The 272,408-nt window shown below is 40.7% G+C and overlaps 2 protein-coding genes and 2 long non-coding RNA genes across 14 annotated transcripts; 2 read left to right on the top strand and 2 right to left on the bottom strand.

The window, feature by feature from the left end:
• Positions 1-50,820: 50,820 nt before the first annotated feature.
• Positions 50,821-167,588, top strand: WNK2 (WNK lysine deficient protein kinase 2). Of its 9 annotated transcripts, none has more exons than XM_087743513.1 (29): positions 50,821-51,128; positions 51,444-52,244; positions 90,262-90,434; positions 91,412-91,632; positions 95,321-95,478; positions 105,303-105,391; positions 106,260-106,479; positions 109,258-109,546; positions 112,780-112,976; positions 115,693-115,845; positions 119,360-119,548; positions 120,589-121,128; positions 123,679-123,993; positions 126,771-126,820; positions 130,011-130,176; positions 130,257-130,373; positions 130,537-130,704; positions 130,938-130,983; positions 131,771-131,887; positions 132,363-133,450; positions 134,859-134,931; positions 136,513-136,568; positions 136,646-137,331; positions 138,596-138,810; positions 140,848-141,063; positions 142,005-142,103; positions 147,384-147,428; positions 148,985-149,238; positions 166,383-167,588. In XM_087743513.1, exons 2-29 carry the CDS (start codon positions 51,471-51,473, stop codon positions 166,488-166,490), a joined length of 6,822 nt encoding a protein of 2,273 aa, XP_087599639.1. In that variant the 5' UTR covers positions 50,821-51,128; positions 51,444-51,470; the 3' UTR covers positions 166,491-167,588. The 9 variants fall into 9 exon arrangements, with proteins under 9 accessions (XP_087599639.1, XP_087599634.1, XP_087599635.1 ...); XM_087743508.1 differs by lacking the exon at positions 166,383-167,588 and adding an exon at positions 157,677-159,816 and having other exon boundaries at positions 123,682-123,993; XM_087743509.1 differs by lacking the exon at positions 166,383-167,588 and adding an exon at positions 157,677-159,816 and having other exon boundaries at positions 134,859-134,910.
• A 26,348-nt stretch (positions 167,589-193,936) lies between these two features.
• Positions 193,937-204,699, bottom strand: LOC148050202 (uncharacterized). The gene is made up of 4 exons (XR_015701189.1): positions 204,631-204,699; positions 201,105-201,205; positions 195,536-195,659; positions 193,937-194,367 (listed from the first exon to the last, which is right to left on the bottom strand). It is a non-coding gene; the product is annotated as an uncharacterized LOC148050202 (long non-coding RNA).
• Positions 204,700-206,807: 2,108 nt separating this feature from the next.
• On the bottom strand, positions 206,808-210,524 carry LOC148050201 (uncharacterized). The gene is made up of 3 exons (XR_015701188.1): positions 210,385-210,524; positions 209,129-209,322; positions 206,808-208,085 (listed from the first exon to the last, which is right to left on the bottom strand). It is a non-coding gene; the product is annotated as an uncharacterized LOC148050201 (long non-coding RNA).
• Positions 209,792-265,551, top strand: FAM120A (family with sequence similarity 120 member A). 3 transcript variants are annotated; one of them, XM_009475852.2, is made up of 18 exons: positions 209,794-210,859; positions 216,646-216,892; positions 221,854-221,936; positions 230,657-230,785; positions 231,256-231,352; positions 232,458-232,558; positions 232,842-233,125; positions 234,535-234,622; positions 237,904-238,128; positions 240,796-240,970; positions 247,585-247,834; positions 249,175-249,289; positions 253,189-253,398; positions 254,078-254,261; positions 255,234-255,371; positions 256,865-257,006; positions 260,782-260,878; positions 263,645-265,551. In XM_009475852.2, the coding sequence occupies exons 1-18, from the start codon at positions 209,813-209,815 to the stop codon at positions 263,954-263,956; spliced, it is 3,924 nt and encodes a 1,307-aa protein (XP_009474127.2). In that variant the 5' UTR covers positions 209,794-209,812; the 3' UTR covers positions 263,957-265,551. The 3 variants fall into 3 exon arrangements, with proteins under 3 accessions (XP_087599040.1, XP_087599039.1, XP_009474127.2); XM_087742914.1 differs by lacking the exon at positions 260,782-260,878 and having other exon boundaries at positions 209,792-210,859; positions 263,645-263,827; XM_087742913.1 differs by lacking the exon at positions 255,234-255,371 and having other exon boundaries at positions 209,793-210,859.
• Positions 265,552-272,408: the final 6,857 nt, after the last annotated feature.

Below are 272,408 nucleotides of genomic sequence, written 5' to 3'. Positions count from 1 at the left end.
AAGCCCCCTTTAAGTATTGAAAGGCCGCAATAAGGTCTCCCTGCAGCCTTCTCTTCTCCAGGCTGAACAACTCCACCTCTCTCAGCCTTTCCTCAAAAGAGAGGTGTTCCAGCCCTCTGATCATTTTTGTGGCCCTCCTCTGGACCTGCTCCAACAGGTCCATGTCCTTCCTGTGCTGAGGACCCCAGAGCTGGATGCAGTCCTCCAGGTGGGGTCTCACCAGAGCAGAGTAGAGGGGCAGAATCACCTCCCTCGACCTGCTGGCCACACTTCTTTTGATGCAGCCCAGGATACAGTTGGCTTTCTGGGCTGCAAGAGGACATTGCCGGCTCATGTCCACCTTTTCTTCTATCAATACCCCCAAGTCCTTCTCCACAGGGCTGCTCTCAATCCCTTCATTCCCCAGCCTGTATTGATACTGGGGGTTGTCCCAACCCAGGCGCAGGACCTTGCACTTGGCCTTATTGAACCTCATGAGGTTTACACGGGCCCACCTCTCCAGCTTGTCCAGGTCCCTCTGGATGGCATCCCGTCCCTCAGGCGTGTCAACTGCACCACTCAGCTTGGTGTCATCTGCAAACTTGCTGAGGGTGCACTCGATCCCACTGTCTATGTCACTGATGAAGATATTAAACAGCATTGGCCCCAGTACGGTCCCCTGAGGGACACTACTTGTCACTGGTCTCCATCTGGACATTGAGCCATTGACTACTACCCTCTGGATACGACCACCCAGCCAATTAGCTATCCACCAAACAGTCCGCCTGTCAAATCCATATCCTTCCAATTTAGAGAGAAGGATATTGTGGGGGATCATGTCAAAGGCCTTACAGAAGTCCAGATAGATGACATCTGTAGCTCTTCCCTCATCCACTGATGCAGTTACTCTATCATAGAAGGCCACTAGATTGGTCAGGCAGAACTTGCCCTTGGTGAAGCCATGCTGGCTGTCTCGAATCACCTCCCTGTGCCTTAGCATAGCTTCTAGGAGGATCTGTTCCATTATCTTCCTAGGCGCAGAGGTGAGGCTGACAGGTCAGCAGTTCCCAGGGTCCTCCTTTTTACCCTTTTTAAAAATGGCTGCAACGTTTTCCTTTTTCCAGTCCCCAGGGACTTTACCTGACTGCCATGACTTTTTGAATATCATGGAGAGTGGCTTGGCAACTACATCAGCCAATTCCCTCAGGACTCTGCGATGCATCTCATCGAGACCCATAGACTTATGTACATTCAGGTTCTTCAGGTGGTCGCGAACCTGATCTTCTCTCACAGCGGGAGGACGTCTGCCCCCCTGATTCCTATCAAATGGCCCATTGACTTGGGAGGTGTGAGGAGAGAAGTTGCCAGTGACAACTGAGGCAAAAAAGTTGTTGAGTACCTCAGCCTTCTCCTCATCTGTTGTTACCAGCTTGCCGCTTCTGCTCATCAGAGGGGGTACACTTTCCTTAACCTTCCTTTTCTGGTTGATGTACCTGTAGAAGCCCTTCTTATTATTCTTTGCATCCCTCACCAGGTTCAGCTCCAGCCAAGCCTTGGCCTTCCTGATCCCATCCTTACACAACCAGGCAGTGTCCCTGTACTCTTCCCAAGATACCAGTCCCTTCTTCCACTGTCTGTGCAATCTCTTCTTGGCCTTTAGTTTGACCAACAGGTCATGGCTCAGCCATGCCCGCCTCTTCCCTTCTTTTCCTGATTTCTTGTACCTGGGTGTCGTGGTTTCAGCTGGGATAGAGTTAGTTTTCTTCTTAGTAGCTGGTAGAGTGCTGTGTTTTGGATTTAGGATGAGAATAATGTTGATAACGCACTGATGTTTTGGTTCTTGCTGAGCAGAGTTTACACTAGTCAAGGACTTTTCAGCTTCTTGTGCTCTGCCAGGTGCATAAGAAGCTGGGAGGGAGCATAGCTAGGACAGCTGACCCGGACCGGCCAAAGGGCTATTCCATACCATATGACGTCATGCTCAGTATGTAAGCTGGGGGAAGAAGAAGGAAGGGGGGCACATTGGGCATGATGACATTCGTCTTCCCAAGTAACCGTTACGCGTGATGGAGCCCTGCTTTCCTGGGGATGGCTGAACACCTGCCTGCTGATGGGAAATAGTGAATGAATTCCTTGCTTTGCTTGCACGCGTGGCTTTTGATTGCACGCGCGGCTTTTGATTTACCCATTAAACTGTCTTTATCTCAACCCATGAGTTTTCTTACTTTTACTCTTCCGATTCTCTCCCCCATCCCACCGGGGGGGAGTGAACGAGCGGCTGTGTGGTGCTTAGTTGCTGGCTGAGGTTAAACCACGACACTGGGGATCGAGAGCTCTTGCGCTTTATGGAAAGCGTCCTTGAAGATCTGCCAGCTCTGTTCTGCTCCCTTGTCCCTGAGGGCCATTTCCCAGGGGGTCCTGTTGATTAACTCCTTGAAGAGCTGGAAGTTTGCTTTCCTAAAATTCAGGGTCCTGACTATACTCTTCACCTGACCCTTATCTCTCCGGACTCTGAACTCTACCTGTGCGTGACTGCGTCAGTGGTTGTAGGTTTTCAGTTTCATTATTCTATTTTTTTTTTCTCCCTAGAATTATTTTCCCACCTGTACCGTGGTAAAGGGTGCACATAAAAAGAATTAACGTACAGGTTTGATGGTGGTGGAACATCAGAGGAACATTCATATGCACAGAAACAACACAACTGGCAACAAGAGCAGTAAAGTAAGCCTAAAGTATGAAACAGAGTGAAATAATTTAAATTAGATTTTAAAATGTTATTGTTACAAGCAAACCTTCTGCTACTTAAATTTAACAGTGTTCAGAGTAAAAAATATATAAAAAAAAGATGTGCCTTATATGACCACATGTAGTCTCTTCTAAGGCTAGCAATGAACTGCTCATCTGCACTGAAAATGTTCTTGAGTGGTTGTTCAGCGAACCTGCTCCTGTTTTTGATGTCCAAACATGTATTCCTCAGGTTAACTCCTTCAAAATCTTCAATGCTAGGAATTGCTTTTCTCACTCTCTAAACAGAATTATAGGATATTCTATTTACAGAATGTAAACAAATTTATAGAATATAATTAAACATACAGAATGTAAATATAAATAAATACAAATTGATTAAAAAAAATATATAAAGGCCTTTTGCTAGACCTTGCTATCCTGGTTTTGTCTGGGATAGAGTTAATTTTCTTCCTAGTAGCTGGTGTAGTGCTGTGGTTTGAATTCAGGATGAGAATAATGTTGATGATAACACACTGATGTTTTAGTTGTTGCTAAGTAGTGCTTACACTAAGTCAAGGACTTTTCAGCTTCTCATGCTCTGCCCATGCCAAGAAGCTGGGAGGGGGCACAGCCAGGACAACTGACCCAGACTGGCCAAAGGGCTGTTCCATACCATATGATATCATGCTCAGTATATCAACTGGGGGGACTTGGCCAGGGGGGCAGCAATCACTGCTTGGGGGTGGGCTGGGCATCAGTCGTTGCGTGGTGAGCAATTGCATTGTGCATCACTTGTCTTGTATATTCTTTTGTCATTACTATTATTATTATTATTATCATCATTATCATCATAATCTCTTCCTCTGCTGTCCTATTAAACTGTCTTTATCTCAACCCACGTGTTTTACTTTTTTTTTTTCTGATTCTCTCCCCCATCCCACCAGGTGAACGAGTGGCTCTGTGGTGCTTAGTTGCCAACTGGGGTTAAACCACAACACTTGCGTAAAGAGAAACGGTGTAGAAGCATTACTACCAATTCCTTTATCACCAAGATAGGATTTTGACATAAGCAGCTCCTGTGGAGGGAAGCACCAGTTGTATTGCTTAGTGCAATAAACACAAAGCTGTTGGACCTACAATCACGAACAGGTTGCATGAGGCCATTACTGAAAGGAGGTCTAGACATTTGGCTGTCCTCACTTTATAGCCGTTGTGCTTGGGAATTAGCCGTTAGTCTGAATCTCACAGACACGCACCAAAACCATGCCCTCTCTGCAGGGAGGGATCTGCAGTTCACTTCAGCAGGTCCTCCAGCTGGACTCGTCAGAAGGTTACATATGAGGTCTCGGATTGCAGTGTACCCTACAAAGTGGGTCTGCCCAAAAATGCAGGCTCAGGCCTGTGACTCTGTGACTGCTGAGTCCTTTGGATGTTCTCCAGTGGGCTTTGATGGAAATTCATATTCACCTCGCCATTAAACTGCACTGACTTCTCGTAGCTGACTTTTGTTTTTGACTTCACAGTGATTTTTTGCTAAAGCAGACTTAATTGCTGACTGAAGCAATTTTTAGAGTCCACACAAAAACATGGACAACCAGATGTGGCTAAGCACAAATTAAGCAGATGTTAGGCTTCCATTTTTAACGCTAAAGATCACTGAAGATTACATTTCACTGTGCTCAGGAGTGTGTTGAATTGATCATTAACTTTCGTCTTGTAAAAACCCCTTCGCACAGTATACACTCGCAAGTTACTCTCTTCACAAACTGCACAGCAAACATTTATTTAATTAGACTTTATAGGAAATCCTCATCTATCTTGATTCCTAGTGGTCTTCTCTGCCTCTCTTTAGTACAGTGGGCTAGAAAACACTTATTTAGAGAGAGAAATAAAGTTTTGTTATTATAGAAAATGGAAGAAACAATGTATTATGAGAGCAAAGATATATTTGTATCTTTTGTTCTTACGCTGAGGAGAGTATACAGTAAAAGGAAAAGAATGGACGTAAGCTGAAAAAAATGTTTGTTGCACTATTTTGAAGCAGTGCTATGCTGAACCCTCACCTGCGATGTTTCCAGTGGATGGGAATATCATAGTAATTGCTCAGGTGGTCTTATGGCTTGCTAGGGTGGGCACAATTATTTTGTCAAAGAGTAAGCACAATGAGGTGACACTGGGGCACTTTGAAGCAAAGCTGTAAACCACACTATGTTGTCAGTTCTTAACAAGTCCAAGGCTTCAAAAAGCACAATGCTTTCCTTAGTTTTTGGGTTTGTAGTAGCTGAACTTCAGTAATGCACTCAACTAGGCTAGCCTTTATCAGACACATTACCAGTTAATTTAACAGTCATTAAATATGCTTGGACTGTAATTGCCACAGTGTTTGGACCCCAAGAAAAGCTCGTCAGAATCCTCTCTGGCTGCAAGTGTCTCATGACATTTTCAGAGATATGTTTTTAATATTTTTATATTTTTATATTTTTATATTTTTATATTTTTAATTGGCCCTTTTTCATCTTGCAAATGCGTTTTGATAAACTTGTTTGGCAGTTGTAAAGATTTGATTCACTCTAGTGAAAGTATTCTGCCCTTAATCCTAAAAATTAGAGAAGATCTGCTCTCTGTAGGTGACACTTAGGAGTGATAGTGTTGAGTTATTCCTTCTCTATGCTAACTCACATTTGTACTGCACAGTCCCATGCCAAAGAGATCTGTGAGAACAGGACCTGTTGTTAATCTTACGGGAAATGGGTGTAATTTCAGTGGAACTGAGAAACAGCTTAGTCTGAGCTTGTGAAATGGCTTGTGAGCCAGTATTTGCATATGGTCTGAAACAGTCAATTCTCTGTTGCATCTTTATATTGTTGAGCTTGTCAGCCCAGTATCAATTTTTTAACAACAATTTTTCCTGTTTTCCAGCCTTTGAGTTAGTTCTGCTGGGTGAATCTGAAAAAAAAAAACCAATATATATTTTGCCGCTCATGAAAAGGACCGTGTGCTCCTATAGAAAAATAGTTGCAGACTCAAGCTGGTGGTAAGAGAGGTGATAGACTGGTGATGTGATCTGTCTGTAGCCATGTCATGATGCAACAAGATAATACTGTGTGGTAGGTCATTCTTGTTTGTGTGTGAATTTGAGCACCGTCATTATAAAATGAGAACTCTGCAAGTGTTATCACATGAGTCTGAGTCAGGATTTTTGGCAAGTGTTATGCAGAGCAGATATTGGAGGGTGCAGGGGTCCTTGGGACCACTGTCAGAACAGCCATAGGAACCTGGATGGAAATATTCACGATAAAAAAGACCCATTGCACTGCATCTTTGCATCTTAGCCATGAAATGAATTTGCAGTCTGTATTAGCCATTAATTGTTATTAACTGTTTTGGTTTTTTTTTCTCAAAATCACTGTAGTGACTATGTGACAGGCACAGAATGACCCTACAACAGTAATGAAACATAACTAGAAAGGACAACGTTATGCATTTTCACTAAAATTTCAAGAGGTTTTTTTGTTTGGTTTGGTTTTGGGGAGGGATTTTCTGTTGGTTTTTGCTTTGTGTGTTAGGTTTTTTTTGTGTGTGTTTTTTTTTAATCTAGGGATTCATTTTCTCTGAGTGAATACTATTTATGTGGCCAAAGAGACAATCTAAGAAGCCCAAAATAAAAAGTACATGGTAGTACCTGGCATTTGTGGTCACTATAAAAACAAGTCATTATGCAAACTGGTACTTCCTAACTAGAGCACAAGTTTAAGTAAACAAAATGGCATTTGGTATAATCTCTCTGTGGGAAAAACAGATCAGTCATTAAAAAATATAGAACGAGGGATGGATCTGAGGAGGAGGGTACTGGTGATGAAGAAATGAGACTGGTTGAGCTATTTAACATGGTCATAGAGGTTGCAATTCCAAAACTGGTACTTTGTACAGTTACAACAGCATCACCTTTTATAATCTCCTCCTACCTCCCTTGGCACATCCTACTTTTTTTTTTTCTGGCATCTAGGTTTATTACATACATGAAATTTTAGTTCCTTGCCCTGGCAGCTATTCTCAACAACAAAAAAAAAAACCAAACCAACCCCCAAAACCCTTTCTATCTACTGTTAAGATATGTGTAACTTGATTGTTTATTTATTTTGGAAGACGTGAATGTGTGTCATATCATTGAAACTACTTGGAGTGAAAGCACATTATTTTGTGCTGTTTCTTCTTTTTTTTTGGTTTCCTGTTAGTCCTTCAAGCCTTGCATTATACCCTGAAAAAATCATGGCGTTTTAGAAATAATTTTAAAGTTAAATACTTAGTCTAAGCACTTCTTGCCCCAAATGCCTGACAGATGTAATGAAAACAACATTTAAAAAAATAGCTAGCTGCTAGTATCTGATATCTTCTTAGTTCATGACTCCTGATAGGTGTGAACTCTAGGAAAGAAACTGACTTTTTGCTTTATATTTTCACATGAATTATGCATTAAGTCATTTTCTTGTGGTGTCCTGTCATAATTACCTGCCTGATGCTTGCTCTTTGTGTTTATGTGAACTGCTTGGGAGTTGGGAGAAGACAGACAAAAAGGAGTTTCCATTATGCTCTTTGTGAATGACAGGACAGGATGCAGTAGAGATAGATTCTCTACCTAAAGGCAAGAGACCTGCCCCACTTTCACTTTTCAAACAAAAATTGTGTGGGTAAAAAAGTCAAAGCATTAATTTGCAGAAAAAGAAAAGGAGATTTGAAGGGCCTGACAAACATCTAGTCTAGCACCAGAACTGCAAAATTCCCTGCATCTTCCATTCATCTCTCTAAAAATCAGTCTTTGCTTCATGTGCTAGTTCTGAGCAAGGCAACCTGTTTAAAATAACTTCATAATGTGTATTAAAATAGTGCTTTTTTCTATTATGAATGGTGCCGGTGTGGAATTACTTCTCTGCAGCTGGACATATCCAGTGATGTAACTGACACTGCAAGCTAATCAACTGTAGTTTGTTTTGTGTCCAGGGGTCATGATACATAATTTAGATCTGACCTGTTGCATACCCTGGCTCTTTAGTAGATCTATATTTAAATGCCACTATGAATTCCATAAAGCCATGGGGTATTTTGCAATATTTATGTTACAAAATTACTGACTTCCCACAAACTGCAACTCAGTCTGGGGTAATATAGGGCTGGTAAGGCTGGAAGGTCTGGTGTGATCATAGCTATCAAGCATGTACAGGCTGCAAGAAAGTTTATACTGACTACCTGGACAAGGCTATGCATTGGAGAGAAAGAGGAAGAAACAGACTTAAAACTGTTTTGCATTATGGCTACAGCCATCTCTCATACTAGAGATGGAGAACCATCCAGAAAGATGAAGGATTTGGTTGGGCACACTTACTGAAAGATATTTAGGTAAGCTGAAGCTTGTCAAAGTAAGTTTTGATTTGAGAATTAGTTGTAGCAGTACATTTACTATGGCCATACAATCACAGGAGCAGGCCATTAGAATATTTTTAGGGGCTGTAACAAGTGTCTGGGGAAGAGGGGTTTACATTTGTGGGTGTGTAATATTGGCATGACAGAACAGCTTTCTGTATTGTAGGCAGATAACTAATTATCTTCTACTTCAGAAACCATTTTGTGATTGATTACCATTGCATAACACAGGGGTAAGGAGGTTTATTGAATCCACTACATAATAGCCTACTTGCATTGCAAGTGGCTGGAATTGCTCCAGAGTAGCTTAAATTGTAGGTCTGCCTGACAGGCCCCAGGAATCAAGATACATGGATGGTTATTACAATATAAAAGTTTTGAAATTGACCTGAATATTTTGATTTACTATGAGCTTTCATGAAAAGCCAATGATCAAGACAAGTGATGGTGCCCTTCACTTCTAGTCAGTAGCTTCTGGAAAGACTCTTTGCCTATTCACACAGAACTGGTTGTGGGCTTAATGCATGAAGCACATCATACATAGGGAAATCTCTGGCCTCTGTTATTCAGAAGATCAGATTCAGTAATCACAATTGTCCATGTTGGATTTAAAATCTGTGAAACTAGTGATTAAGAACATTCTTTTGCTTAAGATGTGCTGGCTTCCTTGGCACACACATACTCGAAACAGAGTTTTTGAGAAAGAAAAGGTTTCAAGCAGCATTGGACTCATGCCAGAAGGAAATGAGTAAGCTCCTACCTAGAAATATGCAGAAACATCTACGCAAATGGTTTAGCATTAAAATAGACATTTCTGGAGTTTGTGAAAATGATCTGACCCAGGATATACAATTTAAGAATACTCTTTTGGATTCATTTTTGATGCATTTAGAAGTGTAAGGCAGTTAATTTTCTCAGTAAAGAGCAAGTACTACCCGTTACATAAATTAATTCCATGCTGTAGTGCTTACTTCCCTGGGCTTGCTGTCCTTCATGCACTAACACATTTCTCTACAGTGCATTGTATTCACAGTACACATCAAATTAGCTGTACACTCAAATAAACCTCTTAACTGCTCTATTCTGCATTGTGCAAGCAGATGTTCACATAGAATAACGTGCTTTGTACTGTTTATTTAAGCAGCTGGTGTGACTGTTATACAGATGTTAGGTAGACTGTGCCTGACAGGATGGTTTTAGGGAGAAGAGGGCCCTGGTGGCCTTGGCCTCCTGTGGGAGGGAGGTGGCTGGGGTGCTGCACTGCACTGACGAGGCATCCAGAATTGGCTGTGTCTCATCTGAATATGGAGTCCAAAGCAACAGCACAGCCACACATCATCTGGAAACCAAAGAAATCTGCAGAGGGTTGACGTCGCATGTCAGCATGCTGTCTAATTACAAACTATGTGTACATAGATAACTGTGCGGTCCCCTAGCCTGGCCCATGGAGTAAAAAACTGTGCTTTATAAAAATTATTGGCATTCCTCCCTGGAGAGTCTGTTGATCCTTTTTGGTTTTTTAGATGACAGCCAGCCAGGTTGTCAGGTGGTTCTGCTGTTGTTTAATTCTGGAGTACACTTCCTGAGGAGACCTGGCACTGTTGGCTTAAGCTTTCTATTAACTCCTCCCTGTAAAGACTGCTTCCCTGTGTGCTTACATTGCTGCATCTGCCTTTGCTGTAAGGGGACAGTACTCTTCACGAAGTGTTACCACACAACGCTATCTGAGAAAGTAGTTTCAGACTTGTATTTAAAATAGGAAATGAATGTCAAGAGTATGGATAGAAGAGACTCAATAGGAGGAAATAAAGCTCCTATTTTTATCTTCAGTCTTAGGCACTTCATAACTTTTACATTTTCAGGCTGAAATAGCTTAGCTTAGTCTATTTCTATACATTAATTTCTCCTTTTAAAAGTCCCAGTAAAATCACTGCACCTTTTCTTAACCACAGCATATATGTGTGTGTGTGTATTTACACACTTCTACAATTAGAGAACACATGATTTTTATGCAAAAGTTGTTGTGAAAAGTTGTATAGCTGAAATGAGATGGGATATAAAGTTGCAAGTTAGACATTTTGAGGCTGGTCTAAAAGTTCTGATGAGCTTGAACATTGTCTTTATTAAAACTGTTTGTGAAATGTACTGTGATGTGCATTAATGATTTATCTTAGCTGGTTAATTACCTAGCTAAGAAAAGCACATGTTTGCATGCATCTGAAGCTGCGTAACTTAGCTGCGTGCTGCAAAGTATGCAAATAACATACTGGTTTAAGAGGTGGTGCTGTGCTTTTAGAGGGTATTGTCACAAATCGTGGTTTAGGATTCTGCCAGGTATACAGGTAATTGACTTTAGAGGTGCTGAATCTATGTCTAGGTAATGAATGTGTGATCAGGAATCAGTTGCATCTAAATTTCCAAACCGTGTTGTCATTGTTTTATTCTAGCTAACAGAATCTTCTTATTATCAATAAATTCTTTTTATAGATTTTATTACATAAAATAGATGGAGAATGATTTAAAAACCTCTGTGTGCAAACTCTGGGAATAATGTTTATTTTTGAAAGGTTAATTTTAACTTTTTTTCATCAAATGTATACTCAGTGATAGGTCAGAGATGACACATTATCAGTAATACATTTCAGAACAATGAGTTTAAAGAAAAAGCAAGCCTAATGTATTTTCCAGATGTTGTCAGCAGACGTGCCACAGTGCTCTAGAAGAGAGAGTGGCAGGAGGTTACCTGTAAATATGAGTAAAGAATGCATCTGTTTAAAATGCCAGGTCTTTGTACAGGTGTGAATCTGAATTGTATGTCTTTCCATAGCTTGTCAACAATGGGGTAAACAAGAGAAGAATCAGGCCCTATAGCTACTATTGGCAAAGTGTGATTCAATGAGAGGAATCATCCAGTTAACTGAAAAGGCCTCTGTAAATGGAATTAATCCAAAATGTAATTCATGGAACAATACGGGCTATTGAAATGTAGGGGTTTTTTTTTAAAAAAAAAAAGAAAGGAAAAAAAAGAGCTGTTCAAAGGGTTCTTTTGTATCACAGACTCATGCTTTTAGGAGTAGTTCCCAGCTCACAAGATGTACAGGGAGAGGAGAGAGAAAGGAAGGAGAAAAGAAAATTTCCCCACAAGGTAGAGCACCAGCTCCACAGCTGCTGTAGCAGTGGTGAGACTCCCGAGGTTGTGAAGCACCTACCCTGCAAGAGGTAGGGGGAGGGCCAGAGGAATGAAACGAAGACTAGAAAAGTAGACTCCATTGCCAAGGTCCAGCCTATCCCCATTTGTTAGGTATTTTATTAATTTTACTGTCTTTAAAAAAAAAAGTGATCCTTGCTAGATATCACAGTCTTACAGCAGTCGGTTTAAGTTTTTAGAGCTTTTGTGTTGTAACAGGATTGTGAGTGTGTGCAAGGCTTCACAGGCTGTAGGGCCTGAACCTGTTTTGTTTTGTTTGGATTCTCCCAAGACTGAGTTCAAGTTCCAGTGTGTGCAGTGGGATAAGTTTATGTGCATTACATGTGCACTTAAATACTGAAAAAGAAGCTTATTAGTGTGACTAATGTATGCGACAAGAGAGACCATGTGTCTCGAGTGGGCAAATAGTGAGGCTGTTTTCATTGCCAAGTAAGACCCAATTGCAGGGGGGCTGGACTAGATGACCTTTAAAGGTCCCTTCCAGCCCAAAGCATTCTATGATTCTAAGAGTGCCTAGTTAAAGTTATGTTTTCCAGAATTTCTGTAAGTTGTATGTTCCTAGATTCTTAGGATTACTCAGGTTGAAAGTGACATCAGGAGGCCAGCTAGTCTAATCTCTTGCTCAAAGTAGGATCAGCTGTGAGGTCAGATCAGGTGATTTCGGCCTTTACCCTAGCCTGGTTTTGAAAACCTCCAAAGTTGAAGAGTCTCTTGGCAACCTGTTCCATTGTTTGTCCTCATAATGAAAAAGTTTTTTCTAGTGTCTAGTCTGAGTCTTTCTTGTTTCAGCTAACATCTGTTATCTTTGATCCTCCTATGAGGCACCACTGTGAAGAACCTGGCTCTGCCACCTTGGTGAGCTCTTTGTAGGTATTGGGAGGCTGCTACAAGGTCCTCTCAAATCTTCATGTTGAACAAGCCCAATTCCCTCGGCCTCTCCCTCACAAGACAAGTGCTCCAGTCCCTTGACAATCTTGGTGGCACTGTGCTGAACTCGCTCTAGGTTATTGATGTATGGTTTGTATTGGGAGCCCAAATCTGGATGCAGTTTTCTACAGGTGGTCTCATGAGTGCCGAGAGGTACAGGGGGATAATCACTTCCCACAATCTACTGGCTATGCTGCTGTTAACACAGCCCAGGATGTTGCTGGCCGCCTTTGCTGCCAGAGCACGCTGCTGGCTCATGCTCATCAGCCTTGAAGTGTTTTTTTGGTAGTTTCTTTGTCACTATAATGTTCCAATACATAAATTTATAAATATCAATTTACATCCATTTCATGTCTTTTTGCCAGTTTCATAGGCAGAAGCTTTTTGGAAAGCCAGGACTTTGACAGTGTAATTTTTTGTTTATTTGTTTTGTTTGAGGAAACCACATGAAACCTTTAGGTCTGGATCATTTAAAATGATACCTGCACAATTTGATTGCTGTTCATTACTGAGACATGGTTTAAAGTAGCAAAAGGAAATTCCACCTCAAATGTGTATTTCAAGGCCAGAAGTCACTATCCTGATGATTTTGCTTGAATTTCACTCAGGACCACTTATAGTTTGCCCAGTAGCTTGGTTGAACCAGAGCATATATTTTAGAAAGACAGTTAGTTTTGTTTAAGTCCTCAGCATTGCTTTTAAAGCTGACATTGAAGGTATTCAACAGCTTTGGGATGTGGTAAACAATCAGCCTATGGACTAGACTGGACTGAAACCATTAAATATGATACATAAGGATTTTTTTTAATCGACTTAGACCTGAAAGTGCTGAGTGCCTTCAGCAGAACTTGTAGACACTTTCATTCCACCTGTGGTCTTCAGTCACTCATTCCCCTCTGCAGTTACGCTGAGTGATATTGGCTGTCTGTAGAAACACCGATTTATGTTGGTGTTTTAATGGCAGACTATCAGAAATAAATTGCAAATGTTTTTTTCTTTTGGTTCCTATCTTCAAGAATGCATATACATGTAAGCGATTTTTTCTTTAGAGACCTGTTGCCTAAAGAAAGCAGCGCCATCTGGCTTTTTCTTTCTTTTATCAACTGAATATTTGATGTGGTATATAAGAAAAATTTCCAATATAGCCAGCTTACTAGCACTATGTTGCCGTGTTTTCACTTCATTAGGTCTTTATGCTCGCAATTATTTCCCGTTATCAGCTTTTCTTCTTTTATTTGCTGAGTGACTTTTGTATTCTTATTAAATCATCTGAATAATCTTCTCTGACTTAGAATATAATAATCAGGGAATTAAACCATAAGTCATTAATAGGTCAGAAAATAAAGAAAAAAGCTATCAAGAATATCATAATGTCAGTTACATAGCCCAGAGATATAAAAACATCTTTGTGTTTACAGGGTATTTGTTGTAATTCATTTGTATCTGCTTTTGTTGTAAGCTTTGTGAGGAGCTTACATGGAATGTGATTTTAGGGTAACTGCCCCATTAAGATGCATATTTTACTTTTTAAACTTTGCTGTGTCAGTTTCTGCCATCTGCTGAACTGCGCTGCAAACATCTCTGTTTAATGCTCACATTACTCATATGAAAAAGTTGAGCGTCAGTCCAGTGTTACAAACTGAAATACTGAAGTATGGAGAAAATTAACGAGAACCGATAAATAATGCTTTAAATGGGGCTTAGGTAGATTGCGTTTAGATCTAAAAGTGTGTATTTTAAAACCCCTGTCTAGTTGGAGATTAAAATTGATAGCTGTGCTTCTACCTAAAGTCAAGAACTGCTTGCATTGAGCATCTTAATGTTGAAGCTGGACTGAAATCTAAAGGCTGGTAAATTCATCTCCCTGAGGGCTCTGAGGATGTATCTCTGTTCCCCATCTACCCCAGAGCATGTGCAGTTTGTATTGACAAGACTGGGATCCCTCTAGAGCACACGGGTAAGATGCTACTTCACTTTAAAACGTGGTCCTTAGAGGAGGCAAGTTGGTAGTTCTAGATAAAAATTTGGAGTTATGCCCAGAATTGGAAGGTCCAAGGTCTCATCCCAGCATGGAGCTGCTCAGTGCGTGCTTTGGCCAGCATAGGGAAAGTCAATCTAAAATCACATTTTCCCTGATACAGCGAATTTTTCCAGGAGTGGTGGCACAACTTCAGCATGAGAGGTGCTGAGTGCCCCAACTAGCATAGTGTGAAAGCCATTGCTACAGTCTTTGGGGCACAGGTTTGAATCTCTCTTATTGGGAAAGGAATTGAACATAGAGAAGTACTCTAACAACTACACTGCTACAGTTTAAAAGGGAAACACCTCTGCTTCTTTATTTTAGAATAAAGAATTTCACCCACCTCTGTGGGGGGAAAAAGGTCATTCTGGTGTCTAGGCTATGGATCTTAAATGAAATTGAGTGACTTCTTACACTGTCTGAGGACAGAAGGAGGAAAAGTTGTTAGTTCAAACCATTTGCAAGCCAGGCATACTAATGAAAGTGGGCTCCAAAAGGAAATCTAGCATGCTGGCTACTTTGGATCCCGTTTTGATAGACCAGCTAGGTACCAAACACAGAATCCCCAGATTTCCTTTGGGATCAGATGCTTCAGGATGAAGTATTGCAGAATGTAAGTTCTGTACTGGATCTGGTTCCTAAGGGACTTTCAAGTGACTAAACACAGGCTACATTCGTGCCTGGAGCAGAATCCAGGTGTCCTCATCTGCAAGCCTGTGCTCTTATTCACTGTCAGCCTCCACATTTCCAGGGAAGGCAGTTTTTAAGGCATAGATGCAAGCAGAATTTAATCTTTTGGGCTAGAACTGTCTCTGTTGTAGGACTACATGTGAATCACTTCTGCAGTGCAGCTGGTTGCCAGGAGGTCTAACTGTGAAGCCCTAAATCTACCAGTCAGTGTGATGGATTGTAAAAGGGTTACAACAAAAGAGGAAGTCATTAGTACCTTCTGAGGATTTCCTTCTTGAGCATCACCATAATTTTTCTGACTTCCTAAGTAGGCAGAAGGAGTGAGATATGAATTTATCTTTCTCTCTGGCATTGCTTTTCTGCAGGATTGATATACAAACAAGAGGTAATCAATGCCTGAGAGACAGGAAATGTTCTAATGCTGGGGGCAAGGCAACTGTGTTTTGGATATTGCTGCATGCTGCATTTCTAGGGACTTGGTTTTTATTTCAGAAGAGAAACTCTAAAGGCAGTGTGTAAGAATAATGGATGCTTATACCAACACACTGGACAATCTCAGAACCTTTATAAAGGCATTGCTACTAGAGACTCAAAGTACAGAACAGGAATTTTGAAATGGTTAAAAAAGAAAAGTTTGACCAAGTAGGAGTTTCTGGATGAAGACAGAAATAACCACCTTCACATTTTTAGGAAAAGAAAACAGAGTCTCAGCCTAGCTTAGAAATGCTGCATTTTTTTCATATCTGTGGCCTATAAAGATGAATCAGGAGGATAAGAAGGAAATCTGTAGCTGGACTCCTTAGTCTGGCTGCACCATGCACTAGTCACCATGTTCTAAAGCCCTAGTTTATAGTATGGTGCAAATACTTAAATTATTGTCAGCAATTGTGGTTAATCACTTTCTTGGTAAGTAACATTGCGAATTTGCTCAACAAACGCTTCTGCAACGGTGCTGGCTATATGGAAAGTGAAACATTATTTATTACTCTGAATGTATACCTTCTTAAACAACTGCTGTGAGGATAAATACTGATTAACTTAATTGCTGCTGGTCTGTCACTTGCTTACCTAAAAATGTGTTACTCTAAAACGTAGCCAACCTAGCATGAGGATGAAAAGCAAGTGCTTAAAACTGGTGCTGTTTTCCAAACCAATTGACTGGAAATATTGTATGAAAACTAAGGATTCAAATTTACCCCCATTTGAGGGATGCCGATTTCTGATTATATGTATGTTCCAAATAATTCTTGCCTTAATGCATAAAAAAGACCAGAATTCAAACTCCTGAAAGCTTCAGCTTTGAGACCTTAGTGTTAGATCCATTTGGAGTATCAAAGCCCACATGATTCAGACACCAAGATAGACTTTAACATCCTGGTTCAAAAAAGCACTAAACTTTTAAGTGTTCTTAACTGTTTTTCAGACTAAACATATTCAAGTACTTTTTTTTTTTTTTGGTGGAGGCTTAAAAGTGGCTATATAACAGGATAAAATATAAGAGGTATGTGTGTGAGCTAGCATGTGAAGAGATCCATCTTGTTCTGTTCTTTTAGAACAACAGGGTCATTAGGAAACTAAATGAGATATTTATGTCTATTTTCACTGAGAATGGTGGGACCAATGTGCTCTCAAAGTGGCTTTCCAGGAATTGAACAGTCTTTGGTAACCTTAGGGCAAAGTCTGAAGATGAGTTCACAATTTCAATCCTTCAAACACTCACAACACCCTGCCGCCAGATGGTATTTATCCACATCATAAAGAAAACAATGCAAAATAGAGATTGCCACTATTATATGTGATGAATTATTGGAAACCAGCTTCTAGGATTTTATTATTGTTATTGAAACAGCTCCATTTTATTAAAGGAAATTTAGTTCAGTAAGTATGCACAAAGCTTCTCTGTCAGTTTATCTGACTATCTACTCCACAATATATTTTCTTCTTTTTTTTTTTTTTTTTTTTTTTTAATATATATAAATCTGACATAAGCAGAAAGGAAAGGGCATCTTTGGTCAGTGGTCTGAGTAAGTTTGTCCTGATGCTGTTCAGGATACAAAATACATGCTTATATTACCATGTTGTAGTAATGATCCCAATAAATTACTCACTTTGCTTTTAAGTGGTGTACCTCACTGTAGACAGTATTACTGTCCATTGAAGAAATTCATTGAAAGTACAATTAAGGACAGTTGTTACACAAGACTTGAAAAAAATATAGTCCCATAGAGCCCAAACGGCACAACTTAACCAAGGGCATATTGCAATTCCTTAACCTGTTTTGATTCTTTGAAAGGATTTGAAAATGGCTGATGTGTTTAATTTACATTTTTCACAATGCTTTTAACAAAGATATCTCTTAAATCTCTCAAGTAATTGGAGGAAGGAGCCAAATTGCGTTGTGAATTAAACACTGGTTAAGTAGCTGGAAACAAAGAAAGTAATGAAACTGTTTCTGTAAGTAATATTGAATCAGTGCTGAGGTCTAGGATATTTGCAGTTTTGGGAAGGGTGTGGGGGAGGCTGCTGCCGCTCTGCCAGGAGACCATTTCCCGCATCCCTCGGCCTGGGAGCCGCTGCTGGCGCAGAGCAGAGGCAGCAGCCACAGCCCTCCTGCTTTGAGACATGGGAGGAGCGGTGCGGCAGAGTGTATAACGCTTTCCCTCCTACAGGACCTTTCGTGCCATCACTTCAGATGGGCTGTGGATAACAAGGACAATAACCTGCTTGTATGCAGAGGCCATCAGATACCTTGATATTACTGCCCCTGCAGAAAAATCTGGATCTGCACTGAAACAAGAAAGCTATTCTCAGTGTTTCCAGTATAAGTTAGAAGCCAGAAATCAAGAGTATGGTGAAACTTGCCTTCAGAAATTACTCAAAGGATACAAAAGGCTTCTTAATAAAGGTAAATCAGGTCTGTAGACAGTACGTTTAAGCATAGTTTGGGTTAACCTCTCAAAGTATGATTCTAGCATACAACTGCAGGCTTTTGGACAGGTTTTCCCATTACGCAGCTGTAGAGCGAGCAATTGAATTCAAAAAAGGAGAGTAAGATTTAAAAAAAGTATTCCTTCTCTCCATCTATCTGTTCAGGTTTAGAGATACAGCTTTCTTTGCTTTAGAAGCTTAAGGGTATCTAGAGCCATTTGCTTCAAACACAATTCAGTATAAATTTGCTGTGAAAAGCAGCTATGCGTTACTGGAAAGACCAACAGCCAGACTAAGGAAAAGGTTTTGAGTAAGTAAGTGCAGACATATTTAACTTTGATAGCACTGTTTCTCACTTTGCTATTATTTCATGGTGCCAGTGATTTAAGAAGCAAGAAGGCATATGACTGTGTATTATACCACTAATATATATACTGAGACATACCAAAGAGAGAGACATAAACAGTCTCCCCCACTCAATATTTATATCCTAGCTAGGTAGTACTGTAATACAGAAAACAGCTGTGTATTCTGACTGCTGGACAATATTCCTGGATCTGCTAATGCAATCCCACTGAAGCGGAGCAATCATTCTGATGCATCTTTAAAGAGACTTTTGATTTTTAAAGTGAAATAACTCATGGGGAAGGAGCTGCTACCAACATGATTTCCAAGTAGTAGATGTATGGGTGAGCATCTTGCTTATATTGCCTATGTACTGTGCATCTTTTATGATATGAAAGAGAACATGTATTTTCATGAGCTGATCCAAATCTTGCTGAAGTTGAAGGAAATCCTGCAGTGAGCTTTGGCTGAGTGCATTGAGCATTAACCAAGACTGCAGTACAAGATATAAAATGAAAAAGCTTCTTTTAAATAAATAAAAAAAAGACATGTTACCTGCTGTGTAGTTTGCGTGTTTTATCTCCTTTGCCTTACCCTCTAATTGCCTTGCCTACTTTAGCTTTTCTAGGTCTCACTGTTTTAGTTTATATAGAGTCTATAGCTGCGGGTTTTTCTTCTTAGCTGGTAGCCCTTTGTAGAAATAAAATAAACTAGCAGAAGGGAGAACCAGGCTGCTTCCAGAATAAAAATATACCGCCTGTATCAAACATCCCATCTACCTTCACAGCCTGATTGGAAAAAAACATATTTAAAGTCTGTATTGCTGTGGGTTTTTGTTTTGTTGGGTTTTGGTTTGGTGGTTTTTTTAAGTGATGGTACTTCGGTAGAGTATCTGTCTGGTTTTCTCCATCTCTGTCCTTGCCACTCACTATTTTGCCTGCTCCATCTTCCTGTGATGTCTTCTTTGTCCCCAGTGTTTTAACTGCTCTTTAATCCTCTGGAGCATATTCAGCAGTTTCTCTATGTGTGCAGAGTGAACAATTCCTTTTTGTAAGCTCTGTGCGAATGTTTCTGTCACCACTCTGAGCACAGGTGCTAGCTCTACCATGGAGGGCAGAATTCTTTATTCCTTACAGAGTACTTGCTGGTTTAAGATTAGGGAGCTGTAGGTTAAAATGAAAGTAGCAAATCTATGCTTGCATGGTATGTGGTGACAGCACTGCAGCCCTGCATGAAAGCATGGTTATGTTTGGCTCATCTGCATTGCACAGTAATGATTTTATAACTTTGTGGCAAGCAGCACAACCTTTTTCATAGCATCATCAGCGATGACTTTTTTTGTATCACCAGTCCTGTGGAAAAAGACTCATTGTATTGAACCAGGGTATAAAGATGCTTACTGTGGGAAGAGCTCAAATGCTGCAGCCAGTATGTGTATCATATTCTCTCTGCAGTTTGTAATATATGCTAATTTTAATATTCAAATGAAAAATAGAAGTGCATAGGCACAACCTGAAGCAATATTATAGCTCTCTGCGATCTTCCCTATTTATTTATGTATAGGCTGAAATAGAAATGCACAATGGAAGGCACGTATACTGTGGGTGGTGGGTGATAAATGAATGCTCCCATCTTTGGTTCTGAAACAATGATTGTAGTCTAGGGTGTGATCTGTATGGAGATGGTTATATCCTCCTACTTGGGTAGTCACCAGAATGCATTATAAGGTGATAATGGCCAATTCTGTTAACTCCGCTTTTTGTCTAACAGAATGTGGTTAGGATGGTTCATGGAGATAGTGCTTCGGTATGGAAATGTGCAGTCCTAAGTGTCCTCCTAAAGGTGACATGGGCAACTCAGGAAGGGGTGGTGTCTGTGTAGAGTGTAAATGCAGTTAAGTGATCACCTACAGGGACAAATGCCTTACTGTGTGCTCTCATCTGCCAGTTCTTTCCTTCCCCTTTGACGGGGGAAACTCCACAGGTTCCAACCCCAGCTGCACAGGTGACAGCTGGTTCCAGCGGTGGGTCTTTTTCTGCTGAGACATAGGCTGGAAGAGTAAAGATCTCCTCCTTGCAAAGCTTTTCAAAACCTCACCACTGAAGGACAAGGTCTGAGGCAACTAGTCAAGGGCTTTCTCTGTTCAGACTGGAGCTGTAGGAAGTGTTAATGCAAGTGCACAGTGGGTTGCTGGGAGCCCTACCCATGGTGGAATTCCCATGGTGGGAATGACCACCATCTTCCTCAGGAATTCTAATCCATCATATAAAAATGAAAGGCCTTTGATTCAGACAAAGGTTAGGTGTGTTACTCATCATTCTAGACCTGGGATTTGAATTAAGCTTGGCAAAAAACCTAATGCTCATGTGAGCACTTTTCAGCTCTGGGTGAGTGCAAGCTAGGTCCAGGGAACAACACCCTACAAGTCCTTGGAAGAGATGATGAAATATCTCTTGGGGCAGACTCAGGTTGTCAATTAAAATTTAATGATAGCCTTTGGCAACATGAGAGCAAAGGCTGGGTCTAAAGCCTTTGTTCAGTCCTAGAAATAAATTAAAGCTGTTATGTGCATTGGTCATCATTTAAAAGACAGCTTTTGCCAGTAAAAACAATCACATCCTGTATTAGACTCTGGAATCACGAGTACAACTGTACAATGACAGAAAATTAAAAATTGGCTTCTACTGCAAGTTTAATATGGTAAATATGTATAGTGACTGAATAAACACAAGCAAGATGGTTGAACATAATTGGAAGTAGCTGATTACTTGCCTGTAATGGTTATTGTTCTGCACAGGGGGTGGTGATGCTGGTGAGGTGAGAGCGCCAGCGCAGGGTTCTTTCAGGATCTCAGTAAGAAAGGCCGGACAACAAATGACTTAATATCTACTTTAATAAGATGGAATAATAAGAGGAGCATAGATAGCAAGTAAATCTTAGGTCCCTTTAGATGCTGAGTACCCCGCATTCATGCAGGATCGCACGGAGCCTGGATTGATTTTCTGCTGGTGCATTGCACAGGGCAGAGCAGATGCTGTCCGTGGAGAGACGCCCTCCCTTTCAGTCATTCAAGCTAACATGTAATTTCCCTACAAGAAAAAAAATGTATTCCTAAAGTATGTTCTCATGAGAATGTCTTGCTGGACTTTCAGATAAAGGCAAGGCCAAGCAGGTGGCACAATCCTGGTACTAAGTGGGAGCTGCCCATAGACTCCTCTCTTACAGCGAGCTGCATGAGTTTATCCTGCAGCCACAGGATTTGTGCAGCATGACACAAGCCTGGGAGCTACACTGGGTATGCAGCACTACACAGGCTTGCGCCTGCTGGGGTTAAGCTGTCCTGTGGATCGTCATCTCCTAAACATACAAGGGTCTCGGTCAGGATCAACGTTCCACCCCTTGATCCACATACAACTTACCTTTCCCAAAGATATTATAAGTTACAGATGACATTAATAAAATATGGGATTCTCAAGCCTGGATTATGAGGTCCAACAGAGCAGACATGGCCTGCTTAGGATTGTGGACTCCTCGAGTACCACGTCCTCTGCAAGGCTCCCAATACAGGCACAGTATTACACCCCAGGCTAAGGCTACATCTTACCACCCTTTAACATCAGCTGCACAGAGCTCCATAGCCTACCCATCTTACCCATCATTTCAGGCAGAACAAGTGTGGAGAAAACCTGAAATAGGATTGCTTTCCCCCCCTCCAAAAAAAAAAACAAACAGCAGAAGATGTAAAGAGATGTGTCTTGGTAATGAGTGCCACTCCTGAGAGAATCCAGCACCAGAAGGCTTGTTGCTAGGCAAAAGCACAAAGGAGTGTGTAATAATGCTCCAAAGAGGAGTCTGTAGATTTGATTTTAAGAAAGCAGCTGAATTTCAGTAGAGACATTTACATATTTAGTTTGTAGAGCTGGTGTTTGATATTAATTTTAAAAGAAGTCTATAATTTGCCTTGCTGACTATTGTGTTTTAACTGTGGCACTATTCTAATGCCTCCCATTAAATTTTTTTCCCACTGCAATTAACTTATGTAAAATCAGGTTTCCAGTTTTTTTCAAATTTTATGAAGAAATACGATTGAATATGATTACTGTGCCATGGCTTTTCACAGTGTGTTTATTCATTGTCTTACACAGTTAAACATGTGTTATTAAAATGCAATAACAGTAACACCATAGAGTTGCGGTTACATTATGAAAACATTATCTTCATGGAATAATGGTACTTCAGGGACACAGTAAAGTACAGGTTTTCACAAAAGCATTTTGAGGCTATTTTACCAGCATGATCATGTCTTTCTAGGCATGTCATAAGACTTCTGCAATGCTTTTAAAGTGAACGCATAATAATAATTAAAAATCTTGAAAAGTAGCTCTTGCTTATACTTTAGTGACTTAATTTAAGCAATTTGGCTAACTTTTTTGGAGTTGTTAATAGCTGGAAGATTTTAACTGTTGAGAGAGTTAATCAGTACACATATCTATGTATGCACCCTGTATTTACATGCATATACAGACAACATCTGTATGTGGCTGCTCATGTAAATCCAACTGGAATACAGACCTGTTAAGTGATTGGCTAGCAACAGATTTTTTTTGTTTCACTTTTCTCAGTGAAAGAGAGACATGGTAAAATCTTAAAGCTGGCCTTACCGGTTGGCCTTGCTGGAGCTAGAATTTCAAACCAGGGATTTTAACCCTCAGGCCAAGGGAAATATAAAAAAAATCCAAACATTTGAAGTTTAAATATGAGAACATTTTTAAAGATTTTGAGGGTTTTGTGTGTGAGTGTGTGTGTGTGTTCCAACTCCATCCTAGTACAACAGGGTAGCAAAAAGAGGATACAAAATTTGTTCTCCACTTTATAGGAGATCTGAAATGTAGATGACATGCAGGCACATGCTGAATGTTCTACAGACACCAAGCAGTGGCTTATTTCCTTGATAATGGCTGGTTCCTTACTTGCTGTAGATATCTCTAGGCAATTCTATAAAGATGGCTTCAGCATTTATATTGCTTATGATGTCTCAGCCAGTTCTGTCATGCAGCTAAGGAGGGAATAGATTATTCTGCAACAAAATGAAATTATTTGGATTAATGTTAATATCATTGCTTATTTATAAAAAAGTAGTCATCTGTGTCTGTGTAGAACTAGCTCGAAACTGATCTCAGCTGCTACGTGAAACAGGGCCACAGGGAAGCTTATGACAAAAGGACTTATGAGTGAGTCTATGCCTTGCAAGCAGTTTTCGCCTGGGGACCGGGTATGTTGGGGTTGCTGCTTCTTTTTTCTGCTTTTTACAAACCTTTCTTGAGGATGATTAAAGACTTGATTAGTATCTCAGGCTGTGGTAGGGGGGAGGCTCTTTCCGCAACTCTCCCTCTGCCACCAACTCCCCTCCACATCCATTTCCTTCATCCACCAGGTTATCCTTAGGGATGGGTAAAGTAGCCAGGCTGCCCCTTAAAGGGAATGTTGTGCCTCTTTGCAATAAGGTACCTTGGGTAACTGCCTTCACTTACAGCTAAGGCTGCTCCTGTGTGTGTGTATTTATATGCAAATGCACATATGGGGTCTCTTATCTTTAGCATATTTATACAAGTGTTGTCCACAGCTGTTTAACTTGAATAAAGTTTTTTTGTGTCTCTTTACTCTTTTGTATGCTGCCTAAGTTCTGAACTACTGAACTGCTGAAAGAAACATTTGATGTTTGATGGAGTTATATTTATGTGATGTGTTTGCTTGGCATCTTCGTATTTCTGCTGATAAACGAGCTTGCCAGTATATAAGTAGCAATCTGCTACATTAAGCAGCTCTAACTCATGAAAGATGATGCTAAGAAGTGTAGTTGTTTTATGTTGCTATGTGACTGGCTTCTGAGGTGGAGTTTCAAACAATTATTCTATTCAAATAGACAAAAGCAGGATGGAAAATTTTCTTATGTAGTCTTGGACTCTTAAAGGTATGGTAAAAAATATTGGCATTAACAAAAGAAGGAACAACTTAAGGTCTTTATGGGTGGAAAGGCAGGAAACAATTTACCATCTCCTAATGAAATAACTGTTCTAAAAGTGAAGCACTTATTTATTCTACAACTCTTTTAGAAAAGCCATTGCAAGGATACAGCCTAGCGTCTCTGAAAGATTGTGGAAATTGTGTGTGGGGATCCCTGACTGCTGGAGAAATGCAAATGTTGTACATATCCTCAAAAAGGGCAAGAAGGACAATCCAGGGAACTACAGCATCGCTTCTGCCTAGAAAAATCCCAGGGCAAGTCTTCTTGGAAGCCATTTCTGGGCATGTGAAGAAGGTGATTTGGAATGCCTGTTTACCAAGGGTAATTGGTGCTTGACCAACTTGCTCACCTTCTGTGATGAAACGACTAGATCTGTGGATGACTGGAGAGCAAGAGGTGTTGTCTATCTTGACTTTAGCCAGGCTTTTCACACAGCCTCTCACAGCATCCTTGTAACCAAGTCAAGACTTTAAGAGTTATGGTCTGGATGTCTAGTTATGATCTAGTAACAGCCTAGACTAATAGGTAAGTGAAAGACTGACTGGACTGTTTGGCTCAAAGAACAGTTCATGGTCAACCTGGAGACAGGTTACAAGTGGAGTTCCTTAGAGATTTGTGCTGGCACCTGTCCAGTTTAGTGTATCTATCAATGGCCTGGAGGAGGAGGTGGTATGCACCTTCATCTAGTTTGCAGATGACACCAAACTAGGCAGTGCAGTTGATGTGCTTAAGGGCAGGGCCACCTTCAGAGGGACGTACGCAAGCCAGAAGAAAGGGCCAGCAGGAACTTCAAGAATCCAGCAAGGTCAAATACGATGTATTTGCCTCTGGGATGGACTAACCCTCTATACCAGTGCAGGCTGAGGACTGACTGGCTGGGTAGCAACCTGCTGAAAAAGAATTGGGTGTTCTCACAAACAGTAGGTTTAAAATGAGTCAGCATTACAGTGTGGTACCTATGAAGACAGGCAATGTGCTGGCCTCTATCAACCAGGCCATAGTCAATGGATCAAGGGAAGTGATTTTTTTTTTCTCTTTAGTTTGTACCCGTTAGACCACATATGGAATTTTGCATGCAGTTTTGGGCATCTCAGGTGTTGATACACTTGAATGAGTTTACTGGAGGGCCCCTAACATGATCGAGGAGCTGTAGCACATGAACTATGAAGGGAGGCTGAGGGAACTGGACTTGTTCGGCCTGGAGGAGAGAAGGGAGCATAACAGAAGTCTTTCCTATGAGGTGGTTACCAGCAACAACTTCCCTTAGGGGCATGATGAGAAAATGAGAGGCCACGGTCATAAATGGAAGGTTCCAATTGCATGTAAGGAAAACACTGGAATAAGGACCCAGTGGGGTTGTACAATCTCTGTCCTTGGAGATGTCTGGGTAATGCCCAGAGCAATCTCATTTGAACTCAGTGTTGACTTTGCTTTGAGCAGGAGGTTGGACTAGAGACCTCCTAATGTGCCTTTCAGCCCATGGGAGTCTCTGGTTCTAAAGTAACGCAGCAGGGTCTCTGCTGGAGAAGATTCTTGGAGTTCCACTACAGCCCACGAAACTACAGGGTGTTATGTGACTTCCCCTTCTGTTCCTGCAATATGGAATTAGAGAATTGTCCTAATTTGGTATTATAGGATTACAGCATCCCTTTTCTGTGTCTGGGAAGGTATGTGATACCCATGAAAGAGTAAATTTGCAGCATAGCTCATAGGAAAAAGATATAATCCCAAGAAACTTCTCTGGTATGATGCAGCCTCACTGCACGGCTTGTAGGATAACTTCCAGGCCATGATGTAAGTTTACAACAGATTGCATCAGACAGCATTACATACCAAAATAACCCCCAGCAGAAACCATCAGCCGAGATGCAAGCAATCTGGCAGCAATTGAGTTGACATGAAGTGAATGTGTGGGGTAGGCCAACCTTGAAGGCTGGAATAATACACAGAATATAATATGTGTTCATCTCTTCTGCAATTTGTAAGGAAAAGGAGAGAAGAAATTGTGGCCAAAGCTTCCAGAGCAGCAAGAGCAAATGAGGAAAGACCAGTTTCTGCCATCCAACACAGTGTTAGTGGTATTGCCTTCTAGGGAACCAACCCTGCATAAGACTGGAATGCACTGGATGCATGTAAACAGCCTGAAGCTTTAACCACTTTGCAACATGCAGTATCCAAAGTCACTGCTGCACCAGGTAGATTTAAGGCAGACTGCCTTACTTTTTGTGATGAGCAGTGTCTTTCACAAGAACAAGTTCATGCTCCTTGTCATGTGATGTGTTTTTAGGCTTGTACTGTTTTCTTTTGCCTCTGGGTTTATGAGCTATGGTGCAGTAACATGCTACACAAGACAGGAGTGCAGCATCAGGGTTTCAGGCGATAGCTGGGAGGGCATAGATCAGTTGTGCAGAAGTGTTGGTACAGGCAGAGTTTTCAGACATCTGTTTACTTTAGCCACAATGCTTGTGACCTTGACTTCCACCTTTCCAACACATAATGACATTTTTTGTTCTTCTTTCCCATTATTAGGAGCTGGGCAAAAAAAATCTAAACCATGCTGCTGTTGTATATTTGTACTATCGCTTGCATGTCTGAAACAATACTATTCCTTGTAATCTTTGCAATACATAACTGGTATATCAGGCTAAAACCACTTCTATAGTTGAACATACGAAGTGCTATGACATACTGAGCTTATAATGATCTTATATAGGTGCAGACACGCGTACTGTGGTTAAAAATGGCCTTTTCAAATCTGCTTTTATTGCAAGTACCTCTGCTGACTGCTAAGATTAACAACACACCCAACATTGCTGGGATACGAGGCTGTTCACAGGCGGCCCAGCATGATGGATTTCATGCACCACTTGAATATAAGCCATGTGTCCAACATTCATCTTTCTCACCATCCTTTGGGTTCACAGGTATGTTCTGTCGGAAGTCTGTATGCTCTGCAGCTGTAGCAGCAGGTTTGCAGCTGGAGTGAGTCGGCACACTCTGCTACTTAAGAATGTGGTCTTTTATTTGTATTTCAGGGTTTAGGAATCAGAGGTATTCGAGGAGACCAGCCCTGAAGTGTTTGGGGTTCTTTTTTTAATTATTATTATTATCAGCTGAAAAGCTGAACATATATGTTTAAAGCATTTTTTTAGTCTTCTCCAGTGACTCACACTTTCAGTGAAACATGGTCTGTAATTATGTTCTCCATTGGTTTTTAAGTGTCTAAGCATTCCTATTACATTTGTCTAATGCTTGTACTGTTTCTTCCGCCTCTTTTTAATTTTTATTTTAAGCCTGTGACTAAGGGAAACAATTTAAAAACCCATTACAGTGTTGTCCTTGATGATATGTTCATCAGAGAACAGCTCATAATGCTCTCCTAGGACTGAAATTATTGGGTATCTTCAAAGCTCAGCTGACAGAAACTAACCAAGCGGGGGAATTAGCCTGATCTATGAGATAGAAGAAATTCCTTTCTGTGTTTGCCAAAACATAATAGAAAGGACCATTGTTGGTGTGAGGGAAGCATCCTCCACTAAAGCCCTGGCCATTGGTCTGCATTGCGAAACATGGATTATCCACCACTGGAGGTCTTTTAAGAACAGGCTGGAACAACAAGTAACTTGGCAGGAGTATTATATGCTTTGACAAGCCTGCCTCAGAGCATCGGGTTGGACTAGATGACCTCTCTTAAAGTGCTTTTTTATCCCTGCTACTCCAATATAGTTGTCTTTTTTCCTTGCTTGACAGGCAATACAAATGTAAATGCCTGTGTGTAGCTAAGCAACGTCTCCAACTAGATCTAAAGTTTTGCCCCCAAAAGTCACTTTTTCCATTTTTGTCTCTGAGAAAATACAGAACTGGACACTCAGACTCCAGGGGAAAGCTGCAGAACCGACGAGGAGCGTGCATCTCCTATAGGAATATGGAGGGGAAAAGAGCATGTGCTGTTGTCATGCAACCATGCTCTTAAGGCCCCCAAACCCCTGTTTCAAAGCTTAGGCTTGGAGATTAGTTGAACAGGTCAGTCAAGAGGCCTTAGTGTGCAGAATAGACAAAGAGAAGACAAAGGTATCTAGCTAGGTTCCAAGTGGATGTTCCAAAATCTATTTAAATTTCTTTTGATCTGCCATTTAAAAACTTTGAAAGAGTTGATCCAGGTCAGGAAAATTAATCTGAATTCAGACTTCTAGGAAAACCTGGTGCAATTCTTCAAATCTGTCACATGTCAAAATCTTGAGTTTTCACTAAAGATGGAATGTATTTGGCTTTAAAAAAGTTGAGGAGAAACTTGCATTAAAATTTGCTCTAATTCAGTTTAAGGCCTTTTGGATTCTTAAAATTACATATCCAGCTAAAGTTAGATGGGGCCTTATAAGCTATATGTGCTTATATTACCATGTATGTAACATCTGAAGTGGTTGATGTGCTGTTACCGCAGTGGCTTGTTTAAATAAATTCTGACTGACTTGAATGAATCCTATTAAGTTATGATGCATCAGGATTTCTGATGCAAAAACTTTTTTTTCCCCTTTTCATTTTTGCCCTGTTAATTACAGCCCAAACAAGCATAACTATTATCTAGAGCAAAATTAGGCATTGCCGGGTTCATGGTGCAATAACTTAGAGACAGTTAATATAGCTTTTTATCTGTTTCTTCTTATCTCATAGTGCAAATGCTCGCTCTGTAAGACACCTGAGGAGGACAGCCAGAACAGAGGGTCCCCTGCTGCTCTGCCCAGTTGAATGAGGTGTCTCCAAGCAGACTGATCGGATCCAGTCCTTGGTTGGACAGGGTGGGAATATTCCAAAATCACTGCTCTCTTCTTCCCTTCTGAGGCAATTTAACCCCCAAAAGGCTTTCTCTTAAGCAATTTTCAGTTAGTAATATACAATAGGGGTTTTATCCAAAAGTGATTACATACTTTGATTATTTGAATCATTTGGAGTACTCTAGAAATGTCACAGCATTCAGTGAAAACTAATGACAGCTCTTCGTATCCTTAATGGGGTATCCCATTGTTGTTAAAAATGTATTCAGTGTAAAATAATGTAATGAAAATAGGTAGAAACTCTCTCTCTCTCTCAATCTAGTCTAAATGTAACAAAAAAAAATTTCCTTGCTTAGTTTTTAATCAAGACAGCTTTGCTCTACTATCTTGTGCACAGTAATAGTCATCTTTTAATAATAAAGAAGAGCATATCCTTAAAATTAAATTTATCAGCAGTTAACTGGTTAGTGCCATAACTCTTGGCTTGATATTATTAGTTATGATGGTGACAAAAGACATCTTTCAGTTTTCAGCCCAAGAGTAACAGAACTGGGCAGTCACTGTCATTAAACTTTTATTTTTTACGTTTGTATTTGGATATTCTTTTTCTAACATGTTTCTTAATAAGGTTTTTCAGGTCTATCTCAGATTCTGTATAGGTAGTGCAGGTCCCAGAAAAGGCAATGGACCAGATTAACCACTGATGCCATTTCACACATACAGCAACCTCATCTAACTTGCACATATGTTACTCAGTTATTTTAAAACTTGCATTCAGAAAATATTGAGGGGAATATGCAGGTAGAGGAAGCACAGCTAACAGCAATTTCCTCAAACAAGACTTGCCTTGCAGCTCAGCTGTGACATATGATAGGGATTGTTCTCTGATAATCTGATCCATTAACTCTTACCATTGGGTTGCCATATGCAAGGAAGGAAGAATCTCTTTTTTATTGCAGAAAGAAGGTATGAAGAAAGTTAATATGAGTTATGAATAGAGCTGCACACCGATATAAGCCATAATGAAAATATACAACAAACTGGAGAACTGCTGAAAGCAGAAGGGTGTTGAAAGTGGTGCACTATGTACTTTATTTATGTTATTGGCATCATAAAGTGTTTTTGGATGGTGTGAATCCTTATCCAACTCTAGCAGAAAAGAACAGCTCTCTGCAGTCGCTCTCAAACTGCCTCTCTCTCTTTGGTAAGGTATGTCCTTTCTGACAGCAGAAATAATGCCCCAGTAAAAAGCTTGGCCAAAGGTTTTATTCCTCCACATGACTCTTCCCCTGCTGGTTTTCCTTATTTTTCTATATCTGAATCTGTTCTTTCCTGCTGTTGTGTTCATTAACTTCACCTCCAGAACGAGCAGCTGGAATCTGCCCACAGTTCCCTATAAAATGACAATACTTGGCAGCAAGATTGCAAGACCCTGCTGCATCTTCCTGGTTCATGGTAATTTTCCATGATAGTTAGGAACGGCCAACCAGCTAGTGATCTAGGGTCGGTGCATGCTTTAAACAGGCCAATTCCTGTGCACTGGTGTAGTAAGCCTAAATCAGTGAAGCGTATACCCATTGCATGAGTGACAGAAATCTGTGTAACATTTCCTCTCTGTTGTTTTGTGGTAAGAAACTTTGCAAATTATTTCACAAGTGCACAGATATGACAGTGTTTGTTATCATGCTCGTTTTTATTATAGCCGTTAAGGTCTTGGGTGTCTCGAAATATATGTGCTTTAGCAAGGAAAATGCCTCTGCTATTCTGCTGAAAACTTGCTCTGTGCAATATGTTTCCACCAGAGAAGATGCTTGAACCACTCAAGTGGAAAATGTAAAGAAAAAAACCTCTAACAAAATGAGAAGTCACCTTTGCAGAGTTTCAGCTGGTAGCCAGATGGTAACACCTGGGCAGAAGGGAATCCTGAGTCTGGCAGGGAGGGTTTGTCCCAGGGCAAGGGTAAGGTGATGTCTGCCTGTCTGCCGCCTGAGAGAGCAGTCCATGCTGCTACCCTGTGGAGTAGCCCGGTCTGTGTGATACGTGGAGGGATGATGTCTCTTGCACCAGGTTTACTCACGAGCGTCATTTTTGTTGGGGAATTCTTTACAAACCTGGGCGCAGAAGGTTCTGCAACCAGAAGCCTGTTTCTATATGTTGCTTTGCCAAATGGCTGCATTATGCAGGAATTGGTCAATCCCTGCATCTAAAACCAACTATGTATTTTAAAGTCACAGTAATTAACTAAGCTAGGGGAGATGATCTGCTAAACTTTTCTCATAGCTAACATCTGAAATGTGTGTGATAAGACTTCCAGAGTCCAGTGTGTTACTTCCAATTAAAGATGTGTCTACTTCCAATTACTTATTCCAGTAAGTCCATGCTTTTTAGATTTCTCAATTAACTTTCATCACAGCACTCCATTGGCTTTTGGGGGTTATATTACATCTACTATAGATTAATTTTAGGCTGCTGTATTTGGTCTAACCAATTTTTGTAATGAAACTGCAACCTCATTTATTTTTATTTATGTTGTAATTAATGACAGCTACATATTAGATACGTGGAAAAACACTGATCAAATGCCTAGGGTGATAATTTGGGCGGATAAGTTTGGTCTCCCCAAAACAAACTGCCTGCACAATCTGGAGCATGTCCTTGACATTTCAGTAGTTTAAGGAAGGCGACCCATGTGATTATTGTTAACTATTTCTGCTTCCATTAGGGGGGGTCAAAACCAGATAGAACAAGGAACTTCCAGAAAGAATGGGAAGAAATGAATTAATTTATTGAACTTCAGAGTATATCTTTGGTCTTTTCTGTAGGAAAGTTTAGCTGTTAATTTCTTCAGATCAATTCACCTACCTCCAGCTGTCTTAAAATGCCTTCAGAAGAATGGGAATATTCATTCTAGCAACAATAGTACACTCCAAAACCATAAAATCTTTTAAGACTGGCTACTAATTATCCTCATCTGTGGAACAGAAGAAATTATAGAAGCCGTTAAAGCAAAGAGGACAAGGAAATAAATGTGAATGTCTCATATCTTACAGTTTTCAAGAAACTTAGTTTAAAAGATAAAACCTAAAGATTTCAGATAAACCTAACCAACCTAGCCACAGTGTAGATAATTCAGAGTTGATAAAAACAAGCCACAATGGAAAAGAAACTTGAAGCACCTATAAACCTTGCCAGGATGAAATTAAAGGAAGCTGATAAGAATGTGGCAGTAGCTGTCTCATAAAATGTGAGAAGATGGATAATGATCTAGATAAATACTACTGCAAATGTAATCACGTGATATTTGAAATCCACATCACAGCCGCACCTGAAGCACAACATTCGATTCTGTTTGCAAAAGGATTTTCGAAATAAAAGCTACTGAGAAAAGTAGGTAAGAGATAAGCCAGACAAATTGTAGGCAGGGAGAATATGGGTAAGAGGGGATGTAATGGATGTGCTTAGAGAACCGAAGAGAAATCTTGCACTTCCATGTGCTTTTATTGCAAGAGCAAGCATTTTAAATCAAAAAGCATAAATTCTGATGTATCAAAAAGGCAATACACAGTTTCAATGAGGAGCCACTTGTCTTGAGACGCTGCCTAGTTTTTGGACAAATGTATTGAGCACTAGAAAAGAGGTAAAAAAACCCCACCTCTAAAAATTGTTTCAGCTGGCGTAAATGATTGTCATCCTCAGAAATCTATTTCTTAAATCTAGAGCAGGCCCCGGGGAACTGCAAATATATGAAAGGTTTTCTAGGCACCATATGGTGGTTATGAAAGAATCTAACACAGGCCTATTTATGAGTCAGAAGAATGGAAAAGAGGAGGTCTAAATCTTGGAAAGCAGCATGTTCATGATTATGAAACCGAATGTGGTAGACAGGCTCAAGCCCTCTACACTCTAGCAACACTCGCTCTGTATCTATTTATAAGTCATTTTGCTAGAGGGGCATTAATCAAGTGAGAAAATACTCTTCTGCTCCAGCTTGGGAGTGAAGAAACTGTTATGACAAAAGAAAAGCAAATAGAGCTATTTTAAGTGCTTGCAAAAAGGCATTAAATACAGCCATATACTTGCAAAAGATTGTTGCCTTTGCTGCTGTCCTCTGCTGTGAGAGTGGCGGCTGTAGCCTCTCTCTGAGCAGGTAGCTTTGTGAAGCTTGCGTCCTATTGTTCTTTGATAAAACAAAGGCTGAGATTGCACAACTACCTACAAAAATGCTGACAAAGCATTTCAGAGGATGTTGATAAAAGCAGTCTGAGTGCCTTTAGGACATCTGTGTTGCGCTAGAGGATTACTGTCTCTGTGATCTCCTCCTATCCCGTGTTAGAGAGACACTATGTTATTGTTTTGCTGGTACTGGCACTGTCCTTCTCCACAGCATTCCCAGTACCTCAGTTCCCTGTTGCTGCTCTTCCAGCCCTGGGAGTCCCCACAGTTGAATGTTACCATGTTTGGGAAAGATGTGTTTTATGTGCTGTAACTATCCATATCCCTCTTAGCAGGACAGAACCTGCTGGGGCTTTTGTTTTACAATAACAATAAAAGTGCTGCAAAGCATCAGTTGTTTTCTCGTGACATTCCTCCAGTAAGCTCATACCGCTACCCAGTTTGGCAAAACCCAGCTCCTCTGGGTGTTCCTTGTAGGAAAGAAAACTTTCAGGGATACTTCCAGGCTGGCTTTGCTTCCTTTTTACCAGTATCAGGTTTCAAAGAGGACACCAGGAAGAGGGGTCTTTCTGTAAGGCCATGTACAGCAGTGTTCCTCCCCAGGCTGAGTGTGATGAGCAGAATAACTCAGCAAGCTCAGCCCAGCTGAGCTCAGCTCAGCCCGTTTGTTTCAGGCTACTGATACCTATGGGAGAGTGCTGAGGGGAGGAAGGAAGAATACTCAGTCCTTTTCACTGTCTTCTAGCAAAAAAAGGTACATTGGGCACATAGGGAAAACTCATTTTCTTGCTGTGATACAGTCCTTGATGTTGTCTGCTTCATTAATTCCTTTACATCCTTGGTATAAACAATCTTAAGGACAACCAGATATATTTAAATAGGTCATGCTGGAAACTGACCTTTTATTTTTCCAATGTTTCTACTATTTAGTAATTAAACCAAGTGGATATGTACCCAATAGCAGAATTTGGCACTGAATAGTTAATCCCATTGTAAAAACTGTGAAATCGGCAGGTAGAGCTGACTTCAAACATCAGGGTTTCAGCACAGAGGATAAAGGTATATTTTTGCTCCCCTGTGGTTCAGATCAGGGATGTCCAATCTACTGAACACAGATACAGTTTCAATTACTTATTGAAGTTGGACTCTATTGGTAAAACTAGAATAGCATTTCAGAAAATATAAATGCTTAAAAAAAAGAGCTTGAAGAACTCCATGCTGAGGTATTATTTTACTGCCTTATATAGAGCAATTCTGCCTCACAAAATGAAATAGCGAAAGATCCAACTGTAACTGGATATTACGCAAAAGGGAGGAATGATGATTTTGCTTCAAAATAAAAAAAAAACACAACTGTTTTTCATTTAGCTTTTTAGCAAATATTTTCTGAAAACCTCTGAAAAAAACTTTTAAAATTCATCTATACAACAGAAAATTTGTACAAAATATTTTACTCTTCAAGTTTGTTCAAACTTGTAATGAAATGCAATAAAGAATGCTCTGTGCCCTGTTGTCAAAAGCTGTCAAAAATTAATTATAATGCTTCTATGATGCATGACCTGAAAGCCCCATGTTTTAACTACTTTTACAGCTTATAAGAAGATCTTTGGGTTTTTTGCACTATACCCTTGTTTACAGCAGTATTTAAAAAACAATGATAATATTAAATAACACTATTTGAAAATGAAGACGATCCTTTATAAAGTGCAATTAAGTTACTGAAAAACCATTCACAAATAGGAATAGCAGAAGCATTAGTTATTCTGCTTACTATAAATGTCAAGCTATAAAGCCTCCTAAAGCACCTGTTAAAGAAAGAATGGAAGGCCAGACGAAAACTAGGCATCCTCATTCAAATCCACATTTGTTTCCCACAATTTTTTCCACCATTCAGCAAGACGCCAGGCTTTAACTTGTATCTCCTTTAGAAATTAGTGCTTTTGCCAGTTTAGGCTGTATATTCTAAATATCACTAAATGTTGTGAACTGGCTTAACTGGTTGGCCAAGAAGTGACTTCCCCAGTAGGAAAGAGTAGGATCAGCTTGGTGGAAGCTAGACTTCGGTGACTCTGTGCCTGGGCAAAGTGCTGAGCCACCTTCAGCTCCCAGTCTGTCACAGGACAGCACATTCATCCCCTAGAAATTATCACCCTGTTTACAATTTATTACATATCAATGTAATGAAAATTGTAGATTAACCTTTTCAGTATGCACTGAAATACACCAGCCTCTCATTAATTAATTTCCACAATTTCCTGAACCTTGAAAACCTGCTGTTCGGGCATTTAATTGTGAGAGATACACACTACTTGTTTCCCCTGTCTAATTCAAATTTCCCTGTCTAATACAAATATGCTTTTCCCAGTTAAAAAGATGATTTTCAGGTGATGTCCATTGTTATAGCTGAGGACTGTGCTTATGGTGCATTGTGAGTGGGTACTGTCCAAAAACATATCCCTTCCTCACTTTGGTCTCCAGTAGCAACACAGATTTCTCCCTATCTATGGTGTTCTGACAGAAGCCCTGAAAGGTTATATATAGTTTTTAGACAAAAATCCGAAGAGTAAAAGAGTTTTTATAGTTATGGAAATAGCACAGATTTTGAAGCCTTTGAAGACGTGGAATCCTTTTCAGGAGTGTAATGAAAGAAATTGTGGAGTTCGTCTTAAATGCCTAAAGCCATTCTGGTGTTCAGGGACAGAAAATACTATGCACATCATTTGAAATAACCAATGACTCAGCAGCTTGGTTTGCCTCTCCCAGGATGATGGGCTCACAAGCCATTGATCTACCATCCAATATGCAATTATATGTCTCCCTCTTCCACTCTTTCCCTGGGGTTGCAGTCATGATTAGTATGCATTGATTCTATATCAATGTGGAGAGGTGTGCTTTTTCATACTTGAGGGGGATGCACATGATTTACTGAGTTTCGCAGAGCTTGGATGTTAGCCTTTAAAGGAAAGTATGTTTCACAGGCAATGGATGTGGAGGGTCAAAGTGAACAACTGAGGCTTTTCTTAATTCTACTTGATTCTCAAATAATGGAATGTCATTAAGACCTCCAGTGAAAGGATGATAATGCTCACAGAATTTAGCTGACATCTGGAAAAGAAATCAGGGTGTTGGAAAAACCCTGTCTTTTAAACTGTTCTAATTTCCAAATTCACTGTTATTTGAATTAAACATTCTGTGCTAGTTTTTCACGTTGATATTATCTTGGAGTTGGGAGGCTATTATTGGAATTCCACTCTCTAATACAGCCATTCAATTATTTTGGTGTTGTGTGCTACTTATGACCTTTTTAATATTCTGTGATTTGACTGACTGCCTATTCTTATTCTTTTTGCTATTTACAGTTTTACAGCCCCATGGGGAAGGAATAACCGCACTGACTATTAATGAAAATGTAGACTGCTGAAATGAGCAAAATGGTTTCTCAAACTGCTGCAGCGCAGTATATTCATGAAGCTTAGGAGTAACAGCAGCCTTGTCACAATGGTAGTCCTCAGCTCTATTCCCACTGAAGTTTCTGAGTGTTTTGCCATTGCATCATTAATTTGCAGAAAGCAGAAACAGCACTGAAGAGCTGTTCCAACAAAATTTCTAACAATATAATGTAAAATTGTAAAGAAAATGAGAAATTATGAATACAGGTGTTACTGGGTTTTTGCTCCTCAAGTTCATCACAGGTTTTTTTTAGAGCAACACAGAGTACAAATAATAAGAAATGAAGTCTTAAGATGTGAACCTAAGAAAGAACAAGAATCTCTGAAAAAAAAAAAAACAAACAGGATCAGGAAGTTAAGATTAAGTTTATGTGCCTGGTCAGCGAAATTGAGATCAGAAAGATACACTTGGACTTTCAATGCAATTCTTTTCTTATGTGAGAGCAGTATCAAATAGGAACGAAAACTGGCAGAGACCTTTTGGTCTCTCTCGCCCTCAGTGCCTGGCCCATGATAGCATGAAGACGACTCTAAGCATCTAGAGCTGAAGCAGCCCAGAGGCTGCTGAGGATGGTTCCTGCCCTTGGGGAAAAATGGTCTGCCCTGAACAGTTACAAGGACTCTGTGCTTGCAAAGTGCCAGGAGACACCTCACTCTGCTCCTGGGGTCTGGCTTGGGGAGCTAGGAGCTCTGTCCTGTTTTGAATAGTTGATTTTAGAAGAACCAAATGTTAGCAGAATTTTGAAGGTACGTTATTGGTAGTGTTGTGTACCCAGCTGAAATCCAGGTGATGGTTTTAAAGCAGAGAATTAATAGTATGTATGATAAGAAGCAATTATGAATTTCTGAAGTTAAAGTTTATGAAGGAATTCCTTTACACCTGTCTGAATTAAATAGTGCAGATAATTGCACACTTGAAGCAGAAAAGGAATATAAGTTTAGAGTATAATAGGATCCAATTTTTTTCTAGCTGCTGCATTACAGTGGCTTTGACAAGATGCGCGGGGCAGCACTCCTGGGCTGGGGGGCTATTTTTCATTTGCTTGTTTTGCATGTGGCACAGGATAGAAGCTTTAACACTCGTAGTTAACTTTTGAAGTCAATGTGCAAAGTAACCAAATAGTGGAGAAAATGTGTGCTTCAACTGAAGGGAGAGAATTACTTTGTACCATGAGCTACCTGCACCACATTTAGCCTCTGATTTTCCTATACGTGTGCTTGCATACTGTACTTTGTCAGGTATACGTTGGGCTAGAAAGTTAGTTTTGCTCAATTGCACGCTTTGTATCGTGGTAAAGATAGTGTGGTAGCCCACAGGAGAAACCGTGTAAAATCACAGGTTGGGATTAAAAGTATGGTCTCCCAATGCTTAATTCTTTTGATGTGTTCTCTGTCATGAAGCAAATTACCCAAATTACAAATTGGGTGTGACACAGCACGAAGATGAAAGAGGAGAGGCACATGCTTTTGATTGACTTTGTAATATTGTACATAAAGATATGGGAAGTAGTGCCGAAAGAGGTTCTCTAAATTTGTACTGAGAAATTTGTAATCAGAAATAGCATGGTTTATATCCTTCTGTATTTCTAATCGTATTGTTGTCTGATCTAATCTAAAGCCTGAAGGCTTCTTGCTGAGTGAAAATTGCATGTGGAAATAGAATCTAGATAAGATGCCTGACATCTTAATATCAAAACATTTGAGTCCAGGATGAACATGGCAAGTTTTTCTTTTAGAAAAAGAAAGACTTTTCCTTCTGTGGGATTCTGTGAACAACATGATTCAAAATGTCCCAAATCATTGGACTGCAGAAAGTCCAACAGAATCAGTTAGGTTTCAATAACATGGCCATGTCAAGGTGTAACTAACTGTGACGAATTCAGTATCTCACCAATATATGGCCATTTCTTACTATCTTCATCTCACAAATGAGAAGCATAAAATACCTGCAAACACTATTCTCCAACAGCATTTTTGCATTTGCCTGGAGTTTATGGAGACAGTTGGCAATAATTGGTTCCAGCCATTTCTGCCACATCTCTTGGCTTTCTGGAAAAGCTGCTTAAAATCTGCACCAAACTGAAAATGCATTGTTGCAGAGATTTTTAATTTAGAAATAATGTCTTTTAGATTTGCTTTACCCAAATTATTTAACATCACATCTCAGAGTATTCCAAACAACAAGAAAACTCATTGAGACCCCTTAATTGCACAGCCAAAGTGGAACCCTAATGCAGCACATTGCCCAGGCAAAATGTTTAGACTACATACCTCTCTGATTAGTCTTTAGTTTCAAGGCAAAAAGAAATGCATTTAGTAGCATTTGTTTTGGGGTTGTCTTTGAGGATTGCTGGAAAGAGAAGAGTGATGACAGGTAGGTGAAACGTATAACCGATAAGTGAAAGATAGCAGTGCATAAGCCTGGTTAGGGCCAAGCTACTCTATGAGGAAAGGCAGATATCTATAAATAAAGTGCATAAGATGTAGAAGCTGATAAGGATAGAGGATAGTGTGAAAAGTGTGCTCTGTAAGCCAAACGAAAACATATGGCTTAAGCTTTCATTTTGTGTACTGCAATTATCACTGTAAAAGTTATCTGAATGTTTTCTTCCCATAGCAAGAACCAAAATTATCCCTTTTATCCCAGAATTAACAGAACAAAAAAAAAATACAGAATCTCCAGGAGTCCTTTTGCAGCTCAGTCCCCTGGGAGAGAAAGGGAGAGGGTGAGACACCCCTGACATTCAGCAGAGGAATCCCAGTTATGCCTGCTCTTTGCCAAGTCCAAATCTGTCTCTTGTGAGAATGTTGCTGGATTGGTAACGTTCAGCATCAAGGAATTTGCGTTGAGAGAGCCACTGGCTCCCAAATGGTGGTGGCTGTGGGCTGATTTCAGGGGGCAAAGGGAAATGCACAGCCTTTCTCTCCTCCACTAGCCTCCAATGCACCAGGAGGACCCTTTCTCTAAAGTTATTTGTGCTTCACATTTGTCCTAATCAAAGAAAAAGAACCTGTATCTTTATTAGCCAGTGGAAGAAATCCCCTTTCTCACATAGGTGCATGAATTCTCCAAACAGTTGGAGGGGGTTCATGTATCTTCTCACTGTTTGTGTGTTGGAATTTTTCTAAGCAATTTTGACTCCTCCACAATGAGATACCATAATACATGAATGAGGATGATTGCAGTGATTGCTAATGAAAACAGGTTAATGTACAGAGTATATTCCATCTGGTTTATAGCTCGTATAACATTGGGACCACTTGTTAATAGACAAACCCAAAGAAGGTTTCCTACCTGTCCTAAGGCAACTCCAAAGCTTTGCATTCTCTGCAGCACCTAACAGACTCCAGAGCAAACATGGCTGGCATGGTTAACATTAGGCACCTTCATTTAATGGGATGGGCTACTGCAGTTCTTCTGTTGAAATGAAGAAATTGGGAGGTATTCTGTGACATTATAGATTAATTTCTCAACGCAAGAAGTAACTGAGTAAATTGAGAGCAATGTTCTTTAAAGCATCTATAACTCAGCCTTGTGGCCTTCTGATGAGGGATATATTAAAGCAAATACTGTATTACAAAAACACTGACAGCATACCATCTCAGCTGCTTTTGCGTAACTTTGTGTTTTCACTTCACTAGTATGTTTTTTACAGTAAATAAGTGAGAAAGGGATCCTAAAACAGCTCAGATATTACTCTTGTATGCTGCTCTGCAAAGTGTTTGCTAGCAGTCTGCCTCCTGGTTTAGCCTTGTAGTGAGAGGTTTCTCATAGCTGTTAAATGGGATTAAACCCAAGCACAGAGCAAATTGCACAATATTCTGACATTTCTTTCCATGTAAGCAACTGCTGGAAAAAGACTGGCTTGGCAAGGAGCTGTCCCAAATCCCACTGCCCTCCTATTCCTCTGAGACCATGCAAGTGCTCAGAGTGCTTAGAGCAAGCTACTTTCCCTTTGGGATCTGGATTATTTGGCCTTGCACATTGTACAGTTCTTAATGCCCCACATCCTCAAGTGTTCCTGGGAGCCATGGAAGCCAGTAAAGACCGGATTTCCATTTTAAGTGCCAGATGTCCACCCTCCAGTTGCTGAGGACCAGCCACATCTAGATGTGGGTGAGGCACAGTCCCCTCTTTCTCAGGCCATGTAATCTCTCCATTCGATCCCTAAACATCTCTTTCTGCTGGCATCCCCTGGTCACAGCGGAGGATCAGTACATGCTGCTTTTCTTTCTAGTGCTTTTTCAGGTTGCCAGGGAGACAGTTGTATGTCTGCATTTTACAACCCAGGCGTTTGGGCCTGATTCCTCCAAGAAATAGTCAGGGGTGGGATTTTTTTCCTCTCAACCTTAACTAATTCTCCAGAATCACATCTCCCTGCCTGTGTTTCTCTCAGCATTTTGAAAGCCCTGCTCATGGCAGGGGAATGGCCTGGGATGAAGAGTGTGGTGGCCCAGACAGGGGCTGCTCCTGGGAAGGGGAAGAACCGTTTGTCATGGACCTGTGTTTCTGCACCCATGCATCGAAAGATTTTCCTCAAGACTCAGTGACCTGGCACAACCCTTTCAATCATGCTTCCCTTTCGAAGGAGCTACAGGATAATGTGTGAAGACATGGTGTCACACAACAACACAAGATGGTGTTACATACATTTGCTCTGCCATAGGGTGGATAAAGAGTGAAAAACAGATGTGTAGCTGATATCTTTTTCCTTTTTGGCTCATCCTTGGCCACGACCAATTTCTCTGTCTTTTCACAGTCACAAGGAAATTGCGTCCTAGGACATTCTTTTTGTCCCATCTTCCTTTCCTTTCCTTTCCTTTCCTGCATCCCCAAGCATATTAAAAATCTGGTCTGATAAGGCTTTTTCTGTGTTTTTTTCTCTCTGTGCAGGATGTAGCTCCTGTTGTGGAAGGTGCTCTTGCTGGCCATAAACAACACTGGAGAACATGGTGCTGCAGGCGGGTGAGTGACAGTGCTGGTCCGGGAGCATTCTTAAGCTGTCCGCAGCTTTACAAATACAGATAAAATAGCTCCCTAGTTTGGAGAGTGTACAGTCTAAGTAACATGAGATCCAGAAATATTCAGAAGACTGATATTCAGTGAGAAAAAAGGAGACGCTTCCACAGAACGATGGAGAAATGCAGAAAATACACATTACTAGACAAGGGTGGGTAGATATTTTCATGTGTAAGACCAAAGTGGGAGACGGTGAGAAGGTGAACCTAGGAAAAGACGACTACTGTTCTGTGATACTATGGGTTGTGAAGGCAAGGATGACAAGAGAGCATAGTGACTTGTTCAGACAGAGGGATAGATACGATACTGAAAGCATCACCGTTTTTGGAATACCTTCTAGGCTAAGAACACATGTTGCTAGGAAACTTTTATATTAAAAGGTATTAATCTTTAAACCTTGGGAACATAGTAATAGCTTTTCCTCTGTGCTAGGGAAGTTCTTTTAATGTCAGTCCTGACATTACCTAGCGAAGTAATATGCGAGAGGGAGAAAAATACCTTAAATTGTCTTGGGCAAAGATTAAAATCTAACATTATTTTTAGATAGCTTACAGGGTTTAACTGAGCTTTAGTCATTCTGGTCTGACTAATAAGAGACTGATAAACAAAGATGACCGTGTTTTGTTTGATAAGATGTTACATGGAATAAGAATTGAAATATGTCTGGAAAAAGGTTTAGTTAGTCCAACCCAGAAGATAGCTTTGGCTTATGGCAAGATTCAACAGACTGCCATGTGGAGAGGAGGACAGCTAATCAAATTCCTTTGGGTTATCACATTCTCATCCACAGGCTTTCTGGCTTTCAGTTTTTTCATTTTATACAAGTCCTGTATACAAGTCTTGATAGCTCCTATAAAGTCCCTTAAAAATCCCCAAGCAGCAAATCTCTTGAGGCCGGTTTCTAATATTTTTGCTGATGTTAAAGACCTGCTTCCTGAGCAGAGAAATCTTTAGAAAAGAGTAGAGCTATTTATGGGATTCTCTGCTCAAATGAGACATCCAAATCTGGTTCTAGTAGTTCCTAACCCTAATACTTTAAGATGGTACTACCTATTTTTCTCATGTGCTTTACCCTACATTTTGTTTGCTCTTTTTTCTTTGTTTCCCCTCTGTTTTTCCTTCCTTCCCTCCCTAGCTTGAGAGTAGCTACCATCCTAACACTGCCTGAGTGATGTGATTATAACCCAGCATCCTGAGATGCCTGATGGTTGCAGTGGCAACTTCAGCACCTCCCTCTTACTGCTGCCACGCTCTCCATCACACCAATTCAACCACCTGGGGAGCTGCATGGTAAAACAAAGTTATTGCTTTTATTCCTCTAGTGTGCTCTCTCCCTCTAAGCCCTGGGCACACTGAAGGTCTATCTGACTTGTTCGCCATGCTAAATTCAGCATTTAAAATATGTTATATAACATGTAATTGTCCCCTTAAAAAAAAAAGGAAAAAAAAAAAGCACTACTGATGAGTAGTTTTAACAGACTTTTATTATTAATATCACTATGTGACATGTCACAGGGTATTGGGAGCTTTCCCATATTATGTTCAGCCTCAATCTCTTCACATGTGGCAATGAGAACAGAGAGATCTCCCTTTCTATCTGGCACCTCCAGAACACAGGAAATTCTGTTCTGGGGGAGCACCGCAATTCTGAACAATTCACTGAGAGGGGAAAACACCGTGTTAGGATTGATATTAAATATGTTGTTAAATGAACCTAAAAGTAACATCCTTGGAGTTCTGTGCAATGAAGGTTTGTTGTTTTTTTTTTCTGGGGGAAGGTGATAGCCTTTATCACATCAGCTGATACAGCTGGAAAAAGCAAACAACCTTTTGGACTCAACCTAATTATACCTTAAGTCCTGCCTAGTAAAACCAGAGTGGAAAAGGCAATCTGAACCTGTGGGATGCAAAAGTGCCTGCATACTTAATTATGGCAGGCTAAAGGGAGATCGCAATCGCCTTTGAAACGATTCCAACGCACAGATGTTATGGTAACACCTTCTCTCTTATGCCACTTGGTGGAGCTTAGTGATTTTGGCTATCACATACATTTTTTTGCAAACTTACTGTCTGATTACACAATCAGTTTTCAGTGTATCTTGGAAACAGACCAAATCCCTACTAAGGAAGTAAAACCAGAAGTGTACCATAAGTGCTAACAAACAAGATGCCGATTCCTAGCTGCTAATGAATTTGGTAATCATCCCTTCTCCTCTTGAAAGCAATAAAATACATGATGTTTTAATTTTTTAAAAGAAAAAGTTAAAATATGGGCTTAGGATCTTGGTATTTATGATATACAAGATGAGAGATGGGTAGAATTATGCCATGTTTAGTTTATTTTTCAGATTTAAAATAATGTTTCAAATTTTAAATTTTATCTTCCCTTGCAGAATTTTGGGAATATGTACATGTATCTGGGTGAAAGACCTCACATTTGTTTGAATGTGTGCTTTTCCTCAACAAGCATGCGAACAGTGAGCAGATATTGACAGTTAAATAGGGGAACAATTATATCACACACTGGTCCTGCCCTCATTTAAATCAATAGCTAGTCAGGTTAATAAAACCAGAATTGGGACTTTGGCTAATTATGTGCTCAGCCAAAACACTTGTGCTCAGAGCCTATCTGGAAATTCAGGATATTACACCAGTTTGACTCTGTTATTGTCTAAACTATCGGTTGTTAAATATAAATGAGTTGCTCTACAAATCTTACTGAGTCCTAATTTTGGATGTTTACCTAATACTTTCTTTATTCTAAATTATCAAATAAATAATATTGTCAGATGAATGCTATCTGGTGTTTTGGGGATACTGAATTTTGACATCTGAATCTGAACTTCAGACCTTGGAGTTTGGTACTCAAAGTGAGACCAGTTGCTTTTATTTTTGTAGGTATATTGTAACTAACAGGTCGTGATGATTCTTCCTAAATCCTTTCTAATGCAGGATGACTACTCTCTAAGCAGAGTCATGAGAAATAAAGGTTTCATACGCAGTCTCTTTACTGTTGTCAGGGAAGAGAAGGAAAAAGAACAGAGGACTCAGCCTTGAAATCTGTTGTCTGCAGTCTTAGGTGTCTTCCTGCGTAGGTGGATTAGGAGAGTCAATAATTTTTCTCGCTTCCTCTTAGGAACTGGAAGCAGTAACTGTGCAGCTTCTTTTCACTGTGGTATAGCCCAAATTCTTTTTTGTTGTGTTCGACTGAGAGATGAGAAAGAAATTTTTGACATAGCAACATACCATACATATTTATCAAATACTGAAAACTGGTAGTATATCAATGTTCTTCTGGTGTGGCATTTTACAAGGGATGAGGGTAAGAGCAAAATTCTGCTAGGAGCTAAAAGCTCCTAAAAGCAATCCCAAGATGTCTGTAACTCTCTAACACACAGGTACCAGTGGCTAGTGTTCAGCATCTGTCCAGCAGTACTTATTACAAGAAAAAAAGCAGTGCAAGTAATTTAACCCAGAAGGATGATGATGCTTAAATTGACTTTTCCAGATGTTTACAGGGTAGCTAGCAGAGAAAAAAGCAAGATTATACCAAGCAACTACATATGACTGCATGTGACGACACTCACAGTGCACATGGCTACCTCTCTTGTACAGTCCACACTCTTTGTCCATGCGTTGTTTCCATTGATGAACCTCTCTTATCCAGATTGTATTGCATATTTTCTAATGATCCTCTAACATTCCAGCAGACCAGTCAGGACTGAAAGGCCAGACATCATGTACCTCAGTCTCCTTGAGAATGTGGAAAGCTCCTTGTCCTTCTTGTGACTCCTTAAACGGGCTTGGAGCTTTGTGTGTTTGTGTGGTGACACCTCTCAGGAAGTCAATGGGGTATGCTACTTACTTAAAAGTACTTAAAAATGAAGTGCTAATATGCTAAATAGGGGACTTCTCATGAAGAGGGTGGAGGATGAAGGCTATTTGGAGCATAGGTGTTGACTCTTTAGGTGTTTTGTTTCCATCTGTCTGTGACACAGTCTCTATATTACTTACTTATGTGGTTTATCTTTGAGTATATTGTTTTTAGTTCAAGTTAATGCTATAGTAGATGTACTTTTGACTTTTGACTGTTGATCATAGTGGTGTGTTCAGAGCCACTGGAACCAGTCAGATGAATGGACGCGTTCCTCATACCACAGTGCTGGTTCTTGCTCTTGTTTGTAAAATGAACATAGTCACTTGAATGCTCACTGCATGAAGGGAGGTTTTTGCGCTAAGGTTATATGCTCTCATCGCTTCTTCAATTCATAAGAAAAAAACAGCATCAAAGAGCTAAGTACAACAAGCAGCATTACACAGAGACAAGATCAGCAGATGTTCTTATTAAACTTAGAAGAACTTATGCCTCATCTTTTATGTTAGGAGGAATAATGGCATTGTCATTATGTCTTAAATCTGACTATTTTGCAACACAATGTGTTAGGTGGGCTCTTTGATGAAATACAACTTCATGCTAAAAAAAAAGTAAAGGCTATTCACTTGCTCAACATAAACATTAACATTTTGTAAAGTCCTAACTGTGCTATGAAGTGCCACATTTGACTCATTGATTTGGTCTATTTTGCTCTGTTCCTTATTTGCTCTAATCCTTACTTTCCTCTATCCATCTATTTTATTTTCATTATAAAGGCACTGAAGGGATCGTAGCAGAAAATGGCATGAGAAGAGGGAGAGAGATTTTAAAAAATACCAGTGTGCTGTTTGAACACTTAAAATCCTCGTGACCACGGAGAAGCATTGGGAAATTAATTGCATAGTTCATTTGAGTTTGTTGCAGGCTCAAAGCCATAATTTCCTGGCAAATAAAAGCAGATAAATAATTAAATACAAACTTTTGATTTACACAGCAACTCTAAAACAACTATTAATCATTGGTCAGATCTGGGGCGGGAAATGTGACAGCCTGCCTGTCTAAAAACTAAACCTCACCTTCATGAATTGGCATGGAGAGATGATGCTCTATGTAACTCATATAGAAATGCAAAATAACTGTGCGCTGTCACTTTGCTGACTCAGCTGCCCTTCAGGGAGGCCAAAACAGAGCTCCCTGGCGCAGAGCTGTTTCTTGGGCAGAGGCGCAGGGAACACACCTCAATAAATCCATAAAGCAATGAAGAAACTGTCCATTAACTTCTCTGCAGCACCATTAAGTTTGTTTATTTTGAGGAACCTGAGAGGTGATGTTATGGCATATTGTGATGGGCTGCATAAGCTACTACTAAAATCTGTAGGAATAAAAACCACTGAACATTTTTTGAGTTTAAGGTTGTCATGCATGTTAGAACGACATATTGTACCAGTGTCATACTTGAGGGCAAACAAAGATAAATGGAGTTTATCCTCTCCTGCGGTGGGTGATGCACATCTTCCCCACTGCTTGCTGCCTGGCTTGCTGTACCTGCTAGGTGAGTTTGCCAACAGCATCCGTCATTTTGACATACAAAGAGTCTGTTTTAAGCATTTGTGATAGGTTTGTATTAACTCGATGACTTGAACTATTGTATCTGTAAATAAATAGTTAGAACAGAATACAGATGACCTAATTGAGAATATATTGTGAAACTGGGTTTTTAAATTATTATTATTGTTCTTTTAAAGAAAACACAATTTTTACATAACACTGCATTGGGGCCAGTAGCACATGGGCAGTGGTAAGAGCACACCCCCAGTGCAACTGAAAGTAGCTCTCAATAGGTATTTGACCTGTTTTTAATCAAGTTATAAATTATATAAAAAACAAGTTAATAGAAAACTGGAGGCCAACATAAATGTTTCCACAGTCCCCTGCAAACATTTATTTTAAACAAATAAAAAATTTATCAGTATCTGAGAACCTGAAAGTCAAGCTGTTAACACGGAGGACTGGACTTAACTTCCTCACTCAAAACTAACAAATACAGAAAGAAAATAATGGCTGTTACTAGGAGAAAATGGTTATTTTCCCCCCTCCCTTTTAAAAATAACACTAGCTATTAACTTGGACAAGCTGTCCTGCTCTGTGTTAGTTAGTGGCTGACTGTTCCTGACATCAGTCAGCAGAGCGGTGAGGGGAGTCACAGACAGAATGGTGTTAATCTGCTTGTCAAGTGGAAATATCCATCTGGGCTCCGGGGGCGATGTGTGGCTCATTCAGCTTCTTGCATGGAGAGAGAATTTCATCCACGGGGATGAGCAGTTTGGCTTTTATACATACAAAGAACAGTTCTCCAAGACAAAGACTTGACTAAGGTCTCTATATCTGAGGTATCACCTTCACTACCTTTTTGATGAAACGTGCTATAATTTACAATGCCACTTGCACACCAGTGTGCTCTCGGTGGTGAATCTACTTCACGCTTGTTCTGGTGATGCTCTAACAATCCGGAAAACTGTAACCGTTTATCTTTTTCTATGCCTTTTTGGTAATAAAGCATACCCTTTTCTATCTGTCTGTCTGTCTACTGGCTCACACAGAGCTGATATCAGGACAGCAGAAGAATCAATAACGTGTTTCTGTTCTGGGTAAATTGAGGCAGTTAGAAGAAACTCAATAAAATAACTTATGGAAACGTAACTCATGGGACTCTGTTCACATCAGCTGAGGAGTCTTTGGCTAGATGGCAGAAATGAAGAGTGTGTCAGTCTTTACCTTTAGGTTTCCTTAAAGTCCACCCTGTGTAGTTGTCAAGCTCTCCTTGCCAAGCAGGGGTGCGCACTGGAATGGCAGGCAGGCTGTCGGACTGCTCAGACAGAGAGCATTAGAGAACTGAGCGCTGAATGTCTCTCCAGCTGCCGTGTCCATTGTGGTTACTGACACCTGGGAAGGCCTGGACAGGCAGCTCCTGAAGGCTAAGGAATGATTCTCTATCTGCTAGGGAGCATCATTCTGCTGGGAAGGGCCATCGTTAGCTGCCGTAAAGCACTGGATCAGACGATGCACCCGTTCCAGAGCTGCTTATGCTCTAACACGTCACTCTGTATGTGTAATACAGCCAGAGTGCTGTGCTGGTCCCTGATCCTCTTGATGCTGCACATGGCCAAGTGTTGCCAGACTGCTGTCCAAGGGTACGCACTTGAGGATGTTGAGCAAATGTATAGCAGCATGGAAAATGTCAAACAGTAGGAGTGTGAAGCAGCTTTTTCTTTCTGTTTAAGTACTATTAAAAATCATCCACGTAAACAGATTCAGAGCACTTGATAGTGGATCATGATTAAGTTTGTGACGTGCAAATTATGTTAACTTTTCAGTAGCCAAATGGACAGGGGAAGAGCACTAGGCACCATCTCGACATAGGACAGCACAACAAACACCAGAGGAAACTCAGCCGTGAGAAAGCTATTGTGAGGACAGGTCTCGCTTCGCTTGCCCAGCACTGAGGACTGGTGAGGAGTCGCTGGTGCAGCTCAGCAGTGTCCGTGTGTCCTCCTGCGTCTGGTTTGTGATGCTGTCCTTCCCTGTGAATGTGTAGATACTTGCCTTCCTCCAAGAAGGCCTGGCAGTGAAAGGCAATGGGGGAACAAGTGTCCTTTTTTTCCTCATATTTTTCTTGATTGTGGATTTCGGGTATTTGGTTGGCTCTAGAATATTCCCCATTTTCTTCTGTCCGCCTGCTGAGTGAAATGTTGCCTGCTACTTTTAGTCATCTCATGAGCCTGAATCTTGTCCTTTTTTCTACATGGTGGTGGGAACTTCTCTAGCTGTGAAGAGAGTTCTAGGTCAAGTTTATGTAATAACTAGAAGAAGGTGTCAGAGCTCTTAACCTTCCCTGCTTTTCTTTTGGTAACTTCATACTGCTTTCTGTTTATTAAACCTCTGTCTGTGGAGTAAGAAGAGCCCAGCATACAGAACTAATGGTAGGTAATTCTGTATTTCTATACATCATGCAAACCTGTGTTTTATGTCACAATTGCAAGTCCTAGAAATATCATATATATTTGAACACTTTGAAAAACAAACCACTGAAAGATTGAATGTATCCGTAATGTTGAATTATTAGTCATCAACCATGTTTTTTAAAATTAAAACACCAGAGATTCTATTTAAAATAGCCACCTGTTTTCTTGTTTTAAAAGTTTTTTTTAATCATCCTTAACTAAAAATGAATTAATTACAAGAAAAACTAATTATGGTTGCCTGGCAGTCAACTTCCTTTCCTTCAGAAATCTTGGGGAGTAATTACGTGGTAAACCTTCTCATATTTTTTGTTTAGGTAGTTAAATTTTAATTACTAAAACATATGGCATGTTTGTATGAACCTAATACTTAAAAAGCAAGCTTGACAGTAGTGGAGACCAGAGTGCTTTCATGAATTTACAGAGCAGAACATCACAGCTGTTGATGGGTGCAGTCCTCAGCAAAGCAAGCGTCCCGTGTCTCCAACCTAACCTAAGGGGAAGCACAACTTGGTCTTCAGATTGAAGTTTCCCTCAGCCTAGCCTAACGCCAAGTGTCAGTCATAATGAACCATGAGGTCAATATTCATAGAATGATTCACAAACTGCTAGGAATGAAGAGAAAAACCCCCAAACAAAGAAACACCCAGATACAAGTGGCAGACAGTGTGTTCAAACCCACAGCGCTGAAATGCGGGGTGCTGTATTGTGTTATCAAACGCTATGCATGAGTTATTCCCGATTAACGTCTTACGTTTGAAGGATTCTGAAAGATGACGAAAAGGAAGAATACTTGATTTCTTCTAAGTAACCTTCCTTTTAACGACACCCAGGAATAACCGGCTGCTTGGCGCAGCCACCTCCCTGCCGGACGCGAATCGGGAGAGCAGAGGGAGCCGCGGGCCCTGGCCGGGACCCGCACCCCGCGCCCCTCGGCCCCTCGGGACGGTGCTCCGGAGCCCCTCCCGCCGCTCCCGGCCCCCGCCCGCGCCGCGGGGCCAGGCGGCGGCGGGGCCCGGGGTCCCTCCCATTGTCTCCGGCGACGGCGGGGCGGGGCGGGCCGGGCCGGGCCGGGGGGGGGGGGGCCGCCCTCCGCCGCCTCATTGGCGGCCGCCGAGCGCCGGTGCCTTAAATGGGGCGCTCGCCGGGCAGCGCTTCTCATTGACAAAAGCGCCGCGGCGCCGGGGCGGGGGTGGAGGAGCGGGGCCGGGGCGGGCGGGGGGTGGTGGTGGTGGTGGTGGCGGCGGCGGCGGCGGCGGCCATCGCCCATGGGGCCACGGCGGAGGCTGCCGCAGGGCTGGCCGCGGGCAGGGGCGCACCGCGCGCCCTGAGCCGCCGGGAGCGGAGCTGGGAGGCCGGCACTGCGGGCAGGGGCGTGCTGCAGCGCGCAGGGGCGGGCAGCGGAGCTCTGCTGCCGGCAGCCGGCTCCCTCGGCACCTTCTCCGCGGCGCGCACACCCAGACAGGCGCACGCACGGCGGTACCCGCCCCTTCTCCCCGCCGCCCTTCTCATCCCCGTCCATGGCGCTGAGGACGGCAGCCCCCCGCTCCGCACGTAAGTAAGCGGCTCCGCCGCGCCTTTGTGCGCGGCCCTGCCCGCCCCCGCTGCAGGTGAGGCGGCCGAGCCCGGGGCTGCCCGGGCGGGGTGGGAGGGGAGCGGGCAGGGCGGCCGCGGTGGCTGCGGCTCGGCGCGGGGAACCCGGCTCGCCGCAGCCCTCCCGCTTTGAAGCCCCGATGTGGCTCTGCCCGGGGTCGCGCCGCGCTGGGGCGGGCCCCGGGGCTGGGGGGAGCGGTGTCCGGCGGCTGGGGCTGAGCCCGAGCCGCGGCCGCCGGTGCGTCAGGGCGCTGCGCTCTGCCTTGCCCCTCGCAGGTGGCGGTGGGGCGGCTCGGCGCGGGCATGGACCACGGTGACTTCCCCAGCCTGGGGGCGGCGGCGGCAGGCGCTGAAACCTCAGACCTAATGGAAACTGGGGGCGATGCCAGATCGGCACCTCGGCGGGGAGGCAGAGGAGGAGGAGGCGGCGGCCGTGGCCGGTTTCCAGTGACTGCCGAGCCCAGCGCTCCCCCGGCTGCGGAGACGAGCATGAATATTGATGGACCCGCCGGTGGCCGGAGGAGCGGGGCGGCCGCGGATGCTGCTGCAATGCCGGGAGCCCCGGCCCCGCCGCTCCGCGCCCCCTGCTCCAGGGATGCCAAAATGGTCCATCAGCGGTTCCTGCGGAGGAGCGTGGTGGACTCGGACCAGGAGGAACCTGCTTTCGATCTTCCCGAGTCAGAGCATCAGAGGAAAATTATCCTGCTCCCTAAAACCAGGAGGATAATTGCAGAGAGGGCAAAGGCAGGACACGGGGCTGTGGAGAAGGTGTGCCTGGAGGCTGAGCCTGCTGGGGGGCTGAAGGCAGCGCCAGCCCCTGGCAGTGCCGCGGGGGCTGAAGAGCAGAAGGAGGCTGGCAAAGATGTGGAGAGGAAAGAGGCATTGGATGCTTCCAAAGATCAGAGCAAGGCTAAGAAAGAGGAGCCTGAGGAGGAGGCCGATATGAAAGCGGTTGCCACCTCGCTGGATGGCAGGTTCCTAAAGTTTGATATTGAACTGGGGAGGGGATCCTTCAAAACGGTCTATAAGGGTCTGGACACAGAGACGTGGGTGGAAGTTGCGTGGTGTGAACTTCAGGTAAGCCGAGCTGATCCTCCTGTGTTTTTTTTCTGCTTTGTAAGCCTAGGAGCTAAGGGCAACATGCCGGTGTCATCTACAGCTCAGCTTTGAGCAGCCTTTGTAGTCACCATTGCTTAGTATCCAGTGTCTAACTATAGCGCAATATTCTCATTGGCTCTGAATATACCACCTTATGTACACTCCTCCCAGGCTTAACCCTCTCAGCCCTGGGGTCTGACTACTGACACTAACGATGGTAACATAGGACCTGTCACATTGCATAAAAGAGTCACGAGTCGCTCTCTCCAAATGCGCAAAGCATGCCGAAAAGAGCTAAACGGAGTTTCTTTCTCCCCCGCCCTGCCCCCAGCTGCTTCAGAAAGCAGCAGCTCAATTTAGCAGGAGCAGAGCAGCAGGTCTCTATTAAAAAGACGCTGAACATAAATGAGTTGGAGAGCATTTGCAGGAGTGAACTTTCCTTTTTCTACAAATATAACTGCATTATGCTTTCATAAAGATGGAAGATCTGCTGCTCCCTTCCTTGCCCTTTCCCCTGCTCTGCAATTGTGACTGTTGCCAGCTGCTTGTGAACCAAACATCTGAAAGCACCTGAGTACTTGCCTTTTTCTTAGGCATTGTGATCTAGTGCTTCAGTTAAGTCAAAGGACCTGTCTATCCAAACACCTTTTCAAAGGAAGATTTTTAAATAAAAGATCTGATTTGGGTTCTAGATCTCTAGAGTGAAATCATCCAGTAGTATCTAAAGAGAGTGAAGGTTTAGATACTGTCTTTTGCTGGTTTGGGACATAGCTGTTACCCTTTTCTTAGTGATTTTTATATTCTCACTTACGTAAAAATGACAGTAGTCCATGCTTAATTTTTTCTTTGTGAAGCTTTTAGTCTCTGCTACTTGCTTCATTTCTGTTAGCCTCCACTTGAATGAGACCTATCTAAAAGAAAAAAAGCTGAGATAGTATTTTTTTTTTTCCCTTGAGCTATTACTTAGTCTGAGTTACTTTGCCGTTCTGGTGGGAACTAGAAAATGTAACAGTTATAATTTGGGGTCCTTAAACTGCCACTGGTTGACTGAGCTTTATGGCCTGTGAGAGTATTTGAGAATAGCACGTAACTAATGTGATGTAATAAGCCTGAGCTCTTGATTGTTTGTTTATTTTTTAATGTTGGCCCAATCTGTTTGTAAATCATTTCTGGCTTCCTGGGATAGGTGGGGATCGATGTACAGCCACATCTTTATTCCCTAATGATTTCATTACAGAATATAATCATAATTCACTGCAGCACTACTTCCTTAATAACAAGTATGGGGAGCACTTCTCAGTCTTCATTATCATGTGGTCCCATGGCTTTTGTTAGACAGAAATGCAAAATATAGAGCCACAGCAGTTGGGCAAGTGAAGCCCTCCTGAGCGGAAGACCCAAAGGGCTGGTGGTGAGGGGTTTAACCCCTCTTTGCCCCCAGCCTGGAGGGAGTCCTGTAGGGGTCCTAGGGAAAGGGGGAGAGGCTGGGGGATTGCAAAGGGGATTTACAGGGGAACTGAGTGAGGCTGGTGCTGCTGGGAGGAGAGCCTTGCCAGGCAGGCCTGGTCTTTGGCTTGAAGCTGAATCCTGAGCGTGTAAGGCTTTTACTTTGGTAGCCTGAAATTTATTTAGGATGATAATTGGGATGCTGTTGGAGGGAAGGTTTGTCTGTAGGAAGCTGTTGGTCTGACCAGTGCAGGCCAGCTCTGTCACTGCAGAGTGATTGCACAGATCAGGAATTCATCTTGTTGCCAGATTTTTTACTATGTTCTAGCAAGGGAACTGAAATAAATGTATTTTCAACATACTTTCTGTAACAGAATAGCTTTAGCTACGGAAGACTGCCAAATGTATTGGAGAACACAGTGTATTGAAATTCCAGTGTTTGGGTCATTTACACTTAAAGAGACTGGGAAGGGAAAATTGCAGTATGAAGCTTACCTGGTGACTGGTTTTCTTATTCCTAGTTATGTTTATTCAGGAATTCTTGAACTGACTGCATGTGAAGAGGTCATCTGTAATAATTCCCACTAGTTTCCATTATATCTGCTTCAGCTTAAATCAGATCTCAGTACTAGATATTTTCAATTTAATACAGAATTTGTTTTAGGCCTCTAACTGTAGAAAGCAAGCTCTTTTTATTATTCCACTGCTTTAGAGAAATCCATAGAAGTAGGTGAGGGCTGCTGATGCTCCTTAAACATTGCTCTCTGCCCTGCAGATTGGAGGTGATGCCAGAGGCCAGATAATGTGAGATGGTATGTGAATTTTGAAAGCCAGTATTTAGTCTGGATTGAGAAAGTCAAAGTCAATGACGAAAGTCTTCAATCACTGTGGGATTAAAGCCTGTCCTTCTAGGATGAGTTTGCATGAAGGAAGCAATCAGGACAAGGTGTGAATAGCTGTGTGTTGTCTTGGGCTTTTTGACTTGTAGAGTGCTCTCTTAATTCAGCTGGGGGGTTTTATTGGGAAAACCTTAAGAGGGTGCTGTCAAGTAATCACTTTATTCACGGCATTTTGGAAAATTTTTATGTAAGCTGTGCCAGTTAGATATGCCCCCGTTTGTCTCTTTCTCTGTGGAAGTTTTAAGTTCAGATATACATAGAAGACTGAGTAGAAGCCATCATCACCAATCTGTTGAAGACAAAATGCAGTCTCACACCATCAAAACCTATCTCGGAGCCTTTTTGTGGAAAAATTGCAACAAATTGTACTTTGTCTTTCTCCTGGAGATGCACTTGTGGTTGTTACTTTTAGAGCTGGAGAGTTAAAAACTAGCAGTGTTGAGGTTCCATGCAGGCATTAATCCTCTGTCTTTGCTCAGCATTTTTTTCAGCCCACTTGTACTGTTGCCTGTGTGTCTGTCTCTTTTTTGTCTGTCTGTACAAAGACCTTGCGAGCCATTCTTGTTCAGTGGTTTTATTTCATTGAAAATATGGCTTTAGGGTTCAGAACCGAAATCATGGCTTGGATTAGGGTAGGATCCAAATGCTAACCAAACTAGATCTGGGGTTTAGACCTGTCTGAAGATGTGAAAGCTGTAGTCAAATTCTAGCTAGAAAATAAGTTTATTGTTCCTTCCTGAAACTGAAGTATTGGAGCAGGATTAGTGTCCCCTTGCAGTTTGGGAGGGTTTGCATTCTAGGGTTTTCAACAGCTATAATTAATTTTAATTGGTGGCATACAATTGCTGTGTGGTGAGGGTTCAGCATAACAGTATTTCAGTGTTGCACTCCTAAGTAAAATGTTAGATCATGAATAAGGAATACAGGCTTTTGCCAATCTACTGCTGGCAAGCCAAATACTCTTTAGTTAGATGAATGGTTTCAAAATTCCCATCCTGTTTCCCTTTGGGAACATGCAGGGGAACAGCAGAAGAGTCAAACCTGGTACTATCTCAAATGCGAAGGCCTCATTGTACTTCATGGTTCTTGCTTGGACTGTGAATACTGAGCTTCTGTTTGATTGTATTTAATTTTGGTTTTCTTTGAAAATGTGGAAAGGATGAACTGTCTCATCCTGCTGTTGCTGTACCTGTGGTAGGGAGGTGAGGAATGCCTGTTGGTGAACACCGCAGGGAAGTCAGGCTTTTTCCACTGGTTGCCTGAGACTTGTTCTCCATTCTGCATACCAGTACTTAGATGGATGCTGGTTTCTTCAGGACACTTGGCCTCCAGGTGCCCCATGTGAGAATGTGTGGGAGTCCTTGATGCTCCTTGGGACAGAGGTCAGTTCAGGTATTGGATGTTAGAGGTATTTGGGGAGCTATGTAAGAGTGAAGGATGGGCAGAGGTTAATTCTCCTTTGCTGCCCATATAGCTGAAATTAGAAATCAAGGGTATTAGAATAGCTCTGATGGCATTTTCCAAATGACCACCAAACCAAGGGGTCTGTAACAGTAAAACAACCATAAATAGACATGTTGCTCTCAGGTGGCAATTTCTTGCCCCCTGCACCTTTTCTGCCAAGCTTCTGGTAGTATAGTTCTGTAGGGAGAAAACCACTTATGTTGTAAAAATAACTAAGTTACTTCATAGTTTTACAGCACTCCTTCCTTTTTATGTCATTGCCAGTCTTTTCAAACTGCCTGAACCAAAGAAAAAAACGTGAAAGTACATTGTATGTCTTAAGTCACTCAGAATTCAGGAGTTTCAAGTTTTTGGAGGGCACAGATCTTAACTGAAAATTAAGTTCTAAATGTGGATGCGTTTCTGAACATTTCTTTCATTTGATTCATATGCCGTATTAATACGGGAACAGATAATGTATTTTCTTGATCTCAGTTTTTATTCCTTAAATGAGAAGATCATCCAGATTGGCTGATAGCTGGCTGATTTTAATATGGCATGAATATTCCAGAAGTACAAGATGAGATTAGACTTTGTTTTAATGCAAGGTGAATAAAAGGTCATTTAAAATTATTAATGCAAGACCTATGTGAACTTCCTAATTTTTGTTTCTAAGGCTGATAATCTTTCCTTGAAGCGAAATTTCTAGTTTGAGTGGAGAAAGGGAGGAAAAGCATGCAGTTTATTCCTAAGTGTGTTACTTTATGTATGAGAGAAGGCTATGATGCCTATGTAACTATTTTTTTAAATTTTTAAGTGGTGTTTTCTGTCTTATGTCCACTTAGAAGATCTGTGATTGTTGTTTAAAGCAATACCAAAGGTCCATGACTCAGATGTTTTTGCATAAGCAGATATGTTTGCATGGTTAAAAGTGGGAGCCTGTAGAGTGGACAATGTTAAAGCATGTTCACTTTGCTCTAGCTGGCGAGTCACTTCTGGCAAAAATAAATTATGTGGAGTTAAATTATGTGGAAGGAGGAGGATGTCCTATGCACCTGTATCAAGAATCCAGGGGATTTCTTTCTCAAAAAGGCTACATCTTCAGGATTTTCACGGGTGTGGTAGTTTGGCTTTTGTAGTGTCCTTGTTGGCTGACAGCATTCATCTGATGTTGAAGTAGTAGTTGGTTACTATCCATGCTGTTCATTTATTTATTTATTATTATAAACTTTGTAGTGTAAATGAACAGAATGATTTAGAAAATCTGTTTGGGAGAAGAAAGGAGGGAGACTGCCTGAAAACTTGAATCTGATATTGCTGTGTGCTCATATTAAATTAACTCTGAGACTAATTTTGTCTGTTTTGAGTTAATTCTTGAGGTAGTGACTTCTGTTTAAATTTAAACAATTGGTTTAGTTCTGGCTTTACAGTGTTGATGTGAAAACACATGCCTATATCACTGGTGTTTGTTAGTATAGCTGTTGCTGTGACATGGAGAAGCAGGATAGGGATATGGTAGTAAACTATTAATAGACTGCTTCTCAAATTCACTAAATGAAATAGAGCTGGGTCAGACTTCATATTCTGCCTTTGAATTGAGTAAGACTGCTTTCTTTTTTACATTTTGCCTAAGGGTTGGTTGTATGCTCTTTTAATCCTGGTTAAACTCTTCAGGAAGAGGAAATGACTTAAAATAAAACCAGAACTTGGTGTAAAGGATATTTCTGGTCCCTTTGGTCATCTCTTGTCCACAGCTGACAGGGAAAAAAGCTGATGTTGCAAGCTGTCATCTTTAGTAATGTTTGCACTTGAGATGCAGTCTGACTTGTGTCTATAACATGCTTACGTTTATGGTCTGATTGCTGCCTTGTTTTGTGATTAGGGTGTAAAAGAGGTCTGAAGAAAGCTCACTGGCACTGGTAATGTGCTAAAAGAAGGATGGCAATAGCAATTCAGCTGTTGGTTACTGGACTTATCTGGATTTTTGCATGATCTGAGAGATTGGAGATGCTGCAGAGGTTGGGAAGAATGACTCTTGGGTGGGTAGATGGAGGGTAGAGGCCATACTGTAAGGATCAGGTATGAAGGGATTGTTGAGGAGGGTGGTAGTAATAAATCTCCCATGCTTCAGGAGCCCAGCTGGAGTGGTAGGCTTGGGTTTGAGTGCTGAGAAGAGCTCGCTACAACTGTCTGACCGGGGAAGTTTGGTTTTTAGGCTTGCCATGACATAGCTGTTGATTGTCAGCAGAATACTTACCTGCATGCTCAGTAGATTCTGTGGTAGGTCTGAGTGGCCAGAAAACAAATATAAGGTAAGTGCTGATGCATGATACCCGGACAGCCTGTAGGCATAAGAGAAGGGCAGCCAAAGGCATGTCATGTGAGATATATGACACTCAGCACTCCTGTTGGAAGAGACATCTTCATTGCTCTGAAATAGGAGGGGTTTATGCAAATAATCTTTGGAGAATATCTGAAATGGTCATGCAGAAGCAGAACTGGTTTTCTTCTTGGTTAAGTTTGTACATGTGAAATTGAAGTTACATCTTGAAATGCATTATATCCCTGAAGTCATATTGGCCTATTAAAAAACATGGATGGTCTCCCAGTGTTGATTTTGGTGTACCTTGGCAAGGAAGGGGGGAGTTGTTTGGTTTTTTTTCCATGGAATTGAGAAGTCAGCTAGAAACAACCTTAATCTAGTATCTTGCAATTCCTACGTAGCTCCGAAATGGAGGAACCAACTCGCTACTTTCCTACTGCCCTTCTGCCTGCTCTGAGATGAGAAACCTGCCTTTCTACCAGGAATGAGTTTTACAATTACGTTCTCTGCAACATCTCAACAATGAATGGCTGCAGCCTCTTCTGTGGTAGCATCTGGACTAGTTGTTAAAACTGGAAGATGATAGATACTTTCAAATCTCTGCTGTATATGATGTGATGATTTTTCTTTATATTTTTAGAGAGGAGTCTTAGCTCCTCTTTGCCTCCATTTCACTTCTAAGGAGCAATTAAGAAAAAGGCTTTGATCGGTTGGTGAAAGTGTGAGATTTGTAAAAAGCAAGGTGTACACCCTCATTCTCCATACTTCTCTCTTCTTCCCAAAGAGTACTTGTAGATCTTTCTAAATCCAGTTTCAACATAAACCACAAAATAGAGCCTGTTTTATGTATTAGATTGGTCCTTTGCTCTGGAATGGACTAATCTTCAAACCATAAGCAGCTTCCCATATCCCTGAATAAAATCTCACTGTCCTCCGAAGAAATCAAGTCCATACCTCCTTTTGGCATGATGTTTATCCAAAGCAGCTTGCTTGTTGGGAGTTTTGTCCATTACAAATTAGCTTGGGTGCTGCATAGCTTCTGAGCTGTTCTGATTTTCTCCTTGCAGATGATCATTCCTATGTAAAAGAGGGTCACAAGTCCTGTGTCTCCTGTGATCACCTGTGATGTGGACACAGGGTGTCACTGAACACCTCTAAGCCTTAGGAAGCATCTTAGTTGCCAGCCAGTCATCTGTAGGGATTGACTGAGATCTAAATCAGCTGGCAATAAATGTGTACCAAAAACTTTCTAGAGTGACTGTTCTGTTTTAGTAGTGACTTGGCTTATTCCAAATATGTGCAGTTAAATGGTGTGTGGTGATATCCCTTCTACTCAATCCCTGAAAGAAACAATAAGTAAACTCATATAATTGTACTCATCTTGAATTTTGTTTTTGGAAGATGCTTCATTTCAGGCTTGAATGGTTTTACATACCTGGGTTTTCAGTTCACCATCATTCCACCAATCCTTTTTTAAAAAAAAGTTATTACGCCTACTAAACATGCCATAGTCTAACTCTCTTGTGGCTACAGTGTTATTCCAAATAAACAAATTTCTGGAGCTGATGGGATTTCTTTACTCCTTCTCCAGAATCTTCCATATGAATTAAAATGCATGCACGCATATCAGGTATCAGTGTACACAATCAGATTTTAAGTGATTTACTGAAAAATAATTTTTCTGTATTGTGTTAATACAACATAATGGCTGTATAATATGGTGGTTAAATATGCAGTGGGAGTAATGGGTAAAATGAAATGCCATATTATGGGAATATACATGTTGCTTAAACTATCAAGGAAGGAGTAACTTAAGACCTAATACCATCTGTTCTTCAGTTGTTTGCTACAGAGGGATACAAAACACTTACTCATGAACTCTGAGGAAAACAGACAGGAGAATGCAGGCTCAAATAACATTTGTGGGGTTTTTTCTTACTTGGCTATCTTTTGTGAATTCAATGTGATCTTCATTCCTGACTTCTTAAAGGAAAATTAAACACGCCTTAAGTAGTATTTGATCCTATTATGAATCTCTGCAGCACTTTTACCAAAGTTAATTTGAATTTTAATGTAATTTTTGGCTAGGTGAGTAAACTTAAAACTGCTTTGATTCCTAGTTTTTTCTAAGAAAATGAAAACCTGAAAGCTTTCATTCATTTCAGAGAATTTGAATGTAAATCTGTATGGATGATGGCTGATGTTTTTTGTTTCCAGGTATGTTTATACTTTTGGGGAACTATCTCACCATTAACTATTTAGCAGAGTGTGGGCCTTAATAAACTGTAGTTCTGTACGGAGCACAACAATGTTGTGTTCCGTGTATTCCTGTATTAGCAGGGCTTGTCCAAATGCCATTGTCAGTGTTTCAAGTGCTTAAAACTGTCTAAAACCCAGTAAGACTGAACAGATGGAGGAAGGTTTTTTCTTTAGCTAAATAACAAAATTGTTTATATTCTATAAAATTTTATTTTTATAATTTTCTTTTTATTAAAAAGAACAAATTACAATTGGTAACTTCACATATGGAGAACTGAGTATTTTACAAAAGCAGTACAACACAGGCATTGACATTGTCTGCTCCTGAAATGGATGTTCCTTTCTCTTGCTGGCGTGTGCTTCAAGGATTAAAATTATGGTGTTTATTCCAGATTTTTGTACAATAAGCAGCTTTTTAACGTTGCTTTTCCTGATGCTGTCTGATTTTTTTCAGTTAGAGCAACATTTTCGGTGACCCATTGTACTTGCTGGAGCTAATACAGCTGTAGTGGTTGACTGAGCAGAATCAATTTTGTCTATTAAAATAAAACAGTGTAGAAGGGGGGAAACACAAAATTTCCAGCGGATGTATCTCATTGCTGCAGGCCTGTGCAGCGCTCTGCTGAAACATCTGATAAAATTTAAATCTTGTAAAACTGATTCCAAATAGGTTTGTTTTGTTCTAGGCTTTACTGATTAATTAAGGAAAATTGCCATGGTTATGTTCATTTGAACTTGTTTTGTTTCTCTTTCATATCAGTGTTTGTTTTGAAGACTGTTGCAGATAAAGCAAGTGTTGCACTAATAAAATGGACTTGCTTTTCTCTCAATTACTATAAGACTTATATTGCCTTCGGTTACTAATGGAGGATGAGAATATCTTGTCCTTTGGCAAACAGTGCAATCATGACTAACATGGGTGGCTTTGCATGTACTTAATGTTGTTTGTGCATATATAAATTAATAGTAGAAGTAGCGAAAATACACAACCACTTGTATTAGGGTAAAATGAATTGGTAAGAATGACCTAGAATGGTTGCTTATAGCCCATCTGTGATCCTGGCTCTTCAGGTTAGTTCTCCCTTGCATGGTGTTTTTTGCACGTGCTTCTGGGGATGTAGCATCAGTCCCTGCTGCCCTCCAGGCTTCTAATTTTATTTTTGCCCAAGTTGTAATAACTTGTGTAACATCTTTTGTTGACATTAATAAATTTAAAGTCATTGTGGTAGTTCAGCCTAACCAAAGCCTGTGAGCTCCAGGAATTTCCGGCACAGGCAGATGGGGGGGGGGGGGGAGAACATAATGTGATATTTGGGAATTATTTGTATTGTAAGGGCCTTGTTAATTTGAAGCTCTTGTAGCACTGTTCTGGGAAACGTGATTTTTCTGTAACTTCCCTCTAAAAAAAGTGACAGGAAAGCTTTTGCTGATAATCTGCTGGTCCTCAGATGCGCAGCAGGCTGTTGAACTGGACTAAAGTTATCTGAAGCAAGTTTGAGCTATAAATCCTTCTAGCCTGCCAAGAGCTTCTGAGCCCTATTGGTGTCAAGTAGCAGTGATCACTTAGTCTTTAAATAGAAAACTCACTTTGGAGTCTTCATTTCAGACCTTAAGGTCTGTCTGCTTAAACTGGTTTCAGACCTGCATCAGGCAGCAGGTGGTGAACTCTGACATCTGGGGCCAGTTCCTATCAAGATGGAAAGTGCAACCTGTAACCTGTTAGGCCTGCTACCAGCAGTGTGGGTAGTGAGCTGTGTTAGCTTGGAGCAAGGACCCAAATGAGCAGCCTGCTAATGGGGAAGGCTCCATCCAACAGCTGGTTGCTCTGTCTTCAGACACATGAACTGCCAGGGAGGGAGGCAAGACCTGTAGCTAAACACTCTGCTGGACCGGTGTTCTATCCAGCAGGCTCCAATGGTTCCTCTTGGGATTCATGTCTTATCTGAGAATAGAAGAATCTCCTGTCTTGGAGGCATGAAGTCGCAGGAGGTGTGCTCCTTGCCCTTCCCTTAGCTGCAAGTGTTGTAGTTTGGAGGCTTTGGTAGGGGCTCCAATGGCTGCTGCAGGTGGGGATGAGAATTTGGAATGAATCTTCCCTCTTCATTAAGTCCTTTGGTATTGCTGTCATGGGGAGGGAGATAGGCAATACCCCTTTTAGGTGTCATGTAAGAGGAAAGTAGGTGCTGTCAACCAGTTCTTTCACAGTGTGGTAGGTGTGCTCCACAAAGGTCTCTTGGCTTCAACTACTTGAGGAATGGATGAACAGTTCATGTCTAGGTCCCAGCTGTGTTTATGTACAAGGAGGGCACTGACCTAAGTTAACACTGAGACCATATGGGCTGTATGCAAGAGACCTCAGCTTCTGCAGGCACCTCATCTTAAGAAAAGGCATGGTGCCTTCAGTGCACTGGCAGCTGGAGGACTGGGTGTCAGAGCTGCGAGTGCTTTCAGCAGAGTGCATTTGGACCCAGGTCAATTTTATGCATTATATTTTTTTTTATAGTCTCATGTTAAATTAAGCCAACTGGATAGATTGCCATGTGATACAAGGTACTCCTACAAAGGCACCCTGCAGTTTCCTCTAGGCTATAGACAACTCTCTGCATCCTTGTATGTGGAAGATGATTAAGCCTTCTTTTCAAAGTACAGAGGGAAGAAACTTGTAGCAAATATCTGTGGTTGGGAGAGGGAAATGAAGTGAAACCTCTTTTTAACTCTCTGGAATAAATGATAGATATTTTGAGATTTTTTTTTTGTGGCTTGACTACTTGAATTCCTGTTCCCTCTCCAGTCTCCCATTCCCCCACCCCACTCAAGCATTCTGCCAAAGCCTGTATCCCTACCACAAAATACACTATATCAATACCTGAGCTGCTAATGTGGAAGGCTGCTTGTATGAGAGGAGAAAAGCAGCTGTGTTCACTGCTTCCAGAGATAATTCTGACATACCATACCATGAGAAATAGTTAACACCTACAATGTGTGTGATCTGAATCTGTTTACTTAGATGAAGCCAGCATTATAAGTTTTTAACTACTGAAGCTACAAAACTATTAGAAACAACAATTTTTCCTCTAAGTAACATCAAAGCATGAAATACAAAACTTCATTTATTAAAGCACATGTATACTTTTTTTTAGAGTTCTCTCAGGTGGTTTGAGGGAGGAGGAGAACAGGCTAGGGCTCACTCACATGTGGGCTTCAAAGAAAACTTTTCCTCTAAATCACTTAAGTTTGGGCTGCAAACTCTCGTGTGTGAAATGAGACACTTGAGATGATGGAGTCGCTGTATTCAAAAAGCAACTCTTGCAAATAAATGGAACTGTGGATGTTTATTGATTTTTTGCCACACTAATATCTATCCATACTTTTCTTCCTTTTTTTTTTGTGATGTTGCTGAACAGCAACTCAATTTATAACAACTGTTGCTGGGGGATGCGGTCTGTGTTGGAGGGGGTGTGACTGATGATGATCCGGCTTTGTTACAGATTCAGGAAGGATTGCACAGGGTGGTTCATCAACCTGTTCCTGTGTCACTTTCTGTATTTTTAGGGAGGCTTTATTAAAAGTGGATGCTGCTTCATAAAAACTTTCCAGTATGCTTTTAAAGAAGTTTACTGTTTTCATTCTCATTCCTCCTCTTCCCTGTCCTGTACCACCACCCCAAAAGTCATAAGGACAGGGTCCTGCTCTTTAACACCTTCTGCACTGCCACAGGGTGTATATAAATACACTTGTTCTTTTTTCATGTCCCTTTCTTTTCTTTAGAGGGTCATCTTCACAATCCTATGAAATTATCTTCTTTGATTAATCTCGTAAGATACTGTTTCACCTACCCGTCTTCCAGTTGTGCAAGGTGTTTTCTTGGGCAGCTTCTTTGTGCAGCAATGAGACTGTCAGTCAGTGACAGCTGTGGTAGCTTCTGGTCTTTTTGAAAATCCTTATGAATCTGAGATGAATTTGCAGAGAAATAAAGGAAGATGAGGGAGCATCGACTGACATGAGATGAAAAGGCATTTTATAACCTCTTGTGCAATAATCGGTGGTTTCTGATTCTTAGCAATGACTGATACTTGTAGTCTTTCTGACTGCCTTGTTGATGCTTAGCTACCCTAATTCTGATGTTGCAATTAATGATTTAACAGTACATGTGCTGTAAATGCATTTTTAAAAAAAAAAAAAGCTTTGATAACATTTATATATTGTGTATTTTATGCATGCTTTATCTGTGATCCTCATTGCATTACCTCTTATTTTTAGAGCTGAAATTGTAATTTATGAATTCTATTAGAGAAAGGAAAAAAGCCATTAAAATGTTTCCACTAAGCTAATTTTTGTGTGCAGAAAGAGAGAACTCTATAATTTCTTATGAACTGTGACCTTTGTACCTTAAAAGATATATAGCGTATATTTCAAAATGGATTTCTGTCAGCAGGGTAACTAATGAAATAATTTTGTAGTTGGAGTCGTCGGTACCTAATAAGATGTGAACTCCCCGTGAAGCTGCTTCTCACAGTTTGGTTATTTCTGAATGTGCTTTTCTGGATTTTACAGCTACTAGGGTCATGCTTTTTCTGTGATTTTTCCTTCAGTGGGAGCAACTACAGAATTTCTCTTTCCCTTTTATATCAATTTTACTGAAAATTGAAAGTTGCTTTGTTTCTGTGAGTTGCTACCCTGATTTACTCACTAGATGTATTGTGGACAACAGGGGTGATGTACGCACACAGCATCAGTGCAGTCTTATTTCCTGAAGAAACAAAGGCTGAAAAACCACCTTTGAATTTTTTTTTTTTGACAGCCACTGGAAATAACTAGAAGGGATGAGTTTTCTTAGTCTTATCTTGCTCTTCATAAGTTTATTAAGTCTGTGAAAGATGCCAAACTCCCAGTAATTGGGGACAAGTGCTGTTACGAGAGCTGCAGCTGGTGCTGACGGCATGTGTCCTGCAAAGATACTACTCTGCTCCTCCAGAGGGGTCCCATGGAGATGGAGGGCGGTAGCCGGACTGGGGTGTTGGGGAAGCACCGGGTCCTGCTGGGTCCCGCTGCTGCCGGAGCCATGCTCTAGAGGGGCAGCACTCTTCTGTGTCCCACCGACAGCCTGGCAAAACAGCGCACTGCATTATTCATAGTGCTACAAAGAACATATTTGTATAATAATGGATGAGTGACTATGCAATCTATATGGAGGATGCAGTGGAGTGCTTCAAGCCTGTTTAAAGTAATTTCCCAGGCTGGATGAATTAAGTAAAAACCACTCCTTGTTTATCATTGTTGCATCAATTCTGAACAACGTGTATTCAGTTTTTCCATCAACTTAGTACAGTTTTGCATGTATTTTTCTCAGAGGATACATATTTAAGGGTCAGAATGAACTGTAATCTGTGACAAAGCAGAGTGTTTAATTGCGTGAATGGAAAAATGGAAGGACTGGTTTAACTAGATGATCTTAAACATGCAGAAATGTTAGTTACTCTTAGAGGTCTAAGACAGATGAAACAGGTCATGAAAGCCTGTTCACCTGTTTTAATGAACTCAGTTTAAAAAAAAAAAAAAAGCTGCATACTATTTCTAAAGTGCTCGTGTACCCAAGTTTTAAAATCCCTGAGCCAGTGTTTATGCATTTGTTTCAATAAGCATTATATTCAGACTGTGTTTTAAGCATGCTATATATTTTGAAATGTCATAACATTCCCAGAGCAGCAGCTTTTATTCTTAGGTCTGCCCAAAATTACCATGCAAATTTACCTGGTTTTAAAATAATTCCTTGCACTGATAGTGGTGTGATGATAGTAGGTCTTGAGAGTGTTATTTCTCTTGCAAGATTGAAGTGAACAAACAATTTTTTTTTTTAATTGAAGAGAGATAATGAAAGCAACTATATAGCTATATACAGCAGCAGCAGCAGTATGTAAGCCTGTACCGGAGCTGTAATCTCAACAAAGGAAAACACAATGCAACATCAGCATATTTGTAAATATATAGATTTTTACAACATAGCTAGAGAGCCAATGTTTCAGTGGATTGTATTCTCCTGAGCCCTGGATGTGGAGGTGAAAATACATGCTCAAATACTTCCCTTGCTTTTCAGAGAAAAATACAGTAATTCTACCTTTCTTTAAGAAGCCATTTTAAGGAACATTATACCTGCTATCTGGGTTCATTTTGTAGTGTTAAGCCTTGTTAAATACCCGACGTGATATATCTGGTATCAATACTGCAAGTGGAGCGGGGAATTCATTAAGTAATGGCTGTGTTTTGATTTGATTTGATTTAGATTACTTTGCTCTCACCTGCTGAGTTGCTGTTTACTTTCATATTCATGGCAAGTGTTTACTGTTTGTTTGATTGGTCTTTGCTTATTGCATATCCATAAGATGGATGTGAGAGTTACTTTAAAAGAAACATGCAAATGTGCAATAGTAATCATAATAAGGATAAAATGTTTGTACAGCTGAGATAAATACAAGAATCTAAAATTGTCGATGTCCTCCTAAATTTAGCAACTATTAAATAAGACCATCACAATGAATATTATTCTTTGTTAAAAGACCCTTTTAAGTATGTGGGGTTTTATAATTAATTGCAGTATGTGGCACTCCTAATTGTAGTGGTGCAGAATATGTAATGTACTTCTGGTAGGCAAAGCATGCCTGAATGATTTAAAAAAAAAAAAACCAAAACACTTCAGTTTGTGAATTCTCAGGTGCTTTTTTTAAGCAGTACCTGGAGTGGTTTAGGTGGATTGTGAACTTGTTAGGTAGAATTCTACCTAAGGCTTGCTTTTACAACTATTTTAACTGTTTCTTTACGCTGCAACTGATACATCAACTTTCCCTTAAATACTGTGTATAAGATGGTGCTGATCTTGTGCTATGATCCTCTAAGATGCTAGAAAGCTGAGAAATCTGATCTTTAAAATGAAATTGCAGCTCCAAGGAAGGCTGTGCTAAACCTTTTGTTTCATTGCAGTCAATAAATTGTTCCTAGAATATCTAATTTTGAAAATTTCTGAAAACAAAGCTTTAAAATATTTTAAGTAAATCACTTTGTGACTCATAGAAAGTTTTTCTTCGATCTTAAAAATGTTCTGGTGTTTTTGTATGGAATGATAATCCATATCTAGATTTTGATGGTTTATTATTATTACTTTTATTTATGATATTCAAACCATTGAGTTCTTTGGAAATTGCCTGAATCTGCTGGCAAGACTAATCCAGCCTCCTCCTGCAAGAAGTCCTTTGCTGAATACTTTTGAGTACCCTTTTCTGAGATATCAAGAGTTTAACTACAGCTACTTGGAACCTCTTAGAGCTCCAACTTGTACATTTTTAGTCTTGTAAACTAAAAATACATCTTTTAGAAAAAGAATGATATTTGCAGTAAATCAAATTATTAGCACTCTTGAAACAAATACATAAAATGAGTGGTCTTTGAAAACTTTCTCATCTAGAGCTTGATAAAAACCAAGCTTTTGTCAGAATAAAAGGCTCAGCATAGTGTGCTGATAGTAATTAATTCCCAGGGAGGCTGCCCACCGCTCTATTTCTTTGCACCGTGGCAGAGAAATGCCGCAGATTATTTCTATAATCAGGTTAATTGAAAGAGCGGAAAGGGGTAAGGAGAAATGTTCTGGATTTAATGTCGTAGTTGGGGGAAAGAGTGAGAAGGGCTGATCTGGCATGTGCTGCGACGTGCTGCTTTCCCAAGTAGGGAATGGGTGTTGTGTCTCAGTAGCTGGCAGCCTGTAACGTGTGCTGGGAGCTAGCTCCTGAAATGCTTTTTAATAATGTGCATTTTACAGGTGTATTATTAGAGTGGGAATTAATGGGTTTTTCCCATGGAAATGTCTTGGGTGTGATGAGAAAAATTTCTTTAGCCAGCTTTGTCTCAGTTTTCAGGGAGAAGACTCCCGGACTTTTTCACTTAAATTTCTCCAGCTCTAGAAAAGGCTATGTGAATTTAAACACAATTAAGAAACTACCCTAGGGTTCATTGTGGGTTTTTTTGTTTTGTTTTTGTTTTTGTTTTTAAAGTTCAATAGGTAAGGGCTTTTTATTTCCTGCACCTGTATTTCCTGATTCCTTTCAGAAGCTGCAGATTATGGCTGGTCTTTTCCCATGGCAGCCTCCTTAGTTGAAACTTGGAAATATTAAATCCTATTAAAGGCTGAGCTGTGAGGTTTTTAGAAAAGTTTGGTTGTGTGTGTTTAATAAGTTGCAAAATCTTATCTCTATGTGAAACATCTTAATACTGTGGCGTGTGGACTTAGTGTTTGTTTCTTTTTGTCTGCTTACGGTCCTACCTGCTGGTGCCGAAAGCTGGCCCAGCAGCAGTGGCCGTGCCAGGAGCGTGCCCGTGCAGCTGGGCTCTGGGCTGGAGGAGGGCTTCAGGTCTGTCACAGCAGGACCAAGGGCTCCCCTTGGTCATCTGTCGAGTGGAAATCTGGGAGGTTTGTGAATTGAATTTGTAGGCCAAGCCTCTGACATATTTATTTCCTATCCTATTTTTGTCTCTTACATTTGAAACCATTTTTATTCAGGGTAATGTTCTGGAGAACCTAATGTAGTTAATAGGCTTAAAAAAAAAACCCCAACAAACCCAAAACAACAAAACAGAAAAAAACCCAACCAAACAAAAAACCATCAACTGAAACCAAAACACCCTATTGGGAATGAAAGGTCATCACAGAGCTTTTAATTTTAAGTCCAGCCAAACACATGTGGTATTTAATCCATCTTTCCTTGGAACAGCAGCCAACATATAAAAGCTGTAATAAGAAAATTATTAGTTATATCCTCTTCTCAGTCTAACTGAACGTCCTCTAAACTAGTATGTACAGGCCTGTGGTGGCTTTCTTTAAATGTGGCTTTTTTTTTTTTCTTTAGGTTTCTAGTAAATAATGAGAGGCTGTCCTGGCTTACCCAGAATAATTAGCTGGGCTTCATCAATTTATTTCCAGCTAGTTATTCTTCCAGATGAGTGTCTCTGTTATAAAGGTATCCCAATTTAACTAATGTCACAAATATTTACATTTTGTGACCTGAATTCTGAAAAGACCTATTCCTATAACTGCTTCTAAGTCCTATTTCAAGCTAGTTAAGCTCTGTTGTATTATTTAAATTAAGAGATGTTTTTTTGTTCTGGATTTAAGTGCACACCTCTCTCTGTTTTTTTGTTTGTTTTTTTTAAGAGATCACATGTATTCTCTGCATCTGTTTTTCACATCTTTTTTAGGTTGAAATGTTCCTAAATGTCTTTCTCAAGAGCCTGCAAATTTAATTGGGTGAGGAAATCCTTTCCTCACTTTTCATAATAATTTAAATAAATTATTATGTCTCAAATCAAACTTTTATTATAAAGAAAGCAAGGCACATAATAATACCTGGCTGTGCTGTATAATACTCTACATTTAACAAAAAAATCTATATAAAGTTAAAAATATGAAAAAAAAATAAAGTAGATTCTTCTATGATAAAAGAACACTGTTTCTCAGTTGTTGCAGATGAAGAGAGATCGACTTCAGAGGAATTTATTCAGGTATCTTTTTTTATCATCGGAAATGGAGCTTTGACGGCAGAGGCTGAGAATTTGGCTCCCCAAATGGCCTCTGTACCTCCTCCGTTTCTGCAAAGCGTGCAGGCCAGGTTGGTCAGGGAGCGTGCTGTTGTCTCCATTGGACGAACCTCTGTCTGTACGGCAGTGAGCCCTGGGAGAGGGAGTCTGACAAAGCATGGAGCAGTGCAAGAAAGCAAGAATTAGTTGGGTTACCAGCTGTGAAATCTGCTGGTTTAGCAACGCCTGTGTAGGTATTTCAGGGATGGGAAACAAGCTGTGACAGGATCAGCAGGTGGTGGTTGGAGCCACTGGGCTGGGTTCTTGGTTGTTGTTGGTGGCCATGAGGCTCCTTGTAGCCCTGCGGGCACTGCTCTCCTTTGGTGTTCTGCTGGCACAGGTAAATAGGGGAATAATTTGAGCTGTTTGGAAACAGGGCTCTAACAGAGCCTCTGTGAAAATACAGCTTAAGGTTAGACTGCTGTTAGGACTTCTTCTTCCCCCACCATGGGTTGTTTCTGCAGAGGCTTTTTCTCTTGGCGAGCAGTCTTTGAAAGCACGGTTGCGTGTGGTATTAAGGCAAGACGATGATTCAGGAGAGTGAGTTCCTAATGTTCCTTCTTCTCAAAATTGCTGTGAACGTAGATGGGAAAATGTGGTTAAAGCTGATATTGGAGAGATTTGTCCACGTGCAGAGGCACAGTTACATAACGTGGATGTAAAGGACAGCAAGTACTGTTGTCTGCTAGTGAATTGTAGGACAGCTAAAATGTGACCGGGTAGGAAAGGCAGGCTCAACATTTAACACCAAGACACAAAGCAAGGGGAATGTGATTATTCCAGACTTTGTTTGTTTGATCCCCAAATGTTTGCATAATAGTCACTACTCTTAAGGCACAGCAGAGGGAAAATGCAATTCAGGAAAGAGTTAATTACAATCTTAAGATGAGTGAGCCGTTCAAGTGGCACTGCCTCTGTCTGCGTCAGGCACACCAAGGGCTTTCTGCCCTGCTGGTTTGCCTATGGTTATCATTATGGGCTATACAGTAGCCTTGAACCTGATACACACCCAGCTGGTGTCAGGTTGAATTTGGCCACTGTTGGAAATCACATTGCACTGATCTGGTTTTTGGTTTTGTTTTTTTCCTGGGAGTTAAGGAGGGAATCATGTAATGTCAGTGCAGCAGAAACTTGAGAAGGCACTCCGAGTGTTTTCCAAGGGAAGATAAACTGTATGAATGGACACTTGCAAGAGAGGTGACTTAAGAGACTCAGCAGGACATGGAAGGAGGAGAGAAACAAGGGGCTGGGATAAATGGGGACGGGTGGTTGTAGAAAGGGAGAGGAGCCCAGGGGCTGGGAACTGTGGGCAACATGCAGTCAGAGCAGGGGATGCCTTCCTAGCCCCTCGCTCCTGGGATTGTCTGAATCTCCATCCTTGCTCCTTCACCTGAGCTGAAGCTGGCTTGATTCTTTAATGTGAGCTGGGGCTTGGAGGATTTCTTCCCTCTGGGTAACGTTTTGCCCAAATTACTCTTTCTCCTTGCCTGTGCGTTACAATTGCAGGGAATCATGCAAAAGCTCTGAGCTCTCTGCCTTTCTGCTGTGACACAGGATCTGTGCTGCTCTTCAGCTGGTTTTCTGAGCAGCACCTTTTCTGTCTGACTCATCACCTGCCTTGCCATGGTGGGAAATGAAAGCACGCAGTCACGTACAAAGCAGCGGTGCTGGGGGGAAGGTGCAAAGGAGTGAGCTTCCCCAGGTGGTAATAGGTTGTGAACACATTCGCTGGGAAAGGAGGGTGCCCTGATAAGAATGAGCCACACAACCCCCTCTGAGGTGTTGGTTTAGGAGGGCATCTAATTGGGATGTATGAGCCTCTTCAAACCTTTCTGAAAAGCTGTTTCTGTTTAAAGATTACTATCCCAAGTACTGCAGTGCCTGTAGGCTTTTCTGGATTTTTCCTCTTGTCCCATGGTTCTAAGGCAGAGTGAGTGAACCAAGATACCCGAAGGGTTTTCCAGAAAATGGATTAGAGCAGTATTGTGTTCCAGATCCCACAGGATCCCACACTAAATCAACAGCTCAAAGTTTGAACAGTCATTAAGCTCAACTGGCTGCTGACCATTGAAATGCTATCTGTTTTTCAGATTTAACATATAATTAAGAATCTATGAAACACCTACTGAGTCTCTGTGCTTCCCAAAAGTGGGGGTATGTATCAGCAGGGGGTTGTGAACCATGAACTCTGCTTTCAGCTGATGTTCCCCAATCTTAATATATAAAATGTTGGACAATTCCCTTGGATAACCAACAGCATGCTATCCAGTGTGAACCACTTCATGCATCTCACTTCAAGAAAGATGTGGACTAGTCAGTCAGAATCCAACACGTGGTTACAAGAGCAAGTAGAGATCTAGAGTACATGGCTGGTAGTCAGAGATGGTTTGTCCAGTCTGGGGAGGAGGTGACTGAGATAAAAATATTGAAGATAAAGATATTTGAAGAATAGTATCTGGAAAAAAACCCCAAAGCCTACTTAAAGGAGGAGAATAAATGATTCTTCATGCCCACTATGTAAAGGCAAATAATTAATGGGCTTAAATGGAAACTAGGGAGATGTAGGTTGGACAAAAGGGAGAACTTTCCCGCTAAGAGCTGTTAAGTATTGATGAATATTTCCTTAGGGAGGCTCGCTGGAGCTGGTGTACAGGTCTGTCAGGCATAATTTAGAAATCATTGCTCCTGTCTTGGAGCAAGGGAGTATTGTGATAGTGATATTTCCAAGTGACTTCCAGACCTGCTGCAATTCTCTTGTTCTACGGTATGGCATTGGTCACATATTCAGGGTTACAAGGTTTTATTTTTATTGATTTGGTGAGTTCTGCGAGCACTGTTATTTCAATCAGCACATGGTTTATATAAGTTTGGTTTAGTTTGGTAAGGAGCCAACCTAAACTGAACAGTCATAAGTCATCTTTAAATTGAGCTGTTGGCAAATTGTATTTACATTTATTTCATTGAGAGTGTGTTAAACTGGTTTCATATGGTGCAAGGGTTATGGTGCAATTTCAAATAATACCCCAGCCAACAAAAATTGTCCCCATTTCGCATACAGAGGAACTGGGCACCTAAGAGAAGCAATGACTTGTCTGGGTGCAGAGTCTACCCTTACAGTTGTGGTCACTATCTTCAAGAAGGAAGAACATGTCATGTAGGGCCACCAGAGTGACTAAGTGAATGGGGAACCTTGCTTATAAAGTAAGGCTAGACTTTAGCTAGGTTAGCCTGGCAAATAGGAGGAATAAGGTTTTAGCACAACTTTGCTTTAGGAATGGCATGACAAGAATTCCAGTTGTTTTAAGATGAAGGTTGCTGAATTCATGAACAAGATAATCTGGCATGTCTTGCAGTTGACCTCAGAAGTTCTTATGTAGGGGGCTTCCAGAAGAAGAAACTCTTTCTGCTAAAAGCTTGAGCTACTGCTTGTCTTTTTTTTTTCCAAAAGTCAGGAGCCTTATTGTCAAAATTTTCAGGTTTCATCTAACACCTGCAATGTACTAGTGCAGAGTGGAAACTTCAGAGAGAGGAACGTTAAAAAAACCCAACACTTTAATTTGGAAATCTCTTTTTTTAAGTGCTCATATTCCTTCTGAATTGCTACTTGGGTTTTGTTGGTGTTTGGTTTTTTTTTTTTTTTAAAGGTCTGTTGTATCCTGAAGTTGGGTGAGGTTTGCAACTTCATGAATCACTGGGTTTTGAACGTACCTGTAAAAATAAAGTTTTGTGTTTTCCAGATAGTGCTTCCTATTTTAAAAAAAAAAAAAAAAAAAGAAAGAAAGGCTCTCATTCTGTTCATGAGCCATGATGTCTCTCAGGTTATGCATTTACACTTCTGTTTATAAATTTGATTTTTGTTGGAGTTATTGGCAATGGCTGGAGGCTGAGTCAGAAAATTAATGCAAGTGTCTGATGCCAGTGGAGCCTTGAACTTGAGAGCATACATAAATTGATGTAACCTGATGATTGCTTATTCAGCACAGAACACAAACTTCTTTTCAGCAAAATGCTGTTCTGTCCGACTTTCTCAGCATGCAGAGATGATCACAGTGCTTCAACAGCTGAGACACTGTAGTGTCAGAGCAGAGGAGCCAGCAAGGGGAGCAGGCAGCATCGTTGCATGGCCCTGGCTCTTTGTGTCTTGGCATTCCTCTGGGGCTTACCTTCCAGCCCAAAGTGATAAGGTCATATGTGAACCAGTTTTGTCATCCTTACTTTACCGAGCTTCATTTTTATGGCTGTGGAAGTGGTGGTCGTGTTTCCTGTAGATGTTGACGTTTCCTGCTGTCTTTCTGATTTTGTATTAAATAGCCTAATTGTGTCAATTCTTCTTCTTTTTTTTTTTTTTTTTTTTTTTTTTTATGACAGAGTTGGAAAAATGTTTTCAGTCAGTTTTTCTACTACTTAATTTGAAAGGGTAACTGCACATCATACAGCAAGCCTGCAGAATGAAGGAGCCTTTTCTTGATACTTTCTAGAAATGCTGCATCTGTGAGCATTTGACAAGGTTGCTGTTTGTAAGGACACGATCTTCCTGAGGATGGTGTATCACGTGTTTTGCTAGATTCTGCTCAACATAATCTGAAAATTTAGAGCTGGTGTCTATACCATCAGAACATACATGATGGGTTTTGGTCGTAGCAGAGGAAAAACGCAATGCTTCAATCTCAAAACCAATGAAGCATTAATGTGTAATTTTTGGCTGACGCTAAAACACTGAGGTTAATGCATATGGTTTTCCACAAAGCCTCATCTCTTGGGAGTAGGTCTCCTGTTACTGGCTGGGCACATATTTAGTGAAGCAACCAAGTAAATAGACTAGAAGAAATAATTGGTTATTAACTTAAGGTTAGTTAAGAGAGACAATAGTAATAACAAAAGAGAAACTAATCTGATTTGTTATAGCGGTAAATCAGCTCTAAATTGGTTACTGTAGTATCTTTATGTTGAAGTATTTTTTTGTGAAATAATAACACTTTGTTGGAAAGATTGTTGCTGGTTCTACTAGGCATTATTTTAACACGCAGTATTGTTTCTGTAAGGACACAAAATGAATGTGTGTTTTCTGTTCTCCCTTCCTGTCTTTCTGTCAAAGGTATATGATTGCTTTTCTTCTAAAGCCTTGATGTAGTGCAAGAATTGAATGGAAATGGTGTTCCTGTTGTGGCAAAGGTTTATTTTGTGACCCATCTCATCAATCACACCTGCTTTCCTACTAAATGTTTCCTATGGCAAGAACATCTGTTTAGGACAATACCACTGATCCCTATGGGATGATTTTCCATATGCTCCTGTTTCAGGATAAAATTAAGCCAATGGACCTTGACAGTGTTTTCTTAACCAAAAATGAGTCCTTGGGCTTCTGTTAGCAGAACATGAACAGTATTATTTGATAACGGCATGAATCACTTCCACTAGTGCTCTTCTGGAGAGTAATGCAGCATCTATGTGACTCGAACTGTTCTTTCGCACACGAAGGCAGATGGTGTTAAACAAGTCAGAGAAGCATCATATGTCCAATCTGGTGCTGCCTGGCATGCTAACAAGATAACAATTCATAGAATTGAGAGCTTGGAGGTATGGTCACTACCAGAAGGAAGAAGATAGAGCTCCTGTACGCTTTCCTGCACGATGAGTAGAGCCGCCCAGGTTTCCTTGGGTATCTCCCCTTTCCGAGTCTATAAATTTTTGTCTAGAAAATGGAGGGCTCAACTGCACAATGTCCAGGGATCTGAGGCAAGTGGCCAGTCTGTGTTCAGATTAACTCTTCAAGTGGGTGTGTGTTGGGCTGTACATGCACAACAAATCCAATGTGTTCTGGCAACCAGGCTTGCAGGGTGGGCTCTGGCCGGTTGCACTGCATGTATGTGGATAGTCTTGTATGGAGATCTTGCAGAAAAGGACAGCACAAATGAGTTCAGACTGGCTGTGATTTTTCCCTGCATCTGTCTCATCCTGCAGAATTGTGACCTGGCAAAATTAGCATCTGTAAAACAGTTTGTGGTCCTGGTGTGGCTGAGAAATGAACGCTAATGCACTGCACGGTATTTATAATAAAGTTTTCATTTGGAAACTAGTATGAAGGCTCAGAAATCTCTTGCAGCTTTCATCAGTGAAGCCCATTGACAGAGAGCTGTGTGCACACACTAGGATAAACAGCTGCCAAGTTGCACAGTGATTTTTTTTTTTCATGTGTTTTCTGAACTTTTTTTAGCTCTCACCCTAGCATACACATCAGCGTGAGCTGAAAATAAAAGTGCAAACTGCTGGTTCTGACTTCAGTTACATGGACTGAAGCTGTGGTGTGTGCTTTGAACTTGTGTACAGTCAATTGCAAATGACTACATGGCCTTGGATTTTCATGTGCCGATGAGTTCTAAGACAGCCCTGCCCTCTTATGTAAGCTTTTAAGGTATGTTCATGCCTTATTTGTGCTATTTATCACGGTATCTTACCTGAATTTACTATGCAATTATACAAAAAAACTTATGTTGGGAGGGTTTGGGAGGAATTGGACAAGTTACTGGGCAAGAAATGATGACAAGACATTTCTGATCAGTCTGCTGATGAGTTGAATTAGACTCATATGCTGAAATTCATTCATCCCCTCTGTCTGCCGTATCTTGCATTAATCCAGGTTTTGCTGAAATCTGTATAGAAAATGTGTAAAGAAATAAACTATAAAAGAATTAATTCAAACATAAAACAGGGTTTTTAATACTTCATGTAAAGGGATGAAAATATTAAAATTGAGACCCATAAATGCACTTGCAGAGACTCTGAAATGTCGTCTTAGTGCTGTTTCACAGAGGAGAGACTGTATCCCTTCAGAAATTCTGAGCAAAAGCATTTTATGCAAAACACATACCACTTTCTTCGACTTCCCCAGGAAGCTTTTAAAATTATCCTTGATGACAATTTGCCATCCTCAGGCTAAGCCTCATTTTATTGTATCTGTAACCGTTCATGACCTGCTCTTCTACGTGACCATGGTAGGTCCATGGTCTGAAACAACGAGGTGTGATGCTGTGTTAATGGAGGGTGAGGCTGCCTGGTGCCAGCCAGATTAAGGCTGAGCGGTGGGGAAAGGCAAAGCTGAGTGAGTGTTATAGAAGTGGTGCTATATAGAAACAATGATTTTATTGAGAAAGAGGTAAGTAGAATCATTTGAGGGTAGCTGTTTTGCTTTTTAATTTCAATAATGGTCTTGCATGTTTTCCTGCACAGATATACCCTACAACATTTCTTTGTCCCAGGGTAGGGCAATTACTAGTAATGTCCTGTGATACGTGGTTAAATACTGCTTTTTTTTTTTTTTTTCAGTCTACTCTGCAGACACCTGTGCTTTCATTTTCCCCACTGAGTACCATTTTCCCCACGACTGAACAACAACTTGTTGACCGATGAAGCCCTTCTGTGTACTCACCTGTCACTTATCCTGGGGACTGTGGGAAACACAGTTCCAGGATTTAAATTCTTTACAGTGAGCGTCCATTACTGCTGGTGAATAAAAAATGTCTTACTCAAATTGCTGGTTCTCCTTCACTAGATGTCCCTGCTTATTGCAGGGGGGTTGGACTATATGACCTTTAAGGGTCCCTTCCAACCCAAACCATTCTATGATTCTGTTCTTGAAATCTTCCGTAAAATTATATATAGTGGTTTGTTCTCATAGTGTTTCTGATTAATATTTCTTTCCGTAGAATCTCTGAATGTCTGATGCTGTTTGTTAGGTACAGTATATGGAACATTCCTTGCATCACATTATAAAATTCATACTTCTGTAGGCTAGAGATTTTGACTTATTAAACAGCTGTGATCAAGGGGTCTGAACACATTGACTTTTAAGAAATGTGTCTATGCCCACCAGCTGTGAATCTGCCAATGCAAGATATGGTTTTTGTTTAGGTTGGGTTTTTTTTTGCTTATCCAATTTTCAAACTCTTGTCATGATGGGCTGCAGGAACTCCTATCAGTAAACATCACTCACATTTATTTAGATTTGGTGCTGCTGACTTCATGTCCTGTCTAGCCAAGATTTGAACTACCTTGTTTGCATTTGATAGCTAGCATTAGAATTAGTATTCTGGGACCTTAGCCAAGGGCATACAGCTTAGAACTATGACTGTAACATAACTATGCCACAGACTTCAAGTCAGAAAGTACCACTGTGATCATCTAATCGAATCCCCAATGTATCTTCATTTGTAAGAGTTTCTTGGATGAACCTCTGATAATCCCTTACCCTCTCTCAGACAAACGGCTCAGACTGAACTCCTTAGTCACGGCGAGTATGGCCCATCCTTAAAACTGGATCCATGCTAAGGGGCCTGTTGAAAAGTGTGCTCTGCACCGGGAGCTGCTTTTTGCAGCAGAATACAGCAAACTCTTCTTGCTTCACACTCCCGCTCCAGCCTCGCGTTACGGCTGGAGTAATGTGCTTGGCTGCACTGGCCTCCCGAGGTCTCGTTTAGGATCACTGCTTAGCAAGGCTGGCTCTCCAGCCCCTGCACCGGCTGATCTGTCTCTGGTCCGAGTTACACAACCTCCTGTCAGCCAAGCGTTGTTAGACTGCTTGCAGCCAGCTTACACAAGCATCTCAGTCTCTGTTTGTGACCTGTCATCTTTATGCTTCAACACTCTCCTAATTCTTTTCAAAGTGTAAAATTTGTTAGTAACGGTGGGCTTTTTTCACAGTTTTTATCACTGTTAGGACAAAACCTAAGCCCTGCAGAACCTCTTGAAAATCAAGGACATGTATTTTTATACGTGTAACTTACATTTTGTGATGGATTGCTTACCCAATTTTTAATCAATTTATGTAAATGGGTATTTTCTGTTTCATTCTTGCTCTTCCTTAATGTGACGCAAATGCATTGCAGAAATCGGAGTTTATTATGTCAATGCTATTATCTTTATCAACCCAAACATATAATCTCATTGGAAAGCGGCCAAGATCTGTTTCTCATAAACCCATGTTGATGTTACCCTTTCATGCTTTGCTGTTCAAGGGATGGGAAGTTAGATTTTTAGCTGTTAGTATGTTTTAGCTGACAAGCTAGTGTTATTCTTTTGGGCAGGGCTATAGAATGTCAAGCTTTGCAGGAGGGAAAAGAAAGAAAAAGAAAAAAGAAATATTTTGTTACAAGCGTGATGCTTTCAGCTTAATTCTTAACTGTTATGGGAGACTTCGATTAATATATACTGGCCAGCAGTGCAGTATTTGCCTTTGAGTGTTTTCTAACAGGTTGTCAAGTGGTGTTAGGAATGCAGGAAAAGCGACAGCTCTCTTCAGCATTTAAAAAGGTTCCCAAGTAATACATTTCCAAATTCCAGATAAATTACTATGTAAGTGTTCAGGAGCTGGGATACCCAAATCTGCAAAGTGAAAGGTCCCTGTCCCTACTTTCCAAGAGTTTTTCAAGTACACTACAGGGAATGCTTGTTTCTGGTCTCTTGAGTTGTTACAGCAGAAAAGATGGCCTATTGGCTTTTTCCTTTGTATTTGCACTGTATCCTTCCCACATATCTTTTATTTTGAATCTTATTTCCAGCAGCAGCAAGCAGTTGGTCCTTTCTCGTGTGCTGCATGCTGTGGAGCAGGGCTGGAACAAGAGCAGAGTGTTCCTGGGGCAGCTCCAAGGCCTCTGAGACTCTTGACTTTCCGGGTGCAGGAGTTTAAGTTGGATATTTGCAATAATATGGCCCTCTGCGAGGATTTTTTTTCAAAACTGAAAGAGCAAGTCATGTTAAAGGACTATTTTTCTGTGTTCTCTTCCAATGAACTCCCCCAAAATGTCTGTAGCAAAAACCAGAAGGAAGTTCTGGTTATGGTGCTGCTTATCCATAGATCTCCAGGGTGTACCAAGGAACTCCTTATGATTTTTTTGTGTCCTAGAGATGCAAAATGTGGGCACAGAAGAATTAAACGACTAGATGTAGGTGGCTCAGCAGGCCGCAATGTGAGGGAAGAACTGAAAAAGCTTCTCTTCAGGATCCATGGAGCCACTATTGGAGTTTAAATTAAGGTCTGTGCAAAGACCCATCACGTTTCTGTTGTCTAGCTGTTTTATATTCCTTTCCCTCAATGTAATTAAGTTCAGCATGTATGTACATAGACACACATGCACTTTTTCAGTCTTACTTGTTTTGTGAAAACAAAGATGTGAAAAGTTATGAGATGCTGAACTTATGTTGAAGGCTGTGTGGGCAAGTTTTCCTTGCTCACCTGGCTTGTGCACCAAGACAGCTCTTCTCTGGGAAGAAAATATGTTCAGCTAAATAAAGGCTGCAGTCACTGGAGTGATAAAGAAGACAGAAGGTGCAAGTTGTTCTCCCACACGAAGAGCTCTGGGCAGCTGCTTTCAGCCCTGGCCAGCGAGACTGAGGGGACCTCCTGATGTTCTCGGTGCTCTCCTGGGCTCAGCTCTGCTTTGCTGACGTGTTTTAAGGTCTTCAAGTATTATGCTGCATTGGATGGACAGGAACAAGTGAGAAATGCCTTTTAACTCTGCTTTTATGTGGCACGAGGTGGTTTTTGTGAGAAGAGTGATCGAATTAAAGGTGTATTCATTGCTGTGTAAGAACCATGATATGAAGAACTCTGAAAATCTCTTTCTAACAGCCTGCTAGAGGCAGGGCTGTTAAATGGTTGTTAGTCTCGCTGTCTGGTTTGGTGGGGAGTCTTGGGGTGTTTTGGGGTTTGGGTTTTTTTGGGGGTTTTTTGGTGTTTTTTTTTGTTTTGTTTTGTTTTTTGTTGGGTTTTTTTTGGTGTTTTTTTACTAATTTGAAAATTTCTGAGGTAGCTTCCTAAAATAAATGTACTTAGTTTGTAATTAGAGACTAAGTCTGAAAGCCTGTTCAGTGGGTATCTTCTAGGATTGGTAAGGCTGCCTAGGTTGACTAGCGAATCCAACACAGTTCAAGGGCTTAATTTTGGAAGCAGAAAATATATGTTCTGACTTGAATGATCTCCATTACAATCGTGATAATATATTTCCTGTTACTGCATTTCTGATTAAATAAAAGTTCCAAAGGGAATGGTTTGTTTTAAGTGACTTTTCTAAATTAGCATATTTTGCAAATGATAAAAACTAATACAAAGTGAAAACATTTAAAAATTATTATATAAATGTCATGTGTTCTTCCATTTGTAAGGTGTCAGCAGATAGAAATTAATCTGGTTTAGCTAGTGCTCAGCTTTGCTACTGCTGCAAAGAAAATTTTAATAATTTACAAAGTATTTTACTGAAATTGTAAAGCCATGCAAACATTTCTATTGGGTCTTAGCAGATTTACCATTTTGACAGATTTTACCATCCAAACCACCTATGATGCTGGAAGGTACATGTTATGCAGCTGCACTCAGGTTACAGTGAAACTGTGTCATTATTTCTGAATGTTTGTGACTGTAACTGAGCATCCTATTCTCTACTTAGGGTTACTGGTGGATTATAATTAATTCACTGTTAAGACTGTTTGACTTTAAGTGTGTTTTACGAACTGAGATACAGAATGGCTAGGTTATAGCAGGATGCGAAATGGTAGCGATAATGGGATGAAAATGAAATTTGCCTGTTAGAAAGGCAGGATTGAATGCTATGTGAGACACACTCAGATTAAATTTGCCAGGGCAAAGGTAAATAAAACTTGGCTTGTTCTGCTAGTTCTTCGTGCTGGGTTAATTTTGGCTGGCAAAGCTTATTGGCCAAATGAACATTAGCTTCTACGTGCTGAACAGTAACATGGTGTAAATAGGAACGTTTTCAGTTCATCTTGGAATGCTGAGAAAGGGGGTAGTGCTCCTCCAGCTGGGTCTCCCCGGCGGGTGAGGAATGGCACCCCCTCTTTTTTAGGAAAGACAAGACTTCTACTTAGCAAGCACACAGCAAAGAGAAACTGAAGGGGATTTCATACCCGTAAAATAAGTTAATTTGAAAATTGCCTTACAGTAAGGAGAGAAGCTGAAAGAAGAAAAAAATTGGATGGCTTCTCTCTGCATGCAAGCACCCTGCCACTGTACTGGTCCAGAGACAGGTTTTATCTGTTGTGTTATACTGGGAAACGGCAGCCCTCTGAGGGCAGCAGCATCTCCTCTCTTCCCTCCATACATTTTCAGCTCTCTGAAGATGGTTTTTAGGCAGCAGCACTGAAATGTCTCTTTCCACTCCTGCTGTGGCCCAGGCCAGAAGGACTGAGTCTCCAAGGGATGGTTGGAGCCACCTCTTCCTCTGTCTGGCTGTGTAGCGTAGATGAGTCCAGCACCCAAACAAGGATAATTCATAACCACAGCAATTAAAATTGCAAGGGCATCAACCATTGTACTTGGAGGTATTTGCATCTTCTTTCTGAGTCTTCCAGCCTGCAATTTGTGCTCTTCCAAACCTCTTAGAAATGAAGACAGAACTAGGAGCCTGCTGTGGGTGGGACACGGGACCAGGATCACGGGTACATTGGCATTTGGCTTCGTTGTTTGAGATTATATGTCTCATAGTGTTAGACATTTTACATGCACAAATACTGTGTTTAAGGATGACATGAAGTAGGTGAAGCTAAATGCTTTTAAAAAACAGCACAAACCATTGCATAAACTTTAATGAACGCTAGGTTCAGAAGTGAATTCCAGAAAATGCCAAAATACCAAATTCTCATGATGTGTCTAAAATGGGTTTTTTGGTGGTTGGTTGGTTGGTTTGTTTTCTTTCTGTGTGAGCAGGGGTGATCTGGTGTCACGCGGTTTGTCCAGCTTTTTTCACACATCGATTTCATGGTTTCCTTTGGAAAAGTCACTTTGTGAGGCAAGCTTGAACTGTTTCTGGTATTTCATCTAAAATTACAAGCTTATGTGGAACCTGTGAAGCACTGGTAATTAAGAGAGTTAATGGGGTGCTACCTGCAATTAATTCAATTGCTTGTGACAAGAACTTTTTTGTTTAACCATAAGTTATCGTAGCGCAGTTGTGTTGGGGGGTGTTAATCTGTAAAACATGGTCTCTGCTCATGGTGTTGGGTTTCTTAGGTGTTTTCATGGCTCTTGCATTGGGATTTGTGATTTGAGATATGGATTCCCCTTCCTCCTGCACCTTGCAGGGCAAGATCTTTAAGTTCTGATGTTCAGTAGAAGGCATGAATCTCATCGTTCCTCTGCCATAAGATTTTGACATGTCCCTTAAGCAATTTAAAAGGTAGCAAGCTGTACTTGCGTCCAGCAAAAAAGCAAGCTCAGCCTTTTCTCCAGTGCCAGATTTAGCCATAAAGATCTGAATTCAGCTTCTAATTTTCTGTAGATTTCTAGCAATGACTCAGGCAAATAAGTAAATCTCTTTCAGCCTGTTCTGTAGCTCCTGTTCACTGAATTGTGAGCATCCTTGGGGGCAAGGGCTGCTTTTTATGCATTTGGAAGATGAGTTACCACTGGGAAACCTCACTGTGCTTCACTAATACAGCTAACAAATAACAGGCTGTAACTTCACCGAGGGTGACTTAGTGAAGAAGAATGTTGGCTGAATGCTGATATGTAATGAAGTTGTAAATTTTTTTTCCTGATTTGCAAGTTGTCTAATGGCATCTGCTGTTTATTCACAGAAAGGGGATTTTCTCTTTTAGGATCGCTTTAAATGATATGTGCTTATAATTGAATATACAGGGTGTGGGAATAAAAGGTCCTGAATGCTATAAAAATTTATAGCATAGAAATAATAATAATAATAATAATAATAATAATAATAATAATGGCACAGAGCTGGTACATGAGAGCAGCTACTTCAGTAATATCTCGAGCTCTTCACAGTCCCAACTGCTGCGTGTCTGAGCCTGCTTTTACTCCCAGTTATGTCTTTGCGAGAAATCCTAGATTCTTCTGATAGTGCATTAGACAAGTCTTAATGTGAAATGCAAAAGGTGATTGCACTAAATGAGTAAAGTTTTAATTTTAAATATAAAAATTGGGTTTTTTCTTCTAAAATCTATGTTTGCAAAATTGTGATGTTTCCCTGAGGAGGTGGTACTGACAATACAGAATTCAATGAATTAATAGTCATATGCAGGTACCAGCTAAGATGTCCTAACTTCACTGTCAGAGCAAAGCAAGTTCTTGGCTTACACTGCAGGATGTCTGGGAAGGCTGCTGTCTATTCCCACCAAGCTGGCTATGTCATTATCGAAGTTGTGACTGTAGGGCAGACCAGAACTGCACTTCTGTTCATAAATCCACAATAAACCAATAGACAGCTACATAGGAGAAAGCTGTCAATGAATCCCACTGCTGATTTCATATCTCAAGGTGATCTCTGGTTAGAAGCGTAGTTGCGGTACATGAGCAAACGTACAGCTTTGGCATGCATATGTGAAAATGTAATGATATGAACAGACGTTCATTCTGCGGATTTCAGCTCCTGTGTCAGAAATGCCTCTTCAGTTTCTTTTTCTTCATCACCAATATGGGTAAGAGATGTTATAGCTTCTGCATGACAGAAGTGAGCCCTTGCCTCATTTGCTGACCTACTGCTTCTACTTGCTTTACCAGAGAGACCTTAATCTGTTCCAAAATGAGGACTTTGTCCTGTTAGGCAAAATTAAGTAACCATCAGTAAATACAGCTATGTGAGTTTAAGCATTAAAAAAAAAAAAAATCAACCAATATTTATAGGCTAGCTGGACACAGAAGTAGAAGTCCTTAGGCCAAGGAGTCTAGGTAAGATATCCAAGCTGTGTGCCAGGGAAGGAGACATGCTCGTACAAATGTGTGGGCAAGAGAGGACAGGGCTTTCAGATGTCCTTAGCAAGGCTGTAACACACCAAAGAGACAGCTTGAACCTGTCGGGGCTGGGGAGGGATCTCTCAAAATAGTGAAGGGTCCTTTCAGATCAGAGCAAGATGGGAGAATTTTGTCTGTCTGTCTGAAACCAGAAGTACTTGTGGCCTGGGCTTGCTCACTAGCAAGTGCGAATTTATTCTTGAGTCATTGCCACTTATAAAGTGTTTAAAGTAGTTTAATTTTTTTAACATTACTGAAAAGTCAAGACTTTAAAAGGAGGAACTTAAAGAAACACAGTGAAACTGCAAAGCAGCACAGCTTTCTAGTTTGGTAACAGCTGTGCTTCAAACCCTGCTCTTACATGGTTAGAGGCATTGCTATGTAAAAAATAATTTTTTGTGTAGTCTTATTTTTATTTCTTTCATGTGATCCCCGTTCCTCATGGGTTGAGGGTGTAGTTTATTCCCAAATCTGTTAGCCCCTCACAAGTAAGTAGGCAAGAAACTTGACCTCAGTTGTTAATCTTTCTTCAAAATCTTCTAAAGACTCAGGTGAAAGCCAGTCTTCTGCTTGTATAACTTTCAAAGTCTTAGTCAGAGCCCATATGTTACAACCTGGAGGAAATGATGCTTGGGGATGACTAACAGAACATGTTCCTGCTGTTAATTTCTGTGTCATTCCAGAAATTTAATTTGTAAGCTTTCCCTTTCATTTTGTTAACACATTTACTTACTAATTCCAGTCTTTGCTGTTGTTCCCCACTAAGGAACTTAATGAAGGGATAAATTTTATATTAACAAAGAGAGCTATTTGTTTGCCCTGCCTGCAATGAGTAGGGAGAAGCAGAGAGCTTATGTGTGTTAGATTAGCAGAAATATACAGATAGGAAATTCACTTTAATGTAGCTTCCTGCTGCAAATGTTTTACTCTAGTCTCTGAATGGGTGTGTAATTTACCACGAGCGAGGCTATAAAGTACTACTTGGGAATTCTTTCTTTCTTCCAAAAAGAAGCGAATAGCTTTCAGTGGTTTGATGCTTAAAGCTGACCATGCAGTTATAATCTGATTTGCAACAGGAACACGAGGAAAATTACTGAAGAAAAGGTAGCTTTATAACCTCTTCTTACCACTTGTTTAATATCTGTCTGTTAGACTCCCCTTCATAGTGAAGGATACATTGTATAACCCCAACCCAATTAATGCGTATTTATCGATGTGAAAGGTGAAATCATGGAGCCATAAACCAGCCAGGCTGTACGTGTGACTGGACGGAGTCTGTGTGACTGGTGATGCTGTGCCCGAGATGCACCGTGAATGCTCGCTGTTGTGGTTTATTCTGCAGAAGCACTCTGGAAGCACTTAACCGGAGGAGTGCAGAGTAACTGTAATAATGAAATGTCAAATTCTCAACACAGGGTTAAGGCAGCTGACCACAGATCAGTGTGGCTGCGCTGGGGAATGCCTTTTTAAACCAGTCTGCTTTGTAGGTTCCGTGGCAGTGGATGCAATCTCCGATCTGCTTTTGTGTTTTGTATGACTTAGTGCTTTCGTTGTTGGTAGGCATGATTCTAGCTATGGCATTGCAGTAAAAAACAGGCAATTGATGAGTTTGTGTTGTGTATGTATATGCAAAGCTGATACATCTAAAGCTCTGAGGGTGAGAAGGCTCGCTGTTACTGTGTCCGCTCCCTCCGGTGCCCCGATTCCAGCTGTGCCGCAGACAAAGTCTGTACTGAAGCCTTTTAAGCTGACTATTCTTCACAGTTTATTAAGATTGAGAAGCAAGTTAAATTTACAGATTCTTTCTTAGCAGTAACGCAAACTGAGCAACTGTCTCACTTCTTGCTTGGTTCTGTTTTACTTCAGTTTGTCTGGAAAAGTTGAACCAGCTCAGTGCGATTGTTGTGGACTTTTGAAGGTTGAAGTTTATTTTAGAAGCCTTGGTGCTAAATAGTAGGCTTGAGAAGCTTTCAGTTATTTGAAATGGAATTACAATGTCGCCTCCTGAGCCAAGACTTTTTGTCCCAGCAATGAGGGAAAGAGCCAAGAAGTGTGAATGCCTTAAAAGGAGAAGGAAGCATGTAGATATCTGCAAACTAATATTGGTATCTCCTGGATCACACTGGGAAGAACGTTTTCCAAGTGTCAAGTCTCGTGTCTTGAGCAAGTTCAGAATAGCAGTAATGCCATAAATGCAGCAGAGCAGACTTGTTTGTCAATGAGCTTGGTTGTCAGCTCAGCGTGATGCCACTGTTGCACTCATGAAGCTATGGAGGAGCAGGCTGTTGCGTGTAACTGCATCCCTGAGCCTCCTTGTTCAGCCGTATGATGTTGTAAACATCTGCTGCTGCAGATAGCATGAAGGTTGATGACTTCTTGGGTCAATCTGGAAACTCACTTCGTTCCTCCATGTTCTGATAAATTTGTGTTATGCAAAGTGATGCCTTAAATGCAGTTAAGTGAATTAGCTTTCTTTGGCATGACCTTTCCAAAGAATCCTGTTCCCCATCTTAAAATTTGATGTCCTAAGGTTGTTTCAGGCTTACACCCTTACTGTCAGCATAAGGACATTTTGCCTTGTGTGAATTATATGATGGGGAATAAGTGTCTGTGACCCCAGTGAAGGTTTTTTGGATTTGGATTAAACCCCAGGTGAGTCACGCAGTTCAGCAGGTATTTTTGCTGCTTCAGAGTAGAAAACAGGTCAACTGTTAAGCCCTTTCAGAAACAGCTTATGCTTTGGCTAACGACTCGTGTGTCAGGTTCAGCCTGGAGGAATTTAGAAAAGGTTGTTTGAGCCCTTACAGCGCTGGGGACCCCTCCCATGGCGGGAAACGCGGCACGTGAGGGCGTTTGCTCTCCCCAAAGCCCTGCCTGTACGTCTTCCCTGCCTTCACCACTCCTCTCCAGTGTTCATGCTGGACCCAGGCTTTCTCTTGAGAAAGATGCTCAGCTATCATTCTAATGAAAAAAAATCCAGATTCTTTCTATTGTAGTTATAGAAAAAACACATATTTGTCTTCCAGAATCACTTTGTTGCAGTTGCCCAGCTTGCCCTCTTAGTTCTTCTTCTTCAGACAGCACCCCAAGTGATCTGGTGCTCATAATATGTAGAATATACAGAATATGATTGTCTGCAATGTCAAAGGATATTTTTAAAAGTTACCCTTAAAGTAGCAGTGGAAAATTTCTCACAGTACTCAGAAATCTGAAATGAGAGTCGGGGGTACGGTATTACTTTTTTTTTAATTAGAAGGTTTTTAAAAAACTGCTGGATCTGTGGCACTGCCTTTTCCTTTCTGTGCTAGCCCACACTCTGCTCTTCCTGTCTCATACAAGGACTTGCTCGTTTTCCTCCTTAATAGCAGTGTGTCTGATTTATTCTACAGGGTTTAAATTAAGAGGAAACTCAGCAGCAGGGGAAGAAGTGATGGATTTGAAAGCAATTCTCGGGCTCTTCTGTCCTGGCTCATTAGACAGCCTGCTTGCTTTTTTTTTTTTATTTATTTAAAAAAAAAAAACTTAGAAAAAACCGCAGTTGCTACAGAACAGCAGAAATACTGCCTTGCTCTTGGCTGTTGGCGTTCAGCATGCTGGTGCCCGCCTGTCTCCAGCAGTGCCACTGGGCACAGGGTGCTCCTGGCTGCCCCTGGGGATCCAGGCATCGGTCCCCACTGGGCACCCCTCTGTGCAAGTCTGGATGGCTGCTGTTGCTCGAAGCAACATTAGCTCTGATGCTGCTCTGTAAAACGTAAAGAAAACTGGGAACCTCCTCGGCAGCCACAGTGTAAAATGGAAATGCTCCCCCAGTGCATGCAGACCACTGTGGAAATAGGTTTTCTGTCTTCCAAGAAGAGCCAAAGCATCATTGTTTCAACCCAGGTTTTGCTCTTGTGAAGTCTCTGTGTAAAGCTGACTTTTTGGTAGCCACGGAAATTCTCATTCCCCTATTGAGTTCTTTGCGATCGCAGATGAGGACAGGCTATCAAACCGGCAGTGGCGTGATCCCTCTGCATCTTGGTTACAAATCAGCTGGGTGCCAATTTAATTCACTACATATATGCTTTTATAAACATGCGTAAGTGAACCCAAAAAAGAAAAATGTCCAAGGTTAAAATATGAACGAATTAATCTTAGTGATTTGTGAGCCTTTGCTTCTGTAAGTAAGAACAGTTACACAGTTGTGCCTTTTAAAGAACAAAAAAGCTTCATTTCTAGGACAGCGGAGGGAAGTGCTCCCAGCCCGACTGACCATCCAGGGGAGACAAATCAGACAGTGATGGTGTGGTCTTCGGTGAAACTCCCATTTTGCTCTTTTATATCATCTAAAGAGGCTAAAGCCTGTATCTGAGCTGCTTGTTGTAGGCGTCCCCATGCTGCTGATGAGGTCCAGGCAGCCCCATAGGCTTCTGCTGAGCTGTGCGGAGGAGGAGACGGGCTCTGTGTGCTCCTTGCAGGTCACTTCACAGCCTGGAGTTTATGGTAAATGCGCCTAAATTTCTGTAGGAAAAACAGAGTAGTGGAACATGACATTCCTCACATTTCTAATCTAAAAGAATAAGTGTTTCTGTGTAGCCAACATGCAGCCTACAGAAAAGGCTGAAGGGGAGCTTTAAATCCTTCCTTTGTCAACTTTAAAGAAAAGTCTGTAAAATTCGGCAGAACAGCAAATACAAAAATCTATGTGTTTGTTTTTTTGGAGAGGGGCATTGTTTTAATTTGTCCCTGGAGAAATGAGATGGGCTGTACAGCCCAGTGTGGTTACTGGGGGACCTCACCTGCTGCTCACCGCCATAACTTCACAGGAGCAGTCACGGAAGGTGCTGAGCAGTCACAGCTGTAAAAGACAACAGCAGCTTATCTGTGAGGATGTTCATACCTGGAAATGAAATCCTGCGTGTGTTAATCTCTCAGATAACGAGCCTCACAAAACCAAAACAAGAAGTAAATAGCTGTGTGTTGATCCATCAAACCATGGGTGTGTTTATGTTGCCTGAAATATTAATGCTGTCATGTAGCGTAGTATAGCACAGACATCTCTTTGTTCAGAGGTGAGTCTTTGTCTTCTTGACACTGGATTTAAGGCAGATGCGCTAGTTCAGACACAGTGCTCATCTCTTACATAAAAGATTTTATAATTGCTCTTGATACAAGCATAAAACAAATGTAAAATTATGAATACCTTAGCAATGCAGTGCCTTTATTTTACTTTTTGTCCGTTCACTACTAATAATGTCTGATTTTGGATTATAGGACAGAAAACTCACAAAAGTAGAGAGGCAGAGATTTAAAGAGGAAGCAGAAATGTTGAAAGGTCTACAGCATCCAAACATTGTGAGATTTTATGACTTCTGGGAATCCTGTGTAAAAGGCAAAAGATGCATCGTGCTGGTTACGGAATTGATGACCTCTGGAACACTGAAGACGTAAGTACTGCGTTCCTGGTGAGGAGGCTAAGAATAGCGATGGAAATTTTTAGAAGAATCCTACTTTCATATTCTGAAAAAAAGCACCTCCAGATAAAAAAAAAAAATGGAGCTGTTCTCTGGTGTCTGTCATTTGTCCCTGCGTTTGAACTGCATTGATTTGACATGAAGAATTTTGGCCTCCACCTCTCTTTCCCTACTTTCACTGTTTCAGTTATGCAACTAGAAGCTTTTCTCTGGTGTGTTTCATCTTCTGCCCATGACGTTTTAATTTGTCAGGGTGTGTTTTTGTGATTGCTTTTGTGCTTGTATTTGCATGTTTTGTTAGAAAATTCAGATAGAATAGCACTTGAATGGTAGAATCTCTTTTTGAAGCAGAAGGTGCTCTAGGTTATCTACTAAACAATATTAATTAATAGCCTTTGGTACCGACAGTCTTGTTAAGGTTGGTATAAAACAGTTGGCATGAATTCTGGAACAGATTTTCAGCCCCAATGGGAGCAGTACTCATCACTGCATATATCCAGTATGCTACTCTGCCAGTGCATCAGCAGGTTTTACATTTTTCCAAAATGTACCCTGCCAATCAGTAGTTTAGGTAAATGGAAAAAATGCAGGTGCATGGTACAGAGGTCAAAGTCTTGTAGTTAAAATTAAACTTCAGTATTCTTCTGATTTGAATATATGAAACACATTCTAAAGCTGTTCTCTGCGTGAACTGCTGTACTATTAGACTTGCAAATATTTGGTTGTATTTGCAGCAAAAATGCTTATTATCTTCCTCCCTAAAAATGAATGCTCTAATTCCTCCTTTGAAAAGATCTATTCCTTTCAATTTTGTGATATTTCTGAGCTGCTATTACAGCATCTAATAAGGGGCTTTTATCCAGAATGGAGTTTCAGCTGTTAAAGCCCCTAGAATCTCTAATAACACTTCATTTTCTTTATACCCACTTCTGTGTATGTTTGTGCTCTAGGTATCTGAAGAGATTTAAAGTGATGAAGCCAAAAGTCCTGCGTAGCTGGTGCCGGCAAATCCTGAAGGGCCTTCTTTTCTTGCACACAAGAACTCCACCAATAATTCACAGAGACTTAAAATGTGACAATATTTTTATTACTGGACCAACTGGATCTGTGAAAATAGGAGACTTGGGTCTGGCAACCCTCAAGAGAGCTTCATTTGCCAAAAGTGTAATAGGTAATCCTTCTGTTCTGCTAGGCTTCCTTCTGTTGGTATGGTGGCTGTCTTTTTAGTATCTTTCTTTCACATTTTGCATTAGTGGTTTTTTTTCACTTGTAGGTTGGTAGTAGAGATTAAAGTGGTTTTGTGACTGTTCCCTTTATACCACTATAAAAATCTCAATCAGTAGGAAATGGTATCATGACTTCCTCTTCTCCTTCCTTCTGTATCACAATGGTAAACCACTTCTTCTGTTTGTTTTTTAATTGAAATACTGGTATCCACAAATCCTTCTCCTGTCTCCTTCAAAAGGAGCAGCAAGGGTTCTCAGCAGCTTGTGTGCATCCTCCTGAGAACAGGCTCAGTGCCTGCTGAGGTGGGAGAAGAAAAGAGAGAGGAGAAGGAAGAGAAAGGATGCCATGCTTTCTCCCTAACAAAAAAAGCTGCAAAAGCTTGGGAAGGCCTCTGGGAAGTCTTCTGCTTCCAGTCATGCTGGGATAGGGATGGTTACTTTTGCTGAAGGGAGAGGTAGTAGTGCTCTACAGAGCCAGGCTTCTCTCCTTTGCAGAGAAGTTGTAGGGGAGCTGATCTGGCTGGAACACCTTATCCCCATTTACTGGGGCATCAGCAAAACAGGCTGCTTCTGCAGGCAACTGCAGAGCTCGTCCCTGCCTCGATGCCATCCTGGCAGAGTTCTGCTGAAACAACATCTGCAATTTATTAAAAATCAGTAGGTACGAAATTAGAAGAAATTTTCACTAGGATATGCAATAGCTGATGCCCTTAGTTGGTGCTCTTGTGAGGAGTGTTAGAACTTGGGTTTGCTTGAACTGGGAGGACGTTCTTTGAATGACTGTCGAAGGACATAGTTTCCTTGCAAAAGTTAAATTTAATGTTTTCTGTGTAAATGTAATGTTTTCCAGAGTTCTCAGACATTTTGTGTTTTTTACCCAAGCTTCTGTAGCAAATCTCCCTTGTTGAGATCTGTAGGTGATGGTTCTAGGAAGCTGCAAGTTCCTGAGGAATGATGCTGAAAGTGGGGCAAGTTATCATGCATGTAGCTGTATTTCAGCTTACAATATAAATGGAAATGAGTTTCTAGGTAATTAGAGTTAGCAAACTGATAGTGACAACCACTGTTCCCTTAATATATATGAAAATAGCATCCTATCTTTCAAGCAGTAGTTGCTTAAATAATTATTTTAGCATCTGAAATTTTCAGAGATTATAATTCTTTACAATTATTTGTACAAAAGTATCGACTTTAATGCTTAGGGAGCCCAGTATCATTGAAGTAAAAATGATAGAAATTTTGGATTTGTGCTTGGTTACTGCGGGTCTGCTTAACCTTGTTGATTTTAGTGAAATCATGTTGGTTTATATCTGTTAAGTTTCTCTAGTTTTTAACTTCTAATAATTGGTGGGGTTTTTTTTGACGGTCAGTCAAATTCACATAATTTTTTTGCAGTATAACAATTGGCCACGGGACATAATGGAATAATATCAGTAATACCAATACAAGTTTTTGTAAAATCAGTTGTTACCACAGCACTGTCAAAGCACGCTCATGTCTAAAAGAAATTCAATACTGAAAAGGGTTGCAGGTTGCTGGCAAGGTGTCTGCATTCATTTTGGCAATATAACCAAGCTTATCTTTTTCATGAGTAGTGCTGCTCCAAGGAAAGAATTAGGAGGGCTTGGAAACACTGGTGAGATGAGTAATTCTGCCCCCTCCATAGATGTAGTAGCTTTAAAGGAATATTAGTAGCTGCAATTCTACATCAGTCTGAACAGAATGAAGTCAGCATGGCTGAGGTCCAATTGTTCCCTTGCTGTGTTCGTGCCATCACTGATGCTCGTCTGACCTTGCAGTGTATCTCTGCAGGGAGCCAAGCCAGGGCAAAACTTCTGCCAAGAGGAGTTGAATAAATGCTGAGCGGCTTTACATTTAGGTGGTCTGTTTTGTTTAAGGATACTTGTATGTATTTCTTCCCAGCCCCAAGGGATGAGGGGGGAAATGTCATTTTCATGCTATTTTGGAATGGTGTCAAGAATTTAATTTGCTTCTTAGACTATCGCTATCACTTTTTCAGATTTGCTTTAGATGCTCCATAATTCATGAGATTCACTCCTGCCTCTGAGTCTTGTTCCTTCTAAAACAAGGTAGCAGCTCCAAAAAACATTCTCTATGGTAGTTGTTAACTGTTTCAGAGCAGCAGCTACCGCCTGTGTGACAGCTGGGAGAAAAACCTTAGGTGCTTTCACTACATGGGTCCAGCTGTTTTACAAAGGCTGAAGGAATGAATGTCTTTGAGGTGGAAGGAACATAAACAAGGGGAGAGATCGATCCCGAATTTTGCAAAATGAATTTTACAGAAATTCTTGTGCTGAGGCTTGTTTTGCAAGTTAGGCCAAGTCTACTTTAGAGAACATGCAAAAGCAGAGTTTTTACTACCAGATCCTAATTTTGAGAGATGTAGTTTATGTTACCATTAAAAAGAAAGCTTATGTCAAGTCCCCAAACATATACAAAAACTACTTTTTCTCAGTATATGTTACTTTAATTACAGTTGTGCTTTTGCTGCTGATGTAGAGATGTCATAACAAAAAACTAATGGACCCACCAGGCTGCCGTGGGGTTCTGGGGGGCAGTTTGGGTGCTGAGGCAGCTGCTGCTGGGCTGGAGCGGCAGAGTTTGTCTGGGTCCTTCATGTGGTCCAAGATGCCTCGCACTCCTTTTGGCATCCAGGTGCTTGCGGCTCGCTGGTCCTCTCCCGCAACGCACGACTGCATTGATCTCTCTTCCTTCATCTTTTGTAAATGTGAAACGGAAATAAATTAGTCTTGACTCCTAAGCATAAACTATATTACAAGATACAGTTCCTGGAATAAATTACCTAAGTGTTAATTTTTTTTTGCTTTTGCTTTGTAAGACCACACTTTTCAGAGTAGTTTGCTGTGCGAATGTTGCAGGCGTTGTAAGTCGCCACTTGTCATAAAGCTGCAACTTCCCGTTCTGAAGCAGTAAGTACAGTGCTTCACTTAATATTTATCTAGTTGCATCAGATTTCTGATACCCTAATCCCTGTTGAGTAGGACCTTATTCTGTGAGTAGCCTCATTGATTTGTCCCACTAAACCAGTGACAGAATTATGTTTAATGTTTTGTGCGTGACTTTGTAGGCGATTTGCGATACTATTTGCTTTCAAAGTGCTGTCTGTCTGCCGGGTGGTTGCTGTGTATCTCTGGAGGAAAAAAAATGCAAATTTGCATTGATAAAAACAAGAGTGAAGGTTCTCGTTTCTTCTCTCCTTTTCACCTCCACAAGCCTGTACACATCTTTCTTTCCACCCAGAAAAAGAAACCATTTCATGACTTCCAGTATGGTCAGGCAATGTGCCATATCTCATTCTCTTGTTCATTTTTGGAATTTTGATACTTTTCCTTTTTTTTTTTTTTCTTTCTCCCCTCTTCCCACTTGTATTATTACCGGCAAGCCATGGGTTTGTAAGTGTGTGTGTTGACTTTGGGTTTCTTCCCTGGAGGATGCTTGAGCTTATTCTAGTTACTTCCCTCTTTTGAAATAATCTTGCATGCACCCTTACACAGCTATAATGGGCACACTTCTTATAGGCAAAAAAGATTGTGGTTAAAGCCATTTAGACTTCATCAAAAATTTACATTCTTTTTGTGCATGTCTGTGCAGGTACACCAGAATTTATGGCCCCAGAAATGTATGAGGAACACTACGATGAATCTGTGGATGTCTATGCTTTTGGAATGTGCATGTTGGAAATGGCTACCTCAGAATACCCTTACTCAGAATGCCAGAATGCTGCTCAAATTTACCGGAAAGTAACCTGTGTGAGTAAACGTCCTTAATTTGTGTTGGGATTTTGTAATTTGAAGGTTTAAAAACATGTTTTGATGAGGTGTCAGTACTGTTGAATGCATAGTGTGTTGTAGAAGTTGAGGTATTTGAGCTCTGGGTTACGCAAACCTGTTGCCAGTTTATTTGTAAGCTTGCAATTCCACGGTTGGATTGTGTTTGACTGTACTGCAGCTGCATAAAGTATTTTCAGTAATCTTTGTTGCTGATTTTGTCTCCATCAGCCAAAAATACATAAAACTTGGGAAGAATGTGCAGGGAAAAATCTTTGCTCTAGTCTTGCCTCCTAAATGGGGACTTTTCAGACTTGATCAAGTTTCCCACAAAGCTAAAAGGACTAACTTTTAGGTTAGAGCCTAAATACTTATTTTATATGGTGGAGGATGTTTGATTTGGATTTCCAGCACAGATTCTCTCTGTTTGTTTGTGTAACAAATTATCTGAAGATGTAAAAGGGAAAAGATAGCAATATTTAGTTTTGGAGTCAGCCAGAGGAGCTTTATATCTGCATTTTGGAACTCTGCAAGGTCCGATAATTGCCAGACAGGAACCATGGAAATGAGTTTGCTGCATTTTCAGGTGAGGTTAGGCTGGAGAAATCAATCTAAGATAATCTCTACACTGAATAAAATACCCTCTCCAACATTCTCACCCCCAGATGATAAATGTGTTTGTCTACATAAGCTGTACTGGGAATGCCTGAAAAAACTCCTGAGCCTGTAAGATGCTATCAGGTTGCAAATCACTGACTGCAGAGAAATGAGACTTGCCAAAGGCTTTGGCAGCTGTGGTTATATGCTGTTCTACTTGGTTAAGTGAAACCAAGAGTTACAGGAGGGTTTTTTCAGGATAGATTATGTTAAGCAGACTGGTTTGTCAAAGATTTTCTCAGGTACTACTTTCAATCTGGCTGCTACAAAAGAAGATAGTGTGCTGTGTGGTTTGGCCCTTGTGCATCACCAAAAGATGTAGTCTGCACACTTGGGATGTGAAGAGGGTAATCCTCAGAAGAAAGCTGCACTAAAATTTGCAAAGTTTAACTACAGATAAGGTTGCTTTTATTTCTTTGACCTATAAGGTAGAAAGAGTAGTTAGGCTTACATAGTAGATATACTGAGCGGATCCACCTCTCAGTCTCCAAAAGTGTGGTCCCAAAATGAGTTTGTATTCCTCTTATCCAACTGCTTGTTATGAGAAAAAATCTTCCCAAAGGAAACTTAGTAATAACTGGTTGATTTTGTAAGGTACTTAAGACCACTTGTCTTCTCCAAGAGGTTTAGTGAATCAGGCCAGTACAAATAGAGTTCTGTGAAATCCTGCAGTCAGCAAACACTGCTTGAGATCAGAATTGCATTTTCTGATTTTCTGTGTGCTAATCTTTCGTACTGGGTATGGAGGTGGTTTCATCAGATACCCAAACACTCACATGTGCCAGATGACGGGTTTATGTGCGATTTAATTTTTATAGGTATAGTTTGTGTTGTTCAATGTCTGTCTTTTCCCACCATTGAAGACCGGGATGCCGGGAAGTTGGTGCTCTTGTTGTAGATTGCTGTGCTAACCAGCTGTGATGATGCTAACCTGGTGGGAGAGCGAGGATGCAAACAACTCAGGAGGCTGTGTGTTTCAAAGTTGAAGTCAGTATCACAAGGCACAGGAGGATGTCCCCACTGGAAATGAGAGAGATGCCATGACTTTCTGAAAGCAGGAGAACACACATGAAGAGGGGAAGCAGCTTTATCCCATTTTTTTTGTAAACTGTTGCAAGCTGATATTTGTAGCTTGGTAAAGCTGAATCTTGCCCAATGGACTGCAACCCGGATTTCTGGTAGTTTAACTCTTCTTAGAGTGTTACTTTCAACCCATAGCTACTCAGAAATAATTAAAAAAAAAAAAAAGGCATCAGAAGCTGCTCAGCAGTGCAGTTAGCATCATCACTATGGCTGGAGCAGCTCCCTATGGTGCTGTAGGGAAGTGAGGATGTGCAGAGATGGGTCTGCTGGTTTACTGACAGCAGCTGTTGTGCTCTGCACCATGGACTGGCTGGAAACACATGCTACATCTTCTCAAAAAAGTGAAATAGGTTTGATGGCTCAGTGGGGTTGCTTGCCTGAATCCTTAATGAAGATGGCCGCTTGTTCCACATCGTTATTCCATGGTGCTTTATCACATTGTTATTCTACTCACTCCTCCCCTCCAAGTAAAAGTTTATTTTGTTAGGCATAACGGCGTGTTGGCTTCATTTAGGTATGTAGTTCTTTGGATGTGCCCTAAATACCATCTTTGTAGGTAGCTTAGGAGATACCTCCTTGGGCTCTAAAACTTCACATGGTGACAAGAGGAGTCTCTTCTAATTTTAGGCTTTGGTGTCTCATCTCCTGAATGTGATACCGGTCTTGTAACCCTAGATACTGAATGGCTTTCATGAGAAGTCTGGGGTGTGTTACCTGCTGCCTTGGACAGGTGTTGCGTGAGCAGTGTGCCTCATTTGTTTGTGGAGCTGCCATCATGGTTAGCTGATGTTAAGGTTACCTGGGTATGTGTGTATGCATTTAGAGCCACAAAATAATATAGATGTCTTCCATTGCTCCACATACCCAGAAAAACTCTGTGTACAACTCTTAGCCATCTGGAATATTGGTAATTAAGACTTCGTAAGACTCCTAAGCCTCATTTATCAAAGCAACATCGAAGATGGCAAAGAGTAATGATTAATCAGAGGATTCCTAATTAGATGTTATATTCAATTTGCAGACTTAAGTAGTCATTTTTTTAAACACTGATGAAAGCCTGAGCCAACTAATTTTCTGTGGCAATAACCTTTACATAGCTGAGGATTATATGGTAAATTTTTATAACTTTGTAAAACCGGTCTTATACTAGCAACTTGAGAGAGTGGAAAATAATGCTTATCATGAAGAATGAGTAATGGTGGAGAAGCTGTTGAAAGGTCACTTTATTACTTGTAAGGGGTATTTTTGAAACAGAGCTGTCTAGCAGGGAAAGCTGAGGCAGAAAGCGTCAGGTACAGACGTGGAGGGTGTCGTTACTGCTGTTTTCAGCTGAACTTGGAGCAGTAGCAGTGGGAGCAAAGGCACCAGGATTCCTTAGATGGAAAAATTGGCATTACTGTCCTTCCAAGGAAAGGGTTAACCAGCTCCCTCTGGAGAAGGAAAAAGCCCTGTCGAATGCCATGAGCTGCATGAACTGTCAGACACAGAGGAGGAGCAGGGGGTGGACCTCTTGGTGAGAGTGCACGAGGAGCAGCTGGGGAGATCCCCAGTCCCAGAAGGAACCTCTCTGGCGGTTCAACAGCTTCTCTAGAGGACCTGCATCCACAGAAGAGCTGGCGACAGCAAGGGACCCCGCTTCAATCCGCGTGAGTCGCTCAGCCAGCGCCGCGGAGGCTGAGGGAAGATGCTGCTGCTATTGAGGTGTAGGCATTTAGGGTGTGAGGTCCCTCTGCCTTGTCCTGAGCCATCACCTAACAGTGAGATTTGCTCCGTTAGCTGGGGCGGTGATGATGTACAGACAAGAAAACTTTAAAAATCACTTTTCATTAAGAGTTAGGGTTGGTCATGCAGCCACTATTGCTAGCATTGGGTTTTACTAGACTGAAATATAGCATAGAAATGGAGTGTAGACTAAAACCAAGAGGCTGAATTACACTGTTTTCTTCCTAGTGTGAGATGAGGTTTGGGGTTCTCACTAGAGCAGAAGGTGGCCCTGACCTTCTCAGATGGAGGGTTTCAATGGTGCAGTGCTGCTCCTGAACGCTGTCACATATTTCAGCTTGTCAGTGAGAAATTTAATTAATTTTTGATAAAACTGGGTTTTTTTGCACCAGAAATGTAAACACTATTTTTAGTCTTTCACATTGAGGGTCAATGTAATGTAAAAATGTGATTGCTGTCTAGTTTCCTGATGCTTTTATTTTAAAAATATAAAGTAACTGACTTCTCCTGCCTTGGGCTCAGCGTCGTGGTGGCAAGCACTAGAGGTGCTAATAGCATCTAAAGGGGTTGGAATTGCTTGCTAGTGTTTGCATCAAGCATGCTAGTGAAGGTACAATAATCACCTTATGCTTTCATCTCCCTCTAACCTTACTTGGGATTATGCTGGGATGCATGTTCCCTCTGCTGCCCAGCACAGTCAGTGTACTACTTTGGGTTTGCCATTATAATATCTTTTTCAATTGTTCATACTCTGTGTCCTAAAACACTATCAAACTCTTGCCTGCTAATAAGGATGTAAGATATATCTGAAGTCAGAGCTGCTCAAGTCATGTGCCTTGGTAGTCCTTATTGGTATAGAAAATAGAAACATTACCTTTCTGAGACATTACTGTTTCGTGTTAAGATATTATGCATTATGCATGCCTATAGTGCAAGATTATTATACTTATTTATTTCAGGGACCTTTTATTCTAACTGATCATATTCTCATGGCTTAATTGCTGCTTTAGTTTTCCACTCTTGTTTTTACATATGTGTAACTGTATGTATATAATAGTTCAGGATAAAGCAGCAGTCATTTCCCAAACCGTTTCCCAAATGTACAGGGGGCTCATTTCTTTGCCAGAATTAGACATGCTTGTTATGACTTGTCACTTCTCCCTCTGCCCTTTCAGCCTGAATTCTGGAGTGTAAACATAAAAAAAGTGGATCTGTAACATAAATAGAAAATGCATATTTTTCAAGTGACGGGTCCAAGCCACATTTATTGTAGTTAACTTTGAAGTGATTTCCTGGTCAGCATATTTGCAGTGACCTTCATTCTGATGCCATAATCTCATTTTTCATGCATAACTTGATGGTTTTTCTTAGTCAGATTTATGTTTAGTCATTCTGCCAAGTGATTTTAATGTAGACAATAGGCATATTAAGTGGTGAAACATCAGAGTCTCTGACCTTCCCATGGAGCTTCAGTCCAATGTTTTCTTACTGATGCAGAATGCACAGCAGACCAGCTGTATCTGCTGGGGGTTCATGGTGACCTCATTGGGTTTAGCAGCACAAACCTGTGCTTTGAAACAAGCTACATGTTTATAGTGTTTGGTTTTGCATTTTAAGTTTTCATATTGTTCCTTTTTTATAAATATATTGAATGTTTTATTGGCATTCACAGGCTATATTCTATATTCCTCATACAGATAGAATAAATTCTTCAGCTGTAGCACAGCAACAACAGACAAATAATGGTATGAATGTCATTGCATTGACTTTTTGTGTGTTTCAGATATCTTTGTAGAGCTGCAGATAATCTTCTTAGATCAGCATTAGGACTGAGTACCATTTTGGAGTGAAATAGAGATGAGTTTATAATTGCATACAGCAATCTCGCTGCTGAATGTCGTGGAGCAAAATCCTGACAAAACTGAGAACTCTTCCACTTTATTGACTTCAGAGACTGTGTAGTGGGGTGGAATTTCAGTTGGAAACATGGTTTCAGCTTTTTCGGAAGAAGAGGTTTTTTTCCTTTTGTAGGAAGTACGTGAGTCTAGAGACTACCTTCAGGTAGAAGGTGGAGTTTTAGTCTAAAGTAGACTATATCTAGACTAGGATGGTTCCTCCTAGGTGAAAGGAAAGCCTTTAGAAAAATTACTGGCTGACAGATGTGTTACTCTTTCAAAATTGTGCTCTGCTGATGGAAAAATGACAAGCGGCTACTTTTAGACCTCACGTTTTTGCCCCCAACATAAAGGTTAAAATTTTAATGTCCTATATGTGCCTGACTGTAAGCTCAAATATCATATACTGGAATGCAATATATTTCAAATCTAATCACTTCAGAATGAAGATGAGGAGACCAAGTGGTGATGAGAGATTCAAAGTAAATCATCCTGTTCAAGACAGAGAAATTCTCAAAAGGGAGATTATTTGATCTTATCTCATTTTGCTCTTGGATACTTTTATATATACAAAAAGCATTTAAAGAATTTGTATAAAAATATCCTTATGCACCTTATGTCAACCAGTTAGTGCTCCATTTCAGATGTGGTGGTGTTGAATTTACTTTTGTTTACAAGACAGCTGTACAGTTTTCAAACTGTCATGGATAATTCCTTAGCTAATATACTTTGCATTTTGGTGCCATGTTTCCTTGGGAATGCTCAGGAAGGACAGACTGCTTTTGTATAAATGAAGGAGATGAGTCCTTTGATTGCAAATAGAAACCTGTGTTTTGCATAAACCTGCTTCATTGTCAGGAGGCTCGTAAGCATCAGGGCACAGCGCTGTAGGGAGGGTTTGCAGCATTACAATGAGATGGCCTGGGAGATTTTAATGAAGAGTAAGGAGCAATAGCATACTATAGCATATGGGCATTGAGAAAACACTTTGGCAAAGCAGTTCTGTTCAGTACTTCACTGGGTATATTTTGTCCTTGTTTGTTTTAGTCATCTATTCATAGCTTAGCTGTTCAGTAGATTAGTACAATAGGTGTTTGGAGAGGAGTCAGTGTTCCTTCAAAAGATGTTGAAAGTAAAATGATGTTTGGAGGAGTTGCTATTTTTTTGTGGAAGCAATCTGTATGGTCAAAAATAGGGCTCAGTCATCAGGGATCTGTCAAAAGGACCATTTTCAGGCAAACCTGATTTCTACATGCCCAGTATGCCCTGCCCTGCTCCATCCCAGTCATGTCAGAGTTCCAGTCAAACCATGTAAATGAAGATTGTTCGTGAATTCTGGAAAAGAAAATTAAATCGACAGATACTGCGATATGCCTTATGCTATTTGTGTCTCTCATATGTTCAGTTTGTGTTAAGATATCCATGAAGCGCTCTGCAATTATAAAAAGTAATTGGCAGGTTCTGTTGAGTGCATAGATGCATGAGCACTATATTCCTTTAGGTAGCTGAAAGTTCTTCAGGTAGTATGGTGAAAGTTGCCTCTGCTGCTTTGTTGGGGGGGGGGATGTTGGTGTTTTGGGGGTTTGTTTTGGTTTTTTGTTTTTTTTTTTCAGTTAAATTGATACCAATGCATGTTTGTGGGACATTTTTCAGTAAACATTAAGCTATAGTAGATGGTGCTCTTTATTACCCATTCTTCCTGATAAGTGTCACTAAGATGTAAATCAGTGGTTTCCTATAGCAAACTGGAGTGTTTGAAAATGTAGAGATTTGTCCTATTGCTTTCCATTGTGAATTACCAAAGATTTCTTCAACTCCTCCCCATCTGAGAACACAATAGGCTCCTGTAGCTTTAGGGTGTATTAGGGTATAGAGGATTCATGCTAAAAATTTCTATCGGTGGTACTTTGTTTTCTTTCATTTCTAGTTCAGGTATGGGAGCTCTCTTAAGAAACACTCTTGACACACCGTGGTGTGCTTTTGCTTGTTTTGAGCAAGCCTGGGCTTTGGTAGGCTAGAGACTCCCTATCATTTTGATGCATTTTTCTAATATACAAAAATCCCCTCATCTCATAAGTAAGATTTAGGTTTGCTTAAGCAAATAATTCTTTTTAGTGGGTCACAGCCAGTCAGCCATGTGTACGGATTGTTTTGTTTTGTTCCCACAAGAATGGTTTTTTTGGATCTCAGTAGCTCTCTGCCTAGGCAAAACTGGGAAGCTGAGTCTTTGTATGACTATTCTGCCTTTCTCCCCCCTCTCCCCCGCCCCCCCTTCTTTCCCCCAAATTTATGAATCACATATTTCACTCAAGTTTTAAGACAAAAAAGGAGTGGTTGACCTGAAATAAATAAATAAATCCAGTTTAAAGTCAAATCTGAAGCTTGAATGGCAACAGAATGTTAATAAAAAGATAAAAGTATAACCTGATGCTGGAATATTCGGGAATGGTCAGAGAGGTGTCAGACCTCACTGAAACTCACCCATAAAATTTATTCAAGACTAAATTCAGTGAAGTACTTACAGACACTTTCTGAAATACTTATTTTCTTTTTTTTTTTTTTTTTTTTTGTCCAAGGCATCATCAGGTGAGCCAAAACTCCACTCTTCAGGACTTCAGGCCTCCTTATCTGCCACTGCATGATCCATTATTTACTGTTCTTTCAGGGTGAAACTTTAAAAAGATTTGAATAGAGTTAAATGTCCAAATCCCATTCAGTTATGTGTTTAATCAGATTATGGGTTTTTTTAGATAAAGGAAATCTTGTTTCCTTTTTATTCTTATTGACTTCATTGAAAGTACTTGGGTCCTTAAGTAATAGTGTTTAACTTCAGAATCTGTTCCCAAATTAATTTTGTCAAATTTTCATCCATATAGTAGGTAGAGATGTTACATGTTTTTAAAACAGAATCAGTATTTTTGTGATTTAAGCTGAACATCACAAATAAAAAGGATAACTTCTTGCGTTGCCAGTCTTTTCATCTATAGCTGAATATATGCATGGAAAGTATTCACAGGAAATCTTCTGTTGAACTGAATGGAATGAGCGTTAACAGATGTTGGGTATCTGTTAGTTGCTCCTATGTCGTTTGACAAGGAGAGTGGTAGGGTGGCCTTGCTGGAAATGACGGCTCTTGCTAGTGGAACATCCCTTTCTCCCTGTCTGCAACCTGGCATCAGAAGAAATTGTCAGCCTGGGCTTTGAAAACACACAGCTGCACGTGTGTGTTAACTGCCCAGGTGTTCCTGGTAATTACTTTTTTTAGTATATTTTGATCACATGTACAGAAATGTGACATAATGTATAATCTGTTATTTAGCCTGAGAACTTGCATACTACTCCTACAGATCTCTTTATCTTGGTAAGATATATGTTATTTTAATTAAGAGACTATATACCCTGAGGAGAATCATGCTGAGTTAAGACCTTGGTCCTGAAATATTAAAAAGTAGGGAGAGATGACCTATGACTGTCCTAGAAGTGTGCGTGTGTTTATTTCAAATCCTCTCCATCTTCTTAAAATGACCCCACCTAACCTGAAAGAAATGCAAACTATTCGTGTTGCACTTACATCGAGCCAAAACTCCGTATGTGGAGAAGCGGATTCTGCTTCTCTGAGTTTTCTTCTGCAATGAACAGTTGGGTTTTCTCCTTGAAAGGCTGTGCTCATAGGTTAGCTGTTCCAAATCTAGAACTGAACACTATTCCCAGAAAAAATGTTAACATTTGACAGAGATTTAACTTGATTTATAGGTTGATTTATAGGTTACACCTGCTCTGCCACTCATTCCCGATGAGATTCTAACAATGTGCTGGGGAAATGCAAGAGCAACACAGAGCTGTTCAGAGCATATTCTCCTGCTCCCCTGCTTGGTTTTGGGGCTGGTCTATTTGGTTTTTTTTTTGGGGGGGGGGGGGGGGGGGCGTGTCAGGGGTGTTGGAGAGTGTTGGAGACATAGAAAAGCAAAAGATTTGTGGGAAACAGGAGTATGAAATATGCCAAGGTATTTTTGACTCATTCTTGAAACTGGCTACCTGAAGAAAAACATGATTATTTGTCTTTATTCATTTAGTGTTTTGAGAGTTAAGGCAAAAAACATGAAAGGAATAATTTCAGAAAAGAGTTATTTTGAAAATTTAATGAATATTGACTTCAGAGTCCAGAGGATACAAAAGTAAGGTTTGCAAAGGTTAGTAAAGAAAAAGGGAGATTTGCCCTCTGTACAGCTGAGTTCATGTACGAACTAGCGTGCTTATTTTGAAGTGCAATGGTACTTACAAATATGGTCGCCCTAAATCTTCAATTTAATTTTTCTTTAAGACTAACCACTTTAAAGTATTAGTTACTCCAAGGGTTGAATTGACTGTAAAATGTAGGAAAAATGTCCTTAATTAAGAGATATAATGTAATTCTTTTTCAAACTAAATTGTTTTTCTCTATCCTTTTAGGGTATAAAGCCAGCAAGCTTTGAGAAAGTTACTGATCCTGAAATTAAGGAGATAATTGGGGAGTGCATTTGCAAAAATAAAGAAGAAAGGTTTGTTTCAAGTAATCAAGTTTTGTATTAAATAACGTGTATGCAGGGATTTCAAAGCTGTCTGTGGATTTTTGTTCTGGCTTCTTGGTCTCCCCTGTGCAGGAGAAAATGCAGAATGGAAATACAACTATAAATGATTGCTTGCTTTCTTGCCATATAATGTCAGGATAATTGAATAAATGCTGTTGTTCTGTCTGTCAACCTCTCACCTTCAAAAAATAAGGTCAGAAAGCATCATTGTGAACATGTGAGCTTGTGTATTCTAGTACATTCTGGCACAGCTGCCTGTAAAATCTCATTCAAGGGTTCTGTGTGGAGCATCAAGTGTGGTGGATGTCGACCATGAACACGACATGGTAGATTCACCACAAGCTGTTATAGCAGATTCTATTGACTCACTAGCCTCTGGATATGAAGACAAATTGTGCCTTGTTTCCAGCTTTGGTTTTAAAGCCTAATCTTCTTATACTGGCCTCTCCTAGATGAGTGTGTCTACTGTTCAGTATTTCGTAACTTTCACAAATACAGTTTTTAGAGACCTCAACTGACTACCTAGAGGGAACCTCTTTTTTAGTACTCTTTAAGCTCAGATACTCAAGAAAAGTTGAATAGAGCTATGATCTGCATTTCTGTACATGCTTATGATGTATGAATATTGCTGAAGCTTTGTGAAATAGGAAACATTTTTTTTCAGCAGTCCTCAGTAACACTGGAAATACTATGTCTTTTTGATAAGAACACTAATTTATTATGGATGAACACCAAACATACTGTAAATGGTTTTGCCTTTAACAACAGTTTCTTGTCACAGCCTCTTTGAAATTGCTTAAGACTTGCAGTATTTGAATATTCTTTATATCCATTGCAGATACGAAATTAAAGATTTATTAAGCCATGCCTTTTTTGCTGAAGATACTGGGGTAAGAGTGGAACTTGCAGAAGAAGACCATGGTAGGAAATCTTCTATTGCCTTAAGACTCTGGGTAGAAGATCCTAAGAAACTGAAAGGAAAACCCAAAGATAATGGAGCCATTGAGTTTACTTTTGATCTGGAGAAGGAAACTCCTGATGATGTTGCACAAGAAATGGTAAAATAAACTTCTCCTGACAAAAATGTATATATATAAAGTAGTGCATAAATCTCAAAGGACAGCAGGAACAAGTTTGGTAAAGTAACTTCTGCTTAAAACATTCCAGGTGTCTAGTTTAAGCAGTTTGCATTGATTTTAGAATGAATGCTGCAAGAAAGGGGGTAACAGGGAAGAATGGCATTTCAAATAGCTTAGGGACCATAGAGGTCTCTTCTACTTTTGTATTTTGAAAACTCTTTTGCCAATTTCTGTTAGCTGTTGAATGTCTTTAAATTTGTTTGGAATCTGTTTAGTTTCAGACAGCAGCTTGATATACTAAAAGAGTTCAAAAGTTTGATCACGAAACATTCTGCACTGAATTCTTCAAAACACTTCATCTTTTCTGTCAGTGTTACTTAGGAAGAATGTAGATGAGGAAAGTCTGTGGTCAGCCACTTGTATCACCAAACATAAATAGGAACCTAGATTCAAGCCTACTGCACAGAATTAGGAATAAGCTTTGGATTTAACAGATAAGTTTAACTTGGTGAATTTCTGTATCTTCGTAACTTGTGGAGTTTTGTTAGAGAAACTATTTCAAGTTCCAGTTTCACTATATAGTCCTTGAACTCGTATTTTAACGATGTTTTTACTGCAGTAGTTTAGGTTTTCTAATGTCATGGAGACATAGAATCAGTAAGCACTGAGTCAAGGGTCTGAATTTTCTTCTGCTTGCAGAAATGTTCCTATTATAATCTAAATCCCAAGGGATCCCATTTAATGATGTTGTCATCACCACTCCTGTTCTGCCTAGGAGGCACTCATTTTGGTAATGTTGCCTTACTATGTTGGATTCATCACTATGTACTCCAAATTTAGTGGGAGAAATTCAGGCTCTTCTGTCTTCTTGTCGTTAGTTTCCAGTAGGTGCAATATTTTTTGAGCAGTATATTGTTACAGAACTAATTTTATTTAAAAGTTGCCCTGGTACAGTTACTTGCTATTATATTTTGCATTTAAATATTTATGGAAATATTTGGAATTTTGAAGTTCTGTAGGTTACTTGGCCCATAGTTGTGATATTTTGTTTTGAAGAGGAAATAATTCTCATAAAAAGTATGTTTAAAAGGATCACTGCCAAACTACTGTGATACTATACCCTTTCCCAAATAATTTTGAAGCCTGTGTTTTGCTATTACATTAACAGTTACCTAAGTGACTGCATAGAAATGCTTTCAGACTTGAGGCTGTTGGGGGGACAGGCAAAGGGGGACATTTGTTCCTAAATGTCTTTTTCTAGCTGTTGTGAATTGTGGAAAACCAAAGCCATGTGCTTTCATCAATTTGTGTTGCTTTATGTGCTGTGGAAGAGAAGAATGCAGGAGACTTTTTGAGTACGGGGAATTATTTATCATTATTGGTGGGTTTTCAGTAGTCAGGCATTCCAGCCTGACCAAACGATGTGGGCAAAAGGAACTTGAAATGTTCTGGTGGGTTTGCAACCTGATGTTACCTTTCACAACCAGTGGGTACTGTAAAATAGCATGTCTTCATTAAACTTTAACCATTCTCTATATAGAGATGTAGGAATAGGAATTGTTTGCAAAAATTGTTACTGTGGCAGGTTTTCAGTGCCTTCCCATTAAGCTTTGTCATGAAGAATCTACTAGGCACATTAGGTAATACCATACAAGGTTCTCTGGACCTCAGTGGTGGTTCTCTTGAGTAACGCCCTTCTGGTGTTAGCATTTGCTGCATCATCAGTTCAGGAATGTCAGTAAGGTCTGAGAGCATAGGCAGTGGAAAATACCCATATCCATCTGCAGCTGTATTTTAAGCGGCTTTGCACCTATTAATTTTAAATGGAAAAAATCTAAGCTGTAAAACTGTCTTGTGTTTGGGGAAGAGCAAAGAAGGAAAACTTTTAGATTTCCTCTATGTATATAAGAGCTTCCAAGTCTGTAGAATATGCATGTTAAGCATGTAGGGAAAGCAGACGGATCTCTGGTAGGTTGTTATTAAACTAAAATTCATACCCTGCGCTGTAGGAGATTATGCAAACAAATAGCACAAAGATGAATTTCCGTTTTATCTGTTGAGCAGTTGAATTCTGAGAAAGCCTGGTCTCCTTTTCAGTCAAATGTGAACAGTCTGCATTTGACTCAATGACAGGCCTTTTCTTTATACAAGTCAATCAATGCTGACTGACTTTACCATTTAAGAGAATTTAATTTGAGATGAAATTCTGTTGGCATCTTTTCCTTCATGACTTGCTGTGATATCAAGCACAGCAATTTGGGAAACTGTGTATACTGGAAAGGATAAGGCAAGAAATTCTGATTTAGGGGTAGCATGGTTTACTCCAGTTGCATTGTTCAAAGAGCATTTTTCAAAGATGGTTTTTTCCTCTTTTGACTCTTCTGTTAGTCTTTCCAAAAAAAAAAAAAAAAAAAAAAGAACCAGCCTGCAGTTAAACTTTCTTCTTCTCAGTGGGTGTTAAGTTAAACTTTCTCTCTTCTACTCCATGGATGTTAACTGGTGAATAAATTGACCCAATATATATTCAGGTCTTAGAAATTACATATTGTTGTTGCATTAGGGATAGAAGTTTTATTAAAAAAAAAAAAAATCAAGCTCTTGAGTTCCTGTTCTTTTGAAGAATAAATATGTAATTCATGTTATTTCAAACTTATGTTTTCTCTGTTAGGAAGAGATTCGAGTAATACACGTGCGTGCACATGTGTGCATGCACATCGATGCACACATAATCTTGCTAAATTTGTGCTTCCTCTGTAGATTGACTCTGGATTTTTTCATGAAAATGATCTCAAGATAGTTGCGAAGTCAATACGTGACAGAGTAGCATTAATACTATGGAGAAGAGAGAGAATTTGGCCCAGGATGCAGTCAGAGGAACGTCGGGACTCTGAATGTCTGGAGAAGTTGAAGGCACCGCATGCGCAGCAGGTCCAGGTCACCTACCTTTCTCACACTGGTCACCATGTCCTGTCGGAGTCGGAGGAGCCTGAGGCAGACCAGCATCCCTTTCAGCAAAACCTACCCACCAGCGTCACGTCTGTTGCATGTAAGTCTTGTGTTGGTTTTGTGTGCACATGGTGGTGAATGTCCAAGGGTAAAAATCAATGATAATCTGAGCTCAGCAGTGAGATGAGCTGTGAGATACTGTGCATGTGTTTGCACAGTAGCTCAAAGAAGACAAGCGTCTCGGACAGATGCATAGCAATTTTGAAAGAAATAAAGTTTCAAGAAAAACTGTATTATATAGAGATAGCTTCTCCTTCAGTAGCAATAAATGCAGAAAACATATTTGTAAATGGAAAAGCAAGGAGACCTGCTGCTAGACACAAAAAATACAAGTTTTCTGTGCCAGGTGGTGGGATCAACACTAAGTTTGCGTGAAACACAGTTTCAGAGCCTGCAGAAGTTGAATTGGCACCAAACTGGTCAGAGCGACTGGTGTTTTTTTCAAATTATATTGGCAATGTGGAGATGTTTATTCAAAAGGAGACCTTGCTGAAAGCAAAGCACTGCAGTTTCTTGCGTTTTGCAAGTTACTCTTGATGGCTTGTGTGAAGTTTTTTCTGAAGCTGTGCAAAGGTCTACAGCAGAAAAAAAAAATCGATCTCTGAATGTTACATGATGTAGTTCAAGATTTCCCTGCTTTGTGGAAATATCAACTGTGCTTTGGTCGCACGTTTTGGGAGCACCAGACCCTTGTGGGTTGACACTGTAACTATTATTGGGGTCCTTAGGTCATGATGCAGGTGCTCTCTCTGTTCTGCCAGGCTCTGTTTTGTCCTGAGCCCATGGCCTTGAAGCAAGGGGGTTGTTTGATCTTAGTTATGGCAGATCAGAGTGGTTGGTTGCTCTTGTTAGTCCAGGCCCTGGTAGCTACAAGCCGATGATCTGCCAACTCTCTACATTCAGCTAGGGGCTGATTGAAGAGTGAGTACTGTGCTATTTCAAGACGGGTGGATTTACATCTCCTGTTTTAATTCCAAGCACAGATTTTGGTCTGTCTCTGAATAAAAAACTGCCTGGCTTTGTTTGCAGAACTTGTTGTTTCTTCATTTTAATTCTGAGCATTGGACTTATCTGCAGCAAACAGCAAGGCATGGGGAAGTAGTTTTTTTATTTCCCTAAAGTAACTTGTCCCTGTCTCTGTCACCTAAAATCAACCTTTGTTACCAAGTCAAGCTCTGGTATTGAAGTCTTAATCTATTTATACTTTTAAACATCTTGAAGGAAATGTTGGCAGATATTTTTAGCTTGGAAGATTTGAAATTTTATGAGAGTTCTTTTTTTTTTCTAGCCAGTTTTTCTGATAAAATCTGTTGTACGTATTTTGCTACTAAACTATTATCATGATGTTTCTGTTTTACTGTTCTGGATGTTTATGTAAGCATATTTAAATTAAAGATGCATTATCTTTAGCAAAGAGACAGCTGCTGCTTTAATTCAAGTATTGTATAAATTGCTATAGAGAGGTCTGCTTTGAATACTAAAATAACCAAGCATGCCTCTACAAGAAAACAAACCTTACAAGATATGAGAAATGGCCATATTTGCATAACACTCAGAATATTGCAGTATTTACAAACCTTTTTTTCTGAAGCTAAATTGATCTAATTTTATTTTTTCAGATCATACACTTATTCCATGCTATCTACTTCCTTTGAGAAACACCGTAATTATGACTCTTTCTGTTTCCAGTGGTACAGTGAGGCTCCTTGTGCTTCCCATGGTTCTGTTGGACATGAGTTGGCAGAATTTTATACTAAATATAAACTCCCCAGTTTATTTCCTACTCCTCCTCAACTTTTAACGAATACTTGGTATTATTTGACAATTCACTATCAGATGTCTAAGTCATTACTAAGAACATTTTCTTAGTAATGTTAGGCTTAAGACCTCTATAAATTAGTGTTCTATCAATTCATATAATAACCTGAGGTCAAATGTAAAAATGTAAATTAGTAACATAGTGTGTTTAATGCATCTTGTTCTATAAAAATCTGAGACTGACTCACAGCTTTTACTTTAGCACTCTACCGTCATACTCTTTCCCCTCCTGCCCCTTTGAGGTCTTAAATAATTGTTTGTAATAAAATGAAAGTGTGTATGCGTCAGAAATCCCTGCCTTCTTAGAGTAGGGCCATGTTGACTTTTAGAAATGAGCTGAATAAATGTTGAGAGGAGTTTAATTTAAAAAACAAAACAAAACAAAAAAAACACACCAAAAAAACAGTTGGGAGAATAGTTTGTGAGTACTGAGGAGAAATGTCATCTCGAGTGCTATTAAAAAATAATTTGTTATTTAAAAGCCAAATAAGTAAAGCCTTATTTGGAATATGGAAAAAAAGAGAAGATGGAAAGCATAGGAAAAAGTAATAGCATTTAAACTTAGCTGTAATTTAAGCCATTTTTTTGTAACTGTATTACAGTTTTCTTTCAGTTTTGAGTTTTAAATCTCTGTTACAAGCTATTTGTCTTTTGGATACTTACAGCTATGGTCTTGATTGTCTCATTTCTCAAATGAAGAAAACAGTAGCTTATACTCGGGAAAAACAGGGCACCTGTACTTTACAGGCTTCAAAAGCTGTGAAATGACATTTAAAAATCAGTAATACCCAATGGTATAGTTAAAAGATTTCTTTCCAATTGAGAAAAGATACGATGCTTGCCCAGTACCCATAGCTGTGCAATTCTGCAGGTTAGCTGGGCAAACACTCTGCATGAGAAACTCTGACAGAGCTCTGAATGGTACTCCTAAAACCCTGCAAATTTTGTTAACTGTTCTTCATCTTGAGGTATCACTATATACTCAAGTAGGGTATGATTTGCTGAACTAATAAAGCATACAACATAAAGAATTTTGTAATTTTCAGTGCTACTAATAAAAAAGGTGTTAAAGTCAGTGCATCCCTGGGAGATCTAACTCTAAAAGACTCCATGATCTGCTATGAACATTACAACTGGGGTTTCCTTTCCTTTCACCCTACAAAATCTATAAATGTCTACAATTCTTAATGTCAACCTTATGCCCTTTAAAGGAAGTATCAATGTGTCTAAAATATCATCGTGCACAGAAATCCATGGGGATGGTTTTTGGCTTAAGAGAAGCAGTATATGCCTTTTGTAGAAAATAACATTTGTGTTGTATAATTTATTTATATAATGGAAAGGGCTAGGATAGTAAAAAAGCTAATTATGTAAACCAATGTTGACCTTGCTCTAAAATCGTTACTTGAACTTACAGAGTTGTTGAGCTTTTAATAAAAAATATTGTTCTTTCAGCTGACAGCACATTTGACAGTGGCCAGGGGTCCACTGTTTATTCAGACTCCCAAAGCAGCCAGCAAAGTGTCATCTACTCATCTCTGCCTGATCCAGTACCTCCTGCTGTCCAACGGGTGTATAGCCCGCCTCTGAGCGAGAGCCAGGCTGTGCCCCACAGCCTTCAGCAGCTGGGGCACTACCAGCAGCCCTCAGGAGTAAGTCTAAAGCTTTTAAGAATAATTTTGTATCGTAGATCATACTTAATGGCTCATTTATGCTCTGTTTTCAGTAGGTGTGGATTCCAGGGCTTGCTTCATATATTCCTCACTCAGCTCTACCAATGGTGACTTGCTTAGTAATAGATTTCTAGTCGATCTGAAACGTGCGCTTAGTAGATGGTGTCTGGCTACCTGTATTTGCCATTCTGAAGAAATGCTTCACTGGCAGCTGTCATACTTTCAGTGAAAAAGCTTCTTATCAATCCGTTGTCAGTGAACTACATTAGTAGCTTTGCAATTATTAAACCCAGGCTTGTATTTGAGAACTGTTTTGTTTGGTTTTGTTCACTGTCAATATAGCCACGCATTATTGTTCCTTCATTTGTTCAAGAGCCTCTTGGGTCTGATGTTTCTTCCAGTTGTGACAAAGGTCACACATCCACTTACTTAACTGCCTTTCTGGCTCTGGGTTTGGATTTAATCTTGCACAGAGATGGTGACGTCCGTCCGTTACTGAGGCTCCAAAATCAGGCACTGGTAGCCCAGTCAGACATTGATGCTTGCTCCCGTTTTCATGCTGTTATGACCTTGACCAAAAGCAATTAATGGAACTACTGGTGCAAGAACGAACACATGTGAGTGAACATAAATCTTCAGGTTCTTCCAGTGAGAGGCACAATATGAGTGCATTGTGTCCTTCAGAAGCTGTGGCAGCACCGTGTTCCAGTTCCAGCCTGTGCCCATTACTCACGGCAGGCAGTGCTCGCGCTGCTTTTTGCCACCACAGTGACTCCGTCATGGCTTTGACTCCAAACGCAATGTCCCTTCCCCAAGAATCAGGAGAGGAAAATGCATATCTGCAGACTACAGAAGAGGCAGCAGGTGCATCACCTCTGGTGGCACTGGGGACCTCTGCAGAGCTAATGGTTCCTGAACAGCCTCATCAGACATGCCTAGCCTATTTATTTCAGTCTAGCCAAGATCAAAACGTGTCAGAAGTCTTGATGCCTGTTGAAAATGCTCACTCCCCAGGTAGCCAACTCCCAGAAAACTCGGTGTCTCAACCTCTCCCACCAATCAGCAGGCCTTGGGGCAGAAGTTTAGACCTGCCTCTGTCACATAAATATTTACAATACATAATTAGCCAAAAGACCAGTTCTTCTCCCATGAGATCTGCAAGAGTTGTAGAAAATGTTCTGCCTTCTGAATCCTGCGATGGTGGAGAAGCCAGCATGCCTGGATGGTCCCAGCCCTGTTTTAAAGTGTGTGCTGGCAGAGAGCAAGCTGGTGACCGCAGCTACCCTGAGCAGTGGAAGCAACCTGCCTAGTAAAAATTGTAGTAATGATGTGGTAGGTTAATTTTTTTTTGTTTGTTTCATCCTGTTTGACTTAAGAGAAAAAAAATTAAATCCAGGACCAATGTTTTTTTCCTGCTTGATCCAGATTTACCCTACATACTTGGGAAGCACATAATTTTCCCTGGTTTTACCTTATATTTTCCAAAATGCCTGCAAGAAATGATGAACTGTACTTTGTGGATGCATTGAAACATGACTCCGTTTACCTGAAGGAAAAAAAATTCATCCTTGGCATCTGTAGCCAGCTACCTCCACTGTGGAAACCACTTTTCCTATGTGCATACGTCTCCTGGGATGCATCCTTCCTCGTTTCTTGTTCACCAGAAGCATTACCTTAACAGCTCTAAATACAACACTCAAAAGGCATATCTTGAGCAGAATTTTTTTTATTAAATTGAGCTGTGCAGCATACTCTTTTAGAGCAGACTCATTCTTTCCATTGACAGGTTTCAGTAATTTTAACCTAAATGCATTACTTTTTTCGTGATTGAGGGTTTGGCAAGATAATAACCTTTACACAGGAGCAAAACATTTCTCATAGCCTTTTCTTTTCTGATGCGGTTTCCGTATTTTTTTTTCTTCCTGTGATAACCTGGGTAAAAAGTTCCAAGGTTTGAAAATCTCAACGAACACAGGAAACAAAAGTCTGACTCAAAACCTTCCATTTTCCAAGAAAAAAAAAAAATCACTGTATTTATCTGGGAGATTATTTACCAAGATAACAAGCACTCAACTGGAACTGTAGCAGTTGGTTTTTTTTTTTTAGGCTTACGAGCTTCAGTCTGACATACTGTTTATTTTTAATTTATCTACTTTGTTTGAGCTGAAGTTTTAGAGAACTGCTGCTGTTACAAACCTTATCTGAATTTCTTTTAATTTTTTTTGTTTTCACTTCCACTGTGGTTTTAATTTGTTTCTCATTTCTCTATTTGTTTTCTTGGCATCCATTTCAAGTAAATTACCTGCTTTTTTGGAAGACAAAGATTCTTTATGGAATTAGAAATATCTTCGTGAAGATAAATTTCTTTTTCACCCAGTTAGCAGCTTGTTATTGCTGTTGGTATAGTCTCACTGTGTGTGTGCTTTCAGTGGTTTTACTGGTCTGCACACTTGCTTCCAGAAAGAAATGCAATGCAGTTTTGTTATCTTATTTGGAATATGCCGACTTTTATCCATGTGTTTAGATTAAGTAATTTTCCTTTCCTTGCAGATAATTTTTCATATTTTTTTCCCCCCTCTGTGTTGAACCAAGTACTTAGTAGACTATTCCCTTGCAATTATATTTTGGTGAACAGTTGCAGAGACTCTTAACGTGAGGGTGACTCTTCTCTAAAGCAGTGCTCTCCCTCCTGCAGCCTGGCCTTCCCGCAGTTCAGGCTGCGCCCGCCGTGGTCTCCCAGCGGCCCCAACACTACCAGGAGCCGGCAATGCCGTTCCCCGTTGTCCAGCCCACGACTGTCGCCTCCCTGCAGCTGGGGCAGCCGCAGCCAGTACTGGCCAGCCAGCAGGTGAGAGCTTGGCTGCTGCCGAAAAGTGCTTTTCTCATCCCATTCCTTGCTCATGCTCTGCTCCAACCCATACCTGTAGCAAGTTTGAGGTGTTTGAAACTATCAAACTGCAGCTGGAGAGACTTAGGGATGGGGCAAAGGGCGTTGGGTTTAAGGGACGGAAGAGTAACAGGCTTGAGGACAATTGTGTGATACCTTGGATGTAGCTTACGACTTCTCTTCCTTTGTGGCTTAACAGCGTTGTCTTGAAGCCTTGCATTGATTTCAGTGTACTATCTTGGCCCTTAGAAATCAAATAGTTTTTTATTAATTTTGTGTTATTATTTGACACTTCCTTTCTAACCTTTCTAAAAGGTTGGAAAGAGACTCTGTTGCCTGGTGTCAGTTGTCTTTAAATCCTCGGCGATGCTGCTTTTTGACTTGTGCATTCGTCTTAAATATAGTTCAGTGTAGGCATCCAGCCAGTAGCTTTATCTACCAAGAGAAGAATCTGTCTCTCTGAATTGTCTCCAAATAGTAATTCTTTGTGCATTTTGAATTACCAAATTCCCCCCAAAACCTGTGTTCCTTAAAGGTACTTACAAAACACCTCTTTCAAGCAGTGGAGGGGCAGCTGTGAAGGCTGCAGTCACCTCTTTGTGCAGAGGTGGTGTCAGCCTGTAAGGAATGCAGCCATGGACCTGTACGACGTGGTAATCCATGGCTCATTTTTGTGGTTCTACCAAAAGCTTGGCTTCTTTTGGTAGAAACTGTTGATGGGGGTGGGGGAGTATCTGTATACTTTGTGACTGGCATGTATCATACGTCTCCAAACCTTTTTAGTTATCAACATTTATCTCAGGTTGCTTTCTTTCTCTTTTAACATGCCCTATTCTTCTGAAAGCATCAGTATAAGAACAATGTAATTTGGTCTCCTTGAAAAACACATGCTTACATGAAGTTTTCTCATACATCAGGATTTTTTTCTCAAGGGCAGGGTTCTCTCGGCCAAAAATTTTACACTTATGCAAATTTAGGACCTCACAGGTCTCTCGAGTGGCCTCTGGAGCTTTATGCTGACAGTTCAAGATCTGTTGTTTATTTTCCCCCATGAGTAAATGCTGGTTTGGGATAAGACATTTCCCCAACTTGCTCCATTTCTTTGACATGCCCTTTCCTTACAGCGTTTCTGTCTCTTGAAATAATTCTATTCCTGATAGTAACTTTATCATCTTACCTATTTCTGTAATAATAATACTGTAAAAAGTCAGTCTTTTATTGGGCTTCCTGGCAAGATTAGAAAACAGAGACAGTATTATTATTACAGAAATAGGTAAAATGATAAAGTTTCTGTGCAGAGCTTCCCAGAGCACCTGTGTGCCTCAGAGACAGAAGCAGGTCTGGTGTTCCCAGAGTCTCCACGCATGATGCTCTGAGCAGTGGAGATCTGCAGTCTTTTGTAAATGAACGGTCAGGCAGGTCAACAAAAGAATGGGAAATCAGGGTGAGAAAATTCATTTGTCTAACAGAATGGAATGTATTGATCTTGTATGAATATTCACTCATGGCTCAGACACATGGATCAATATTGCATCTCCTCATTACTTTTTTTTTCAGACTTGGATATCTGTGCATTTATAATGTTAAGGTTATAATGAGGCAAAGTTACCATAATGCGTTTGGATATTTTCTCCTCCCTATGCCTCATCCAATTCACAAGCATTTTGTAAAACAAGTTGAATTGAAAATGGAGGCTTAAGGAAGCTACTTAGTTTCATGAACACAATTTTTCTGCTTTTATTGCAATGTCCTCTAGAGTCGAGGTGGGTTGAACAGCCTGTGTCAGCGTGCTCAATCCTCAGTTATCTGTGGGCAGCCTGTCTGAGCTGCAGATTAACCCAGCCAGGGGTGCCGAGATACCTGAGCTCGCTCTGTGCGCTGGCAAAGTTTATTAGCTCCAGCCCAGCACAATGTGAGTGTGACTGTTCTGCTCCTGAGGTTGGGTCAGGTCTGGCTGGAGTTGCCCGTGTTGCAGAGATGAGGAGCCTGGTGGAGCAGAGCTTGTGCTGTGGGACAAGTCGGGGCTTCAGTTGGGGCTGCCCCAATGCCTCAAGTGGGGTTCATCTCAGCCCGTTCACTCTGTCTCATCACCAGTGCCAGGCCAGCTCCTGCTGAGCCACTTGTTTACATTGGTGCTGCCATTCCCTTGAGTTTGGGATTTTAATTGGGTAAATGCCCCTGCTTTCCCAAAGCCTGAAATGGCAGAAACTGCAGTATGGAGCCACATCGTTGTTTTTTTTTCTTTACTGTGGCAAGATGAATACTCAGAAAGGACTAAGAAACGCTGCAGGAGCTGAGCTGGTGCTGTGCAGAGTTATTCAATGCCACCTCTAGCATGTCTTGCACTGCTTGTGGCATTCGGTGCGTTCAGCCCTGGACACTCGATACCAGTCGCCAAATACTCTTTTGTTCACTGATCCTTGTATTGGAAACCTACCAGTTGCGGTTGAATTTTAGCTATTTAAGGGTGGATGGCATCTTGCTTCCTTGATACATCTTCTACAGTTTTATTGTATTAATACCTAAAAACACTGGTTGAAGAATCCTGCTACTAAAAAAGTGCAGAGCAAAATATTACAATACTGATTTACAGTGGAAGTGATGAAGATGGAAGATTATAATGCTTGGCTATTCATTTTACAGTTACCTTTTGACCATCAGGCATGATGTTAGGTTGTATGTTCTGCAGAGCCCGGGTGAAGCAATTAATCCTGTGGTCCCAAGTAGGTCAGTCCAGAGCCAACATGGTGCCTTGGTGCCATGCTTCTGGAACAGATGTTTTTTGGAAGTACTTTCAGCATTAATTAGAGGAACTGAAGAAGGAGATACTCGTAGCATGGAAGATGTGAAAGTTTGTTACTGATTATTTTCAGCTTTAATGCAGCTTTTTATTTCTGTTCTACTGTATGAAATCTGGCAGGCCAGTGGAGCACTGTTTTCCCTGGAATGGTAAAACTGCTTTTTTGGCTGCCACATTGTTACTACAGCACCTCAGAAATAACTGGGATCCAGCTTTTACTATAATTATTGTGTTTTAGTCATGTCTCAGGTAATGAGTGTTGTGTATTTCAATGCCTGCTACATTATGTAGTCAGCTTTTGAATGCCAAGATTAGCTGGGTATAATCTGCATAGTAGGAATCTTTAAAGTTAGTAGGTGGGGATTTTACAGGGCCAAGTAGAACAACTTCTGGGATTTAAAGTCTGAGTCATTACAAATAACCTTTCCAAGACAGTTAGAACTTGTCTTTTCAGGTAACGTATCTTGCATTTAAATGTGTTTTAAACATAGGCTCTTGTACAGTGTTTAAATTAGGAGTGCCCTTCTCTTCTATAGACCATCCCTGCTCCAAGCAACAGTTCTGTTCTGACTGTGCAGCTTGAACTAGAGAGAGAAATGGGTGGCTGTGTCCGGTGAACGGGTTCTTTCATAATATACAGGCTATAACCTTTTTTATTCTTTTCTTTCCTACCAGCAACCCATATCACAGCAAGCTTCTCTGCAGCAGGTGCTTGCCAGCCAGCCAGTTTGCCCAATCCAGCCTGCAACCCATCTGTTGCCCCAGTATCAACCCCAGACCTCTCAGGTGGCAGCTAGCAGTACACCACTAAAACCCCTTCAGATTTCAACTGTGCCACAGCTTCCACCGGTGGCCTCTTCCCAGGTAATATCTTTGAAAACTGTGCATGAATATATCCATTTGAGTAAAGCTTTCCAGCTAATAATTAACATGATTTGCAGTTTTTGTGTGGCTATTTTGAATGCATGCCAATTTAGTTAGTCCATAAGAATATAGCTTTTTCCTAATTCCTGTATTTTTCTTTACTATTTGTTTTTGTTTGGTGAAGCAAAAATCTCCTTTGTGAGTAATCCTGTGTCATGTCTAGAAAATCCAGTTAATGGCAGTTACAAAATTGCAATAACTGCTTTTTTTTTTTTTTTTTTCCACCTTCCCCTATGGCATACTCTCTTCCCCATCCCAGGCTTAAGAGCATGAAAAGTTGCCTATTTTTTTCTGTTTCTGAGCTCCTGACTTCACCACTTTTCCCCATCACCCACCTCCCCTCCTCCCTAGTTCTCAGCCCTGTTTCTGTTTTCAGTAGCAGGGACGGACCCTTTCCTTGGCCTGGAAGGGTTTGTTGGTGCTATTAATGTGTTTGCTAGTGAGAGACACCATGATGTGAAGCAGCTTGCGCCAAGCTGTTTCGGTGATGACAGGGTAGTTACGGTCTGCTACGTCACTGGGAGGCTGTGATTGTAAAAACCCTTTTATGGCATCTTCCATGCTGCCTGGGTTGCAGCCAGCCTGTTTAAATACAAGGGTTTTAAATTTTCTTACTGAATTTTGCATGGAAGAGTTTGCATTTTGTCTGGCCCGATTCCTTTTCATTTCTGTTAAAATGAAAGCAGCTTTTAATTAGTATTTGCTTGAAGGCTTCAAGCTAGCGTTAAAAATAGTTTTAAGCTTCTGAGGTATAAAAGCATCCTCCTGAAATGAAATTCTTTTTCTTTTACTAATGATTTAAGCATAAATCAGTTTTTATTACTGTTTATAAACCTCAGGAAATGAATGGAAGTGATTAACAAACAGACATAATTATCATCATGGCACAGGAGATTTTTACGTACTTGTATGGCAAATGAAACTACTTTGTTCCATCAATGAAAGCACTTGCAATTTATGTGATATTATATTTTTTTCAGATTCCTCAGTTTCCTGTCATTCCTGCAATTACTCCTCTGGCAGGACTTGACAGCCTTCCTCCAAACCTCTCTGATATACCTGCTGCAAACGTGCCCCCCATACCTGCTCCTTCTCAGTATTTTGCTCCAGCCGTGATCTTACCCAGCCTCCCCATGAACCCCACTCTGCCTATGGCACCAAACTCCCCTGCCCTCCCCATGCAGGCAGTCAATCTTCCTCATACAACCGTGGCTTCTTTGGTCTTGCCCTGCCAAACAATAGTGCCAAATATGTCGGCTGCTACGATACCATTGCTTGCTGTGGCTCCGCCGGGAGTGCCAGCATTGCCACCGCATCACGGGGTGCCCCAGCTCCCCCAGCAGCAGATGTACCAGACCACCTTCCAGCAGATCATTCAGAGCGAAGCGCCCTCTCCCCATCACACGCAGAGCACGCAAGCAGTGTCCCAGCCGCAGCAACCTCCACCTCCTCAGTCACTTCAGCCAAGCATAATTCATCCTTCAGAACAGACTCTGTCTGCGCCTGGGGCTGGTCACCAGGTAATCCACTGGGCGTGGGGCTGTGGCGATACTGGACCATAGGGTGGCTACTGAATGCAGGCATTCCCGGGGCTCACTCTGTTGCAAACACGCAACGGGGAGGTTTTTTTCCTTTCTCTGAAGATGTTTTGTTAACTTCTCAACCTTGGTCCCGGAGGTGGTTGCTAGAGCTGTGAAGTCAGGTGGAGCAGGTGAGGTCTTAATCCAGGGACAGGCGAATATCGAGGGGATACAGGGACTAACCTAACGGGCTTTGGAAAGTGAGCAGACAAGCACTTTTTGAATTCCCTCTTCCTTCTCCCATCTCAAATATGAAAGAAGTACGAGCTGTCCTTCTCCTGTGACAGGAGAAGAGGCTGAGCTGCTGCACAGCCTTGCTGATGCCTTTACTCCAGTCTGCCCATGATGCATACATAGGCTGTTGTATGCTCATGGCAAAATATGGGCAAGCTGGCAGGAGTGAGTGAACTGATAGAGTTGTTTTGATGTAGAACTGCTTTAAAACAGTAAAGGGAAATGGCCATTCGATAACAACTCCAGAAAACTGCATGGAAGAGGTCTATCAGACAAGAATGAATTCTAGCTGCGGACCCCTTCCACCTTAAAAGAAATGAAGCATAAAATGGAGCTTCTAATATTAGCACTATTTACAAGAGAACTGGTTCAGGACTTGTTGACAGAGCCTGTAAATACTTCTCTTGCCACATCTGTGATATGACAACATGAAATGCAGTCTGATCCAAGCAGGAAGAGAGCACTAAATCTGCTAATAATAGCATTCTTGAAAATCTGTGTTCTACTACATCACTTTGCCATAACATATTGATTAAAATTCATCATGACATCCCATTTCAACCTGCTATATCATGGCACCTTCAAAGTAGTACATCATTTTTAAATTTCCCTCTTCAGCCGTATATTTGGTACAGAAATATTGTTTGTGAAAACGTAGGCAACACGGAGCCCGAGACAGTTACTGCTGAGCTCATTAGCCATAGTGTTTCCAGTGGCTTTAGAGGGAATTGAATCAGGCCTGTTACACACAGCAAGCATGGCAAACACTAGAATGGGAGAACTGATGTGACCAAACAGTCCTGACATGGTCATTATATATCAAATATGTATTGAAAAATTGCATAGTAATTTTTTTAGGATAAAAAGTAGCTATTACAAACAAAATGAACAAGTGCAGAGGAATATTCAAAAATACGTTGTTCCATGCTTTAAAGTACTTTTAACGGACAGGTATTTCTGTAAATAAAGGCTTTTCAATGCACTGCTGTTTTGGCAGTTGATGTTTAGCACCTCTGAGTTTAGTTTTGTGCAGGTAAATTATACATTGAAACATTTTGTGAATTATTCTATATAAGTTATATAAGATTTAAAAAAAAAAAACCATTCACTGTTCTTCTGCAATGTGCATCACAGTTGCTATTCTAACAACCTCCACTTAGGCAGTCGCGTAACTGTTATGTGTTGCAAAGCACACCGTGTCTTTATTTTTATCCACATTCAAACCTGGAATAATAATTTCGGCTCATATCCAGAATCTGCAGAGAGCATGCAGTGGTGAAATTGTGTGGCCTAGTTCTCATCTGAGTCTTGATTTTTTTTTTTAATATATTCTCCAAATAGTCTAAATCTCTAGGTGATGATACTTTAAAAAAAGGTAAAAATTAGGCAGAGTTTTACCTAGTACTAAAAAGCCTTTTTTCTTCCATGTTTTCCTTTCTTTCCTTTTTCCTCTTCCCACAAGCTCAGTCCCCTTGGAAAAATACATGATGTACCTAGGAGAATGTTCTGTTCTTAAATGTACAACTCAACAGAACTGTTATGCAGAATAACAACATAGTCTCTAAGGTAGTTGGCATCTAATCGCATTAGTCCAGTTCCCACAAAGCACTAACGCACACGAGTTATTTTAATGCACTGAAGAAATCCAGTGAGATAAATGAAACTTCCTCTGTGCGCATAACACAAGGAAGTGTTTGCAGGATTGGGGCCTTGGTGCTTAGCATGTCAGGAGTTAAGTTGTGTCTTAAATGTTTAAACTAAATGGAAAACAATGTCTTCTGTAAGACACTGGTGTATATTCAATTAAAAAAGAGTTAATTTTGTGGTCTATACCAACTATGGTTCTACACATAAAACATTTTTTAAAAATTCTAATTTAGATTATGGGTAGAGTATATTTTTCCATTTGCATGGACATTGTGGTATGCTCGTTGAAAGCAGAGCAAAATATTCAGGACAATGAATTCATAATAATTTTAATTTCTTAGCAAAATATGGCTTTGTCTCTATGAATTAAATAGCGCCTAAGCAATGCACGCTTAGGAAGAACCCTTAGATTTTTTTTTTTGGTCATTTCAAGGCAAGTTTAAGCTCTTAAGTAGTTACCTTTTCCAAGCAGAGACCACATGAATACAGTCTCACTGTAGAATTATAATCCTTTTTCCGTGAACTCCAGTGACTTTATAGTACGTTGTCATGTAAGTCGCAAGCACTCTAAGTAAAGATTTATTTTAATAGCTGTCTGTTGTGTTACAGCAGATTACTGGACACACTCAGTATGCTTTGGAAGCTGGAGCCCAGGTGCCCGTGCTGCCTGTGCAACCTTCGATAGTCATGTCACCGCCTTTGCAGTTGCAGCCTGAACTGTTGCCTCCCCACGTCGCTCCAGAAGGCATTTCACAGATTCATGGCAGCATTGCCACAGCTAGTCCGCCTGTTCCCATAGATCACTGTCTGCCTCTTCAGCCTTCTGGTTTGCTGCAGCTTCAGCCTGATCTTTCCCAGCCACTGGGTCAGCAGCTCCCAGCTCCCTGCTCAGCTGTCCAGGCAGTTGCAGAGACATCTCAAGAGGTAGAGCCGTTTCCTCTGAAGTAACTTAACAGCTTCACCCTTAACTTTCTTACTTCTTTGTGAAATAATGGGCTTATTTCACAAGGGAGATTATCCCCACTCACCATATAGAGCCACTTGTCCTAGATGCTAGCAACTCTGGGTCAGCAAAAAATTGACTACTTCAAATGAAGCTGGAAACCGCATATTGTACCTTGTGAAATGTCTCCTTGAAGTCATGAGGCAGCAGGACTATGTACCTCTTTGTCCATAGCTGAGCACAAACACAGCTAGAAATTACTTTAAGTGCTGTGGGTCAGTAAGAAGCTGTTCTGTAGAGTTTCATCCATGTTTTGTCCAGTCTTGTTTTAAATGTCTCAAGCACTTGTGCAACCAACCATCATTTGCCTTAAGAAACTATTTCATAATCTGATTCTTCACTATGTAAAAGCTCTTCATGCTTCTCAACCTGAGCCTTATTCCCATTTCATTTAGTGTTGTATCCTCCTGTATTGCCTGAATTCTAGTCTAGCCCTGGGATTTTTGTTACTTCAGATATTTGTAGGCATTCCCAATTCTTAGTGGTCCTATAAGCAAGATACATTTTATTGTTTTCCTTATAAAACTGTCAGCTCCTCCTGTCTGCTATTTTGACTTTTCTTTCCACTCCCATAATGGTTTAACCTTCAGTCTTAACAGAATGTCACAGAACGTTTCCTTCTCTTCAACTCTCTAAGAGATATCCATAAGCAAAGCAAAGCAAAGGTTTTGGCATTTGTACCAGATTTCAGTAAATAAGTCTAATTTGTTCACTTCTGAATGGAAATGTTCCTCAGCAATTCTGCTGTCAGAATTGTTCCTCTTGAGGCTCTCTGTTCTGAGCTACCTTTCCTCCCAAAGTAACAGTTTCCATCTTTTCAAACTAAATCTCCTTTTATTTTACCCATGCTTCCATGCACTTGCCACGTGCCTTGACTACACAGTACAGCCTATGAATTTCATTAGAACTACAGCTTAACTCCTCTTCCAGAAGATGTTTAGTAAGGATGCTGCTAACACTAAAATTAGATTCTAATTCCCCATTTACCCTGTCCTTCTAGTGACAGTCTAATTCTTGTCAAATAAATATTCATGCTGGGATGCAGGACGTTTCCTGGTTAATTTCTGTATCCTCTAGGTTAGATACAGCAGAAATGGTAGAACCTCCTCCAACTGCCTTTTTTCTATATGCACAGCTCATGTCAGGTTCCATGCTGATGCCAAAGCTACAGCCTTTGATGCAGGGTCGATCCCATTAGAGAATCTGAAAATATGAATAACCTTCATTGTTATTGTGAAGTGCGATACAGGGGATACAGGTTGTCCTATATTACCTGAGAAATCCATGCCCACTGAGACACGTGTCTATCCTGTCACTTTATCATATTCCTAGGAACATTTAACCACTGTTTTGCTAACTTCATTCTCATATTTCCTCTGTAAGTTAACTTCCTTCTCTCATTCAATTTAAGAAATTAAGCTAATATGATAGGATGGTCACATTGATCAACATGCTCCCCATGCTGATTTTATGACATATATTGCTAAGGTTTTCTTGGGTGTAAGAGGAGTTTCATATCTGTTTATATTCAAAACACTGCATTTTGTTGCTACTCTGCCATAATGCTTTTATTTCTTGTATTTTGTTTAAATGTGTGGCAGTACTCACATCCAAACCAATCTGATCAGGCAAATGAGATTTTGTAAGGCATTTGATTAAGTGCATTACTAAAATTTAGATACATTATGTCTGTGTTCTCACTGTTCATTAATTTTGCAGTTTTATTGAAACTGCAGTCAAGCTTGGCATGGCATATGAGTGGCATTATAAGCAATGAGTGGGGATGACTAGGTAACCGCTAAGCTTTTAACTCCAGTCTACCAACTGCTTTGGTATTAAGATGTAGTGATGACAGTCAAGGGGCTTGTTTCTAGCTGTGTGTCTGTAGAAGGATTTTATAGATGTATGTTTGTCAATATATTTAAAAATATATATAAAATATATATATTTATGAATATATTTGGGGTGTGTGTATATACATACAGTTATATACATGCACAGGTATGTGTGTGTCTGTGTCCATATATGGTAAGTTTTTTGTGGTAGGGCCAGTAGCATCAGCATCACAAATTCTGTGAAAACAGGTCTACCCAATGCAAAAGTCACACTATCAATGTCCATCCTAACGTTGCAACCAGTGAAGAGGGAAGCTTTTAGGGAAAATTTCTATTGTGTAGAGAGCAAGAGGACGTGATATGAGAGCAGTGTTTTTAAATGATGAATTTTCATCTTTTATTTGTAAGCTCCTCAGAAATTTTCACAGTAAGCCAAATACAATGAAAGTGCTTAATATATTTCAGGAAACTACACAAAGTAATGAAGCAAATTAGCTTATACTTTATATCCATTAAAAAAAATCAGGTAGGTGCTGATGTGGATTTGTCCTCCAATCACGTTTTTCCATTGTGGTGAGAACTGTTTTCTTTCTTTCACCACCTCTTCTGCTTTAGAGACAGCAGAAGAGGACTAGCAGATCAGTGGCTCTGTCTTAAAAAGTGGTTGTGCACAGATATTGATGCTTTGGACAAAAGTAATGTTGGGAGGGTACAAGGGGACATTTTTTTTTTTCTGAGTTCCAAGAATTGGCTAAACAGAATGGTTTAGGATTACTCATTTCTCAACAGCAAAGCTTTCTTAAAGGTGTTTTTCATCTGCCAATATCATGCATTTACTTAAATGACTTTTTCTTACATTTTAGGAGCAGGCAATACAGGACAAACTTCAAACTCTGTCACAGAGCTGTGAAAGGTATCATTATAATCTCTTTGGCATAAGAAATGTTTTCTTTCTGGAGGCTGTTTTTCCTCTCTCTCTTGACAAAGCTAAGCCAAATGCCTGGCTTTTGCCTTGGCTGAGAGAAGAGTAGCAGCAGCTGACCAGAAGATGGAAGGGTGCAAGTCTAAGGAGAAGGCTGCAGATATTCCGTGTGCAGTATGCCTATTTTGCTCCTTCAGCTCTTTTAATTCTTTAGTTTGGGTGCTGCATTCTAGCCTTGATGTGTGTACAACAGCTTTCATTTCAGCATGTAACCTCTTTTTGTTAAGATAACTGAAGTGGTACAGTCCCTGGTTTGGATGCTGTTGAATCTGTATAAAGACATGCCACGCTAGTATAATGGGGTATATAGTTTATTCCCTCTTCGGACTGGGTATGCCTGTGTCACCTTCTGTAATGATCTTTCCCCAGGTATGTTACGGGTAGTGGTGTATTGGTGAGAGTTGTGTGTTGAGCCACTCAAAGGTATCGTTACAACAAGTGTTAGAACACGCAGCCAAAGCCCGTTCTGTGGTTTTGCAGTGCGCAAGGTCACACTCAAGCCTAGTAATGCTAATTACAGAACTAATGATAAATAACCCCCAGAGCCAGCTCAGCACTCCTCAGAAATGAAAGCAAATTTCAATTTTTGCCAGCCCTTACCTGCCTGTTTCTGCACTCAGAAGGGGAAGCAGCAAGGTTTGGAGGAAGCAGTGAGGAAGAGCCCTGGAGAGGAAGGCTTACTGCTGGCCTGGAGAGGGGCTGACTGGGGGCAGTGGCTGCTGCTTCAGGGGCAGGACTCCCCTCCCCAGGCGTCTGCTGCTCCTGTGCTACAGCTTCTGCTTTGGCACCAGCAGTAAGCCAGGTTTTTCAGTGTTTGGATATGGATAAGGTAGATAATGAACAGTGGGTGTTCATAAGCAGCTGAATGCCTTGCCTATTGCTGGCATCATCTTCATCCTTAATGATCATAAAGCTTTGGGGTTAGGATTTTAGTGACCCTTTTCTCTTTTCCTGAATAGACAAAATGTGTTAAGTTTATGAACTTTGGAGATACCTCTCTCTTACTGTTTTCATTCTACCCCACCAAAAAAGATAGCCTGACACAAGTCAGTGCAACCCCATGACCTTAAAATGGAACCTTTTTTCCCAAGAAATTGCTGCTTTTAAATACTGCGTGGAAAGTGAAATCTGATTTTTCATGACTATAGGTTAGTTCTGGCTATAAGTTACACAAAATGAGTTCATTTTGTCTATCTAATCTGTTGTAGAAAGGCACATCAAATTTTCAGTCATCTATTGAATTCTAATTTGCCTGTCCCAGAATTGTGTTTGAGAAGCTGACTGTCGTGACTGCAGCAGCACGGAGAGTCTGTGTCGGCACACGTCTCGTAGTTGCAGAGGGGGAGTAGGGGGAAGTCATAGTCTCTCTTTTCCAGGTGCATAGGTAACTCAGTGCTGGAGTTGGGTTGTGCTTTTGTAGAGTGGAGGGTAATGGCACATGAATCAAATAGCTGGCAATTGCAGCAAAGATGTTTAGGGCATATCCTATGCACAAAATGTGTCTTTGCTTTCCTAACGTACGAGTTACACATACAAGGTAGCTGCAAAGAGAATAGAAATAAGCTGTTCTGGGCAACTAGTGCAGAACAAGAAGTAAAAGCCTTAAATTTAAGCAAGGGATTCATGGGTTAAACTTAAATTCTTTTATGCTTGTATGGCTAAATGAAGACAGGAATAAATTGGCCAGGATGGTTACGAAATCTCATGGGAGCTTTGTAAGACCAGTTTACCCAAACCTCTGTAAGGACTGGTTTAGACAGAGCCGATAATACCTTGGGGTAATAAATAGGCCAGATGGCTGTACAAGGTTCCTTCCTGACATGGTTTTTATGAACCTCTGAAAATTTCCTGCAAATTACTTGCATGTTGATGTTTTCTGTACATGTCATATTACAACAAGGTTGTTAGCAGATCCTGTTTTGGCTGCTAAAAATAATATACTGTTGCTAGCTGGTCATCTGGGATATTGTGGCATAAAACCTTTCTGGTTCTTGAGAACTGCAGAGAGATGAGAGGCAGTCTGTTATGGGATGCTGTACTGACTTATTACTCTTTTCCTTCATCTCCGACAAACATAAACTGGTCCTGTTTAGAGCTTCTGCTGTGAGTGTGGACAGCCAGGAGTTGAGAAAACTGGACCTTAGAAAAACAGGAACTTGTGCAGTTGTCGTGGTTTAACCCCAGCTAGCAGCTAAGCATCACGCAGCCGCTCGCTCACTCCCCCCTTGGTGGGATGGGGGAGAGAATCAGAAGGGTAAAAGGGAGAAAACTCATGGGTTGAGATAAGAACAGTTTAATAATTGAAGTAAAATAAAATAGAGCAGTTAAATAGGTAAAGCAAAAGCTGCACTTGCAAACAAAGCAAAACAAGGAATTAATTCACTACTTCCCATGGGTAAGCAGGTGTTCAGCCATCCCCAGGAAAGCAGGGCTCCATCACGCATAACGGTTACTTGGGAAGACAAACGCCATCACGCCGAACGTCCCCCCCCTTCTTCTTTCCCCAGCTTATATACTGAGCATGACATCATATGGTACGGAATAGCCCTGTGGCCAGTCTGGGTCAGCTGTCCTGGCTGTGCTCCCTCCCAGCTTCTGGTGCACCTGGCAGAGCATGGGAAGCTGAAAAGTCTTTGACCAGTGTAAGCCCTACTTAGCGACTATTTAGCAACAGCTTAGCTCTACTTAGCAAGAACCAAAACATCAGTGTATCAACATTATTCTCATCCTAAACCCAAAACACAGCACTATACCAGCTACTATACCAGAAAATTATCTCTGTCCCAGCTGAAACCAGGACAGCAGTTCAGAGAGGGGCTGTAAGGATCCCTGAAGTGAAGGGATTAGGGGGATGTAGTGATGTATTAAGAGTGATGGGACTTTCTCCACGGTATTGGCAGAAATACGTCATTTCTTATTAGATGTGATAGACAGAGAACATGCCTGATTTGGTGTAGTCCCTTCGAGTACTGAGCATCTGAAGTAGAGGGCTCAGCTTGGGCCAAAAGAGTGCAGATGTGCACTTCTTCTGCAGTCTCCGTTGTGTATCTTACTTATGCATAACTCCCTCGTGTGTGACAGTCGTTTTATTTTGGGGTTTTCCTTCCTTTCTCTTACAAAGCTACATGAGTCCAGATGTTGCTTCGGGTAAAGAGATGAGTGACAGCTTTGAAGGAGCAATAGGAAGTGGAAAACAAGAAGGAAAATCTTCAAAGAAACATAAGAAATCTACACGCGCTCGTTCACGCCAGGAGAAGTCCAGCAGACCAAAACTGACCATATTAAATGCAAGTACAATCTCTTTGAGGGTAACTTTAGGATTCCTTTGGCTGTGCCAGAAATAACTGTTGTGAATCTTTGCCTGCAGGTTTGTAACACGGGAGATAAGATGGTGGAGTGCCAGCTTGAAACACACAATCACAAAATGGTGACTTTTAAGTTTGATTTGGATGGTGATGCGCCAGAGGAAATTGCTACTTACATGGTAAGACTTGGTGATGCGGCTGCCTGCAGTCTTTCAATGCATCAAGTTGCTTCAGCCAGCTTATTCTCATGTGTGCTTGTTGACTAAGCTTTCTGTTAGCTGTGGAACAGGGCATTAATCGAAACGTGACTGTTTTCCTCTTTATTTTAATGTGGTCTTGTAGGTAGAGAATGAATTCATATTGCAGAGTGAAAAAGAGACATTTATTGAACAAATGAAAGATATTATTGATAAAGCAGAAGATATGCTGAGTGAAGATACAGAAGGAGAACGAAGTTCTGATCAGGGAACGAGTCCCCAACAAGATACCGATAGACTGGAAATGAATGAGGTAAGAAATGTTAAATAAAGATTTCTAGTTTGATTCCTTTTTCTTAACAGCCAGTTACTGTAAATTAGTTTTACATCCTGTGTTTAAAAAAAAAAAAAAATGTTTCTTAGCTAGAAGAATAATACTTTTACTCCATTAAGGCCTACAATGAGTGCTCCTTAGAATGATGCTCCTCTTTCATTGATATGAGACAGCTAGTTCTTCTATTGTTTTGGTTTTGTTTTTTTTAACAGGAGAAGCGGCAGTCTCAAATGAAGACACCCGTTTATCAACAAAATGGTAAATGTGCCTTTGAATACAAACTTAATCTCAAGCTCTAGGGCAGTGATGAGCTTATGCAGAAGTTTGCTAGATTCATAAAGACATCCGCCAGTTACTGGTGGTTGGAAATATATCTAGAAATATGGTATAACAGTTGTGCCTGCTGTTAGCAACCTGGAAGATTGCAGGGCTAACCTGGATGAATCTAACATTGGGATTTTTAGGGAAGCCCTGAATTACACAAGCTGATAATCAGTGGTGGAACAGTCAAGAAGGTATGGGCAAGCATACTCTTTCCACAACAATAACTACATTTGCAAGAGAAAGCTAAAAGATTATGTTTGCGTTGGTAATTTAATTGAAATTTCTAACCTGTAAGTTTTCAGCTACTTTGGTATTACGGGAGGGCATCTTGGCCTTCTGAACACAATTGTATCTTATGGGTTTTACAGACAAATGGAACAGGAAGGGAACTGGCCCTTGATTCTGTCTGTAAGTGTATGCTGGTGGGAAAAATGAAACCTCTGCTGAAGGAAGCATTGTTTCCAATCAACATTTGAACAAGTATGAACATTTGAAAATAAATTTTAAAATAACTTAAAATACATGGCAGAATCAGGAGGCATCACTGTCTCCCCTCCAGAAGGGATGAGAATCAAATTAGGAGCCATTGATTTAATCTTGGCTAATACTACAGAAGTTCTCATTTTCTTTCCAAACATGGAAATTAGGACTAGGTTGTTACAGATGATCTGGAATAAATGGAAATTACTGTGTTTACTCTTTATTTTCTTTTCATCTTTAGTTTTGCATACTGGAAAAAGGTGGTTTATTATATGCCCTGTTGTGGAAAACCCTGCTACTGATGCACCAGAATTTTCTCCACCGGTACCTCAGAGTACACAGCTGTCTGAAGGCCCAGGTATTTACAAACTTTATAGAAAATGTTTTCTTCTCTGAAGTTGCTGTGTCATCTCTCTTCTGTTCTCACCTGACTTAGCTGTGCTTGGTTCATTTAATTTGGTCGGAGGAAGAAAATGATGAATTTTTGGAAGTCACACATTTTAAGTGTGTTTCTGGTATTGAACCAAATTAGGAATGTTTATTTGACTTTCAGGTCAGTCTCAGTATTCTAACTCTGCCTTATGCTATAAGGTAGCTGAAGTTCTAGTCACTGCTGTTTTAATAACCAGTGTCTTTTCAGTGAAATATTTTTGCATAATGTGTGATTTTAGGTTCTAATTTGATTTGTGTAACAATTATTTTCTGATGGGAAGCACTAATGGGTTACAGCTAGATGTGGTTATCATTGCAGCTAACCAGGAAGTTTTGCAGTGACTTTCTTTCATTCTATGCGGCTCATAAAAAAGTTAACCTGATGTTTGTATGCTTTCTAGACCTGGAGCAGGCAGAGGATCAGCAAGCGAGCTCTACGGCAATGGATCTGCCTGGTGTTTTAGCTGGTCAGCAGCTTCCCTTACAAGCAGGTGTATGCGACAGCCCCATCGGAGCCTCTCCATCTTTGGCACAAGTTCCTGCCGCAGCATCTTCTGCTGGCTTACCGAGCCAGGCAGAGTTTTCAGCTCTGCCACTACTGGGATCTGCTCCAAATGTCCTAGAGCAGGTGGCTGCTAATGGAGGTCAACTAGAGTATTCTCCACTGAAGGCAGCGATGCCGGCTCAGCCGGGCACTCCTGCCCCCCGTGCCGCCTTGCTGGAGGAGCCTTCCGACGCTCTCCTCGCTCCTCAGCAGCTGCAGCCACAGGCTGACGAGGGCACATGTGTCCCTGACGTGGAGATAGCATGTTGCAGCGTCGGGCCGCACAAGTCAGTCTCAGCAGCTCCTGCGAAGGCGGCAGAGCTCTGCCCGCTCCCCGTGCTCCCGGACACCATCGTTTTGGAGCGGCAGCCTGTGGCGCAGGTCCCTCATCTGCCAGAGGCCAGCCAGACTGGCATGGTGCAGCACCCCTTCGTGAACCAAGTGTTCCCTGCAGCCGCTGCATCTGATCCTCTTGGTCTGGCAGGATCTCAACTCCAGAGCCCTACTCAGGTGCCGGTGGCCTCATCTCAGCAGCACGCGATGCTGTCCCAGGCGCAGCCTGTAGCCTGCACCGGCGTGGGAGTCAGCCTGCTGCAACAGCAGCAGCCCAGCACCGCTGAGTCCGATGGAGAGGGACCACCCAGGGTGGACTTTGTTGACAACACAATAAAAAGCCTTGATGAGAAATTGCGCAATTTACTTTACCAGGAGTATGTTCCTACTTCTTCTGCATCAGCAGGGACTCCAGACACCTCTGTTCCATTAGAACAGGGCGACAGTGAATTTAACTTGCCACCTTTTCCCGAAGATCAAGTTCCCACGTTGGCATTGGATTTGAGAGAACCAAGCCATAATATTGCAGATACCGGGCAGGAGGTGAAAGCTGCTGCTGAAGCCCAGTCGGTGCCACTCATACCATCTGAGACCTCACCCTACCCAATACAGGTTAGTCCAGCAATGACTCTGCCCTTTATACCCCCGAATGCAGCTGTTAGGGACAGCACCAGAGCAGAGCTCAGAACCAATGAGCCTGTGGTAGGACATGTATAGATTTCTTGCTTCTCTAAACATTTTACGTCTCTGCTCCTGGGCATATTACCTTTTGTCTGTTGATTGATTTCCACTGTGAAAGTTCTCTTAAATTTTTACTGTCAGATGCATTCGGACTCATTTTACATAAATGCTTGTTAGTGAAAGCCAAACTTTTCCTTTGGGTTTAAAAGTGATATGATGTCTTAATTCATTCTCCTCCTCTTGTGTCCTGTTTCTAAAGCAGGCAGAAATGTGATAATTTTTTTTGTAGTTTAAGAATGGAAAACACATGAGGGGTATAGTCATTCAAGTTCTGATGAAGACCATCATGCTTCAATAGGAATTTTTTTTATATAAATTAATGGCAGTGATTATAATGCCTGCCTTCCAAGTCAGTCTGAATAAAATAAACACTTCAGGAGCTGTAGCTTTGTTCAAGTGCTGCAGCTAAAGGAAGACACTCCATAGGTAGAAGCTTGCTCTGCTTCCAGTAATGATTTCTTTTGTCCTCGCCTGAACTTGGCAGAACAAGACTTCGCTGGGAAGCATCTAAGGAAAGCTGGAGCGGGTGGTCTGGGTCATTATTTACTCAGTGTCTCGATGGTGCACCTATGTTGTGTTCTTTCAGATAAAATCCTCAGTTTATGAAATTCAACAGATTTGCAGCACGTTCTGCTACAAGATCAGTGTATATCTTACTTGAAAAGTAGCATTTCTGGAGATAATTACATCACCACTAGCAAGGATGACGCTGTTCCGTGTAGTGTCAGCTGGATGAACTGTATCAACTGCTTGAAAGATGCTGTATGTTACAGGAAAGACGGCTGCACTTGAGTAACTCTTTAGAGAATATTGTTCATGATGATAAATGACTTTCTATAGCAGATAAAATTCTGTCTCTATGAAATGTGCTATGTCTCTCCAGTAATTTGAATTTGACCTATTAAAATCTGTGCCAATAAGAAAAGAGAGACAGAATTTCTGAAGACAGACATACAGATGAAGAACATACAGTCTGGCTGGAAAAGCAAACCAGAACAAAACCCCAAACTGATATATATAATTCAGTGCCTGTTTTTTAGTAACTTAGGATGCAGTTCCCTCTGTGACACTGCTGCTGCTTTTTCTTCTTTTAAGAGAGGAAAAAAAACGGAGGAGTTGAAGGAAAAGCTAGAAGGCCACCTCCACAGACACTATAAAATAGTTTAATATTGCACAATAGTGTGAGGGCAGAGAAGGAGAGAGAAGGAAGGAGAATGCATTGCCTTTCTGCTTTGTGCATGAGACTGAAATTCTTTTTCTTTTTTCTCTTTACCCGAAGGTTGAAAAGTTGGAGGTCACCGGCATCAGTGCTCATTCCTCAGAAGCAAGAGGTGGGTCAGCAAGCAGAAAAGGTAATGCTTCTTTCAGTGATGAACGGCAGTGATGCATCTGTACTAGTGCGTGGTCCTCTTCTCCGGTGTCCCCTTGCTGCTCACCCTTCTGATTAACTGCAGAGCACTGCCCAGCACAAGGCATTTCTGATCCTATTTGTAATATAATTAATATTAAACATCTCACTTTGTCAAGATTCCTAGAAAGAAACTGCCTCACAGGCAGATTTATTTTAAACCATAAATATGTAATGCATGCCTGTGGTATAGGTATAGGGTATTCACATGGAAGGCTACGTTCCCAATAATAAATTTCCAGTGCCCTTAAAAAGTCCAAACAGAAAGTCCCTCGTATTTCCTGGGTTTCATAAAAATGTGTTGACAAAAATAACATGATTGAGGGTAGTTCCTCTGGAGAGAACCCTGTAAGATTTACAAGGAAGTCTCACAGATAACTAGTAAAGTGTACTTTTTTGTAGGTACTTGTAGATACCATTGCTCTTCCTATAATAACATAGTAGGAGCCATAGTAAGAAACTGGGTATTTATCATGCTCCATTTACCTGTCTTGCAAGTCATGGGAAGTTTTAAGGGCTGAAGAATCCAAAATTGTTCCTGCTGTCTTGGGTGGGGCTGGGAGGGACTTATATATTTTTTTGAGATTGTCATGGCAAAGCTGGCTATCAGGTTTGTGTGACAACATAGATCATTCTTGTCCTGCTGGATGTAGATCGTCCACTGCTTTTAGGTCAGTGTGAGAGGGAAAAACTTTGGGTAGCCTGCATTCATCTGTCTCGCTACAAAGAAGAGAGTATGCAAGTGGAATGTAGCACTGTGTAGTAAAATTAATGTATCTTAGATACCATCAAGCAGTGATGTATTTCACCATTTCAGAAATACGAAGTGACAGATTTTTGCCTTATGTTCACTATGTGCAATGTGCCATAAGAAAGCAGCTTTCTGAAAAGCTTGCATTTATTGGTTTAACTTCAAAACCAGTGTCTGGGTTGTGAAATAATCGCGTCTTGATTACTGCCACTAATATTTTGCTTCTTGTGTGCTTCTGTGGTCCAAGTGGCCATCTTTTGAGCTTATAATTTCCACTTACAACAATGTGCGTTTAACTTCATTTCAGGCACTTTTAATTGTTGGTGTCAATACCTGTCAACTGAAAGCTGTGAGACACCAGTCCATTTGTGGTCAGCTGCAGCATTTTGTATGCATGAATAGACGAATGCAATTACTTTTTCGAGACATCAAGAATACCTTAGCAATGCAGGCCCAATGTACCATGCAGATTTCATTCTTCTGGTTTTCCCCTTAAAAATTTTCAACTGACTTAATGAAATTCCACACTCCAATTATTAATTGAATTCCCCAAATCAATAGATTGAAGAGAGTGACTACCTGCAGATATTTTATATTGTCATCAATATTGCCTCCTGCATTATAGATCCTGTATTACAAAGATTGGATATTTAAATTATTCTTCAGTGCTACACTTTATTACGCTTCAGTTTATCACAATAAACACATTGGCTTTTATTATACTAAAGCATTCCAGACATGAATATATATTTTTTTTTCCAACTTGTAAAACAGGTTCAGCTGCAAGCATCACTTCAGCTCCTGCTGCTACAACAAAAGGCCTCCTTCAGGTAAGCAGAAACTAGGAGCAGTTTTATGCTTGATTGTGACAATTACTTTCAAAATTAATCTCCATTATTTTCTCCAGGTTGCACCTACGTCATCAAGCATAACTAAACAGATGGAAACTTCTAAAAGAAGCAAGAATGCAAAGACTATGACTTCGTCTGCACACACAGATAATGTAACGCAGATATCTACAGCAGATGGGGTGATAAATAACCTTCAAAGGGATGACTCTCTAGACTCTGGTTCCTATGGAAAACAGGCTGAAACTCATGACAGTGGTACACCAGCCAAAACTATTGGCAGGTTTTCAGTAATCAGCACGAAAGATGAATTAACTTTAACAGCGCCGCACTGCTTAAGGTTCTCGGCACCCCCAGATGTCTATTTGGATGAGCTACCTTCCAGCCCTGATCTGAAGACAGCTGTCCGACGGGTGCAGACAGCCTCTTCTGTCGATGTCCTCTGTGACCAGGGTTCGAGTGATTCTGCTGATGAGCCTTTCCATTGTCCGTCAGCTGCTGCTGCCCAACTGTCCCCCCCGAGTAGTAGTGCAGCCACTGATTTAATTAAAAAAGCAGCTGCTTTTCTGCAAAGATCTGGCAAAGCTAGCTCGCCAGGCCTCGATTCACTTAACGGGCAAGGAACAAAAATTCCTACCATCAACATAACATCTTTCCACTCGCAGTCATCGTACATGAGCAGCGACAATGACTCGGAATTTGAAGACGCAGATATGAAGAAAGAATTGCAGAACCTGAGAGAAAAGTATGTCGGGTTTGCAAACAATACTAGGCAAGCTTGTATTAAGATACCTAGGCAGTATTTCTGCACATGATGAGCAAATACGTGGTTTTCATAGCTTGCAAGGAGTAAACTGGTTCTGGGCAAATTAGGCATCGCTAGGACCTTCCCCCAAATGCCATACTGCATCCTTTTGTGCATCACTTTTATGCATCATTTATTTGTCAATTCCATTTAGAAGAATAATTCAATAATAACTTTTGTAAACCCCAAAATATTTTTGCTGCTATGTCCAGTTTCCTTACTGAAAAGCTATGTTGATATGGTAGCAAACAATAGCCCTCATGATGTATGTGATAGTAGGTTCCCATGTGGAACGCTATTTAAGGCGGCATAAAAATAATCTGGATGCCTGTGTAGACAGCTGCCATAGTGCTCGCTTCATGCCCTTCTCTGCAAGGGTCATTTAGACTATCAGGTCTACAGACCCATCGCTATTCCCAGACTCATTTTTACAGTAGATAACCTAGTATCTGTTAGGCAGGTAAGACCCTCACTTCGCCTCCCATCGGATCTCTCATCAAGTCATCAGTCCAGTCTCGGCGGGAGGCTGGGTGAGCCTGGCAGGAGTCGTGCTGCCAGTCCCGAGAGCTAGCTTCTTTAAATTTGAACATTTTCTTTCTCTCCTGGCAGGTGATGGGTAAAAACTAGCATTAGATGTTAGTTTAACCAAAACATTAAACTTTATCTTAAGGTATAATGGCTTTATTGAATACAGATGATGCATCTTTTCAAAACAGAACTACAGTAATATAAAACCTTTAAACTGGCTTTATGGCATCATGAAATCTGCATTATAAATAAAATAATGATTCATGTACTAATGGCATTTTTATGGGGAGCACTTTTGTTTTTCTTCGTGTTGAACTCCTTCAAACTGATGTACATGCCTTGAGAGTTAACTTTTTTGAAGCCACTGGTTTGAAGAGAGAAATTCTGGAATAGTTTGGAGTTCCTGTCAGATCTCGTGTCAAAATCAGTTGTTTTTACTAAGGATGTTGAAAATCTTTTTAGCTGTCTAGGATTCTGTCTTATAAATTAATATTTGAGAAGTCAGTCACCACATTTGCCAGGTAGATTGTTGTAACTTCACATACTTTTGGATGAGCAGTTGGTTGTTTTATAACCAAAGACTGTTTTGTTTCTTTTTTTATAACTAATTATGCTGTCAAGATGTGGTGTTTTATCAAATACATCACTAGCAGAGTTCTTTATTTTTTATGTTTAGGCATATGAAAGAAATTGCTGAACTTCAGACTCAACAGAAGAATGAGATAGAGGCACTGTATATTCGGTTAGGGAAACCCCTTCCTCCCAACCTGGGGTTCCTTCACTCAGCCCCACCAAGCGGCCGTCGCCGAAGAACCAGCAAAAATAAATTGAAAGGTGGAAAACTATTAAACCCTCTGGTACAGCAGCTCAGGAGTGGAACATCAAGCACAAGTAGGTACACTAGGTTGCTTTCCATACGCCTGTTGTTTGTGTCGGTTGTGTTTCTGCTATGTAATTGCACAGACTGCAGGAAAGGTGCTGAATTTTTATTGGTTTTAGTACCAAGCTTGCATACTGTGAACTGTTTTTGAAGTGGGCTTCCTTTGGGACAGGCTTATTACAGCTGCCCAGTGCTGAACCATACATACCTTCTCTGCATCGGTTACAATGCTTGGCAGAGAATATTCCACTTCAATTTGGAATACAGCCTGGTTACATTTTCTCATCCTTTCTCCAAATGCAATTTATTGATGTTTGTATGCACTTCTTAGGTGCAGTTATCCTCTATTGATTATGTGCTGTATCTTGTTGTTGTTTATTTTTCCCCACAAGATGCTGTATAAATAAGATTGGATTGTAATTGCTCCCCCAAAGGATGGGAGGTAAAAACATTTATAAAACTGTGATGGCTTCTTTGACCACCTGAAGTAGTTTGGGATATTTCAAACAGTAGTACAGTCTTGAGTCATTATCTCTTTGGAAAGTATAAAGATATAATTCAACTGGGAAACGTTGATATACCCCAGTACCTATTTCTTCAGCAAAATTTAGAATAGAATATGAATAATTTTTCTTCCACTTAGTTCATGCTGTTATTTAGAGAAGCAGCAGCACTTCAAGCATTAACCCTGTATTTCAAACCTTGTTTTCGAAGTCACTGCATCATAGGTCCACTTTGAATTTCATTGCATCAATCTTAATTACAGACAGAGTGTTTTAGAGTTTTTGCTTTTAATTAAGGATTTCAACTGAGATAGGAAAAGCAAAGATGTTAAGAGGCAAGATATTCTGTGATCCATCTTGAATCTGAGTATTCTTGCCTACAGGAACTGAAGCAATGTTCAATGCTTTATACCTCTTTAGTTGCTGCTTCGCTGATGTGCATAGGTTTTACTTCCTTTCCTTGTGATGAGATACTCTGAATATCTGTTATTCTTGGTCCATTCATTTTCCAGTTTGTTCTTGGGTTCTCTCTAGCCATTTTCCCCTCTGTCTATTCACAAAACCCACATCTGTCTCCACTCGTGGATCTTGGCTCATATCAGTGTGCTACCCTAGTCCAAAGAATTTAAGCTTATTTCTGCATAAAATGTCCCAATTCTCCCCCCCCTTTTTTTTTTCTTGTCACCTTCAGTTAGAGAACAGAAATCTGCTCAGTCAGACTGCTACTGTGGTGCATGTTTTCCTTCATGCATTCCTTCTGTGTTATTTTCGTTTTCTGAGGCACTGTGTAAAGTTCACATTATCTTTGAGAATCCATATTCACGCCTGAGTCTTCTCATCCTTGACTATGCAGATTCCTCATTTTTTGGCCTTTCTAGGTCCTTTCTCAGGGATCAAGGGCAGGCACTTTCTAATATAGTTACTGTAATTGTCATTTCCACTGTTAGATGCTTTTGCTGATAAATCCATGTAACAAATGATTACAAAGGTATTCTGGTAGTAAGGCCTCTTTACCTGAGATATCCATGTAGCTAGGTATATAGATACAGATATTTATATATATAGACGTGTATCTATCTATACATAGATAGCTATAAATAAAGAGTTCCTCATGTCTTTGCAGCAACTTCTTATTTCACTCCATTTGCTTGCTTTCACCTTTCATGTTTGAGAGCAAACCTACATGTTCTGCTCAGTCGTTCTGTGCATTCATCCTCCTACTTAGGCACTTCTGCAGCTCTCACTTTATTTCAGCAGCACTCCTTGTGAGGTCCTACTCCAGCCTTTGTGAAAAATGCAGAAAAGAAACCGTAAAAATCAAACCCACTCCATAAGCTTCTTGGAGAAACTGGATCAGCGATAGTATATGTAGATTATTTTATGGTGCGGGCTATCTGTAAAGTCTGTGCTTCACACAGTATTTCAGAACTGCAAACCATTGTTCCTCTTGGTGGCAAAGTAATGACTATTTTTAGGCCAGCATTTTTATTCAGTGGTTTCCTAGCATTTGCCGTTGCATGTATTTTTTTTTGTTTGCTCTTTCAGGTAATCTTTCAGACTCTAAAGACTCACCCCACAAAGAAACAACTAAAACTCAGCCTGGATCTCCTGAAGCGGCAGCAGTAACTTCCCCTGCATCAGCCACCTTCGGGAAGGCTGTTCAGACGCAGCAGCCGTGCTCTGTCAAAGCCTCTTTGTCTTCTGACATCTGCTCCGGCTTAGGCCCTGAAGGAGGTGACGTGAATGCAAGCTCTGGCCAAGGTGATTTTTTCATACCAGCTGTTGGGCGTGTCTTCCAGCACATGCTAAAATTAGTTCGCTTCCCTTATGCTTGAACGTTTTAGGAGTGGATTTCACTTCTAGTGATATAGGAACATGAACCTTTGACAATCCAAATTACTGGGTTATCTTTAAAAAGATTGTTGCAGTATTGTCAGAAGAACAAAAGTAAAGTATCTTACCAAGTGTTAAGAGTCAACACTCAAGACGGCATGCTAATTTTTAGTAAGGAAATACCTTTTACTTTTGCCAGCAGTGTCTTTATACTGACACCTTTTCTGGAGTCTGCCTTACAGATTTCTGAGAAAAAAGAAAGGAAAACAAAAAAGATATAGAAGGATAGGAGATTGTTTTCTTTGGTTCATTTTGGGTTTTTTTTTAGCCCCTTGATACTGGTAGACCCAGAGTTCCTCATTATAAACTACCAAGCCATCTTGAGTGGGGAGGGGGGGGGAAAAGAAAAGGAAAAAAAAAAAAAAAAGAAAACCAAAACCAGAGAACCAAGTTTTGTTTCCTTTATCTAAGGGGTTAACTTTGTGCATGATTTTGGAGTCCCAGCTAAATGACCGTAGATTGGCTGTGTTCCCCAGTCCCGACCTCTGATACTTCTGTGTATTGCACACCTCCGTAGGCTTTGACTGATCTTGTTGCCATGCATATTGGAAGTTATAATGATGATTAAAATACCTTCCTCTCATTGCACATCCTGCCAAACTAATCTACGAAATATCTATCTGTTCTCTTCTGCTGTTATTGCATCCTTTGTGTATGGTCAAATAACTTACTCCTCTTTGGCAAAGTTAAAATGGAGATGTGGATGTTTAACTAACAAAGCTGATTTGACTGATGGTATAGGACATCTGATCACAGCTACTTGTACTTTATAAGTGTCTTTGTTTTCTTCCCTTTATATTCATTTGCAGGCTGGACGGTTTTCCACCAAACGTCTGAGAGAGTGACCTATAAATCTAGTAGCAAACCTCGTACCAGATTCCTCAGTGGACCTGTGTCTTTGTCCATCTGTTTGTATTTGTTCTTTTGTATTTTATCACAGTCCATCTTTCTTTTACCCCCTTTTTCCAATTCCATGTTTTATATCTCTAATATGTTTGGCAGGATGCCCCTTTTTCTGAACCATCTTTTCTTTCTTTTTATCTTTCTTTTAAGTAATCATCATGAACACACCTTATTTATATTAATTTTTCATATGAAAGCTTTTTTTGCACTGCTTTTGGCTCATGCCTGGGCACCAAAAGCATGTGTGGAAGATCTCATCATTTATTATATAGCCTTATGGTAAATTTTACCCTGGACTTATCAAAGCTTTTGTACTTTATGTGATTTATGTTGAAGTAATTTTATTTGCAATGTGGCAAATATACATGTCTGCTGTCCCGGTTCCAGCGACAACAAAAAGAAATCCATCCTTCTGTAGACGAATGGTCTCTTTCACACATGTTTGGACCATGAAGACATGCATGTAGCAAGCTGATACAATACTAGAAGGTCACTGAAGGGTATAACTTCCATACAAGGGCTGTATTAACACAATATACAGTACTGTTTATATCCACTCTATTTTCTTTAATTTTTTTTACCCGCTCTTTGCATGTGGAAATGCTGAGACAATAGTGCTCCAGCTAGTTCTTTCAAAATCTGTTTTCTAGGTGGGCTTTTCCCCATGCAGTCACTTCAATTACCTTAAGTGAGCAATTTTTTTATATACTTGTAAGCAGCAGGAAGATCTGGTTACTCCAAGGGAGAGTACCATCAACTTTTTTGTGTAAGCTGATCTGGCTGAAGCACTTTACTCAGTTTATTTTCTTATGACCTTATGTGACCCCAGAGATGAAGTCAATTAGCAGTTCATCAAAGCATAAATAAGTAAAAAGCAATATCAGATTTTCAGATGATACTTTGAAATGGATTGCTAGGATCCAGTATTTTTTGTTTCAAATAATTGTGCACCTGCTATTTGTACCCTATTTGTATGACTTCTAAAGTAATTGGCAATTCAACCAAATGATATCAAGCTATTTAATTAAAAAATTAAGACCTTTTTACCCAATCATATATGCTGCTTTTTAGGCAAACAGATTTTGCTTGTACAATAAAGATATGTTGTGCTGAACAGGTACTATAGGCCACTTACATATAATATTAGAAAGGCTAATAATGTTCTTGAAAATGTTTGGTTAACTAACTGTTCATTTGCATTAATCTCAGATCTCCCATCGGAGTTCTACATTGCTCATCATTATCCAAGTGGTACAGATCAAAGGCACAAGACCACTCAAACACATTCCTCCTAATTTTATGAATAAACAATATTTTAAAAAATAATCTTGATTTTTTTTTGTTTGAGGTCCCTAAAAGTCCAAGCACTCAGGTTCTTGAAAACTGATGTTTACTGCTCAGCATACTGAATTTATTATCATGCAAGTTTTTAACGACTATTGAAGTAATGAGACAATTTTGCATTCAGGGATTTTTTCTGAGAACCTGAGGGGAATTCTCAGTTCACAAATTTTCCCATTTGGTATTATAATGGACATAGTAGTTTCTTCCTCTGCGCATGTAATTCCCAGAAGTTGTTTCATTAATCTTTTACAGAATTACTATTCAGTAGGATGCAAAAAGACTGGGAGATGGCAATTAAAAACCAGCATATTAAAAATGTTTGGGTGCATGGATATTGTGAATGAAACCGAGGGAATATGTAAATCCTTCAAATCGTGAAGTTTCCCAATGATTAAATAACTCGGCACGACTAACTGCTTTCTGTTCCCAGCCCATATGCTCTCTTCTCGGTTTCTTCTGGGCAAAGTGTTCGGAGAGGAGGTTTGCACTCCCCCATTTCTGAGTCATACGAGGAGATGGACTGAGTTTCAGGCACTTAACCCTGACACATCCATCCAAAGTCACTGCTGCTCAGAGAGCGCAGCTTAGTTTCAAATACTGCCTGTCAAACTTGAGTGGCTGGACAGTTTTCCACAGCTGAATTACTGGTACATTTTGATGGGGATAGGAGGTTATTTTAGCTCGTTTTTCCAAGTCCAGCAGGTTGGTAGGGTGTGTGTGAAGGGACAAAGATGGGGCTGCATGTGGCCCCATCGTTCCCCAAGGGCAGCTGGGGCTGAGACTGCTGCTGGAAGGACGTATGGCTGGTGGTTCCATCAAGCTGGTATCCAGAGCAGCCGTGACCATGGGCCTCGGGAAGAATAGTGCTAGATGATGATGGGAATGCTAACTGGCTTGTGTTCCCTTCCCTCTGGAAGGGGGACACAAGTTGACCCAGTGTGCAGGCAGAGCCAAGCATTTGGACTAGGTGCTAAACATGTTTGCATCTTTCCTGCATGTTTGAGCAAGGAGGGCGTGTGTTGGAGGCATGCGGTGAGTGAGTGCTGGGTGTACGGGGCTGGGATGTGGCTGTTCAGTGCAGGCAGCTTGGTGGTGCGTCCAGGCAGCTCAGGGTCCTGGGTCTATTCCACAAGTCAAGGTTTCCCTGCGATTTTTTTTTTGGGAGCTGTTGGGAAAAGTTGTGCTGGATTTTCAGAAAGGCTCTGTAACTGTACATTTGATTAAGGAAAAACAACCCTTTGGGGAGCTTGGATATTCCAGTGTGAGGCTTGTAGTGTATTAGCAGATAAATTAGCAGCATGCTTTTAAAAAGAAATGTTCACATGCATTAAAGATAGTTTTAACAAATATCTTGCTCTGGTTACAAGATCCATCAAACTTGAACACTTTCACAGTGTTCTCCCAGAACAGCTTTTTGATGTGTTCCCCCTGTCCAATATTGGCTTTTCCTTTGCATTTTTCATGAAATAAAATATTTTTCATGGGCTTCAGCATAATTTTAGCCTGAGCTCCTTCCTTGGGTTAAATTGCAAGGGCGTCTTAGGGAAGAGTTTGCGCTGATTGTGAGTGGAATTTTCAAAAACTCCATTTGGCTTAGACTTGTAATCTTGTGTAAAGCAATTTTTGTCAGGTCTGTAGTAATTAATATGTTGTATGTGTATATATGATTATGGAAATGGTCTAACAATTTGTTGCCATTTCAATTTTTTTTTAGCTTTCAAGCTTTTTGGCAGCTGTTAGAGTGCAAATATGGGACAGTGGATTTTTTCTGTCCTGTATGATATAATAGCTACTTAATTTCTTAGATAAGAAACCTGGAATTGGAGGTAAAACACTCTGCTGAACTTTTGCAGTCTTAGATTAATCTTAATTATGATTCATCTCCTTAACTTTACAGCTATTAAACACCTTTATTTTAGAAGTAATACAATTAATCTGGTGAATTAGGTTTACCAAGTGCATTTTTAATTTAATTTGAATTTGAATTTAAACCAGTTGTAGCCGGTGATTGTCAGTCCCTGCTTCAGGCAATATCACCACTTAGACAATGTTTCTCATCTCTGAAGCAACATGCTGGAGTGATACAATTTGGAAGAAATAGCTCTCTCTTTGGTGATTGACTCTCCTGCAATATTTTCCTTAACGTTGGCTCCACTCACACGGGTATTTTGTGAATCTGTCTAGTATCACTGTTCTCTGTCACTTCTCCACACATATGGGGGCCCCAGGTTTGATTTGGCACCTGAGGTGCATATAAACTTGTGACTCAGTTTTCAGGAAGCAGAGGGGTTGGTAATTAAACTTTTTTACATGCATTTGAGCACGTACTGTAGTCAGCTGCCTGCTTTTATTTTTCGCAGGCAGTTGCTTTTCATTTGCATACATATTGTGCCAAATACTACCTATTGCTACATCAGAATGCTGCAGGATAGTTAAGAAAATAGCATTCTAGTATTACTGCTATTGATGTTTACATAATAGGAGTTGCTAGCTAACTTTAAGAGATAGGCAAGGTAAGGTATATCTGAGGGGAAAAAAAATTAGAAATACAACACGGATTGTTCAGTTGTGAATGTGACTTTTATTTGTTATCTAGGCTTTGAGATGAGAAACTGAACCTGGTCATGCTTGCATAAGACATTACTATAGTTATGTCCTTCTGATTTTCCTGGCATAGAAACCTCATTAAACTATATGAAATAATAAGAAAATCTTTCAAAGCAATCCTTCTGTTCCTCCTCATGCCACCTATATCAAAACACAAACATTTCTTCTCCCTTTTTTCCCCTCCCTCTTTTCTTTACTTTCTCTTCCTCAGTCTCTGACTGATGTCTCTCCTTTTTCCTTTGAAGACTCATTCAGAGCCTATGTCAACCTGGACCTGCAATCTCTGAGTTTAAAGCTGCATTTCTGGCACAGTAACATAAAATATCAACACTGGTTTGCTGTAGAGAAAAAGCATATCCATCCTGTATCTTGCTTTTTGCCCCACTCTCTGGTTTTGCTCATGTTTTCAAGTGCTTCTTCACAATAAACTTGCCATGCCCCATGTCAGATATTCATCTCCTCCCATACCATAATGATATTCTTCTTACCAAGTCCAAAATACCTTTCAGGAAATTTGGCACTCAAATAGAAATGGTGCTTATGTCTGGCAAGATCTGACAGTCAAGTAGGGTTCTCAATACACTTCTGGCACTCTTATCTATCCAACAGAATATGTAAAATCATGATGAAGGATGTAATGAGATAATAATGAAAAAAACATGTAGTTTGGTTAAATGAAAACTTGGCTACTCTGCTGGATTATTTTTCTGCACTTGGACAAGGCATAAGGGAAACTCATTCACAGTTACTTTCAATTGAAGTTCAGAATCTCACATTTAGACACAAATCCTACTAATAAAGTATTTGGAAACAATTGGCCTCAGACCTGCAGAACAATGTATCTTTTTGGACTTGTAAAACAGGACTTTTAGGGTTGTTTTACAGTTTGTCTTTGCAGCCAGACTAGCTTGACTTGTTCCTGAAAGCATTTTTGGCCTCCTATCACAAACTGAATTGACATCATTTCCTGCATAAATGGACTAGGAATCAAAACCTCCAATTAGGAAGCCAAGGCAATTCGGAAAAAAAGAAAAGAAAAAAAAAACCAACCAAAAAAAACCCAAAACCCCAAACAAATGCATCTTTAAGTCATGAGACCTTGCTTTTGGCATGCTATTGTACTTTTCAAAGCTTCTGAATGGCTGCACATTAAGAAAGGTTTGAGCTGTCCAGTTATTTAGACTTCCTTTACTCACCTGAACTGCTGACTTTGTCTGTCCTTTCTTGCAAAATAACTACTTTTTGATTGCTTAAAAGTACAGAAGCTTGTCCGTCAGATTTGTTGTGTTTAGTCTTACCTAATTCTGTATGTCTTGTATTGTTTTACCTTGTAGGGTCCACCTTGAAACGACTATGTCTAGGCAAAGATCACAGTAGTAGTAACTATCCCATTTTTGTTTCTCAGTATTTCCTTCATGGCATGGGATGTTTTTTGCTTTTTTTTTATTATTTTGTACTAAAAGCTAGTTGTTTAATAAATAGAGCTGATGCACTTATACTGGTATGAAATTAGACTGTATAAATTGTGATACTTTCATAATACTGCATGTGCTGTGATGTCTTGGGAACCACGCATGCTGCAAGACAGTTGTGGTATTCTTTGTGTGTGAGACTGTGCACGCATGCGGCAAGAAAACTGGATTCAGTGTTTGTCTTTCTGAAATACACACCTTTATATGACTGCAGTTCTCTGCTGGAGGAATTTATAGCTTAAAACAATCTCGTTCCTGTTGAGCTGCATGAAATATTAAACACTAATTGAAGAGCTTTCCTGTCAAAATACTTATTTTTCCTCACTGGTCCCTTCCCCCATGCAAAGGAAAAGGAAATGAGCAGTATTCACTTAGAAGTTATGTTGCAGGTTGAATGCATGATCATTTAAAGGTTATTAATGTATTTTATATAACCATAGGACTAATTAGTTTACTCGGTTTCATTGGCTGGTAACTGATTAACAGAAAAAAGAAGACTGAATGTTCATGTTTGCTTATATAATAATTTTACTACAGTTCTATGAACTTTTTGCTTGGAGAGATGGTCTTTACTTCAAATCTTCACTATGTCAAATAGGTTAGCTGAAAAGTTATTTTATATTTTCTGCTTAGGTCAAATTCAGGCACCTTCAGTTGCTGTTCCCTGCTGATCTTGCTGTGTCAGACTTGTAGTTATCAACACATAAAAAGGACAGATTTTTTTTTTCCTAGTTCTTCTAGAAATAAGTGAACATATAAAATTAAATCTCTGTCAATACTCTTCCTATCTGCTTTTATCTATACCAAAAGTTCTGTATCTTTATCTCTGTCTCAAAAACCCACACACCCACTGTGTCCTCCTCTCTCCTCTTTCTTCTGTACATTCATGGTCCTGATGTTGGTTTTTTTTGGCCAAAAAACATGCAGATGGCAGAGTAAATGGTCCTAACATCATTGAGAGATACTGTGGGTTCCTGGAGCCTTTGAGCCGTAGTAGCCAACCCTAGTTGTAATCTATATGACAGTTACATTTTTCCAGGAGGACAATAAACTTATGCAAGTAAAATAAACAGTAAATTCATTTTTAAATGCATGCAGTTTTAGCAAGTAATATATCCTGCCTCCCACTGTCTCATGGTAGCCTCCTCTGAAGAGACTTTCTAAGCCTTAGGATGTCAGTGTTATTGGGACTGTATTTGTTTCTTCTCTCTGAGTCATTAATTTTGCCTAGAGAGAAGTTGTGGGCGCAACAGTGAGTGGCTGAGGTAACATAATGTGATAGAAAATATGAATGCATTGGACTTGGACCATTTCTTTAAGCAAAGGTGTTCTGTAGAAAGGAGGGGGAGGGTTAAAAGTCTGAAAAGCCACCATTTGAATTGCAGTGGATGAGAAACTGTTTGAGGAGCAAAGTGGTGAAGCAGAGATGCCATCCTCAACTTTCTTTGTGTGTGGTTTTCCAGGATCCTCGACAAACAGTCTTGTAACGTGTCCTGAGCCACTCCCGCAATCAACCCTGCAGGTTCAGGCCAACAACAGTAACAACAAGAAAGGGACGTTCACAGATGACCTTCACAAGCTGGTTGACCAGTGGACAAGCAAAACTGTTGGAGCTGCACAGACAAAACCTTCTTTAAACCAACTGAAGCAGAACCAAAAAAGGCAAGACATGGAGCCAAAGGCTAATCCCATGCAAACACAGAATGAGACATGTGGAGTAAGTGGCACTCCTTGAAGAATGTACCTTTTGCTATATGTCTGAAAGCCTTTGCAGAACTCAGATTTGGAGGACTAAAATTACTTCAGATAGATGCTTCCTATAAATGTCCATTTCTTTTCATTAAGTACTAAACCAGATTTTTTTTAAATTGTCTTTTGGAATAATCTTGAGGGATATATGGGCTGCAATATATATATATAAAAAATATATTTTTAAATTGCAAACTGCTTATTAACAGCAACATACAGCAATACTCATACAGTTAACCATATGTTGCTCAACTTAAGTTTTAACTATTCCTAAAGTTTTCTTCTTTTGATGTTTAATATTAATCTTCCTTAGCCAGAACAGTGGCTGGGCTGGTGGCTTTGTGGTAACGAGCCTTTGTTTTAGTGGAAGCGGAGTGAGTGCTGCGCTGAGATAAGGGACAGCTGGATGTGTTTGTGAACCTTGCTTGTCGTACTGGGCATCTTTGAGGCGCTCTGCCTCATGAAAGTACCATCTTCAGAAACGCTGTGAAAGTAAACTACAACAAAATGGAAATTGGAAGCGCTCCCATTCATCCCCTCTTGTTTTCAGTATCAGGAAAAAAACGTTGTGATGTGCATTTGTGTCTGTGTTCAGTGCTTGTTTTCATGGCTGAGTGATAATATGGAGGCAGGCACAAAAATGAATGAAGATGTATCCAGAATCCCAGTTTACCGTTCTGTCCCACCCTGATCTGGGTTTCCAGACCTCTCCCTCCTCCTCACGGTTGGATGATTCTTTGACTAATAATTTTTGCTGGATCCATTTTTTTTGAAGACTGGAAATTGAGCCAAAGTAGAGGAAAATAATTTTAAAAGCAAAGAAACAGTGAAAACCAAACCAGCAAGGGACTGCTTTGTAATCCCTTAAAAACAAGATATCTGGATCTGGATAGTAGACCATTGCTTTTTTGGCATGTTGAAGGAAAAAAAAAAAAAAACTTGTATGCAGCAGTGGTAGCTCTATAGTTATTCATGAGGTAAGACGTGAGGAACCGCATTAACGCATCTGCTTTGCTACCTGCTGGTTTCAGAGTTAGTAAGGTCACTGACCTCACAGGGAAAAGCATTTGTGCAAATTTATTAAGCAATTTTATGTCAATTCTTAGTTGCCATAAATGAACAAAAACCGGAGAGTAAATAAGCCCTCTGCGTAGTGATGGTTTAAGCAGTATAAACCCATTCTGGAGTAACAGCGACATCTACTTAAGACCCTTTTAGTTCTCACAAAATAAGTCAAAGGATGTACTAGTAAACACAAATTGAAGATTTCTAGAAAGTGTTGGTGAGGGCGCAGGTTTTGTTCTGTTAAGTCACTTTGTACTCTCTTTTGTGCTTTTTGCAGCTTGATGTCTTTTCCCTGAGACTCCTGCAGTAGTTTGAAGTATTCGATGGGGGTGTTCTGCCCATTTGTAACTCTGGAAAAGAGCGGTTATTTTGCTTATTTAAATCACCTGTTAACATCTATTTAGGGCTAATTTTACCTTCTGTAGTCTTGGTGTCTCTGTTTCAAAGCCTGTGGAGATGGCAGAATATTGCTGTGAGAGGAACAGGAATGTCCCTGTCTTAATACACTTATTTTAGAGGGTTTATTTCTTTTTAGAACATGGCAGTTATTCCAGGAAATTAACAAGGCTAATTGAAGTCTTTTAGAGATAATTTACCAAGAGCTCAGAGAGGTTGGGATTCCCTGCTCTTCATTTCACATTATTCGTTGTTGCTTGGAAGAGTGGCAGTCAGTTGGAGACCTTCTGAGCCCTGTGCCAGCTTACCCTGGGTGGTTTTGTGCATAAAGTCCTTGTAGGGCCGTGTGGGCTGCAGAAGAGATGCAAAGGTAGATGGCAAATCTTCCTAGCATGGTTATTGTTGGGGTATTTTGGCCATGAAAATGGCACTGCATACCAGAGATGACAGAAAACAGGGCAGTGGATATGATTTAAGACTTTTACAACAGCACAAGGGCTGTTTTGGGAGTTGAGCATCATTCTGCTGATTGTACCTTTCGAAATTCACCCTAAAGGGGAAATTGAAGTTAAGGGAGGAGAGGGCTTCATGATGTTGGGAGAAAAATAGCCAACAGAGGAGGAAGGAAATTGTGTGAAAGGACCCTTAGTCTGGACAGCCAGACAGGTGACCAATAACATCAGTTCTTGGAGTGATGAGTTACATGGGGAGATGTTACACCTGCAATCAGTGTTGAGTCCACCTTTTAAAATGGTATTGAAAAGATGAAAAGAACTCGGGAAATCACATAAAGGATGGAAAAAATAGCTTTCTAACAAGGAGCATATAAAGCTCAGGCTGTACATCTTCAGCCCATCTGTTAACACCATCTTTTCATCATCTTTTTGATCAAATACAAAAAATGCCTTCGCAAGAAAAGAATAAGGAGCACTAAACAGATTTCCAGCCCATCAGAGAAAGTTATAATAAGGTTTTATGTTGGAAATAAGGGCTAGATAAATTGGAAATGTGGTGATTCTTATGCCCCCTTTTTTTTCCTTGACTGGAACAAACTAGCAGGAAACTGTTAGGGCAGGTTGTCTCATTATCTTCAAACTGGGTGTTTTGTTTTAGGAGATGTTATTATTGGTCCCATGCAATGATCAGAAATGAGGGGCAGGAGGGAGGCAGTATTCATACCTTCACTTCCAAATTTTTCTCTGGAGGTTATTGGACAGAAAGATGTCTCCTTGAAGAGGTTTTTAAACGGGAGTAGGAGTGATATGAGTTGTCCTATGGTGCTCTGTTGGTTATAGGTCCCCTGGAATTGGCACCACACAGAGGCCATATAGGCGATGAGCATCCTCCTGGGGTGAAAGTCTAGGGCTTCTCTTATACAAGATATGACAAAGAAGGCATCAAACCAAATGGCCTCTTTCCACTCTGTATAAATTTTTTTTCGGTCTCTTAGGCCAATGGAAAATTGCAACAAATCCTTATTGGTTAGGGGTAGAGTTATTTTATTTTATTTTTTTCATGTATTGTTTTCTCTTACTGTCCACCCACTGTTATTAATATGCAAGGTAGTTGTGTGGCCAATTTCAAGTCTTCTCTTTCACCCTGGAAACAGAGGACTAACTTTCCTGAGTTATCTTTTTTCTTGAGATGCTTCTACCACCATCAGCAAATTGTTTACTGTGTGAATACAATGTATTATTGGTACCTTTTTTTTAACTAAGTGAAGGCTACACTCAACTCAGAAGAGAAATTGGTGGTGCATTTAATAAGAGTTAGTGGTTTTATTTTCTTCCTCTTTGTCATCAGAAGTGTAGAAAGCAATAAAATATTTGCAAAGGGATGCAAAGGAAGACTTCAAATTCTTCTTTGTTTCTGTGGAAGTTACCTGTTGGTTTGCCTGCAAATCCTGGTTGATACATATTAGAAGTTTGTGGGGGAACCTTCAGGCATCCAATTATGTCACAGGAGCACTGAAATATTCCTTTTCAAATGTTTTATTTAAACATGGAAATACGTATGGATTGTCATCACCAGTAATGTGAAATGTGATAGGATATATTAGGAAGAACTAAAGTCAAACTGCCTGATAATAGTTATTTCTCTTGTGCTCATCCATGTTGAAGACATGATGAGATAATCCTTTTTTTTACAGGTAATTGTGGTTATCACCAGTCAAGGAATATGCTTAGGAATGTGAGCTGCCTTGTGTGTAGAGAGTACTGAATATTGTGTAGCTAAAGGTATTATTTGAAGATGCCTGGGAATAAAGGGCTTACCAAAAATATGTTTTCTGTTCTTCATACTGTTACATAGCTCCATGGGTTTTAAAGAAAAAACTATTACCCAAAAAAAGCTGTAAACATGTTCCAAGTCCATAAAAAGGTTGTTTCTGTGAAGCATGCAGGTCTGTGTCAGTTGGTGACGTGTGCTGGTGCTTAGACACCATCAATAATAGCTGCACATCTGTTTGCATTTAGTACATCTTGATTTTAATGAGCTGGCTGCCTGGGAAGCAGGCTTTCTGGAGATAGCCACAGACGCAAAAATGGAATGGAAGGACTATTAACACCTTTTACTGTGTCTTCTGTCTCCATTGGATTGGAATAATAATAAAAAAGCAGAATGAATCCGTGTTTGAAGCTATTCAACACTGCCTTCTCGGTCTGAATGTCAGAATAGCTTTCCAGGAACCTGGAAGAGCACAAACACAAATCTTCAGTAGCACCTAAGAACTTGGAGTTTTCAGCAAACTGGAAAAGGATGATAAAAAAAGATGTATTAGCATCTTTGCCCGGCTTGTGTTGGCAGCCAGCTCTAACCCTGTCCTGTGATGGAGACGGTTTTGTTTCAATGGTAGTTGAAAGTAAAAGTTTTACAGAAGTAAAACAGTAATGCTAATAACGTAGCCATCAAAATGTAGCTGAAAGAAAAATAATCTCAATCCTGCATTTTTAGAATGAGTTGTGATAGTACGGTCAGCTTTCACAGCAGAATTACCCAGTTTCATCTGTTCTAATGTAAAAAAATAAATATTTATGATGTTTATAAGTCAAACATAACTATTAGCTATATACTTTCACAGTACTGTAGCTATGAATATTGCTAAAGTGGCACTTTAGAGGTTGCTTGGTAAAGCATGATGGAAAGTTAGAGAATTAAAAAAAGAAGTGCAAGGAACAGATCTTTTTTTCTGAACTACCATAGCCTTTGTCCAGTGGGGTTTGTTTCGTTTTTACCTATGTTTTTGTGTATGTTCTTCTTCGTGTATATATTATTCTTGTTTTCTAAATGAGTATGTATGATTATCTGGGGGAACAGGAATAAATGGTGGCAGGGGAAGGACTGGCAGCCAAAGGGAGGCATTTGGGGAAGCAGGAGGCTCTTACCTGGCAGGGACTCATACAAGCCCTCGGGGCAGAGGCTTATTAGTGCAGGGAGAGTTTAGCAAGTGCAGGAGGGGAGGTCGTGTGAGCAGAGGTACGAAGGCAGCAGGCTGAGATGCTGCCATAGGCGTTCGTTAAGTAAGTGTATTGCTTCTATAGAGGAGGCTAATTGAGATGCAGAGGGAAGGAGGAGTGGGGGGAATTTCACTTCCTTCCCATATAATATGGGATACATTTTAGGATGTTGGCGCAGTCTTCCTTCAAAAAAAAATAAAAACCAAACCCCTATTAAATATCTCTAGCAGACAGACTTTTTTACATGGTGATGACAGAGGTATATTTTGCAGTGCGTTTGTTAGATTCATTAAGTTTGAGACTGTGTCTACCTTACCAGCCTGCTTAAGGCCAGGTCAGCTGACTTTACTAGACTCAAGACAGGCAGCCGAACAAACAGAAGTAAATTAATGCTGTAATACTAAAAATGAAGTAATGCCATCCATAGTTGGATAAGTCATATAGTCAATCTCATTCCTCATTGCTAGTGTTGCGTCATCTAAACTTGAATTAGGAAGGGAAAAGACAACTTCTGCTTTACGCTCCTGCAGGAGGATTAGAGTATTTTAAATAAACCCCAAACACTTTTCTTATATGACTGCAGGCTATGGCTGTAAAGATCTTCTGGTTTTCAGTGATCTCTAAACATTGAGCTGGATACAGGGGTCTGATATTGTACCACTTGTTTTTAATTCCCAAGACAAATTCAATATAAAAGAAACAATTCACACCCATATCTTCAAGCTGTGGGTAGAATACCAAAGCCCAGAAGATGAACTGGAAGCTGAAGCCTTGTTGCCACTAGGATATAGTGTGCTGTAGTTGATGCACATTTTGGAATCGACAGCTTGTGCCAGAACTGGCACCTTTCAAACAAACTTGCAAAAATGACAAGGTAATAGCTAAGAGGAGAGGTCCCCTGGGCAAGCAGAGAGCTGCAGATAACAAATGTGCCCTTTCAGCACAGAATTGGGCAGCTTGTGAGTAACAGGAGAACTTGCAGGTTCTCTGCTTCACTTGTGAGCTTCAGCCCCCTGGCAGGTTCCTTTGGTGTACCTCTGTTAAAATACCAGCCTGATTGATTGAAATGCCAAGCTAGTTCTGTTTACAGCCGTGACTTTGACCCCAGTGTAGGTACACACCTTTTCCATCACCGTGTGAATGTCCATCTGCTTCCCTTTGAATTTTATGAACAAAGTGACTGCTAGTCTCCTGGCTTTCCTAGAGCTGGGAAATCCATAGCTCCTTGTGCTGTTTTGAAGACCATTCTGGTGCATGTTGGGTTTGATGTTTCAGTTTGCACCTACATGCAGGAAGACACGGGTTGTTTCAGCCTCTATCGGTGTTGAGTCATCATAGCTGGTTAAAAGGTAATTGTTAAAAAATGGCTTTGACCAAGACTTCTATCCAGGGGAGGATGCAAGAGCTAGATGTCTTGTTGCTTCTTAAAGTGTGTTTTGCTCCCTTGAAGCATGCAACGAAGGTAGAGGAAGCAACCTTAAATCATTAACGTGCATTTGTCATGACATTGTAGCAGGTTTTAATAAGTATGTGTAATAGTTGGGTTTGGAGCATGATGTAATTTTATTCCTGGTTGCACATATGTAGCCTTAAATACAGCTGCTGCTTTACTGAGTAATTTAGCTGAGGACAAAAAAGTCAAGCAGCACGAATCGGGTAGAGGTAGATTTCTCAGCATTTTAAAAGAACTGAAAATAAGCTTTTTCAAGTTAGAATTTTTAATTAGGACCACTTCCTAAAATGCCACCTTACATTTTCAATGCTACCATATAATCTGTTGCTTGTATAAGAAATTATCTACTTCAGTTAGGTACGTTTGCAGGCATCCATTGTTATCCACTCACAGTTGTCTAGTTTGGTGGAAACCATCATTTTGAGGATGTTAAAACATGGGTCTAATAATAAGTTAAAGAAGTCTTCGGGTCTTAAAAATGTGTCCTCAGTTCCTCTGTTTATTGTTCTTCATTTTCTGCTGTTAATTTTGGTGGATTTTTATATATTAATGATGTCAAATTCATTATACCGAAGCAACTATTTCTCTTAGTTTGATGCTCCCCGTCAGATTCATTTCAGATTACAACTGGAGACAGTGAAGTGAAGAAGGATATTGGATATTTCTGAGTTTTTCTAAAATTTGCTTTGGAGGACAGGTTAATGCCCCAAGCAGTAAATCCCAGAGTGACATTGCCATTTTTAATTGAGAAGAGACACTAAAATCAGAAACATAGAGTAAGCATTCCGCACAGTCTTATATATATATTCATTTTTTCTGCTGATATTTCACCTTCGTACCAATTTTATCAATTTAATGTGAAATACCAAATTAATGGGAGATTCCTGGGCTTAAATAATACTCTTTTTTTCTTATGCCATGAGTAGATGCTGGCTTGGTGGGAACCATGGCAGGAAGTTGTAAATTCTGTGAAATTAAAAATGTAATGCAATGCTGCAAACCCCATCTGCAGAGAGAGTGGATTTTGGATAACGATTGTTTTCAGAGCATACAATTTGGGAAGCTCCACCATCCCAGTATTTAGGAAGGAGAGCTTTCTCTGTCCCTCACATGCAAAAACTGAATAATTGAAGTGGATGTTAATAGAATTTTAGAAAAATATCTAGCATTGGTTCCAGCAGCTCCTGAGGCAGGAGCAGCTCCTGATGTGTCCTTGCTGGTTTACCTCGCCTGGTCTCCCAGTGCTGGGTATTTGACCGCTGTAGAAAATCTCTTTCTGTTCTTCGCTACTCTTAGTTCAGTGAGGCCAAATGACCCAGCACAAACAACTTGTTACAGAAATATGTGCTAGAATTTTTAAAACCTGTTCTGGGGATGGCTGCAAGAACTTGGGGTTTTTGCAAGATTTGGGGGTTTGTTTGGTTTTTTGCAAGATTTGGGGGTTTCTTTTTTTGCAAGATTTGGGGGGAGGGTTTGCAAGATCTGGTTTAATTCTGTATTTAGTTTAATTTATTTACTTTTATGCACAAGACTGAGCATAAAAGATACTTGGGTTACTCTGGACATTTGAGATTTTTCATGGTTTTTTGTGTGGTGTTCAGTTCTCGCCTGTTCAGCGATGCTTCCTGCCTCCTTAAATTGTAAGATTATGTTCAGACAGCTTTCCCCTCCTCCTCATGTGAACCTTTGCTATTAATTTCCAATTTTTGGTCTTAAAAAAACCGAACAACTAAAACAACTAAACCAAAACCCAAAAAACCCTCACAAACAAAAAGACAAAAAAAAAACCAAAACACAACCAACCCCCAAGCTCCAAGGATGCTGTGCCACCTCTGTGCTCCCCTCCAGGCTGACAGCCCACTTGCAGGTGCCCAGATGTGGGGCAGGGGTGCTGCCAGCGTGGGCCATGCCGCTGGCAGAGCAGCACCACCGTGGTCCCAGCACAGACACACGTGTCTCGGCATGCCAGCGCTGCCTGCAGCAAGCAGGGAAAGAGAAGCTTAATAGCGACGCTTTTTCTATTTTTTCTTTTTGTAGGTTAATTCGGTAAGAACGGGATTGGGGAAAAAGTGCATTGTTCCAGTGTCTTGCCCCATGCCCGCTGCGTTAGCTCCTGGAGCTTCACCGTCCCTGCCAGTGCCTATGCCAGGGCCTGCCCTCCCTGGCACAGTGACACCTTATGTGATGCCTCTTTGTCAGTATGGAGGAGTTTTCCCTACACCCGTTTACGGAGTGCAGTGGTCGGGGCCAGCCGCGCAGCCCAGGATTGTCAGAGGTCCAAACATTGCACAGTTCTCGCCTCTCAGCAAAACCTGCTTGCAGATGTACCCGGTGCCGCTGCAGCAACCTACTGCTGAGCCGCCTGGCCCACACCTGCGAATGACGTAGTTCAGTTGCCTTGCCATAGGTAATGATGGTTTCAGCGTTGTCATGTGGAGTGTTTGATCTGTAGATGCCATATGTGTTGGATGAGGCGGGGGTCCAGGTCGGGCCCGCTAGCATACACAGCCATACACTGCATCTAGCAATCACTGTGAAATGGTTTCACAAAAGATAGTTTGTTTGTTCTGGCAATATTTGTTTATATTTCATTGCTGAAGACACTTTATTCTGTTGTGTTCTGATGTTTTACACTTGAGATCCTTAAAGTCGATGTACTTGAATTGATGACTAGAAAATTGTACTAACCCCTGCAGGAGTACAGTGCCTTGAATTTCAGCTTTTCAGTTCCAGCTGGAAAGAGATGTAAAATTATTTGAAAGGTGTATTTTATTTACTTGTGAGTTGAAGTTCTTTTTATTTGCAGAGATACTGAAGGTTTACAGTCAACGTTCTTCATCAGTTTTGTTCTGCTGTAAATACTTTTATTTTAATTCATGGGTTGAATTTTTGTTTCTGAAGCTTTTAAAAAAATAATTGTGAGGTGAGGTTTGTTTGAGATGCCTATCAAAAAATTGTGTTTGTACAAGGAGTAGTGAAATGCACATTTTTAAATAGGAGCATTTACAGAGTGATCCAAGTAAGTTGTATATAAGGACAGGTAATAGCTTCGGGCAGCGCAATTCATTCTCTTCCCCAGTCTTTGGTAAAGTTGTTGTAGACAGCAACTTACTTCTCTAACAGGCAGGCAAATACTGTTTTCTTCTGGATCAGCAGCAAATTGGATTACATTTTCTTTCCCCTATTGGGCTTCTATAATTTAGTTAGATTACAAATTCATGCATGTTTCATAAGTGAAAAAATATAACTGAAATCTTGATTGTAGGAGAACATGTCTCCAGGTTTCTGTAAGAACCGTGTAAGTACAGCACTTGTGTGTATTCTGGCTTCAGTTCACCCACCGAGGTTAAGAATGGTGTTTTGCCACTGATGTGCTAGCAGTATTCATGCTAAAACAGAATAAAAATGTGAAGCTATTCTTTTTCATATCTGATACTTCAGTTTTGGAGTCTCACCACATTTTGTTTGAAAATTTGGGGTTTTTATATATAGTTTTGTTTTACTTAAGTTTGCGCTCTAGGTGGCATGGACACCTCTCTCCTGTTTGAAAGTTGCTTTTTGCCCATTTTACTGTGCGTAGAGTCTCCATCTGCACCTCTCAGTCTAAAGGCACAAGATAACCACTAAAACTGATCTTTTGATGGTAAGTCTCTTCTCACCAGAAAGCGCTAAGGGAGAGCATTCAGGCCCAGGTCACGAGCCATGCAGTCGCATCTGAAGGCACGTTGCTCTGTATCTCTACTGCAATGACATTTTATACTGTCTGCTGAAGGGCAGAGATGTCTTGTGCTGCCAAGCTGTGAATTGTATAGTTCTATTGTACTTTGAGCATTATATATGTCTAAATTATTTTGTTTGTACCCTTTGAATATATTATTCCATCAATTCAGTTAGAATTGAATTTTATAGACAATTATGCAGAGTCTTCTGCCTGGGCAAAATACTTCCTGTAGTAAGAGATTTCTGTTCTCTGTAACATGTATCTTTAATTTGTTTGGGTTTTTTAGATTCATGTCTGTATGCTTCATGAGCAAACATAGAAAATATGTTCTCACACCAGTTTTCCTTCAGCTTGCACTGAATCTTACAGTTTATGTCGCTATTGCCTGTTGTATAGTCCATCCCTTGTATACTGACGAAGTCAGTGGCACTAAAAGCCCCGAGAAATTGTATAGATTAAAAAGAAGAAAAATAAACATTTTGTGCTTGAAAATTGTGTGAAAAACCTAGTGTTTTTCTAAAACGTAGAATTGTGTCCATTCCCAGCTGTTCGGGTAACTACATTTGTTTTCCAGACTCTTACCCCTTCACTTGTGTAGAAGCAGCAGATGTGATACCTCCATGGTTTCTCGGGTTCTGCCCATAACTGACATGTCCCACCTCATGGCAGCTGTAGAATTGAAACGGTGCTCCAGAAGTGATGTAGTGCCACCTGCAGATTACGTTGCTTGAAATCCCCTGCCTGCTGCAGTATTTCTGGTGTTACGCTGCTGCAAAGCAGACCATACTGGAACCTTAAATGGGTTCCTTTTAAGCAGATAGTATCTTCAGTATTGCTGGTGGTACACATGAGGATGGTAGAGTTTGGTAGGTGGTGAAAGAGGCATGTGGACTCTGTCTCTCCTACATGGAAGAGTGCTAGGGAAGCCCTTTTAACTCGATCCTGGCATCATTTAAATGTGAGGAAGCGAAGATACGAAATTCGGCCCTGATGCAAGCTCCCTCTTGGTGGTCGCCGTCATTGGTGTAGGCTGCAGGAGAACTTAGGAAAGGACGTGCAGGAAGAGGTTTGATACTTCTGCTTCTATGTTCCTGCGCATCCGACCTGTGCGGCTTTGCTGTATGTGCTGTGTACGTTTGAATGTTTGCGATCTGTGCTGCAGCTCACTGGGAGTCCTCTCCCAGGCCAGAGGCTGTGTTGCATGCACTGTGCGCGCAGGCAGAGCTGGCGACGGGTGGGGGGACAGCCTGTGTGAGCGACGCTTAAATGCAGCTTCCAAAATTCTAGCGGGTGTGTTCCTAACTATTGCATCTTTAGCTGGTATTGGGGCCAAATAATGGCTCAGAGGTTGATACTTGCATTTTGGTATCCATTGTTTTAATTTTCTGGTAGCCATCTTGGCTGCACTTCTTCTGAATGTTAGCTTCAAGCTATGTTTTGTTACCCTCCATCGTGCCGATCGTGTCAAAGGATGCTTTGAACCTCAGTGGCAATTAGCACGAGATGAAATAAATGGGACAACTTCTTGAGCAAAAGGTGAGCAAAGGAGCAAGAGAGACCTGAGGGGTCCATGCTGTACCATCGGAGGTGGGGGTCTGTACCCAAAAAGACATTCCCCTGCAGATCCCAGAACTGAAGTAATTTTATTCCTCACTCTGAGTATTGCTTTGATATGCAGTAAACGGGTCAAACCCACTGGGTAGAATTCCTCACCTTGCCGGTTGCAGGCCTGCAGCTGTGTCCCATAGCTCTGCCATCTCCCGACCTTCCCAGAGCTGCTTTGCAAGGACATGTGTGAAGTCAGTACGGATCCTCAGCTTTAAATACGAGGTTTCAATGGGGGAGTTCACAGATCCCCCAATTTTCAATCTTTTAGAAGTTACAGAAACTTAATACAGATCCTGAATGTTTTAAACTACCAAGTCATGCACCCAGTAGTTCAGCAATGCCAAATTAAGTTTGCCCATATGCCATTAATTTGGCTTTCCGATTGCCATACATCATGATGGAGTATCCAAATGTGTAATCACATCCTGTTTGCCCACCGCGTCCCTGGCTTGCTTGGAGCGGGGCTGGGTGGGGAGGAGAGCCGCTGCTGCCAGCGCTGCTTGTCTGCCACGGGGATGCAAAGTGGGGAGCGGGAGATGGCAGGGAGACACATTTGGATGGTTTAAGGCTCTTCTGCAAATCCTGATTCAACCTTCCTGACACCGATTTCATTCAAAAGAATGATATAAAATTGTCCCTTGTGGTTTCCTTGCATGTTTAACTCTGGTCTCCATTCCACAACTTTAAAGAGGAAATATTACTTAACTATTACTTTACACCTATCTCCAAAGAGTTGCTTTTTTGCTGTCTACTGTATAACTTCTTTACTTTTCTCTGAAATACTTGACATTGGCTGGTATCAAAGACAAGATGAGGGACTGAATGGGCCAAATGTGGCAGCCTCTTTGCTCCTGCTGAGATACTTGCATTTGGGAATAGGGCTCTCTTGTGCTAAATGGCAGTATTTCTGAAATGAACTTCTTAAGCTGCAGGTTTTGTCATTTGGTATTTGTGGAAGGAAATCTCTAATACTTTTGAATCAGTCATTAGTTTAACTGGGCTTTGTCAATAGTTGCTCTTTCCCTTCAAGCATTTTTCTTTGGCGGTCTCAATGCACTATTTGCAATTCCAAGAACATTCAGATTTTTTCCAAACAAGTCCTATGGACTTAGTGCTTGGTGGGTCCATGTCGGTATTGTTCAGTTAGCACATGTTTGAGTAGGAAGAACATCTGTCCTCCTACATTCTTTGGAAGTTGGCTTTGGAGAGTTGTAATCAGAATTCTCCCTTCTGAAATGATTTGACCTCAGCATTGCTTTCCCTATGTGTGTCGTGTGTCGTCGTCCCCCCCCCCCCCCCAATTAAGCAAAGGGTTCAAGTCTTTTTGAGTAAGACTGATGTCTCATATGTTAGTTAATATGGCAAAAACCTACCTAGTTTTCTGCCTTGCTGCCAACTAGTCTCCACCTGAGTTTTCAATAGATGCTGTTGAAAGTGTTGGCTTGGAAACAGAAGTCACAAATGAAATAGTTCATGACTATGGTTAATACCTTAAGAAGGTTTCCTTTCATTCTCTGTTTTCTCATCTGCCCTTCTCAGTCCCTGATTTCTGGTGATGTTTGTGAAGAAAGATAGCAGTGCTGGAGAGGTGTATGGTTGCTGAATGTGGGCAACATCTCTGCAGAGTATACAAGCAGGGAGTTCATGCTCTCTTCCTTGTTACAGGTGGATGAATATCTTGCTATGGGATTGAATTTATAAAACAACAAAAACATAATTGTGTAGGATTTCTTGCTATGGTTACTTATTATTGATTGAATCCTTGAGGAGCATTTCTTTGATTTGTACTGTTGGGCCGTGGTTGGCTGGTGCTTAGGCAGGCTGAGCTTCAGTTGCGTATTTGGGCAAGCTGTCTGGTGTGCTGATCCTTGTGGCGTTTCTTCTGAAGGAACCTGGTAAATACAATTATTTTCCTGTCTATATATTCCTGAAATGAACCATTGATCAGATGGGAACTGTGTTGTGACTTAAGCTTCAGTGACTTTTGACTGAGATGATACTTGCTTTATCAGGTAGGTCTGTTTGTGGAGCTGTCCCTGCAGATGCAGCAGGAAGGTGATGTTCCAGCCCTGACCATGCTGGTTCTTTTATTAATGCAGATAAGCTCCAGAAATGCAACATAATGAAATGGATTTTAGGAGCTGTCAGGTTACAAATTCTGCATTATGAAAGAATTTCTTGCTCAAAGGGATTTTTGGATGTACTGTGACGCTGACAGTAAATAGATTACTTTTACTGATTCATCTGAAAGTCAAGCTTGTACCAGGAGGCAGCAACTTCTCTAAATTATGTGGCCCTTTCTGCTTTTTTTTTCAGAGTGATAGTTGTAGTGTTACTATTAAGATTGCTGTTATATACGCTTGGATCTATATTTGAATATAAAACTTCTCCTTTGAAATAACTTTCACATGAGAAGTTTAGAGGCTGCGTAATTCAGTCTTTCAGCCTTACATGCAAAGCCTCATTAAGCTTTAGATTTTGCTTCATAAGTGTGGAGAAGCTATGCATAGAAGATGACCTACTATTTTGATAAAGTATCTGTTATAACAGTGAAATTCTTGTGACAAGTTCTTGGTTTGTCAAAGTCTGGTGAGCAAGGGAAGCTTGAATTAATTTCTTTTGATGTAGTGCCACTGGATGGATTCACGGAGTATATTTAGTGTGTTGTTGTATTTGCACATTAACAAGGCAGAAGGAGAAGTTAGGATTTTTTTTTTTTTCCCTTGCAAAGTAGCAGATCCCCATACTTTGCCTTTCATTATTGAGGCACCAGTGAGTGCAGCTATGGCACCATTGCTCTTGAGGAGCTTTAAGTGACAGGATGGGCATGGTGAGAGCCTCTTGAGCCACTCTTCTGGCGACTTTTTTCTGTCTATCATAGAATCATTTAGGTGGGAAAAGACCATTAAGATCATCAAGTCCAACCATTAACCTAACACTGCCAAGTCCACCACTAAACCATGCCCCTAAGCACCACATCTACATGTCTTTTAAATGCTTCCAGGGATGAGGACTTCCCCGGGCAGCCTGTTCCAATGCTTGACAACCCTTTTGGTGAAGAAGTTTTTCCTAATATCCAATCTAAACCTCCCCTGGTGCAACTCAAGGCCATTTCCTCTCATCCTATCACTTGTTCCTTGGGAGAAGAGAGCAACCCCCACCTCGCTACAACCTCCTTTCAGGTAGTTGTAGAGCACAATAAGGTCTCCCCTCAGCCTCCTCTTCTCCAGACTAAACCCCAGCTCTCTCAGCCACTCCTCATAAGACTTGTGCTCTAGACCCTTCACCAGCTTCGTTGCTCTTCTTTGGACATGCTCCAGCACCTCAATGTCCTTCTTGTAGTGAGGGGCCCAAAACTGAACACAGTATTTGAGGTGCGGCCTCACCAGTGCTGAGTAGAGGGGGACGATCACTGCCCTAGTCCTGCTGGCCACGCTATTTCTGATACAAGCCAGGATGCTCTCGTGTTTTTTCCGAGATATTCAGGGCTTTGATACATTGTAAAAACCTAGGAAATTTAAGATTAAATAACCAGCTACCAGTCCTTCTCAAATGGGTGTTTTTCAGATCTGACATAAAACACCCCAAGAAAGTATTTACTCGTGTGTTGTTGTGTTTTTAATTACTTTGCAAATAAGGTAGAAACTTCCTCAGCATTTAGGTTTTGTTTATCAGGCTAGATAGACTATATCTAATATTGTTTTCACCGTTAGTCAGCAGTTACAAGATCTGCAATCATGCCTTTTTCCCATAGTTCTCCCCAGCACCAAGAACATTTTGAGTATAACTGAGTTCAGTGATCTCTTCAGTGCTGTTGCCCTTTCAGTCTTTGATTGAAAGTTCAGATGGACATCAGAGTAAGAAATCAATAGGTTGTCCTTGGGATGTGGGCTAAGCACCTGGAGAGCGTGCTCTGGTTTTGGCTTTATGGCTGACCTGCGGTATAACCAGGGGTCAGGCCCACTACTGTCTTAAGGCTTTTCCCCATTACTTGGAGATCATAGAATCGTTTAGGTTGGAAAAGACTTTTAAGATCATTGAGTCCAACCATTAACCTAGCACTGCCAAGTCCACCACTAAACCATGTCCCTAAGCACCATAGTTAATTTTGTCTTATTTTGTTTTCCTGGATGAACTTCTGTGCCAAGTGCTGGTTATCAATAGCGAGCAGATGTTGAGAACGGTAGTTAATTCAGGTGGATCTGCAGAACTGATGTCAATCAGAAGCTCGGGGAGGAATTACGATCAAGACATCATTTTACATTGTTTAAAAGCAATTCTTCCTATGAGCAGGCAGAGCAAGAAATGTGGGCGGGAGAAAACTGGGACCGCATTTAATAAAAGCAAAGCCTAACACATGGAGACCCACCAGGAGCTATGCCAAAAACAGACGACATCTCTTTGCACAGTGCACTTTTCCCCAATGTCCGTTGCCCTCCCTGCTGTTCTAAAAGACTCACTGCATTTTTTCTGAAAGCATCTAGCAAACTGTATGCTATATAAAACCCATATATGCTTGCAGATCCGATAACAGCATGCATGTTTCCGTGCCATGGAGTGAAGAGCTTTGGTGCATGTCACTGTGAGCGTGTCACCAACACAGTCGATGCGTACCAGTGGGGCATGTACCAGGGGATGCGTGGTGGCACCCTGTGTTGCTGCTGCTTCAGCCTTGTTCTGTGCTGTCAGTGCCCTCATTGTGTGTTATTCTGGTACCGTCATTTCAATCCCTCAGCTTCTCTGTACTCTTTCGTGTCCAGCGAGCCATCTCGCCCTGCGGTCTGTGAAGGGTGGTGGAGGCTGATGGGTCCCATCCCTGCCTTGTGTTCTGCTGGCATGGAGTGTGGCATCCCTGCTTCCCAGGTGGGAGGAGGATCCTAGGCTTGGCTCTTTCTGTCGGACAAGGGATGTGAGCTTGGGCCATGCTGCCAAGCCTGCAGGCCCAGGAGAGCTGGTGCCCACGACTTGCCCCAGCAGCCCCACCATCCCTTCAGCAGCCGACGGCTGGCACAAAGCGCTGCATCCCTCTCCCCGCCTTACTCGGTGACAGAGTCCCATAAACAGAGACTAACACTGTGCGTCTTTGCTGGCTTTCTCTATTTCTGCCTCCTAGGAGACTAGCTCTTCCCCCCAGGAGTCAGGACTGCGGTCTGAGTGACTCCACAAGGTGCTTGAGTTCTGCCACCCACATAAATATGTTCATGCCTTTAAGCTTTCAGTATGACATGGGTGATGTGTTAACGGAGGATTTCAGTTTCTGTTTCCATGAGGTACCTGAAATGCGTGCAGTGGCTGGCATGCTCTGGCAGAAGCATCTTCCACGCGCTCCAGGTCCACGATTTCATGTGGTCCTTTTGGGTTTTGTTTGGGTTTTCCTATATGTGAAATCCATATATGGATTTTTTTTTTTTTAGATTCTGAAAATGAGATCGTCAGCGACTGACACGTGGCCCCCTCAGCTACGGTGCCAAGCACGAGGCCCTGCCATGGCTAAGGAGGAGGAAGAGGAAGATGGGAAGTGATTTATCATGTGTGAGAAATTGTGTGCCGTTCTGGTCCATTCAACGCAATTTTGTAACTTCTTTCTAATCATTTTTTATTTATAGTTGGAAATACAAAAAATGTTATGCAAAAAAATAAAGGAGAATTATTTTGGGGGAAAAGGATTTTGTTCCAAATTGTTCCCTTCTGTTGTGAGCCAGGTTCCCTTGAGCAGCAGCTGGAGAAGAGGGAGGAGAGGAGGCACTCCTTCAAATACTTTTTGTTTCACACAGTTAATTGTACTTTAAGTAATTTTCCAAAAGATAAGTTAGGCACGTGTATTCAGATTCTAGTACAAGAAAGATAAGTTCCAATTCCATTTAAATTTTTCACAGCTCTTTTGTAAAGATAATACTCTATTTTAAATCCGCTTAAATCAAGTAAAGAAACCTACAGAGACTTCACTGGAGAGTAAGTTTGTACTTGTCACTTCCCTTTTTACCTCTTTCTTTTCCTTATAGACCGGACGTGTTTTCTTGCTAGAGTTAAATACAGTTCTTGAATCACTTCTAATTTTAAATATAAGACTAAAATTCTTCTACAGATGAGTCGGTAATTGGAGCAATTTTTAAAAGACTTTAAAGTGCCTTCAATAAGCTAAAATTATGTAGTGGGACATTTCTTTTTCTTGATTCACTGAAGATGGGTTTCAGCTGTACCCTGGGTTGAGGTGATGTACAAAGTAGTTTGTAGCAATAATCTCATGAGTAATCATTTATTATAAAGGACTACTCAACTTTTTTTTAGAAAGATGGGTTTTAGCAGTGTTCTTAAGGAGTGGGAAAGAGTGCTGCTCTTGCTGTTATGTTTGGGCCCCAAACTCTTCCAACCCTCTGCTGCTGTGCTATGCACCCAAGGACCTCAGTTGCTCAGTTGACCTTAGAGAGTTCCAGACCACAGTGTTTTGATCTTTTCACTCTCTTGGTTTTGGTACCAGAATACTAGGAATTTCTATTTGCCCATAAGCCTTTCAGTACCATCCTTTCTCGCAGCTGGAGCCTGGCATATTGTTTCGTTGTTATCTGCCATGTCTGTCTCTTCCAAATCTCGGTTCTAAATAATAAATCTTATTTTGATGCCGTTGTTACCTATTTCCTTTCCACCTCGGCTTCTCTCGCCCATCAGCAAGGGTGATGAGAGCGCAAGTGGATTTAGATATAGTGCTGAAGCTCAAGAGCCCTGAAGCAAAGAAGCATTCAAACACTCTGTGTATTCAGAGTTTTGAAGCCCCGGGGCCAAAATATATATACTTGTGTTAATTTTGTGCTTCTCTGGGATGCCTCCTGGCCTATCCCCATCTAAGGAAATGGGGCTGATCTCACGTATGAGAGCAGGGGCTAGATAAGTGGTAAAGGCTGTCACTAAATTGTTGATTGCCCTGGGCTTTTCTGCTTGTAGGAGGGACCAGATCTGTTTCCCTTTCTAATGGGTGGGAGATGTGGGGTCCAACCAAGCGCTACACCTTTCATTTTCTATTTTGGTTGCTGTCATCTTTCCCTTGCCTGTGATTACACCTCCGTCGCCCGCCAGTCCTGCACGCCGCCACCAGCACGCCAGGTTCCGGGGGACGAGGGTGCCGTGTCCCTGAAGTGCTTCTCTGGGGATGAGTCACTTCCAGTGATCACAGCAACAAAACACTGTACCCTCACCTGAGATTTTTATTCCCTAAAAGTTTAAAAGGCTGCTTTCTCCAGGGAAATCCCATACTGCTTCTTCTGGGGTCTCGGTCGTCTTCAGCATGGGCAGCCTTCATCAGTTTTTCTGATGCCTGACCCTCTTTGCTCCCCCTGCGGACCCTTGGGGCTCCTCCATGGCCCCGGCTATGGCTGCAGGAAGCCAATGGGCCTCTGTCTCCAGATAAGCAGTTTGAAAATGATCTATTAATATTCAGATTAAATACAAGCATTAGAATCAGGATGAAAGATCAGGAGTGGAAATTGTGGCAAACCCTGGATGGTGGTTGCTCCCCAAACCCGCCTAGCTTTAGATAATCTCTTCTGCAAAAGGCTGCTCCATTTTGGGGTGTAGCCCATGTATTTACTGCTTGCATTGTAGTTTGAAATAAAAGCCCTAAGAGGTCCTAAGGGTCTTTGAGGTCCTTCAGTATGAACCACTGACTGGGATCCTCTGCGGAGGAAGAGCTGGGCTTTGGTGCTTTTTCTCCCAACATGCTGTTTGCAGTTTCTCTCTTTCTTGCAGAGTAATAGCAAATGTTCTCCTCTTGATCTGATGCCAAGCTAATGTTATGGTTTAGATTTTAATCAGAAATATTTTTTGCTGGCCGTAATCAAAGCCCAAGCAGGTGAGTATGACTATTACAAGGTTTAACATGGCATGTAACAGTGAAAAAGAGGAATACGAAGACTTGAGCTTTAACTTTGCTCTGAAGTGCAATGCTTAGTCCCTGCTTTCATCAAGGTGCTGACATGTTTTCTCCCATGGAGTCTGGACATGCTTATTCTAGTTTATACCTGTGTTAAGCTCAGCAGCTGCTGGGGCAGTGTGAGGTGGGGACCAGGGACAGGACCTATGGGTGGACAGCCCTGTCTGCCTGCCAGCAAGCAGCAGCCCCTGACTTTGCTACGACAGAGCCTCTTGCGTTTGACCCTTGGGCTGTTGGGAGTGAATTGTTTTCAGCCTCCTTTTTTTGACATGCACATTGATTTCTTTATTGAGGTGATGAGATGGGTTAGCTGTGTGTCTTGTACCCGCTGGCTGACTGGAACAGCAGTGCTGAGCAAGGGGCACCTAAAGCAGCTCTCTTCATTACACCCATGAATTAGTAATGTCTCCAGCTCCATTCATCCGCTCAGAGCCGCCAGCAGTCTCACCGTCTCCTCTGAACATCTCATACATATTTGCAATCCTAAAATGATTAACGCTGTGCTGAAGCTATTGCGCTGTTCCTGGATAGTGTCACTTAAAACATCACCTTGGAGCTCCCCCTTTGTAGTGCTGCTGTTGCTTTTGCTGCTTGGCTCGAGTTCACAGGAAGCCCAGGAGGATCCTCTGCCAATGCCACTGCCTCTCAGGAAGCCTGTGACTAATGCTGATCCCTGAAAAATATTCTCCCATGCTACCTGTGAGTCACTGCAGTTCATATGGGCCTATACCACATCCTGAAAAAACAACTCTTTAAAAAAAAAAGAAAAAAAACAAACTTCGAGTTTGCGTGCTAGGTGCTATGAAAGCAATGCAGCACATTTGGTTTGACCATGAGCATGCCCATAAGAATGGGACTCCTTGGCAATGGATGGTTATTCTGAAATTACTTTGAATATAAAACAAGTGTTTAAGGAAAAAATAAACAGTTCACTGCAGTCTAGCTATTGACAGCATAGTTACAAGATTTAGAGAGAGTTGTACAAGACTAAGATAAAAACCAACTTGCCTTTAGCTAAACTGTAGACCAACTCCTAGAGGTTGTTCTCCCAATTTCTTCCATCCCAAGACGTGGATGTAAAGTAACTGAAGTCTTAGGATAACTTTCAATAAAGACTTTTGGGGTTATTGGTATGGGGAATCTTTATATATTCAAACTATCCTTGGGGATGTCCTCAGAGTCAGGCCTTGGCTTCAAGATTTTCTGTGATCTCTTAATCAGTGTGTAATCCTCCAGGAAAAACAGTTTGAGTTATCAGCTACCCCCCAGGCTTCTACAACAGCTAGAGCAGTAGCTAGTTAGTAAAGCCTTTGTAAGTGTCCTAATAGGCAGCCCTGCTGCTGTACAAGCTTAGTTATAACTATACTGAATGTGATGCTTTCCTAGCTCTCAGCTGAGACAAAATGAGGGGCTCCCAAACGCCTCAATAGCCTAGTTTTGGAGGCTTAATGGCTGAAGAACTGAGGCATCCCCAAAACTAAACAAGCAGGTATATTTGGATAACAACTTCTGTGCTCTGACAAAGGAACGCAGAAGAATGATGAGGTTTATCTGTCAGATCCTTCTGAGATCTACTCATAAAACACAAAGTACCAAAGTGTTCCTTGGTTGCAGTATTTAGGGGATAGAGTGACTTGGGCTGTAGATTCTCTCCACTTGGACGCACTGAGCATAATGCTGGTACCAGCACAGCACTGGGCAAGGCAAGGTGAGATTTTAAGTCTGTGTGCGATCCAAATTCTGATCCACTCGATAGATCCTAAATCGCTCTGCAATGTGTTATCCTAAAAGCAGGTGAGGCTGTGGGTCCAGGGCTGCCTCTGTGTGTGGGCAGAGGTGCGTCTCTGTCATGAGTGGGTCACACCTGAGCAGAAGCGTACAGTCAGCCAGAACAGTAAAGTTACCCTTTGTGTTTTGTGCACTTTTCTAAAACAGACTGATAACTAGAGTTTAGGAAACAGGCTTAAGTTTCTTGAACTTATTTCCATGCTCTTGGGCTACTTTTGTCCATTAAAGCCTTACGTGTCTGGTCTGCTAGCACAACCCAAAGCCACGTGCTGAGGGGGGAAGCTTGGGCATGTGCTTAGGAAAATTGGGGCCTGAAGAGCTGGAGGAACAACTGGAGCAGGTCTTAGTGTGTGAAAGGATGAAGCAGCCCCTGCCAGGGCTGACCTCCTTGTGGCTTTGCAGGAGGGTGTGGTTCTTCATCCCAGTGTTGCATCCCAGCCTTTCTGCTGGAGAAGCAGAGATGTGGATGCTGGGGGTCTTTGGCAGCTGTCGAAGGGGAAAATGGGGAAAATTACAGAGAAAAATGGGGGTGCCCTGGGCTTTGTTGGGCAAGGACTATTACAAACAGCATTAAAGTTTATGGAAGAATTCTGCTTTTTTTTTTTCCCCCTGGAACAGGGGAGTTCTTGTTATTATTGAAGCAATAAGTGAAAAATGCTTGATATATTAGAACAGCTGTGTGTTTTTCAGAAAGAAAGACATTTTAATTTGACAAAAAATATTCTTGCAGCAATAAAAAGAAATAATTGCAAATGTTAAAAATGTAGCTTAGTTTCCTGCAACAGGGGATTCTGAAGCAGCGAAGTATTTTAGTAGCTGATTGAAAAGGTTTCAAATCTCCTCTGGATTTGTACAGTTTCTGTGAGACTTAAGAGCATATTTAAATGGTTTATTTTCTGTCTTCAGTTTCTGAGTGCTTTAGTGCTCTGAGCAGGAGAATTTCTGGAAAGAAAAGGAGGAATAAATTTGGTGAGACACTGATTTGATGCTGGGGGCATATGAAGATATTTGAGGCTGTTAGATGTTTAACAAGGATTCCAGGGGCTGCTAACAGTCATGGAAATTGGGAGTCAGTTAAAAATGTCAAACATAGCAAAATAATTCTCAAATATTTGCTAATTGCACATGATCGCTCAGCCGGCCAAGGCTGTTGGGTACGCCAGTCGGCTCCTGGCAGCGGTCGATGTGGTGAATGCTTTTGAAAAGAGGTGTGCATGGAGACTTCATAGGACTTTGCAGCCTTAAAGATCGCATTTGCGGGGGTTACTTTAGAAGGTAACCTCATTTTGTTGTCCTTTTTAAATCGAAGTGTGTATTGGTTTTAAAAAAAAAAAACAAAAAAACCAAAAAAAACCCATAAATTGGAGTCAATGAAGCTCAGCATTGCTGCGCCTGCCTATTGGTGGCAGAATGAACCTTGATTTTCATGTCCAATACTGTCTTGTAACACTGGGGGGAGCGGGGACAGGAGAAGGTGGCAGGTGGCTGGGAAGAAAACACACTTCTCCCAACATGTCTGTCTTGTTAAGACAATCCCTGTGGTTTTGCTCTCGCTGGTGTGAAGTAACAACCAACCTAAAAATTACTGGCAGCATTGCATGTGCTCTTGCAGTAGGATTCCAGGAATGTATTTCTATATTTTTTTTCCTGATGATCGCTGAGAGATGATATGAAAGAAAGATGGTAATTAATAATGCAAAAGGAAAAATATTTCTGTATACTGACCAGTGAAGATAAGTAAAAGGACATATATCTTGTAGAGTTAAGCACTCGGAGCCTTTTATTTGTCCTCTTTCCTTCCATTATTCTTCTTTGTTTTCTAACGTTTATTATTATAAAAGCAGACAAGTAAAATTGTTCAAAAATTACCTGCCTCGGTGGTTCCTCAATGGGAAAATATAGTTGCTGGAAACACAAAACCCAAATACTCTATTTTGGTTTGAACTGACACTGTTAACAGACTTCCCTTGTCCAGCTCCAGATAAATTAGAAATGACTCAGAGGTAGGCTGTCCCACCCCATCCTGTGAGAAGCGGGACCGTCTCAGAGGTAGGCTTTGCTCTCCATCGCTTTTTTAATAAGCTCTGAGATGCTTTTTACTTACCTCCTTTGGCTCAAGTGCCTTGTCCACGCTTGCAGTGCTATTTCTATTAGGCAGATGAATTGATTACACATCTTTCAGGCAGTGCTGTTAATTTTCTTTATTTACCTTTTCTGGGTAAACAACTTGCTTTGCTAAGTGTCAGATGAGTTCAGGCTAAGATAATAAATGAGTGTCACCAGGAACGATGGACGCTCTGTGAAAGAGCAGTGTGGGGTGGCTGCACTGGGCATGGAGGGGGGCACCCACCGATGGGTGAGGAGGCAGCTGGGGCTCAGCTGGAGCAAGTGGTCCCTGCTGGACCACAGCGGGCGGGGGGGTCAGTCTGAGATGTTGTTTACCAGATAAAAAAGCAAAGCACCCCTTCTCCTTCCCTCTGCTCTGTCTTCTGCACAGAAGGAGCATCTCAAGGGTCCATGCCCACCCTGTGGAGCAGGGTCTCTGAGGGGTGGGGGGCTGCCTGATGAGGGCACAAGAGAAGAAAACAGGATGGAGTGGGATGAGGGGGTACACACCTGCATGCTATGCGAAAGTTTAATCCTTGTGGTTGCAAACTCATTTCAGAGTCTGTTTCTTTCTACAGGCCTGTCAGCCTGACCTCGGTGCCGGGCAAGGTTACGGAGCAGATCATCCTGAGTGCCATCACGCGGCACATACAAGACAACCAGGTGATCGGGCCCACTCAGCATGGGTTTATGAAAGGCAGGTCCTGCTTGACTAACCTGATCTCCTTCTATGACAAGGTGACCCACTTAGTGGATGAGGGAAAGACTGTGGATGTTGTCTACGTGGCCTTTAGTAAAGCCTTTGGCACCGTTGCCCACAGCATTCTCCTGGAGAAACTGACTGCTCATAGCTTGGACGAGTGTGCTCTTTGCTGGGTAAAAAACTGGCTGGATGGCCGGGCCCAAAGAGTGGTGGTGAATGGAGTTAAATCCAGTTGGCAGCCAGTCACAAGTGGTGTTCCCCAGGGCTCAGTGTTGGGGCCAGTTCTGCTTAATATCGTTATCAACAATCTGGACGAGGGGATCGAGTGCACCCTCAGTAAGTTTGCAGACGACACCAAGTTGGGCAGGAGTGTTGATCTGCTGGAGGGTAGGAAGGCCCTACAGAGGGATCTGGACAGGCTGGATCGATGGGCTGAGGCCAACTGTAGGAGGTTGAACAAGGCTCAGTGCCGGGTCCTGCACTTGGGTCACAACAACCCCATGCAACGCTACAGGCTTGGAGAAGAGTAGCTGGAGAGCTGCCCAGCAGAAAAGGACCTGGGAGTGTTGGTTGGCAGTCAGATGAATATGAGGCAGCAGTGTGCCCAGGTGGTCAAGACGGCCAATGGCATCCTGGCTTGTATCAGAAATAGTGTGACCAGCAGGACTAGGGCAACGATCGTCCCCCTGTACGTGGCACTGGTGAGGCCACACCTCGAATACTGTGTTCAGTTTTGGGCCTCTCACTACAAGAGGGATATTGAGGTGCTGGAGCATATCCAAGAAGGGCAACAAAGTTGGTGAAGGGCTCTAGAGAACAAGTTTTATCAGGAGCGGCTGAGGGAGCTGGGGCTTTTTAGCCTGGAGAAGAGGAGGCTGAGGGGAGACCTTATTGTGCTCTACAACTACCTGAAAGGAGGTTGTAGCGAGGTGGGTGTCGGTGTCTGCTGCCAAGTAGCAAGTGGTAGGACGAGAGGAAATGGCTTCGAGTTGTGTCAGGGAAGGTTTAGGTTGGATATTAAGAAAAACTTCTTCACCGAAAGGGTAGTCAGGCATTGGAAGAGGCTGCCCGGGGAAGTGGTTGAGTCTTCATCCCTGGAGGTATTTAAAAGACGTGTAGATGTGGTGCTTAGGGATATGGTTTAGTGGTGGACTTGGCAGTGCTAGGTTAACGGTTGGACTTGATCTTAAAGGTCTTTTGCAACCTAAGTGATTCTATGATTCTGTGATTCTTATGAGGGTGTGAACCAGGGGAAAGGGTTGGGAGCAAACATGTAATTTTTTCATTGTCCTTTTTAATCAGATCTAGGACAAAATCCTCGGCGTGCACACTGACGAGGTGGGCGCTGCTGAGAGCAGCATCCCCAAGTGCCCGGCTGGGCCGGGGCTAGCGGCAAGCCCAGGCCAGGGGCGGCTTGGCCAGGCAGGAGGCTGGGGGCCGGGCAGGCGCAGGCAGGGGCGCAGGCAGGGAGGCAGCAGCAGCGCTGGCCTGTAAATATTCAGTTCTCTTTAGTTTTTAAGACTGGCTTTGCAAGATATTGCTATTACCAACAGTTACTGAAACAACATGGACACTTGTAAGCTGCCCAAAACCCATTCCAAAATATTCATTTTCACAGAGCACTAAAACCTGAGCATTAAAGTAAAGCAACGAAGGCAGGATGTATTTTTCCACGTACACCAAATTTCTGATGGACCCAAGTTAGCTTTCCCGTGGCAGCAGCCCTCCTCTCCAGTTCTTTGTCATGGTGATTCAGTAATGCTTTACTGTTGTCATGGTTGCAGGGTTACTACTAAAGCCAAAGCAACTGCACAGCCCTTTTATTCATAGTTTCAGTGTATAAACTAATTAAGTAAACTGAAAGCAGCAGTCTATTCCGTGGGCCTTGTTTTTGTAATACTCCAGATCAGATAGACTGGATTTCTGCAGTCCTCCTAAATATCAAAGCTGACTCTGTTTCATCTCCTTAGATGAGTTTTGTATCTTAAGACCAGGCAAGTTCACTAATCATTTAATTGCCCAGAAACATCCTCGCAAAACTGAAAAGGTCTCTGGAAAATCTCTTTTGAGCTGCTAAAATAAAGCTGGGAGCCAGCATGTTTCAGCCGAGCTGCATTCCTTATCGCTGCTTTAGTTGTGGCAGAAACCCAATCAAAATGTTTAGTTTCTGAGTTCATGCTTTGCTGTGTTAAAAAAAAAAAAAAAAAAAAGGTGGCAAAATGATGGGGGGGTGGATTTCTGCAAAGCTCCTCACTCCTCCCCCCACCATAGAAGCCCAGGAGCGCAGGAGGGATGGAGAGCAATAAACACCGTGTGGTACCAGCTGCAGCTGGCGGACAAAATGTTCTCCTCGGCTGTGAGAAGGTCGGTTGCACAATGACATGCGAGCTCATTTTTTATTAAAAACTTAATATAAGCACAGGATCTATTTGCGAGCCCTGAGAGCAATGCGAAGAGCCCAATCTTTTTTGCGTGAGATGGGAGCAGTTGCACTGGCATTTGCCTTTCTCAGGGAAGGGTTTAGAAGATTTAGTGTCCCCAGTTGTTGTCCTGTTTACTGATCAGCTGCTGCTCTGCCCTTGGCAATCGTCCTGCTCTGCTATGGGTAAGGGAGAATTTCAGGAGAAATTGAAGCAAAGTAAAAGCCTATATCCTCCTAAAATTAGCTTTGCTGTAGCATTCCCTTGGTATCTCCCCGGGAGGATGCACTCACTCTGGCATCCAGTCCTGGGGAGCACAGTACCATGCGGGGTCAGCCCTTCACCTTCCTCCTGCAGAGGGGAGTGAGGACGTGGGAGATGCTCCCTGCCGCTCGGTTAAGCTGGGCTGAGGACACAGATGCTGATCAGCTCATCTCAAGGTACAAGGGGAGCTTGAATTTCCCCCCTCCCCTCATGCGGAGCTGTTGGCCACAGGCACCATAGTATCCCCCTGGCCACTGGTGGTCCTCTCTCTGTGCCACTGCTGCAGAGGGGAGTGGTGGGAGGGCTTTCAGGGTTCCTGCCTGTCTGGCAGCATCACATGTTCATCTGCTCCCCTTTGTTAGCATGGTGAGGACGGTGTCCAGCAGCTGAAGGGGCTCTGCTGCTCTGGGAGGGTGGTGAGCATGGAGCTCCTGGGAGTTGCCCCTCCTTGAGATGAGGGGCCAAGGGGCCTCCTGGGGACCATTTAACTTCTTCCCTTGTTCACACAAGATGAAAACTCCCCAGTTCTTGTATAAACTTGCCTTGCAGAGAAGTTTCTCTCTGCTATCCGTGGTCCATCCTCCTCTCCTCTGCCTTCTCTGGCGTGTGAGAGCAGCAGGACCCCGGCTGGGATCCCAGGACTGAGGGATTCAGAGGCAAGCGTGCTGTGCCACGGCTCCTACTTACTTATGGCTTTCAGTATTTTGCATTGTTACCTATTACTCTGGTAGGACTCTTTTTTTTATTATTATTATTCACATATGTAGTGGATCTACAGTGATGCTTGTCATTCTTCAGAATCAACTTTTTTTCACTAAAGCTCCAGCTAACTGCCCAGCAAGCCGTTCCTGCAACACCCTGGGGAGGTGAAAGGGGAGAAGGGGCCCGTCTGCCCGCAGGTGCCGAAGCCAAGATTCGCTTGCATTAGCAATGTGCTGCAGAGAGGGTGATATTTGATTGTCTGCCAAATAAATAAGGAATCTTGGTGGCACTTAAAGGGAAATAATTTGTTGCAACAATGGAAGGCTTCTTCCCCGTTAGTCCAGGAAGTGGTGCCGTCTGCTGACCCAGAGAGAGAAAATCGCTTTCTCCATGCTTTGCGCTCATCGCTTTTAGGAGGCAGATACTTCTTTTGTGCAGCAGCAGGGACATTGCTGGGGGGTGATGGAGGCCCCCCCAGTCACAGACCCTCTGCCACCGCCAGTGAGTCTGGCTGCAATATGGCATCCCTTGCTTTCTGCCCCTTCCCATTTCCCCCTCTGGCTGAGGTGGGTGCACATGGCCCTAATCTGAAGGGAGCATAAGGTCGCTAAGCCACAGCTGGAAACACGGTGTGGCTGTTAATGTGAGCAACGTTTGTGCACTGTCCCCAGCCTTGGGTGGCTGCTCTTGGGCGCTGAGGGCAATGGGGTCCGTCCTGCTGCCAGCAGGACATGAGGCGCCTTTGCTGCTAGGAGGGCTGAGATGTGGCTGTGGCGAATGCCAGCTGCTGCTGAGCACGGGTTGGGCTGATGTTGGCTGCTGGACTACTGGGACACCCAGGGAAGCACCGTGCCCTCTGCTGCAGTGTGGCTGGGATGTCCATGTCATGACACCAGAGCAGCTTTCTAGAAGGCTGAGGCCAGCAGCTGGAGCAGCACAACTGGATTCTCCTGGACTAAACCATGGTAACCACGTGCATATCATCAGGTCTAACCTGGTGCTGCTCACTCTGGAGCAGGTTCTATTTGCTGCAGCCTTGCCTGTGCCAGCAGGTAGCCATGAGCCACCACCAGCAAGCTCAGTCGTTGCATGTGACAGCTCTTAATTTGACAGCTCTTAATGAAGTGCAGTTCAGAAGAGGCTTAGTTAGGTGAAAGTTAAGAAAAATAACCATGTTTTCCACTTCTTTTTTAATTTAGCAAAGCAGTGTTTCAGAGCTTGCAGCTCCCCTTATACCCAGAAAGTGCTGTCTCATTCTGCAAACACCGCCTTTTCCCTTTCTATTAGCAGAGAGAGAGATTTCCTCGCTTGCACCAGGAACTGGGCTACAGGCGTAACGGTAAATCAGCCACGTATGTGGGATCGCTTCCTCGTACATCCAGATGCTCTTTGCTGGGAGATGCTCTCTGAAAAGGCAGTTCATAACCTCCGACCACCAAGCTGACTCTTGGTTGTTGATAGTAATGAAAACAGAAAATATTTTCTCTCTAAGGAGTGAAATTTTCAATGCTGCCTTTTGCTTTGAAAATTAATTTTTCAAGGCAGCATGATCCAGTGTAACTTCAGCTACCTAAAGTCAGTTTTGCAAAGTTTAGCATTGAGTGTTTTAAATTTACTAAATCCCTATCTTACAGAGAGCAAAGGGATTCCTTTTCCTTTCTTTAAGGGATGGCTAGAAACGTTTTTCAATACTACTAGATGCAGCATGGTGATCTAAAGAGCAATTCTGTAATATAGAAAAGGAATTTCCTTTGAAGATATGTCAAGAGTTTCTGAATATTTTTGTTGCTATTCCTTAAAACAGTTCAATATTTGGTTTTCCTTAAGTTGGAGTACTTATTTCTTTTGGAGGAGTCTTTGAATTTTGCAACTTTACATGTTTAGAAGAAAAGTAACTTGACAGGCATTAACTTCAAAAATGTGACCTTCAGCTTTTCAGAACATTTTTAACCTCGTAGTTCAAAAAAACACTGGGTCCAGACGCTTCATCAGAGTCCAGCCTATTGAATTGTATTGCAGAATGCAAAAATGGTGAAGACAGAAGCAAAGCATCCCTCTGCTACGGCTGTTACAATTCTGGGCAGGTAGGTGTTCTGTAGAAATATTTCCTACAGATGATGAAGTTCTGCATATCAAAGCACATGCATTTTAGTGCAGAGGCAGCCTATTTGAAGTTATTTGCTGAACATGTTCACAGCACTGTTTTGCTCTCTGGCAGCGCTCCTAGGCAGGCATTGCGGGGACGGGGCCAACAGAAGGGCCATTGCTGCCTGTCCGAGGGCTGTGCCTTTGCACCCAGGGTGGGAGTGACTCTTTGCCACTCCACAAGCATGCAGGAATAATTTCTTTGGTTGCTTTCTTAGCAAATATTTTTACTGTTAAACTTATTTTGCCAGAATACTTGTGGGGACTAAACACAATGGAGGACACAAATATAACAAATACATGGGTGGTAGATGTTCTTCTTCAGCTCTAGCCCCTGCCTGGGGACTGTTACAGTGCTTAATGCATCAGCTGGAGCTCCTGCCTTTCCAGATGTCCCAGGTCCACTGCCGTCATCGTCCTGGTACAGTACATGTCTGAGATTTGGGACTGGGGGTAGAGGCAGGGGTTGGAGGAGGGAACCACCTGGGACGGTGCAGAGGCCATGTCCGGCTCAGCAGAGCCCAAAACGTGTCAGAACATAAAGCGATCTGTAGCAAGAACTCCATGAGAGACGGCCAGGTATCCCTGAACGAAGGAATAGCAAGAAGGTGGGAGGAGGATGGCAGGGCATGGAGTGAAGGTAACAGCCTGTATGGGAAAGGGAGAGTGCAAACAGTGGTCAGCAAACACCACAGAGAATTTAACCAAAACTGAAGAAGTTTTCCCAAAGGCTCTGCTCTTTGCTAGTCAAATTCTGCCAGGATAAGCTTTTTTTTTTAAAGTAATAATCTTGTAGCAAAGTGGCAGAGACAGTTTTGCAGAGGGAGATGACAATGAGGACAATAATAATTCTTTGCCGCTTGAGGGGACACTTACACAACATGCACCTAACGTTCAGATAAGGCTGAGCCAACCTTACGAGAAGGGTTCTTTCCAAAAACGTGCCGCTATCAGCAACACTTTGCTCCCATGCTGGAAATCCCTGATCATTTCAAATCCGTTTTATGTATTTTTGAGGCTGCCAGCTGATCTCTGACCAGCCCAAGGGATCTTAGTGGAGGAAAATGACTTGGACTCCAAGCATTACCAGGCTTGTCAAATATCAGCATTCTTGAATGCAACATCTTCCCCTCCTGGTGCACATCGTCACCATGGTCAACAGACCAGGAGAGCCCGCCCAGAAAGAGTGTCACAGCAGGTGATGGGGCTGTTTTGCCCATGCTGCTCAGTAAAGGCGCCTGAAGGTCGCCTGCATGGACCTTTCTGGCTTGCTGGGCATTGCCAGCAGAGCCATTGGGAATGAGAGCAGCATGGCAGAGCAAGACCGTAATTAGAAAGTGCAGTAAAGAGTGTTACCTTGATTCAATAAATGACTGGGATTTGCACCCTGAGACCTGATAACTTTAACTACAAACAAAAAAAAATAAGCAACATGTAAGTGAGTATTTTTGCAAACTGAGGACCTATTTTGGGCTGGTCTACCAGATGAAGGGACACATTCATTCTCATGCAGGAAGGACTTCCATGACTGATAAATATCAGTTTATCTTTTTTAGCCCCACCAAACTAAGCATGACAGAAGACAACTATTTATAAATACCCTTAGGGGTAAATATCAAGCAGGAAGAACTCCATGAGTTAAAGGTTAATGTTAGCCTGGGATCAAATGGGTATAAATTAGCCATGGATAAATGCAGACTGGAAATTAGAAGACAGTTAACAGTAATGTGAGGAGCAAAATTCTGGAGCGCCCTGTGATTGCAGAGGTGGTCTGAGAAGCTCATGGAAGGATTGTGCAACTAAGTAGAAATTCCTGAAGACACAAAATGGCTTTTTGTTGTGAGTCCTCGGGGATTTGGTGTGCTGCTATAGTTGAAAAGAGAAGGGATTGCTGTTTCCCTCCCCCCCACACACACACTAGATTTATAGTGTATGAATCCTCGGGTTTCTGCTGGGTATTTGTGGGGATAAGAAAAAATTCCTGTTGGTATATCATCTAACTTGGGGGGGTTTGGGTTGTTATTTTTTTCCCATCCTCTCAACCACTGAAGATTAGTCACAGCCTGAAACAGGATATAAGTGAGATTTGCTAAGTAGCGTTAAAATCATGGGGTCCGGCTGGTGGTCCTGGCTGGTGTTCTCACAGCCAGATTACTCTCAAGTTCAGGTTCAGATGGAAACTCCTCCCTCGGTCAAGGCAGCAGAGACTACCAGAGAGCTGGTATCCTTGCCTTGCACAGCAGGGGACATCACTCACTTCCTAAAGACCACCAGCAATTTTCACTAAACAAATTTGCATCAGGATGCAAATACGCGTCAGGAACCAATGCTATTGATTTTTTCTAACTCTCTTCTGGGTGCATGTCACAGGCATGAGCTTGGTCTTTTGCTACAGGCTACAGCACTGTCATGCCTGTAGCACATAAGCAGATATCCTTCGTACCATTTTGCCTAAGACATCGATTGCCTAGTGGCATGCAGATGTTGGGGCCTCAGCTATGTAACCCCAGTCTCTCTTCCAACCCTGGGTTCTTGTATTACCCAAACACATAGCCGTGCCCCACGGTCTGTACAGATCATCTTATGACAGGCCATCCCAGTGCTCAGTGGTCTTTCAGTGGAAAACAGGTGTGTAAAATTGTGATTTCTCTAAACTGTGGGTGAGGAAGGTGCTGGGATACGTGCCTTAGTGCTAGGAGGCACCATGGGTGTACGGTCTGCTGTCCCACTCATGGCTTGGCACATGTAGCCTCACATCTGTCAAGGGACTGCACCCTGTATTTCTGATTAAATACACAGAACACACTGCGTGGACAAATGGAAAATACCTAGAACACCCTGATAAATAATATATTTACCTTCTTTCTGCAACATAGAAGACATAATCACAGGTTGATATTTCATTCATTAAAGTACATTTATTTTCCTAATAAATAAAAGTCCATGTGGACTCCATAGACAAGCTGAGACATCATAAACTGTCCAGGTCTTCCATTTGCTTTATATTGATTTCTTTGGTCCCCTGCTAGCAACTTCAGGCCTGGTTAAACTATTTCTGTCCATTATATCACAGCCATCGTATTTTTGTGGACTCTCAAGTGAACATCCTGCACTCTCCAGGTCATCGTCCTTTCTTGCTGTTACACAGTATAAGCCCAGAATATTTAAAGCATGATTTTGTATTATACCAAGCCACTCTAGAAAGCGCTCTTCACTGATTATAAAGTAATTATGGAGGACAAGTTTCACTCAGTCCCAAAATAGCCTGGCGTCAAATTCTCAGCTGAAATAAACTGCTATCTTGCTGTTGCCTTGAGTGCAAACCTACCAGGACAGAGCAGCTGCAGGTCTGGTCCCATGTCGTGAGTGGTGAATGTGGCAGAGGAACTCGGTCATAAAACTGACAGTGAGTTAGACTAATATATATATATATATTTACACACATATATATACATACACACACACACATTATGTTATTTTATAAACTGCTGGGAAGGCTGAGATTAGTGGCCACTCTCAGAACATCCAAGTCAATGTAGTTAATTATTTAAACCAAAGATACAGCTTTCTCCAGAGCCCTTTTACTACCTTATAGGTTAGTGGTGAAAAATAACCTCTAGTTGAAGGCTGAGAAAGCAGGAGATGAAGATGTTCAGGACAAGGATTCCTTTGTGCCTGCACAGTGCCTGGCACAATGGGACCCCCTTGTATGGGGCAATATGTAGTAAGCATAATTAGCAAAAATATAGTATTCCTTGTTCAACCAGAACAACTATAGTAGAAGAAGACTGACAGATGGATTAGCCCACACTTGTCATTCATATTTGAGCCCTATTTAAGCAGTGAGTTTTTTTTCTGCCTACTGATCTTGATTTCTATTCTGAGAAAAGATGTTTTTCTGATACATGTTCTGATATACATTCTCCTTAATAGCCCATAGGACCTTCAATGAAATAAAACACCTGAAGAATGCTGTAAATACAGGTATGGACATGCAATTGCCTCTTTTTAGGCATAATTTTGAGAAGTTTCAGTGGTTATTGGAATAGCAGACTTTATTGTATGTCAGGATGCGGCTGGCTAATAGCTGTGTGGTCCTCAAAGCTCACATGCTTGTAATCACATTGCAACCAGTAGCACAAGAACACGCAATCAAAGTACTAAACATCAACCTAACTGTTCCCAACCAATTAGTGGGGTTTGGATGACACCGTTTTAGGGTGCTCAACCTGATGTGTCAGTTTTTAAGGTTTGCTGAGCCTGTGTTCTCCTACAAGTCAAGCTCCTTTAAGATGTACTCAGCTGAGCTTCAGTTTCATGTAAGGTATACCCTTGTTTCTTGGAATATGAATTCTTTGCTCAAACCTATATAATGTAAGTAAAATTTAAATTTACTGACCAGATAGAGGAAGGAATAGCAATCTATCAAACTATTTAATTTCCTCTTCCGATTGCAAATCACTGTCTGCTTAGCATGGGAAAAACACCTCTACTTAAGAGTGTTTTATATTGGCCGAGAATACAATAAACTTGAAGAAATGTGTTCTGTGAATCTGTAAAAAACTACACCACTTCCACTTAAAAACCTCTTGGAAATCCCTTTATGAAATATTGTATCTTTTATTCTTATAATATTGACCGTAATAGATGCCACAAAAGGTCACTGCTTGATTTAGCAAAGCCCCAACCTGTTGATTGCACTTTACCACCAGAGATGCTTTTTTATAGTTGGAGTTAATATGAAAATGAAACTCCTCATTCCTGAATTTGGTAGCTTCCCATAGATCTATTTTTCTCAAATTCTGCTTTTTCTTTTTCTCATATAATTTTCACGAGTAAGAATAACCCTTTTGGATCAATTAAACTGTTCATTTTTTCTAGCAAAGGGATTCTTTCCTATTTTCTTTCGTGACTCTCTCTTCTACTATCTGTTTATTTCAGTAGGAGTTATAACAGACTTGACAAGAGCAGGGATGTTATTTCCCACTCATCCTGTTTCTTCTGATGGATTTTTCAGAGTTGCAGGAAAAAGATCATGTTACTTCAGAAACAATTTGATCTACTTACAGAGTCATGTACTTTGGATTTCAGCTCTTTCTTTCAGGACTTAAATGACCCCTTTTATGGGGGGGGGAACCTACCTATGTACATTATGTGCATATTGCGTGTGTTAAATATCCAGGGTAACTAACCTTCCAAATATGAAGTTAAAGCACTCTCTTTGAGGTACCAGTGGGTATGCTTGTTTGCTTAGTATCTCATCAGCAAGATAACCGGACCATGGGATGTGGCTGAGCAACAGTAATCAAGTAGCAAACATTGGAGTAGTCCCAGCTATCCTGGCCAGGCTCCTGCTGGGGAATGGCACAGGGAAAGGTGAGGAAGTGGAAGCTGAAGGAAGGCCTATGAACGAGGAAGGCAAAGACGGTAAGTCTGCAGCATAGGAGATAAGGACTTGGAAAATGAAAATACAGGGCCTTAAACATCCCTGGGACCACAACCGCAACGTCCTCTATAGTGCGAGGTGCTGAGCAAAGGGAAGAAAAACACTCCCTGCTTCCAGCTGCTTAGTACGTGAAAATACAAAGGGGTCTCTGGAGAAAAGGCTACAAAATTAACAGTAGATCTGGTGATGGCTAACCATGGTACAGCGTGCACTGTGTTTCTAGTGGTCTGTATCATCTGCTCACTGTTGCTCCTCTAATTTTGAGGAGCTGTAGTGGCTCAAGAAGAAGGGAGTCCTGGGATGAGAGACATTACATAGAAAACTGTGGGATTAAAGGAGTGAAGGACAGAGGTAAAACGTGTCCAGATAAGTAGTTACTTATCTTAGGGTTAATGGTAAAAGAGAAGGTCTGGAGTTAATAACAGAGCAAGAAGGTGGGCGATAGGTAGTAGCTGGGTCTTGTGCTGTTTCAGAAAGAGAACTAGAAAGGGATGAACATGAAGACGCCTGAATAAATCATGTAAAGGGAAGGGAGCCTGCCATGAAAAAGTACAGAGGAAGCATGGTCAGCAAGGGCAATTGCAGCTGGTCATGTGCAAGGAGAGGCAGAACCTTTGCAAACAAGTAAACTGAAGGGTGGGTTGTTCAGTCACTTCGCATCTTTCATTGTGCTCTGAGAATTCTTCCTGGATAATAGTTTTTCAACTTTCTAAATGTTTTTGCAATTTTAATGATATTTTTAAGGTCAAACCAAGCAACCAGTGAACAGCATCAAGCTGCTTAAAGTCAAGCACATAGATGCTGTAAATGACAAAGCAAAGTGGAAGACTATGAGAATAACAGAACATGATTATGACAACAGTTTGTGATGTCTGGATTATCACATGTGATGTCTGGGTACAACACAAAGCATTTTTTCTATTCATTTATTTAAAGCCATCTGTTTTTTTCACATATTCTCTGAAAATCTTTCATCTGCTCTCAGTGCCAAAGCTGACCCTTGTTGTCTGAGATATTCTTTCACTCAATAGGTTTGCTCCCACAAAAGCCCACTCCTTCTCCTTCACTGAAGAAAATAGCATGATTACTGTTTTTCCAAAGTTGAAAGTTTCTTTATTTACATAGGCAGAAGGAGAGTGCTTCTCAGTAGTACTACAATTGACTAAAGTAAATTACTGGCTTCTCAGCAGGTCAAAGGATGCTTGTGAGTAGTATTCAATCAAATGAAGGGGATACAGATGTAATATCACAGCAGTACCCACACCACAAAATAATTAGGGTATTTCCTAGCACACAAAATCCTTTTCAACATCATTTGGGGCATCAGAAAAGTGCACCTAATGCTAAAGATTATGATTTGTTCTCAAGTTCTCAGATTTGCATGTTGCTGTACTAAAACTTCATCTTTTGAATTCCTAATGAAGCAAAGCTTTTTCCAGAAAAAAATGCATAATACATGAAGTATTAAGAATGATAATTAGAACTTCTCAGATTTAAAGACCATGCAAAGATCTTGGATTAGACTCATATGATACGTATGATTTAGGTGATAGTGTCTGTGCTATAAACTGGAGGCAAGGCCAGACATCACTGGTATTGACAGGAATACAAATCAAGGGTATCTACATTTGTGACTGGATGTAGATCATCAAATAGGAGGTAAAAGGTGGTCTGTAAAATTTTGAGATGCAAGTATATTACCAATATTAGAACAGAAAGTGCAGGTAGCTAGGAAATACCTTTACTTACTTTGCAAGCCTGAATTTTGAGTGAACTGTCACCTGAATCATGAAGTAAATCAGGCTATCCAGATCTGGTTTTGATCTAACACTCGATTTTATATCAACAAATAATATATTGGTACTGGTGGAAATTATTTCCCATGTTCACTGGTATGTTTCAGAATAGGCTCCAGAGATCAATCCTCCAAGAGACCCGTATTATCAATATGCTGCCACCATCACCCAAAGTGGGTGCACAGAGAAAAGCACTAAAATTCCCAGGAGAAGAACTAGCAGGGAAAGAAAAAATCTCGTTTTCTGATTTCCATTTACAGTCTAAAATAGCCTGTCTGCTGGGAGCAGTAGCTCTTTGGAAAAACAGTGATTATGAAGACTATGGTCTTATTTATCTTCCGCCAGTGTTGCAGAATACTACGTATACTCACAGGATATTTTTAGTCACAGATTCTGCCAGGCAGAAACGCAGTGGAGTTAATCACACGTAGCAAATTAAACAAAAGCAAAAAAGCTGGTAGGTTTGGGGGGGCCTACAGCAGCTGAACATTTTGTTATCCTTTCTAGGCAAACTTTCCAAAATTGCATATGGGGAGGTTGAAGGTAAAGGGCAGTGGTGGTTTTTTTTAACCTGAATCAAACAACCTACATATGTATCTGTAGTCCATAGACTGAAGTAGGCTGAGAAATCTGTCTATATTCAGATTATAGTCAGAATTAAAGCTCTTTCGTAGTGAAATTGTTGAAGTTTATCCACAGACATATTAGCTGTCCTCTGACAAGTACTTTGCAGGCAATGAGCTACTGTGTGCTCCGAGCTCCTGTCCCAAGCACAGGTGAGTGCTGCAGAAAGGGCTCCTAAAGCACAGAACGGTGGGTTGAACATTCACCTGTGGTGGACTGGCATTACCATCCAAAGATATTTCAAGTAGTCTTGAATCTAATGTGAATTTCTAGCATGAAAGGTATAAAGGGCAGGAATTAAAGGTGGTTTCAGCACAGCTCAACTGGATGCAGATATCCTCACCCAGTATCCTAATAGGCTGATGAAATAGCTCCTGGACATCATCTTCTGCAGCACGTCCTGCCTTTGTTGAAAAGGTTGCCTAGAACATTCTTGCAAAAATACACCTTTTTTTCATTGTTCCCTTCAGTAGATATGGAAATGTATCAGTCCTGGTAGCTTTCTCTCTAAAAACATAGAAATAGTAAAATTAATTTATAATCAATGGTTAAAGTCATAACAAGCTAACTTGGTTCAATATAACTGAGCCAAGAACATACAATAGAATTACAGCAATCAGCATTATGGGAACGAACACATTACTGTTTTAAATGAAAACTATTCTTCCATTAGCTTAAAGTAGCTTGTAAAATCTTTCACTATGACTAAAATCTGGAGTAATGTTGGATATCATTCACACAAAGATTGTGCTGTAATGCTTATTTATGGCATTAGCATTTAAAGTTTTTTGTGAAGTAAAACAGTAAGGATCAAGTGGACTCCCTCACATCTGCTATGCCTTTGAAAGATAGCATGTGACTGTTCAGGAATTAAATTAGGAATTAAATTATGAATTAAATATTGAATCAAGAATACATGTGTAAGGAGTTAAGGAGATCTGAATGCTGAACTCACATCCACCACGCCACAGGCATAAACAGAACACGCTACAGTCACCCTCTATCCTGAGCAGCATCCCGGTGCGGCATCCTGGAGCCTCTTGCCCAGAAGGTGGCTGGCTTCCTCCCAGGGAGTGGGGAAGAAGAGACAAAAGGCGGTCTTAGGAGAGAGATGCCCAAAGTGTGCTTTGTATTATTCCAAGAGGAAAGTAAATCACTGTTCATTTTATTACTGTGGACTTAAAAATGGACTGGTGGAGATGCAGTTTACACAAGACTTCACAACTCAAAGGCTGAAAAGATACACCAAGTTTAAGACCAATTATGTATCTCTTCTAGAAGGGCAAATCCTTTACTCTCTAACGGGAAGATGCAAAGAGGATTATGATGGCAATATCTTTTCTCAGGCAGGTTTTGTTTTTTTTTTCTGGCAAGAGAGATGTTTCCTAATAAATAACTGCTCTTTCTTATGAGCTAGTCGTTGTCAGTGACCACAGGACTGCACGGACACAAAATAGATTCTATCTGCCCAAAACAGCTCACAAGACATTGACTGTCATTTTGTTTTCTTTACTGGGCAAAAGGAGGAAAATGGCTTTTTAATTAAATGCTGAACCCCTTCCAGAATTGCAATATAAGATACTGAATCAATCATTCTTCATACAGTTACCTCCTACTCCACAAGCTCCTACTACCATAAAAATTGGTTGTTGCCAACTGAGCTGAGTGAATAATTTCCAGTTTCATATTTGTTAGAGGAAATTTTCCTCTTCCTCTTTTCATTATTTGTCCATAAGCAGATCGATTTTTCTTGAATTTGTTTTTTCAAAAACATGTGCTGTAATCACTCTGCAAATAATTCTCACCGTAAATCATTTGTTGCGAGAAGTCTTCAAACATTTGTCCTAATTCTGTTCGTTCTATATGAACTTGCATCACGTGGTGTCTGTTTCTGCGAACACAACACCAAAAGAGCTGGTTTTGAGTATTCTCTCTGAGAACAATCCCACTTCTGAACCTACAAAACTCACATAGAAAGCACATTTTATTGAAAATTATTTAAGACTTAGGGATGCACATTCACTGAGATGCTTGCAGTTTACATGCATCTGCAATTTTCACAGTAACTAGAAGATAGCTTTTCCAACCCTAAAGAGAACATTATTTTACCCACTTCACAACTTGAATCTGCTCCTCACCAGAGCTTTTGTCTCATCCCAATTCATTACAATTTCTGTCTCACAAAACATCCCTTGTGAGAGATGAAGCTTTCAATGGCATATGAAGTGGCTGGGTTCCAAATTACAACTCAAATGATGCACAATTTCAGCATTTAAAAATTACTTAATTCCCAGAAATAATTACGGGATTCTCCTGGTTATAGTTGCATCTTAATGAAAAATAAGACTGTATCAAAACACTAGCAGAAGAGTCTGATCCCGACCCTGCTGAAGTTAGTGGAAAGCCTCCCTTTCTCAGTTATCTAGATGGAAGAAACTGCCCTTCTCAGATTGTAAAATACCATCTTTTCAGATAAAAGTTTAAAAGAATAATTGCACTGTTCAGAGGGATTTGGGTACTTGACCAGGTGTCGTCTTAAAAAGAAGTGTGTTAGAATGACTCTGCAATATTGAAAAAGAGGTAAAAGTCAACTCAAACACCAAGTGCCATCTTACACCAGAGTGAAAATTCCAAATCCAAGTCTTGCAGTTGGCCTTAAATGGTTGCTTTGAAGTTTCTAAAATATAGGCCTTGGCCTTTGTTGGTATGCAGTGGAAATACTTCGCTGTTTTTTTAGATAATGTAAACAGTTGCTGCAGCTGTCACCCAGGCACTTTATGATGTTAAGTAGGAGAAATGGAAATGAAAAAGTCAAGAAATTCATGGATGATGTCTGTGACTGTAACTGGGACACGTATGGGTGTCCCTTCCCTTGTCTGTTACAAAGGGTCCACTCTATGAAAATATGAAAACCTTGAAAAACAATTAAAAAAAAAAATCTGCATAGAAATACTGAAGAATGCGTCATAAACCAATTAAGATTTTTTCAAATATGAATTTTGCAAAGGGAAGTTATATTTTGCTCTTAAACCAACTTCTGAAATTATTTTTAATTTTGTCAGTGCAAAAAAGACTTGGAGGACTTTATTAATGTTCTTAAGCTATATCATCTGAGATGGACTGGAATTTTAACTCTTGGTGCTCATAAATAACTGTTGGGATAATTTAGTCTGCTTCATTTAGTCTGCTGCAGAAATAAGTTGTTGATGCTAAACATCAAAGTTCCCTGAACCCAACTTTCAAACAAGCAGTTTAAGCTTGTCTACCAACCTGGGCGCCGAATCCAGCCCAGCCGTGGGGACAGGAGAGCCGCATGCTCCATGGGAGCTCCCGCAGGGAGCCGTGGCCACCTTCCTAACATCAGCAGACTCGGGGCAGCTGATATGAACCGTGAGTGCGCTGGTTGTAACAGAGAGAGTAAAATCACCATGAGACATTCAAACGAGGTGATTATATTGTGTTAATTTGCATCTCATTTTTGTGATGTAATTGTATGCAGCCAACATAGTAACTGGAAATTAATACAGCACGATTCATGCCCTGTCATGTCACGCTGCTGGCCTTTCTGAGCAAGAATTTTTTTTAACACTATACTCATAAATCAAGTCCCTCAAGACAAGAAAATTATAATGAAGCTGCACAATAACAACTTACGCTTAGACGAGCTCCCTACTTTTTCTTCCACCCGGAGCAGAATAGGCAGCTCTTAGATTGTTTTCTTGTACGCCGAACTTAAATTTTACATCTTCAGCAACCGCAAATAAATCCATGTTTCTGTTAAGTTACTTAACCAGTGAAGTGTTGTATCCACTCTCAAGAAAGGTCTGTATTTTCTTCTTGGAGCGGGTAACACTACATGCATCAGTTTAAAGGTTGATACCACCATTTATAGAAGTGGCACAGCAATTCCTGCATCAAATGATATGCATGGTATTCCTCTTCCTGCTAGACATGGGTCTCAAACATAATAGAATCTTTTAATTTAGCTTTACTTATAGTTTATGCTGCATCACGTAAAATGTGACTAACTCAGAGACACAGCATGTTTCCTTCCACTTTTCACCATTAGCTGATATTTTTTTCCCAGTGCTTCCATTACGCAACTTCACACTTGGTATTCTGATACTAATGGAGTTTTAGGGCAAAGAAATGGTGATGTTCTGGCACACAGTTTTAAAACTTTGTAAGAAGATTCTTTCCATACCTTCTCTTACCTGTAATTATTATAGAGACCTACAATATTATACATGAGAGGAGAAAGTTGCTATACTAAAAAAAAAAACAAAACAAAACCAAAAACCCTAGCCTGTCTTATTTTGAATCTGCATATTCAAGTCCATTTATATCACTGAAAGGGCAGCAGTCCAAAATATAAATAACTTGAGCTCAAAAAGCAAGGTTGCCACCCTGAATAGCCAGAAACCACAGCAATCATTTAAATAACACATTTAAATAGCACTCTGTGCGGATTCATGCCCAGTTTCATACCTGTGGCTCACTTCCACCTACAATAGAATGAAATACTTTGTTGAACTCCATCGCACTGTGCTCTGCTTCACTGGACCAAGTGATGTGAAATAACACAAAATAAAGTACATGTACACCATGTACTCTTATTCTACAGAGCAGGTATAATCTCTGTAATTATACCACAACCACATGGCAAATGCCGCGTAAATACATAGCAAATGCATGTTCCTACAGCTTACTTGTTAATTATGCATTGTTACTAACAAGTTCAAAGATAAATTATCATAGCACTTGCAGCATTTAGGTGCTCACAAAGCTCCTAAGCTGTGTAATAATGGAATTCATACTATTAAATGCTTGCTTTTGTTGATTTTCCTTTGGAATGGGGAAGGGAAACAACCCAACTCTCACACCCAAAGGCCTATAGCTTAAGTGCATATTTCTTATTGCTACAGCAGTGGTACACTACCATACAAAATAATGTGACACTTCTACTAATAAGGAAATCTGGAGGAATTAACAAAAAAATCATTTCCATTAATAAATCACTTTCCAAATTCCATTTAGTAATCCTCCTAAACGAATGCTGTATTTAAAATCACTGGTACTTGCAAGCAATAGAACTAATACTGTTTTCCTGACCCAATATTTAATCTTCCACAGGCTAAAAATGAGAGGAAAACCTCATTTCCCTGATGTCGCTAGCAAAACTATTGATTTCAGTGAGGGTAGGGCTCTACCCAGACAGCTTACTTGTAAATGGATTCTTGAAATAGCTTATATTATATTATGTCAGAAATATATCACCATGTAAGGCCATTTCATGCTAGCTCTTCTATGAGCTGCTCTGCAGTATTTTAGACTACAACTTATAATTTTTAATAGGTATTTTAATAGTATTCAATAAAATAAAATTAGCCTCTCTATAAACATTGCTCTTCTCCAAAGTGAAGCTTCCCTTTAAGTTATGACTCCATAATGGTTTGGGCAGCCATTTATACCAACTTTTACAACCCATGTTGGATCACTTTGGGTATTTTTTTCAATTTCATTATTTTCGTATTGATTTTCAATCAGAAAGGTGATGTTGATGTTTCTGACCCTTTTTTTTCTATTGTAGTTGTTGGGCAATTTCTTCTAAAAAATGACTAGCATTTATTGCAAGGAAGTGCAAATGTTAGCCTTCAGGTATTGCAGAATTAGTACTAGCAGAAACAAAATAGCCAGCTATTATTATCTGTTACTTATAAAAATCTTAAGTATGGACTAAAAACCTGCTGTAATTGGCTGTACATAAACACGGATGAAAATGGCAACCCTAGGGAGGGAGGTGACACACTGGGGATGAACCAGACAAATACAGACAAGTGAGAGAAGATGGAAGCAAGGAGACAGTAGTGTTGGTCATGCTGGTGGGTAACACCCTCAGCCCCTGCCAGCACATCTGTGCGCGAGACAGGAAAACAAGGATCTTCTGACAGCGTTTTCAGGAAGATTAGGAGACAGCTTTGTGGATGCAATGACTTCTCGGCCACAGAGAAAATTTTGGAATTATTACCCATTGGAGGGATGAGTCAGTCATTTTCTAGTGAAAGAGATGGTTAAGGGAGGTGGGTCAAGGAGGGGACTGGGAAAGCAAAGAGCAGTAACTTAACTTGAAATGACAGAGAAGCAGAAAAGAAAAGGAGGCTGAAGAGACTAGTAAGGATGCAAAGCCATAAATTAGATTAAATTGTTTTATTTTATCATTCTAACAGCGTTGGTCAAGCCCAGAAAGCAGGAATGTGTATGTGACCCATAATATCATTGGAGTCTGGTTCAAAGCTTTAGTTTTCAGTTGGGATAGAAAAGGATGTATCTCAAATGCCATGGAGAAATAACTGTCGAGTTTAGATACAGTCTGTACAGGCTGACCAATAGAGTAACCTCTGCTGAAGATGAGACAGTGGATGGGAATGACAAAAAGACCAATATGATCACACTGTTCATAGAACTTGGGAAATAAATTGATGGGACAAGCTTGGAAGAGACACTAAACCCCCCCTGTTTTAAGATACTGCTCTTGAAGAGATAACTAGACCTTCATGAAGGAATGCCAGAGGCATGGGCTGAGGTTCTGGTTTGGATAGAAGAGAGGTCTGTCCAAGAATGATAGGCAAATTCATGTTTGAGGTAGCGCCTCCTTAATGACTGAGTGTGGAAGAAGCAGGGAGAGAGAGCAGGAGAGCTTACGAGGAGGTAGAGAAAAGATGAGGAGGATGTTCCAGTCTGTTTTGAAAGAACGAATAGAAAAGAGAGAGTCTAATATACAAAAGTAAGACTGTATTTCAGCAGGAGAACAGCTGTAATGCTCAAGGCAGATTTTAAGGTTAAAGACAAGACTAAGGGAAGGGACAATAACTGGCTTAGAGAAGCCAAACAGCAACCAGAATGGGATTAGAGCATTGCAGCAATGCATGATGTGTTGGAGTATTTTATTATCCACAGTGCTCTTTAATTGCAAGTGTAATACAGGCAATAATTTCTAAAACAAAGTATGTTCTTATTGAAGATCCTTGGCTCTTTAGTGGGAAAATAGCTTCATATCCAGAATGACTGTTGGTTTTAATGGGTTTATTTTTATGTAACTTACATTGACTTTAAATAAAAAGGAGCTGTATGTTTCCAGGACTGTAAAACTGGCAGTATAATTGAAGCTCATTAGCCCGGCTCCTGAAGCTGATAGCGTCTTTGAAGATTATATCCTTGTTCAGATGGAATTACCTTGTTTTCCTTCACTCATTTTCACTCCCTCTTCAGTCCTACCCTGGAGCCTGAAGAAATGTTTGTAGGTTCTCCTAGAAAATAGACATCTTCCTAAGACAAAGTGAATGCAAGTGATCTTTCTTCACTCCTAGGGTGTGATCTTGCTCTTCCTGACATCCGCAGCAAGATTCCTGCTGTCTTCAGTGGTACCAGGCACAGTTTGACCAGGCCAGATGTAAGCTTGAAATTCTCCTAATGAAAAAGGCCTAAGTATAATGAATGGGGGAGATACTCATTAATAACTATTTAGGAAAACATGGTTCCCTTGAAAGGCTAATTATTTTGAGAGTTACCCATTCAAAAAAAGTCTAATCAATAAGAGAACAAATTAAAAATTAAGAACCTCTCATAAGAACAGACAGCAGAATACTGCATTCAAGAGGACAGCCACCAATTAAAAGAAATGTCAACAACTCAAGCGGCAGCAACTTCAAAAGGGAAATCTTTTCCTCATTTTCATATGCATTCTTCATGAGCAACATCAAGAAGTGTAACATGCTAATAGCTAATAACATTCAGAATAAGATTCACTAATTTACTAACTGAATAATTTAATGCATATCAAAGGAATGATTTTCTCATTCTTTTTTTAGATCTAACACTAAGCTGGGTATTATCAAGTAGATGACACTGCACAGATTACAAGTCATCACTGAAACAGTCATTTTAGAATTGAGTTTGTTTTTTTCTGTTGGATGTCTCTTTTGGGTTTAAGGAATCACATGCTTTTTTTCCTTATTATAAATCAGATTTCAAAAAACAAAACAGGAATATATCTTTGTGGAAATGTGATGTTCGGCTAAAAACAGAGTGTTTTGCAGAGGCAGATCTGTTATATGTTGTTAAACTTTGAAAATGTTGGGGACTGCAGAGAGGTAGTGCCATCCACATGTCCCAGGTATGCCAATAACACAGTGGCTGAGAGATGCACCTGAGGTTTAGGAGATTGGGGCCTGAGCTGAAGCAGAGATGGGATGCAGATGACCGGTATGCCATAGAGGGCCTTTGGCTGTCCTGGCATGGAGGACTCTCCCTCCTGCCTCCCAGGAATGGTGAGAGGTCAGTTTGATTCCAACACAGAACAAAAGACAAATATTAATATTTTTTTTAATTGCAAAAGAGCTTTTCTGTACTCCAAAATACTGGGCTAGGTATTGAAAAATGTAGAAAGTCTACATGGTAAGAACCATTCCTTGTTCACTGTGATTTTTAGAAGCCTGTTTACAGAATTCTACTAAATTTAAACAATGTTTTGCCTTTGCTACTATTGCACACTATGTAGCCCACTACCATCTGCTAAAACACTTTAAGAATAGGTTACCAGTTAAGGTACCAAACAGAAGTTTGTTTGTGTGTCACAGTCAGAAAGCTTACTCAGCGAGACGCCAGACAGAAAGACAGCCATCAATGTCTCAACATCTGTTTGGTAGCTGGAGGGAAGCAGAGTACTCCAGGGTCAACACCAGGGCTGCTATTGTTTAGTATCTTCACTGATGACCTGGATGATGATATAGAATGCAGACACAACAAATGTGAAGACGACACTAAATTAGTGTTGAGTCATTGACATGCCAGATATTAACTTTTGTGGAGGGATTTCAGGAACTTGGGATCTGGCCAGCAGAAATCACATCAAGTTTAACAAGATGTACAAAGTCCCACATCTTGGGCAGAATAATGCCATATGCCAGGACAGGCTGGGAACTCTCTGGCTGAGCAGCAAGCCTCCTGGAGAGGACTTGGAGGTTACCGTGGATGTCAGGTCAAATGTGAGCCAATGGTGTGCTCATTGCAAATGCAGCAAAGTGCACATTGGCCTACTTTTGAAGAAGGGTGGCCAGCAGATTGAGGAAACTCATTATACCTGTCTCCTCAAAGCCAGTAATGTCACCCTGGAATACTGTGTCCGGCTTTGGGCCCCCGAGGTCAAGAGGATGTTCAGAAATGGGAAGGGAAGGTAGCAGAGGGTTACCGGGATCGTCAGGGACATAGAGCACATGCTTCGGGTGATGGAGGCGGCTGTGGCTTTTCAGTCTGGTGCAGAGGAGGCTAAGGGGTGATCTAATAGCAGGCTGCCACTTCTTGAACTGGAGTTGGAAAGAAGATGGGGCCAAGCTATTTTTGGTAGTGACAGATGGTATAGAAAAGGGCAATGGGCACACATTGTAGCCTGGGAGGTTCAGACTGGACATGAGGAAGAACTGCTTCACTGGGAGGATGCTGCAATACTGGTAGAGGTTACTCAGAGGGGGACACCCAAGATTTGGCTAGGTAAAATTGCAGCAGACCTGATCCAGTGTTGGTGACAGTCCTGCTTTGAGTGGAAGGTGGGAGTTGATCTAGGGGTCCCTTCCAACCAGTATTTCTATGATGTAACTCAGACTCAAGCCAGTGGCATTATCAAAATCTTACCTAAATGATGTTAAATACAACTAAATGAAAAGTTCACTCATCAGTAAATAGGAAGGAAGATATCTCTCCTCAGCTGGCTTGTTTTCTCATGGCAAACTCATCACCAACAGGGCACACTACTGCAGCGGGCTACAGATTCATATTGCTTTCCTCTCCTGATATCTCAACAGCAAACGTTTCTGTGATGCCCCTTTAACAGGGAAGGACAGACTGTTGGAACCAATGGCTTTGTGGCAGATGGAGTGACATTTGCAATTGGGAAAAAACACTCTTATGCTGCCAAAATATTAACAAGGGGCTTCCTCAGAAATATTCTGCCACAGTCATTGATATATGTATATTCCCCATGTAAATATGACTTCTTCCAAGGAAAAAGGTATTGTTCAGCAGGCTTTCCGAGGACAAGGACCCCTCCGCACTGTTTTTTTTTTTTCTCCTGCAAAACGCTTCCAGTCACAAATTTTCAGTGCTGCAACACCTTATGGATGCTACTTGTGGTAACTCTGATGAGAGAAAGAGCGAGCAGGGTTGGTTCGGGGCAGGCTGTCCAATGATCCCTGCTCGGCTGGGCTGGTCAGGGCACAGACTTGGGAGAAAGGGCATGTTGTGAAATCGAACAGGGAATGGGTTCTTTTGTGGTTTTTTTGTTGGTGTTTTTTTTTTTTTTGCATAAGGTATCTCCCTCTGTGAATGCCTATGCTCCTTACATGGCGAGAAAAACAACAAGAATTTCCGGCTCTTCCTTTATACCACCCATTATTTTGCATAGCCTTATAATGTCTTTTATTAATTTCCTTTTAAAAATAAACTCTTCTAGTCCTTTCAAATTCCACATATATGCAACATCAAAGCATTTCAGTGAATTTTTCATTCCATTTATATGCCAGCTCTCTGGTGCTGGAGTCAGACATGTTGTGGTAGTACTGCAAGAAGTAAAGATGTCCAGCTTCTCTGAAACTGCTGCAGTTCTCATTGCTGTAAGTGCTGATCACTGGGGAAACTGAGCCTCAAATACCAAAAAAACCTTTCTGTGATGACCTACTGTTTTGCAGAGGGCAATGGGACCAGTGTGCTTTTTTCTTAAAGAAGATAAAGAGGAAAGACAGCCATTGTCCCTCTACTGAGAAGGATCTGAGATTTATTTTTAACTTCAAACTTTTCTATGCATCATGAAAAAAGCTTAATAGTTTTATTTTCATTTAGGAGGAGATTACAAAAGAGAGAAATAGTCTGATACATTTTAGATTAGAGATTCTTCCCTAAGAACAGAGGCTGTCATGGTGTGGTGTCCCACACCAAAGAAAATCTTCTTTTCCCCAATACTGTCAGCTGGGCCCAGTTCTCCACCAAATATATTTTCAAGAATTTTTGCGCTAAACTGAGCATTCTCCAACATGATGCTTCTGGGAATTTAGCTTACTCTCCCTCTGCCAGTATTGGCATTAAGAAGATGTGAAGGTAGTCTGCATCATAGTGATATTATAATGATTGCTCGGAAATGGAAAAATATCACACATCTGTGTTTTCATTCTCCAGTTTGAGACATACCTTTAGGAAGTCAGCTTATGATGACATGTTTGGGCAAACGATGCCTTATCTGCACCCTTTTTTCATGTATCATCCTGATCTGGTAACTTGAATGCCATAACCAGAAAGCTATGTTAATTGTACATGTTTTTAAGTCAGTGTAGTCCAAAATATATTCCTCAAAACTAGCAGCCTCACAAAGTCTGCCTGCCTGTTTGAGAAGCTGGAGATGCTCCATCTCTGTTAGAGGAATCACAATTTTTTGTAACAACAAGAATCGCCAACCAAGATAATAGCTGCATAGATATTGCATATTTCTGTTTCCTAAAAAATAAAAGCCACTAAGTATATGAACTGGTATTGTAAACACACGTGCAAGTAAAAGGGTTCTACTGTTGCTGAACTCATCCTCCCACTCGATTTCAGCAGTTAGCAAAAATACTTATTCAGTATTAAGTTACAATAAAGAATTGTTGACCCTGGTGTAATTGAGAGCAAAGAAAGATAAAGTCAAGTCAATGGGGCTTGCTTCAGCTTGCAACATTTCAAATAAAGCCTCTAAATTTGTTTGGATCATTAAAATGAAAACATATAGAAAATACTTGTTAAAAACAAAAATGCTGAGAGTCTATACAAGCTTCTTCATAAAGTAATTTTTATTGAAATGCTCACAGTTGAGTGAGTTAGTGTTATTTGCTTCTAATTTGGGCTTCATTCTAAATACTGTATGTTAACAAACTTAGACTGCTTAATGTCAAGTGCTTTACACATTTCTCTTTAATTAAATTTCTCCAAAGAATCACATTACATAAGCATTTGCCAATACAAAAAGCACACTCTTGGAGATCCTGGGTAAAATCCAGGCACCCTTGCAGTAACTAGTACAATTCTTATTGATCTCATTGGAGACAGGATTCTACTCTTTAGGTCTTTGCTGTACATGGGTAATAAAAAATTATCTTGTTACTTATGCATTAAGTTCTTAGGTACACTATTCTAAGAAACTTAGATCTTAATGAGGTCCACGCTATCATTTACTGTTTCCATTACTAGATAAAAATATGCATTACTTCAGAGTTCAATAATGTCTAGTTTCAAGTATGTTTGTGATTGCTGAAATATGCAACAGATGCCAGTTTCAATAAGCTTCTAGCCTGTGGATGGAGGTAGTAGGCATTTGCCCTCATCATCTGCAATTTTACTACAGAATTTGAGCACAGAATTGCCTGTACAGAGCTCTGGGAGAAATGTGAACCATTAGCATTTAGGAATTCTCTTAACTGTACAGTGATATGTTCAGTAATAAGTTATAGGTGATCAGGACATGGAAGTGGCTTAAAAAATAAGAAGATTTTAAATAATCTTTTTGATTATTAATGTAAGACCAGGCATAATAATCTACCCTTATTTAACTATGAGATATTTTTCATCCATGTGAAATATGTTGAAGTGGGCTACACTTAAACTAGTTCTGTCATTCTTCCTCTTGCACAGTTTTTTGCAGCAGTTTTCCACAACTCAGCCATGCAGGGCTGTGGGGTTTGATGTTTGAGTTCTCATGCAAAAGAAAAAGGTAAAGTAGGGCTGCTCTAGGCCAGCATTGGTCAGAAATGGAAAGAGCAGGAGCGGTTTGAGATGGCACCCACTCCTGCCACTGCTCTGTGCGACATTATCATCCTGCAGCTACAGAAATGGTAGAGGTTGTCTGAGTGTTGCTCATCTACTTCAGTGCAAAGTTACATTCCTAATTGGTATTTTTTTCAAAGTTACCAAGATGTTACCTAGTTACCAGCTAATCACAGCCTGGTAACCATTTAGAGAAATCTAGATTTTTATTTACGACAAGGTAAGTGACCCTAAATAAATCAGACTGGTGACACTTAAGCTGTCCAACTGTAAAGTAGGATGAGACGCCACATGAAATTTATTTGAATTGTTCAGACGAAAACTGCAGTATGAAATTAATTATGATGAGTCTTGACAACACCAATTCAATTTAAAATATGCTTAACTGGTTTAAAAATAAAATTTCAGATTCCCTTCGACTGCAACCCAGTCCTGAAGCTATTTAAGCCTGCATTGCCTATCCCGTGTCTGATTTTCTGATTTGGTTATAAGATTACTATTAATAGACCAGAAGTGGGATAAAAAAAAAAAAAAGAAAAGAAAAAAGTGAGATTACCTAATTCTGCAAACACCCATGTTTGTTTATTTGCTTGCTTCATTTTAGAGAAGCACTGTCAGAAGTTTAGTTTTCTGATGGGGATTAATCTTTCCCTTTTGTGACTCTGGACCATCCATCCCTCCCCGCCTCCCCCCAGTTCCGGCGCAGGGTTGCTAAGCGACATGTTCTTCTCTTCTGTACTTTAGCAGAGAGGAACAGATCAAAGACACCCACAGTCCTGAATTATTTTATAAATGAATTTAAAGAGACACTCTCCCGTGCTGTATTATGTAGGGGGAGATCAAAAGTTGCTCTATATACTGAGAGTATCTGGAGAATTAAACTGAGTCTTCTGGAAAATAAAAATGCTCTCATTACTGAGAACTTTGTAATAGTTACCTTTTTTTTTTTCTTTTTGAGAACTAGGCTATGAATTTATGCTAATTAATGTTTCTAGTTTTATGGCAGTCAAGACATTGAACGCAGGCCAGGCTGCATGTTTGTATGACTTTCAAAAGTAAGGTTTTCTGTCATCAAGTGACAAGGTTGCCTTTTTTTTTAACTCTTTTCATCTCTCGCAAAAGAGTTGAAACTATTCAAAAATATTTAATTCTCTAAATTTTAAATGCTTTCCTGACTTATATTAAAGGCAAGAAAATCACAGGGTAAATTTCAAGTAATATATCTTTAAAAGAATAAATGAAGATGAGGAAGTAATCTGTGTAAATCAGGCAAAAAAACCTTAAGACACCAACATCTCATACCTTTCTGAAAAGAATGAAAACCAAATTAATAATCTTTAATTAAAAAATCAGGGGAATACGTAAGTTTAAACGTTACCTCTTACCAGACCAGCACTTATCTGGCATCAGCTCAGGTTTGCTATTCTGTACAAGCTGTGAGATTTGTAAGAGCATACTGGCTGTGAAGGCAAGCATTTCCTGAAACAGAAAAGGGAGGAATTATTTGCCCTCGGACTTACTCAGTTTCAAACACCATCAATGTTGTAAAAGGAAAAAAACAGCACTTAGTAACAAAGTGCAAGAATCTTTCAAGACTTTCAATTCCCAAGACACGATTGCTGCACAACCTTTAGAAAAAGGAAAGGAACACACATAACATGCTTAAAGCATTAACCAAGCAAGTGAGACAGATCATTTACGTGGAAAGCAAAATTCCCGGGTCAAATGGCTGCAAAAAAGGCATCTTGAAAATTGCACGCAAAATTTTTCCCATATGCAAATCTCGTTTTGTAACCAGCCACCTTATGTGCATAAACAAACGTCTCCTTTAAAGCAGTTTCAGGGGCTTGTTCACACAAACAGGTACTCATGCAACTACAGGCACAAAATCGCTGGCTTCAGGTGTAAAGTGTACATAGGTGATCTCACTCTCTTTGCAGTGTGCCTGATCGCAGAGCAGAGCTAGCTCCTCGCTCTCATCCTATGCCTGCAATCTCACATAAAATTGAGGGTAGATGAGTGAAACCTAATATACTCTAGGATTGTAAAGGGATTAATCTCACATAAATCTTCACCAAAAAAAAATCAGTGTTAGTATTTATTTAAATGCATTTTATTTTCCAATGAGAAAACAAGCCTCCTTTTTTCTTGCACTAGTGAAAGTCTCCTCAAAATTCTAATTACTTAGATTTGGCATTTAAAAATCCACTGTACTACAGTTAACCTATATTCTCATAAAAGCATGTATTTTAGAAAAGGGCTTAGCCAGCTTTTCCATTTCATTACTAGATATCTATTACACAGGCAAGATGTGTACTTTACTCTCACTGATACAGTGTTTTATGTATAAACATCTTGACCATGACTATGTTGTCAGTGGTTAGCAGATTTGGTATGTTTTGGCTGAATTTCTGAAGGGGAAAACTGTGACTTGCACTCTAAATATTTTTTCTGGAGAATGGATTCCTCAACAGACTATGGGCATCTTGTACCAAATAAAAGTAAACATCTGGAAAGGAATTTAATGCTTCTGGCGGGTGCCAACTTGCCAGTCTTGGAAACTGAAATCCCTGTGACCTGCGGCACAAGCACGGCTCTGGCATTGTGCGCTCCGCAGACCGGCTGCGTCCCCCACCGCGCCACCGTTCCTCCTGCGTGGCTGCAATGATGAGGAAAGAAATAATGTCCACTACAAACAGGCATGCGGCTTGTTAGTATTTGCATTTCTAGTGAGCGTATTTAATCATCTTGACCCTGCTTTGTTCAGAGATTCAGTTTGATCAAGCTAGTATTTAAGGTAAAATGTTCTGAAGCAGGGATAGCGTAAGAAGTTTAGTTAATATTTCGTACCAGTATATTTTATTAATATTGGTAGAATTTTGGTTAATGAATGTAAGTAATTTTGAATTGCTGCTCTTCTTATTTCCAGGATGCTGTAAAAACATCTGCTGCAGCTGGGCAGCTGGATCACAGATGTGAGCAGCCAGGGCAGAGGTTTGGGCCTACGAACAGGAGATGATGCTTTTGATACGTGGTATGGCATTGAAGGCCACTGAGAACACTAATAATCTTACTTCATGTTTCTACAGTGCTTTGCCTGCTTACAGCACTACATAGGTTATTAGAAATTAGTGATCTGGATGTTTCTGAAATGATCAGCAGTATCATTTCGATTGTCATTAAAATACAATTAGCAGCCCTTTGAACTGAGTGCTGTAGTTCAGAACAGTCTAATTGGTGGCTCGTGAGCCAGATCTGGATGATTGTGTCTGCTTTTCCTCTTCTCTAACTGCACCAGCTCAAGGAGCACCTCATCCCAGGAGTGGCAGCTGCTCCCACAGGACAGACATGGAGAGCCATTATGCAACTGGAAAGGCAGCAGCACAAAGTAGCCCTTGTGTCCAGCCCACTGCATCGAAAAGCCTGGATTTTGTAGAGCTCCTGTCAGCCTGTGTGCAGAATCAAGCAGGCACAGCCTCACAACTTGATACTTTGCAATTCAAATCAATTTAATTTTTCTTTTTTTTAACTTGACTTTTAGAGCACAGCTTTGTGCAGCGAGAGTCATGGGGATGAAATAAGGGCAGTACGTGGTAAGACAAATAACTGAGCTATCTACATCTACGGATGATGCACTGGTAGACCACACTTGCATGTGTTTGAGATGAAGAATTTAGTTACTGTAGCAGACTGAAAGTGAAGGTCTGGCTTGGATGGTGTTCCCGAACCTGGCATCCGTATCTTACATTTAGGTAGCTAAATCTGTCACTTACATGCTTTAGACACTTGTGTTAATTGCACAAATACCAACAAAAATTACATGTTTTTGAAGTGTTAGAAGTGCAAATAGCTGCTCTTCTGGAATGGCGACAGTATATATTTTTAGTTCCTATGTACTCTTCCAACGATAGTACTTGCAAATACTTTGTATTTGTTGTACTATCTAGCTATAGTAATGTATTAGTATCTGTTTGTAATACTATTGATTCTCCTGCATAAAGCGCTGTAGAATATACTTTAAATACTGGCTTTTTGTACGTCTTACACAACTATTCATTAATACCAAGGGAAGAGCATGCTACTGTTCCAGGTTTTCTAAGAACCAGTGCTATTGCTCTCCACCAGCTCTTGTTGCCTGCTTCATAATGCCTTTATTATTTATGCTTTTACTCCTGAAAATTCAGATTTAGAGCTGAAAATTTTCATGCTTTTGTTTTTTAAAAATAACTAAAGGCAGCGAATGGACCTGATGTAATCTGTATACTGTGTGCCACGGCTAAGTATCCACTGCTGTGAAAGCACTGCTTGTTCTCTGAAAGGAGGAATTCTTTCAGACAGCGTCACTTGCCCCCTCCTCTGTGAGGCCGCTTTTCCCATACACTCAGACGACTCGCTGCCAGTCATTTTCTTGCCCTAAAAGTTTGCTGGAGCAATATTGTCATTTACCCAATGTTACTACAGGGCCTAGCTCCTAACAGGCTGGCCTCTTAAGTACAATCAAAAGTTTTGCGCTTGGGTGTAGCAGTTGCTCTACTAAAGTACGATGGCTTTTTAATCATCTTTTCTTTGGATTGGTCCTTGGACTACATATTGCTTCATCTTAACGTGGGCTTCACAGCAGGCTTTCGGATAAGTTCTTTTCTCTTCCTCTGCCATTCACGTAGCAAGCGGCATGCTTTCAGATATGTCCTGTCTACAAAGGATTTCAGTGTTGGCCTGGCGTGTTTTACTAGTATTTGAATGGCCTAAAGAAATTATTTGGAAAGCAGCAGATGCCTTTGGAAAAGAGGGGAAGAGGAGAAAAATAGACTCGAAGAGGATATTAATGGGTCAACTGGCCCAAGAAAATAGAAGAAAAGTACAACTCAAAAGTGGTTGCCAACAAGCAGTCTTGTAATACCCACCCAGGAAGATAATGCAGCTCCTCGTGATCCCATTTTTGTGGTGTTACACCTTCACTCCCTCTCCCTGCATTCCCCATTCTAGACAAGAAACATAAATTGTTGCTGAGTTCATTCAAATACAATATGCTTCCTAAACCTGCTTTTTTCAAACACACAAAATAGGTATTGCCTCAGGAGGAACAAGAGACCAGGTACTCGAAAACATGATGCGGGGTTTGCAATAGCCACAAGTCTTAGAATGGGTGCTCCGGGGGAGCCATTTTCTAGTGTTTTGCATAGGTAATTGTTAACGATACTTAAAGAATAGTCTGTCTGCTGGATAACAGACAACACACCAAAACACAGGCCAACAACCATAATAGGAGAAAGTATTACGAGGAGCTCACAGCAAAATTAAGCTGTCAAGTGAAATTCCCAAATAATATGAAGACCCTGAAAAAAGAGTCTTTGTTCCACCACTGGTGTCTTTGCTTCTGCCCTGGTGTCAGCCATTTGGAGTAGCCTCCTCTTCAGGGACAGCATAGAGAAAACACTCTGAATATGCAAGAACTCAGGAGGATTTAGCAATTTTGGGAAAGACTGACAGTTCTTAAATAACTTATTGTAATTAATGATGGGCCAGAAATGTGAGCAAATCTCTGAAGAATTAATGAAGAATCAACAGCAGTTTGTCTAAAGAGTAAAGGCGGACACACGAAATAAAACAGCTTACCACAAAATGGCCTTTGACTAAGAGTGAAAAATGTAATGAGGAAGGACATGCATTGGATAAATCTACATGCCATTAAGGTGAATAAAAAAGCAAATGCTAGTAGGAGGGGAAAAAAAGAAAAGACTTCTTCCTGTATGGTCACCACTAGTGCATATTTGCATGAGGCAAGCGCAAGGAGAGCAGACTTCCTGAGTGCCAGAATAGCACCGCTATCTTAGATGGGCAAAGAAGACGTAGGATTTACTGTCAACTCTCACAAAACATTAAAGGTCTATCAGGCCAGCTCTAAGGAAGAATGAAAAAACAAAGAATCAGTGGACTGCAGTTTCTTGTACATCTCTTCCACAAGCTTGAGAAAGGCACAAATTCCACATGGCCGATGCAGGAACAGCACTGAAAACCAAATTAAGATGCTGCAAAGCCATCCGTCACCAAAGTTCATAGCAGCCAGTGAGAAAGTGCAGAAGAATATTCTATTCCCTAGCGCCAGTCTCCTGCAGAAGTTCCACGCTGTAGCAAAACAGAGTGGATGTGTACGCAGCCAACAGAAAACGCTTGATACCAGCGAAAAGATGCAAGTAGTATTCACCAGATAGCAGTGCAACTAGTTTCTCACAATTTGAAGTTATGGTGGAAGCTGAATTTTAAATTAAGTTGAAATGTTAGAGTGGAGGAATGCTTGATGGGTGAGAGCAGATCAGCCAAAACTAAACATTTCAGCAAAGTCTTCTTTGCAAAGAGAAAGTTTTACAAAAGAAACCGTGAGAATTGGTATTACCTAATTGTTGCTGGAAGAATAATATTCCTTCTTGTAGACTAAGAAAAAATTCAACTGTTAGCAAAAAATCTATTCAAGCTGAACAGTCTTAGGTCTTGCAGAAAGCTGAAAAAAGTTTCAGAAACAGACTGAAACTCCTCTAAGAGCTGATGCTGATGGAGAGACTGATAAGCATTTAAACGATTCAGTTACGTATCTCCCATATGCACATTTTTCTGTCCTAAGAGGAAAATGTTCCATCATAGGTATCATCAATATTTGAAAAAAGTTATTGTATGCTAAAGCGAGATGGTGTTTGTAGATATTTTGGAAGGCTATAGAGAGGTACCTGAACATGGAAATTCTTTAGTTGTATAAATTTTGTGTGATTGTATAGGGTTTAATATCACCAACCTAAGCTACAAGAAAGGGATGTCTCACCTGGTAGCAAGTACTATGATACAAAATCAGAGCAAGACTACAGTGAGTGATAGATTTTGTCCCGAAAATTTTTTTTAAACCAAAGTAATTTTTCTTCAATTTCTACTATTTTCACAACTATTTTAGACTAAGTGGCAGGCATGCCTATGACTTAAAAAAACCAACCAAACCAAAGGAAATCACTTGAGATAACACACATACTGAGGATGAAGGTAAGTCAACCTGCAGAAGTGTCCCAGTACAATTTTGCTGGTTTTATATAAATCACATGAAGATTCTGCAAGCTTCTGTAAGCAAAATTTTAATAAGGTATGCAAGCAATATACCATGAGAGAAACAAGGGTCAGTTCTATTGCTGTGTGCAATTTACCCCTACTACAGTCAAATGCTCCAGATGACAAGAAACAGGGCAGCTAATAGTCGTAGATAGCAGCATGTTAACATTTATTGGATGTTTATTTGCCAATGTCTGCATTTAAATTTAGTACTGAAATAATAATATGAGAGACATATTTCACTTTGAGCACTGAAGAAACAATGCAGAAAAGTATCTTGTGCACAGGATGAGCCCATGGCTGCTCGCAGACCTGGCAGTAAGGAGCAAGGCTGGGAGTCTTCCTCCTGCAGCAGCAAGAACTGCAAGTTCCAGGGCAGCAGCTCCATGGTGAGACACAGCAGGGTGAGAAAGGAGGAGAAATATTAAGGGAAATCATGTAAAACAAGTGTTTCCCATGGATAATACATGTATCAATTATTCCCAGGCAAACGTACCTATGAAGGTTACCGTGGGTAGCCTATTCCACAGGCTACGTCCATATTCATCTCACAGTGGGACTGAGTTTCATTAACAGAGGAATCAAGACTAAAATGATACTATTCATCTCTATGTTCTTGCCCTGACATGGTTATTCATTAGGAGTTCTTCCTAATGATTGTTCAGTTCCTTCCTTCTAGGGAGCCACTCCTAATTCTCTTCTATTCAGGTTGGATAATGAGTCACTGACTTTAATATTAATCTTTATTAACCCTTCCCTCACACAACCAGCATCTGGGAACAGTGAAATGTGTTGTGTCTCAGAGCCGAGAAAGCAAGCTCTTCAATGCCTTTTCCTCCATTGCGCCATCTTCTTGTATGCAGATAACCCGATGACTCCTGCAGGCTTTCTGCTGCTGGTTGATGAAAAAACACCTTGTTTGTCTTCATGCTTTTGGTTAATTGCTCTTTAAGTCTATCTTAGTCTACCTGTTTTCCAGTGTAATTTTACTTTCCATAAATTACACTTATATTGCCTTCTTGCCTGGCCACAGTTCTAGTTGCAGCAAAACAGGTATTTGTGTCAAATAAACAACTTCTTGAAGCACCTTGTGTCCCCTTCTGTTTTTCCTCTCTCTTCTCTTTTCTTTTGGGGACGGAGGGTCAAGTTTATGGATGGCCACACGAGCCCGGCACCATTCAGTTCTGCTGTGGCTACCTAACTCCATGGGAAGTGTCAGGACGTTAACAGCCAGGTTTACGGTGGGATATGCTTTTGACTAGTTTTTCTTCTTTAACAACAACAAAACAAACAAAAAAAAGAAGTAAACTTAGGAGATGTTTTATTTATACATGATTTGCCATTCCCAAGACTATTGAACCTAAATATCCTGTGAGACAATTAATGACACAAGTATTGAATTCTTCTTGAATCAGCTATTGCTCACTTAAGACTCATTAGAGAATGGCCTGTTCTGGTTTTGATCACACTTTGTACTCTGTTTGGTTAGAGCACTGAATACACATATGTATGTCTGATCACCTGCTTTTTATGCACTTTACGTATGGCGGTACTTGTTCTTTGGACCACATTTTGGTGTGTTTTGGGATAATTGGAATTCTGAAGTTCTTTCTCCTTGATCCTCTTTCCTTGTATTAGCACTGTTGGTCTACTACCTTATTTTGCATGTCTTTCAAAGTGTTCTACAGTGTTTTATTATTTTGATGTTATCATAACATGTGCCTACACTTAAAGGAAAATCTAGGAAGTCTAAGGGAAAAGTAGTTTGGAAAGAGATATGACTACTTAGAAATGACACTCTCAGATTATTACAAAAACAGACTTCTAGGAAGAAACCTGTATTTCTTTGACTATTTCCATAGCTTTTTCAGTACTCTTTATTTCACCATCCTTATGCTGTACCAAACAATCTTGGATACAAACATCCACCAACCAGCCTTGTGTTAGCGCTGCCCTGCCTGTGAGCAAACCAGCCCACTCGCTCCGAAACAGCTATTCCCTGGTGGGAATATTTACTGTAGGTGCCAATGGAGCCTGACTGAAATCTCATTAACAATACATTTTTTCCTGATTAATAAAATATTAATGTGAATATACAGCATGTACAGCTTAACATTTTCTTGACACCCGAGTAGCAGAGAACTACTCAGATGCGTTATTATTTTAATGACAAACTGCACACAACTTCTGAAGTTTGGCCCTTTAAAAAATCCTTTCATCCGGCTGAAACTGAAGAAAAGTAATTCCTCACTGCCTGTGCAGAAAAGAACGGGTTTTTTCCCCAATAGTTTATTTACATTTATGCTCATTTACCAGTGAAGGTGAGAGGTCAGCTAGCCTGCTGATGGCAGGCCTCAAGGTGCAAGTAGCCACTTTAAGTCCATTCAAGGCGGAAAGGCCATCAAAATCATCTGGAAGCTCTACGGGCAGCAGTGAACATTCAGCTGCGGGTGCGGTGAGGGTAGCCTGTAATTATCACTTGCAAGTAACGGCCATGACTGCCATTTCTGTCAAGAGAAGGACGGAGTTACCCGAGCCGCTCAGGCAGCCCGAAGCTGAGGGCGGCGTGGCCGGGGGGGCCGGGCGCTCCGCAGCAGCCCGCGCCGGGCCGAACCCCCGCGGGGGTAGTTCTGCCGCCAAGGGCAGCGCGGCCGCTGCCCGCCGGGGCCCCGTCAGGGCCGGAGACCCCCGAGCCGCGGACCAACAGGTGGCCCGGGTCGCCGCTTCCCGGCTGGGGCTCGCCATGCCGCGGCCGCGCTGCCCCGCCCCGGCCGCTGGCGGCAGCGGGGCTGAGGGAAAGGCCGCCGCCCGGGAACTTGTGGCCCGGCCCGAGATGGCTGGCGCCGAGGGGCAGCGGCGGCGCAGCGCCATATCCCGAGCAGGGGAGTCCGGGCCGCGCCGAGCGGGCTCCCGCCTCCCTCCGCCACTTCCCCGCCTCCCCCTGCGCCCGAGCCCCCTCCCCTTCCCCGCCACCCGCTTCCGCCCGCCCTCCCGCGCATGCTTGGCTTATGCAACCGCCGCGGCGGGCGGGCTGCGCGGGCCCCGCCGCCCCAGTGCCGCAGGGCAGGGCAGGGCAGGGCAGCGCGGGGGGCCCCCAGGGCGGCGGGCACCGGGCCGGCGGCGCGGCGCTGGGGGAGCGCTCCCCCTCCGGCGCCCGAGCGCGCGCCCCGCGCCGTCTGTGAGTGGCAGCGGCGGCCGCCGCCAAGTCCCGCCTGTTCCGCTCTCCCTGCCGCAGGCGGCGGCGGCGGCGGGTTGGCTTCCTGCGCGCTGTGCCGCTCCCCCTCCCCCCGGCAGTCGGAGCCGCAGCGGCAGCAGCCCGGATCCCCGAGCCATGGCTCTGTGAGAGCAGCACATGGCGGCCGCAGCAGCCATGAGCCCCCCACTAATCCATTCAACTCCCCCCTGAACGGCCACCGACGGCAGCCAGCGCTCCCACCCGGCTCCACCGCTCCCACCGCCCACCCGCAACTACAGCCGCCGCCGCGCCGCCCGGCCCGAGCCCAGACACCGCCGCCGCCACCGCCGCTGCCGGGCCCCCGCTCGCCCGCCCGCCGCCGCCCTGTCCTCACCATGGGAGTGCAGGGTTTCCAGGACTACATCGAGAAGCACTGCCCCAGCGCCGTGGTGCCCGTCGAGCTGCAGAAGCTGGCGCGGGGCAGCCTCGTGGGTGGGGGCCGCCAGCGGCCCCCCCAGACCCCGCTGCGCCTCCTCATCGACGCCGACAACTGCCTGCACCGGCTCTACGGCGGCTTCTACACGGACTGGGTGAGCGGCGGGCAGTGGAACCACATGCTGGGCTACCTGGCGGCCCTGGCCAAGGCCTGCTTCAACGGCAACATCGAGCTCTTCGTCTTCTTCAACGGCGCCCTGGAGAAGGCCCGGCTCCACGAGTGGGTGAAGCGCCAGGGCAACGAGCGCCAGACGGCGCAGCAGATCGTCAGCCACGTCCAGAACAAGGGCACCCCGCCGCCCAAGGTCTGGTTCCTACCGCCCGTCTGCATGGCGCACTGCATCCGCCTGGCCCTCATTCGCTTCCACATCAAGGTGAGGAGGAGACGGGCCTCCCGCCCCGACCCGCGTTCCCTTGGCCCCCCCCGGGGCCACCAGCGCCCTCTCCCCGCTGCTCTCTTGCGCCCCCGCCGCTCCCCTCTCACGGCGCCTGCCGCTCTAAGATGGCAGCGGGGGCTGCCCTGGGCCTTGCCAGGGAGGAAGGGGGGGGCACCCTGCCTCTCCCCTCAGCGCCTCAAAATGTCGTCGAGGCCCGCGGGGGCGGCCCAAGTTTCGGCGGCCTCAATCCCCGGGGGATTTTGCTATTTATACGGTGCTGCCGGTCGCCCCGCCGCTCCGCGCAGGCCTGCGCGGAGCGGCGGGGCGACCGGCAGCGCCCAGAGCCTCCCGGATTCCCCTGGCTGTGAAGCCAGGCCCAGCAGCTGGGAGGTTTTTGCCTCCATGTTCTTTCGGGGCCGCCGCTCCGTTGACTCAAAATGTCCCTTCTTGCCCAGGCCCCCCCCCCCCCACTCCGGTCGGTGAGGCTGGGACTTTGGTGCCGCAGGTGAGAGGACTGGTGGAAAGCATCGTAATCTAATTAATTATTAAGACGAAAGGGGGGGGGCGAAATCAGTTTAGTTATCGGGCACGGTGGATCTGCAACAAGTTCCCTAGCGAGGCGAGATGTTTAAACTTGCGCTGAAGGTGAAATCACTTGCTCCAAAATACAGAGGTTGGAGTTTCGTGGTTATGAAGGTTGAGGGTTTTGCTCGGCATTGCCCAAATGAGCTTTTGATCAAGTGTAGAATAATTCATTCCTTACTTCGTAACAGCAAGCGCTTCCAGTTTGTGGGTTCAGGAGCACCGATCTGACAGTTCTTCATTTAAACTTATTTTAAGGGGGAGCCTCTTTTCTGATAACATAAAAAACACTTCAGGCAGGAGCTGGGGTCCGTGGTGGTCTTGCACTGCAATTTCAAAGGTTGCAGAATATTAACATGTCACGTCTTTCTGTACGGCATTTGTGATTTATGACGGTTTCTGTTAAGGCGAGCAATTGTGTATATTGAAACACAAGACGCTAGAAAAACAAGCCCTGGGATGAAGCTGCAAATTTAAGAGTTGCTTGCTGTTTTTCCCGCTAGGGAAGGAAGAGCAGCGGGAGTGAAGTGCATACTTATAAGCTTTATTATTGTAAATTACTTTTGTGTGTAGAAAAATATTATGCAACCTTTAGAGTTGCATGCTTGATCACTAGCAGCAGCTTAATGTTATCTGGCTTTTGTACTGCCCTTTCGGCGGATTAGAAAAATTCTGGCCAGGTTGCAGCCCTGGGGTAGAGACGACTCTCGAAGCTCACCTAAAAGGTGACTTTGGGTGAAGTTTCTCCTAGTTCTGCAAATGGGGCGAAAGTTGCTGTTGCTCCCTCTTAGTGCCCTGCTCGCTCGGCCAGACCCATCCTTGGAGGAGCATGTTCCCTTTGGCTCCCTGCACTCCGGGCTGGTGTGAAGCCACCCCGTGGTGGGCTTCCAACCCCGGTTGGCAGTGGAAGTCTCGCCCTGCGGTGGCCCCAGCTGCGCTCGGCCCCAGGGATTGACCTGAGTGCAGCCGGGGCCACTGCACCGGGCGAAGTGCATGTGGAACAAACTGGAAGTGGAGGCGGAGGTTGTTCTTGCAGGGCACGTTGAGCTCTGCTGAATGCGGTGTCTTGGGCTTGGTGCTTGGTTGAAGTGAAGAGGTTATGGCCGTGTCTGCTCTAGTAATGTGTTTTCCTGGTCAGTGTAGAAGCAAAGTTGTTTATGTGTTATGGATATGAATGATGGTGGGAATTTGAATGACAGCAAAAACATCCTCTAATTTAAACTTTTTTTTCTTTTGTAGCTAGGAAATACTTTTGTTCTTTAAGCAAAAAGTTTTAGGGACCATGCAGTGAAGGTATTTACCTTGATCTGGTTGCAGGTGCATTATAAATCTTCCTTAATCTGTTATTAAGACTTCGAGATCGTTAGTAAAAGCAATGAATGGGGTAAAATAAGAAATTTCATTTAATGTGTTAAACTGGATACTTTGTTTAATGCAATATTGAAATGCATAGTACACAACAGGAAGCCAGCTGTTTTGATATTGATAGGAATTTGGTATTTGTAATAGTCTTGTGGCATGCTGAACTAGCTGTTAATCTTTTAAATGCATTCTTTTTCAGACCTGGTTTGTTTCTGTTGAAGTACATTACATCTGAATAAAGTTGCCACACTTGACAACGGTGTCACCTGTAGCACTTTGTTTACTTTCAAGCTTAGCTGCAGCATTAGCTCCTTTATGGTTTCTCAGTAATAGGCCTTATTCGTAATCTCTGGAAACAGTTTTAGGAGTGAGAGGACACGTCATACTGAGTCCCTTTCCTATCACTTAAAAAAAAAAAAAACAACCAAAAAAAACCCAAACAAACACAAAACTCGCACAATTTTGATGGGGAAGATTTGAGGGACGGGTATTTGTCTGCTTTGGGTTAGCAGTGGGAGCTGGCAAGTGCTTGTTACCAAATACTGGTGTGGGGTGGAGGGAGAGTTGGTGCTGTTAGGAACATTCATATCACTGAGCCACCACTGTGCATGTCCAAACTGGACTGGTTGTCTGAACTGGTCAGCTGTCTTGGGGATAGGAAGGATATCAGCAATTCCCATCTGGTGCTTCATTTATACAGCTGTTGAGAAACTGTGGATAGCTCTGTTTTTAATTGATTCATTTTCAGGTTAGGAAGTATATTTCATGGTTGTAGTGGTAAACATGCATAATATACATCAAAGATACTGCTGAACTTAAATCACATTCCTTTTCTGCTTTTCTTCTTCTCTTACACACTTTATTATCTTTCTAAATCTGCTTTATTACATATATCTTTCTTTCTCTAAATCTTACTCCAGTTTTATTCACATTCTCCCTCATGCTCACTTTCTAGCAACTCTCCTGGTGGGCAAAGAGCAAATGCATCTTGAAGGTGTGATTTTTATTTGCATGTATGGGTGATTTTTTTTTTTTTTCATTTAGATATGCATAAGACAGTTGCCAAATTCTAGTGTTTTCTTGCTTTGAGAAGTTGGGTTTGAGAATACTGATTAAATATGAAACTGATTTTCATATTTTCAGGAAACATTTGAGTCTTGAGTAGAAGGCTTCTGTGCAGAGCTAGGAACTGGCTATGAATTTAATCTATTTTGGTAATTAGAGGGGAGAAAAAGAGTAATGTCTTCCACCCAGAACAATTATAAATCTCTTGCAGATGGTTTCAGTGGGATGTAAAAATAACAGGTTCCTCCAAGTTATAACAAATATCCTATGGGTTCTTAGCTTAATTGTGACCTGGTATTTTTCTGCTTGGGGGAGGGGGGAATAATTCTTAAAAGAAATTTTTATGCAAAGCAGGTTTGCTAAAATTTAAATATTTAAGCAGCAGAGATCTTAACATCTTTAATACTTTGGTGAGACTTTGTTTTGTTCTCAGTATCCAAACGTGCATGTGCCTGTTTACTCGGACAGGATTCTCTCTTTCTGATCCAGCATCATTAATGTTTAGACAAGATTTAGACTTGAAAATTATTCCAAACTCCTGGCTGTGATTTCTCCCGTGTCCCCCTTCCCTGGGTTGGTTTTGAAGTGTGCATGTTGCCTGGGTATAGTTGCATCTTTGGACTCTCTCCTTTTGTGAGAGCTGTAAGCCGTTTCCCTGACTCTCATCTTGTTAAGAGTTTTATGTTGCAGGTTAACTGTACCTTGGTAAATACAGCTCTTTTCTCTGTGACAGTTCAATTATTTGAACGTGGATTCTAGTATTACCTAAATATACCGCAGTTTTCTGCTCGTAGCTTGCTGTGTCAGATAGCTCTATAAAATGGGGAGTGGAGGGAACTGGAGACTCTGGAGGTAAGAGGAAATAGTTTATGGGAGATCAGAGTGGGTTGCACACTGAGTTTCCTCTTGTATTATCTACACACCCATGTCACACCTAGTGCTGCAAAAAGAGTTCTTACTTTGATTTTATAGATGATCTGTGGTTGTCATGCATGCAAAGATACTGATTTTAAATATATGTACATAATCTAAATCTATCTACCCTTAATAAAAAAAACATCTGGGGGATTTTCCTAATTTGAAACATGTAAAGACTGGGGGAGGGAGGGTGGCAAAGCCTCAATAACTGTATAAATTTGATATCTTTAAATTTTTCCAAAGATATATACAGTCTCTTCCAATTCTCTGTACAGAAGGCACATGTTATGATAGGTGACAGTATAATTATTAGAAAAATGAATATGCTAATTTTTCTCACAAACAAAAGTAAATTTCAAAAACACTCTGATACAGTCCCTCAAGCACGTTTCTGAAGAAACATTTTCTTAAGACTGTGAGGTGGTAGCATTAGGAATAGATAAAGCTTAGTGAGGTGGTTATTGATTGTAGGAGTATCTCGGAGAGTGAGGTGCTCGCTGTTTAGCTGCTCAGGATTTTGCTTGAAAGGGAACATCTCGTGAAGCTACATGGGAAAAGCAAAATTTTATGTACCTCACTGGAAGACTGTAATTCAATGTCAGGTTCAGAAAGTGTAAAGCATGAGCAGAAAAGGAAGGGTCGCTGTAAACTTGCTGTTGAACAAAATCTCTTTGCTGAGAGGTAGATGACTGTGGGACCATTGGAGTGGGCTGTAGAGGTGTAGGACCCTCGCTCATGTTCTGCAGGGCTTCGTCTGCAGAGGAAATAAATAGCATCGCTGGTACTAGTGCTGTAGTTATTCATCGGTACTGTGGAGACTGAAGCTAGTTTTGTGCTAGTCTATTTTGGGATAGCTTGCTATCTACATTGTTGTTAAAATTGAATTCTTGGTGAGGGTAGGTTATACCAGCACCCAGCTTCTGTGGGGTTTTCTGAGTCACTGAATGTTTATTATGTATGTGGATGGTAAAAGCATTGGGCATCAAAAGCACTCACCTTGCTTTATTTTTGTGTGCTTGTATGCAAACTGTGGTTGTAACGGTTCCTGATGGTGTGCAGAAATGCAGGACTCTAGGTACTAACCTGTCATCATGGGTTTTTTTGTTTTAGTACAGTCTTCTTGATAAGAAAGGGTTGCTTTTCTATTTCCAATGTTAGGAATTGGCCCATGTCTCCCCTGCACAACATGTCTGTTCTCGTCATCTGATTGCCATAGCCTAAAATATGTGCTTTGCTAGGCAACATGAGTTGAGAGGTGAAGTTTGGGCTATAAATTTGAAGCAATTTGCACCATCAGAGACAGCTGTGCATAAATGAATAGGCTGAAAGTGGAAAGAAAAGAAAATTTGGCCTAACGCAGCAAGGCACACATTTGAAAGGTCAAGAAAGTTACCTCTGTTCATCTAGGGTTATGTTTGTTTCTTTTAAAACAGGGCTGCAAAACTTTAAAAGTGATCATGTGATTGCTTTTTAAGGGGGCATCTTGGCTTGCTGAACTGCTTAAGTATCCACAGCCTTAAGATTTTTCCTGTGAGTTAATACAGACGTTGGTATAGTAATATGTTTAGAGTTTCAGCGTTTCTGTTAATAAACAGTTACTTCAGATGAGTTCAGTAATACATAATGCCGCTTCAGTATGTAGGCTTCCAGAACTTTGTATTTTGTTTCTGAGCGCTCCTTACATCCTGTCTGTATGTGCTGTGTCATTGGATTTTTTTTTTTAATTACTTTAAATATACTGCAAGTGTTTCAAATGCATGTATATAGTTTCAGAAAGATCCAATATATTGTAATACATGTGATAAATCAGTACTGCAGTTTAACACTGTAGCTAATTACTCTGTCTTCCACTATAGGTTGCACAGAGCATTGAGGATCATCATCAAGAAGTAATTGCTTTCTGCAGAGAAAAAGGTTTCCATGGTTTGGTTGCATACGACTCCGATTATGCATTGTGCAACATCCCTTACTATTTCAGTGCCCATGCCCTAAAACTGAGCCGTAATGGGAAAAGTCTCACAACAAGCCAATACCTAATGCATGAAGTTGCCAAGCAACTGGACCTGAATCCAAATCGCTTTCCTATTTTTGCTGCTCTTTTAGGTAAGTAAAGTAATAAAAAAACTTGATGCTGCTAGTCAGACTTAGGATTTCAGTTTCTATTAACTGTTTTAAAATGTGTGTATAATTTGGCAAACCACCGAGGGAAAGACGTCCCTTTGTTTCAGACATTCCTACTATACTTGAGGTGGGCTGGATGTGTTTTTATGAGGCCAGACATGCCGAATTTGTAAAGACCTGTGAGCGATGCAAATTGTGCCTGTCTAGAAACAAGAGTAGAAAGTAAGAATTCTGCAAAGCTCTGCCTATTTGAAATGTTCTCAGTCGGTGGGGGTGGAATCAGGACAGTTGTGGTTCTACTAGTGTTGGTCTTATATACTATATGAGGTCTACTTTTAATAATACGCTTTCCAGACTGGGAAAGCATACTTCTGTCCTGTTTTGTATTCTACCTAAAAATAACATATATGGAGTGACGATGTTTGGATTGCAGGGGCTTTTTTTTTTCCTCAGTAATGAGTATTGGACGAATATGACATGCTGTCATATGTCAGCTGCACCAGAGATATATTATACTATATAATTGAGTGAAACTCCACATTTCTGAAAGCGCAGGTGACCAGCATCTTACCATTCCGCTAGTTTTGTTTGGATGGTTTCTTAGCCCTACTGCTTCTAATGCTAAATGGTGTAGTATCTTTAAGGAGCGTAGGTAGGAAGGACTTCAGTTTCACATCTCTGCATAAATGGGACAGTTTTAACACGCACTATTTCCACAGCAGTGGTAGAGAATAGCTGTCATACTCTCTCAGATGGAAGAGTGAATTAATTACTAATAAAGTTGACTGCAATGAATAAGATCTATTTAGAACAGCATTCTAACTTCTTTTTGGATAACTAAGCATGGAGCAGCCATGTTCTTGATCTTGTAGTACTGAGCAAACAAGTTAAGAAAACTGGATTTTTCTTTCTGTTTTCTTACTGATTTTGTGTTTTAGTAGGGGTACATGATAGAAGAATAAAACTTCTCATTTGAAAGCTGTGAATCGGAGAGGCTATGTATTATTGCTTTAGCATACTAATATTAGTAGTCTTTAATATTAAATTGTTTCTAGTCCAGGCAGGTACCTTCCATGTTAAGAAGGAAACAACCAATGCATCTTACAGTAGAAAGCCACAAGTATTTGACTGGTTGAAGTTGCTTTTTGTTAGTGTATGTTTTTTCATATCCAGAATGGTTACCTGCCTGCATGGCTGTATGGAGGAATGGCAGATGATTGGCTAAGCTGCAATTTAGAACAAAAAATCTGTGTAAATTGCATGACAGACTACTATTGCTAGGCTTTGTTTTGGAGTCTATAAATAAGTTGTTGCATGCCAATTCAGTGAGTAAGAATTACTGCTTGAAAAGCAGTTTCACAGTTGCAGATATGCTTTATGGAATTAACGTGAAGTACATGTGAATGACATCGTTTTAACTTGTCACAGAATTACAGCTGTGTGGCCAGTTGAGGCATTGCTCGGTTATATTAAATGGTAGGTGAAAAATATTCTGGTAAATTTTCTGAAGATTTTGCGATTTTATGCAATAAGCTCTTGAATTTTCTCTCTTGATATCTTACATGACAAAATATTTTTCAGCTTGCTCTTAGGAGAAAGAAACTTGAGCTCATTTCACATGATTCCTAGAGAGGTATTTTGTAGCTTTTTTTTTTTTTTTTTTCCAAATTGGTATAAAGGTTAAAAAAACCCAGTTCAGCTACAAGTTTAGTTTTGTATATTCTTTTGCATTTCTTTTGTGTGTGTATTCAGTATGAGTAAGCAGAATAGAGTAAAGTTTATGGAAGTCAGGGTTAGAAAAGAAGATACTTTGGAGGTCTTCCTGCGATGAGAGGTGGTGGGTTCTTTTTAATTAGTGAATATTCCAAAACCTAGGTATGTGGTGATATAAACAATAATTATATAAGCTTACAAAAAACAGATACTGTTTGACTTAAAGTACTGACAACACTTTTTAACTTTTGCAACCTTAGGAATATAACTACTTCATTTTTTTAAATAAAATCCTAAATGCATATAGGCACATAATTGTGTGTAGTGTGGCATATGTTTAAAGCAGGGTAGCTCATTCAGATCTAAATTTTATATTTTTACTTAATATCTGAGGGCTTGTCTGGCTTCACAGGTTATTCTGCCCTTGCTCCTGTGGCCTCTTTGGGTGTCTTTTGAACCTGATAAGTAGAATGAAGAAAATCACAATGGGAAAGAATAAATGAGTGCATGATTACATGGGAAGGCGTATGAATCTGTTACGTTGCTCTTCCATTCTGGGTACATCAGTGTAACTCCCCATGCTAGTACTTTGTTTAGGAATAAATTAGAAGTTAAGCTACTGGTTTAATGTTTACAATTACAGAAGGCCAAAACTGTCACAATAGCTGTATCAGTATTCAGCTTTAGGTCTGCAAATCTGTTTCTCCGTGTATGGAAAACTCAGACTTCTTTGTTTTCAGATGCTTTCTTGTCATTAACTTCAAGGGTCAGTTTGGGGACAGTGAAAAGAGCAATCTTGAATGATTCAGCCAAACATTCAGCAGTTGGAGGAGCCTGAGGAATGACACCTAACTGGTCAATTAAAAAAATGTTCTCAATGGCAAATTATTTGGGATTGAGTTATGTTCAGGGATGAAGTTTCTATTGAAGTATTCCAGCAAAATATTTTTCTGACTAGAAAAATAGTTACCAACTAGGTAAATTTTTAAAGTTTACTTTCTGAGAAGGTTATATATACACTGTGGTTGGTTTGTTTTAGAGCTTTTTCCTTCTTACAGCTTTTCATGCAGAAGGGTTTTGTAGTTCTAGCTTTACAATATAAGGAGTATCCTTGTCATGGGTAGTTAAAATGTGGCTAGGATACTGTGTCCTCTGAGAGTGTGCTCTTAAAAAGTTCTGTCCTAATTGCTGTTGATGTAAACAGGGAGTTGATTTGGGTTCTTTTGTAAGTTTTGACTCAAATACTTCAGAACGATTTTAAAAAACCCAAACCCAAGCTTCAGCAATAGAAAAACAAACACAGTGTGAGGTATAGGGCTGTAATTCAGTGAACTCTTTAGAAAGGGCAGTGGCTTCAATTAGTATCTAATTGCTTTAAAAAAACTTAAGGCATACACTGTAATAAGCCATTAAAATGGGAAAAATCAATATATGTTGAGGTTGTTCAGCCAGGTCAAGGAATAGAGGTTGCTTATGTAATGTCGACCTCTTTCCCACTGTGGCAGTACTTTGTAACATGTGTTTAGTTATGTAGTCTTGTTCTGTTTCTCAGTAAAATTTTAGAACTACGTAAGGTAAGTACAGGCATCACTTCTTATTTGGACTACAGAAGACACTGCTGCACTTCAACATCCTAAATTCTACAATTCAGTATGTGGTAAGAACTGATCAAATGGTCAGACTGCCTTGTGTGTGTGTTCAAGGGGATGGAATTAACTGAAATGACAGGTGGAGACCAAACAGGATTGAAGTTTTGGTGGAAGGGAGAGAAGCTCTGACTATTTGAAAAGGTAATCTTAGCATCTGCAGGAGTTACTGTTAGTTATCACAAAACCATCTAGTGGTCTGGCTGTAATTGATTTTTTCAAACCTGCATTATAAAGGCTGTCTAATCCTACCTTGATTAGATTAGTGAGAATGTGGCTGTTATATACAAACTTGTTGAATCTTTATGATGTGAATTTAAAGTTTAGCTCTTGATGAATAAAGATTATAATGTCTCATTGCTGGAGATCTCAGCAGTAGGTGAAGTATTGATTGGACACAAAGACTTCCCTCTCTGAGAGGGCATCTGCTAGTTGCCAGGCAGTGGACAGTTTTCTTGGTTTTCACATGTTAAAGAGCATTAAAAGCAAACTAAATTATTTTACAAGAAAAATATTAAGACAGTAAACAATTGTCATATTCAAAGAATCTTGTCATATTCTTTACGAGTGAGAGTTCAAGATGTTGTCCAAACTGAAATTTAAAAAAAAAAAAGCTGTAAATATATTAACAGCAATGAGAACTATGCATTCACTGCTAAGCTGCTGCTCTATAAAACCAGATATTGAAAATATCCTTAAGTTTTCTACCAGGAGTGTAGTAATACATTCTGTTTAGCTCTTCATAAAGTTTGGATCCACAGACACTGAACTCTGTTAGTGGTTGATTAGTTAGTCTTTTGATTAATTCAAATGTTTGAAATATTTCCTAGTAAGAATTTTTAGATTTTTTTTTTGAGTGTGATGTGCTTGGGGGAGGGGGCGCGGACCAAAGTAATTTAAGTGATCTTCCATTTGGTATGAACAGCTTGGTAAATGTAGCCACTATCTCTGTTCATTGAAACAACTACATAATTTCCCAATTACTTTGATGCTGCCAGCCCGGGCTTCTGTCTGACCTGGTCAGGTCAGCAAAAGAAACTTCAGGAATTGGGAACCTGCTAAGTGTCATCAGAGCTGCCTGCTGGGTTAGATAAATCTGCCTGGTGGCTTGCTGCTTGACCCACGCTGCATGATGGACCAGGGTGCAGATTCCAGAGGCAGCTCCGATGTGGATTGGTAATGGCATGTGCTGGGGTGCAGGAAGGGTGTTGGAGCTTGTGTTGGAGAGCAATAGAGTGTGTTCTTACACTGCTGCACCTGCATTACTAAATCCTGTTGAGTATCCCCTAATAGGACATGCCAGGTTGTGGTTGACACCATGTGTTGTGACTGGCTCTATTGCTTCTGTAAGTGAGCTGGGTTTTATGGAAGAGTGCTTCTCGAACAGAGGGCAGTGTATCTCGCTGCAGCAGCAGCATGCTAATTAGGTTTTTCTGGAGTAACAAAAAGACACCTGCAAGTTTAATTTCTCTGAAGCCTATTGATCGGGAATTGAGGACTGATTGCATATTTGTTTTGCTGCATGTAGAAACAATATGTAACATTTTGTGGTGTACTTAAATAAAGTTCTGCATTACATTCTAGGTAATCATATTCTACCTGATGAAGATTTGGCTTCCTTTCATTGGAGTTTACTTGGTCCAGAACATCCACTAGCTTCACTTAAGGTACAAATTTAATATAACTATGAGCAATTAAACTAAAATCAATCATCACAGTTAATCAGAGCAGTGTAATAGGTTAATTCACAGCAGCTATGCAAGGCTCTTGTTCTCGGTCACCCTTTGGTGTCACAGTCCCTCTCTGTTGACAGCAGAGGATACCTGGGACGATTAGCCTTACAAGGCTAAACTTAGCCTTTGTGATCCCCCTCAGTGCCCTTCAGCTACATGAGCCATATAGCTTCAGTGTGGTTTGGCTTTGAGCATGTAGCTTCTTACTCTCTTTTTTTTTTTAAGAGGAGAATTTTTTGTTTAGTCACATTCTTCAACTGTCAAAAATAATTAGCTGGATCTTTTCCTACCATATTTTTTTATTTTCTACTGATCTGGATTTCTGTGTAATAATTAGTCAGTTTTCTGTACTTAAAGTGTAAATATGCTAGAGAATAGGTTGCACGAGAAAGCTAATGTGGCTTTCAGTAGATTTTTTTTTTTTTTTGAGACGAGTAACTTGTGTCTGATGCTCTTAGTTTACAGTATGTCTGTTCTGCTGCTTTGTCACACTTGCTTTGTGCATCTGCCAAGTAGACAGCTATAAGAGGGAAACTGGACACATCAGAGAATGAGATAATAGTGACCTTTCTTTCTCTCTGCCACGATAGACTTATCTTTTTCCCTTTCTCCTAAGGTGCACCATGCACCAAATCAATATGCTTTTTGTAAACTCTGTAAGACTGTTTTGTTATATCTACAACAAAAATAGGTGGGTTTTTTTCCCCTTCTGTTCCAAAAGTTTATTAAGCATTGAAAAATTGTAACTTATTTTGCTAAAGGTAGAATTTAAAAACAGATTCAAGATTTTCAGCAGAGTTTTTAAGGCTTGCACGTGCATTGCTTAGTGAACAGCTGTGACAATTTGATGTTACGCTCATCCCCTATTTTGCTGCCGCTCCTGTGTTTAGAAAGGTAAGTGTCGGCACGTTGCAGTGGCAAAACAAAATATGCATGCATGTTTGCTACTTCCTTGTAAAACTTGAGATGAAAAAATGAAGGACTGAAAGAGTGTGCCTGTATTTTCATTTTTTACTAAAAAGGCTAAAATGTAGGACTTCTCTCAAAGTTGTTGATAAACTTTTTGATGTTCAGAATACTTTCCTGTGTTTTAGGCTGAGTAGACTTGTTTTACAGCCAGTTCAGAATATGACTTCAGACGCCTAGACCTTCTGAAAAGCCTTCTAAATATATACTGAATTACTTGACTAGAATGAAAATTAGATATTTGTCATCTTTGCTTCTAGATTTACATTTTCAGTGGAAACACTAATTGGGCTTTGTAGCTGGCATCGTAAGGAAATGGAACTTGTTTCCTTAGAGCGTCAGTGGGCTGTTTCAGACAGTCCTCCCTGTATTTATTTAATCTGTTGGCCAATGTTAATCAGATTTGAAAGCAGTTCCTATTTGGCTGCTAGAGGCTCTGTGAAAACTGATACACTGTTATCAGTGAAAAAGACCCAAATTAGTGCCCTTACTGAGGGAAAAGGCTAGCACAACACATGATTTGTTTAATTTCACAGCAGCTTGCTGGCCAGTTGTTAAGTACATAGCCCCAAACTAACTGCAGCATTTCTGTCTCCTGGCTGATAATGATGTCAAAGGGAGACAAAGAAGAAGGGCTAAAGCAACAAGGGCACAAGTCTACAGGAAACCAGTCTTCATTAGTTACTGGTCATGGAACAACTTACTTTTTTTTTTTTTTTTTTTAGCTTCAGTTTCAACAGTGCTCATGATTTCAAATTATAACTTGTTTCAGTAGCTCATTAATTCAGTTTAATTTCATTTGACATACTAGTATGTCGGTGTCACTACAGCTTTCTCTGTAGAGATGTCTTCTGTTAACTGTAGATGTGCAGAAAGCAGTATTTCTTGTAAATTTTGTGAATGCTTAAAGAAACCAAAAGACACGCTTATATTTGCCACAAGCTTGATAGCAAAAAGTAGTTTCAGAACAGTTATAAAAAGTTCAAGCTGTCATGAAAACTGGAGATAGCGGGGGAAGTTGTTGTTCTTGCCCAGGATGTCATTCCTGGGCTATACTTACAAACTTTGCTTTGTTGCATCTATTTACAGTTACTATCAGGTATTCTCCATGCTCAGGAACCAAGGGCCCTAATTCCACACCTCATTCAACTCAGGATTTAGAAAACTTTTTCTTATTGTGGAAAGATTTTAATCTTTTGTATCTAAGTCAGTATGGTCTTGAGCATCAAAGCTAACAGATTCAGTTCCCAATGGCCTGATTTGTTGCTTTGCAGTGAGAATTATGACAGTTAATCTTTCTCAATCTTTTATTATGATGTATCAAAATGGTTACTCTTCCTGAGAGAAGCTTTGCTAGTTCACCAATTAAAAAGTATAACTTAGAAAAGAAGCTACCAATCTTTGCTGATAGAAAATCGGTGTATCTGCTCAGGTGTCAACATAGTGAGGTGAAAAAAAGCAAAACTGAGGAACCTGTACTTCTGTTTTAAAGAGGGACATGAGGGTGGTGCATTCATCTAGGAACAGCTGAGTAGAGATGGGAAAAAGGAAGGGAAATGGGATTCTGAATGAAGAATCCATATTTCACATCTAGAAGGGAATGAACCTAACAATCAGGACAACATCTTTACATGCTGGATAAAAAGCCACGCCTTTTGGAAGACAGCAACGATCATCAGCTCAGCAAAACTGTTCAAGTTCCATGGACAAATTTAAATGAAGAGATTTGAATTGCTGTTGCTGCAAAAGGGAAAAATAATCAAAAACTGACACTGCAAGCTGTTCTAAGTCAGGATCTTGTCTATCTAAATGTCCCTGTGTAAACAGATAATGCATCTAATAAATGTGTGGACCTGTGCTTGTGTCCTGTTACCTGACTGAGAGCAGTGTTCACTGAAATGACCACCTGAATCTGAAGTTGAAATAAGAAAGGAGTTGATGATGATGATGACTTCCTGAGAAATAATTTGACCGCCAGACGTTGTTTGGACACTAGCATTATACTACTTTTTATTTGTGTGCTTTGGGATTTATGTTTGAGACAAAGACAATTCGGTTTTTATTCTGGGAAAGCTTGTTACAGTATGGAGCTTCAAGATCAATGTATAATACCATTAGAATGATATTAGGAGGGCAGTTTCTTATCTCTGGAACGAATTAGTACCTATTTGGGAGCACATACCACTGAAGAAGTTCTGACTCTTCATTCACAAAGTAACAGAAACAAGTCTTAATGCAGTCTCCCTTTTTGAAAAAGAAGAGTATGCAGGGAAGCTTTATGAGATTGTCTTTTTTTTTTTTTATTATTATTATACTAAGGGTCATCATAGGATGATTCAGGTCAGAAAGGACCTCAGGAAGTCATCTAGTCCAGCCTCCTGCTAAAAGCATGGTCAGCTTGAGGTCAGAACAGGTTGCTCAGGGCTTTGCCTAGACTAGTCTTGAAAATCTCCAAGGTTGGAGACTGTACAACCTGTCTGGGCAGCCTGCTCCAGGGTTTGACAGTCCCAATGGTAAAAATGGTTTTGCCTTGCATACAGTCTGAACCCATCTTGTTTCAGGCTATGTCTGTTGTCTCTCGTTCTTCCACAGTGCACCGCTGTGAAGAGCCTGGCGCCATGTGCTTGATAACCTTTTTGTAGGTATTGGAAGGCTGCTGTTAGGTATTTCCAAAGCCTTGTCTTTGCCAGGCTGAATAAGCCCCATTCCCTCAGCCTTTTCTTATAGAGCAAGTGCTCCAACTTCTTAACCATCTTCATAGCCTCTGCAGAACTAGCTCAACTTTTCTGACATCTGACTGGAGCCCAAAACTGAATGCAGTGCTCTAGAGGTGATCTAACGAGCGCTGAGGAGCAAGATCCCTTGGTCTGCTGGCTGTGCTCCTGCTACACAGCCCAGGGTGCAGCTGACCTTCTCTGCTGCCAGGGCACCCTGCTGGCTCATGTTCAGTTTGCTGTCTTCCAGGAGCCCCAGGTCCTTTTTGGCACAACTCCAGCCTGCAGAGTAACCAGGGGTTATTCCTACCCAGGTGCAAGACTTTGCTTTTGTAGTTGTTGAATTTCTTAAGGTTCCCGTTGGCTCATTCCTCTAGCTTGTCTAGATCTTTCTGGAGGGCAGCCCAGCCCTCAAGTTCGTGGTAGTGTGCAGGGTTGTCACAGGTTATCTCATGAAGTTTGCCTGTATCACATCTTTAGTTTGTATTTCTGCTCTCTCCTTTTCTTTCTGACATAATTTTTGTTTCTCTGTTTACATTTGGTTTCCTCAGGCTTTATGCGTATAAATTGTTAGCAAGTGATTTCCATGTTGTGTGTACTCTTGTTACCATCAAGATATGCAGAAGTAGAAAGAGGTCGGTTTCCCAACCAGGATGGAGGGAGGAGGAGGGAGAATTTCTAATTGAATAACCCAGTCTTCACGGAAAAGCTGAGCTTTGCTGGTTTGAGAGGATTTTAAGTCATCCAGGGAGCTTCTTGCCTCTTCAGAAAGCTTGTCGTTAGATCAGATGCACTACAAGCTCATAAGATTAAATGTTTTTAACATTCAAAGGCTGATACAAGATTCAAACATTTTGGATGCGATCTTTAATAGAAATTACTAGACAAAAATAACAAAACTCAGGCAGTTTGTTGTAGTATTCTTCGTATCTCCAGTCTTCTCTCGCCAGTGAAAAAAAATGTTCCCTGTGTGTCACCTCACAGTAACTGAATGTTCGAGGTCTCTCTTTTAATGGTTTGAAAATAAAACTAAACTGATTATCTGTTTCCAGCAGGCACAACAGTAAATGCTGGTACTTGTGTTGATTAGCTTTTAAGGGCTTCACTTCCTGGAGACAGTGGGCAACTGGAGTTGTCCCAGAATTGGGGAGCTTTTCCCAAGCGTAGCTTAGGTACCTTCTGCAGTATCCTAATAATCCCGTGGAGTTATGCATATGTGAGTCTATTCTCTTTCAATAAAGCATTTTTTGCAAGTTTATTTTGTCAAAACCAAGACATTTTTATCTTGTAGCTTCTGGGCTTGTAATGTTGTTCTCTGCATCTCATTTTGACAAATACCTATGTGGAATTAATTTCCTTTCCCCACTTAATCTTTTCAGAGTGCATTAATAGGTCGCTTGTGATTTTTGTCAGTGGTCTGTTGTGAAATCGAAGTAGTCCTGTTACAACTAGCAAAGAAACCATGCCGGTTTCAGATGTTATACTTTCTAACCTGATCACCTCCAAGTGTGTGATCCACCTCCATGTTTGCCTTTCCAAAATGGATTTTCCATGTTGTTGCTTGTCTGAAACTCTTCTGTAGAGGATAAGGAAAAAAATAGCTTCTAGGAAGAAATCTCTTGTAATGAGAAATTGCTAAAATACGATGCTGATTTTGCTCTGAAATCCTTTCTGTGCAACTAAAAGTAAGTTTGAACCATGCACACGTTTTCTGTAACTTTTCCTGTTAAGTCTTAATCTTTCCCATACCTAACAATTAGTAAGACTTAGCCTGTATTTTAATGCACACAGTATTAGAAACGTTATTTATGATTCAGTAAAAGTACAGTTTTGGATTTCTGGAAAGTTCTAAAATGAACAGAAATATTTTCTTTAATATCAGGAAAGAACATCTTATTTCTCTGCTTTTCATTTCTGGCTTCTGTGTAGGTCATGACATTCTTAGTTTTGAGGGTGTTCTCACATCTGGACTGGATGTCTTTGAAACACAATAAAAGAAAATAAAATGCAAATATCTGAAATGTCTCTAAATCTGTAACACATACTTTCAGAAGGTCTCACTTCAGGAATTAAGAATATGCTCCAGTGAGGTCTTTAGGCTGTTCGTTTAAAAGCAGCTAAACTGGGGGCAATATGCATAGTAAGCCCTTAATATGTCTCACTTGAGCTTCGTACTTCTAGGGTCTGAGCTGAATATTAGTCCTAGTGTGATGTGATGTCTTCTCTTGATGCTAACTGCTTATGGTTTATTAAATATTACTATCTTGGAGATCAAATAAAACTAATGATAGATTTCTTACTCCTTTTATCCACTGAATTTTCAAGCAGAGATTGCAGAAAAACTTAGGTAATGATGCAGGGTTTCTCCAAGGGACTCTGCAGAGAGCACATCTAACATGACACAGCCATGTTATGATTCAGCTGCTTTAGAGAGGTATAATTGTTACACATACAAATAAGATCGTAGGTGTTCATGAAACAACTCGGATTACCAGTGAAAAGAAAAATCTATTGCTTCTGCTTGTGGATTGGGTGCAAAATTTTATCATCGATATTTGTGAGTGTAAGCTTACACGCAGATGTGATCTATATTTAGTATTGTTGTATATATTCAGAATGCACACTACTGAAAATTTAGAATTTACTATCTGAAATAGAATTAATTACCGTGCCACTGACTACACTAAACAGAACTGTTCTTAATTTAGGCTCATAAAATGTGGAGCTCATCTCTGGTACAGAATGACCAGTTATAGAATTAATAGCCTGACATTTGTGAAAAATAGACATTAAGAGAAGGAAATTAATAAAAATGGGAATCTGGGCAAAAATTCCATGGTCTAAATAAGAAATTCCATAATAAGTGGATCAGATAAGGGCAGGAAAGAAAATAATTGCGTATGGTAGACTGCATATAAAATAAGGAGGGGTTGTGGTACAGATTTTAAAGTTGCAAAGATACAGCTAATGAAGTGTTAATCAGAATTTTTCATAAACATTTCTGACAAGGCTGAATTGCAGTATTTTCTAGTAAAGTATGATACCTCTGTGTAGAATGCAAGCATAAACGTTTTTCACATTTTCTCATATCTTAAAAAATAGAACTGTTAAATAATAAAAATGATCTCTCAAGTCTTGAATCACTGAATTTTGTAAATAGGCAGATTAAAATATGTTAAAGGCAAAATCCTAACTGCCCCTATTGGCACAGGTGGAGTGCTCCAGAATTGTACAGAGGTTCCAGACAGAATTTTTTGGAAGTTCCTCAGGCATCCTCTAAAATTTAGGACACGTATTTGGAGACCTCTTTCCTGCCCCTCTGAGTGTGCGCATTGTGCAGCACAGAGGGAGCATAACAGAAACTGCCTATGGTTGAGTAGTTCTTGAGACCCAGCTGGCAGCACTGCTCACTGCTTTTAATTTCGCAATGGTCCGTGATAGTTGCTTGACCTGAAGTTTCTATACCCCATATAGGATCACGCAGTGCATGTAAGAGCAGTAATTCCCATAATCATATGCTGAATAATCCTCAGTTTATTTTCAGGAGGAGCCTATTGAGAGTGTTGAGATGGAAGTCCAGGGTTTCCAGGACTATCCAGGTCCCCTCCTTTCTCCATGTGGACACGAGAAGGGATCAGGCCAAAGAACTGAGTCTAGAACTTCCTGGTACAGCACATCCGTCTGCAGCTGCCAGGCGCTGAGCTGCGGGAGCTTTCTCTGGAGGGGCTCTGGACGTCGTCCCACAAAGTTCTTCCAACTCTTTCTTCTTACTACAAAGAGAGGTCTTTTGCTACAAAGTCCAAAGTGATTCTTATCTTTTCAAACCCATGGCCTGAGTCAGTCAATGGGAATTCATCATTTTTGTAACATCTTGAGTAGACTGTACCGTGGACTCTGATGTGTAGACAAATCTATGGTCTGTATGGACTCAGGTCATTAACTCGAGGGAAGTTTTTAGCATGCATTTAAGTATGTTTCTCATCCATTTAAAATAGTTGGTGAATATGGGAGGTCAGACACATCTGTCATTGGGTGGTGAAACATCAATTATTTAATGCTGGAATATTGAAACTTTTATCAATGGAATTATCTTAAGAATTTCCTCTGTGTCTGTGAAGAGAGTAAGCAGCCCTATAACCATGTTGATACTGAAATGCTTGAAAGAGAAAGTAACTATGCTCACATCAAGAGAAATCTATATATCATTCTTTGTTGATATATGATATAAAAGAAATAATTTCTTGCCTGATATGTTATATATAATGTGAAGCTATATAAATATATTCTACTACAGATAATGAAATATACAAAATTTGGAAACACTAATTATTAAACTATGTAATCTTCAAATAATGATTTTTAGACCAGTTTCTGTAGATTCTTGAAAATAACTTTCTGTGAGATACTCCTTTTCTCCATTTGTTTTTTAGATCTTCTGTTTTCTGTGTACATAGAGATCTTCCTGTTCCTGGTGGATCTCTTTCATCAATTCTGATACCACTTTACATTCAGAATATAAACTGTGTCAAAATAAAATATTTTCTGGCATATATATGTCTATACACACACATATATGCATATATATATATATATATATATATAAAATATGGATGTAGCCACATTAGGTAAAGCATTTTGCACTAGAGGAAATGTCCAACTAGAAAGCAGTAAAATAATTAGCATTGTTGACCTTGTTTGTTGTTGGAGCTGATATTTAACCAGCAAATATTTACATAGAGGTGAGGTTTCACCTATATATAAATATACTGTAGATGAAAAATGTATGAGTCACTGCTTAAGGTTATGTCTTAAAAACAAGGTGGAAGGCCCAAAAATATTTAGATACTAAATCTAGCAACATGGAATTTGTTGAATATATTTTCAATAAATAAACAGTTTAATTCTCTGCTGTGTAACTGAAGTATCTTGGGCTACCCTGTTATTTCAAACTGGCATATATGTTTGTTTGCATAGGTACGTGCTCACCAGTTAGTTTTACCACCTTGTGACGTAGTGATCAAAGCCGTAGCTGACTACGTCCGTAATATTCAGGACACCACTGATTTGGATGCCATAGCAAAAGATGTTTTTCAACATTCACAGGTAAAGTATAAAGCAAAATTTTTTTTTAAACCTATTGTGCTATAAATTTGTGTTGAAGAATTGCATTCTATGAAAATAGTGTTTTGCATCAGTTGATAATAGGAATCTCTTGGTATATGCAGTGTGTTAGATACCCTAGTTTCACTTTTGACGCTTTCCGAAGGCAAAAATACTGCATTTACCCTCAGTGCTTTAAAGTTAAATTCTGGATAACCAAAGGGGTTTTGTAGTCTGGCTTTGTGTACTGTCGTTGAGAATCAGTGGTACATGAAGATAGTATTTTAAAGCTTTATCCTGATATGGATTGACATAATATTTCTTGTGCTGGAGTAGTGCTGTAGTCCTCAAGGGTTCATAGGTGTTAATACTGTATGTGATATGGTATACGTTAACTACTCTACAGTACAGTGCTGACCTATAGATGACATGCCTGAATTTGCTCCTGACAGATCTTTTTTTTTTTTTTTTAGTCTAGAACAGATGACAAAGTTACTCGATTTAAGAGAGCAGTTGCTTATTACTCAGCAACTAATAAACCTATGCCATTTCATCCACCACATTACCTAGGTAAGTAATTAAAGAAATAAGGCTTTTCATTTTAGCTAAAACCTGGCATAACCCTAAATAAGAAATAGTATTATTAGCAGGATCTTACAAAAATGTTTATATTCTCTGGCATTTTTCATTGACCCTTGAATATGAGGTTTCAAAAGAAGGTTTTCATAGGATATGTGCAGAAGTTGTGTTCTTTCCCCAAAAAGAGGAGAACAACCTGGCCTGATTTTCCTCTTAGCTATTGCTGCATCAGTTCTAGCATTAGGATACTTGAGAGTATGGTGGTGTAAAAAACTGAAATCTGGTGACCAGTTCCAGTCATGAAGACAGTTTCTGTTTCTATTCCATAAAAGATACTTCCTGTTTCTCACTGGACTTACCTGGCATGTTTTAGAAATCCCTTTATAGTCTTTGGTTTTTTTCATGTCATAATATACCTGCTTAAATTGCAGCCACGAATTGTTCTGGCATTGCAGATTATTCTCAAGGCATACAAATTAACTGTCTGATCACAGGATTTACTACGTATACCTCATTCTTAACACAAAAACATAATTTAGGCTGAAATTCTGTAAAGACTTTCAGTTACCATACTGGAATACTAATATAGATTTTTTCCTTCTCTGTTTTGGGGATGGGGTGTCTTTATTTACATTCAAAGACCTGCATTAAAGGGCATTAAGACTACTATAGGTCAGATATTCAAATCATAGAAAGTGCCAGCATTGTGTGTCTCTGTGACATTGTTTTTGCCAGCTTCTTCATTATGACATCTCTTGGGCTTTTTTTCTTTTAAGCTTCTTTTGATTCCCAGGTAGAATAGAAATGTGCAGTAATGAGAGATACAAAGATCTGAGAAGGTGAGAGAAGTAAAATAGACTTCGCAAGCTACAAAGTATTTTTATTAAAAAGAAAAAATGAATAAAACTGACTTAAAGGATACTAGAAAACAGTAATGCTAAGAGAACAGGAATAAATAAACCATAGAAGCAAAAGAATAAAAAGGATAATATTTGTGTCAAATACTGAGCATTTTCATGGGTGTGTGTTTGTTTTGGTTTGTGTTTTTTTATTTTTTTTCCTTCTTTTTTCCCCCTGCTCCCTGTTGGCAATACAGCAGCCAGACCAAATCAGTTTGGTATGCCTGGGATAGTGCCACCATATGTTCCTTCTCAGATGCTTAACATTCCACAGACCTCACTACAAGCAAAACCTGTGGTAAGTATAACCCTCTGCCCTTCTTGGGAGAAACCTGCTGTGCTCATCAAATTAAAATCTAGGTGGGAAAGGTATATCTAACTTTTTTAGCATGGGCGTTCACTGATTAAGTCTGGAACTATAGTGATGGTACAGACTCTGGTAGACCAATTTTTGTGGCTGTCCCAGATGGCCGAGATTAAATGTGTACATGTGGAAAATGCCACTTGATTAAATAATGTGTTTTGTTATAAAATAAAAGCCTTTTTGTTACCTATACTTAAGAAAGTTCACTTTATTCTAGGCCCAGCAGATGTCCAGTCAGGGTGGGGCCCAAGGTCAGGGTCCATACCCATATAGTCTCTCTGAGCCAGCCATCACCTTGGAAACAGGTGGAAAAAGTCTTTCTGAGCAGAACAACTACAGTAACATTCCTCACGAAGGAAAACATACACCATTGTATGAACGATCTTCTCCAATAAATCCAGCTCAGAGTGGGAGCCCTAATCATGTGGATTCAACCTATTTTCCTGCCTCTTCTACATCTTCGTCCTCCGACAATGATGAAGGCAATGGAGGTGCAGTGAAGTAAGTTTTTCATGAGGATGTTTTCTTACTCGGCTTCTGGTAAAATAAATTTATTTTCAAAATCGTTCACCAGTATCCTGAAAGTAAGAAATCTGCATATTAGTGTTATGATAGACCTTCAGAAAATAGTTTTAGGTCACTATGACTGCAAACATATCCAGGGTTCACTCTAGTCACCTTGTTCCTTACCAAGCAGAAATCCAAAACCAAATACTGCTGGGTGTTTTTGGACTTCTGCCCTTATATTTTATTGAAAGAAGGAGAGTGTGAGATTTTGGTAAATGTCATAAAGCCTTAGAGTTCTTTACTTTGTATAAAAGAAATATTTTTACTTCACAGTATAATTCACTAAAATTTCAGTAGCTAGAAAACTATAAAACTTTACTGAATTTGTAGTGTTTACGCTTCTTTTGGGATAATGTGGCTTTACAAAGAAACCTGGTGTGAATGTCAGAAATTCACCATTTAGGACAGTGACTTGAGAGCCCTCGCTGACACGCTATGCGTGGAATAAAGCAGCAGTGAAATTGTTTTTGCTCTCTTTTACTGATGTGCCTTGTTTACTGCAGAAGTATTTCTGACTTCCGCTGGATCATGTGTCTGTCCTTGGCAATAAAGTTGTGCAGACTTTCATTTAATTACTGCTTGCTGACCTACAAAAAGGAAATTTGAACAGAGGCAGTTTGTGTTTACCTTTGTCATGTTAGGTGTAGCAGCTTCCTGTGTGAGAATCAAAGCCTAGGGCTTTAGCAGGTTTGTGATTGCCCTCTAAAAGATTGGGGCTGTGTATAATAGTATAAGTATGTTACTACTTGGTATTAAATTCTGAATGTGTCTACAGTTATGCATGATGGCTCGGACTTTAATTTTTTTGATGCAGACTGTCTACTTTAAATATTGTCATGTGTTTTGCTTAGTAAATCAAATAAGTTTGCATAGCTTCCATGTAGTGTAGAATTGGAAATGTACCTGCTTTAGAAAAAACAATATTTTTCAGCATTTTTTATAGTGTTGCCTTATACATTTTATGGAATAAATTTAGAAACTGAAATCTAGACAGTGTCATTTATATCACAGTTAGTAGAAATAGTCTTCTAATTGAGGGGAATTTACTTGGCATAGTGACAAATATTTAAAGTTCAATCAAGAATTTTTCCTGCGTGAACATTATTTACTCATTGTAATATACAGCTTTTAAATACGATCCAAATGTTGACATAGTGTAAATGAATAAATGCTGGTATTAAAGTCTCTTCAAGACTCCTACAAATTGATGTTTCTAATGCATCGCATCCCTTAAAATGAGAGTCCTCTCTGGCCCATAGTTCCAGTGACAATGACCAAGGATTTATTCCATTGTATCTTAAACAGCACTTTAATACTATGTTTTTCTTCATGTTGTCCTTCAGCCATGTCAGTGGGAACAAAATAGGCTGGGAAAAAACAGGAACCCAGTCAGAAAGTCAAACGCGTGGGGAGCTGGGAGACCAAACAAAGGTAATTCCTTAAGTTCCAAACATCACAATTTATTGTTTTGTATTAAAGCTTTACAGCAAACTCTGAGTAGAATTTTCAATATTGATAGGATTTAGTGTAAACAACTTTTCGTGAATTACAAAACAACAGCTTTAAAGTATAGTAAGGCATTTCTGCAAGGAATATTGTAGCATATACATAAAAATGAAAATTAAATAGGATGTGTTAGAAAATACTAGATATAAAATAGAAAGAAACCAATAAACTTGTTTACTCCTTAGCTAACAATCTCATCCTTGGATATTGCTACCCGTGTTTACAGTAGTGCATTATTTTGATTTTTACTGAGAAATACAGCAGTCTAAGTGTCTGTGGGTTCAGTGTCCATGCCATATAACCTACAGTGTTGAGAGAACAGCGTTAACACATATTTCAATGTTAGCCACAGACCATTATAGGTGTATTAAAGCTCAGCTGAGGAGTAGAAGTGCTTCATAACCGCCTGGTATGAATTTCACATCATACATATTAAAGTAGCTCCCTGGGACCAGTTAGAATGTATTGCTACTTAACTAAGTAAGGATGGGGTAACTAAGTCATTCATGAAGACTTAACAGTATCCTATTAAATTTTTTCAAATTTAAAACCATTGTCAAATCAAGAGTATGGTGTTCTGTATTCCAAGTTTGAACCATGTTTAGAAAGAACATTCAAAGCATTTGCACTTAATATCTCTGCTTCTTGGTGATGGAACTGTACACGAAGTGTTAATTTTGTCTCAGAAAAACCAATCACGAGTTAGTTACGCTGTAGACAAACAGAACATTTTCCCTGTACCTTTGGCATAGACATTTCGGTGAACTTGGGCTTTGTGCTTAAAATATCAAGCTGATGATTTCATCCATCAGTGGTTATTATTTTTGCAGACTATGCCCCTTACAATAACTGTATCTGCCTGCGGATTAGTCACCATATGCAAATGCTAATTTGACCTATTACATTCCTTTCTTCTCTGTATTACGGGCCACATATGCAGCTGCAGCCCTGTGTGTGTGCTGCACAGACCGATGTCCTGCAGAGGGGGGAGCAGCCAGAGCGGTGATGGTGCTGCCCGTGGAGCTGGGCGATGGACTGGTGGGACATGCTGCATGGCATGTCTGGCTGACTGTCTTTGTACACAGAGAATTAGAGCTGTATAAGCAGTGATTAAACTTTCCAGTAGATGTATGCATGCAGTCCAACTTAAATGCATCCAATTTAATGTATAAATGCTTGTGAGTTTTACTTGCCTTTTTTTTTTTTTTTTAATGTCAAACCACTTCTTCAGCCTTCAGTAGCAGGAGGAGACAGTTGCATTTGTTGAGCATGACAGGGAGGATTATGAGTACATTTTGTAGATGAACTCCTTTCCTAGAGAGGTATATATTAATGATTAAAAAAAAGAAATATTTCCTGAAGATTTCAACTGAAGGAGCTGTGTGAATTTCTGAGGAAATTTAAAGTGGGGAAAATCTAGCATAGATCAGATAGGTAGCAGCAATCTTGACAGTCCGTTCACTTGACTTAAACATCAGAATTCCTTGCTCATAGTTGTCTCACTGTGTGATTATACATGACAAAGGTATGCTTGTCTCATTTGGGTGTATGTTACTAAAGAAAAAAGAATACTTTTTACGGTGGTAGTTCCTCAGCTTAGGTGTTTGAAGACTGCTGGAGCAGGTCCAGGAAGAACCTGGGTAGTGCAAACAGGGAAAGCATTGCTATTGGTAGGGGTTTTTTGTCTTCTTCCTTCTGTGCCCCCAGTAATGGGCAGTTCTGTAAACTTCTCTTTGTGGTCCAGTATCACTGACTTGTAGTAGTAGAAGACAGAGGCAAATATCTTTAAACTGATAAAGAAATGTATGTGATAATATAACATGGATTTAACAGAGCTGTGATAGCTCACACATTTGTAAAAACATTCTGTATTAGTATGTTGTGGTAGAAGTGTTCTGGTTTACAGGTTTTAACCATTTCTTCTGTATGTTTTCATTTTTATAAGTAAAATGAAGTCTAGATTACCAACTCTAAAATATGATCTTTCAGTAATGTCCTCTTTGATTGTGTGCTTAAAACGTAATATGAAAATAATGTTACCCCTTTAATATTTTGCTAGAGCATGTTTTTACTCATATACACCTTCCTGTGGAAGGTTTTTGAGGTTGTGTGGGGTTTTTTTGGTTTTTACATGCAGGTTTGTATTCATAAGAGCCTGAAGTGAAGAAGCTGATCTTGTTTGGGCCTATTTTTTGTGTTACTTCTTCTATGGGATTTCATGGTTTTGGCCATTTCTGTTTCAGCTTTGCTTTTAAAGTCTTATGAAGCATGTGAAATTTTCTACACAAATTGTGAAAATACTCATGCATGATATATCATCAAGTGAACAAACTAAATTTCAGTCTCAAAAGTTTTAAATATTACTGTAATAGTTACAGGCACAAAACTAGTACGAACTATTAAGCTAAAAACAGCTTTCAGTTTTCAAGACAAGGATTTTTAGGAATGAACTCTACTTTTTTATTTGTATCTGAGAGATACAAAATAAATGCTTACAAAAGGCTTATTCACTGGGAGGTTTACAGTATATTTTTGTGCATCATGTTTTTCCTCTGAATTTGAGAACGACATTTCTAGAAATGGAATAAAATGGCACTTCAATCTTGGAGTCAGAAAATGTTGCCATTTTCTCTTATAATCTTCTCAGAGAAAAAGAATTTTATGTTAAAAAAAATTTACAAGACTTTTGTGGTCAGACACTATATATTTTAAATGTCTTTAAATTGAACTATCATTTCTCCTGCTTCATTTCTAAATGCATACTGCGAAGGGATGTGTTAATGGAAGTCTAGATAAGTTATAGACTTTGTGACTGTCAGTTAACCCATTTAGTTGGTAGTATCTTGGAAATACTTAGTGAAGAGGTCATTCACATTTCATTGAGAGGTCATCAGTCCCCCTTCCGTATTGTGCAATTAAAAATTAAAGAAAATAATTATTACTGTTGCTGTTAATTAAAACTTTACCATAATATTTATTTTTTCAGTAATTTGCTTCTGCTAGCAAACAATGGCTGAAAGTTTACATTTTCTGAAAATCTTTTAGCCAGCTTTGGATAATGTATTCTACATACTGATGCAACATGATGTGAAGATTTACTATTTTTATTGTGGGTGAAGTAGGAAATTTGCTGTTTCTCTTGGCTGATCTCCTGGTATGTTTCCGTACGCGTTCAAAAGCACTTTATTTTGTATGTTCTGTTACAGGCAGAAGGTTCCTCTAGTGCTTCTTCAGGAAGTCAGGCAGCTGATGTCAAAGGGAATCAAACCAGTAATCCACAAATCCCATGCCTGTTGTCAATGCCCACCAGAAACCACATGGATATTACTACCCCTCCATTACCTCCTGTAGCACCTGAAGTATTAAGAGTGGCAGAACACAGGCACAAGAAGGGGTTAATGTATCCCTACATCTTTCATGTCCTAACCAAGGTATGACATTTAAAAATTAGGTACTGTGAAATAATGATTCTGTAAAGATAATTGAAATTACATTTCTGGCTAAAGAGTATCATAAATTTACATCCTGGTTAATGCTTTGAGTTTTGGTCCATTTTTAGTGCTTCTAACAATTTTTTCCACTTGTTTTCTAACCACTGATCTGGTCTGGTACATTGTTCCAGTAAGTATGAGATGGCTGTAATTACAAGTGTTTACTTAGAAAATTATTCATTTTTCCTGAATATATGTAGGTATTTTTATATCTCTAGGCATGTGTGTGTATGTTTATGTATGTGTGTGTGTGTTTTTATATAGAGCCCATTTCCATCTAAAACCTGTTGTGTATGTGCTTTGGTGTCTGTGCCAAGTCTTTTCTATTTTCAGTGTTCAAAAATACTTAGATTGTTTTCCCTCACAATTCGATCCCTCCCATCCCCGGTAACTGGCCCTGATAGAAACATAGCAACTCTAAGAATGCCCTTTTGTATAATTCTAAAATGTAATTAAACATTAACTCAACGATATTCTGAATTTTTGTTCATTTTAGTTTGGCAGAACGTTTCTGATGGCTTTTTTTTTTTGCCTTTTTTTTTTTTTTTTGTTCAGCTATTTTTTGTGCTAGCCTTCAAATCCCAGGTTAGCCGCAGGCATTTTCACACAGCCTGGGACTCAGTCTGCTCAGTGTGTCCAGTAAAAAAATCTACCTGAATGGCCACATGAGGACACCTTGAAAAGCAATGGGAGAGCTTCTTACAGAAGTAGGCAGTGATAACCTGCTTCAGTGTGTCTGGAAGCTGCTGAAGTCTGCTTTGTGTTGAACTGGGAAGGAGCCAGAGCAGTGGTATTCCGGCACAACTTTATTTGACTTAATCTAGTGTCAAAAGACATAAGTTCATTGTTCCTTCTAAGTGCAAACACATGAGTCCCAGAATGAGACAACTAATCTTCTTCCTCTGTAGTGTTCAAAACGCTTAGTACTGGTTCTTATACATCAAGCCCATTTAGTGTACATATTTGTAGAGCATCTAGCAAAATGGCACTGTCCTCATTCCTGTTAACTTGTATTCATCTTAAAAATCCGCTTCAGGACAAAAAAGACTGTAGGCAGGGATCTGAAATCCATAAAAAGAGAAATTTCTGCATCAAGGTTGAGCTTTGGATTTCCTATTTCCCGTGTGTTTGTTTTGCACCATAGCTTGTATTGCTCTTATGTTTTTACACTTCTCTATTGAAGAAAAGTGGGGAAGAATTAGAAGGCGTATGAAGACTATTGATGCCAGTTCTGTTTCATGCTTTGCATATTCCTACTACATTTAAATACTACTTGATATTTAATATCATATCTCAAAATGGGAAGATACAGATTAAATGCCTGCATTTGAGAAATTCACTCCCAACAGAGAAAAGAAGTCAAACTAGAAGATGGCCGCATCAAAACTAAATCAGTACTACTTAAGACTGTTTTCCTTTCCCCACTATCTGAAATGCTTTTGAACAAGTATGCACAGGGGACCTAAAGTATGCCATGAGTACGCTGACAGATAGATATCTTGTTGTATAATTATGGGATTCTTTGGAAACTGGCACGTAGAGGTGTTCCAGGTTATGTTGCTGTTACGTATAAAGAGAGACCTTTCAGACATACCTTATACCTCAAGTAGCGTTGTCTGAGTTAAACCTGACTATCCTAATGTAAGCACTCCAAGATGTCACCTACAGTATTCATTACTGGGACAGTTTAAATGTTTTTCTTAATTGAAAGTAGCCAAACGGAGCGCTTGCTTGTCAGTGTTGAAAATAAAGGCTGGTATTTGGGAGCAATGCAGTGAAGTCAGTCATTTTCCAAGAAAATCTTAACATGGTTAAGATTGCTTGTCAGTGTTGAAAATAAAGGCTGGTATTTGGGAGCAATGCAGTGAAGTCAGTCATTTTCCAAGAAAATCTTAACATGGTTTCACAGACACAGAAAACATAGAATGTTGTTGCTGTTTTGAGAGAGAATGTTGGAAGGTTCTTTCATGCTTTTTTCTGAAAAAGTATAAAATGCTAAAGCTTTATTTATATACATTCAAAAACAACCTTACTTATGTAATTCCCAGTTACGATTTTTTGACCAAGTCTTCTCATAATGATGTTTTTTACAGTGCGTCTCCCATACTGTTTCAAATCCTTGTATCAAAAAGTCAGACTGGCGTTTTTAAACAGCATGCATATTTCTTAAAATAACTGTCTGAAATCTAGATAAGTTTCAAATGTGCTTTGACTATCTAGAAGCACATTACTGTATTTTCATATGTACTATTTCACTCCTCAAAGTATCCATATTTGAAGATCAATAATAATTTGAAGATCAATAATAAAGGTAATCCTCACCTGCGGGTAGTCCAGACAAAAAAAAAATGTGTGATGGAGAAGAGAAAGAGGAGAGCAACAGGGATAATCAGAGCCTGGAGACTTATTGGAGGAAAGCAAGTAGATCGTAGGGTAGTCCTCCTCTGCTGTTACCTTCACATACATAAGATCCACATTACTGCTGAATCACATTTTTTCTTGACTAGGTGAGATTTATATTAGAGCTGGGTTGAGTTACCATGCATATCTAAATACTTTCTGTTCACTATAACATGTCATATTTTTCTGCTTTCTTTCATGCAAAAGGGTGAAATCAAAATTGCCGTTTCTATAGAAGATGAAGCCAACAAAGACCTGCCTCCTGCTGCTCTCCTTTATAGGCCAGTTCGTCAGTATGTTTACGGAGTCCTGTTTAGTTTGGCAGAAAGCAGAAAGAAAACTGAAAGACTTGCTTTTAGAAAGAACAGACTTCCACCAGAATGTATGTACTGTAGAATCCATTCTTTATTTCCCTTCCCTTTGCTCTGTTTTCATATCCATTTGTACTGTGATATGAATGAGAATAGTTGCTAAGATTTCATCGGTGTAGCTAACGGTGGAGGAATTTATGGCTTATTTGATCCCATGGATAATAGAAAAAGATGTTAATTTGAAATCTTATTTCCTGTAGTAGTTTAAGAACTATAAATGTTACCATTTCAAAGCAAGCTCTGGGGTTTGTTTTTTAAAATGTATGCTCAAGCTGCTGTCAGACTTGCAGCAAGTAAAGTCAGTTTGTGATGTAATTTTCAAAAAAATGTGGCAGAACTTCATTATAGGAAACTTCTATTCGGAGCATATGCATACAAATTTACACACTTTTTTTTTCAAAAATGAGAGGTGCATATGTTCCTATCTTCCCCTCTGTCTTCCCAAATCTGTAATTAAATGTGCTTCAGTAAAAATTACAAATCTCTAGGATCTTTCAGGTATTGGCATATAAAAACTTGGTTTAAAATCCACAGAAGTTAGGTGTAATGAAAGTAAAGGTAGACCTGGGTGAAGATAGATTAAACTTTTGCAGACAGACTCGTCCAAAGATCCTTTTGCTATTTCAGAGGGATGAATGTTAGCCTTCATATTAATCTGGAAGCCGTCTTTTTAAGTCTTCTGCTTCCAGGAATTGCTGTCATTCCAGAAAATTCAACTGCCTCATTCTAGACTGTTTTTCTTACAATGAAATGCATACAAGGAAATGATTGAACTTTACAGTAGCATGTTATAAAGGTTAAAGGAATGCTAAAGCTTTAAGTGGATGGCAGCAGCAGCAGAAGTATTTATATATAGGAGTCTGCTGTCACTAGACTAAATTTAAGACTCAGATATTTAGAATGTATGAAAGCATCATTCGCAGTCTTCATGTGTAAAAGGTAAAAATAAGAATGAGTTGTAAACTTCGTGTTCATTCCCTTTTCTCTTTCCATTTTTAATTGTGAAATGTTTCTGTACATTCATGGTGAAGATGATAATCTTCCAATGATGTTTGAAAAACTGTTTATCTTAGCCAGTTATTTTGTGGGAATTAATATTTACCCTGCCTGAATAATATCTCGGCACACATACTGTCACAAATGTCTTAATTCTTTAAATTCACACAACATAGTAGTACTTCAGGTTACAAGGTTATTTCAGGATTAAAATATTGAAGTTATTTGAAGTATTCATTTAGCCTCGTCAGACTTCTGTCCTTAAAAGTGTGCTACAGCATTTGTAGTGGTGAAGTAGCTGAGTGCTGAAGGTCTGCATCAGTCTTCAGAATGTTTTTATCTTGTAAACCTAGAATGTTCTCTCTAGGCTAACGGGGATGCCTATATAATCTCTGTTTTCTCTTCATTTATACTGCTGTTCAGAGGTTTATTCTCAATGGAGGCTAAGAACACTACTGCTGGCTTGGTTTAGTTACAGGAGCTCTGGCAGGTCTTGCTGCAGGACACATTCAGCTACTGACCTACTTCTGTCTTAGGACTGACCATGTTCTTAAAAAAAAAAAAAAAAAAAAAAAAATTCAAACATCTGCCCAAAAGTTAGTTGCTTCACTGCAAAGCTAACAATACTAGTGAAGATGGATTTGAGCTAAGATGCAGGCATGTGGTTTGAAAGGGCTGTGTTGCAGCAACACATTTATTTTGGTCACCCCTCTTACAAAGTAGCAAGAATTGGGCAGGCTGTGCAAGATGGAAAGAGAGAATAGTGTCTTAAGCATCAAGAGAAGATTCCTCAGATTGATTAGTCACACTTACTAGCCCTTGCTAACATTTTCTGAGGACTCAGGCTATACTGAACTAGTGATGCTGATTCTCCTTCAGTGTTTTAATTTTTTTGCTGCTCTCAAAAATGAATAAGTTATCAAACACAGTAATTAAGGCAATTAAGAGAAAATTTAAGAATTAAGAGACATTAAGAGAATGAAGAACTTAATTTCTGAAGAAATGTATATTGTCCTTAAGATTTATGTAGAGAGTTAATGGATATATTAATATCTAAAATCCTGTAATCTTTGTTGTACAAACCATAACACTGGCAACATAATAATTGTGCGTGAATAATTTGCAAGTATATTGCATGCAAGTTTTATAGGAGACTATGAAAAATACATAATAAACTGACACATCAGTATTATTACTAAACATGTAGACAGCAAGATAATGGATCTTTCATAAAATGGATTACTTCCTGTCTTTTAAATCATTATTTTTTTTATGTAGTTGAAAAGCCAATAAAAAACAACAGATCTGTTGGAAGAGGTAGTCAGTGAGGTTCTTCAGTGATAATTGTCTGCTGAGTATTGCCTTTGCTGTACATGTCCTCATGTCTGCTCCCAGAGGATATGAAAAGCTGAATCGCAAAGTTCTTGGTTGTGCTTTTACTGCCAAGGGCACAGCATTGGCTGAGCTGCTCTTCCTTCTGAGGAGATGGAAACTGTGTCTGACTTGCTCTTCTTTTCAAGTTCTGAAACAGGTTATTTCCCATGTTCTGATGAATACATATGCGTAGATGAAGCCATCTGCCCTTTCCACTCCATGGAAAAATGCACACTTGTACAAGCTGTCATAACTCCTGGTTCAGTCCAAACGTTTGTTATTTTAAGCCTAGCCACCTTGTGATGTACTGTTCTTCAAGGATGTATTCAGCTGATGCTGTTTCTGCCAAAAGGAAAGCCGTATCTTAGGCAGTATCCCTTTTGCAAAATCAAGCATGCTTAGCTCAAGCTGTGCTGTCAGTAAAGATTATAAGGTTTAAAATGAGCCTTGATTAATCTGCATTAACTAGTTCATCTTCTAGTGGTATTAGGTACCTCACACCTCACATTCACTTTGTGGAAAAAAATGCAAAACGAATACCAAAACCACCTGAGATGTAGTTAGCAACTAACAGATTGAGCATGCAGGATGCTGTTACTAATGGCTTTAGAGCCTGTAACAGCATTCACATGTTTATCAAGCAGGTTACCCTGATGCAGATTGATGCTGACCCTTTTTACCTGGATTGACTTTAAAGTGGTGTGAGGGTAATGTTCAAAGCAGATGTCAATATATTGTGCAGTTGCTTAGGCTACTTTGAGTATTCAAATCTGCTAATCAGCAGCAGGAGGAAGTTTAGTATGAAAAAGAGTATAATTAGCACTGTGATGTTGTGGCTGAACACGCTCTGATCCCGAGTAGTGTTGTAGCTAATGTAGTCTTCAGGGTAGACATTGCTTATCTCCACGTGGAAGTCCTGGGAGGAAAACACAAAACGTTCCTCTGAGGACAGAGATCCTTAGCAGCTAAAGAAGACGGTGATTTTGGCAGCAGTCCCAGTACAGAGTTGTCAAAGGTGTAAGAAATGCCCTGAAGAAATAAGTGGATATGGACAAGTCCTAGGTTCATCTGTTACGTTAAATGCTAAATTTGGGTGAACAGTGCTACAGTTACTTGTCAATGGATATAGCTGTAATTCATGGAGTCATAGACTGGTTTGGGTTGGAGGAGACCTTAAAGATCATCTAGTTCCAACCCCCCTCCTGTGGGCAGGGACACCTTCCACTAGACAGGTTGTTCAAAGGCCCTGTCCAACCTGGCCTTGAACACTTCCAGGGATGGGGCATCCACAACTTCTCTGGGCAACCTGTTCCAGTGCCTCACCACCCTCATAGTGAAGAATTTCTTCCTTATATCTAATCTAAATCTACCCTCTTTCAGTTTAAAGCCATTACCCCTTGTCCTATCACTATATGCCCTTGTAAAAAGTCCCTCTCCAGCTTTCTTGCAGGCCCCCTTCAGGTACTGGAAGGCTGCTATAAGGTCTCCCCAGAGCCTTCTCTTCTCCAAGCTGAACAACCCCAAATCGCTCAGCCTGTCCTCATAGGAGAGGTGCTCCAGTCCACTGATTGTCTCCGTGGCCCACCGCTGGACTTGCTCCAACAGGTCCATGTCTTTCCTGTGCTGAGGACTCCAGATAACCCCTGGCTGTGGCACCAGTCCTGTAACCATTTGTTGATTCACTAGATTTGACTGGCCCTTGCAAACCTCTTCCCTTTGACTGGGAGGATTGATGAAAAAACTACTTGTGCTCCAGAGTCCCTTACCACTGCTCCCAGGGCTCTGTAATCCTTCTTGATACTCCTCAGACTGCTCCCGGCTGTGTCACTGGTGCCTACTTGAAACAACAGCAGCAGATAATAGTCAGTGGTCTGTATGAGGCTTGGTAGTCTCTTGGTGACATCCCTGATACAAGCCCCCTGTAAGCAGCACAGCTCTCTAGATAGTGCATCAGGTCAGCAAATGGGTGCCCCTGTACCTCTCGGAAGGGAGTCTCCTACTACTATCACCTGTCATCCCCATCATTCAGAGAGGATACTGTTTGCCAGTCCACTAGAGTGACCTTCACATTAAACCATTCTGCAAGAAGCATGGTTACCTTTCCTATAATAACCATTACTTTGCAAAATTTTGAAGCCAGGGTGGATCTCCATTGTGACCTCTACAGGTTGCATGTTACTGAAGATTGTATGTTTTGAGAGAAAACGGAGGTACTCTTCCTGTGGCCTTAATTTCCTAGGGTCATGGAAGTTGTCATCCCCAGATTGAAAGCTTGGAACCAAATTTGAATGTTGAAACATAGGATTGCAGGTAGAAAACATAGACATAAAATATTTCATTCTTCTAAGCTTGAGGTTTTTACATGTGAAATACATGTGAAAGAAACAATAGTGAAACGTGTGTTCTGTACAGCTCTGTTTCCTTGCTGTTGTCTGCTGTTACAGGAGTTGTAGAAGCTGAGAAGGGGGTCATCTGAGGGTGCTTCAATGTGATATGCGTACAGAGTTTGCATCTGCTCGCCTCTGGAGAGGCATCCAAACAGAGAAACTTGAGTATAGCTAGGAATATCGCCTCCATTGTCAAAAGGAGGTTGAAGGAAAGAAAAAAGAACTCCAAAAGACAAACAACTATTTTATGTCAATTGTCAACAGTTTGGAGGTTTTTTTACTGCTAACAGATGAAACTGTTCTGCATAGTAGCCTCAAAACTAAGAAGTTTTGGTCCAAAAGTCTCTCTTGCTTCTGAGACCTAAAGCAATTAAACAAGTCTTTGAAAGCCTACATAAAATACATGCTTGTATTTGTTCATGTTTACTGTTCCAGACCTAAACAAGAAGTGAAAACTGGCATGATAAGCTGTGCACAAATAACAGAGTAGCTCTGCTGGCTGTTAAAGCCCATCTTGTATAGCTTGGTGGCATCTAAAAACTGGTAGCAACCAAAATAGAACATGATTTTGTAGTGAGGCTACCAACTAAATATATCAGAATATTTATTTTCATTGCTGCATGTTATCTTTGTAAAACTTATCCTGAGTGCTGTGAAATGTAGCTGTAATGCTAGAATAGTTTGATTCCAGAAAAGCATGAGAGTGCTTTGGGATGTTCTGGAGCTTCTTTTTTTCATCCTAATCATCACCTCTGCCATGGTTTGCTTGCCCCTAAATATAAAATTACTTGTAAGGCTGATGTCTGATCGCTGAAGGAGACTTTGTAGCTGTAAGGGCTATCCTGGCACCAGTAGTACTGTCGTCTTGATCTGCAACAGAAGGATTTCTAGCAGAAAGAGCAGGTCTGTGCTCCAGCAGCGAGTCTCTCTGGACTGTAACCTGAAGCTTCACTAACAAGTTCCGTGAATCTTTCCACACTGCATAACTGGGCTCTGAGTTAAGAAGGGTGCAAACAAATTTTGAGCTGTGTCAAACTTGGGGTCATTCCAAGGCCAAAGGTATCATTTCTCAGTCTTGACTTTTTTTTTTTTTTTCTTTTTTTTTTAAAACTTGTGTTCTGTTTTGGTTGCCTTCAGACACAAAAAAGGGAGATGATTTAGCAGCAATGTAGAGTTGAACAGTCTTTGTTTTGATGCGGATGAAAGGGAGCTTAGTAGGCACAAAAATACTGACCTCTTAATAGAAAGCAGTGCAGTAAATTGAAAGGCTTATGTGAAGTAATGTTTTATAAAATTTTTGGGGGGGGGGGGGTGAAACAAACCACAAAAAAATGAACACAAAACCCAAAGCCACCCATATTTGAGATCTCATTCCATTGCAGTAGTTGAACAACTACAAACAAGTATAATGTAAGTTTAAAATCTGATTTGAATAAAATCACTAGGATCATATTTTTCTTAAAAGACCACATATGGAATATATTTGTATTTATGTACTATTTTTATTTATCACTGTAGGTTTTTGATCAATGAGACAGATATTTTAGAGGAAATTTGCATTTTCAAATTATGCAGTTTGTTTTAGAAAAATCTATGTAGCTCCTTTATGTTGTATATTAATTTGAAAGTATTGATGTAACATTCCTAGTGTACACGTGATTGCATGCACTTACCTTATAAGTGATCACAATTGAAAGATGGTCCATACAGAGTTTGATTTACCAATTTGACAATGTAATCCAGAACATCAGTATCTATTGCAACCTCAAAGTGATGCTTTTTGGATTAAAATCTCTTGCGTACAAAGTTTTAAATCTATGCTGCTTTTTAACTCTGAATGTTTTCTTTCAACTGTTGCCATTTTGCAGTTTCACCAGTGATAATTAAAGAATGGGCTGCTTACAAAGGAAAATCTCCTCAAACCCCTGAGCTGGTGGAAGCACTTGCATTCAGGGAATGGACCTGTCCTAATCTGAAGAAGCTGTGGCTGGGAAAAGCAGTAGAAGACAAGAACCGAAGAATGAGGGCATTTTTGGCCTGTATGAGATCAGATACACCAGCAATGCTCAATCCAACTAATGTGCCCACTCATCTTATGGTGCTCTGTTGTGTACTAAGGTCAGTGTTACCTTAAGGTAAAACAGAATGAAGGAAGGGTTTTACCACGTAATCTTCGTGACATTTAACTTTGTATTAAACCGTGAGTATAAAAAGTGTTAATTCATATTTGCAACATCACTAGGAGAAGGGGTTTGTTTTGTTTTCAGAACATCACTGCTGTGCATCTTAAAAGCATGCTGTGTATTCAATGTTTCTTCAGTCTCTAGAGGACTGAAGGGAGGAGGGAAAAAAAAATCTTGTATTGCAAAGAGCCACTGTAGCATTTGAATTAGTTTATCGTTACTATACTCCAGGCTTTAACTCACTAAAAAATAACATTTGGGGTCTCAGAGGCTGTGTTGCTGAAGTTGTAAAGCAAAAGAGAGAGTTCTTCAGAGAACAGCTGCATAGCAGCTTATCAGGATATAAAGTTCATGTGAATGATACTCTGCCTATGATGTGTTTGATTCCCTGTGTTAGAATTGCTCATGTAGTTGAGATAATGATAACCAGCAGTTGAACTATTAATTCTATACTTCAGCTTTTCAAAGAGAAAGTCACAAGGTCCAAAATACTTACTTGTTTAATTTTCAGATTGAAAATTGACTGAGGAATTGAGAGATGCATACCTTTTTGGAAAGGGGTGATGATTTCAATATGACTAGCTTATAAATCTGGCAGAATCCAAGGCTGGCATGTTGCATGTGAAAAATTTTAAGCCATTTTTGAGAGCAATAAATGTAAATTTGTCTTCAGTTCTATTGTACTTTGTTTTGCCTTTCGAGCACTAAAACTCCTTTGTTTTTCTCCTTATAGAATAGTAAGTATACAAAAAATAGTCCACATGGTATCTTAAAGCAGAGCTCCTCGTTCATTTGGACAGCATGTTTCTCTCCTGTGACATGTGGCATATTTAAATTGTTGTTCATTAAGATGTGATGAGCATAAAATTCACTGACTAGGTAATTTCTGAGTAATGTGTTATCTGGAATCCATGTTCACAAAGTCCTTTTACCATTAGTCTTTTTTGTAAAGACCATTAATCTTTATATTATTATATTTTTAGGTATATCAGAATCCACTTACATTTTAAATTCTGTTTTGGCGGCCTGTCCTCCCCTTCTTCGCTAGAAGCAGGCTCTTGCACAACTGATTCATAGCCAGTAGCTCTTCTCTATGAATTTAAAGAAATTTAAACTTCAGATCTGTTTAGTGTTTTGGCCTTTTTAACTATTCAAGTCTAGACAACAAAAAGTTTTGTTGTTGTTGTTGCGTTCTGGTGACTTCTGATCAAATAAAATACCACTTGATTGGCCTATTGAAGGAACCTTCTGAATAATTATGGGCTTCCTCTGTAGGTATATGGTACAGTGGCCGGGGGTTCGTATACTTCGTCGCCAGGAACTTGATGCTTTTCTTGCCCAAGCATTGTCTCCAAAGCTCTATGAACCTGACCAGCTTCAGGAACTCAAGGTAATTCTTAACTATAACTTGCATAATTTAAGAGATTTATTCCCAGCTGACCCATATTGTTAACTGTAGTGGGTGATGTGTATGTGCCTGTTTCACTAAAACAGTTTCATAATTACCTATACTTTCAAAATCTTAATCTTAGTATTTTGAAGTGTTGCAAAGATTGATAATCAGCTGTTTCACTAGTTGGATAGATAACTAAAATCTTAACTGTATTCTGCAGAACGTTTTCTCACAATTTCTGAAGTAATTGTCTCTTAGAAGATAAAAACAAATATGCTTCCATTAAAAAGATTTAAAAAAAATAAAGGGAAAAAGGAAAAAAAAAGGAAAAGAAAGACTTATTCCATGTGTGGCTGTTCTGAAATACTAACCTGGGTATTTTTTTCAGGATTCAGCATTCAAAAGATTCTTTGCAGCTAAGTGTAAAAATGGAGAGAGACTTGCATAATCTTGCATGGAAAAATGCAGGAGAAAAAAAGGGAAAACAGTTTATTAATATTCACAGAATTGTAGGAATAATTATTTTCAGGATTTCATAAGTTAAGATCTCAAAGTTTCTCTTTTTTTTCTAATACAGTAGTATTATATGAAGTACATACTTCTAGCTAATTGATAGAATCATTCAGTGTGGTATCCTTATTGTAAATACAGAATGCCTATCAATCTGTGCAATGTCATTTTACTGTGGGGGATTTCCCCATTCAACTTTCATATGCTCACAGTGAAATAAATTTCCTCTTCTAGCCTTTGAGCTAAAATATACAAGATTTGGTTTTTGCTTTTACCTTGTTTGCTCCTGAGAATTTGTTCTGAACCTACTGTGAAGTTCTCTGAATAAAATGGTAGAATTTAGTTTTTGGTTTTGGTTTTTTTTTTTAAGCAAGCATTTTTCTGAATGGAAATAATTTGAGATATTTTTTCCTACATAATGCATCTTAAGCCCAATAGTGTATTTGATAACTGGAAGCTATGGGAGGTATTAGGATGTATAGGGAATGCACTGCTGGAAGTGATCCATCTTATCTCCTCTCTACATACATTGATGATCGACATAGCGAAGGAGATGCGATGCTGATTGCCTCTTCATCATGCAACCTCATGTAGAAGAATTCATTTCAGATAGTCTTTCAGGTACTGTAGGGCTCAAGTCAGGAAGGTCTAGTGACCAGTTCTGCTCCCAGCAGAGCCTGGATACATGCTGTCCTTAGTTAAATCAGCAAGGAGAAGAAGGTGCTTGTTTCCCAAGTTTGTTCATATTCACAGGTACACGCTGCAGAGGGACACAGACAAAAGCAGCAACCCTAGCACCGCTCTTCTCAGAAGAAACAGTAATTAAGCTCACATAGATTTCGTATTAGGCTTTTCTAAGGAATATTTTGCCACTAATACCAGGTCTGCAAGAGCATTCTCAAAGCCAGCAAGCGACTAATTCTCTTCCGTGGGTGACGAGCAGAATCTGGCTTGCATTCCTGCATGTAGCACCCTAGCAAGGACTTCTCAGTCTCAATTTATAAACCACATCAGTCTGCTTGTGGAAACCCGACGCTTAGCCATAGAAGTACTAATAAATGTAAGGGGAAGAAAACAACTGAAGCGACTTCGGAATCTATTTGAACTTATCACACAGCAAGTAGAGAATTCATGTGTTAGCAATCTTAATGGCAGAGTTACAGAAAAACAAAATCCTGTTCCCATATATCAAAGAATGAATGCCAGTAGCTCAAGTAGTAAATAAATAAAATCCAACAGGAGGAAATTTATTTGGCCTTTTCCTCATTGCTGAAAAAGATGTGAAGAGGGTGAAGACAGCTATAATGAACACCTGATGAGTTCATGCAAGACCGCTTGTTTGCTTCAGCTCTTAGAACTGGATTGCTGCTGACAAGGATTATAAGCGTATTAGACACCTGAAAACATTTTTGAGTACTCCTCATTGTGGCTAATTCCTTAAAAGCACCCTAAATATAGATCGTGTCTGTCAGGAGAATCATTCAGGTGTTTGCTGGAACTCCTTTTCAAGGTGTTTACTAGATGTTCATGCTGGAAGCTCTGTGTGCTTTCTGGGCCTTTCAGAACCCTGGAGATTGTGGTCCAAAGAAGATGATGGCTGTCTGCATTGTGTGAAGAGCAGTACTTTGTCTTCAGGGAAGCACGTGGCCAACTCTGCCAAAGGAATGAAATGACAATGAGTTATCCTGTATGTTTAGAAGAAGCGTACATAGCTCATCTGAGGTGACAAACATTGGACTCGGCAGAGTATAGCGGAGAGCCTTTTAAAGTCTCGTGAGAACATGAGGGCACGGTTCAAGACATCTACCCCAAGCTCTCCTGAAGCTGAGTAATTGTATCTGTGGGTATCGGTGCAAATTCAAATGACAGCTTTGTAGGCAAGACTGGATGCATCAAAGAACAGCAGCCTATCAGCCACTTAGTCTTCAATGTCCATTTTCGAAACACAACACAATAAACAAATAACGGCTAGGGGTTTTGGCAAAGGTATCTGTAAGAGTTATCAAAGTCTTGCCTCTATCTTAAGATTTGATGCAAAAAGGAGGAGACCCCACTGTGAAAATTGCTGGCCTTAGAGATCTAAGAAAGGAATTCGCAGAGAAAATATTTTTTTCCCATTCCAACACAAAATGAAAGACAGACAAGACAAGTGATAAACAGCATACAATATTTTCATTTAATAGAAATTGTTCTCCAAGTTTTATTTTTAAATCATACATGAGGAGTAATATGGATCGTTTCCATAATATATATTGGTTAACTGAAAGATGCAATATTTCGTGCAATGTTGTTACTGTCTTCATGTGAAGCAGCTGCTTCTCTTTTTGTTGAAATCAGACAGAAAGAGCAGCTGAGTTTGAACCCAGCTGCATATCTGCAAAATGATCTGGATAGTCTTTTGAATCTTAAAGGTTGCTTGTGCATAAGGAAGGTAATGTAGTTTCATTCTAAAATTTAATACCAAGGTCTTGAAAATGTTCCCAAGAAAGGGCTGATATTTTCAGAAGTATTCTAGAGAACACTAGTAGTGATATTTTCTTATGCAAGAGCTAAAATATATTTGCTGCAAGCAAATCCTTTTTGCTTCCACCATCAGCTATTATGTACTATTTAATTCTACCTTTGTGTATCTATCCTGCGTCCTAAGTAAAGCTGTTGTATGCATAAACATGATTTCATTAATAAGACGCATTCTAACAGCAAAAACTTGAGTCAAGCTAATAGAAAATACGTTATAAAGGAGTTGGAAGGAAACTGCGGTACATAGGAAGAAAAATTGAATGCTAACACTGAGCTCATTCCTGAAACTTTCTGCAGATATCTGAGAGGCACAAGATTGTTTGAAATAAATTGTTAATGACATTTGCTACTGCTAATTTTCCTATAAGTGTCTTTAAAGCTTTTCCTTGCTATAGCATGCTTTATCATTGTTTGAAAAACTCTGTACTGCATATTTATCAATGATATTAATGCAGCTAAACTATGCATCTTGCATGGTTTAGACACCACGTGCCACAAATTAAAGATGTGTATTTTACTTAAAACTCTTTACTGACTTCTTGATAATGAATTGAGTTAAAACATTAAAATATTAGAAACAATTTCCTGTGCTTTGTTGTTGAGAAAATAGGTTTTTGATTTTATCTCTCACGTCTAGAGTGGATGGATGGGAACAACGGCCTTCCTGAGTATTGCAGTTTTGCATACACAGGCGATAGATTCTGGTGCATTCTTCTAGTGAAACTGTCAGTTATGTGTGAAAAGTCTGGATGACCTTTCAAAATCGCTCTGTTTTCAGGAGTTTTGAAAATAATGTAACTATTGGAATAACTTTGAATTACATCTCATTATTCTCTTTCTAAATTTACAACTTTTTTTTTAAACAGATTGAGAATCTTGATCCCCGAGGAATTCAGCTGTCTGCTTTATTTATGAGTGGTGTCGATATGGCACTTTTTGCAAACGATGCTTGTGGACAGCCAATTCCATGGGAGCACTGCTGTCCATGGATGTATTTTGATGGAAAATTATTCCAGACCAAGCTCATCAAAGCAAGCCGGGAGAAAGTTCCGCTCATTGACCTCTGTGATGGTCAGGTGTGTAGTTTCAGAAGTGTGACAGAGTATCAAGTGTGTTAGGTGTGGTTGGCTTATCAGTCACTTACTTCACATATCATCTCTCTACCTCTAAAAGGGAAATATGAGGTGAATGGCTCATGGGTATTTTTCAGCTCTATTTACTCTCCTGTCTCTTGTTGATGATTGAGATGGCATTTTGGTAGATTTGGAAAAAGTAAACTGGTATAAATTTTAATTCCATTTTTTTCTCTCTGGCATTGGAAACTTGAATGCAACGGTGATGTAACGAATGATTCTTTGAGTTGAAAACTATCTGCTCATTTGTTCAAGTACTGGGTTTTTTGGGTCAGGTGTTAAGTGTTAAGGAGACTGTAGACAGAGGTTTCTCAGTTCCTTTCTGGAAAACACTTTTTTAACTTTTAAACTGTTTCTGTGTTACCAACTTAAACTGTTTTAGTATTTAGACTCCCATCTCTCTACCGATACATAAAGATTTTCTTGCAATTCGAATATCATTGAAGTAGGTATGCAAGACAGGTTATTGTAATTTTCTAGCTAGCTTTATGGAATTTGATTGCAGTAGTTATCTGCAATTCTATTATTTTGCTTTCCTCTTTGAATTTGTTGTGTAAATGTAGCTTTATACAATTGAAATCAGAATTTTAACATCTCTTTGTGACTTTCTCTTTATTCATAGGCTGAGCAGGCAGCCAAGGTTGAAAAGATGCGTCAGAGCATCCTAGAAGGATTAAATTTCTCCAGGCAGAACCATCCTCTCCCTTTCCCACCTCCACCTGCCATGCCTTTCTATCCAGCTTCTATGTATCCTCGACACTTCGGGCCAGTCCCACCACCTCAGGGCAGGGGGAGAGGCTTTGCTGGTAAGTGATGGGACAGCGGTGTGAAACATGTTGGTGTGAAGCATAATCTTGTCTTTCACATTCCCAAAACTATGAACTGACTTGCTTGTTCAATTTCATAGGAGAAATACATAAAAGCAAGTAGTTGGCATGTGTTGTCATGTGCCAATCACTGTGTTTTGTTGTTACTTTTGTTAGGCATAGCCTAGCAATATGGAATGTGTTGTATTGTTGCGTATTTCCATCAGGATTTTAAGTAACTGTGCCAGATCAAAATATTTTTACCACTGTTTTATGAAATAGAATAAAAAGGAATGGACCAACACTGGATGACATAAAAAGGCTCTTGTGTGCACTGTACATTGCTTCAAAACGTTTATAAATATTACGAATGCCTAAATTAATGGATAGTTTAACTGTCAGGGTTGCAGACAGCCTTTCCTCCTCCCCACCCCTCTGTATTTTGCTACAGTCATTTAACCATTGGCACCCTTGAGTGTAAATACTGCTACAATCATTCCAGGCTGTTTCTAGAATTACTTGCTCTCTCAAAATCTCTCCAGTGCTAGGGCCCATAGCTGTATTGATACTGGACATTGGGAGTAAGATGTTCTTGGGGTGCCACACTGTAGCCATTGGAGCTCATTGCCAAAAAATTGTCGCAAGCCTTTCGGTGCTCATTATGCCATAGAGGTCGGGATGCCCGTTCCAAACCCAGGTTAAAGGCCTGCTACTTGGATCAGAGACCCCGTGCTCCCTAAGGCAGCAGGACATCTTTGGCCAGGGCTTCCTCGGCAGTGGTGGCTTGCTCCTGCACAGCATTTTGCCCGGGCCGGCCGTGGGCTGCTCCTGCCCCCAGCCTGCAGGAGCGCTGCCCTCCCTGCTGACTCCAGAAGGATGGAAGGAGGCAGCAGCATCTCTGCTAGGGGCCTTCCCAGATGCCTGGCCCCCTCACAGCTTTTCCCCTGTCTTTCTTTACCCTGGGTCTAACAGGAGTCTATGGCTTCGGAGGCCCTTATGGGGAAACAGTAGCCACAGGCGCTTACCGGGCCTTCCGGGTGGCGGCAGCGGCAGGACACTCCGGAGCCTTCTCTGGCAATGACAGCAACAGGACTAGCAAGTTTCAGGGCGGTAATTATACCCAAAACCCTTTTCTTAGAGCTTCTGGCAACGGCTTCCTTCACTTTACGGTTTGGTCTGAGGCTTTCCTACTGACTGCCGGTCTCCCTTTCTCCCTAACTGTCTCAGCTCTCCCTCGCTAGAGCCTGCCCAGGCTGCTGTCTGCTCTGCTCTCCCAGGCGCTCTCCTCAGGTCCCTGCCGCAAGGCCCCTTGGCGCCAGCCTCTCTCGCGCCTAGAAACCCTCCTCCAAACACAGGATAGCCGTAAACCCTAATGAGACGGTCTCTCTCCTACGCTTCAAAATGCGAGAGTGGAATCTGTAATCAGCTGAACTTTGCTTGAATGTATTAACAGTTATTTTCTGAAATTCGGGGGCAGTTGAGCTTTTAGCAGAAACAACCCAACATAGAAATGACTGGCTTTGGTATTACTGCTGACCCGTTCTTCGCTGGCATCAATGTCAGCGTGGACACAGGCATGAGACTTACTTACCTCCCTGTGTGCCTGTTGCTCGTCTCCTGTACAGAGTGGGACAATGGAAACGTGTTAATTCCAATCCCCCATTTAGGGTAAAATTTTTCCGTATGTTTAGCTGTCCTTTCTGGCCTCTGAGCTTTTATCCTAAGCAAACATACCTCTAATGCTTTGTTGTGTGAATAACTCTGCCCCCATAAACAATGTGCATTTGAAGCTGAAAGACTTGTACAGGGAAGAATGAACCTTTTTGAATTTAATCAGTAATTTAGTTCCTAGCATATTAACGTTTGAAGACTAATCGTGGCTGCATAAATGCTGTGTTTTGTAACCCTTTCAGGGCTGATGGTCTTACCAGTAACATCTGGCTCAGTTGCACTTACCTAGATTTCTTGAAATATATGTTATGCCCCAGTGTTAATTTTTTTAAGGGCAAAACACAGGTATAAAGATATGAGCAACTTGAGTAGAAGATATATTTGTATTTTAGACAATTGCAATTTTAACTGCTCTCTTGGTAGGGGAAGGACAAACCTGCCTTTTACACCCAGATCAGTTTAAATGCTATATTTTTATAACAACTTAGTGTTACTACAGATAATTCTGCCTAGTAAGTTGTTTATAGCAATTATAATCTGTGTCTTATGCTGATATTTGGTGTTCACTAGAAAGTGCCTTTAAACCTGCAAAAATTACTTCTTCATTAGGGATGCAGGAAAAAAATAATCTTCAGATAGCTTGTAAAATTTCACTTCAGTTTCTTAATGTTTATCTAAAGTATATTTTTAATTACTGAAACTGAAGTACTCAGGATCATTTTTCAGAATTCATATCTATTTTTAAAAAGGGGGGGAAAGAAAGACTTGGAGTTACAATACTTCTGAAAGAACGCAAAATGAGAAATAATCTCCCAGTATCAAAAGAGGAAACTGTATATGTGATAAAATCTGGGCAAAAGCGTTTTCCATTCATTCATAACTTTAATGTTATGATTGTGAAGATCAAGGTCTGGTTTTGCTTTTATGTGCAGGAGTCCAACCTATTCCTTCTCAGGGAGGGAAACTTGAAATTGCCGGCACTGTAGTCGGCCATTGGGCTGGAAGCAGACGTGGACGAGGGGGTAGAGGGCCATTTCCTCTGCAGGTCGTTTCTGTGGGAGGACCAGCGAGAGGGTAAGTGCAATCTTCTGGACCATACTTTTCATAAGTAATTTAATGATTGAGGGAAAAAAGTAAAACAGGGAAAAGTTGGAAGCATTAGAAATTGCATACAATGCATTTTAGGACACATTAGGAGAATTATACCCACTGAGTATTCAACAAAAGCATTTACATTCATTTTAAGATGTTTTTAATCAGTTATTCAGATGAGTATAAGTATTTTTATGTGCAAATAAAATTCATAGTCTGAATCTGATATATACGTGTAGATAGATATATGCACACACTGGATTGTTTTGCATGAGGAAATGACTTGGGGACTTTCTCTTACATGAAATCAATAAATACATAATACCCAATCAAAACCATCACAGCACTCAATTACTTTCTTTGTCATGGTAGAACATTTATTAAGAAGTATGATAAAATTTTTAATAACTTCATTATGTAATTCTTCTGTGAAGCAGAAAACACCTGAAGGACATTTCTAGGTTTAATAGTTCTCTGCTGCAGTCATGATGGGAGATGTGCTTAAAAGAATATTAATTTCTTCAGTTCTTCCAGTCCATTTCACTACAGCTGAAATTACAGGTGCACAACATTTCTGAAAAAGAAATACTTTGTTACAGAAATATCTAGTCCTTTACTTTTAAGATTGTATTTATTCCATAGGCTTAATTGTTCTGTGCCTTACAAAACTGTCTGTCATCATTAATTAAAATTGTATCTGTTACAGGAGACAATCCCAAAGTAATGTGATTTATATACTATGTCTGTCTTTAACTATATTAAAGGAATGGAGTAAAGTAGGTGTATTTAGGCCATCTTGAGCCAGGAAGTGGCAGTCTGAAAGAATAAGTCTGAACGGCATGAATTCCTCTCTATCCATTAATTTAATCAAATGTGCATTATAAAGCATAGTGCTAAAGTCAGCAGGAGCTGTTGGAAAGCCTCTCTTGTTGGACTGAGTGAGGAAATGGTTGGATCTGAAGCCCTGGGAGAATGGGAGCAGGGGGAGAAGTGAGAGCTGCTGATGTGGGGACAGGGAGAGGTAAGAACAGCAGAAACAAAGATTTAAAAGTTCAGCAGCAGAAAACAGCATTGCTGTAAGAGCACAGCTGGCACTGTGAGGGGAGCAAACATAGGTGAGGGGAGCAAACATAGGGTAGGAGCATTTTATTCTCTAGAATGAGATTCAGTTGCCAAAACATAAGCATCTAGTGTTGTTTTAGATGCTTCAGGCAGCTGTCAGCTAACTGTGCAGGCTAGTGGGGTCTGTGGGACACCTGCGCTCTTCCAGAGTAGCGGCTGTAGACCAGGGGAATAAGCTAAGGTGTGTGATGAGGCACTAGGCTCCTTTGGGTATTTTAATCTTACTCCTGAGTTTCAGTAGATGAAATACCATTTTTCACCATTTAAATGAGGTTAGTGTGTGGTCATAAGTTCTGTTTTTCATGGGGATCCATGAACAGAAGAATCCAGCTTACTACAGAGGCTGTTACTTTTGTTCCGTTAAATGCACTGACTGCAGTACTGTTTGTGGAAAATGTCCGGGTAAAAAGCCTGCTGTCTGACTGAGTGACCCTGAGCGATGATCTGGAGACACCTTCAGGCTCAGATCTGGCTTATGTTTATATACATATCATTGACTTCCTTCACAGAATAGCAGTTCCTCCATTTTCTGAAGAGGCAAATACATTCATTTATGCAAAACATCAGTAGCCAGGAACTAACACTGGCAGGTCCTAAATTGAGAGCCCTCCTAATCTGGGAAGTGGTCAAATCACTGAAACGGTGGTATTGCTCCTGTAAGTATCTTTACAACAGAGAAATACTATTCTCCAATAGTAGCTTTTGAGTTAGGAGGTAAAATATCTGACATTTTCTTTCTGTCAGAGGTCCTGTCTTTGGGCAGTTAGGTTTGGGTGCAAGTTGTCACCCCAAAAAGACAGGAAAACTGTCAATGCCAGATCTTCCTGTCTCCATCAAATCATAACGGATGTTAGATTCTTTACATGTGGAGTTACTAGAATTAGTCAAAGAGGGAAAAACTACCACAGGCAGCTTATCTGTTTGTTGTGTCAGTTACTAAAAATAAAACCCAGTAGGAAGACATGCTAATGTCAGTGTTCTGTCTAAAGACGGGTATTTTAAAGATTGGGATCCATGTTGGCAGATGCTGTTTCATACTAAAGAATGCTCCTAGGAAACTGCACAGTACATTGTCTGCAATTTATCACCTAGCCCTGCAGACATCTCTTTCATCTTTTATCTATTTCAGCAGAGGGGATCATGTCAGGCTTGTTTACACCATTGTCTCATGTCTCTGTGCAGCACTGAACTTGGATATTCTTATTGTGTAAAATTATACCGGCTGCTTTTTATTGGCTTCTACCCATCAATATATTTAGTGTAATTTTCTGAGTGGGAAAAATCTTAACTCTGCTCCCTGAAGGGTACGCTTTCACCTTGTAAACAAATTATCAAATGGGATAGGTAAGCCCTGTTAAAATATTTGGGAAGAATGCAGTGAGAGTTACTGAAATATAAAACACAGCTCTTTCCTCTTTTTATTCTTTGCTGTTGTATTTAAATCCCAGTATTTAATTTCTTATTGCTCAATGTGGGAATTTGCAGTGTGTGTGAAAAGACTTGCATGGCACAGATCAGTGTTTCTCCTCTGAGTCAGTTCAGCGTAACTTAGTTTTTGCAGCACAGCAGCAGAGGAAGTAGGAGCACTACAGAAAAGCTTACCTCCTCTTCAGGTGGTTTTTTGTACAGCTCACAAGGACCTTGCTGGCATATGGGAATTGTCAGGTATATGGAAAATGAGATGCAGTTGAATTGCAGCTGTCATTTGTTGCCAGAATGGCAAACAGGGCAATTGCAGGCCACGCAGCTTAGAAACTGGGCTGGATGCAGGCCTGGACCTGAGCAGCACCTGGCTGCTCTGTGCCAGCTTTAAAGGGGCCAGTCTTTGTGCTGGGACCTCCCAGTATCAGGCAGTGGATTTGGAGGAAAAGTGGAGCAATCACATATTTCTAGTAGAGAAAACAAAAAGAATTTTAGGTGAGAAGTAGCCCTTGACATAATGATAAGGAAGTTGAGTTTCTGCAATTAAAACAGTTTTAGCTGAGTGAAAATTTGTTTTGATCTGATCTAATCTTCATTGAATCAAATCAAAAAGCCACCACCTGATGTGTCCTGGTTGCACCCAAACTTGATAAATTGCTACATGTCAGATATGGCTGAAGCCTCCTTTTTTCCCTCAGGCTCTTAGATAATTTTGTATTCTCCCATCAAAACTGAAGCAATTTCGTATTTTGCCTGCCTTTCTTTTATCTGATTTCTTCTGTCTAGCATGTTTATATGTGGGAAGTGTTATTAAATTGGAGAAATGGCCTTATAAATGGTTCAAATTGCTTGGGTATTTTTTTAAGGTGAAAGTATTTTGAGCTCTTTAAAGCACTGTAAGGATAATTTGAAACTTTGAAAATGTTTCTGCAAAGCTTGAAAGTACTCATTGTTTCTCTAGGAGTGAAATATAGAAATAGTCATTTTATTGCTATGAAAAAAAAGTTTGTTAGGTTTTACTGCTTCACTTGCAAGCAGTAGAACCCTGTAGTTCTGAACTACTTAGTCATATTGCTTCTTTAAAGAAATGTAAATGTTAGTCACTAGACAGTAAATTGAGAAAAAAAAAATCTTCCAGCAAAATAAAATTTAAAGTAGTTTTGAACAAAGCTGATACGTATTTTTCTTTCTTCCTTTTCCTCAAAACTTACAGGCGTCCTAGGGGAGTTATTTCCACTCCAGTGATAAGAACTTTTGGAAGAGGCGGAAGGTACTATGGGAGAGGTTATAAAAGCCAGGGAGCAATTCAGGTAATAAAGCCATGTGCCTGACTTCAAAACACTCTAGTTTACAGGCTAGTATGGTATGGACTTCCAGACCAGCTAATACTGACAAGCACAAGTTTAAAACATAAAAGTGTTTCTTACAGTGATCTTGCCTACATGTTGAAGCTGTAAGCTGCACAACCAGTGATGGATGACAGGCTAGTGTTGCCTGTCACTTATAAGCAAACTTTGGTTATAAAGACAGACATGGAAAAATGTATTTTGATATGAAGGCTGTGCCTACACAGCTCTAACCAGCTGTGGGAGTAGAAGAAAATTTAGGAAAATGGGAGAAATACAAAGCTGAAACAAATTAGCCGTTTCTGTTCCCGCCCCCACTCTTTCCCAGTTTCTTTTCTGGGACCACAGTCCAACCTCATGAAGAAAAATCAGTAGCAGTAGAAGGATCTTTGCTGCTGCTTGGCTCCAAATATAAGAACTTACTCTAAACTTCTAGGAAATAACAGACCAGTCTTTGCCCCCACGAGCACACAGTTCCATTTTCGGTGACAATGTATGAAGTGTCTGTGGATCATGGTTTTTCTTTTCCATGGATCCTTTAAATAGAGCTGAAACAAACTGCTGTTTCATATTAAATGCCATTTGCTTCAGAGTTATGTTTTCCTCCCTTTTCCATTGTTCTTGCTGCTATGCAGTTTTCAATGTTGATGCAAGTCCCAATGGTAATGGATGAGTGGGTAGTAAATAGGTGGAAAACTTTCACAGTAAATATATCGTATGGATCTGCAATTTGTGACGGAGACATTAGTATGTAAAGAGTGGGGGGGTGTTTGCAGGTATCAGATGGTAAGAGAAGGGATGTTCTCCAGTGGACAATGAAGCAACTGTTAACTTCAAATAAAACTTGCTGTGTTCTAGGTGTAAAAATTCAAATACTTCTCCTGTTAAATTTCTGTGTATACAGATTATCTATGTCTACAAATGTACCTATGTATTTAAAGCTTTACATATTTTACTTTAAATAGAAGAGAAACCACTGTGTTAATTATATAGTATCTAATTTCCAAGTACTTTAACCTATGAAATAAAGGAAGCCCTGAGAAGGAGCTCCCAAATATTCTGGGCTTACGACAGGTTTACATATGTAAATGTAGTTCAGATAGTACCTGTAGGTGGATGGTAGATAGTGTTGACAGACGGTCAGCAAGTTTGGATATTCATATTTTTATTAATGATATGTAATTTGGATGGTAAATACTTGTGATCACAAGGATCTTGGTCTAAAATTGTGCCTGTGATAGGGAGAGAAAGATAAATGGTGCCGTTTTCTATTGACTGGTCCTGAGCCCATTGGATTTTATGGTCATCAATCACTATACTCTAGTATATGTTCCTTTTACAGGAAGAGAAAAAAGGTGAATTAAAATGCATGTGGCAGGCAGAACTTGGGAAGCTTAATGCATAACAAATAGATTTTGATACCCAGTTGAGATTAACTGGCAACAGTGTACTTCCCTGTCTTACAAACCTGGGCAGTTAGAAAGAGTGCCTGTGTAGGGCCATATTCAGACGTGCATATTTACACCAAGTAAGATCCTCCCTGCAGTGGCTTTATTGATACTCATTATGAGGTGATATGAACAAAGGTTGGAGAATCTGACTGAAATAAGCAATTTGTATTTAGCAAACATAAGACATGCCTATTTTTTCACAAGATGAGACCTTTCACTCTTGATCTGGGAAGAAACAAAAGCATGTATTTAATCTAAAACTTAACACTTAGTAAAGCCTGTAAAGAAGTACATTTACACATGTGATAAATATTCATTGTCCTCATATGCCAGTCATATATACCTATGCAATGTTACTGCAGAATTTTTTGTCATTTTCTGGAAAACAAGGTTTGTGATCCTGATGCTAGAGAACAACAGTTCTTACCTGCAAAATCTTTCAGCAATTCAGAGAAGTACTAACCATGCTGTTTCTAGTATGTCAAAATTAAGATTATTAAACTATGAAACTGTTTGCTATTGTTTAAGGTGTCTAAGATGTCCGTATCTTAAGTCACTTCTTAGTACTTGACTTTGTTAACAGCGTGACAGATAAGAACGTTGCATCTTAGCAACCCAACCTACTGATTTTGTTTTGTTGTTTAAAGCCTATTATGTTTCTGGAACACTAAGATTCATTGTTGCAGATACTTTAAAACTAAATATATGTTCTAATGCTGCATAGATCTGTTTTTTATTGCTATATTCAGTCTTGTAAGATTCTACTATATGCTTTTTGTATGAAGTCACTTTCCTAATCTCAGAAGCATATAGACTACCACAGATAATATTGCATGATACTTTTGCACTTCTTTAAAAATTGTCTGAAAAAAGTTTTGGTTTGTATTTGAATAACATGTAATCATATCATTAAATTATAACGTATATGAACCAAGAAGCAGAGTTAAGCTCTATATTGATTCTCAGTTTTGGTGTTCCCAGACGTTTATGTAGCTCTTACATTGTGAAATAACTGAAGCATTCAAGTTAGAAAGGGCATTTTACCACAGGAGCATCAGAAGGCCTGGCTAGAAGGCACTCAGAAATACTGAAAATTCTTTCTCATCCATGCTGTGCTGTTTATTTTGATGCCACTTCTTATTTCAGCAGTACATAATACTTCGTATTCGCTTGTGTTACTTCTGCACACTGCATGCTGCCTATTAATAGTGTCTTTGTAACAGATTGTAAATATATAGCAGTGGTTCTTCAGTAATTTTCTTCTTTTTTTAAAAAATAGGGCAAACCTCCTTATGCTGCTTCAGCAGAAGAAGTAGCCAAAGAACTTAAGTCAAAATCAGAGGAATCTAAATCCTCAATTGTGTCTTCAGATGGATCCCTGGCTGAAAATGGAGTTGTGAATGAGGAAAAACCAGCTTCCCAGATGAATGGGAATACAGGAGACATCAGGGCTTCCAATCAGTCTGAAAGTGCCTTGAGTAATGACTCTAAAATGTGCAATACAAATCCTCACTTAAATGCACTAAATGCAGACAGTGTTTGCCATAAAGATGATACTCTTGAGGCCACTGTCTTAAAAAAAGAAGAGTAAACTTATTTTTTATAGAGGGTGAAGGATGTTGGGAAGGGTCAGGATTAGGAATATCTGGAAAGAAAGAGAGCCTACAGTTACGTACATTTTTTCCTTTCCGTAAGAGAAAAATGAGGACTTTGGAAATTCGGATCCCTCTTTGATGTCAGAGATTTAAACAACACATTTTTAGTTTTAACCAGTTGTAGTCAAAATGCTACAATAAAACAAAAAAGAAAGAGAATGAAGAGCATTTGACTCCCGCACTTAAAATGAAGTATACATAAAGTTTAAACTGGTTATGACAAAAGCTTGTAGTTTTGTTTTTTGAAATATAAAGAAAACAAATTTTGGCAGTCTTTAAGTATATATAGCTTAAAATATAATTTTTAGTACTTGGCACCATATGTATGCCATTATATTTGATTTTGCATTACTGTGTCACAATAAAGCTTTCTTTAAGGCTTTGATTTCATGATTATGGGGGGAAAAAGGCACAACCACAGTTTTTTCTTTCTTAAATTTCATCACCGTTGATGTGGTTCTTTTGTGTTAAAATGTGCAAACTATCGAAACTAAAAATTATAGAGTAATATTGCAGTTCTGCTGATTTTAAATATACATCATACATACTTTACAAGCAAGTTAAATGGAGATAAACTTGAAATCATAGAAGATGCAAATGACCTTTCAAAATAAACACAATGTGTTCTGAAACTTTTTGTGACTAATACCATGCATCCGTGATCAATGAACTATGTGGTTTTGAATCAGACGTAGACCATTAGTACTACTATTTGAGCTAAACTTCTGCATGGTTCATAATTTTTAAAGTGTGTAGTTAATATTATGCATGTTATTGTCCTCTTTCTTCCATTCTTACAAGTACTGTGCCCATTTGCAAAACAAAAAGCTAATAATCAGTAATAGTCCTATAAAAGATGTTAACTATGTTTAGTCATTGACTGATCTTGCTCTAACCTTAAAATTTTGTGATTATTGACCTCTGTTGCATTTATTCTAAAACTTAAAAAAAAAAAAATTATCTAGCCGTTTTGAATATCAACGTTACCCTGGTGTACTCATTGCTGTATGCATTATTGTTCTCTGTTGCTGTTTTATGCCTTCATATTAGCAAATATGAAATTCTGTGAAAAACAAAAAAAAAAAAAAGCTTTGATCTTCAAAAAAAAAAAAAGTACCCCCCTTCTGTAGCAGGAAACAAATGGCTTGTTCTTGAGAACTTTCCCATCAAGAATTTAGTATAAGCAAATATACCTGTATCATTTTGATGTTTTTGTTAGTGTTTCCAAACTTAATGTACTTCAAAATCAGAATCATTTCTTTATATTCGTTTTCATATAATTCTCCTGATGCTCTTCATCACACATTAGTGATCAGAAATGAGGTGTAATTCCCCATTCCCTGCCCGCAAGAGCTAAGTAGGTATCTTAATGTAAGTTGAAGGGAGTTCTGCCCCAACTCATGGATTGTGCAAGAATGAACTACTGTTGGGTTTGATTGGTTGTAGATGGATTGTGGTGTGGTGTATTTGAAGGCTATTGAATGCAACTTACAGTGCTTAATAAAAATCTTTATTCTTTTAGTATAAAATACTGTATGCCTTTTTTGTCAAATATTTTTTTAATTAACATGTTGTAAATAAAAGTTTTCCTATGCCCAAATAAAGTGATTGAGTTAGCAGACTACATGATGTCCTTCCAAAAGACGGAGAAGGAAAGCACCACCTTTGCACGCTGCCACTGTTGGGGGATACTGCACTTGATGGGAGTAATACTTTGTCCTTTTATTTTATGCAGCTACTTGAGATGTCCACGTTTAAACGTGAGATGGTTAATAAGATGCAAATAAGACAGAAATTACAGCGGCATTTGTTTAAAGAAGAAAAAGACCAACCTGAGGTGCTCACAGGGTTTGAAATACAAGATGATCGACAATTCCTGTATCTCGGCTCCTCGTAGCTGAGAATAAATTATTCCATTATGCAGGAGTTTTCTCTACATCATGGATCATACTGACATAACATGAAGAGTTATAAATTTGTACCTTGGTTGATATCAGGAGAGATTTTTTGTCTGGGCACGCCCTTATTGTCTGCTGTCTCTTATCTGCATGTTCATCTGTTTACTCCGGTGCCTGAGCATTTTTGATCTTGTGTTGTGCCTACATGAGTGGTTTTAACAGCTCTGTGCTCTGGGTGTAGATGCGGTTCATAGCAGCATAGCTGTGTTTTGTGCAAATGATGGCAATCAGTCTTCCTCTCTCCTTCTGACGTCAAACAAGCTGGAGAGGAGCGGTTGTGCTGGTGTCACAGCAGGTATCTCGGGGAGCCCGCTGTTGAACACTGGTAGGATCATGTCCCTTCCTACCCTGCACTGATGCCTTGTTATTCACCCCATGTTAGAGCTTGTCTGTTCCGGAAATATTATCCAACCTCTTGTCCTGGTGAAAGTTCAAGGCATCAATTGCCCTCTTTCCCAGTGGTAGAGAGGATGTATTTCACTTCTCTGGCATAACCTGGTCACTGGCATGGAATAAGAAATAGCAACAAAAATAAACATGCATGGGAGATTTCATCGATGTGCCACGTACTGCAAGTGTGATGACTTCAGTCCTTTCCTCAATGTAACTATGCCAGCAAAATTTTTCATGGGCAGCCAAAGGGTGACAAGCAATCCACACAAGCATGACTAAAATTAGGATGTGAAAGTACAGCAAATTAACTAGTTCATTGGCCCATATTTGAGGTGCTGCATTTACTTTTGCAGAAATTGTGGTGAAAAAGGTTGGCTTGCGTGGTGTATCTGTACTTGAACTGGAGCACGTATTTTCTTAAATTTTTTAATTAATATTTTAAATATTTATTATTTATAATATTATTTATTCTTAAATTTTTTCTTAAACCCCTGCCATCGCCCCGCAAAAGCTGAAACCCGGCTCCTTGGGCAGAAACTGTGCTGGGGTGGGAGGAGGATGAGCCTCCAGCTGTTGTAGATGCTAGTGGAAGTAGTGGTGGGGACATCTTACAGGTACCAGAGCTCCCTGGTTCCCTGACTGGGAACAGCGGTGTCAAACCCAGAACCAAAAACAGGTTTATTTTTTGCTCTCTGCAATGGGTATGTGCAGGTCAGCAGCTGAGGGCTCAGGGGGTGCTCTGGGGCTGAGCGGGGACTGGTAGGCTGGGGGACCCTAACAGTATTCTGTGAATCTGCACCCCTTGGGGGCAGGCACGAGGCTGCCTGTCTTCCCTCTCGTCTTGAGTAGCTTTCTGCAGGAATCAAGATGCATTTCAAATTAATTTAGTCCTCATCCAAAGAGTTAAACTGACTCTGGAATCAGTGATCCTATGGAATGACCAGTATTGCCTGGGCTTGCTCCTGAAGAACGCCTTTCACGCATGATTTTATACATCAGCAGTATGTTACGTTCTGTTATGCACTATGTTACATGGACCTTTTTAATGTGCTAATTAAAACAGTTAACACTTTTTAATAATCTATTACCCACGTGTAGACAGGTTGCCTGCATCTCCTGTAACAATGCTGCGGACTCCTGTTTGACAGCAGCTCAGCCCTGAGCATGGCGGTGTCAATGCTGCTGACTTGTATTTTGCCAGTCATCCCCTCCTGCTGCATTCATCTCCGCTGCCAGTCCACACTGGGATCGGGAAGCACGGGGCTGCAGCCTGCCTGCTGTAGCAGGGGAATGGGCTGTTGGGCTTTTCATGTGTTGACTGAAGGTTTCCTGTTAGTGGCCCAGAAAAAGGTCTCGGGCACTGAGAGTGGAGGCTGAAGCCAGCTCCTGGCCGCGCAGGAGGTCCTTGCATCTAAGCACGCCCCTGTGGATGCAGCATCTGGAATAGGTGCCCAACGGTGGAGGGGCTTATTGTTATTTATAAAGGCAAAAGGGCTCTATGAGAAGTGAGCCTCTATTTCTAAAGTGAAAACTGATAGGAATAAAGATGATGGCTCTCAAACCTCTCTAGAATAGAATAGAATAGAATAGAATAGAATAGAATAGAATAGAATAGAATAGAATAGAATTACAATAGTTCAGTTGGAAGGGACCTACAATGATCATCTGGTCCAACTGCCTGACCACTTCAGGGCTGACCAAAAGTTAAAGCATGTTATTAAGGGCATGGTCCAGATGCCTCTTAAACACTGACAGGTACGGGGCATCAACCACTCCTCCAGGAAACCTGTTCCAGGGTTTGACCACCCTCTCAGTAAAGAAATGCTTCCTATGTGGCCAGTATCTCATTACCTATCTCCAAGAGTTAAACTGAGAGAATCAGCTATTTGGGTGGGGATGTGTGGCCACCGTCCATCCCATGCGAGTGGGCTCAGCTGTCAGCTGAGGGCAGAGCCCTGCTCGCCACTCCCTTGCAAGCAACTAAAGCATCAATGCTTCTCCCTGGGCTGGCCTCGCTAATTGTTTAACTGTGCTGTTAACGACTAATAATGATCTATGTGCACCACAGTCGATCACTTTTAGTGCTTTTTTTACATCCAATCTTCAGTGAGTCCTTAAACACAGGCAGGTGGGTAATTACTGCCAGTGGAGAAGATTTAGGGGCCGGGGTGTCAGTGTAGCGGGAGCCCAGCGCGGGCATCCCAGAGTGTTTTTCATTCAGCTCTTGCACGTGAAGTGCAGTGTTGTGTTACAGACAGAGGAAAATAAGATTGAAGTGATCTGCTAGATAGTAAGTGGCCAAAGAGCCCCTCGCCCCCCCGGGGATAGCGAGCAGCAGGGGCAAGGAAGAGCTGCGACCATTTTATTTCCTGTGCTCGTGGTTGTGCTATTTAAGGCGATGGTTGCGTCGCTGGATGGCTGCGTCATGGGTGAGGGGGGCGGCAGCCTGCCTGAGAGAGCAGCAGCCACTGCGCTACCTTCCAGATCCTCTTTAAAAAGTGTTGAAGGGGTGAGTTTTGCAGGGTTGGGGAAAGCCCTGTGACCAGCAGACTCCTGCAGCAACCAACGGCTCGGGGAGCTGTTCCTACATCTGTTGGTAAAAGGTTTTGACGACCCCTCGTGAGCAGGGTCCCTCACACCGGTGCACAGGATGGAGCCCCAGTGCCTGGTCACGTTGAGGATGGGGAATGGGATAGTGCAGCCATCGCTCCGGTGCTGTGAAGAGATGAAAAGCGAGATCGTGGGCACATTTTTAAGAGCGTAATTATCCAGACTTGAGGTAGATGACAGCTCCCTCAGTGAAAGTCTGTGTAATCCTTTTTATTGTGCTGAAAGCCCATGAAACAACCAGAGACGAGTCTGGAGATGCTGGGTAAGGGTGCGCAGGTGGGAGCTGGCGGATGCGCAGCCCTGGGGTAAGGTGGGATCACCAGCATCTGCTGCCCCCTCTCCCAGGGAAGCCCCATCTCCATTGGGTACCGCTCTCCCCCGGAAGCTGGCAGGGCCATGCAGTGGGTTGGAGTGGGATGGTTCCCTGTGTCTGTGCCCCACTGGTGTCCCCCATCCCTGAGACATCTGACCCACCCGTGGGTGAATGCCTCAACAGCAGCAGCTCACATCCCCATGGCCACCTGAACCCTCAGGGTGACTTTTGCAGGGTTTAGGAGCCCCCATCTCTAACTGTGACTACTACAAATTAATAAAAAGGAATAAGTAGTTTTGCATTAATCATTCCCTAACAGACTGTTGTTCAAAAGAAAATAAGTTGCTTAAATCTGCTTGATAACTTTAATTAAGCCAGTGGCAGTATCCACGCAGAGCAAGTGTGTAATTCCTTCCTGCCCATGGTTACAGCAGGTTTTGCTCTGCTCCCCTCTGGGCACTGCCCCGAGCCTGGGGGGTTCTTCATGTCCCCTTTTTCCTCCTTTTCTGATGAGTTATGGGGGCTACACCCTCCTTTCCTTGGGGCCAGTGCAAGTGCCTGCGGCTGCTCCTGCAAACCCGGAAGGGCCATGGGTCTCTCCCCTGACACTCATCTGCTGCCTGATCCTCACTTGTGCCTTGTCCTAGACCTTGACCTGAACCATGGGCCCAACCATGCTCTGCTCAACCAGCCGTGCCCTGGTCCAGCACACCGTGGCAGGAGGGGATGCAGCGGCAGGGGAGGATGCAGCATGTGCCAGCGCAGCACCCATGGGTGCCTGGAGCCTCTCGGAGGGGACAAGGGTGAGGGCAGAAACCCTGGCCTGTGGGTCAGGCTGGGCGAGCTCACTCACTGCTGCTGGGCTGGAGGTAGGCAGATCACACTTGGTTTTCATCCACCTTTTCAGAGGATGCGTCGAGGTTGTGTCTCGGGGTGAAGTCTCAGCGGGTCTGCGGTCAGCGGCAGATTTTGCCACTTGCTTCAGGCCAGGCAGCACCTTCCCTGCACAGCTCCAAGAAGTGTGTCCCCAGGTGCCATTTTAGTAAACCTCATCAATGCAAATGTTCTTTTGCTTTGTGTCCCCTTGTCATATTTGTCTAACACTTAATTCTGCTTTATTTATACTCTTTTTTCTGTCTTATAACAGGCTCTTAGCAAATTGAAACAGAAAACTTACAAACACTTTTAAACTCTCTTTTACTTGGTAAACTTCTGGCTTCTTTGGCTTTGTTAAAAACAAAATAAAACAAACAAACAAACAAACAAACAAACAAACAAACAAAACCAAAAAACCCAGAGCTTCCTGATCCCTAATAAAACACAGTGGGGAAAGGCAAAATAAATGTGAATTTGACTGACGACAGCGATGGGCTCATGTGCATCTTCCTCCTTTATGAAGTTTCAGACTACAAAATGCTTCTGGTCCAACTTGGACTACGCTGTGTAAGAGATGGGGACAGAAGGCAGCTCCCAGCACAGCAGTGTGCTCTGGGTGAAAAATAACAAAAATTGAGTCCAACTGCCAAGTTATGAAACCTTGTTTACAAACGGTTTAACTGTTTATAAAAAACATTTTGCATGAGGCTCCATGGTGGCCACATTACGTGAGTAACTCTGGCCAAAATCCCTTTTTAAATAGCATTTTTTGAAAGCTGTTGCCCAGGTTGGCAGCCTGCACAGGCTGGGCAGAGCCGCAGTGGCCGAGCCAGCAACTATGCTCCTGTGCCCAGTGCTGTGGAGCGAGTCCCGGAGGAGGGTGGTGTTTTCCCCCCCAGAACATGACTTTTTCCACAAAATGTGGCAACCAAGTATTGACTTACAGAGATTGCAACTGAATGTTTTCTAATAGTTTTTCTACTTGGTGCATCTCAGTTCTCACACCTGGTCAGTGACTCCTGGTCTTACGATAGCAGTGATGAGCAGTCTGGCTGGCCTTGCTCCAAGAACCAACCATAAGAGAAAAGATTATTAAAATACGTTTTAATAAATATTAACATATTTTTCCCTTCTTTCTTCCTTTCGATTCCTTTTATCTGCAGCACTGCCTGGGGACTTTGCTCTGGTTTTAACTTCGCATTGATGCCTGTGTATTCAGGCCCGTTGTTCCTGGGCATGGTTTGGGGGGGCTCAGGCATGGTTGGGGGGCTCAGACGTACTGTGCAGCAGATGAAGTGAGGCCTTTGCAGGGAAGGAGCGGAGCAGATCGCCGCTGCTCTCCCCCAGCAGATTAGTTTTGAGGGAGGTCTCCTTGTTGGTGCTGCTGCCATCTCTGCGTAGGTGGCAGCTCCGCCTGCGCTCCGGCAGCTCCTGCTGCCTGGGGGAACGCCGCAGCCCTCCCAGCTTGGTCACGCTGGTGGCGGAGGTTATTATGGATTGCCAGGGGGGTTATTGTACCTGCTAATCTGGATTTACAGCTGCTGTGTACGGCCTAAATTGGCTGTTGCTATAGAAAACAGAAGAGTTTAACCAGGACTTAAGAAAGAGGCAATAACTGGCTGTGGCATGAGAGGGATGTGCTGGAATATCATGTCTTGGGGTTTTTATTTTTTTAATGTAAATGAATGTGAATACCGGTGCTTAAGACGTTACATTTGCTCGCAGAGCCTGAAGAGGGCTGCCGAGCCTAACCCGATCATGCTCAATGGGGAGGAGCTGGTGGCGATGGGGAGACTGGACAGAGTCAGGAGAGGGGAACACGTACACATTTTCCTTTCTTTTTCTTTTTTCCCCCCAACCTCTATCAAAACAATTCCTAAGCACTGGGGATCTTCTAGTGTGTATGAAACTCTGACACTAGCAAATGATGAGGACAGTTATAATACCCATGCTGGGAAACAGCGTAACTCTTGGAGCAAGTATGCAAACTCTAGCCCAGGAGCACCTTGTACAAAGCAGAGCTGATTTGATAATGAAAGGCTCTGGAAGGCTCCGAGTGCTGCAGCTGTGGATGCCACACGGGTGCTGGTTTCTGTGATTACAAGTGATTCTCGTGGTGTGAGTGGTTCCCACTCGATGCCACCCAACGCAGGTGATTAGGACTGATGCAGGTCAAGGAGAACAAGGGGTGGACCCTGCCAGCAGGCCTGGGGGTCTCCGCAGAGCTCTCTCTCCCAC

Source organism: Nipponia nippon, unplaced genomic scaffold, assembly GCF_047370975.1.
Source record: "Nipponia nippon isolate SJK-2023a ecotype South Korea unplaced genomic scaffold, ASM4737097v1 scaffold_9, whole genome shotgun sequence".
NCBI lineage: Eukaryota > Metazoa > Chordata > Aves > Pelecaniformes > Threskiornithidae > Nipponia > Nipponia nippon.
This window is presented reverse-complemented; position numbering and strand designations above follow the sequence as displayed.

Bases quoted from the DNA above. Each gene is read 5' to 3' on its own strand.
- WNK2 (XM_087743507.1), top strand. From the start codon at position 51,471: ATGGACCACGGTGACTTCCCCAGCCTGGGGGCGGCGGCGGCAGGCGCT. The intron at 115,846-119,359 runs GTGAGAGCTTGG...CTTTCCTACCAG, and splicing joins CAGTACTGGCCAGCCAGCAG to CAACCCATATCACAGCAAGC. The intron at 138,811-140,847 runs GTAGGTACACTA...TTGCTCTTTCAG, and splicing joins GAGTGGAACATCAAGCACAA to GTAATCTTTCAGACTCTAAA.
- FAM120A (XM_009475852.2), top strand. From the start codon at position 209,813: ATGCTTGGCTTATGCAACCGCCGCGGCGGGCGGGCTGCGCGGGCCCCG. The intron at 249,290-253,188 runs GTAATTCTTAAC...TTTTTTAAACAG, and splicing joins ACCAGCTTCAGGAACTCAAG to ATTGAGAATCTTGATCCCCG. The intron at 254,262-255,233 runs GTAAGTGATGGG...TGGGTCTAACAG, and splicing joins CAGGGGGAGAGGCTTTGCTG to GAGTCTATGGCTTCGGAGGC.